Below are 288,358 nucleotides of genomic sequence, written 5' to 3'. Positions count from 1 at the left end.
ACATAGCTCAGAGGGTCAGTAACTCATAGAGACTACTCGGAACCTTCCCAAGTGTCTGGAGCCTTATCAACTGCCGGTTACAACTTCTGACCAAGAGGAAGAAACGAGGGGGTTAGGGAACCCGAGTCACTGGAGGGTGGCATGGGGAGCGGCAGAGGGAAAGAGGACAGTTTTCTTTCTGAAACTTTTTTTCTTCACTGAACCATAGGTTGAGGATGTTTTTCTGTATCGGGAGATATATTGTACTGTATACATGTATTTTTGTAAAATGATAAATATTTTCAAGTGCCTTTTTTAGCTGTGAGAGTGGAAAAGTACAGAGATGGGCAGATGACTGGACCAATACAGAGTTAGGGCTTCTCCCCTTCTCTCTCGCTTAATGACAGTCACAATGACATCACAGATCTTAAGATCTTAGTTTAGGCATAACCTTCTGAGTGCACCTCCCTAACCATGTGGGTGGTCCTCCTTGGCCACTGGTCTTTATCTGCATAAAGTTTTCTTTTTCTTATGAGCATCTGATCAAAATGTATCTGGTTTTTTATTGTTTATTGTCTTTCTCCTATACTAGGTTATTAGCTCCATAAAAACAGATGTATTCTAAGCACCTAGCATAATTCTGGCGCATAAGGAGTATTCAACCACTATTTGTTGAATGAATGAATGAGTGATTACTAGGTTCAGAGGGAGATGCCAAGTAGGGAGCTGTGCTCCCTACTTTTAGACAGTTTAGATAGTGAAAAAGGTGATTGTGTTTAAAAAAGAAAAGTAATCAATAAATGAGAGCATCCAACAAAGTCTTAGAATAATTATTTAAGGCATTCATAAGCAAAAAATTACTAAAGCTAAATCTCACATCTTATAAAAATCTAATTCAAAATGGATCATAGACCTAAATGTAAAATATAATGCTTTTAGGAAAACACAGGAGAAAAACCTTCATGAAAATTTTTAGGTGAAAAGTTCTTGGACCTAACACCAAAACCACATCCATAAAAGAAAACAATTGAATAATTTGACTTCATCAAAACTTAACATTTTTGTTCTGTGAAAGACTCTATTAAGAGATGAGAAAAGCCTGACCTGTGGTGGCGCAGAGGATGGGGTGTTGACATGGAATGCTGAGGTTGCTGGTTCAAAACCCTGGGCTTGCTTGGTCAGGGCACATGTGGGAGTTGATGCTTCCTGCTCCTCCCCCCTTCTCTCTCTAAAATGAAATAAATAAATCTAAAAAAAAAAGAGATGAGAAGACAAGCCACAGATTGGGAGAAAATATGTGCAAATCACATTTCTAACAAAGGGCTTGTATCCAGAATACAAAAAGAACTTTTAAAACTCAACAGTAAGCCCTGGCCAGTTGGCTCAGTAGTAGAGCGTCGGCCTGGCGTGCAGGAGTCCCAGGTTCGATTCCCAGCCAGGGCACACAGGAGAAGCGCCCATCTGCTTCTCCACCCCTTCCCCTCTCCTTCCTCTCTGTCTCTCTCTTCCCCTCCTACAGCCAAGGCTCCACTGGAGCAAAGTTGGCCCGGGCGCTGGGGAGGGCTCTATGGCCTCTGCCTCAGGTGCTAGAATGGCTCTGGTTGCAACAGAGCAATGCCCCAGATGGACAGAACATCGCCCCTTGGTGGGCATGCCGGGTGGATCCCAGTTGGGCGCATGTGGGAGTTGGTCTGACTGCCTCTCCGTTTCCAACTTCAGAAAAATACAAAAAACAAAAACAAAAACAAAACCCTCAACAGTAATAATATAAACAATCCAATTAGAAAATAGGCAAAAGGCCCTGGCCGGTTGGCTCAGTGGTAGAGCGTCAGCCTGGCGTGTGGGGGACCTGGGTTCGATTCCAGGCCAGGGCACATAGGAGAAGCGCCCATTTGCTTCTCCACCCCCCCCCCTTTCCTCTCTGTCTCTCTCTTCCCCTCCCACAGCCAAGGCTCCATTGGAGCAAAGATGGCCTGGGCGCTGGGGATGGCTCCTTGGCCTCTGCCCCAGGCGCTGGAGTGGCTCTGGTTGCGGCAGAGCGACGCCCCGGAGGGGCAGAGCATCGCCCCCTGGTGGGCAGAGCGTCGCCCCTGGTGGGCGTGCCGGGTGGATCCGTGCCTGGTGGATCCCGGTTGGGCGCATGCGGGAGTCTGTCTGACTGTCTCTCCCCATTTCCAGCTTCAGAAAAATACAAAAAAAGAAAATAGGCAAAGCCTTGAGTATACACTTCACCAAAGAGGGTATGTGGCCTGACCTGTGGTGGCACAGTGGGTAAGGCATCAACCTGGCATGCTGAGGTTGCCAGTTTGAAACCCTGGACTTGCCTGGTCAAGGCACATATGGGAGTTGATGCTTTCTGCTCCTCCCCCCTCTCTCTCTATGTCTTTCTCTCTCTCTCTCTGTCCCCTCTCTCTAAAATGAATAAATAAAATCTAAAATAAATAAATAAATAAGAGGGTATGCAGATGGAAATAAGCGTATGGGAATATGTTCAACGTCATTAGCCAATTGAAAAATGCCAATTAAAACCACAGTGACAACCACCGCACACGTATTAAAACAGCTAAAAACCAAATGCTGACTCTACCAAGTGCTGGAGAGGATGCAGAGCTCTCATACATGAGTGGTGGAAATGTAAAACAGTCCAGCCACTCTAGACAATGGTTTAGCAGTTTCTTATAAAATTAAGCACACTTACCATGTGACCCAGCAATCACACTCCTTGGTGACTATCCTAGAGAAATGAAAACTATGTTCACACAAAGATATATCTGTGAATGTTCAAAACAGTATTATTTGTAATTGTCAAAAAGCAGCAACAACCCCAATGTCCTTCAATTGGTAAGTAGATAAGAAGCCTGTGGTATATCCATACAGTGGAATACCACTCAGCAATGAAAATGAACAGAAGTAATAACTGGGGCACAACTCAAGAGCATTATGCTGAATTTTAAAAGCCTGATATGTAACATGCTATATGATTCCATTTATATAACATTCTCAAAATGACATGATTATAGAGTTGGAGAACAAATCAGTGGTTGTCAGGGATTAGGGGTAGGAACAGGCTACGACTATTATAACAGGGTAGCAGGAGGGTGTCCCTTTGTGGTGATGGGAGTTTTACATCTTTTTTTTACACAAGTCTCTCTACAGGTATAAAAATTTAATATGACTACGTGCACACATACAGAACATATAAAAAAAAACCTGTTAAATTCCAAACAAGATCTGTAGTCTTATTAATGGTACTGCACTGTCAATTTCCTGGCTTATTAGTGTACTACAGTTATGAAAGATGCTACCACTGGGGAAGCTGGGAGAAGGGACAAGGACGGACTCCTTGTGTTATTTTTGCAACTACTTGAAGGTTCTAATTCTTTCAAAATAAAAAGTAAAAAAAAAATAATAAATGTAGTATGGGTTAAAGCTCCAAATATGTGTATAATAAATGTTAGATGTGATAGGCATCCAGAAGAGGTAGGGCTCCCATCCATCTAGGAATGGTCAAGAAAAGCTTCAAGTAAACTTGTAACTATTAAGTACCTACCCCATGATGCAAGGTGGGCATCATGCTAGGCAATGAGGGGGATTCAGACACACTGGTCCTAGTCTCAAAAAGCTTTGAATCAAGAAGGTAGAGAGGTGGGGTGGGGGTGGGAAAAAAATGCACGCTGTTAATGGTGGGACCAGTAGACCCCACTGTAAGCAGGATCTGGGCCAGAACTCTATTTATTCCATGGACCTCGATGCCATCGAGAACTATGATGACGCTTCCGGTCTTTAGATATCAATGTCAACTCAGGCCTGTCTCCAATATCTATGTATCCCTAGTTCCCCATGGAAGAATGACCTGAATAAATGGCCACAGGTCCATTTGAAGGAAGGACAGGGATATTACATGCCACAATATTATAGGGTTCTTCTTCTTTTTAAAAAATTTTTTTAAAGACTTTATTTATTCATTTTAGAGAGGGGAGAGAGAGAGAGAAGAGGGAGGAGGAGCAGGAAGCATCAATTCCCATATGTGCCTTGACCAGGCAAGCCCGGGGTTTTGAACTAGCAACCTCAGCGTTCCAGGTAGATGCTTTCTCCACTGCACCACCGCAGGTCAGGCCAGGGTTCTTCTTTTTGAAGACCCAGCCAGCTCTGCAGTCTGTGGCTTCCAGGTCTAAACACTTGCTTGGATCTGGAACCTGGGCAATGAATTGTATCTTTTATTGGATCCCAATTTTCTATTCATCACTCCTTGATTTCTTCTGCTAGTACAAGTTGAATAGTAGTACCGCAATGAACTATTCAGGTATCTGACCCTAGAGACACTGCTATATTAACCATCTCCACAAATTTCTGTCAGGCATCCTTGGTGACCACTTCGATGTTGCCCACCATTATGATCATTGTGGTCCACTGGCTCCTGGAGATTACAACCCTGCCCCTAACCTATTATTATTTGCAGGTCTGATCAGGACCATCACTATGGGGGAAACAAAGTCTATAACAGCCATTCAGCACTGACTGACCTACAAAGGAGAGCAATCACTGAACTTTTTAGTATGCTCAGCGCCTCTCCCCAACATGTCCTAACCCCACTGGTAAGTAGTGTGTCCTCTGAGCCCTCCCATGGAACATGACCAGGCAGGTGTTCTGGCCGCACACTCTATCCACTTCAGCACATCCACCACTCTGAACCTTTCTCGACCATCTGCCATGGCAATTCTGGCCTTTCAACTTTGCTCAGCATGGGGTAGTCACTTTCTTCATATCTCTAGGAGCATCCTAGTAGTGAGTTAGTGCCACTTGCCAGGACCCTGAATCTCAGGAGAGTTTGACACCAAAGTCAAACTCTTTCCTATTGGATGTTATTATCTGGTCTTTTGAGTGACACCCTCAGATCCAGGCTTAAGCCCACTTCCCTGGCTGCTGTGGCCACTGACGACACACACACCAGGGATGGTCCCTTTCCTGCCATATCAGGCCCATGACATCCCCAGCTGGGTTGTGCTGTGATTTAACCTTAATTTTAGGCCTAGAGGCGAAGAGAAAATGAAGGCAGATCCTAGAGGTACTGTTGTCTTAGGGGAGAGGTCCCTCAGTACTGGTCAGTCCAGGGAGAGTGCTCGCTCTTAGTAAGCAGGCTGGGCCACTTCTCCCTGCTCAGAAGATCCAGCAGAGTCTGGGAGCTCATCACCGGCTGAGGTCCAGCAACTGGCTCCATCTCATTTGTCAGGGTCCGGGGGTCTCAACCTTGGTGTAATAGAACTGTTTAGCTGGGCATTTTACTTTCTTTGAAGTTCAGCGGCTGGGTCCATTAAATCCAGATTTGGGTCTTTGCCCTCTGCTGAAGGGGATTAGAAAGTCTTTGTAAGCAACAAAAAGGCCCTCTGGCTTTCACACCTGCCTTTCAGGTGCCTGTTCCTGGCCCTCAGCTGTCCATTATCTCCCCGAAGAGCATCAAAGGGGCTTAGCATGAGACATCCAATCCCTTTACGCACCCAGCTCTAGGATCTCCTCTGCTCTCAGACACCTCCCATGCCTGCTCATGCACCCCCCACCTCTCCACCAGGTGAATTAGAAGCTGGGCCACCACCTCACCCCAGGGGCTGCCTGTGCTCCACCCCCACTCCTGGTTGGGATAAGCTCCAAACCACACCTCACCACCTGCCTTCTTGGACCATTCCCTGTACCAGTTGTCACAGGTTGGAGTTTCCAGAAGCAGATGCTGACATGGAGTTGGGGGGTCCAAGAGATGTTTATTAGGGACCAACTTCTGGGAAAGGAAGGAGGCAGCAGAGAACTGGGCAGAGGGAAAACACAAGCTACAGTATGCGCCTGTCAAATGCCTGGCCAACCCACTCTTCTCCATCTGCCTGCCCTGCGGACTTCAAGCTCTGCATCAGAGGAGATGACAACAGCCTTATTAGACAGACTGTCCAACACACGCACACATATGAGCATGCGCGCACGTTATCCCTCCTAGTTGTTCCTCTTCTCTGAGCTGATAGGAACACAAAACTACACTTCCATCTCCAGTCCTTTTAACTCCCATGGAAATGCCAGCATGTTTTAGCTCTTCCCATATTGAAGAACCCTTAGGAAGTTGCCCCTTGTCATGCCCATAAACCACGCTATAAGGAGCACTCTTGTTTCTGTGGGTTTTTTCCTTTTTCTTTTATCACATCTGTGATTATTTCTCCAGGCCAGAGAAATAAAACTGATAACTCCAAAGGTTGGCACATTTCCCATTTTAGCAGGTAGGTCCAGATTGCAGGAAGGCTACCGATGCCTGGAACCAACACAGGCAGGGAACACTGACATGGTAGTTTTAGTCTCTTCCCCAACAAAAAAAGAAAAACTTGATCAGTCAGGATGAGCACCTTCCTGGAGTTCACAGTATGGTTGGTACTAATATGTATGCAACATGGAAATTTCCAGACCATGCAGTGTGCCTAGAAAAGGTTTAACGCACATAGTATGTATGGTAGATTGGATTATTGGACTCAAAGCCTTACTGGCCTACAGTAGCAGGAGCACACAACCATACCTTGCCCATGGTTTTATGGAGGGAAGAATGTGTCTTTCCACCCTTTGGCCTGTGACGTGCATTTGTCAGTTAGACATTTCAGGTGTGAGGTGAGCAGAAACTTGAAATAAGATTGTGTAATTGGGCTTGACTTGCTTTTTGGCCATGAAAAGAATGTGCCTCACATATCTGCTGATCCGGAGAGGATGAAAGACGTGTGGTACAGACCTAGACTCCACTCAAAGTCTACAGCCAAGACCAACAGAGCCTAGCCAATCAGCTGAAGGCCTGTGGCCAGACACAGTTCAGAGTCACATGTGGCACCGTGTCTCTCTCGTCTCCTTCCATTTGGACCATGTCTGGAGCCTTCTCAACCTGGACACTTGAAGATTACAAGTCAGTTATTTGATAGGATGTCTTTCAATTCGGTCCTTATGACTAGATTCTGGTTAAGCATCTTTGGCAAGAATATCAGAGCAGGAAGGCTGTGTTCTTAGTGCATCCCATCAGTGGTACAGGATTTTAATTTGTCCCCTTGCTGATGATATTCACTTTGATCATTTCATTAATGTGATGGCTACCAGACTTCACTATAAAGCTACATTTTTCCTCTTTGAAATTAAAAACATCTTATAGAGAGAATATTTGGAACTATATTAATATTCATTAATTTATATCAATATGGAGTAATGGTTTTCTAATTTAGTCACTAAGTTATAATCCATCACTATCACTGTTTATTTTGATGTCCAAGTTGTCCCAAATTTGGCCAATAGAAGCCCCTTTAAGCTGGCTTCTGTTTCCATCTGACATTTTCCCATTATTTTTGGAGCATATCCTTGCTTTCTGGCATAAGATGTTCTAGGATTTTCTGGTACTTTCCATGCCCTAGACTAGAATCAGCCATTTCTCCAAGGAAGGTGTTCTAGGTGTATTCATTGCTACTGAGGTGTCACTGATTCCTGGCTTCTCAGTGGCAGAGAGAGTGGACACTTACATCTACCTACTCATGTGTTGAAAGCCATGGGTTCTGGAATCTCCGATGTCAATCCTACACTGCAGCGTTCATTTAAGATTTACTTTTGTCCATAATTGTAACTCCCTTCTCTGACAGTGAGGAACTGGTTCTCATTAGTCCTGATAGATTTACTTATTTGATCATTCTCCCTGATGTCACCAATCTGCTGTCACCATCCTTTCCCTTAGATACCCTTCTTACCTTCTGAATCCTGTGCCAGGATAGCCCCCATTCATATGGGCATGTTCCTCACTCTGCTTAGACTCTGACCTTCCATGCCAGGCCCCTCCTTACTCTATGTGGATTCTGATACCCCAATGGCCACGCTCCTCTCTGATCCAGGTTCTGTCTTCCCATATTTACTCACAACGGTGCCCCCTATGCCACCTTGGACACCTCTACCCTTCAGAGGCTCTGGCATCCCTTCTCCTTGGATGCCTTCTCATCTATTTGGGGCCTGCGCCATGTCAGGGAGTCTTTCTGCATAAACACCCTCCTTACCCCATTCAGGCTCCAACCTCATCCTGAACCACGGCAGCTCTCCCCAAGTACACCAAGTGCCAACCTTGCTTTGTCTCACCTAATAGCTTTAGGACCACCAGGTTCTAATCAGCAGCATCTCAGTTCCCAGGACAGAGGCTGGAGCGGGGGTAGGGGGATCTTTGATTCTACCACCGTACATACAACAGGCTCAGCAGAGGCCCAGGGAGCCATGCTGTCCTCTGATTCTGCAGTTAGTGGGCCCCCACAGGGCCCTGGACCCCTCACCACTGATTTATGGCTCGTGTAGTCAGCAAATTCATATCCTCTGTGGCTTTGTTTTTATAGGATTTCTTCTCTAAGAGCTGGCTTTATACCTCAGACATATAAATCTGTTAGAGAGTGGTATATAGCCCAGGAGGTCGTTCCCAGGTGGGCAAGAGTTTGTTCTTATCTATAGAGTCTTTCAGAGTCCTCTTAACCTGACTCCCCCACCCCCAACTCACAAACACACACACACACACACACACACACACACACACACACACACACACACACACGTTGACACTTGCATTCAGGCTGTCTTTATTCATTGGGAGAGCCAATCCAATCTACAGTTCCAGTACAGTTCAGAGATGGACCCTAGCTTCCTCCGGAAGCCCTTAAATGTTCACTGAGCAACCCAACTGCTATTAGCCCATAGGCTTGGAGAGTCCGTTCAACTTGCTAATACCCACCTGCTCTAGTTAATTCTATCATCTTGAAGGCCTCAGTTCATGGGGCTACATAACAACAAAACAGAGGTGAAATCCTGTTAAAACTAACTGCAGTGTCATTCAAATCTTACATGGCTAGAATCATATTTGCAGTCTGAAGCAATATGGGGCTAAGGCGACAGAGGCAAATTCTTAAAATTCCTGTTCATTTTCTCCCACCTCTTCATTTTGGAGTGGTGTTTGGTTGGAGGAGAGCTGTAGTGTTTGATGTAGGGACAGATGAGGAGGGGTGGAAGGATATTTATTTCTTGGGGTTAAACAGACCCTCCCCCACGTCCAGCCAAGCTCCACTACCCTGTCCCTTCCTCAGGAACGATTTGTTTCTGCCAGAGGCATGAGGAAGCCAGTGCTGGTTCCTTTGTGAGAGGGGACTTGTTGGACCAGAGCAATAAAGCACTGTGACCCTGGGCTCTCTGCCAACCATGGAAACTGTTCCGCCCTGCAGGCTCTCTCTTTGACTCGGGGAGCACAGATTTTGTTCACAGGGAAATTCTAAGATAATGGAAGTTCCCTGTTTTTCTCTACATGGTTCCTCCTAGATCAGCACTTTCCAGAGAGGATTCCATGCAACATTGGTCCAATGCTGATCAAAAAATAAGTTTGGGGCCTGACCTGTGGTGGCGCAGTGGATAAAGCGTCGACCTGGAAATGCTGAGGTTGCCGGTTCGAAACCCTGGGCTTGCCTGGTTAAGGCACATATGGGAGTTGATGCTTCCAGCTCCTCCTCCCTTCTCTCTCTCTGTCTCTCTCTCCTCTCTCTCCCTCTCTGTCTCTCCTCTCTAAAAATGAATAAATAAAAAAAAATAAGTTTGGGTAATACTATCTACAATAGTCCCATCTTGAGATTAATGCAGTGGTGTGTACTGTGAGTGGGGGTGGAGGTGGAGGGGGGAGAAGTCCAGTAGTTCAAAAGCCTGGTTGACTTTGTTCCCCAAGCCTAGTTGACCATGGGACACACACACCACTTGCCATTGCTTCTTCTTTAGTAATAGCTCTAAGGACACATTTTGGAGAATGGCGCTCCTGCTCAACTTGTCCAGGTGGTGTTGAATTTGGGATCTATGACACAGGACACTATAAAACATTGACATCTTTAGTTCCATCTATGAACCAGGACTATTTTGCTCCTGAAAAATAGTGCCCTCTCATATGAATGTGGCCTCCACATCTCAAAAAGGATACATGCATAAGTACCTGAAAGATTAAATGGTTTTTTCAAATGTTTTAAATCAACATAAGCCTACCTATCAAAAGCGAACTCAACAAGGCAAACAACATCAAACAAACACGGGGTAAATCTGTGAAAGAAAAATATCTAAACCTTGAAAAATTCTCTCCAATTCAATGTCTACCATGACCTTCTTTTATCAGCCCAGCTCACTCTGATCTATCTATTCAATAACTTAAGTTCTTTAAACTTCAGTTTATCTGTCCACCCCGCAGGCCTGTTCAGAGGCTCAGGATGGTGTCTCTATACCTACCTTCTCAGTATACTGCAATTCCTGAGAACCCGGATGTTAGAGATGACTCTTAAGTCTTGGTTTTCTCGAGGCTCCCATGGCCAAGGACAAAACCATTGATGTCAAGCATTCCAATGTGCTGAAACGGGGGCACTGGCCCATCAATGTGGGACTTAAAAGGGGGTTTGTAAAAAATGACTTCACAACCCCTGGCAAACATCTTTTTTAAGGGCATCAAAGAAAAAAGACTGAAGCAATTTGAAATAATCATTTCTCTGAAGAAAATTACTGGTGTGAGGAGGCATCTCTAATGCCATTGGCCATCAAGATTTAGCCATGAGGTTGGGGTGGGGAAAACAAGGAGAATGCAGTGGGAGGAAAAGAGAAACCCACCCTTCTCGCCCAGAGGAGTACGGGGGAAAGATGGTAGACAGAAGAATCAAGACATTGACATGCAGGCGTGTAAGCCCCAATTTTCTTTCAGAGAGGGGCTCGGGGATAGATCAGGTGAGAAGAATATGGTGAGCGGAGAGGGGTCTTGCCCACTCCTGATGTGGCCTCTGGAAGGATCACAGCACAAGGCTGAGTGAAACATACCAAGCAGTATGGCCCCAAGGAGAGAGTCTGGGCTGCCGGTGGAGACTTATTCAGTTCCTGGGTGGTGGGCAGACTGAGTTAAGAGCCAAAAGCCGAGGGTGAAACTCCTGCCAGGGACCAAGATGGAGGACCAGGCAGAGACATGGGAGAATTCACCCAGGAGTAAACAAGTCAGCAAGGATGTCCTAGCAGGCACTGTCTGCCCAGAGAAAGAATGGACTCAGATGAACAGCAGACATCAGGATGGCCCAGGGTCAGGACTAGGCAACAATCCTCTTTGAAACTAGCCAGCTCACACCCAAGGACAAGAACAAAGACAGAAGGACCCGTGCCCAGACTGAATTCACCCACATCCTCCCCACACACCCTCTCACGTCAGGAAGAGACCAAGTGAAACCTCAAGAGACTTTAAAAAATCAGACTCCATCATGAGTTGCCTTTTTATTTCCTGCCCCCCACCATACCCCAGGACAGAGAGATAGGGTGGGGCTTCTACCAGTTACAGACTTAAATAAAGATATACTTTCTCTGCACATCTAAAAGTGATATGAACAAAATTTATGGCCCGACTACAAACTAACAAACATATCTTTCCATTAAATAGTGACATTACCTCCTGCTGGAATCCTGCACATCCAGCTCAGTAGTAAGAACCTATCTACTGGAAATCAAGAATTTCTTCTAGAAATAGTTCATTGTTCACTTCAAAAAGTACTTTTATTTCATAACAAATTGCCCAAGACTGTGTTGGTGGCTTCCCGGTGCCAGGTGGGCAATGGCTTGCTCGGGGCCTAAGGTGTGGGCACTGGAGTCACGGACAAATGCTGTTTCCACTGAGCCCGAACTCTGTGACTTCGAGCTGGTAACATCCTCTCTCTGAGGCCAAGTGCTCGCCTGTGAAAAAGCATGACACTCAGCCCCCTCCCAGGGCTCTTTTGAAGTAAAGCTTAGAAGGACTTGGGATGAGGCCTGATCCCTGTGCACAGCAGTTATTATTTCTGCTCCTCAGTAAGTGAAGGTTATTCCTGGTATTATTATCTCCACATCCCTCTGTCTGCTGCATTGTAAGAAACTGGAGAACAATTTTTTTTAAACAAACACAGCAAAACTTTTACATCTAAAATGAATGTCGTCCATTCACAGACATCTCCACAGGACTGAGACCCACATGAGGGGCACTGAGTAATTATGTCAGAACACTCAGGCCAGTTCCCCCCGGGCTGCACCAAGCTATCAAGAAGGACAGTGCTTATTCACCACTCTGTCCCCAGGACCCAGCACAAGGCCAGGAACACAGAAGGCGACATCACGCTCTCCAGGGGAGCTTCTGGAAAGTTTTTGGCCTCTTCTTTCAGAGAAGCCTTCAGGGTCTGAGCCAGCAGCTTTGGTACACCCTCTGTGATGACAAGTCTTAAACTTTGAGGAAGGGCTTTATTTTGGGAAACTGGGGGCACTGGGAGCCCAGAGAGCCAATAAGGCGAGGGGGAGTTTGTCAAATTGTGCTGAGTGAAACCATTTTTGGTCAAACATGCTAGGAAGCAGCGCAAGGTGCAGGCCCTGTGAGCTGGGGCGTGGGGAGTGGGAAGGGAACCCGCAATGTGTATAAACCTCTGGAAACAGTGAGCATTCACTAGAGGCCAGCAGGTTATTTGAAGGAAGGTAAGGCCTGATTTGTTTAACTCTGTGGCCTTAACTCAGAGGCTTCAAAGCCATTGTGGTGGAAAATTCTGTCTTATTTTAAAGAACAAAAGAACAAGTCGTCATTCAGTAGCGTGTCTGTGGTCCATTTTTCTATGAAAAAGAAATAGTGTATGGACTCTCTCAGGAAGGATGCAATGGAAACTGGCCATGGGGACTGACCCTGGGCTGGTGGCGGGGGCAGAGTTTCCAGGGTCAACAGACGTTTTCCATAGAGCATTTTGTACCTATTAGCTTTTTATACTATTTGCATGCTACTGCCTATTAAACAGCTAACAGCAACAAGGAGGGAAGGAGGAAGCGGCAGCATTCCTTTCCTCTACAATAAATATTTAACCTGAGTTTTCTCTAAAACACAAAAACAAGTTTTCTCTAAAACACAAAAACAAATAAAAGGTTTAACAGGAGGCTAATGATCCCGGGGGGGGGCTGTGAGCACATCCCAGGGCTGTTCGCCCAGCCTAGCAAAGAAGGACATTTTACTTCTCCCAACTATTGAGGTCTGTGGTTGAAGAAAGCCCTGGCCAGTTGGCTCAGTGGTAGAGTGTCAGCCTGACGTGTGGGAGTCCCAGGTTCGATTCCCGGCCAGGGCACACAGGAGAAGCGCCCATCTGCTTCTCCACCCCTCCCCCTCTCCTTCCTCTCTGTCTCTCTCTTCCCCTCCCGCAGCCAAGGCTCCATTGGAGCAGCGTTTGCCCGGGTGCTGAGGATGGCTCTGTGGCCTCTGCCTCAGGCGCTAGAATGGCTCTGATTGTAGCAGAGCGATGCCCCAAGATGGGCAGAGCATCGCCCCCTGGTGGGCATGCCGGGTGGATCCCGGTCGGGCACATGCAGGAGTCTGTCTGACTGCCTCCCCATTTCCAACTTCAGAGAAATACAAAAAAGAAAACAAAAACAAAAACAAAAAAACCCTGTAGTTGAAGAAAATATATCCCTTTGACCAAAACCTGCACAGATCATTTGCAATAAAGATAATCAATTTTATAAATATGAATTCTGTAGCCCGACCAGGTGGTTGCACAGTGGATAGAGTGTAGACCTGGGACACTGAGGACCCAGGTTTGAAAGCCCAAGGTCACTGGCTTGAGCGCAGGGTCACTGGCTTGAGCACGGGATCATAGGCATGACCCCATCATCGCTGGCTCAGCTGGAGCCCCCGGTCAAGGCATGTATGAGAGGCAATCAATGAATAACTAAGGTGCCTCAACTACAAGTTGATGTCCTGTCTGTTCCTCTTTCTCTGAAAAAAATAAATAAATAAAATTAATTAATTAAAAAATTAAAAAACCCACGAATCCTGTAATTGGCTTTTGAAAGGAAGCCCTCAGTGTCTTCCATCTCTTGCCCTCTCTACTTTCTTGGTCTTTTCACCACTCAGACACCTTCCCTTGGGGCCAGAGGGCCAGAGAGGTGACATCTGGTCTCTTCCTCGCCCACTCCCTCAGCAAAGGTAGACATACAGACTACCACCCCAGAATAAAGCCAGGCTTTGGGAGCACTGGTGATTGCTCTCAGACTATCTGCAGTTCCTGGTTGGCTGCTGGTGGTCCTGGCATGAAATCGATGAGCTTTATCTGAGAGTTGGTTGGATCCCCAATCCCCACCCTTCATTGTAGATTTATATCCTACGTGAATGGCGTGTGAGGTACACTGTGGAGGAACCAAGGACTTTTGATCTTGACATCCCCAGTGTCCTTCCTTCTGCTTTCAGGAAACAGTTCCCAGAGCATGTTTGGGTTCTGTCCCTCCCAAGCTCAAGTCAAGGTACCAAAACTCAGGCTTCAGGGAGAAACACACATCCCAGCCTAAGCCAATCGCTGTGCCAGACTCCCAGGGCCAAGGGCTTACAGCAAGGCTGGAACAGCAGCCCTGGGAAAGCGGAGACCCCACAAGCCACAGAGACTTCAGCTGGGAATGCAGAGACAGGGAGTCTAAGGTGAGGACTGGAGATTCAAGAGACAGTCCAGGGATGCTGAGTGTCATTTTGAGGCCTGAATCCAATCCATTCCCATGTCCACTAACCTGGTATAGGATCCAATAAACACCTTCTGTTTATTCCTGCTTAAGCCAGAGTGTGGGTTGGCTTTTCTGTCTCTTATAACCAAACTGTCTGACACGCTAATGTGCAAAGTCTGGGAGACTGAGTCTTGGATCTAAAACAGGAAAAGTAGAGGGACCAACCTTGACCAGTGAGTGTCTTTGAATTAAACCATGGACTAGTCTACCAAAATCACTGTTGCCTGTATCCTCTCGCCTTTTGTGTGTGTGTGTGGGGGGGGGGGGGGGGGGAGGGTATAGAAGAAGGAAAAAGCCTGAAACTTTGTTAACAGAAGGGCATTAATTGGAACTTTTAACCCCTTGATCTCATTACTTGTAGCCCACTCCCTCCTCATTCCTAACCAGGCTTTTGCAGCCCTGCTCCTGGCCTCAGAGCACAGAGCTGGTCTCACAACTCCAGTGAAGTGCAGAACATTCTTTTACTGGGAATGACAGGGCCTCTGAAAAAGATTTCCAAGTAAGTAATGAGCCTGAAGATAATACAAGGTTAATAATTTGCTCGTCGACGTTATGAAACCCTCTCACAGGCAGATGGCAAGCGGTGGAGCAGCCTGACAAAGCCTTGTTCAGGCTCCTCAGGTGCGGTCTCTCCCACCCCCAGACCCCAAACAACCTCCCTGTTCTCTGATGGTGCCAGAGGTATAGCAAATTCAGGGCGTGTCCCCAAACTTATCTCTCAAGTATAAAGAAGGGTGAAAAAGTACCAAGATGTTCAATACCACTAAGAGTAAAAATAAGACACTGTTTTTTCACCCATCAAATTGACAAAGATGAAAGCAACTGATGATGCCCAACACTGTGGGCAAAAGAACCAGTAAGGCAGCGGTTTTCACTGCTGTGCCCCAGTAATTTTTAAAATGTGCAACACCTGACTATTTAATCAGGGCACGAACCTCTTTTGCTTTAGATTGCCATAAAAAAAAGCAATGACAATAACCAACCCAACAATAGCTGGCCAGTGTAAATGAATCAAAATTATACCTTTTTTATTTTTGTTATATCAGCAAAATATATATATATTGGTGTGTCACAGAATTTTAGTAATTAGTTTATGTGTGCCGTGAGATGAAAAGGGTTGAAAATCGCTGCCCTAAGGCAATCCTCAGAAACATAAGAAACGATACATCATCGTAAGCCACTAAGTTTTGAGGGCTTTGTTCCTGAGCAATCGATAACAAAAACAAATGGATACACTGCCCTATTGTACGAAATAGAGAAAAACTGGAAACAAAAGGCCATCACTAGGAGAATGGTTACCTAAGTTATGGTCCAGCCATTCCAAGAATGCTATGCAGCTATTAAGAAGACTGAAGTAAACTGGAGGTCCCCTGCCATCGCACCTGCCAGGCCAGCCGTCCTGCTGGCACCACCTCCACTGCATGAGCTCCACACAGTTCAACAAGGGGCCCTCACACGGGCTTTCGGCCAAGGTCAAGGACTGACTCCTGTCCAGCTGGGTCGAGAGACCCACAGGCCATCTATTAATCCCAACCTCCAGAAGGGTCTGAAGGACAGAATTAGCCTGTGTACACTCATGAATAAGCTGCAGCCAGGCTCGGACTCAAAGATCAACCACTCCATGCAAAATTGGCACCAGCTAGAAAACCTCTCCAACTTCATCGAGGCCATGGTCAGCCATGGCATGAACTCTGTAGGCCTGCTCGAGGCCAGTAACCCACGGGAGAGTGGGAACGTGACCCAGGTGCAGGGCCCCTCCGGCTCCGGCAGGGAAGGCCGAGACAGCGGGGCTGCCAAGTGGCGTGGACATCAGTACCAAGTACTCAGAGAAGCAGGAGCAGAACTTGGATGATGCCACCATGAAGGTGGGTCAGTGCGTCACAGGGCTCCAGATGGGCACCAACAAGTGTGCCAGCCAGGTGGGTATGACAGCTCCCGGGACCAGGCAGCACATCTATGACACCAAGCTGGGGGCTTAACTTAGAAATGTGACAATTCCTCCATGTCTCTGCAGATGGGCTACATACAAGGACGCCAACCGGAGCAACAAGTCTTTGGCCTGGGCCACCAGATAAACCCCAAGTACTGCCCACAGAGCCCAGTGGCTGACAGGGCTCCAGGGTCAGCCTGAGACTGCCCAAGCCCAGGGAGGGCCCCAGAGACCTACCAAGAGTAGGCAGGTTACTGAGGCTACCCTTGTGGGGTACCCCCTCCCTCATCTCCCCTTCTGGGATTTGGGGGTTTTCTGTGTTTTCATCTTGTGTTTAAGCGCTTCCAGCTCAGGGTCTGTGAAGGCCAGATCCAGATACATGTGGGGTGGGGGTCCCTGCCAGGGCACATTCAGGTGGCAGATTTCCCAGCAGGCTGTAGGCCAAGCTTTGGGTGTGGGGGAGAAACCAGTACAGGAAGACAAACTGGCCCCAAATGGCTTCTGGTTGCTTCTGCTCCTCTTCCCTTTTCTCTCCTGATCAGTTTGTGGTTTCTGTACTAACAGAAGTTTCAGGCAGTTTTAACAAAAGTAATTTTTTGGAGGGGCAAGCAGGGTAGGGATGGTGGAGGGGGTGCTCAGAAGGAAGTCCCCTGGAAGAGGGCCCGGCCACAGTCCCCAGATATTTTAGGCATCATGAGACCCTGGATTTCCCCAGGACCCTCCCAGGGGCCCAGTGAGGAAACTGAGGCCCAGACAGGACAATGGAGTTCTGAGTGATTGAGGCAAAGCCAGACCCCCTCAAGTACTGTACAAGGACCACCCCCAGGAGGCCCTCCCTGCAACCAGCCCCACCCAGGAGAACTGGGACCAGCAGAAAATGTGAAATACCAACTGGGGACTGAAGGCAATAAAAACCTTTTTTAAGAAAAATAAAGATTAAAGTAAATCCGAAAGCAGTGACAGGATACATTAATGAAAGCAAATTTCAGAACAATACACCCAGTATAATTTTATATAAAATATATATATTACTTAGATAAATACATACACACCAAACCATTAATAGTACTCTCTTCCAGGAGAAAGATGATTTGGGGAGCAAAGAAGGATGCAGAAACTTCTAGTTTTTTATTTCTGCATTGTTCGATTTTTTTTTGTAATAAGCATATATTCATATATTAGTTTGATAATCTAATAAAAGACAACAAATGGATTTCTAAGGCTTTTCAACCCAGTCCACTGACTTCCTGGGAATTTAGGATGAGCCCAGTCTCATTTTATGTCATTTCGCTGAGTACCTATGATAAACCAGACAATGCCTGTGGTACTTCTAATTTTCACAACAACCTGAGCAGGTGGACATTATTTTTCCTATTTCATAATGTAGACACTCCGGTCCAGAATGGATAGGCAGCTTTACAAATGTCACCCACTGACTGACAGGACCAATGTTTGAACCCAGCTGGGTCCCACTCCAAAGCCCAGGAGCCCTTTCAGGTGAGACCAGGCTCTGCCCAAGGAGCTGAAGATCTGCTCGGAGAAAAGAATTCACACAGTTTAAGTAAGAGGCACTGCTGGATGCAACAACTGCACTCCATTGTGTATGTCCATTGTGATGAAGGATTTTTGAAAAGGCTACATGACAAAGATGTGTTAAATGAATGCAACAAAGAGGCAACCCACTTGGGCTAGAGCAGTCATGGAAGACTTCCCAGAAGAGGTGGCATAGGAGCCTATGCTCAAAGCTGAACCAAGGTTTGTTGGCAGGACAGGTCTCCACCCTGCCCAGGAGGCTCTGGAGTGGCTGAAAACAAGACAGAGGCAAGGCAAACCTGCTCGCCACCCTGCTAACCTAGTTAGTTAGGGCCTCATCACAGGGAGGAGCTAGGCTGACACTTTGTGGGGCTGACCGCAGGGCCCTGCCGAGAAACCAGACTCAAAACAGGCCTGCTGCTGCCACCACAGGGAGGGCGGTAGGGGTGGGGGCTCAGGAAGGCCTCGGGGACCACGGGGTTATTTGTTATGGGGTGAAGAGGAAGCTATAAGTGGTCCTCTGTCCTCCATTAACAGCAGGATGGAGTCAGGCTGGAGCCACTGGCTGCGGAATCAGCCTTGTTTTTTAAACACACATGGCTGGCCCAGGCCTTTTAACCCCCAAACACCCCATGGTTCCTGCAGGAAGAAAACAGTAGCCTTTGGTCTAGAAACTCTACAGCTGGGGTGTAGCTTAGGGCATTTCTGTTCAGCTCAGAAACAAACAGAAGATAAGAATATTGTGATAAAAGGAACTGTACTCTTATAATGAATTGTTCAAAGTCAGGCGTCTGGGCTGGCTATAATTCTTTATACTTGAGACTCCTCACTGTATATCCTCAAAGCTAAGAGCAAATAATAAAAACGGATTACTCTTGTCTGAAAAGAAATATAAACTACTTATTTCCACGCTTCTAAGAGCGTCCCCCTCCCAACACCAAAAGTTAACTAAAAAGCATGAGATCTAGAAGTGCTTAGACCTGCCCAGTACCCTCTGTGCCCTCTGAATCTCACCCCCTACTAAATTCTGCTGGGACTTTTTCTACAGCATTTTTTGGTAAAGTGATTAGAGCAATATTTCTGAAATCTGGAAGTCCCAAACTCTTTGGGAATTTCACAAAAGCCATGGGCCCTCTCCCTACAAAATGTATGTATGCACACCATACAAAATGCATGTATGCACTGTGTAGTGTCAGGAGTCCAAGACTCTCTCTTCCGCCCCCCACCCCAAGCACATTCTTTTTTTTTTTTTTTTTTGTACTTTTCTGAAGCTGAAAACGGGGAGAGACAGTCAGACTGACTCCCGCATGCGCCCGACCGGGATCCACCCGGCACACCCACCAGGGGCAACGCTCTGCCCACCAGGGGGCGATGCTCTGCCCCTCCAGGGCATCGCTCTGTGGCGACCAGAGCCACTCTAGCACCTGGGGCAGAGGCCAAGGAGCCATCCCCAGCGCCCAGGCCATCTTTGCTCCAATGGAGCCTCGCTGCGGGAGGGGGAGAGAGAGAGAGACAGAGGGGAAGGAGAGGGGGAGGGGTGGAGAAGCAGATGGGCGCTTCTCCTGTGTGCCCTGGCTGGGAATCGAACCCGGGACTTCTGCACACCAGGCCGACGCTCTACCACTGAGCCAACCGGCCCAGGCCACAAGCACATTCTAAGTCTCAAAGGACCCCTGATCCTGTCCCTCTCAGACTAGACCCACTAGTAAGCTTTCCTTCCGGCTTTTATTCTACAATTTATTTATTTTTATTCTATACACGAGATAATCCTTAGCAATCAGAGTCTAATAACAAAACATTTCAGTGGCTCAGAAACTGCCAGGAGAGTGTTGAAGCTCAAGTCAGCAGGATGAGACCTGTTCCCACCAGGGAGAACAGGGTGTTTGCTGGGCAGGCCCTGGGCGGCAGCTCTGAACCCCACTCTCACCCAAGGCATGCAGAGGGGTACCGAGGACTCTTCAAGTTCATTGGAGTTTCCACCCGTCTCATCGGACCCACTGCTTGGATGAGGAGGACGCGATGAGAAGGAGGTGCTTCCCTAGTCCCCAGGGCCATCATTCTCTCCCATGGCCTCAGCTCCACATTCCATGATAGGGTTCTGGGAGCCTACTCTGCTGAGTTGCCTGAGAGTCCAGCCCAGTTGGTTTGGGCCCCAGACCTCAGCAAAAGGTCAGAAAGTGAATGTATATATAATATTCACCATGACTCTCTCCAGCCCTGATGAAGAACAAAGGTCCGAGCCCAGTCCCCCCCCCCCCCCAACCCAGCTGACCATGGATGAGGGTTACCTTTCCCGGGGCCTTCAGTCTCTACATGAACCCCTAGCCCCGGTTCCGTGCTACCCCCTCTCCCTACAAGAACCATCCCAGACCTCGCAGAAAGCAACCTGCGAGGCAAAACCAGTGCCCCAAAGGCAGTCCCTTCAGAAACCAGGGTGACCGGGACAAAGCAACTTGTATGAGGCAGGAAGATTAGGATTCACAAGCCTTTGGTGGGGCTCCATGGGAGCAAGGCAGCTCCAAAATGCAGAAATGATTACTAACAGACCACATCCCAAACTTACACGTGGTCCACATCCACAAACTGGAAAAAACGCCGAATTAAATATGAAACAGGAAATGGAGATAAAGAGCTATGCACACAAACACACACACACACACACACACACTCTTCTAGTTAGCAGGGATGAAAGCCAGTGGTGGTGATTTTTAATTAGAAAGGAGGACTAATAGCCGCCTCCCAAGGCCAAGGCATCCATCCCCAAGCACCAGGCCAGAGTTAACCCTTGCAGCTCCAGGGGAGATGCCTTGCTACAAAAAGCCCCCACTGCTAGAGAAAGCGCATCTGGGTTTTCTAATCCTGTTTTGGTTAATGGAACAATCATTGAGAAAGAGAAAAAGGGAGGAAAGGAGAGTGAAGGAAGGGAAAGGAAAGGAATGGAAGAAGAAGGAAGGTCAAGTTCACCCCTTCACCAGGATAGTGTATAGGTGAAGGCACCTGAAGCCTGAGAGATGGGTTCAACTCCCAGCTCTCCTATTTACTGGCTATGTGACCAAAGCTTGGTCACTCACCCATTCTCTTGGTCTCAGCTTTTCTTGTCTATGAAATGGGGATGGTAGTACAGACCCGACAGGGTTGTTGCGAGGATTAGTTGAGATGATGTATGAAAAGCACTTGTTCGCTAGAACATTGTAAGTACTCAAACATGATGGCTTTGGCCACTATTAAATTAATTTCATTACTCTTTAGTCTCCTCAACATGTTGAAGCAGCCATTTCCTCCAATGAAATACACGGGGATAAACTGCCTCAATAGAGACTGATTTCAAGCATGTGGGGGGTAAAGGAAGAGTAAGTAGATGCTCCTTCCACACACAGAATGAAACACCTCCCACCCCCCACCCCACCCCACGGTGAAATGTGATATCCTGGAAGGGAGAGTCAAGTCCCAGAGAGACAGCATTGACAAACAGGAGTGCGCACACACACACACACACACACACAGAGCCTTTCCCCACCCATCACTCCAGGTTAGCATTTGATTCCATCACGGTCCCAGGGTTTTCTACCTTTCTCTTTCATAGTCTATTTGACAGGGAAAGAGCTCTTTATATCTCAAAGACTATTTAAACAGCTAGTGCATAGAAGGGTGCTTGGCACATAGTAGGTGCTCAATAAATATCTGCCACCAAATGACCCATGTGATCTGGTCCCCACGGTGGTTACTCCTGAGACACTCACATGTCAATGAAAGAGACACATAGAAAGGCATCTTGTTCCCCCTCTCCAAGTTTTCAGTACAGGGTAACAAAAAGCGGCTAAATTATGGCCTCCAGATATACTTCTGATTTTATAAAAATCAGTCTTTGAAAGAACTGAGTTTTTCCTCTCCTCTCTCTGCCTCTCTATCACCTTTACCCACATATTCTAAGACTTTGGACGCAGGACCTGACACAGAGCAGGTCCGCAATAAAAATCTGTGGAATAAAAAGTAATTCATAAATGCATTTACTGATGTCAAGATGCACACTGCTGACCTGATGGAACTGTCAGAGACAGACAGCAGCAGGTCCCCGAGCACGCCAGCCAGATGCGTTTCCTTCCATTCGCATCCTGTACCAGAGAGCATGTACCTAAATGAAATCAAGAGGCCAGATCTGCTTTGGGAGTGGACCACTGCCAGCTCACTCCTGTGACTCAAGCCATATGTTTTAGAAAAGAACAGCCCACCTTTATTAGTAGTAGTAGAAATTGTGCCAGTAATTTACATTTTGTTAGCATGTCTTTGCCAGACACCATGCTGACTGGTTTACATCTAGTATATCCTTTAATTCTCATGAACCCTATGACATGGGTCATGTTATCCCCATTATACAGATAAATAAACCATGGCTGAGAGAAGTGAAGTAACATTCCAGGGTCGCTCAGCCTGTCTGAGACTCCGGAGGGCTTTTGTGCCCGCCTCGCAGCACTGCCTCTCCCACTGCACCCGCTCCCAAGCCCACAGAACTGCATCCAATTCTCAAACACCTCGGGCGCGCGTGCAAGCACTTTCCTTGGCCTAGAAAGCCCTTCCCATCCGGCCGGCCATAGAAAGGCTGCTTCGACCTCAAGACTGTGCTCACACGCTGCTCCTTCCTGCAGTGCCCCCCCTTTCCCGAAGGCAGAACAGCCACCTCTTCTCTGTGTCCTCAGCTTAGAACACTGTGCACAAACCCACTGCTCACACAAGACGGTCAGGACTCAGTGCCGTTGTCCTTCCAGCCCCTCATGTGGTCACACGCCATATAACGCCATTTGGTCAACAACGGGACACATATATACAAGATTAGAAGGAAGAAGAAATATTCCTCTTGCCTAGTGGAATGGTGGTCCCACAAGATTAGAAGGAAGAAGAAATATTCCTCTTGCCTAGTGACCTTTTCACCATCACAACATGGTAGCACGATGCATTACTTGTGAGTTTGTGGTGATGCTGGTGTAAGCAAACCTCCAGCCCCGCCAGTCGTATAGATGTACACACCTACTTTACATGTAGCACGTAACGCTTGGTAATGTTAATAAACAACTGTTTCTGGTTTATGTATTTACTACATTTCATCATTATTTTAGAGCAGGGGTCCCCAAACTTTTTACACAGGGGGCCAGTTCACTGTCCCTCAGACCGTTGGAGGGCCAGACTATAAAAAAAACTATGAACAAATCCCTATGCACACTGCACATATCTTATTTTAAAGTAAAAAAACAAAACGGGAACAAATACAATATTTAAAATAAAGAACAAGTAAATTTAAATCAACAAACTGACCAGTATTTCAATGGGAACTATGCTCCTCTCACTGACCACCAATGAAAGAGGTGCCTCTTCTGGAAGTGCGGTGGGGGCCGGATAAATGGCCTCAGGGGGCCGCATGCGGCCCGTGGGCCGTAGTTTGGGGACCCCTGTTTTAGAGTGTACTCTTCCTACTTATTAAAAAGAAAAGTTTGGCCTGACCAGGCGGTGGCGCAGTGGATAGAACGTCGGACTGGGATGCAGAGGACCCAGGTTCAAGACCCCGAGGTCACCAGCTTGATCACGGGCTCATCTGGTTTGAGCAAAGCTCACCAGCTTGAGCCCAAGGTCGCTGGCTTGAGCAAGGGGTTACTCGGTCTGCTGAAGGTCTGCAGTCAAGGCACATATGAGAAAGCAATCAATGAACAGCTAAGGTGTCGCAACGAAAAACTGATAATTGATGCTTCTCATCTCTCTCCGTTCCTGTCTGTCTGTCCCTAACTACCCTTCTCTCTGACTCTCTCTCTGTCTCTGTAAAAAAAAAAAAAGAAAAGAAAAAAAAGAAAGAAAATTTTGGCCTGACCTGTGATGGCACAGTGGATAAAGTGTTGACTGGAACACTGAAGTCGCCCATTCAAAACCCTGCACTTGTCTGGTCAAGGCACATATGGGAGTTGATGCTTCCTGCTCCTCCCCACTCCTCTGTCTCCTTTACAAAATCTTAAAAAAAAAAAAGAAAGAAAGAAAAGTTTGCTGTAAAATTTACTTGCTTGCCCTTACGCTGGCGGCAGCCTCGCACATCTCATGTTTATTGTGTCTCCTGATAGCGTCATTTTCTCTGGTGTTTGGTTTAATCTCATGCTGCTTTATAAATGCAGAGTAGCCTAAGTGCACAGTGTGTATAAAGTCTACAGTAGTGGACAGGAATGTCCTAGCCCTCACATTCACTCACTGACTCACCTAGAATAGCTTCCCATCCTGCGAGCTCCATTCATGGTAAATGTCCTGTAGAGGTGTACCATTTTTTACTGTATCTTTTCTAGGTTTAGATAGGTTGAGATACAAAAACATTTACATTGTGTTACTCAGTACAGTGGTGTGCTATATAGGCTCGTAGCCTAGGAGCAGCAGGCTGGACCACATAGTCAAGGTTCTAGCAGGCCACGCCACCTAGGTTTGTGTAAGTGCACTCCGTGATGTTCACACAATAATGAAACTGCCTAACGATGCATTTTTCAGGACAAATATCCCGGGTCGCTAAGTGGCCCAACCCATTCTGGGACATGCCCATTCTGGTCCCCTATCTGCTCCCCAGGAAGTGCCTGACCAATGGGGTGGGGGGTGAGGGGCAGAAGAAAACAAGAATTAGTCTGAGACTCCCCAAACAGCCCTGGGCAGTGGTCCAGGCTCAGAAAGAGCTGGCAGTGGCCTCCCCACCCTTCCTTAGCAGGCACTGCAACGGGCAAGGTCCGGTCCGGCTGAGATGGTTAAAGGCCATCTGGGCTCTGGATAGGTGCAGCCCTGACTTCTGGGCCCCACACTCCCTGGTCTCCTTCAGTCTTCAGGTTCTCCACGATCTCACTCCCTTTGTCACAAGGGAACCAGGAGAATAAGCTGCCTCCTAGGCTTGTTTGTATTCAAGCCCAGTGAGTTAGTTTCTCTCCATCAGAACAGGAGGCCATTCCCCCAGAAGTCCCTGCTCTTCTTAGCTTTCTTATCTCTCATCAGAGGATTTTGAGCAGAGGGAGGAGAGGAAAGAAACATCTTCCCACTGAGACACTTGTAAAGGGCTGGGCCCAGAGTGCTGAGAGAGGCAAGGGCAGGGTTTGGGGATGGGGGTTAGGGGTGGGTGGGGGGGTTCTACTTGTTGCTTTCCAGCAACATAATGAACTAAAAGTCTTCTAGAAATCCCTTCCAGTCCCCACATTCTATGTTCTTTCTAGAGACTGGTCACATGTCCCCACAAGTAGGGTGACCAGAATTTATCACCCAAATCAAGATACTCTTCAAAATGAAAGGAATCAGACAAGCATAAACTTGGCCCACTCCAGGCAAACCAGGAGGTCCAGTCTTTCAATCTATGGGGTTGAGGACAGGGAAGCTTCCCCGAAGTTCAAGTCTGCACAGCTCCAAACCTACAACCTGTTCAAAATTTTCCAAAGGATACGGTCACTTACCGAAGAGATTTCAGCAAACCACTCCTCTAAGTAATATAATAAATCATAATGCAGTCTGTCTTTTGCCTAACGGGCTCTGGCTTCTCCCGCAGATGCTCTGCAGAGGCCACGCCCGGGCCTGCTCTGAGGGGCAGACGCTCCCAGAGGAGAGGATGCGATAGCACTAAGTGGCCTGTTCTGCTGCAGGGTTCCCGTCAGTGCCACTTCTTCTGGGGGTGGAGGGGATTGGGGCGTTGGTAGGGGAGGCAAGGCCTTCAGTCCACTTTCCCAGGTGGGAAAGGAGAGAGTGTCTAGCTGCTGATCACCAAAGAGAGCTGTGTAGCATCCTTCGGGGTTCCCCCACCAGCCAAGGAGGTGGGAGATGGAGTAAGGGGAATCGTATGTCTCGTCCTCCTTCCGGAGCAGAATGTGGGCCCAGCTCCTCTTCCTCCCTTCCCTCTGGCCCTACCGTAGGGGGCGCCTCAGCCCAGGGCTTGGTTTCAGGGCAGCGGGGACTCAGTGGTCGCCCACCAGCATGTGGGCCATTACTAGAGGGGGCCCAAGCAGCACAGGGCTCCTCTCCTGACTCCCCTATTAGAAAGATGAGGGAGAATCTGGGATGGGGCCTCAGCAACCTCCCGTTGAGTTCCTGCACGCCCTCTGTAACCTTGGGAAAGCAGAAACTGGTAAGCAGTGGTGACCAAGAGTCCTTGATATCCCAGGATAATTATCTCGGGGTGGGGGGTCACAGGAAGTCAAAGGGTCAATGCTATGGGAAACTCCCTATAGGGGGACCCACTTCCCCAAATGTTAGTCCATTTGCCATGCCTCCAGGCCACCTGTCTTTCTTTATTCTCTGGAGTTCACCAAATCAATTCCATTTTTAAACTTAAGTATATAATTTAGCCTTATACCTCCAAAAAACCATCTGTGAAATAATGAATTTTATATTATATAAATAAACACAAGTATTTAATGTGTGTGTATATTTTAATACATGACTATTAAACTTTAAAATATCTTTGTCCATAAATCTCCTAAAATCAACTCACAATTTGGGAAGTGCAGGTTTGGGGGTGCTCGGAGCTCAGGGTCCCAGCAGGAGGAGAGTGGGAAGAGAACAAAATGGCGGTGGCTGTCTATTCCCCTGGCTTGCTCCCTGTAGAGTCATTTGGGGCTGGCCAGACCCCTTTGTCACAGCTACGTTCCTGTCAAGGAGCCCTCTCCACACGGTACCGGTACTGGTACTGGTACCAGGGCTGGTCCCTGCTTCCTCTTTGCTTCTTGGGTTGATCAGGTAGGCAGTTCACCCAGAGGGCTACTCCCTCCCTGTCAGCTCCCCAAACCCGCCCACAGGGTTATAACGTGTTCCTTTGTCCAGCTCTCTGTAACTGCCCAGCTGAGTGTGCCATGTACATAAATACCTCATGTGAAACATAAAACTATTACATACGCCCCAAGAAGTGAAGGAATGAAGCTTAGGAACATGTCATTCATGTGGAAAAAAGACGAAATAGTAAACAAATGGTGGAAAGTATTGAAGCTACCTAGTCATCAAAGCTGTGCACATTACAAACTCCAAGGGACCACCGTTTTTGTTTGTTTGTTTTTTGTTTTTGTTTTTGTTTTTGTTTTTTGTGACAGAGATGGAAAAAGACAGAGAGAAGGACAGATAGGAACAGAAAGACAGGAAGGGAGAAAGATGAGAAGCATCAACTCTTCACTGCAGCACCTTAGTTGCTCATTGATTGCTTTCTCATATGTGCCTGGACCGGGGGGCTATAGCAGAGCGAGTGACCCCTTGCTCAAGCCAGTGACCTTGTGCTCAAGCTGGTGACCTCAGGGTTTTGAACCTGGGTCCTCCGCGTCCCAGTCCGATGCTCTATCCACTGCGTACCGCCTGGTCAGGTGCAACCATCTTTTAAATCAGCAGAGAGTCACACACATGGCAAGGCTGGGAGAAAGTGGCACTTCGTCCACTGCTGGTAGCAGTGCATAGTGTATGATCCTTCTGGAGAGCAATTCAGCAAAACGGGTCAAGTGCCCAAAAATGTGCAGACCTTTGAGCCAGGTAACCAACTCCTGGGAATTTTCCTAAGGAAATAATTCACAAGACAATAAAAAGAAAAATGCAGAGAATCTCACTTCAGCTCTTTTAAGTATAAAAACTAGAAACTATCCAATGAGATCCAAAAGAGTAGACTGGGCCTGACCTATGGTGACGCAGTGAATAGAGCTGTGTGGTCAGCGGTTCGAAACCTGGGGCTTGCCTGGTCAAGGCCCATGACAAGCAATCAATGAACAGCTTGAGTGAAGCAACTACTTCTTGTTTCCCCACCTCTTTCCTCTGTAAAATCAATAAATAAAATCTTTAAAAAAATAAAGAGTGGATTGGTTAAGTAAATTATCCTTTATTCCCTCAGTGGAACATTATCCAGTCTTTAAAATTATAAAGATTTAACAAAAATGTTTAAAATGTGTATAAAACCAAACAAGAAAACATGAAATAATGCACTATGTAGGAATACCAATGTCCTTGGGCAAAGATCGGAAGAACATATATAAAAATAAAAGGATTTATTAAATTAAGGTGGTGAGATTATGAGCATATTTTTTCCTATGAAAATTTTCTTTACTGCCATAATATATTTAATTACATTGCTAGCACAATATTATTTTGAAATTATATGTAAAAGGGAACATTTTAAGTTTCAAAATAACAACTATCTTGTGGATAATTGTAGTTAGTTTCCCACCTTCTCTAAATTCCTGTGTTGTTTTAACATCTGGTAACGGAACACTATGGTGTGGTAAATGAGCTGGGCTTTGAGACAGAGAGAGCTAGACTTAAGAGCTGTGTGGCCTTGGGTAGGTTATGTAACCTCTCTGAGCTTTGCTTTCCCCATCTGAAATATAGGATGATAATATCTACCTATCTTCCAGAGATTTTTAAAGATAAGTGCCCAGTATACAATTAGTGTTAAATAAAGATTGCCACCAGGCTAGACAAGCTATTGGAGCTTATTTCTACAAGTCTCTTTAGGTTGACGCTGGGCAAAGATTGGAAGAACATATATAAAAATAAAAGGATTTATTAAATTAAAGTGGTGAGATTATGTTGTCCTCTATTTCATTTCTTATACCTATATCTTTCCTCCAAACTAGACAGGGAGCATCCTCTGGATGATGTTTCATAAATATTACATGAATGATGGAATGATACCATTATTAATCATATGAAGAAGGGCAAAAATGAAGACTAGAAACATGTAGCTATTCGGGAAAAGGCTAGTGAAGTCTGTAACCTCCTACAAGGAGAGAGCCAGGGTGGAAAACCCAAGAAGAAAAATGACACTACTCCCCTCCAAAGGCCCTCCCAGCTCACTCCAAAAATGGAACCAACACAGGAACTAAAAGTGAACCTTACTGCTTTCTACACCCTTCTCCTCCCCCACTTCCCCAGGTTATACAACAATGTGAACGTACTTAATGCCACTGAGCTGTATACTTAACAAATGGTTAAAATAATCAATTTTCCCTGGCCGGTTGGCTCAGTGGTGGAGCGTTGGCCTGGCATGCGGAAGTCCCTGGTTCGATTCCCGGCCAGGGCACACAGGAGAGGCGCCCATCTGCTTCTCCACCCTTCCCCCTCTCCTTCCTCTCTGTCTCTCTCTTCCCCTCCCGCAGCTGAAGCTCCGTTGGAGCAAAGATGGCCCGGGCGCTGGGGATGGTTCCTTGGCCTCTGCCCCAGGCGCTAGAGTGGCTCTGGTCCCGACAGAGCGACGCCCCTGGTGGGCAGAGCATTGCCCCCTGGTGGGCGTGCCGGGTGGATCCCGGTCAGGCGCATGCGGGAGTCTGTCTGACGGCCTCCCCGTTTCCAGCTTCAGAAAAATACAAAAAAAATATATAATAAATAAATAAATAAATAAATAAATAAATAAATAAAATAATCAATTTTGTAATATATATACATTACTTCAATAAAATAAAATAAAAAAAGACTTAGGTGGTGGGTGCCCATTATACTATTACTATTCTTTCTACTTTTCTGTTAGTTTAAATCTTGTCATAATAAATAATTTTTTAAAAACAAATAGCTCTCTGGCCCTGGCCAGTTGGCTCAGTGGTAGAGCGTCGGCCTGGCGTGCAGAGGTCCCAGGTTCAATTCCCGGCCAGGGCACACAGGAGAAGCGCCCATCTGCTTATCCACCCCTCCCCCTCTCCTTCCTCTCTGTCTCTCTCTTCCCCTCCCGCAGCCAAGGCTCCATTGGAGCAGGGATGGCCCGGGCGCTGGGGATGGCTCCTTGGCCTCTGCCCCAGGTGCTAGAGTGGCTCTGGTCGTGACAGAGCGACGCCCCGGAGGGGCAGAGCATCGCCCCCTGGTGGGCAGAGCGTCGCCCCCTGGTGGGTGTGCCCGGTGGATCCCGGTCAGGCGCATGCGGGAGTCTGTCTGACTGTCTCTCCCTGTTTCCAGCTTCAGAAAAAAAAAACAAAAAAAACAAATAGCTCTGGCCAGGTACCTCGCTTGGTTGGAATGTCATCCCAGGACACCACGGTTGCAGATTTGATCCCCGGTCGGGACACATACAAGAATCAACCAATGATGCATAAATAAGTGAAACAACAAATCAGTGCTTCTCCCCCTCCCCCCTTTCCTCTCTCTGTGAAATCAATCAATCAATCAATTTTTAAATTTTTTTTAAAAGACAACCATCTGGTCACATACTATCACCTGGTCTTTTTTTACTTCTTCTAATCACATTTGAAGTCTTTCAAAAAGCTAATAGGAGGCCAAAGCATTTTTTTTAATCCTCTTTTTTTCTTAAAAGTAAACCTTTCTGGACTTCTACCGAGTCTGGCTCAGGGCAGAATGGAGAAGATTGGTTCTGGAAAGAGCCAATTCCCGATGAAACAAGATAAAGAGACGCTGACCTTAGAGTCCTGGGAAGACACACCTGTCCTGAGAGCGTACTCCAGCCAGGCCCAGTTGTATGGCAGCTCTCCAGACTGGGAGGACACTGTCTTCCCTTCTCATGGTGACGGCAGCAGCCTCGGAGAAGTTAAGTGCCTTGTCCAAAGCAGCTCAGTGGATGTGCGGATGTGCGGCAGATTTTAAACAGGCAGTTCAGAGAGCAGAGCCTGAGTTAACCAGCCCTGGAAGCTTTCCTGCCTCCTGGGCCCTAAAAAGACTGTGGGGCTGTATTCTTCAAACACATCAGCCCCACCCCACTCCTGCCACAGGGTTCAAGGATGGTTGTTCAATTTAAAAGCACTGACCATGCCCGACCAGGTGGTGGCACAGTGGATAGAGCATCAGATTGGGATGTGGAAGACCCAGGTTCGAGACTCCAAGGTCGCCAGCTTGAGCGCAGGCTCATCTGGTTTGAGCAAAAGCTCACCAGCTTGAGCCCAAGGTCGCTGGCTCCAGCAAAGGGTTACTCGGTCTGCTGAAGGCCCGTGGTCAAGGCACGTATGAGAAAGCAATCAATGAACAACTAAGGTGTTGCAACGCGCAACGAAAAACTAATGATTGATGCTTCTCATCTCTTTCCGTTCCTATCTGTCTGTCCCTGTCTATCCCTCTCTCTGACTCTATCTCTGTAATAAATAAATAAATAAATAAATAAATAAATAAATAAATAAAATTTAAAATAAATAAATAAAAGCAGTGACCACCACTTACCAAGAACTCTGAACTGAGTGAGGCTCATGTACAATAGGAGCCAGAGGCAGAGACTGGTCTCTAGCCTAAAAGCACATGCAGTCCATTTGTGAAGACATGAGGGTGACTAGAAGGCATAACGTACTGGACGGGACAGCACCGACACTAACACTACCTTTTGCACCTAGTTCCTCCTTTTACTGTGCCTGTCACACTGCACTGTAATGATAGCATGTTGAAGACGGTTCTCCACCTCTGCTGCGTGGTGACTACGGCTATCTTAGGCTACCATGCTGCCTGCACAGACAGGGCGTGACCCATATGGAATGAAGAGAGTGACTAGGTATGCAAGATCATCCAGTTCCCCATCGTTATCGACCCAGATGGGTCCTGGGAACCAACCACACTATTGTCCAAACCCCCTCACTGCCTTCCATACACCCTAACCAATCCGGAGTGCTACAGGAGGCCTGGTGATCCCTTGACCTCCTCCCCAGCTGTGGGGGGGGTACTGTTACTTCTGACAGAGCCTCACACACTGATGCTCAGAGACCTGCTGGAACCGAAGGCTCCCCCAGGGCCATCCCCAGAAGTATAGGCACCTGGCCAGCGCTAGTCTCCATTTCCCCCAGCCCCTGGCTTCTAGGCCATCCGAGTTTTCTCCCTGGGTAATGGGGACTCACTAGGGATGGGATCCATTGCCTCCCATCTAGTCCTGAGACCTGGGCAAGGGGACAGAGAACACACAGAGGGTCCTTGAAATCAAGATAAAGCCCCGTGTGTGTGCAGAGATGCTGCTAAGACTGTTTCCCCAGTCAGGCCTGCTCCCTCAGCAAGACCTCTGGGCTCTGGCCGGACAACAGCAGGACACACAGCTGTGTCATGGTTTCTTGGCGCTCAGGCTCCAAGGACATGGGTTTCCAAAGTGTCCCTATTAGGCAAATAACACCACCCAGACCTGGTGCAACTGTCTTTCTGACCAATGGGGTGGTTGACCAAACTGGAAAGTCAGCAACAGCAGCCACACCCCAGGAAATCTCTCTCTCCCAATGTCTGTGCCTCAGTGGGCAGGTGGCTCAATGCCACACCTGCTCCTTCCTTCCCGGAGGTAGCACTGAAGATGCAGAATTTCCAGGCTCCCACGCGGCTGTCACAACTCCCCAGTTTTCTTCACTGCGCGTTGTTCACCGACCCCGCTTTTAGGTCCTACAACACGCCCATACTGCTGAGGACACTCTTGCCCTTCGAGGCCTTTTTTTCACTTGGTCAATCAGGTCAAAATCATTAGCATGACAGGCCAAAATTGAAGGCCAAGGACAATTTTGAAAAGCTCAAAACCGGAATGCTGTCCCTGTTTGTTTTGCAAGCTATACTCCAACTTCTGGAATGCATACTCAAATTTTAGGTTGAAGAATTCTGAGGTTACCTACTTATTATATTCATGCAAGATATTCAAACTGAGAAATTCAGTTCCAAATAGTAAGCTCTTGACGGGGTATCAAACACTCAAGGTACAAACAATGTCGCGCATCCGTCCTACTTCCTCTGACAAATTCATACAAAACCATTCTGACAGGGTGCTTCCAGGACCAGCCCTCTGCACCTGACACCAGATCCCAGCTTTTCGTGAAGCTAGTTGTCTAAATACCAAAAATAGAAAGAAAAAAAAAGGCATTTTTTTTTACAATGGCCTTATTTTGTCCTGTTACCTGTAATGAAGTTATGTATATAAACCTGCCTGGGTAGAACGCTTTTATAAATGCTTCATGATGGGGCTGTGTGGTGCCATGGTTTGGGTCAGGTTCTGAGGTCAGGCCTGGGATGAAATCCCAGCTCCCCCTCCCCAGCTGGAGGGCCGGTGGCTCCACATTTCTACACATATGGTTCTCCTAGAGCAGGGGTCCCCAAACTACAGGCCGGGCCTCGGACTGCATGCGGCCCCCTGAGGCCATTTATCCGGCCCCACCACACTTCTGGAAGGGGCACCTCTTTCATTGGTGGTCAGTGAGAGAAGCATAGTTCCCATTGATATACTGGTCAGTTTGTTGATTTAAATTTACTTGTTCTTTATTTTAAATATTGTATTTGTTCCCGTTTTGTTTTTTTACTTTAAAATAAGATCTGTGCAGTGTGCATAGGAATTTGTTCATAGTTTTTTTTATAGTCTGGCCCTCCAATGGTCTGAGGGACAGTGAACTGGCCCCTTGTGTAAAAAGTTTGGGGACCCCTGTCCTAGAACATGGGGACCGTAACATGCACCAACCTGACTCGCAGTGGGTGCTCCACACCTGCTCACTGCCCGTTTTGTTCTCTCTGTCCTGACTTTGCACTTTTCCCCTCATTGCAATTCCCCGCTGCAAATGTCACAGATGGAGAACACACGGGGGGAACACACAGGTAAGCAGTCTGCAACCTTGGGGCCACGTTCGCCAGTGACCCAACTATATTTTAGCATCATGACCCTCGGTCTAGTATGGACCCACCACCTGCGCCCAGAGGACCGCAGACGCCTGGGAAGAGAGTGCAGACTCCCTGTTCTTTAAAGCTCTCATGCAGTTTTACACCCCCAGCAACCTCCCCCACCCAAAGCCAAGTCATCCTGGATTAACCTCAGCACCAGGGAGGGACCTGCTTGGGCCTTACCCTTGGGGTTGCTCTCTGGTTGTCCTCAAGATACATGAGGCACAAGCTCACCCAGTGGGATCCGGCCATTTCTGAGAAAGCCAGCTTCCCCTCCCCTTCCTCCTGCTGAGCTCACCTGGGCAGGCTCAAACCAGCTGACACCTGCTCTTTCAACCCAAAACCCAATAGTCACAATGTTTCCACAACACAGCTTAATGGGGGTGGGGAGTGGAGGGGAAAGGAGGAATGGGAATTGGGGCACAAGCTAAATATGCAATAACAGGAGATTATTAAAATCAACTCTGATACAGTTGAGTGATGGAATACGACTCAGCCACTTAAAATGGTGTGACACGTGACTAAGACAAAAGATGCTCAAGACAGACGGAAACAAAACACAGGCTAAAAGTAGTTCACAGAGTGTAATGCAGTTGGAAGTTAAAAAAACAAACTTTCTTGTGCATATGTGTGTATAAACGTTACACCTGTACAGATATGCAAAAACAGATTGGAAGGTGAGCCAAAAAGATCACAGGGGCAGTCACCCTGTGGCGGCAACTATTTCATCCTTTGTTTAGCTCATCAGTAGTATTTTCAATAAAGGTCATGCTTTACTTTTGGAAAGAGGGTAAAAAATAACTTCAAAAGTATGTTAAGAATGGCCTCCCCTCTAGTCTTTCTGGCTGAGTCACACCTGACAGTGAGGAGACAGAGGTACAGGGTAAGCAGCAGCATCAGACTCGGCTCCACTGACCTTTCCTCTCCGTGGGAGAGGATGAGGTCCCTGCTGCGCAGAGTGGGCCCAGCTCAGGGCCAGGATGGTCCTGGCAGGAGTCACTTTCTAACACGTCCCAACATGTGTTTCCAGTAATGCCGTTTGTGGCCGCTCTCTTCCCTTATCGCTCCTCTGTGACCTTTGCTGGTTACAGACTCACTGGCTGGAGCCAGGTGGATTTGTTTGATTTCTGTTGATGGTTATTAGGAAGAGGAAGTGCCAGAAGGGATTACCTCAAGTTTAAACCTATTTCCAGCAGAGTCCCTGGGCCTTTAATTACACACCTCGGGCCTGTTTGGTAAAGAAGTGGTCAAAGATGTGCTTTTTATCTCTCTCAGAATCTCCCGCGCCTGGCAGCACTCCATCTGTGACTGGTGTTTTTGTAAACTCAAACCTTGGCTCCCGGCGAGAGGGGCGGCGCTGGGGGCTGGAATATGAAGTTGGAAGCTGGCCACAGACATTCTTAAAAGTGCTGTACCTGTGAGTCCTTGGTCACGCCGGGCCACTTTCCACTTTGGGGAACAGACAGTGGAGGAAAACTAGGAACCACACTCCCGAGACCTAGATTTCAGTCTTCGGGACCAGAACTTCTGCAGTTTCCAGAGGAGTCTCCGGGCCAGCTACTGCTGACCCACAAGGATGAGGATGGTCAGAATGAGCCGTGCCCAGCCCAATCCAAGAGCAGACGTCTTTCTTTTTTTCTTTTTTTGGCAGAATTTTTTTCACATCTTGGTACAGGCATTCCTCAGAGACACGGCAGGGTCTTGCCTGACCACTGCCGTAAAACAAGCCCGTGGTATAAAGCAAGACTTGCAGTAAAGCAGTCTTTTTGCTGGTGTAGGGTATGGTGTTGTTTTCCATTTTTGAAACATGCAACATCTGTGAAGTTCAATAAAGCGACGTGCAATGAAAGGAAGCGTGCTGTACTGACACGGTCACGCGGATTCACCTCGGACAGGCCACCACTGCATTTGAGACGATCAAGATCCCAGCTCAGCGGGCAGGGAGGGGAGACAAATAACACTTTTCTCCTCCAGGTGGGCCTCATCAGAGAGCCCAGAACCAGCTGGTCCTCAAAAAGAGCGTTTCCCACATGCCGATCGCTCCAGGCTGCTGAGAAAGGATAAACTCTGGGAACCCCCTTCCCCCTTCCCCTTCCCACAGGTACGCTGCCATCCTCTGTCTCACCTGCCTGCTGGCGGGACTGTTCAATTACAAAGTTGCTAAAGGCCCAAGACTAGGACATTTAACATGTAAAATGCAACTTGATTGGGGTTGCTGGTTACTGAGGGTCTTAGCACAGTTTAGGTGTAACAGCGAAGTCAGGAAATTAAGGATTCTTTTAGCTGCTTGTAAGACACCGCGATGTAGGTCAGATGCACACACAATTTCAGACCATAAGACTTTCCCTTTAATTTCTGTCTCAGGGGACGGAATCTAAGGAGGAAAATTTGGCCAGAATAGAAATGGGAACAAATGGAGTTCAGTCGGAGGCCTCCGTCAGCCTGGGCAGGGCCACCCTACCAGCCAGGCTCTGCCCCCCGCAAGGCTGTCTCTTCTAGCACCCCAGCAGTTCTCCGCAGGAGCACACAGCAACTGAGTACAGGTTCTTGCCCTAGTCCCCGGAATCCTCTCACCACCCAGAAGCAAGCTAAGTCATGTTCTTCTCAGCAAAAACTGTCTCAGAGCAGTGAGCCAGGCCCTGAAAGACACGGAGCATGGTCTCCCCCCCAGAGCCTTCTCTGGAGGCCACCAGCCACCCCCCGGGGTCCTCATCTCACACTCTCTAAGGTGGCGGGAAAGCTGCCTGGGGTAGGGGGTGTAGAGGCTATTGTGGTTCACCCAGAGCTCTGCCGCAACATGGACACGCAGCCTTCACGTCTTTCATCAGAATTCCCCCAAGTGCGGTCCCCATATGCTGACAGTATTGTCAATGATGTTAGGTGGGACATAACATTTTCATTTGAAGGGATATACAGTTCTTTCAGTGTGAATTCAAGAAACATGAAACCAGAACATCAATAGTTATTTCATGGATATTTAGGAAAGGCTAAGAACCGTAATAACAAATTTAATAATTTAATAATAATAAGTTTAATGAAATAGTAATTTAATAATATAGGCAGTATAGCCTGACCAGGCGGTGGCGCAGTGGATAGAGCGTCAGACTGGGATGCCGAGGACCCAGGTTCGAGACCTCGAGGTTGCCAGCTTGAGCGTGGGCTCATCTGGTTTGAGCAAAAGCTCACCAGCTTAGACCCAAGGTTGCTGGCTCGAGCAAGGGGTTACTTGGTCTGCTGAAGGCCCATTGTCAAGGCACATATAAGAAAGCAATCAATGAACAACTAAGGTGTTGCAATGCACAACAAAAAACTAATGATTGATGCTTCTCATCTCTCCATTCCTGTCTGTCCCTGTCTATCTCTCTCTCTGACTCTTTCTCTATCTCTGTAAAAAAAAAAATAATAATAATAATAATATAGGCAGTATATAAATAGGGCAAAATTCCTGAAGCCAATTTTTTTTTTTTTTTTTTTTTTTTTTTTTGCATTTTTCTGAAGCTGGAAAAGGGGAGGCAGTCAGACAGACTCCCGCATGCGCCCAACCGGGATCCACCCAGCACACCTACCAGGGGGCGATGCTCTGCCCATCTAGGGCGTCGCTCTGTTGCGACCAGAGCCAGTCTAGCACCTGAGGCAGAGGCCAAGGAGCCATCCCCAGTGCCCGGGCCATCTTTGCTCCAATGGAGCCATGGCTGCAGGAGGGGAAGAGAGAGACAGAGAGGAAGGAGAGGAGGAGGGGTGGAGAAGCAGATGGGAGCTTCTCCTGTGTGCCCTGGCTGGGAACCGAACCCGGGACCTCCGCACGCCAGGCCGACGCTCTACCACTGAGCCAACTGGCCAGGGCCCTGAAGCCAAATTTTAAATGGCTAACGTTTGGGACAATTCTGTGCCAGTTAAACAGATTAACCAATGTATATGAGAAGCTTGAACAAGTATGTTAAAATGTTAGAGACAAACCTCCCACAGTGTTATGAGCTATGGAATCAGAAAACGCAGGTTTGGATGTTAGCTCTGTGACTTTGGACATATCACTGCACTTTAAACCTCAGTTTCTTCATCTGTAAAATAGAAATAAAAATTCATATTTCATAAGATTGTTCTAAGAATTAAATGAAGCAATAGTCTTAAAGCACTTCACCCAGCCTCTGGCATAGAGCGACTGCTTTAGACAGTAGGAGTAACAATTACGAACAGAAAGGACTCATTTTAAAGCAGGCTGCCCATTTATCTGTCCTGAAAATTCCCTTCCAAGAAGATGCAGCCCAAAGAGTACAGAAGCAGTTAGCCCTGTGGGTCCTGGATCCACTCCCAGAGAAATATGTGTGCAGACACGCTTGCAAAAGCCAAAATTGCATACAGTTTTAAGGTGTTTACAGTTGACACCTCCTTTAACCACTTCCTGGGCTGACTACAGACCTGGTAAACTAAGATGGAGAGCCAGGGTACCAAGAGGTATCTCCACTTACTTCCTCCCCAGAAAGGTCTGGACTCAGCCCACTTTCTGGATGCATTCCTAAACCAGACTTTGGTTCTCTCCAGATGCCTCTTAACACACAGGTCACCACAGCTTTATTCTCTACATGGGCAGAATGCAAATAAGATCTCGAGGACATACACACCCCTGCCCTCAGTAACTGCCCTATCTCGGTGCCGTACAGCCTGGCTCTGCAATTCTTTAACTCGGTGCTGATGGAGCTGGGTAAATTCAAGGGACTAGCAATGTACCTGGAAAAGCATGTGCCCCGATAAGCTGCTGATACCGTGTGCCCGCGCTTCCGCCGGTTCTATTTAAACACTGATAGACCCTCAGGCAAACAAGAAACCTTTTGTGCTCTGAGCATCCACAACTGCCATCCGGAGTCCATTCTAGACAAGGCCAAGGCTCAGGGTAGGCAAAGTCAGGGTGGGAGAGAGGCAAACTTTTCTTGTACCTTATCAGATAAACGCACACAGGCAGGACCAAGCTGATCTTCAATCCTGGGACTCTGAATCTTTGTCTCTGCCCCACCTCACAGATCTTGTAACAATGGAGATTGAGACAATGTTTGCCAGGAAAATTCATGGCAGGTCCTGGAAGCAGGATGTAGGGCAGGGGTCCCCAAACTTTTTACACAGGGGGCCAGTTCACTGTCCCTCAGACCGTTGGAGGGCCGGACTATAAAAAAAAACTATGAACAAATCCCTATGCACACTGCACATATCTTATTTTAAAGTAAAAAAACAAAACGGGAACAAATACAGTATTTAAAATAAAGAACAAGTAAATTTAAATCAACAAACTGACCAGTATTTCAATGGGAACTATGCCCATCTCACTGACCACCAATGAAAGAGGTGCCCCTTCCGGAAGTGCAGCGGGGGCCGGATAAATGGCCTCAGGGGGCCGCATGCAGCCCACGGGCCATAGTTTGGGGACCCCTGACGTAGGGGCTGGTTCAGGCCATGACCCACCCACATCACATTAGCAAGTAAGAGATGAATGACTCAGCTCACAAAGGAGCGCAGAGAGGAAGCTGGTGAGTTTACCTGCGTGTGCAAACTGAAAAGAGTCAAACCTAAAGAACTGCAAGAAACTCTGAATGCTATGAAGCCGGAGGACAGCATTGTTTATCTTAACCATTTGAGTTTATTTAGGCTTATGCAGTAAACAGCATTCCTCAAGTAAGAGTTTTGAATGTGAATTTCTTTCTTGAATACAAAGTGGATTTAGAGTTTTGGCATTGCCTGGGAGCTTTGTTACAAATGCAGAATCTTGAACCCCTGACTAGACCTCCTAAACTGGGATCTGCATTTGAACAAAATTCCCTTACATACATTATGGTTTGGGAAGCACTGGTTAGAGTATTTACAAAGCTCCCGAGAAGGTCTATTAAAGAATAATAAAATATCATGGATGGTTTCCTGTCAGGTTTGCAACAGATCTTAACCTAAATATTGATGATAAAAGAATAAAGTCAAGGCCCTGGCTGGTTGGCTCAGCAGTAGAGCGTTGGCCCAGTGTGTGGAAGTCCTGGTTTCAATTCCGGGCCAGGGCACACAGGAGAAGCACCCATCTGCTTCTGCACCCCTCCCCCTCTCCTTCCTCTCTGTCTCTCTCTTCCCCTCCCGCAGCCAAGGCTCCATTAGAGCAAAGTTGGCCCGGGCGCTGAGGATGGTTCCATGGGCTCCGCCTCAGGCACTGAGGATGGCTCCCATCACAGTGGAGCAATGACCCAGACGAGCAGAGTATCACCCCCTGGTGGGCATGCCAGGTGGATCCCGGTTGGGTCATGTGGGAGTCTATCTATCTGCCTCCCGGTTTCTCACTTCAGAAAAAAAAAATAAAAAGAAAAAAAAAAGAATAAAGTCAATTTAAAAGAATGAAACTAATAATAGACCTCTTGATATAACAAATTCTCTTTTCAGTAATCATGAGAAATATTTCTCATGAATAGTTTAATATATATGACATAAGTTGAGCAGCTTCAAACACCCTTTTCTGACAATGAAAATGGTTTTATCCTTAGAAGTCCAGAGACTTCTACATGCTCTACCCATTAAGGTTCACAGCTATACACATTAGAATTAGTGGCATTTTAAGAGGTTAAAGAAGTACTCCAAATCTAGCATTATTGACAAAGGCAGATTTTTCAAAAATCAGAGTTGAAATGTTTCCATAATCAACAGGGATTACCTCTAGAATAAAGGAGAGAATGAAGAGGAAGTATCAATCAGTGGTTAGGATTTTGACCCTTGCTCTATCTACTATGTGACCTTATCCAAGTTATTGGACTTCTCCTGGTCAGTTCCCTCAGTATAAGATGGGGATAATGGCACTTTTGCTGTTGAATTATTATGAGATTAAATGATATTATGCATGAAAAGCACTATAATAGCATTTGGACACAATAAGTGCTGAATAAATGTACGCTATTAATAAAAAAAATGGTATTGAAATACTGTCTCCAGGTGTCATTCTGTGCAATTTGAGAGTGAAGACACCGGGATCTTGCCCTCTCTCTCCAGTGCTGGCTCTGAGAGCCTGCAGAAATCACTTCAAGTGCTAGCTAGAAAGATTCCTGTCTTCAGCTAGGCCAGCCTCACTGGCTTAGAGGGGAAATAAAAACCCCAAAGTACAAGTTGAGGAGGCTAAGGCCAAGGTCAAGGCCAAGTGAGGGCAGAACAGTGATGAGAGGGGTGCATGAGCCCACTTCATGCAGAGCATGCAGGGACCAGAGGACATTCCAGGCAGATGTGTTAGGGTGAATATTCCGGGCTTCTTGGCAAAATTCCACATTCTTATCTCCAGGGAAGACGTTTTAGCAGGCTGGAAGCCATGGGGGAAGGGGAGAGAAAGGAATATGTTAAAGATGAATCAAGAAAGGGCAGAATTAAAAGAGGGAACATAAGCAGGTGCACACACAGAAGGGGCAGGTGTCATCACGGCTACGAGTTCATGCTCTGACAACACAACCCAAATAAGTCTTGGCCTCACGACTCAAGAGCTGTAAAGGGCAAGGCAGTTCACCACTCTGAACCTTCTTTCTTTTTAAATATAAAATCAGGATATTAGTACTCATGCCTCAAAGATTTGGGATAATTAAATGAGGCCATATTTATAAAGAATAAAGCAGGGTCCTGACAGGTGGTGGCACAGTGGATAGTAGACTTGGGACGTTGAGGACCCAGGTTCAAAACCCTGAGGTCGCTGGCTTGAGCATGGGCTCACTGGCTTGAGTGTGGGCTCGTCAGCTTGAGCATGGGATTGTTGATATGATCCCACGGTCGCTGGCTTGAGCCCAAAGGTCACTGGCTTGAGCAAGGGGTCACTGGCTTGGCTGGAGCACCCTCTCCCCATTAAGGCACATATGAGAAGCAATCATTGAACAACTAAAATGATGTAACTATGAGTTGGTGCTTCTCATCTCTCTCTCTTTCTCACTTAAAAAAAATGAAGCAGGGTGCTTAGTACATAACAAATGCTCTCCATCAGTGGTACCCACTGCTATCTACTATGATGAGCCTCTGCGCCACAATAATAATACACATATTTACTGTAGGTTTAATCCCTAGGGTCAAGGAATTTGATGTGTATTTCAGATCAATGCAGAAACTGGGCCTCCTTTGGACTCCTATCAATGAAAGATTATAGGAGCCTTTGTTATAACTATTGCAAAAACCTCATCAGTGTCCTTAACAATGAAACAGTGGAAAGAAAGGCATTAGAAGTTGGCTTAGAAAACAGTATCGCCTGACCAGGCGGTGGTGCAGTGGATAGAGCTTCGGACTGGGTTGCGGAAGGACCCAGATTCGAAACCCTGAGGTCGCCAGCTTGAGCACGGCTCATCTGGTTTGAGCAAAAGCTCATCAGCTTGGACCCAAGGTCGCTGGCTTGAGCAAGGGGTCACTTGGTCTGCTGTAGCCCCCCAGTCAAGGCACATATGAGACAGCAATCAATTAGCAACTATGATGCCGCAATAAAGAATTGATGCTTCTCATCTCTCTCCCTTCCTGTCTGTCCCTATCTGTCCCTCTCTGTCTGTCACACACACACATACACAAAACAAACAACAAAAAAGATTCATTATAACTAGTTGAAAAGCAGGAAAAGGGAAGCTAGTCTATTCCGTGTAGCAAAAAGACTGCAAATATGTATCATATATACAATGTCTGATGTAAGCATAATGGCTTAATACTGGCCTCATCTCACCAGACTGTATTGGTAGGCGAGTACCACTATGTAAAAAGGATAAATTCACAAAAACAAGGCTGAAAAAGAATGAACAGTTGATTTTGGTGGGTAGTGGGATTAAAGGTGACTTTTAGATTAGTTGGTTATCTTTGCAAAATTGGAGTATTTTTATAAACTCCTAGAAGATCAAGGGGAAAATAATGTACGATGGCCCAGTGATTTCAGGTCCAGTGAGAAAGAAGCTGGGCGTTCACACACAGGGCAGTGGTTTCCAGCCCTTTAACAGCAGAACGTTCTGTTGTTGTCGTAAATAATACAAAGCAGATAAAATGCTGCTTGCAATGAGTAAATTCCTTTATACATTCAGTGTTAATCCTTGCTCCACTTAGATCTGTAAAGGAGAGCACAGGTTGACTATACATTTGAATAAAGACATTTTGTTATGGTTTTCGTTGAAGCTATTTTTAGAAGAGAAAATCCCAATTAGAAGCTTACAGAATCCTGTTTCTCGGAAGGTATAGTAGTTCAGAAATACAGTTTTGGGAGAACTATGAAAATCGGGGCTAGCCAACTGCTGGGTGCTTTTCCACATAGACCCCAGGCTTGACATGGATTCACGCACAAGTCCTTTGTGTTCGTGTCAAGTGGGGAAGAACAGTGGGGACACCCCAATGTCTTCTGTTTAATGAGCACCCCAGACTGACAGAGAGGGGCATGGAGAAGTGGCGAGCCCCAGGACACTGTGACAAAGGCCACATCTGTGAAAAGCTCCCAGATCCCAAATGAACAGAGAAAACAGGCATGTCAGACTTGGGCAGGCTTGGCTCTGTGGGAGTGGAGGCATATCTAGCCAGGAGCATTCAGGAATGAGAACCCGAGGACGACAGGCAGGAGAAGAAAGTGTGATTTTCTTGGTGGGTGGGGCTTAGTGGGAGGGCGAGGTCAGGCAGAAGTATTGAGGGTTGACATGGCCCAGGCAAAACACAGAGAGAGAAAAGGGAGAGGTGGCCGCTGAGAACATGCCCCTCTCTGCAGTTGTAGAAAAGAGTAAAAAGATATGTCGGAATTTAGGATAGGAAAAGGGAAAGCACACAGTGTCTAAGAATTACAGGAAACCTTGTCGGGAGGTGCAGAGGCTGGCAAAGGGGTTGGATGAAGTAGCAAAGAACACAAGGCAAGTGCAGAAAGAAACAAGGCAAAGGATGAGAAGTTCAAAGGACGCTTTGAAGACCTAACTCCACACAAAGCTAGTGCATGGCAGATTCTGTAATAGAACACAAATGGCCCAAGAGAAAAAAGAGGCCAGAATTTTAGCCTGTAGAACTCAGGAAAGGAAATGAGTTCAGTTGATTGGATTTATAGAGTTTTGATCTGCTGAGTGTTGAAAAATTACTTGCCAGGGGAGGGAGGCTTTGGTTGCTTGCTGGTAAAGAGTGTGTAATAATCCTTTTTACAGTAATCGGTGAGGATCAAACAAACACGTATATAAATATAAGACCCTTTATAAACACATGGTGATATTACGAGAGCAAGAGGAAGCCGTATTCTCATTTGGGCTGCAGAAATTTAGGAGGACAAGTGGTCTGATTTATAGGGGATGGTCTAATGACAGCCTTTAGGGAAGAAGAAATGGGGAAAGGCAGACTTTAGGAAAGTTACATGGTCCTGAGAATAAAATGAATGCCCTTGGCTTGAATTACATGTTGTGGCTTTTCACGTCCTGCCCTTGGCTCCAACCCAGGAGCTGGTTGGAGAACTGTTCTGTGTGCTGGGGACTTTATCTACATTATCCTGTTTAGAACTAAAAGACAGCCCTGGGAAAAGATATTTTGGTACACAGGTTAGGAAAGCAGGGCTTGGATTGGGTAAGCCAATGACCCAAGATTCTACAGCTAGTAAGGGCTGGGGCGAGTGTGCAAGCCCAGCCTAGTTGACTCACACTCACTTCTCCCCTCCGCAGCTGGTTTCCCAGGTCCCAGACTCGCAGCACCCTGAGATGCTCCGCTCTTCACCCTCCTAGGCCCCTCAGGAGTGGCTGCCCCTCAATGGCAGTCATCTTTCCTTCCTTGGTGGGGGTAATTAGGTTTTATGATCTTCAGTGCCCTGCTGTAAAAACTACAGGCAGATAATCATAACTTGAAAAGTATAAAAGGCTTCTTCCGCCACAACACAAAGAAGGCAATGAAATGATGACATATTAAGATTTCGTGGACAGGAAAGCACGTTGTCTTCTGTCTGCCTAACCCTCTCCCTAGACCAGAACCTCCTTGTGGCTAGGGGCTGTCTTGTACAAATCCTGCAGACACTACAGCCAACACAAGGTCATGTACATCATAATCAGCTGATAAAAATGAGAGTTTATTAAATGAAGGCCTAAAAGAACTCTAGGCCAGAGGCCAGAGCACTGCAGTCATGGATCTTGCTGTTAGCACAGCACCCACAGTTGACAGTGCTGAACTGGATGCTTAAGGATTTGTGAAGAGGGTAGAGCCTATGTTGAGTGTTCTTATCACTGAAAAAGACAATAATAATAATAATAATAATAATAATAATAATGAGGGTAGAAGAAACTTTTGGAGGTGATGGGTATGTTTATGATATAGCTTGTGATGATGATTTTTCACAGATGCCTGTTTACCTCCAAATCATAAGGTTGTATACGCTAAACATGTACACCTTTTTGCATATTCATATTTCAAAAAAGAGATTTTAAAATAAATGTTTAAAAAAGGAAAAACAGGCGCTGGCCAGTTGGCTCAGAGGTAGAGCATCAGCCTGGCGTGCAGGAGTCCCGGGTTCGATTCCCGGCCAGGGCACACAGGAGAAGTGCCCATCTGCTTCTCCACCCCTCCCCTTCTCCTTCCTCTGTCTCTCTCTTCCCTTCCTGCAGCCAAGGCTTCATTGGAATAAAGTTGGCCTGGGCGCTGGGGATGGCTCTGTGGCCTCTGCCTCAGGTGCTAGAATGGCTCTGGTTGCAGCAAAGCAACGCCCCAGATGGGCAGAGCATTGCCCCCTGGTGGGCGTGCCAGGTGGATCCCGGTCGGGCACATGCGGGAGTCTGTCTGACTGCCTCCCCGTTTCCAACTTCAGAAAAAAAATACAAAAAATAAATAAAAATAAAATAAATAAAAGGAAAAAGAAGCCAGAGCACGAGTATTTCTAACATATAGAAACTAGATTGTACAAACAATCATTCATCACCCCCAACACCAGTGACTTTCCAAGTTTCATCTGTAAGTCTTTTCGAGGGGAATAAAACACCATTAGTGGAGGCAAAGCCGAGGCAGCTTGGAGTCTGAAGCTGTAGGGAAGGTCTCTGGGCTCCTCTTCAGCATTCTGACGTCACCAAGGCTGTGTGTGCAAGGGCCAGCTTGGATAAACTTATGACCTCTGCTTGGCCCTGTGTTCCTAAAAATTTTATGGGAAGGTCACTAATAAACTAAGTGTGTAAATGCTCCACCATCTAGTTAAAAAATAATAACCTAAGTGCTACCGGAGCTGACTTACATGACATATTTTCTGCAAAACACATTTGTTTACCTTTTCTTCTAATAAAGTACACCCGGCCGTAAATAAAAGGCAGTAAAACTATCCATGGCTGGCTATTAAAACTTGATATGTTTTTAATGACAATTTTTAGTCTACTGTTTTTGGATGGATCAAGTATGACTTGAAAATAAGCACCCAACGTGGACACGGCTGAGACTGGTACTAAGGTATAAGCGAAATAATTCGCCCTGAGCACACCGTCTGTACTCAGAGAATTTAAGCATGCTGTGTCCCCCCCCCCCCCCGCCGCGACATCAGGCTGCACCTTAAAATGGTCCCTGTACTTCCACCAATGAGCCGCTTGTATAGAAATGCCACCATAAAACATATTAAGTCCTTTTTTTTTTTTTTAAAGTATAAACTAGTCTAGTGAATTTGGTTGACCACACTCTTACATAAATGCTACAGTGGAGGGTGAAAGTCTTTGGAATTTCAGGGATTTTTCTCTCTCTGTAAAGAAAGCCTCTGAGAGGGTATCCAAGCATTTCTTGGAGACATCATCATAGGAAAAGAAAAGTGACCAGCATAAAGGAGGAATTTGAAAAAAAAAAATCCTTAGTCACTGTTTAAATGTATTCTTTAATTTAGGTCAATCTTTTTATGGGGCTCCTAGCAATTAGCTGGGGATGTTGTCCTGAGTCTGAAGGATTAGAGCAGGAGCCGAGAACAAAAGGCCCCATTGCTCCAGGCCGCCTCGGGCTGCCTTTGTGAACAAATCAGACTTCATTTCCACCCCATCTTCTTGCCTCCCTTCCACCCATGGTCCCCCACCCAGAAGGGGGATTCTTAAAGATAGTATTAGAAGTGCCACCCAAACAAAATCCCTTAAAATATACAAAGGCTTGGAAATGGCTTCAGAAACTAGAGAGTGGGTTTTTTGTTTTCTCGTTTTGGAATTCTGAGCAAAGTGCAATGTTTTTTGATCATTGGATCTTAAAATAAAAAAATTTTAAAAAATGCCGCAGTAGGTAATAAGCCACCCAAGTTTAGTTTACAAAGTTTAGACATACTCCTTCCTCTCTTGCAGACTATTTAGGACAGTGCTCCCAGAAAGTCACCACATTAAAGGGAGTGCAGCCTGGGAACAACAGACGTGACATCTGTCGAACTTACTGTCCCATCTGTCACTGACATGGGCCACATATAAATCTCTAGAGCTGTTGGGGATTTCAAGGGGCCTGCTAATCCAACCCTTTCCTTTACCCTTAAACCATTCCAAACAAGGAGGATCAACCCTGTTTTTAAAGGCCTCCAAGGAAGAGTCCACAATCACTCTTAGGCAAATATTTAGAAATTAATGTCCCCATGGCCTTTCCTCACTGCTCAGCAGACACATTCCTTCTCATGGTCCTAGGGTAAAGGAGAGGAAGATACTGTAGTCATGAGCATTGTGAAGACTTCCATGAAGACAGAATCATTCTTAATTTTACCCTACAATCAATGCCCTGCAAATATTCCAGTGAAATCTCACAGTTTTAGCATTGGTACGTGTCTTCTATTCAACCCCCATCTATGGAGTGTGATGATTCGAAATGAGTCCTCACTCACTACCCTTACTTGGAAGCACCCTGGAACCACTGCAGGAATCAAGTCTATTTATAATTCTCTACAGGATGGGTGTTAGAAAAAGCTTGGTTTAAAAAAAAAAGTTTGATTTTAATACCTAAATCCAGGGAGCTACTAAATCACAGAAGGGCTTGAGGCTCCAAACAAGAGGGACACCCAGCACAGCTGAGAGCCTCAGGAACAACCATTGTAACAACCCCAAAGCTTTTCTCACACCTGTGACCATGGCTCCGCAGATCCCAGGCCTGCAGCAGCGTAGACATAGACGAAACAACTTCAAGCCACCAGTGCCCAGTTTGTTTTTTAAAACAATTGTATATATAGCACCAAATGCTGCTACTAATGAAGGCTGGTGAAGATATTGATCCACCCAAGGGCTCGCTTACTAATTTACCTCCAATCCCAGTTAAAATGTAAACTAGAAATAAATCACGGATGTAAACATCTTCAGGGTCGATTACCAGAGGGGGGAAAAAAACATACGAAAATGACATCTAAGCCCAGTGACTGACAAATAGAGTCCGTGAAATGTTCTGTCAAAATAAAGACGTGGAATCAGGAAGCAGATGGCAAAATTCTTTCTAAAACCTCATTTAAAGGGAACATTTCAGGCATTTCTGACTGTTGTGCAAATAAAAAGAAGGATATTTCATCAAGTGTAACTCTAGCCAAGTTATGATAATAGGTTGCTCCCAGGCGCTCTGCTTGGCTCAGGAAGTCACTGGCTTTGGTAGGGGAAGCAGCTCTCAGCAGGGGACACGAATGCAAACCTTGATGTGCAAGGTGAAAAATCACGGCAGCTCAGGATGACTCCCCAAAGTCAGGCTGCTTTCACTGTCAGGAGGCAGCATACTTCCTTAGTTCTCCAGTTTAGCCGATAATGCTTTGTGTCAAGGAACCTCCTTCTCTATTTGAGACCTTTCTTCTAGGTTTGTAACCCGATTTCTTGTTTCCCAGACTGCGTATACCCCTCGTGAACCTTCCAGACAACTAAAGAATTAACTGTAAGGTATTTTTCCCCGCTGAGAAGGAAGGAAGAGGCCAGAGCCACAAAGTGTGGAATAGCAAACGGCTTTATTGAGTACAGAGCGCGCATCCCGCCCGGCAAGGTTCCCTGGCCCTGAAGAAAGAAAGATGGAGGAGATGAAGGCTAGGGAAGTTGCAAAGATTAAACCGCGTGGGAGATAAAGGGTCCCTCTAGGGAAGTGGAGCTAACATGACGTGGTGAAATCCCACTGGCTGGCAGACATGGCTTTTTTCCAAACGGTTCCTGTGAAGCCTCCTTTTGGCGCACTTGGTTATGGGCGGTCCTACGTGACCATCCCCCATTATCCGTTGTGTTAAATAGAAAAAGGGGCGCCGTTTATTCGTCTGGCTACTTCCTGCTGAATAGGGGCATCGTGGGGAGGGGGAGATCAGAAGATGGTGGCTTTGAGGGGTGTCAGGAGGAACATCTGTGTAGCCAAAGTTCGCGGGTCTGAGTTCCCCACGTGACCATCCTCCATTATTCACCGACCTTACATTAACAATGAATACTGTCTTCATATCTCTAGTACTAATCTTTGTAAGATTTCAAGGAAACCATCAGTCCTGGCCTGTCTATAAACCTGCAATCACATCTGGATGGAGGAAAGTTTGTGAAGCATTTAATTTCCAATGTAAATGAGAAAAACAATCCTTTTGGTGCAGGATGGACAACTTACAAAGTGGGGTTGGGAGACATCTATTTCATAGACCTGCATCTGTTTCTGACCTGGGTCGAATCCTGCATAAACGCAAGAGAAGTCTCTGTGTTTTATATATTCTCTAGTCAGGTTTAAGAGCTTTGCATTTAGGTTTACATCTCACTAATTAACCAACTGAAGAATTAAAACTCAAAAGCAGGAAACATGCTTTTTGGTAGAGAAAAAAAGATATTTAAGTAAAAACAGATATTATACAAAAACTTAAGTAATATCTCTAGTCTGAAAGTGACAAGTTCTGAGGATAACTAGAGTGCTGAGGGGATCAACATGCCATGCACTAGATGGAACATTTCAAATTTTATAGACATGAAAACTGTCCTTAAGAGTTCTCCACTTATCAGTTTTCTGTAAGAGCAGGCCTTTCCATGGGCCATAAAGCTGTAGGTGATACAATAAGCTGGGTTATAAAACAGCCTCTTTTTAGAATGAGGATGACACAAAACCAGTTTCTGTCACTGTCTTTTCCTCCTGAAAACCTTTTACTCTCAACCTAAACTTATGCTCCCTTTGGGGAATTCCTGGACTCTTCCTTTGACATGTCCTCTACTTTATAGCCGAGCCTACAAAGAACCAGTGTTCAGCGGCTACCTGTCAAAGAGCACTTTTTGAGGGTGCTCTCAACAAGTACAACTATACACATATACACAAGTATATAGGTATATGCTAAAGGGAAGTGAAAACCAAGAGCTCTTTAGTTAGGGTTTAACAAATGCTCGCATTCAGTATACCTTATCTACCTTAAAGACTATAAATACAATTTAGGTTTCAAATATGCAAAACAAATTTTTTTCTTCTTTTCCAGCCAAGAGGAGGGGAGATAAGAGACACAGACTCCCACATGCACCCCAACCAGGATTCCCGGCAACCCTTGTCTGAGGCTGATGCTCTGCTCATCTGGGGCCATGCTAATAAGCAACCAAGCTATTTTTAGCACCTGAGATAGAGGCTCCATGGAGCCATCCTCAGTGCCTGGGGCCAATGCACTCAAACCAGTTGAGCCATGGCTGCGGGAGGGGGAGAGAGAGAGAAACAGAGACAGAAAGAAGGGGGAGGGGTGAAGAAGCAGATGGTCACTTCTCCTGTGTGCCATGACCAGGAATTGAACCCAAAACATCTACATGCCAAGCCAACACTCTACCACTGAGCCAACTGGCCAGGGCCACAAAACAAAATTTTAATAATGCACAAAACATCTATGGAAACATATTTTGCATTTTGTTACATCCCTCATCATCCCTCAAATCATCTTCATTAAGCCTGAAAAGTGAAAATCTTAATAGCTGAAAAACACCAGCAGAATCTGAAAATCGTTAGGCTCCATTTTGTATATGACTTACCTGGATGCATCGTTGAGGTATCTCCAAGATTTGGGTAGGTAATAGGGGACATAATTATTTTTCATAAAACACTCCTTCTCACTTTACATAAATGTACAGTTCTATTATCAGCATGTCAAAAAATTTTTTTTAATTTACTGACTTTAGAGAGAGAGGAAGGGAGAGACAGATAGAAACACCAGTCTGTTCCTGAATGTGCTCTGAACTCAGGACTAAACCAGCAATCTTTGCACATCATCAGGACAATGCTCCAACCAACTGAGCCATCTGGCCGGGGTGAATCTTGGCATGCTTTAAAAGTGGATTACTAGTATTTACTAGAATCAGAGCCAAGTGATTTTTCAGTATCTACCATGACAACCCTTAAGAAGGTCAGACATCAAGAAAAGGTGGCCACCGGATTCAGAGCCAAGGCCAGCATTCTATTCATGGTGTGTGTTTGTGTTAATGCTTACCTGAGAATCTTGGCACCCAGCAACTACTTAAATGATCACTTCTATTGGTCCTGAAACTCTCTTTCATTAGTTATTTCCTCGTTTAAAAATAAACAATTTACAGCTAAGTGGAGTATATCCTAATATAATAATATGGATAAGGCCAAATTTCATCTGTGCTAGTAATGACTCATGATGGACCACAGCCCAAATCAGATAACACTTACCAAGAATGCCAAACTAAAAACCTTGTTGCTTCTTTAAAATTCTGAACAAAATTTATCCCGGTAGTAAAGTTATTCAGTCTTATTTTTTTTTTAACAAGTAAATTATAGTAATACCTTTTATTCTCACACAAAGCAATCTGATTTTCTGGAAAAAAAAAAAGAGAAATGTCTATGCAGAATCCTTTACACATAGTTTATGTAACAAGTAATGGTAACAAGAAATATGAGGGACCTCTATGGTCATGGGTGAATCCTGGTTGTCCCGTAGTCCAGGGTCAAAGCCAGTTTATTTCATAACCTTGGGTGAATAATAGTGATTCCCTAATATCCCCTTTCAAACAATTTATTTCAAAGACCTACCCTTTTTCTGAAAGTTATTATTATTATTATATTTTAAATTAAGTGAGAGGTGGAGAGGCAGAGAGACAGACTCCTGCATGTGCCTCAACTGGAATCCACCTAACAAGACCACTATCGGGGGATGCTCTGCCCATCTGGAGCTATTGCTTCATTGCTTGGCAACCAAGCTATTTTTAGCATCTGAGGAGAGGCCATGGAGCCATCTTGCTCAAACCAATCTAGTCATGGCTGCAGGGGGGGAAGAGAGAGGAAGAGGGGGAGAGGAAAAGAGAGAGAAAAAGAGAGAAGGAAAAGATGAGGGGTGGAGAAGCAGTTGGTCACTTCTCCTGTGTGCCCTGACCGGGAATCAAACCCAGGACTTCCACACACTGGGCTGACGCTCTACCACTGAGCAAACTGACCAGGGCCCTGAAACAGTTATTCTTAGTAATAAGCCTACCAAAAAGAAAAGAATGAGAAAGAAAAAATGGAAAGTGTGCAGTATAAACATTTTTACCCTGAATACTAAAAGCTATAGGTGACGTATATGGTATCAACTTTATGCATCTGAAAAAGAAAAGAAAGAAATCCTCCTAAGTACTTTTAAAGTATATCAAATTGTAGATTTACATCCAACAAAGTCTTACTAAATCATCAAATCGGTACAAATATTTCAGTTTTCTGAATACATAGAACCAAATAAGGTACAAGGACCTAAATAATAAAAACAAAGTGAGTCCATGATGTTTGAGCTACTGGGACTTACTTAGGGCCCTTTCATTTTGTCCTATAAGATAATTTGAATAGTTCTTTTTGTTGCACATGCCCACGTTTATTCAGATCATTAAGAGATATATTCATTCTGAAACTTAGAACATTATAGGCTATATATTCTTCCAAATTATTGCTAATGTAATCTAATTCAAAATAAAAGAATCTTCGCCCTGGCCGGTTGGCTCAGCGGTAGAGCGTTGGCCTGGCGTGCGGGGGACCTGGGTTCGATTCCCGGCCAGGGCACATAGGAGAAGTGCCCATTTGCTTCTCCACCCCCACCCCCTCCTTCCTCTCTGTCTCTCTCTTCCCCTCCCGCAGCCAGGGCTCCATTGGAGCAAAGATGGCCCGGGCGCTGGGGATGGCTCCTTGGCCTCTGCCCCAGGCGCTAGAGTGGCTCTGGTCGCGGCAGAGCATCGCCCCCTGGTGGGCAGAGTGTCGCCCCTGGTGGGCGTGCCGGGTGGATCCTGGTCGGGCGCATGCGGGAGTCTGTCTGACTGTCTCTCCCCGCTTCCAGCTTCAGAAAAAAATAAAAAATAAAAAAAAATAAAAAAAATAAAATAAATAAAATAAAAGAATCTTCAAAGAGACTTTCATGAAGCCCCTGCTTATCTATTGTAGTAAAAAATAATTTTGAACAAGAACCTATTACTTATAATTATCAATAAATTTGTTAGAATGATCATTGTCACCTTAATCCAGGAGGCTATCAATTTCCCTGTTTGGATTCCAAACAACCACAACCTACACATCTGTGCATTACACACTGAGACCCCTGAACAGACTTCCTGTGCTGACCCCGGAAGCTCACCGGCAGCAGGGAAGTGGACATGTGCAGCCATCACACCATGCAAGTGCTGGTTTGTGCAGTTATTTGACCATTTTGCTGCATTTTAAAAATTTTATTTGAATAAGTGGAAGAAGGGAAAAAAAAATCAAATGGTTGACATTATAAGAACCGCTGGTCTCTAAATTCAACACAACTGAGATAAGAATAGAAATCAGGAGGAAAGAGAAAATCTTTTGCCTCAACTGGGTGCTCATAGGACTTAAAACCAGTTGGCTGTGCTCAATGGAGAAAAAAAGGCAAATGCAGGGAACATGAAAAAAATATTGAAAGTAAATTATTTAAAATTATGCCTAAGAAGTGAAGCATAATTGGGAATTTCAGGATGGTTTAAGATCTTTATAATTCTTCTCTATTTAGTGCATTATCTTCTGTAATACTCATCTTCAGATATATTTTTAGAAATATATTGCATATAAGAAAGAAATTTCCTGGGCCCAAGACAAATTTTTAAAAATATTTACTAAATGATTCTTTCTTTAAAGTTTTTAATCTATTGCCTGACCAGGTGGTGGCACAGTGGATAGAGCATTGGACTGGGATGCGGAGGACCTAGGTTTGAAACCCTGAGGTCACCGGCTTGAGTGCAGTCTCATCTGGCTTGAGCATGGGTTCACCAGCTTGAGTGCGGGATCGCTGTCTTGAGCCTGGGATCATAGACGTGACCCCATGGTCACTGGCTTGAGCCCAAAGGTCACTGGCTTGAGCACGGAGTCACTCACTCTGCTGTAGTCCTCAAGTCAAGGCACATATTAGAAAGCAGTCAATGAACAACTAAGGTGCCGCAACAAAGAACTGATGCTTCTCATCTCTCTCCCTTCCTGTTTGCCCCTATCTATCCTTCTCTCTGTCTGTCTCTGTTCAACACACACACACACACACACACACACACACAATTTATTGATGGGGGGGGGATGTGGGAGGGAAAGAGGGAGAGAAAAGGAAAGAGGGGGAGAAAGAGAGAGAGAGAAATGCTGATTTGTTGTTGCACTTATTTTTTGCATCCATTGGTTGATTCCTGCATGTGCCCGGATGGGACTGAACCTACAACCCTGGCGTATCTGGACAACGCTCTAATCAACTGAGCTACCCGGACAAAGCTTTATGAAATGATTCTATAGGAATCTATATGAATAAAGATTAGGAAAAACTGCCTTAGCAATCAACAAATGCAAACCAAGAAATTAAACACTAATCTACAGCAGAAATTGCTACACAAGAGACATTTATTAATGTTTTGTTGTATTTACAGTTTTAACATAGCAAACCAAGGTGAATAACCACTTGGCAGAAAGCACATCATTCTACATTTATAATGCATCAGTTTCTGCTAACACATTGTAAAAGCAAGTAGTACATATAGTATGTTAGGGATCATCTCAAAGTTCCAAGCTAATTCTTTCTTTGCTTGCTCCTAGTAGCTAATCTCCTCCCCTACTCCCAGCCCTTGGCCTAATCATCAGGAGATAAAGAAAAAAGGGATAGGGACTCAGTAATCATACAGGAAGTGTCAAAAATTGCATTTTAGTAATTGAGCTGTATTTGTCCCTGTCCTTCCTATTTTATACAGTGACAACACATTTACAATCCCTTAAGTACACAACAAAGAGCAATAGGTACTGCAAAATTTAGAATACAGACTATAAAAAAATTAATGCTTACTATTTACCAATTAAGAACATATTCTTGACCATACCTTAAGTGTATTTTGCACTATGGTTTTGATTCCAGGTGTTCACAGTACAACTGAACAAATTTCTAGATTAATTTTAACAGCGAATATGAATTATGTGCAGAAATGCAGTCATAACGAAAGGTTTAGCTTTTGAGAAAACCCCTTTAAAATGGCCAGCATTACACATATCTTACTCTAAAATATTTAATTCCAAAGTCATTTTGAGATGGAGGATGAATAAAATAAGACTGCCCCCTACTGACTACAGGGACAAGGCTCATGCTATTTAAAATAACTACAAACAATAGATAAGGCGTTATTAATACATCACAGACTTGACTGCGAGAGCTTTTGCAAACATTAACCACTAATGATTCCATGATTACAGAATTCTGCATTAACTATTAAAATTTTACACCTAGAACAAATAGAGAGAAATTAACTTTTTCAACAGTACTTTTTTTTAAAGCAGGTGATTATTCTTCTGTGTTCTGCATCTTGATTCACTTCCTGCAGGTGTTCTCTTGCTTCTTGAGAGAGAATTCATAAACGCAGGAAGGCCTTTGCCAGAAAACATCTGCCAGAGAAGGATATTGAATATTGAAACTCTAGTTAGCTTGTTATTTTGGCTGACAGAAGGATGTGGTCACAAAAGAAGGCAGGATGTTTAGAGACACAAGCACATTTAACATACCTTTAAGATTACTACACACTGACATCAGAGCATTCAGTAACCATTACATTTTCAGTTCTTAAAGTTATCAAGGATTCTAGAACTAGAAAGAACTTAAATGCTTTCTTTAAAACCCATGAAGTCAGGGGTCTTGCTCTCCAAACTTCCTAACAAAAGAATGAAATGCAAGTAGCAATTCCTTCATTGCACACTTAACCTCAACAGCAATGACGGAAACTTGGGGACAAAGAAACAGCAGGATCCACAGGTCATTTTCCTAATACACCTAAAACTACCGTTTACCCTGTCAATTCTGCCAGATCTCACACAAGGAAGATTTCCAAGAGGGAGGCCAATGATGTCATATTGTCTCAGAGCATGGCAAAGTTAAAAACCAACTTATAAACTCACAGGTATCATAAGTACTTTTAAAAGAATCAATCAGAAAAAATGCCCATGTATTTCTACACATGTATCTCTTTTTTTTATTCAGTGAGAGAAGGGGAGGCAGAGACAGACTCCCACATGTGCCCCAACCAGAATCCACCCAGCAAGCCCACAAGAGGGCTATGCTCTGGCCATCTGGGGCTTTGCTCCATTGCTCAGTAACCAAGCTCTTCTTAGTGCCTGAAGAGGAGGCCATGAAGCCATCCTCAGTGCCCAGGGCCAACTCCTTCTAAGCAAGCCATGGCTGCAGGAGGAGAGAGAGAGAGAGAGAGAGAGAGAGAGAGAGAGAGAGAGAAAGAGAGAAGTGGGGGGGGGCACAGAGAGACACCCGCATGCGCCTGACTGGGATCCACCCAGCATGCCCACTAGGGGGCGAAGCTCGGCCCATCTGGGGCATTGCTCCACTGCAACCAGAGCCATTCTAGCACCTGAGGGGGAGGCCATAGAGACAGCCTCAGCGCCCGGACCAACTTTACTCCAATGGAGCCTTGGCTGGGGGAGGGGAAGAGAGAGACGGAGAGAGAGGAGAGGGAGAAGGGTGGAGAAGCAGATGGGCGCTTCTCCTGAGCACCCTAGCCGGGAATCGAACCTGGGACTTCCACATGCTGAGCCAACGCTCTACCAGTAAGCCAACTGGCCAGAGCCTCCCAGACTACTTTTTAAAACAGAATGTACATGACTGAAATAATAAAAGCTCTCAAAAATGATGTCCATACATTTTTTTAAGGTATGGAGGCATTTCTGTATTAGCATAATAAATTGCTTCGTGTGGAAATAATGGGGAAAAGTACAAGTAACTCCTTGTAGTAATACTAAAAGAAATACTAAAAAGTTAAATTAACTACTTAACAAATATTTATTGAGAAAGTCCTTTGTGCTACTCCACACCAAATAAGAGTTGGAGGGGCTCATATAGAGGCAGGCCCTTAGCTTAATTTTTCATATTTCCAAATCACTGTAAAAGCCACAAGCAGCCCTTTTATTTCTTTTCTGTGTAAATCTTTAAAAGGCTGACAAAATGCACAGAAGCTACAACACTGGAGGAAATCAACATATTCTTTTTAAGATGTTAATATTTTCCCAAACTCCAAATTCAATTGGTGTTTTGATTTGAAGTAAACCAATGACACTTGCATGAGTGCAACTTTTATTTGGATTGGGAGACCTCAAAACGTACAAGCACAAAGACACAAGAATTGAAGGAATTCCAAGAGCCATGCAGAAGCAAAAAGAAAACTGGTAAACTGATGCCCAGAGGGTTTTTCAATTAAGCCTAGACTCAATACCAACCTAAGTAACTTCAGTTTTATCAGTTTCCATAAATAGATAAAAAACTAATTAATAATTATTAGGCCAAAACACTAGAGTGTGCAAGAACATGCAATACAGTACAGGTGACTAACTGGCCCCTCTGCTTAGTTCCTGCTGCTTCCACAAGTTAATTGGCTTTAATAACTCCCTCAATGCCAGAGTCACAAAACAAACATTAAAAACCCACTAAGAGGACCTAGAGGGGTTACTATAGGTGATCTTAACCCCCAAACTCCAAATGAGACAGACTGCTTAAATAGGAACTCACTGCTCTCTGAGACCTGGAGGCCTGTTCAGGTCAACCTGGCTCACTGCCCTTACAGAAACAATGGTGGAACAGGAACTGAAGGACAGACAGGTTTTGGGACTGTGGACATCATTACCAAACTATAGAGAATGCTTCAAAAACAAAAAGAATTGAACAGCCTATGGATCATTTCATTTTAAGAGGAAGACAACCATTTCTTCTTGGACATTGAGTTTTTTAAAGCAAAAATTGAACTGGAAACACTCCCACTCTTACTACTTTATAACACAGTCCAATGTATCAAACTTTAACTTGAGGTGAGTTTTCTTTAGTAAGAGAGGTATTGAGGAGGAGGGGAATGTTAAAGAAAAGGAGAAGTGAAAGCATTTGGAAAAAGTTAAATCATCATATGGAAAAAGTTAAAATATGTGACGCCTAGCAGGTCACAGCAATCACTATCTAATTACAAAAAAAAAAATTACACTATCTATTATCTCATTAATGCCAGAGCTGACAAATTCTCTTTCTTCCTATCTCAGATGTTGTTAAAATAACAGAATGTAAAACCTATTATGCTTTATATGTACAAGTGCTTTCGGAATAGCACTTAGATATCAGTTAACTGTTACCGTCTAACAGCTATTTAATTAGCCCTCAATTAGCTGGCAGCACCAGAGGAAGTGATAATCCATAAAAATTTACCTTCCAGTCAGCTGGGAAATGAGAAAATATGAAAACCTTTTATTTTTTAGCACTTCAGATGGAAATGTTTCTGTAAGGTATCCGTTTCTTTGTTTACAACACAGAAGGAACATTTAGTTTTTTCTGCTTCCTCAGTCACACTTCTCCTTGCGGGGCAGGAAACCAGATTTCTTTTTTTAACCTTAAATGGGCTTCAAAAGGGACCCTGAGAGCTGCCCCTAAGACAGTAGCACTTAAGCTTCAGTGTTCAGTTCTTGTAACATCTACTTTGGCCTGGGGGCATTTCAAGGTGTGTGCGTGCATGTGCGTGTGCATGTGCGTGCGCACGCGTGCGTGTGCGTGTGTGTGTGTGTGTGTGTGTGTGTGTGTGTGTGTACGTATTATCTTTTGGGTAGACTGAACAGAAAAGTCAATATTCTTATACATTTTTCCAGTAAAATGCTAGACCTTAGTACAGCATGGAAATTAAGTTACTATTTTTGTATAGCAAAATTATTTTTAAAATTCCCTACCTGTATCTTTCTGGCAAAAAGCAAGCGTCCAGCTAGCTTTTACCTAGTGACAACTCCATTAAAGAAAGAAGTCTCAATGAAAGAAAATAAAATCTTATTCTTTACATGATGGTTATCTAACACATCTTTAAACTTAATTAAACTAAATTTCTTCTGAACTAGAAAAAAAATTCTATATTTCAATCTGGGCCGATTGTTTTTATCCCTGTCAATGGACAAAAGAAATTCAGTCTCAGGGGATATTATGGCTTATGCCCTCTGGGGACACTAAAAATTAGAAAGGAAGTCATTAGAATTCTAAATGCTGCCCTAAGTCCCCAAACCCTTAATTTAGAGCCTGAATCCTGTGGGCATGTCAGAAATGATTTCAAATCAACTAGAACAGCAAAGTCAGATGGAAAAGCAAAGAAATCCTGCTCTGCCTTCCACTGTGGGATGTTCAGACCTCTGAGTTTCTGAGAACTCCTAAGGCACGTAACACCTCCTACTCCAAAATACAGGGACAGCAGGCTTAGAACCTCCCTCACAGCCCCACCAGCACTGTTTGCCAAGCACTGCCAATTTCAAGGTATCGCCCTAAAGATGCTTTATTTGACACTTAGAATACTCCCATAAAACTTTTCCGAGATTTCAGAAAATCAAAGCAAAACATCATCAACAAATTTATAAAACCCTAAACAAAATCCTTAACAATTCAGGGAAATGGAGAGTGCAGCCTTTCTGTGCGCCTGGTCAGGTGTTACGCAGAAGGTGCACAGTCCCTGACACAGACCAGTGTCTCCCCAAAGAAGAATGGAGAGACAGTGGAGGGCTGATTTCCATCCAGTTAGAAATTCAAAGCTACCTCTGACTAGACTTAGAGAAAATATTATTAAAAAAAAAAAATCTATCCCCTCAGTAGATTTTGGATTAGAGAAAATTCAAATCTGTAGGCAGTTTCAGTGCCCCAAAGAATTAACATCTGAATTTTTGGTGGGTAAGAATTAAACCTAAGTCTCACAGTGACTATAAAATATAAGACAGGGAGAAAGGGTAAAAGATGACAATGATAACTGCATAGAACTACACAGAACATCTGATAAGCCTTTTAAGTTAAAATGTCCTAGAAACAAAGAAAGACCCATCACAGGCTAGTGGTGTCAATGTTCCACCTGTGTCCAGACTTTGTCAACTAATTAAAATTCAGGACATGCCACACACTTAAACATGCAACAAAACAACTTTTCTTTAAAAAAAAAATCGTAAATATAACGGTATTCTTAGTGACTCCTTATGAGTCCTTTAATACCTTTAATAAATAAAGAGAACTCTGGTCCTGGGGAGATTTGAGAAAGTTTCTGGCATCTTCCGAACCTTCGCATAATTGATAAATCCTCTGAGGAACAGAAGAAAGCCTAATAAAAAAGAAAAATCAATAAATTTATAATTTCCAGATTAAACCCCTTTCTCAGAAATGTCCCTCTTGATAGCACTATTTCATCATGTTTCTGCTAAATGCTATCAAAACACAAGCAATTTTCTCCAAAGTTTCTAAAGGATTTCTACAACAAATTTTCCATTTCTCAGTGAGAAAACACTGACATCTACATTTGAAAATCTCAATGAGAAGCATTACCAAAACCTACCGTCTGAGTTCCAAAAAAGCATTTTATGGTAATTAACTCTATAATATGAGAGGTTATAAGTTGATTTTCTCAAGCAAAAAACAAATTTCATCTTTTCTTGTCATGGGACTTCTTTTCCCTGTCAACAGTACATAACATTGACCACTAGGTGTCAGGATCCCCTTACCTATTACAGCAATCCTTCTAGTATTCTTTACTATTTTTAATTTTGATTGATTTTAGAGAGAGAGGGAGAGAGAGAAACAGACAAGAAACATCAATCTGTTCTTGTATGTACCCTGAACAGGAACTGAACCCACAACCTCTGAATAAATGTTGAGACAACACTAACCAACTAAGCTATACAACCAGGGCTATTTCTTTATTCTTGGAAAATACGTATAAATAGTGCCATTTAGTTACCAGGCAGGTAAAAGATTATGACTGATTTTGTATAGCTACACCAGAATCTACACTCTCACAGACGTTTGCACCTCTCGGTAGGGTCAGTTGGAAGGCAAGGAGCCCTTCAATGGTAGCTCAGGCACTCCAGGCCTTCTACTTCAGAGATGGCCTGAGTCTTAGACACATTTTTAAATACCTTTATGGAGATACAGTTTACATACCATAAAGTTCCCCCATTGGCACTGGCCAGGGGCTCAGTGGCTAGAGCATCAGCCCGATGTATGAACCTTCTGGGTTCAATTCCCAGTCAGGACACACAAGAAAAGCGACCTTCTGCTTTCTCTCCCCCTCCTTCTCTCCCTTTTCTCTCTCTTCCCCTCTCACAGGCAGTGGCTCAATTGGTTCAAAGATCAACCCCAGGCACTAAAAACAGCTCGGCTGATTGGAGCATTGGCCATAAACTAGGGTGGATACTGGTTGGGACTCATGCGGGATTCTGTCCCACTGTCTCCCCTCTTCTCACTTAAAAAAAAAAGTTCCCCCATTTAAGGTGTATAATTCACTGACTTTTAGTATAGTTACGGAGTTGTAAAACCAAAATCATAATACAATTTTAAAATATTTCTTGTATTGATTTTAGAAAGAGAGGAAGGGAGAGGGAGAAAGGGAAAGAGGGAGAGAGGAATATTTATCTGCTCCTGTATGTGCCTGACTCGGGATTGAAATGGCAACCTCTGTGCTTTGGGATGCATAATATAAATTTAGAAAGTTTTTTATCACTCCTAAAATATCTGTACCATTAGCAGTCACGCCCTATTTGCCTGCTCCCTTCCCTCTCCCCAGCTCTAGGCAACTACTTCTTTTGGATACATTTTAAAATATACTCAGTGGTAGAAAACACTTTGTACTCAGATAAAACTGATGTTTGACACTGAGCTCAGTGAACACCATTCTGTTTGGTGCAAAAAACAACACTATAGAGCAGTGCTTCCCCTCAAATGCTGGCTGGGGATCCTCGTGAACTGAAGAGCACCAACCCATAGAGGGGACAGCTACAATTCAGCTCCTGAAAGAGTGGGTACCCTGTGGGAATTAGGCCAGTTTTGCTAGATATTCCAATTTTTTTTAAAGTAAAAAAAAAAAATCAGATGTTTTATGTAAAAACTCTTTGATTTTTAAATGGTGGCAACTAATTTAAAAAGTTTCTGGCCATGGCCAGTTGGCTCAGTGGTAGAGCGTCGGCCTGGCATGTGGATGTCCTGGGTTCGATTCCCAGCCAGGGCACACAGGAGAAGCGCCCATCTGCTTCTCCACCCTTCCTTCTCTCCTTCCTCTCTGTCTCTGTCTTCCCCTCCCGCAAGCCAAGGCTCCATTGGAGCAAAGTTGGCCCGGGCACTGAGGATGGCTCCATGGCCTCCGCCTCAGGCGCTAGAATGGTTCCGGTTGCGATGGAGCAATGCTCCAGATGAGCAGAGCATCACCCCCTAGTGAGCATGCTGGGTGGATCCCAGTCAGGCACATGCAGGAGTCTGTCTCTCTGCCTCCCTGCTTCTCAATTCAGAAAAATACCCCTTAAGAATTCTGTGTAGACCTGGTCCTTATAGGAAAACCCAAAAACTTGGTTCTCTCCACAAGAGAAGTTCCAAAAATGACCCAAACATTGGGTCCAAATGCATTAAGTACACATCTCAAGTCTCACCATTTTTTGCTTACTAGTAAGCAGTAAGATGGCAAGAATGATCAATTATAAAATATTATCAATTTATCTCCCATGAAACTTTAATGTAAGAAGGAAATCAGTCCATTAAATTTCTTTAAATTATCTGTGTTGTCAACAATCAACTTGAAAATACACTAATGGCTCTTCTCTAGTTCATTCAGGATTTGCTTAGACTTTGGCTTGGGGGAGAACAGGGAGTCAGCCCTTCTCATAAAGATACAGTTAAGAGCAGTGGTTTTCTAGAGAACAGGCAAGCCAAGGAACTATTCCTTCTAAAGTTACTCTCCTGTAGGTCATTTTTATTATTAAGCTTCTCAATAATCGTGGTGGGGGGCTGCTATTTCTCTTTCCTTGGAATTCCAATGACGAATAGTAAATGATGCTAATGGGGAGGTGAGAGATGGCATGATAGACGACTTGTATTTTCTTTTCCTCTTTTTAATTTTTTTTTAGTATGTATTGATTTTTGAAGGGGGGGGAGAGAAAAAAAGAAGGGAGGAAAGAGGGCAGTATCTACTTATAGTAGTTGCTTCCTGTATGTACCTTGACTGGGCAAGCCCAGGGATTTGAACTGGTGACCTCAGCGTTCCAGGTCAATGCTTTATCCATTGCGCAGCACAGGTCAGGCTGACTTGTATTTTCTAAATTAAATTTAGGGTCAGCAAGGCATGGCTGTCACCCTAGACCAAGGAGGCAGGTCCTGAGTGTATGAAGCACGTGTTGGATACAGTGCTATACTGTGCTAGCCAGATCCATCAGCAGCCCTGCCATCAGGGATCTTAATTAAGGAGCAACAAATAGCCCAAAACAGGAAATAGGAGAAAGTGATGTCACAGAAGCATAAAAGCATAACAAGGCAATTATACCATCTTTATTAGCTACAAGCTGGCCCTGCTACTGTTTTATAAAAATGAAGGTGGGCCTGACCAGGCGGTGGCACAGTGGATAGAGCGTCGGACTGGGATGCAGAGGACCCAGGTTCAAGACCCCGAGGTCGCCAACTTGAGCGCAGGCTCATCTGGTTTGAGCAAAGCTCACCAGCTTGGACCCAAGGTCGCTGGCTCGAGCAAGGGGTTACTCGGTCTGCTATAGCCCCACGATCAAGGCACATATGAGAAAGCAATGAACAACTAGGGTGTCGCAAGGAAAAACTGATGATTGATGCTTCTCATCTCTCTCCGTTCCTGTCTGTCTGTCCTTATCTATCCCTCTCTCTGACTCTCTCTCTGTTTCTGTAAAAAAATAAAAATAAAAATAAATGAAGGTGGTCTGTTATCAAAAATATTTTCTTTACAAAGAATAAAGAAGCCAACAGTATTCACCCTCAATGTACATTTCTTTGCTTTAAAATATCTTGGGGAAAAAGATTTAAAAATAAATATTTAGAGTAAAAAGATCTTAAGACCAAAAACCTGAAGTGCCTGGTAACAAAGAAAAAAAAAGAAGCCTTCTGCCTATCACAAAGTAATTCTTATTCTCACTAATGATAAACTAGGTTCTTCTAGAAGTTATGCCTAGCAGGGCTATATAGTTTGTTTTCTACTGACAGATTCAACATTTATACTCATGTGTAGTTCAATTGGTTATAATATGCTTATAAGCAATTAAGAGTTAAGTCTGTGAACCCTTCAGGGCAATAATTCACAAGGAGAAAAACTCCACAGGCTATAAAGTCATCTTATCAGAGTACCACCAGTCACATAGGGAACCTTAGAAATGAATATGAATAGGTTAGGGCAGTGGTCGGCAAACTCATTAGTCAACAGAGCTTTATAAATATCAACAGTACAACCATTGAAATTTCTACTGAGAGCCAAATTTTTAAAACTTAAACTAGATACATTGTTATTAACTTAATTAGGGTACTCCTAAGCTGGTGTTTGCCAGCACGTGGTATTTTGTGGAAGAGCCACACTCTAGGGGCCAAAGAGCCACATGTGGCTCGCAAGCCATAGTTTGCCAACCACTGGGTTAGGGAAAGCCTACAACTACTAAGAGACATGTTATTAAGTGCATGCTATTATGATGATGACAACAGCCTACTCTTTAAGAGAGAAATATTTTTAAAATCATACTTATTACGGCTGACTAATATATTACTGTATAGTAAGCAAGATGAGGGTTTACTAGAAGTATCCTTATTTCTAAAATTTAACAATCTTTTCTCTCCTTTGTCTATGTTAAAAACACTTACCTAAAACCAGGAACACCCACCAGAGCCAATACTGACCATCAAAATATCCAGGGAAATAAGTGGAAAACTGGAGAGAAAAAAAAGCAAAACATTTCATAGCAGCTTAGCAGATACAAGTTCACATTTTAACCCATGGCACACAAAACATAAGACTTTATTTTATACACGAATGCTGTTATCTAGCTCTTAAAAATAAATGTAAGTATTTTACATATTGCTGTTTGAAAAGCTTATGACAAACAAATATATTTACTTTCTTGGAAAAGCAATCTTGAAATATGATAGCTTTCAGCTTTAGACTCCTTGTTTTGAAAGTGCTCAATTCAGTTTGGTTGGTTATTTACTTATTCAAACTATAAAGGAAAATTAAATAAAGCCACAGAGGTAGAAGAAGTGAGTGGTAGAAGAATGGGTTTAGGAAACAGGTTACAGGGGCAAAAGAAGGGGCCCCTGGAGCTCAGGGAAGAGAAGGGTAACGGTAAGTACCTAGGCGGGGGGGGGGGGGGGGGGGTAGGAAAGGCGTGGGCATGCTCCCCAGAGGGAGAGTGTTGTTTCATTTTTCAATCTTTTCCCACATAACACTGGTCCTTCTAACAATGGTTTAATGACACTTTCATTTGGCTCACCCCATGCCAAAACCAACTATCTGGCCTCCTTTCTAATGAGCCCTGATTTTACTCCTACTCCTCCGGCCATGCCCTGACCCCAAAACCCTTCTCATGTACATCATGATCATCTCAATTCTTTGCTGAGAATGAATGGCACAGGATGCTATTCTGGTCAGTAGGAACCAAAGGCTCCTGACAAGGTTTCCTTGCTCTTCAAGAGAAAAAGAAAAGCAGCAACTGTTTCCTTCCTTTCTTCTGTTGAGCACTGCTGTCTCTGATGCCATGCCTGAGCCTTCAGGGAGGAGCAGCCATCCCAACATGCTAAACAGAAACACCAGCTGCCCCGATGCCAATAAAACACGGATTGGCTTTGTTTTCATAGGTAATAAATTCTTTCCATTGTTTCCAACCCATTTTGAACTAAGTTTTCTGTTACCTGCAGTTAAAGCCGTTCTCACTGACATAAACGAAATCATTAAATTCAGTTTTAAAATTCAGTCAATTTAGTTAAAAATTTAGTAAAAAGAAAAGACTGGTCACTAATTTTATGTCTGTTTTCTATTGGGGGTTTTGGTGTTCAGGATTTACAGAGTTTGAGCATTAAAATATATTATTTTATTTCTTAATAAAACAATTAAGATTTAAAGAATAAAAAACCTCTTTAGGGCTTGGGTTTTTAACCTAAAGCCCACATTTTAGATGAGTATATATTAACTGTCTGGGGGAAAAGCCCCTTTTATTTTTATTATTATTATTATTATTATTATTATTATTTGCAGAGACAGAGAGGGATAGACAGGGACAGACAGACAGGAACAGAGAGATGAGAAGCATCAATCATCAGTTTTTCGTTGCACATTGCGACACCTTAGTTGTTCATTGATTGCTTTCTCATATGTGCCTTGACCGCGGGCCTTCAACAGACCGAGTAACCCCTTGCTTGAGCCAGTGACTTTGGGTCCAAGCTGGTGAGCTTTTTGCTCAAACCAGATGAGCCTGTGCTCAAGCTGACGACCTCGGGGTCTCGAACCTGGGTCCTCGGCATCCTGGTCCGATACTCTATCCACTGTGCCACCGCCTGGTCAGGCAAGCCCTAATTTTTAACAGATTCTCAAAGGAACTCAGAATCCTAAAAAATATTAACTTTTTTAGAATAAACAAGTTTGAAAAATTCCAGTGGCCATATAACACCCATTAATTAGTTAATAATGCCAATTTATGAATACACTGGTTTTATCTATAAAGTTGTCAATAACAATAAATTTATTTGAAATCAGAGGACACTTTAAGAGACTAGATCTTTTATAACTTTATAATTACTTTTAAAGAGATACACACACACACACACACTTTAATTTATTGAATGATTTTAGAGAGAGGAAGGAAGAGAGACAGAAACATCGATTTGTTCCTGTATGTGCTATGACTGGGGATTGAACCAGCAACCTTTGAGCATCTGGACGATGCTTTAAACAACCGAGCTATCTGGCCAGAAATATTTCATGCAATTCTAACTGCTAACTTCCAAATCACTGAAGATCCCTCTAATTTACTTTATAGATAAGACCCCCTAATAGAGTACCACTTGTTGAACAGTCCTGACTCTTCAAACATTTTGGCATAACCAATGATGCTTCCGATAGCCAATCCTGGACAAGAGTAAGGAAGACAGCAAAGAAGAGAGGAAGGAATCAGGGAGGAAAAAAGGAAAGGGGGGAAAAGAAAGATACACTAAAACTTCAGTAGAAGTAATGAGAGAAATGCCAGCTTTGACAAGACACCAAAAAGGTGATAGCTTCCTCTTATTATAAAAATAGTAATTTTATAACAAATATTATAAACATTAAAAACAGAAAGTAGGTGGTGGAAAACCTATACAACAGATGCCCCGGACCCCTAATTCATTCACTAGATTTGACTACAAAACTTGTATGCATGAACCAATTGCAACTGAATTAGTTTCAACTTTATTAAACCAGAACAAAGAAAAACCAAAATTCATTTGAAATAATGCAGAAAAAGCAAATAAAAAAAATCAGATATTCAGTTATTCTACTTATTGTTTCTCTACAAAGTCTATCTTTTCTGGTGTACAACTTACCCTGACAATCAGGATCCACTTAATTAGAGAGAGACCAAATCCTGAAATGGCCCCATACCTTCCTGCTGCCGAAGTGGTCAGGCAAAAAGACAGGAAAAACCCAATCCAGTTAAAGAGGAATGCCACTGTAAAAGCAGAGGGGTAAAAAAGATGTCAGACGTGTCCTGTTACCCGAGGAGCAAGAGTGCCCCTCTGACCTGCTTCTGCTTAATGACTTTCTCAGGGGGAAAGACAGCCAACCAGCCCTCCACAACCTTACCCCACACTTCCCTAAAGCAAACAAGAAAACAACCTCTCTGAGTCTCAGCTGATATACCATATGTCTGCTGCTGTTCACTTTTTATTTTTTTAATTTTTATTTATTAATTTTAGAGACAGAGAAGGAAAAGAAAAACATTGATTTTGTTGTTCCACTTATTTATGTATTAATTGGTTGATTCTTATTCTTTTTTTTTTTTTTAAGCGAGAAAGAGAGGGGGGGGGGACAGACAGAGGCAAACAGAAAGGGAGAAAGATGAGAAGCATCAAATTAAAAGTGGTGCAGTGGATAGAACGTCGGACTGGGATGCGGAAGACCCAGGTTCAAGACCCCGAGGTCGCCAGCTTGAGTGTGGGCTCATCTGGCTTGAGCAAAAAGCTCACCAGCTTGGACCCAAGGTCGCTGGCTCGAGCAAGGGGTTACTCGGTCTGCTGAAGGCCCGCGGTCAGGGCACATATGAGAAAGCAATCAATAAACACAACTAAGGTGTCGCAATGAAAAACTGATAATTGATGCTTCTCATCTCTCTCCGTTCCTGTTTGTCTGTCCCTATCTATCCCTCTCTCTGACTCTCTGTCCCTGCAAAAATAAATAAATAAATAAATAAATAACGTTGTGGCACCTTAACTGTGGCACTGACTGCTTTCTCATATGTGCCTTGACCAGGGGGTGGGGTGTGAGGGGTGGGGTGGGGGCAGGGCTCCAACTGAACCAGTGACCCCTTGCTCAAGCCAGTGACCTTGAGCTTCAAGACAGCAAACATGGGGTCATGTCTATGATCCTGTGCTCAAGGCTGTGACCCCGAAGATCAAGCTGGTGAACCCATGCTCAAGCCAGTGACCTCGGGGTTTTGAACCTGGGTCGTCAGCATCCCAGGCCAATTCTCTATCTACTGTGCCACCACCTGGTCAGGCTCATTGGCTGATTCTTGTATGACCCTGACTGGGGATTGAACCCACAACACTGGTGTATCAGGATGATGCTGTAGCCAACTGAGCTACCCAGCCAGGGTGCTATTCACTTTCAAAATGCCTTAACATTGACCAAACTGTATACTATGACCTTACTCTATTGTACTTCAGTAAATATAAGGTCTACCAGAAAGTTCTGTCCGTTTTTGGAATAAAACAAAATACAAATTTTTCTTGCCGTCAATAAACTTTATTAAATAATATAATTGCCATTATTATTAACGATTTCTTGCCAGCGTGAGGGCAATTTGTATATCTCATTTTTGAAAAATGTTTTATCTTTTTTTTTTTTTTTTTGTATTTTTCTGAAGCTGGAAACGGGGAGAGACAGTCAGACAGACTCCCGCATGCGCCCGACTGGGATTCACCCGGCACGCCCACCAGGGGGTGATGCTCTGCCCCTCCAGGGCGTCGCTCTGCCGTGACCAGAGCCACTCTAGCGCCTGGGGCAGAGGCCAAGGAGCCATCCCCAGAGCCCGGGCCATCTTTGCTCCAATGGAGCCTTGGCTGCGGGAGGGGAAGAGAGAGATAGAGAGGAAGGAGGGGGTGGGGGTGGAGAAGCAAATGAGCGCTTCTCCTATGTGCCCTGGCCGGGAATCGAACCCGGGTCCCCCGCATGCCAGGCCGACGCTCTACCGCTGAGCCAACCGGCCAGGGCCATGTTTTATCTTTTGATGCGAAAAATTGAATCAGTGCTTGTTTGACATCTTCTTCATTTTTGAATTTTTTGCCCTTCAAAAAATTTTGTAAGGACAAAAACAAGTGATAGTCGGAGGGTGCTAAGTCCGGGGAATATGGTAGATGTGACAGACATGCTTCTGTAGCATTTCTTCCTTGTTGAAATTCATTAAAATTACAGTGGTGTAAATGAACTTTATCAGTAGCTATGGGTACACTATTGCTTCACACATAAGACTAACGTGAATCGACTTTGTTCTAGTTAATTTGCTATGTCAGTATGTATACATTAAGTGATAAAAATAGAGAGGCACACATGCGCCAAATAAACGTGCTTACGTGTTGAAATTTGTTGTGATAAAAACGGACAGAACTTTCCGGTAGACCTTATAAAATAAATGCCTTAAACATTAAATTAGTGATCCCAAATAATCTGATTAGAGTCATTCACCCTCCTGCTTCTATAAAATTTGACTTACATAACATTCCCTCTAAAAGCATTGCATTTCCTTTATGTATTTTTTCTCATCTTTTCTAAAATTTTCTTATTTATTTTTTTGAATTATTTTTATTTATTTATTCATTTTAGAGAAGAGAGACGGAGAGAGAAACAGAGACAGAGAGAGAAGGGGGGAGGAGCAGCAAGCATCAACTCCCATACGTGCCTTGACCGGGCAAGCCCAGGGTTTTGAACCAGCGACCTCAGTGTTCCAGGTCGACACTTTATCCACTGCACCACCACAGGTCAGGCCTCCTTCATGAATTTTTAATATAACAAATAAAAGAAAGAAAGTTTCTCACTTTTATGTGAGGCACATGGAAAGATAAATGCAAAATAACAAGGGGAAATATCATGCCGACTTTGATCTGTTAGAAGCTTACAAAACAAAATTCATCAGACAAAAGCACTTAATTCCTGTTTTATAGGACAGGTATGAGCAGGAACAAGGCTAAGGGGCCCTGCAGACCTGAGATGAGGCTAAGCTCATGCAAAAATGCACCATCCCCATAACTGCTTTTATTTATTTTAATATTTTCCATAGATAGTTATAGAAGTGGAAGATGAAGAGAAAGAATATTAAGATAAAATTGTATTATGCACTGACATTTCCATTAAAGGCACCAAATAAATATAATGTATTAAAATATTAGTTCAACTCGTTATTTCCATTCAGTCAGATTCTCTCATAATCCAAAGCACTCTGGACGATGGGCAGGGCTCTGCTGTGCGTATGTACTTACTGAAAAAGGTTAACATGAAAATCCCATCGTTTCCTATCCTCAGCTGGTCAGCATCATCAAAATCATCCCGACCCACAAAATCCTCATCCTACATGAAAAGAAAAAGAATAAGGTCAATTCACAGTGAGTTATCTCTAGGCAAAGGAGAAACATCTGGGAAAAGAGAGAATGACTAAAGTAATAGCAAGGAGAAAATTTACTGCTTTGGCTCAATTCAAAGCTAGGAGCATTAACACTCAGTATGTTTTTAAAATTTCATTTTGCACCTATAACTTATATAATGTTATAAACTTGATGTTACCTCAATAAAAAATAAATTTTTTAAAAAGACCTAAAATTTGGCCTAAATTATTCGAGGGAAAAAACCAAATTCTTCTATCTCGTTTTCCAAATAAAAAATCTTTTCCTGTTATAACCCAAGTTCTTCAACAATGCTTTAAAAAAATTCTTTTTAATTCACAAACTTCCTTTTTTATATATAACCTAAAAAAAAGGGAAAAAATTACACATTTGGCTTCAATTCTAGAACGTCAGTAATCCAGGCCCTGCTTAGGGCCCAGAACCATAGTAATCCAGGGCCTATTAAGGGAATACAATTGAGCAGCTCAAGTGTTTTATGAGACTGATGTAGAGGGGAAAGGGACAGCATGATCATACATGTACAGTCCATAGGACTGTCCACTGCTCAGCTCCTTACTCACTTGTTTATATTGGTTACGGGTCTGAAACCACCTCCCTCCCACTTTTATTGACAGATAAGATCTCTTCCATCCTAACTTGAAAACATTGTTGCAGGTCTACAAGGAAAAGAATCTTGATCAACACTAAACTAATGTATTATTTTGTAGCCTACCTTTGCAACTGATATAGGTATGTGTTGAGATATTAAGAAATAAATAAATATACGCTTAAAAGTAAAAGTGGTAGACTTGTACCCAATCCAAAGAGGGTTCCTCAAAACTTGTCCTACACAGAAAAAGGGGGTTGGAAATCCACAAGTTGATGACTGCTTCCCTTGGGGAGTGGGAACTAGAGAAAAGCTAAGGGTCAGTGGCAGGTTCCACTTCTAACTTAACATGTTTCCTTTATTGTTTAAAATTTTTTACACTTATGTGTTTTGTATTTTTTAAAACACTAAATACCTAGTAGTCTGACTTCATATTAGCCAGAAAAATAAGGTTTTTACAAATTGGAAACTGTTTTTTGCATAAACACTCAAAGATATACTATAAAAACACATGGAAGTTATTACTAATATAGATAGTCCCCAACTTATGATCGTTTGGCTTTCAATTTTTCAACTCTACGGTAGTGTAAAAGTGATGTGCCTTAATAGAAACTGGCTAGGCTCAGCTATGATGTTTGTAGTTACGTGTATTAAATGTATTTTCAACTTACAATATTTTTAATATGTTCAACCTTCAATGGGTTTACTGAGACGTAACTACACCCAAGTTGAGAAGCATCTGTAATACTGCAAATACCTCCTACCAACTGTTGCCAGGTAAATGTTTCTAGAACAACATAGTTATCATAACCCTGCTCAAAAACTTAGAAGGATCTGTGTGACCTACACATAAGTTTAAATACCTCGGCTTAGCATTCTGGAGATTCTACAGCCTGCAGGTCTGTTCACAAACTCTTGGCTCAAGCAAAGCCAATTACTACTTCCACAGACCCTGCCCTATACCTGACTGAATTTACATCTGCTTTCTGGGTTTTTCCCTCTGGAATGTTCTTATTCATTAGAACTCAGGGCATATTTTAAATTCCATCTTCCCTACAATCACACAATAAAGTCACAGTTCCTACTGCTCACCACTCCCGCACTGCTGCTTAGATATGGGTGTTTGTGGGCCTTTTCCTCAGCTGGATCTAAGCTCTTGTGTGGCAGGAACATTGCCTTATATGACCTTTCTATCTACTCACTACAAAATATCATACATAGCCTGTACACTGTATAAAAAGTGCTCTATATAGGTTTGCTAAATAACATAACCCTTTAAGATGTTCCTAAATACAGGTATGGGCAAAAGTAGGCTTACAATTTTGAGTACACATAACAGTTTTTTATTTGTGGTATAACTGTGAATCTAATTTTGCCCACCCCTGTAAATACACTTGAGAAATAAAAGTATTCTGAAGAGTTCTCCTGGGTAGCCCTGGCCAGTTGGCTCAGTGGTAGAGTGTCGGCCTGGCGTGCAGGAGTCCCAGGTTCGATTCCCGGCCAGGGCACCCAGGAGAAGCGCCCATTTGCTTCTCCACCTCTCCCCCTCTCCTTCCTCTCTGTCTCTCTCTTCCCCTCCCGCAGCCAAGACTCCATTGGAGCAAAGTTGGCCCGGCCGCTGAGGATGGCTCTGTGGCCTCTGCCTCAGGCGCTAGAATGGCTCTGGTTGCAACAGAGCGACACCCCAGATGGGCAGAGCATCGCCCTCTGGTGGGCATGCCGGGTGGATCCTGGTCGGGCACATGCGGGAGTCTGTCTGACTGCCTCCCCATTTCCAACTTCAGAAAAATAAAATAAAATTTAAAAAAAAAAAAAAAAAAGAGTTCTCTTGGTCTATTTCCATAGGACAGTTGTCATATATTCCAACAGATCTGCAGAGTACACACAAGGACTTTGGAGTCTAGAATACCTGGGTTTGGCTCTCATCTATGTTACGCATTAGCTACATGCTTTGGGCAAACTACTTAATCTCTCTGGGACTCAGTTTTTGCATCGTTAAAAAAAATGGGAACAATATAATCCCTACCCTGTGAGGTTACTGTGAAGACTGAAAATAAAATATAAGGTACTATATAAAAGCACCAAGCATAACCAATCACGTTTATTTCCAATACATGGAAGTTACATCAAGACTGTTTTGTCCTCAGACAAGAAGCTCCAAAAGGGTTCTTAGTTGCTCCGTTGCACCTACAAGAACTGAATGCAAATCACCATGCACAATCAGCCTAGCCTAGACTGCCACACAGTGGTTTAGAAGACCCACCCCTATAGGTGTGGTCTGTACACAGTTCGCTACCCTAAGGCCTGCACTTCTGGAGCCTGTGCCAGGGCCACTCTTTCTTGTCTTTCAGTCTAGTTTCCTGCCACTAGAGTCTGGCACTCTGATCATCCCACATTCCTGGGGACTGGATCCTGCTCCCCATTCTCCCAAGATCTGGCCCAAGGCCCTACCTGTACCAGCTTCAACCTGGATGAATATTTAAACCATCTCTACATCATTTACAGGGCTGACATCAAGAAACAAAACTGCCCCCAAATCTCCCGCTGGCTTTCACCACACTCTACCCACACTCCCAGGAATTAACACCAGACCAGACGGGATCTGAAGTCACTGTGCCCCCATAGAGGGAGTAATCAGGACTGGCACTGGCACAAAGGTCATCTTAGATGAGTTAGGACCTTTTTGAATTTAATTCCATAAAGTTGCACTTACTTATTTATTATCTCTATAAATCTTGCTAGCAGCTATCTACCTAACACCAAAAATTTACGTGTGCAGAATCAAGGCGAAGTCAGTGTTTTCCTAAATCAGCTCCTGCTCTAAGACACATCAGCCAAGTCAGGAGACCTGGCAAAGCAGTGGTAGCAATGAAGATACAGGGAAAGTGAGCTGCCTTGACTAGTGATTTTCTGTTCATTTGTACCTTTTCCTCACCATTTTCAAAAAGAGGTAAGAGCTTACTCTCCCAAAATAAAATGTGCTTGTTTTTAAAAATTATTTGTACTTTTCCTAATCAATAAAATCATAAATCAAAATGGACTATGAAAATACTGTAACTTGATTCCCATGGACTTACTCTTCCAGGAACCAAAGGAATAGTAGCTTCAGCCTTGGTCCTCTCGGCTTCATCATAAGTCGGCAGTGTTGTAGCCACATTGTAGGACGGGGGCTTTGGAAATCCAGACTCATCTTTGTACTCAAAATACACTGCAGAATAAAAAGGAAGTTACAATTACCTGATGACTAGCTGGATTGAGGGGAAAAAAGATTTCCACAGACTCTAATGAACAAAAACCAGGCACTCCTCTAACAGCATATATAAAGTAATTGAATTAAAAGATATTGATAGCCTGACCTGTGGTGGCACAGTGGATAAAGCATCGACCTGGAAATGCTGAGGTCGCCGGTTCGAAACCCTAGGCTTGCCTGGTCAAGGCATATATGGGAGTTGATGCTTCCAGCTCCTCCACCCTTCTCTCTCTCTCTCTCTGTCCTCTCTCTCTCTCTCTTTCTCTGTCTCTCCCTCTCCTCTCTAAAATGAATAAATAAATAAAAAATAAAAAATAAAAAATAAAATAATAAAAAAATAAAGCCTAAAAAAAATAAAATAAAAAAATAAAAGATATTGATAGATGACTATGAAAGTGCAAATGGTATTTAATTTTATCTATAATACTTTTCAGTCATTTAAATTCCAGACTCACTTTGCTCTCCTAAACGCTTTGAACACTTTTTTCAATTTTTTTTTTTTTTTTTTTACAGAGACAGAGAGAGAATCAGAGAGAGGGACAGACAGGAACAGAGAGAGATGAGAAGCATCAATCATCAGTTTCTTGTTGCGACACCTTGTTGTTCATTGATTGCTTTCTCATATGTGCCTTGACCGTGGGGCTGCAGCAGACTGAATAACCCCTTGCTCGAGCCAGCGACCTTGGGTTCAAGCTGGTGAGCTTTGCTCAAACCAGATGAGCCTGTGCTCAAGCTGGTGACCTTGGAGTCTCGAACCTGGGTCCTCCACATCCCAGTCAGATGCTCTATCCACTGTGCCACCACCTGGTCAGGCAACACTTTTTTCAATTGTTATGTGGTATGTTCACAAAGGCATTTAATATTAATAATGGCATAAGAAAAACATTTAAACTAAAAATGCTTCACCTGTGTGTTTGTAAACCTGTCCCACGGTTTCCTCCCACTTATAAACATGGACATCAACTTAAAAGGAAGTGAAAACTCCTTTCTGCCGGGGCCATTCTGGCACTTTAATTCTTTTCCCCAGGGACTGTTTTCTGGGTGTGCCTAAGGTCTCTCGTCAATTATAGAACCATTATTTATCCGCATTAAAGCTTTCCTTTCCTCTCCTTCATGCTCTATCTTCATTCTCATTGAATTCTACTATAAAATATTCAGTATTTATTATTAGAAAAAAATCTATTTACAAATGGATTAAACTTCTGTACAATTTTTGAAAAAGCAACAATTTTTTAAAAATCCTGTAAGTTTATGAAGATTACCATTTTTTCTTCTTCTTTTGGTTAGTTGTAATTAACTTCCGACTTTACTGTAATTTGATATCAAATTATTAATTATTTGATAATCATTAAAATGATCAATCAATACAATGCACCTCATTAACAAAAAAAGGAAAAAATCTATTGTCTTCACATGGACAGGAAAGCGTTTGATAAAATTCAATACCTGTTAATAACAAAACACTTAGCAAAAAGGAATAAAAGAAAACTTACTTAATTGGATCACAAATTTCTGAAAAACTTAGGGTAAATGTCAATTAATGGTAAATTATTAAAAGCCTTCTCCCCTAAGATAACAGAATTAGACAAAAATGCCCACTATACTATCACCATAAAGTTTGATTAAAGATCAAACATTATCTCAGAAGTCCTACTAGTTGATGCAATGTGGCAAGAAAGGAAATATAAAACGTAAGAATTAGGAAGGAAGAAGTAATTGTCAATAATCATGGATGACATGATTATATAAGGTCTACCGGAAAGTTCTGTCCGTTTCTATCACAAGTTTCGACACGTAAGCACGTTTATTTGGCGCATGTGTGCCTCTCTATTTTTATCACTTAATGTATACATACTGACATAGAAAATTAACTAGAACAAAGTCGATTCATGTTAGTCTTATGTGTGAAGCGATAGTGTACCCATGGCTACTGATAAAGTTCATTTACGCCACTGTAATTTTTACGGATTTCAACAAGGAAGAAATGCTACAGAAGCATGTAGAAATTTATTGAAAGTGTTTGGTGAAGGTACAGTTTCTGATAGGACATACAGAAGATGGTTCAAAAAATTCAAAACAGGTGATTGTGACCTTTCTGATAAGCCACGTTCTGGGCGACCATCTTTGATCGATGACGATGTTGTTAAGACCATGTTGGAGCAAGATCCTTCTCTGACAACATCGGAGATCGCAGAAAGGCTTAATTCAGCTCAGCAAACCATTTCGGACCATATTCGGAAGATAGAATTGGTGTGGAAATATATTATTTAATAAAGTTTATTGACGGTAAGAAAAATTTGTATTTTGTTTTATTCCAAAAACGGAAAGAACTTTCCAGTAGACCTTATATATATAGAAAACCCAAGAGTATCTACAAACTACTGAAATTATTATATGAAGTTAGCAAAGTCTCTGAATCCATAATTAATATAAACCATTACTTGTATTTCCAGATACCAACAACAAATAGAAAATAAAATTATGTATGGACCATTTGTAATAGCACCAAAATATTCTGAATACCTAGGAGTAAATATAACAAAAAATATACAAGATCTCTATATTAAAACTTACAAAATATTACTGAGAGAAATTAAAAGAGATCTTAATAAATGGAGGGGTATATCATGATTCCAGACTGGAGATATAATACTATAAAGATGTCAATTCTCTTCAAACTGATCCAAGCATTAAATGTAATTCCAACTACAATTCTAGGGTTTTGTTTTGTTCCACATTATAAAACTGACAACACAGTTCTACAATGTACATGGAAATGCAAATGACCAAGCAGAACCAAAGCAATCTTGAAGAACAAAAAGGGCGAAGGATATACATTACTAGATATCAAGATTATGCCTGACCAGGCAGTGGTGCAGTGGATAGAGCATCGGACTGGGATGTGGAAGACCCAGGTTCGAGACCCCGAGCTCGCTAGCTTGAGCGCGGGCTCATCTGGTTTGAGCAAAAGCTCACCAGCTTGAGCCCAAGGTCGCTGGCTTGAGCAAGGAGTTACTCGGTCTGCTGAAGGCCTGCAGTCAAGGCACATATGAGAAAGCAATCAATGAACTAAGGGGTCGCAATGAAAAACTGATGATTGATGCTTCTCATCTCTCTGTTCCTGTCTGTCTGTCCCTGTCTATCCCTCTCTCTGACTCTCTCTCTGTCTATGAAGAAAAAAAAACAAGATTATAATGTTCCACAATTAAGACAGTAGGGCACAGGCACAAAGATAAATAAATAGACTAAAGAACAGAAGACTGAGTTCAGAAACAGATCCCCACATACGTGGTCCCCTATTTTATGACAAAGATGACACTGTAGTATAATGGAGAAAAGATTTTTTTTTTTTTTTTGAGGAATGGTACTAGACAAACTGGATATCCATTTGGAAAAACAACTTAATCTTAACTGCTACTTCACACTACACAGAAAAAACAACTCCAGATGGAATGCAGATCTAAATGGGAAAAATAAAATATCAAAGCTTTCAAGAAGAAAATACAGGGAAATGTGTTATTAAAACTAAAGCTACCACCTAATTCAATTTAAGAAACTTTCTCATGTCTGATCAGGCAGTGGCGCAGTGGATAGAGCGTCAGAATGGGACGCGAAGAACCCGGGTTCGAAACCCCAAGGTCACTGGCTTAAGCATGGGTTCATCTGGTTTGAACAAGGCTCACCAACTTGAGAACAAGGTCGCTGGCTTGAGCAAGGTGTCACTCAGTCTGCTGCAGCCCCCGGTCAAGGCATATATGAGAAAGCAATCAGTGAACAGCTAAGGTGCCATGAAGAATTGATGCTTTTCATCTCTCTCCCTTCCTGTCAACCTGTCCCTATCTGTCCCTCTCTCTCTGTGACAAAAAAAAATTTTTTCTCATGCTATAACTAAAAATAAAATAACCAACATACATACACACACATACATATATATGCATGTATATATAGACACATTCCTTATATATTATAAAATATTTCATATATAACTTCCTATAAAATTTTTTCTTTTAATCAAATCAGAAATGTACAATTTGAATTAGCCAACTGCCACAGTAATTTTTAATACATGAATGAAACCAACATCTATTACCTAAAGCTGAGGAAAAACAAGGACATTTTTATTTCTCTATTTCAAAAGATTTTTAAAAATGGAATCCTTCCATATAGAGTGCATAAGATTTCAAGCTTCCATGAAAAGTTTAATGACAATCTTTTCAAGTTTCTTTAGTACATTCAAAACAAAAAACCCAATATTTGTTAGACTGTTCAAATTCATATATTACAATTTAAAATAGGTAAAGTGAATATACAAAACAATGGTTAGTGATTCTTTCCCTCACCAACATGTATGCTGCATTCTGTTTCTGTTTTTCTCATAAATAGACTAATAAATACACAGAGTAAACATTTATCTAAAAAAATAAGTCATGTTGCCCTGGCCAGTTTGCTCAGTGGACAGAGCAGCTAGCTGCCCTGGGTGCTGTGGTGCTGAGCGTGCTGAGCATGCTGAGGACGGCTCGGCTGATTCGAGCAAAGGTCTCACATGGGGGTTGCCGGGTAGATCCCGGTCAGGGCGCATGCGGGAGTCTGTCTCTCTATCTCTCCTCCTCTTATTTAAAATAAATAAATAAACCTTGTTAATTTAACAAAGGAAGAGTGAAGGCCATTTATGCCATTTTAGGTTTCCTTTGAAAAAAATAAAAAGTAAAAATGGGCCTGACCAGGGGTGGCAGCGCATAAAGCATCAACCCAGAACACTGAGGTCGCCACTTTGAAGCCCCAAGATCACTGGCTCTGAGAGCGGACTCATCAGCACAGGGTCACTGGCTTGAACAGGAGATCGTTCACACCATCCCCAAACTCTCCACCTTGAGCCCAAAGGTCGCTGGCATGAAAAGCCCAAGACTGCTGGCTTGAGCAAGGGGTCACTGACATGGCCCTGGTCAAGGCACATATTAGAAGCAATCTATAAGCAACTAAAGTGAAAACAACTACAAGGTGGTGCTTCTCACCCTCTCTCTCTCTTCCTGTCTCTCACTCTCTTGCTCTAAAAATAAATAAAATTCCTTTAAAAAAAAAAGTAAAAATGGAAAATCCTAGTTCATAAATAATACAAAAAAGTAATGGTCTTGAGTAACTTGTAATCTCTACAAACCTCTTTCCCTGACCTGGAACTAAAAAAGAGCTCATAGAGACCTAGAAAGTTAGGTGGGTTTATTGTTTTATTTTGTTTTCTAAGTCCCCTGTGTAGTCAGATAAAATGTCACAAAACCTGAAGACTTGAATCAAGAGAGCTCTTCAGCTTTATTCTATAGTTTACCTTTCCTTTATATCCAATCTCAAGAAGTTTTGGCATTTGCTATTGAGGCCCAGAGGAAGACTGATAAAAACAAGAGAAAGAGCACTGGCCGGTTGGCTCAGTGGTAGAGCGTCGGCCTGGCGTGCAGAAGCCCCGGGTTCGATTCCCGGCCAGGGCACATAGGAGAAGCGCCCATCTGCTTCTCCACCCCTCCCCCTCTCCTTCCTCTCTGTCTCTCTCTTCCCCTCCCGCAGCTGAGGCTCCATTGGAGCAAAGATGGCCCGGGCGCTGGGGATGGCTCCTTAGCCTCTGCCCCAGGCGCTAGAGTGGCTCTGGCCGCGGCAGAGCGACCCCCGGAGGGGCAGAGCATCGCCCCCTGGTGGGCGTGCCAGGTGGATCCCGGTCAGGCGCATGCGGGAGTCTGTCTGACTGTCTCTCCCCGTTTCCAGTTTCAGAAAAATAAAAAATAAATTAAAAAAAACAAGAGAAAGAGGTAAAGGACCTCATGCTGACAGCAAAGTATGTGTCATCTGACAGTAAGGGGGGGTTTGATTCTTGAGTCAAAAAGTTCGACAAATCTCAATGAAAAAAGGCATCACTATAGAACAGAACAGAATACCTTCCAGAGATTGTGTCTGTTGTAAACTCTAAATCATAAAGAAAATCTTAAACAAAGAATATGAGATAACAGTGAATAAGGGAAAGAAGTGTTTGACAAATATTTCTAGCTAACTAAAATGGTTATAAGTTTTTACAAAAAGTAGAACCTAAGATAGGAAAAATTACCTCCTATAAATACAAAGAACTTTGATCATTATTAATAAAACAGGAATTCAATTTCTTACTAATCAGTTGGAATTTCCACTGAATGTAAATAATGGAAGACCAGCACTGATAGACTAGGCTGAGATGAGTGAGCAGGGAATAGCACTGCAATTCTTTCCCAAGTCTTGTTCTGTCATCTTCATTTGATTCCATAAGACACCCTAGAATTCTTCCAAAACCTTCAGTTAGCACTGTTAGTTTTAAATACTTGTAAATAAAAGTACCTTAATTAATACAAGAAGACAAGGTTCAGAATTTGAGGCCAGAGTAGAGGTGAGAAATTTTCTCTGTTCCTCTGAATTATAATGGCAGCTTTGGGGCCACAGACACTACCAATAGACTGAACCTCACATCAACTGATGAGAGCTGCCTGAAGTGTTTGTTGTACTGAACATGATTCTGAGGCTGTCTCGTATGAAACTGTCTTCAGCTTGCCTATCCACCCTAGGAGTGGGTTGGGTTCAGCTATTTGTGGCACCATGGGCCATGTACTTGCCACTCTGCCTCAGTTCTGTTTTAGAGAATATGGAAGAGGTTTCACTAAAACTGGCAAACTTTCCGCAATTAAAGCAGAACTGGTTATCAGGAAGTTCTGGTTACCAAAAGTCCTCAATTATTGAGATTTTTTTCTTCGTCCCCATCCTTTCTAGCACATATATGTGAAAATTAAAAAGATAATCTGATATACAGGAATATAGGAAGACAAAAGGTAATTAAGGAGGGTTTCAACTATGAGAGGTACATTCAACCTATAAAAAAGAGAATCAAGAGGAGACTTCTAGTTGTTTCTTTTAAATAAGAATTTACTACCATAGGCCCTGGCCGGTTGGCTCAGTGGTAGAGCGTCGGCCTGGCATGCAGGAGTCCCAGGTTCGATTCCCGGCCAAGGCACACAGGAGAAGCACCCATCTGCTTCTCCACACCTCCCCCTCTCCTTCCTCCCTGTTTCTATCTTCCCCTCCCGCAGCTAAGACTCCATTGGAGCAAAGTTGGCCCGGGCGCTGAGGATGGCTCTGTGGCCTCTGCCTCAGGTGCTAGAATGGCTCTGGTCACAACAGATTGACGCCCAGGAATGGGCAGAGCATCGCCCCCTGGTGGGCGTGCCAGGTGGATCCTGGTCGGGCGCATGCGGGAGTCTGTCTGACTGCCTCCCCATTTCTGGCTTCGGAAAAATACAAAAAAAAAAAAAAAAGAATTTACTACCATAAAAGAAACGTAACATACTATATTCCACATCATAGGTACTAGAGTCACAAAGAGCAAAACAGCTAATGAGGAAACTACAAAAAGGGCAAAAATCAGGTAATCACCTAGATCCTGAATTTCTACTTCTTTTATCTTAAGTCTGTTGGAATGAAATTGAGTTCCATAAAAAAGCCACAATGAGGCCCTGGCCTGTTGGCTCAGCGGTAGAGCGTCGGCCTGGCATGCGGGGGACCCGGGTTCGATTCCCGGCCAGGGCACACAGGAGAAGCGCCCATTTGCTTCTCCACCCCCCTCTCCTTCCTCTCTGTCTCTCTCTTCCCCTCCCGCAGCCAAGGCTCCATTGGAGCAAAGATGGCCCAGGCGCTGGGGATGGCTCCTTGGCCTCTGCCCCAGGCGCTAGAGTGGCTCTGGTGGTGGCAGAGCAACGCCCGGAGGGGCAGAGCATCGCCCCCTGGTGGGCGTGCCGGGTGGATCCCGGTCGGGCACATGCGGGAGTCTGTCTGACTGTCTCTCCCCGTTTCCAGCTTCAGAAAAGAAAATTAAAAAAAAAAAAAGCCACAATGAAATGGGGTCTGACCTGTTTTCCAGAACAGTAAGATGAGTTTTCTCCACCTCAGGCCACAAAATGACTATAATGTCAATGACTACCTAAAGGAACGCCGAGGCAAAGGCAAACATCAGGGAACACACACTAGACAAAAGGCTGTGGCTGAGTGCGTTCCACGCTCAGTGGTCGCCGGTCCGGTACCTACCTGCGCTCTCTGGTGAGATGCTGCTGTAGGGAGGAGGCGCGTCTCCTACAACCTGTACCGGCTCTCCAGGCTCTTCCTCATTCTGCAACTAAATAAAAATTTCATGTTTTAATGCAAGTATAAAACCAGTAAGATAGAGAAGAACCTGAAAATTGAAATAGTCTTTCTGAAAAGCTACTTGGCAATGTGCAAATCCTTTGCAAAATATCCTACGCCCAGGAATTTACTCTAAGGAAATAATCAGAGGCAAAAAGGTAACTATAATAAATGCCGTTGCAGCAAAAATTAGAAACAACCTAAATCCCACTCATGGGAAACATTAAATAAAATTCATCTTGCCTGACCACTGGTGACACAGTAGACAGAACATCAACCCAGAACATGGAGGTTGCCAGTTCGAGCCTGGGGTCCCCGGCTTGATCCTGAGGTTTTCAGTTCAATCTCCGGGTCAAGGCACATGAAAAACAATCAATGCACAACTGAGTGGAGCATTGAGTTGATGCTTCTCTCTCTTTCTTCCTCTCATGACAGTTCCCTCATAAAAGCTTATTAAACAGCCATAAAAATGAAAATGAAGAAAATCTGATGACTTGAACAGATATTCATGCTATATACTGTCACATGGAAAAGAAAGCTAAATTTACCAAACAGTATGCATCATAAAATTTGGTTTTAAAAGAAAGAAGGTTTAAAATGATAGACTTCTATAGTTTATACTGTTTATCTAAGGTGATGTGATCATAAGGGATTCTTTTTTTGTTGTTATTTATACATATGTTCTAATTTTTTGTAATGAAAATTATCACTTGTATAATTTTTAAAATTGATTGACTGATTTTAGACAGGAAGGTAGAGAGACAGACAGAAACAGCAGTCTGTTCCAGTGTGTGCCCTGACCAGGGATCAAACGTACAAGTTTTGCATATTAGGATGATGCTCTAACCAACCAAGCTATCCGGCCAGGACCACTTATATAATTTTTTAAGTTACAAAAATAATTTAATAATAATAATAGTTTGTTAAGACAAAGACAAATCACAGCAAACCAAGGTTTACCATTATATTCAGTATGTGCATAAAAATGAGATCTTAAATTGAGACATTTACAAAAACATAAAATTCTACCTAATTCTACTTATTACCTCTGTCAATATATCTCAGCAACTTTCTTGCTAATCAAATCTACAGTTCCAGTTACTTTAACTCACACTGAAAGTATATCTTCCTGCCATTGCCAGTATGGCTAGCCTACCCAACTCCTCACAGAACAAAGGCATTTGATTTCATTTTCCCAAAGACAATAGACTACAGCTCATTTAAAAGATAAACTGGATGAGAATGAGAATCAATCTGTAAAGCAATAACAGGGTATTCATAGGGAGTCTGGGTCCCAGCTGTATATCATCATAATACATACAGCCAACTAAACCAATTGTAAAATACACCCTCTATCTTGAATTGAGAGAGAAAAACAGAGAGCCTGACCTGTCATGACATTAAGTAGAGCTCCCTAATTCATTACATTTTAACCAACCATTTCTCCAATCCCTATGCTATTCAAAATCAGAAGCTAACAAAACTTTTCTGATTAATACTACAAAGCATTCAATTTCAAATGAGTCCCTGTGTCAAATTTCCATCAACATCTAGCATCTGATCACATTTTTTAAACCCTTGTAATCTAATGTTAAACTTGAAAACATTCCCAAAATAACTGTATTATAACTTAAGATGGATTTTCTTTTTAAAATGAAGACATATGGACAAAATAGCTATAATAAAGCCAATGTTCCTAGGTCACCAAATTTGTAAATTATTTAGAGTTCCCAAAGCTACAGTTCACTTGGATTTTTTAAGTGAGAGGAAGGGAGATAGTGAGTCAGACTCCTGCATGTGACTCGCACAGGATTTACCCAGGAATCCCTGCTTGGGGCTGATACTCGAAGCAACCAAGCTATCCTCAGCACCTGTGGCTGACACTGGGACCAACCGAGCTATCCTCAGCACCCTCAGCACCCAGGGTGGACACTCAAACCAACTGGGACACTGGCTGCAGGAGGGGGAAGGGAGAGAAGGAAAAGAAAGAGGGGGAGAGGCAGATGGTTACTTCTCATGTGTGCCCTGACCAGGAATTGAACCCAGGATGTCCATACGCCAGGCTGATGCTCTACACTGAGCCAGACAACCAGGGCCTGTAATACATTTAACATGATCTGAAGCTCTAGAGAGGGCATTCTCAGTCTACTCCCACCTCACCACTTTTGTGTCCTGGGACTATCACGAAAAGAAGCGAGAACCTGCTGCAAAATCAGGCAAATAAGGACTTTTCAAGAATTTTGCCTTAATAGCTAGTAATGTTCTTTAAATCCTGCAGTGTTCTTTAAACCCAGCTTGATATCTTTGACCTGTTTTATATTTCCTAAGTTTGGTCAAATCATCATGTTGCTTCTGCATAATTTAAGTTTTAGAAAAGAAGCATGACAATTCTAAGAAATACAGAGGACCAAAGAATAAAGAGGTCTAAAATGCCATTATCTACAAGATAGGATGGCTGTTTCCTAGCAACCTGGAAATGAGAAATTTGATCATCCCACATCAGGGTAAAAGATAACACAGCAAAGAAATTCCAATCCTCTCAGAAACCCCCATTTTCTCTTTGGTGAGCAAAAAAGAAACATTTACAAGTGGTGTTTTTTGCTCCATTAAAATTCACCACTTCAGAATCACATATTAATATTATTTCCAACTGAAAACAAAAAGAACAAAAAATACCCACTCTGACTACAGAGGCTCCCTGTACGGGGAAGACACCAGGACATAACTATACAGGATTGCTTTCTGTTTCACTGGCGGTAAGTTTAGGCTCTGTAAAGAATGGTATCTAAAAGAAAATACCGCAATGTGGGAGGAAAAGAGGCATTCACCTTCACAAAGTATTTAGTAGTCCTGGCCAGTTGGCTCAGTGGATAAAGCGTAGTTTTGATACACTGAGATTGTGGGTTTGACCCCCAGTTAGGGTATGTACAAGAAGCAATCTAAATGGAACTGAATGGGATGAGTTGATGCTTCTCTCTCTCTCTGTCAATGGGAAAAGTTTTTTTAAAAGTATTTAGTGACCACCATCTGCGTAAATAATAACTTGCTAAACAAATGAATCACTGTTTATCTTTTTACATTTTAGGGACATCTATGGCCATGAATCTGACTCTACCAGCCAAACAAGTCAGGTACACTAACAATGGGGAGGGTGCACGTGCACTGAAACTGGAGTGGGGCTCATCTCTAAGGCTACAAAATTGGTTATTTGGTTCCAAAATGTATTTTAAGGGTCTCCTTTTCTGTCCCTGAGAATCATTCCTGTGTAGTCCTCCCTGCCATATTCCCGGGGCTCAGGGATCTTCAGGTTCTCCCCTGAGGCTCTCTCAGAAAATAAGTGTCACTGCCACTTTGGGGCTAGTGTTGGCGAGATGCCCAGTCTCTTCTATCAACTGGGTCAGTGGGAGCCTGAGTACAACCTGTCATGGAATCCTGGTTGTAGGGGGATACTGTGAGAGGCAGGTTTGAAAAGTGGGGGGATAGTCCGCTCTCTCTCCCTGCTCTGGCTATTGGGTGGGGGGATCCTTATATTGTGTAACTGTGGCAGATAATAAATACCTGTTGGGGGCTGGATTCTTTTCTGTCATGTATTTTTGTTTAACAATTTTGATCATTTTTACTTAATTCTAAATAAGTAAAAATGGCTCTTTTTCCAAAAAGAATTATATAACTTAGTACTTTTATATGCATTTTATATAAAGTACTAAGTTTAATACAAAACTACCTATAATTACCTTATCTCCATCACTAAGATAGGATAACCCAACAATCTGAATATTCAGATGGCTTTCTCCTTACCACAGCCCAGACTGCCTCCCTCGCCCCTCAATGCTGAACAGACTCTGTCATGGCTCCCAGAACCCTAAAACATGACCACGTTTTCACTTTAGATTTATCACAATCTGCTGTCACACCTCTTACCTTGATTACCCCGATTTATTGTTTAATATTTACCTACAAATAGGTGTTAATAATGTTTTGCCCTTTAGTTTTGCCTATGAAATATAGCACATCTAAAATAAAGGATGTTTTCCTTTTTACTATATTCCTCTGTAGCCTATCTGTACTATTGCTATTAGGGATAAATATATGTTTTAGCTAAACGACAAAGAATCTTCTATACAGAAATCACTCATAGCTCTAGTTACTGATAGAAGCAAACTTAAATTTCACAAATTTAAAGATATATCTTACAGGTTTAAATTCTTATTTGAGTTCCCATCCCAGCAAGAAGACTTCCTCACTACCCTCCCCTAAATAGCTCTAAAGATAATTTTCAATTTAGAAAAGAGCTATTTTTAAGCAATAGCATAGCCAGGGCTAGGATTAGGCCTAAAAAGTAAGGAGCAACATTTATAATTGTACCAATGGCAGTACTAAAGGCACTTAAAAGTCTTCACTGGGCCTGGCCGGTTGGCTCAGCGGTAGAGCGTCGGCCTGGCGTGCGGGGGACCCGGGTTCGATTCCCGGACAGGGCACATAGGAGAAGCGCCTATTTGCTTCTCCACCCCCGCCCCCTCCTTCCTCTCTGTCTCTCTCTTCCCCTCCAGCAGCCAAGGCTCCACTGGAGCAAAGATGGCCCGGGCGATGGGGATGGCTCCTTGGCCTCTGCCCCAGGCGCTAGAGTGGCTCTGGTCGCGGCAGAGTGACGCCTCGGAGGGGCAGAGCATCGCCCCTGGTGGGCGTGCCGGGTGGATCCTGGTCGGGCGCATGCGGGAGTCTGTCTGACTGTCTCTCCCCGTTTCCAGCTTCAGAAATTAAAAAAAAAAAAAAAGTCTTCACTGAATTCTATTTCCTAAGAACGGGACAACAAAAACCCTACTAGACAACAGAAGGAAAACACCGTTAAATCCTTATGCATAAGAGAGGTATCAAAATATACCACATAATTCATATGAACACAACCAGCATATGGCAAATAATGCTGAATCTGCCCAAAGTCCATGGAGCTCAAGTGCCTGTACACTGCTCACTACTGTTTTTCTTGGTTGAGTCCTATTTAATCAGCAAGAAAATTCTAAGTTATTTTTTTTTCAGTTGTACTTTTTACTGTATTGGGATGACATTGGTTAATAAACTGTACAGGTTTAAAACATACAAAATTCTCAAGTTTTAATCCCTTCTTTAAGTGATTATTCATAAATCTCAGAAAATCCTGGACCAGTGCCTAAACCAGTGGTTCTCAAACTTTTTGAAGTTAGGGGGCATTTAAAATCCTACAAATAGCCTGACCGGGCAGTGGCGCAGAGGATGGAGCGTCGGACTGGGATGCAGAGGACCCAGGTTCAAGACTCCGACGTCGCCAGCTTGAGCACGGGCTCATCTGACTTGAGCAAAAAGCTCACCAGCTTGGACCCAAGGTCGCTGGCTCAAGCAAGGGGTTACTCGGTCTGCTGAAGGCCCCCGGCTGGGGCACATGTGAGAGAGCAATGGATGAGCAACTAAGGTGTCGCAACAAAAAAATGATTGATGCTTCTCATCTCTCTCCGTTCCTGTCTGTCTATACCTCTCTCTGACTCTCTTTCTGTCCCTGTAAAAAAACAATAAAATAAAATAAATAAAATAATTTAAAATCCTACAAATAATTGTAGGCGCACTATATACAAATTTCTGAGAAATATGTTATAATAATTAAGTCAAATATTAAAGAAAAAATATAAAGTCCAAGTGTGCTTTTATGGTAATTAAATGAAATAAATACGACAAAATTAAATTTATTCTGACATTAAAAAACATTTTTGTTATGCTTTTTAGAATTTGTAAAAAAGAGGGGTTAAAAAATAAAAAACGACAAAAAAGTTATCTTTTTATATAGCTAGATACATTCTTAGTAAGATTAGTAAATTTGGCAGGTCCTGGTGTGAATGTGTTAAGTTTTTTCATTCTTGTGTTTATGAGAAACATGAGCTTGATGTGTCCTAGCGATTTCTTCAATGTTTGGGCATATATTTGAAAGGCAAACTCTCATTTCCTCGTCAATATACTGAAGAGTTCCTCTCTTTTTACTCTTGTGTTGAGTGCAGAAAACCCCCACCATATATATCATCTTAACTTTATACCAAACAAAGGATAGAAGAGACTTGCCTCCAGTCTTTCTGGGGAACATGGAAGGTAGTGTAAACAATCCAGCACCACAGCTTAACAGCCTTATGCAACCTAATCAGGCAAGTGAGGTGGGGGGTTGGGCAGACTGTCAGTTTACAACCAATTCCCCACACCTCTGTCCCCCAAAAATCTAAACTCCAAAAACTCTGTTGGTTTTTTGGTCCCCAACAGGCACACATTTCTCTGGAATACCACAGGGTGCACCTGGAAATCTTCTATGGTGCACTAGTGCACCCTGGCACACACTTTGAGAACCACTGGCCTAAACTCTAGCTTTAATTTTGTGAAATTTTTAATATTTACTTATTGATTTTAGAGAGAAAAGAAAAGAGGGGCCTAACCAGGTGGTGGTGCAGTGGATAGAGCGTCGGACTGGGATGCAGAAGGACCCAGGTTCGAGACCCCAAGGTCGCCAGCTTGAGCGCGGGCTCATCTGGCTTGAGCAAAGAGCTCACCAGCTTAGACCCAAGGTCGCTGGCTCCAGCAAGGGGTTACTCAGTCTGCTGAAGGCCCACGGTCAAGGCACATGTGAGAAAGCAATCAATGAACAACTAAGAAGTCGCAATGCGCAACGAGAAACTGATGATTGATGCTTCTCATCTCTCTCCGTTCCTGTCTGTCTGTCCCTGTCTATCTCTGCCTCTGTAAAAAAAAAAAAAAAAAAAAAAAAAAAGAAAAGAAAAGAAAAGGGGACAGGGGAGAGGGGGAGAGAGGGAAAAAGAGAGAGAGAGAGAGAGACAGACAGACAGACAGACAGACAGACAGGAACACTGATCTGTTCCTGCATGTGTCATGACCGGAACCTCTGTGCTTCAGGACAATGTTCTAATCAACAGAGCTATCTGGCCAGGGCCTAAACTCTAAATTTGAATATTATTTACCAGTTCCAATTTTAGAGTTAATTTATAAAACTTTCACCTTAAAATGCTATTTTTTAAACCTCTCATTACCAACCCACTACTTCTGCATACTGTTTAAATCCTACCCACTGAGACAGTATAATTACCAGAAAGTAAACAAGCACATTTCTTTAGCCCTGGCTCTGCTACTCCATAATAACTGAGTACGCTATTTTACTGTTGTTCAGAAACAAAGTTTGTGAGGACTATGAACCTTCTATTACATATAGACTATATATTTTTAATTGTATCTTGACTATGAACTGTGGTGTGTTGGGTTTTGGGGGGGTTTTGGGTTTTTTTGGAGAGAAAGACAGGAAGGGAATGAGAAGCATCAACTCATAGTTGTGGCACCCTAGTTGTTCACTGATTGCTTTCTCATACAGGCCTTGACGGGCGGGAGAGGGGGGCTCCAACCAAGCTAGTGACCTCTCACTCAAGTCAGACACCTTTGGTTTCAAGAGTGACCAGGGGATCATTTCAATGATTCCACACTCAAGCCAGTGACCCCATGTTCAAGCTGGTGATCCTATGCTTAAGCCAAATGAGCACTCAAGCCAGTGACCTTGGGGGGACCACCACCAGTCAAGCTGACAATCTAATTTTTAAAGAGTAAAAAATATAGTGGCCAACACGATTCCTACACAAGATTCTCAACACCATTAGTCATCAGAGAAATACAAATCAAAAATATGAGCTACCACTTCATACTCAACTAATATGGCCAAAAAAAATTTTTTTTAAAGAACAAGCACTGTTGAATATGTGGAGAAAGTAGAACCCTTATAAACATCGGGTGGGAATGGAAAGTGATGCAACCACTGTAAAAAAGTTTGGCAATCCCTCCAAAAACGTTAAACATAGGGTTACAAACAGATCCAGCACTTCTACTCTGTATACCTAAGAGAACTGAAAACCTATTTTCACAGAAAAGCACATACATTGAATGTTCACAGCAGCATTATTTGTAATAACCAAAATGTTCATCAACTGATGAATGGATAAACAGAATAAGGTATATCCATACAAAAGGATGGATAGGAATAATCCATCCTATTCGAAAAGGATGAAGGACTGACACATGATACAACATAGGTGAAACTTAAAACATTATGCTAAGAGAAGCCAGTCACAAAAACCACATGTTATTGTAAGATCCTATTTATATAAAATGTCCAGAAAAGCCTGCAATGGAGACAGAAAGTAGATCCGTGTTTGCCGGGACTGAGTAAGGGAAGAAAGAAGACTGATTGCTACATGAAATGTTGAATACTACGTTGTGATTCAAGCTTTCCACTCTCGCCACTGCTTTTCTTCTGTCATAGCTCTCAACAACCTTCCTCGTGGATAGTCAGACATTTATTTACTTTTTTAAATTAAATGAGAGGCAGAGAGACAGACTCCTGCATGCGCCCTGATCGGGATCCACCCAGCAAGCCCCCTACCAGGTGATGCTCTGCCCATCTGGGGCCACTGCTCAGCAACTGAACTATTTCAGTGCCTGAGGAGAGGTCATGGAGCCATCCTCAGTGCCTGGGCCAACTTGCTTGAACCATTCACCATTCGAGCCATGGCTGTGGGAGGAGAAGAGTGAGAGAGAGAGGAAGAGAGAGAGAGAGAGAAAAAGGGAGGGTTGGAGAAGCAGAGGTTGTTTCTCCTGTGTGACCCGACTGGGAATCGAACCCAGGACTTCCACATGCCAGGCTGATGCTCTACTGCTGAGCCAACCAGTCAGGGCCTAAATATTTCATTCAGTGAAATTTTCCTAAGCACTATATGCCAGGATCACACTAATGTGTGACTATTTTCCCTTAATGTTTCTGAAAGGACACTTCCTTTTCTTTTTTTCATTAATTTACTAAAAAGACTGGTTGTTACTTTAAGCCATAATAGTACTATTTAGGCTGATAATTTTGGACATTAAAAATGTAATTTGATGAGATTTGTTAAATGCTGCTTTATATACAATTATTAGGCTCAACATCTGTCAACAAAGACAAATAATTTTTTTATTAACTCTACTGACAGAAGCACTATTCCTATATACCGTTGCACTAAAATGCTAAAGGAAGTAGTTTCTTAGGTACTCAGATTATAGAAAGATCACCCAGGAAAACCTACCATGCCAGTGAGTGGTTACCCTGAAGAGGGAGTGCCCAGAAGGGCACCTGAAGGGAGCCTGAGTCTGGCAATGCTGTTTCTTGATCTGGGTACTAGTTAAATGTATCTTCCACTTGTGAAAATTTACTGAGATGTACATTTATAATCTGTGTATGTTTCTGTATTTAAACAGTACTTCACTTCGCCTGACCTGTGGTGGAGCAGTGGATAAAGTGTCGACCTGGAAATGCTGAGGTCGCCAGTTCGAAACCCTGGGCTTGCCTGGTCAAGGCACATATGGGAGTTGATGCTTCCTGCTCCTCCCCCCTTCTCTCTCTCTGTCTCTCTCTCCTCTCTAAAAATAAATAAATAAAATTTTTAAAAAATGATAAATTTAAACAGTACTTCACTTCAATTCCACTTCACTTCAGTTCAGGAAGGGGGAATAACAGGGAGTCTGTCAGAGAGTTCGTGATGTAGACTGAGTTCTCTGCACCTGGGACCTCTGTATCGTTCACGGCTGTATTCACCCAGCACTTAACAATGAGCGGCACATCATGGATATCTTATTAGCACATGTTGACTACAGCCAGACGTGGACTTATTTATGCATTCATTGGCTGCTTCTTGAATGTGCCCTGACCAAGGATCAAGCTTACTACCTTGGCATATCAGGATGGCACTCTAATCAACTGAGCTATCCAGCCAGGACTCCTAATGCTATTTTAACCTAGTTCATATTTATTAAAAACAACCAACTAGCATATCCAAAAAATGGAATATTCTACACTAAAAGGACAGTGAAGTCAAATGTACAGACACTGAAAGTGACAGGGACATGCCTACAACCATGGTACATGTGCTGACTGCATGCAGCCTGCTTGGCTTTGCTAGCCCATCCGCTACCAGAGCTCACTGTCGGGCTGAGAAGTTCCAAAGCTATGCTTGCTTACAATGATGATGACAACTACAACTATGACAATGAGGATGACAACACCACCACCTGGTGTAGAGCATTGCCAGGGCAGAAATTATGGTGGAACAAGGTATTCTACTCAAGTGAGCCTGCCTTAATTTAGGCCTAGTCATGAGGTCCCCTTCTCCTGCAAGAAAGGAAAGCCAAGAGTGATTAGACATTTCATATCGCTCCTGCTACCCCATCATCACACAGCATGTTCCATTATGCAAGTGTTTAACAGTTAGATTAATTTCGTACCACTCAATGATCATGTCAGGCCATAACTGGCATGGGATCTGAGGACACAACAGTATACATAACTGGTGCTTTTGACCTCATTAAGTCTGTAATTAAACAAAAAAGGATAATAAAAAATAATTACATTTATAATGTTCCAGTTAAAGATTAAATACATTTGCCTCTTATCCTTTCCAAAATGCTCTTAAATGTAAATGTTAGTAAAGTTTTGTTAATTTTAAGGCAACAGACTACAAAGACAATAGGAGGAAGAGGAAGCAGCAATAAAATCCTGAAAGTTAGAAGCAGGATAACAGCTGGTAACGAACACAGGAGACCCAAGAAAATGAAACCCCAACCCTGAAAGCAGAAAAACAACCTGTCTTGCACGACAGCCCCAGACACTCAGTACGTGGTGGCACCACGGACTGGAAGCAGGAGTGAAAGCGAGACTTAAAAGCAGAAAGAAACGTTGAGATACAGTTAAATACAATACATACGGCTACCACAATCCCCATTAGAAGACTAGAGGTTTATTCTCTGGAGAGGGTAAAGCAGATTTCTGAGCTGGACAGGCTAGAGAACAGTTTTAGGAGAAGGGTAGAATATCAGGAAAAAGAAACAGAGATTTATACACTAAATGTTGAGATTTCCCAGCCTGCTTCTCCCATTCGGCTCCCAGAATACTGGCAACCAGGCTTGTTCTCTGGGGAAACTGACCAGCCCGAGTAAAGACCTAAAGACAGTGTCACTCAAAGAAAAAGCCTAGTCAAGTCACACTCCATACGAGCCTCAGTGAGATACTCCATTAAGCATCCTGAGTAGCTTCCAAACTCCTTGTGCAGATCATGCACTCCCAACCAAGCAGGCAAAAGGTACCGGGCACCAAAACCAGGCAGGCGAAGGACACCGTGCACTCCTAACCAAGCAGGCAAAGGGCACCCACCGTGCACCGAAACCAAGCAGGCAAAGGGCACTGTGCACCAAAAGAAAGGTTCTAACATAAAAAGTCATAAAGGCCAAAGCAGACAGTAAATGCAATGCAGAGGAAACAATTACGCTGAAGATGAAAACTTAAAAAAGAAAGAGAAACAACTTTCTATACTCTCAGAGAAACAAGAGAAAAAAATTAGAACCATAAAACAAGGACTGGGTGCTATTTAAAAAAAAAGAAGAACATTTAGAGGAGTTTGAAAAATTAAAAATTACAAAAGATTGGGGTAGTACAGAATTATACACCTGAAACCTATATAATTTTATTAACTGATGTCAACCCAGTAAATTCAATAAAAATTAAAGAGACAGATGGAAGGATGTTAGGATTAGATATAACTACAGAGATTCACTCTATAGTCAAGTAGAGTTGTAAATATAGATAGTTTTATATACATATATTCAATTGCCAAATATCATAATTATTTTAATACCTACACGCTCTAAACAAAAATGTATTAAAAATATGGGCATGAAATTAATAGGCCTACAATGTCTCATCTCGAAGTGTACTAAAAAAGTATCTTGGTAAAACATAAAATATCAAGTAAAGGAACTACTGACATTTTAAAAAAAAATAACAGAAATTAAAATTATCAAAAAACGATAAAATTGAGCAAAATTCATAGAAAGAGAAAAAGATTAAAAAAAGACGAGGTTAAAAAAATGTGAAGAATTGGTACAAGAAGCACAAGAACCAAAGAGAGAAGGGAAAAAATCAAAGCAGAGCAAAATCAAATACATATTTTAAAAAATTTCCCATTTCTCATAGTCTAATTAGAGTCCAGAGCAAAAAAGCCCACTAAGTACCTGGCACAATGGATGAAAATAGATCTACACCAAGGTACAACATAATGAAATTTAAGAACCAAGGACAGAAGGAGGCTTTTAAAAGCTGAGAAAGAAGGCCACATCTAAGAATAGGTCATAATTGGCTTCAGGCTTCCTAATTCCAACAGTGGAATCTATAAGGCAATGGAACAAATGCCTTCAAAATTCTAAAGGAAAATGCTTCCCACACAGAAGTCCCATACATTCCTCCTCAGAAAAATACTGAAGGTGTGTTTTGTGAAAATGAGGCAGCAACCAAGACAGAAAGATGTAACCCAAGGAAGTGCACTTCAATTCAAATGACCAGGAAAGGAAACCTCAGGGTGACAGCTAACCAGCAGGCCCTGAGAGCAACCTTCTAGAACAGATCAGAAAGCCAGGAAAGATCACCATACCTTCTAAATGAAATCAAGAAAATACCTGATGCATCTAAACATATCAAAAAACTATTAAGATTATTAGGTGAGAACCTGAGGATGAATTAGTACTATTGACAAGTCTATGATATGTACATAGAAAATTAAGCAAGCAAAACAATTTATTTTCTCCATCTCTATTCAGCTAGTCATTTTGACCAGAGCTGAACTGTGACAGGATGGCCGTAAAGCTCACCAGATCACATAACTGCGATCACCTCAATAAAATTCAGTCACTTAAAATGAAACTGGACCAATGTGTTTAAGAGCATTAATGTTGCTCTTAAACATGAACGACGGAGCAGAACTGACTATAAGTATACTTTAAAATACTATATCTGAAAATGCAATTCAGCAACACAAGGACAAAAGTATTGAAAACAATCTCCTTTCAACCTTTAACCCCATACAAGATCTCTAAGGCTGCATATAACTCTCAAAAGCATACTTCCTATACTGTTTCTATAGCAATACGAGCAGATTTTCTAAACTTCTGAAAATGTAACTACTAAAAGTAATGAATAATAATACTAGATATCAAAGATCCAACTTCTTAAAAAAAAATGAAACTTTTAAAATTAATATTTTCTTGTGGCCCTGGCCGGTTAGCTCAGTCAGTCAAGAGTGTCGTCCCTAAAGACAAAGTTGCAGGTTAAATCTCCCATCAGGGCACACACGGGAAGCAACCAATGAATGCACAACTGAGTTGAACAACAAATGAATGCTTCCCTTCTCCCTCTCCTCTCTCTCTTTTCCTCTGTCTCCCTAAAAATCAATTAATAAATAAAAAATAAGCCCTAGCCAGATAGCTCAGTTGGTTGGAACACCGTCCTGAAGCACAGAGGTTGCCAGTTCGATCTCAAGTCAGGGTACATACAGGAATAGCTTGATGTTCCTGTCTCTCTCTCTAAAAGAAAAGAAAAAAAAAAATGAAAGAAAATATTTGCTTGCCTTTTTTTTTTTTCTGAAGCTGGAAACGGGGAGAGACAGTCAGACAGACTCCCGCATGCGCCCGACCCAGGATCCACCCGGCACGCCCACCAGGGGCGATGCTCTGACCACCAGGGGGCGATGCTCTGCCCCTCCGGGGCACCGCTCCGCTGCGACCAGAGCCACTCCAGCGCCCAGGGCAGAGGCCAAGGAGCCATCCCTAGCGCCCGGGCCATCCCCGCTCCCATGGAGCCTCAGCTGCTGGAGGGGAAGAGAGAGACAGAAAGGAAGGAGGGGGGGCAGAGAAGCAACTGGGCGCCCCCCCCCCATGTGCCCTGGCCGGGAATCGAACCCGGGTCCCCCGCACGCCAGGCCGACGCTCCACCGCTGAGCCAACCAGCCAGGGCCTTGCTTGCTTTTAAAAGAGTAACTTTATTGTGAACCTAAAATTGCTCTAAAAATAGTTTTATTTGAAAAATTAAAAGGTTATTAATTTTCCTGATTTCTAAAAGCATTTTTTTTTTTTTTTTTACAGAGACAGAGAGAGAGTCAGAGACAGACAGGAACGGAAAGAAATGAGAAGCATCATCAGTTTTTTGTTGTGACACCTTAGTTGTTCATTGATTGCTTTCTCATATGTGCCTTGACCGCGGGCCTTCAGCAGACCGAGTAACCCCTTGCTCAAGCCAGCGACCTTGGGTCCAAGCTGGTGAGCTTTTGCTCAAATCAGATGAGCCCGCGCTCAAGCTGGTGACCTCACCTCGGGGTCTCGAACCTGGGTCTTCCACATCCCAATCCAACGCTCTATCCACTGCGCCACCGCCTGGTCAGGTTAAAAGCATTAATTTTTTGCTGTAATGTACAATGTTTGTTTGAAGCTGATCAGAAGGGTAAGACTTATAAACAGAATGCTTTTACTACTGCAAAATTGCAAAACAGTATTCTGTACTTATCAGTGACTCATTCTGTTAAAATGCACTTAATATTAAGAAGATATTTTCTATATTTTTAAACCATGCATAACTTTTTTCTTTTTGCATAAACTCACTCATCTATATTTACTGACACCACTTTTAAAAATAATTATTTATCATGAAAGAAATTTGCTAAATTATCAATAGAATGCTGTCTCTGGCTCAAAGCCATCAGCTTCTACAAATACACAAATCCACTGTAACACTACAAAGAGTCAAAATTATCTAGTCCAACTACTTCATTTTATAAAAGGAAGTAAAGAATTGAAGGAAGTTAAAGTTCATGCATATAGTCATATCACTACTTACTGCATCACAGAAGCTGGACTAGAACTGATTAAATGTTTTAATAGCCTGACCAGGCAGTGGCACAGTGGATAGACCGTGGGACTAGGACACGAAGGACTCAGGTTTGAGACCCCAAGGTCACCAGCTTGAGCGCGGGCTCATCTGGTTTGAGCAAAGCTCACCAACTTGGACCCAAGGTCTCTGACTTGAGCAAGGGGTTACTCGGTCTGCTGAAGGACCATGGTCAAGGCACATATGAGAAAGCAATCAATGAACAACTAAGGTGTCACAACGAAAAACTGATGATTGATGCTTCTCATCTCTGTCTGTCCCTCTCTCTGACTCTCTCTCTGTCTCTGTAAAATAATAATAATAATAATAATAAATAAATGTTTGAATAAAGTCCTTTATTATACTGCTCACAAAAAGTAGGAGATATTTCAAAACAAATGTGAAGCTATAAAATATCCCCTACTTTTTGTGAGCAGTATATATTCTCCTAGATCAGTTTACTTAGCCAGGGCCCGAGGTGAACTTTCCAGATACTGAAGTCTATAATAATAAGCTTCAAAAACTGCTTATTAACACAAAGGTACATGAAAAATTTGTATGCTATAACATATAGCTTCTTAAAATGAGAGCTTCAAAATACTAAGGAAACTACTACATTCCTGATTACCTAGTCTACAAAATTTCATCTGAATTTAATAAGGACAAAGTAAATTAAAAATAATTGAAAATCAAAATAGCAAAATAAGCACTGAAGTCTATAGAGAAAAGATTGTGGTAGGTAAAGGGATTTAGATTTTACCTATAGTTTATTCCATTTTTATAGGACTGTAACCTTTGTTAATCAAACCTTAGTGTTTAAGGTGAATCTGGGAGATACATAAATGGGTGTTACTTTATACATAAATTTTTGAAATTTTCTGTAAGTATGAAATTATTTCCATTCACATATTTTAGGGATTTTTTAATAGAAAAATTAGAAATTAAAAAGAGCTTACTCCAACCATTTTTCTTTTCTTTTTTAAAAATTTTTATTCATTTTAATTTGTGTTTACATGGATTCAAGCGTCCTACTGAATGTAACATCCTCACCCCCACCCCCGTGTCCCTATTTATATACTCTTTGCCCCCCTCCCTCTAACTTCCTCTCCGCTTCCCTCTGAGATTTGCTGTCCTGTTATCTCCAACCATTTTTCTTAAAAAGTATTGTTTAGCCTGGCCAGGCAGTGGCGCAGTAGGTAGAGCATTGGACTGGGATGTGGAGGACCCAGGTTCAAGACACTGAGATTGCCAGCTTGAGTGCGGGCTCATCTGGTTTGAGCAAAAGCTCATCAGCTTGGACTCAAGGTCGCTGGCTTGAGCAAGGAGTTATTCAGTCTGCTGTAGCCCCTATGGTCAAGGCACATATAAGAAAGCAGTCAATGAAAACTAAGGTATTGCAATGAAAAACTAATGACTGATGCTTCTCATCTCTCTCTGTTCCTGTCTGTATATCCTTATCTATCCCTCTTTCTGACTCTCTGTCTCTGTAAAAAAAAAAAAAATATATATATATGTTTAAAATGCAAAAAGAAGTCCTGGCCAGTTGGCTCAGTGGTAGAGCATTGGCCTGGCGTATGGATGTTCTGGGTTTGATTCCCAGTCAGGGTACACAGAAGTGACCATATGCTTCTCCACCCTTCCCCTTCCCCCTTTTCTCTCTTGCTCTCTCTTCCCCTCCTACAGCTATGGCTGGATTGGTTTGAGCACATCAGCCCTGGGCACTGAGGATGGCTCCCTGGAGCCTCCACCTCAGGCACTAAAAATAGCTTGGTTGCCGAGCAAGAAGCAGTGGCCCCAGATGGGCAGAGCATCAACCCCTGATGGGCATTGCAGAGTGGGTCCCAATAGGGGCGCATGCAGGAGTCTGTTTTCTCTATCCCTCCTCCTCTTATTTGGAAAAAATGAAAAAATAAAAATAAATAAAATGTGCCTGACCAAGCGGTGGCGCAGTGGATAGAGCGTCGGACTGGGATGCAGAAGACCCAGGTTCGATACCCCGAGGTCACCAGCTTGAGCACAGGCTCATCTGGTTTGAGCAAAAGCTCACCAGCTTGGACCCAAGGTCGCTGGCTTGAGCAAGGGGTTACTCGGTCTGCTGAAGGCCCACAGTTAAGGTACATATGAGAAAGCAATCAATGAACAACTAAGGTGTCGCAATGAAAAATTATGATTGATGCTTCTCATCTCTCTCCATTCTTGTCTGTCTGTACCTCTCTCTGTCTCTGTAAAATAAATAAATAAATAAATAAATAAATAAAACGCAAACAGAAAACAATGACACTATGCATTTGTCAAAACATATAGATATTTACAGCACAAAGAGTGAACTTTAACAGATGCAAAATTAAAAAAAAAAAATTTAGGTTGTTGGGTTGTTCCCAGTATGGTAGGTTGAATGTGACAAAACAATCTAGCTGTATTATAAATGTATGAAACGACTCCACTGAAGAGGGTGGGGGAAAAGGTGCTGACCTAAATACCTAAGTAACTTTGGAAATGAGTCAAGTCTGTATGGCTAAAAGCAAAAGAAACTGTACATATACCCAGTCCCTTGTTTCCCACAGAGGTGTGGGGTTAACAATCTGACACCGCTACACATGTGCTTTAGAACTGAAAAATTAGGTAAGTGGGTACTAGGTGGTAGGAGCCAGATTTCTCACTGCTGGAGTGGGAGTTTACAGATAAGCGAAGGGAGGAGGCTAGAGTGATCCATGTAGTAATAGATTAAAGTTGGAAAGTTTAATATAGACGGTTATATACAGAAAAAATTCAGAGATACATATATACACACATATTTCTTTACTCTGTCAGCCTTAGAATGCCTAGAAGCAATGACACCCTGGTAGCAATGAGGTTAGACTTTGGTTTCTAATATCATTCTATAATAAAAGGAACCAGGGCTCCTTGGAGAAATGGCTGATTCTGGGAGGCGCAGGAAATATACACAATGAACCTGGTGCCAAAAAGTAAGGAAGTGCTTTAAAAAACACACACACACACAATGGAGCTATTTCAAAAGGACAGATGTGCCAACTAAAAGAGTTGCCAATGACCAAAGCTGGAACAATTTGAGCAACAAAATATAGTATTGGATTGTAATCCAAAGAATAAAATAAATGAGTCCATACTGATATCATTGACTAAAAAGTGTGGATTGTGTACAGCGAGTTCCTTCCAAAGAGTCCAGTATGAAAAAGTGTGGGGACAATCATTTTACAGTAGAGAAACCTGACAAACGCTACTTTAATCAGGTGATCTAGGTCAGCATCAACAGTGATAAGACACACTGACGGTATGCATTCTTGATATGGTGTAATGAAAACGGCAATTTATTTCTACGGTCTTCTTATCCAAAAACCCACAACCCCAGTCTGATCATGAGAAAAGCATCAGATAATTCCCTATTGAGGGACATTCTACAAGGACATGGCCAATACTCCTGTAAACTGTCAAAGTCACCAAAAACAAGGAAAATTTGAGAAACTAGCACAGCCAAGAGGAGCCTAAAAAGAGATGATGACTAAACCTAATGTGGTAACCTGTATGGCAGGGGTCCCCAAAATTTTTTTCTTTTTTTTGTATTTTTCTGAAGCTGGAAACGGGGAAAGACAGTCAGACAGACTCCCGCATGTGCCCGACCGGGATCCACCCGGCACGCCCGACCGGGATCCACCGGGCACGCCCACCAGGGGGCGATGCTCTGCCCACCAGGGGGCGATGCTCTGCCCCTCCGGGGCGTCGCTCTGCGGAGACCAGAGCCACTCTAGCGCCTGGGGCAGAGGCCAAGAAGCCATCCCCAGCACCCAGGCAATCTTTGCTCCAATGGAGCCTTGGCTGCGGGAGGGGAAGAGAGAGACAGAGAGGAAGGGGGGGGGGGAGAAGCAAATGGGCGCTTCTCCTATGTGCCCTGGCCGGGAATTGAACCCGGGTCCCCTGCACGCCAGGCCGACGCTCTACTGCTGAGCCAACCGGTCAGGGCCGTCCCCAAACTTTTTACACAGGGGGCCAGTTCACTGTCCCTCAGACTGTTGGATGGCCGGACTATAAAAAAACTATGAACAAATCCCTATGCACACTACACATATCTTATTTTAAAGTAAAAAAACAAAATGGGAACGAATACAATATTTAAAATAGAGAACAAGTAAACTTAAATCAACAAACTGACCAGTATTTCAACGGGAACTATGCTCCTCTCACTGACCACCAATGAAAGAGGTGCCCCTTCCAGGTGTGTGGCAGGGGGGCCGAATAAATGGCCTCAGGGGGCCACATGCGGGGCCGTAGTTTGGGGACCCCTGCTGTATGGGATCCTCGACCAGAAACAGGAGGTTAGATAAAAACTGAAAATCTAAATAAGGTATGCACTTTAGTTAACACTAATGTATCAATACTGGCTCATTAATTGTCATAAATATACCATACAAACATGAAATGTTAATAGGGGAAACTTGGTCGGCAATATATCAAAACTTTACTACCTTCTCAATGCTTCTAAAATTCTAAAAACATTACAAAAAGTAGTTTCTTTTTAAAAATTAAAATTAAAAAAATATTTTTGAAGCAAAGAAAAAAAGCCCAAAGAATTCATACCAAACTTGAGGTAAGGGAAATCAAGTTTTCCTTTACAAAGTTACTGTTTAACTCTAGTCTATGAAGAATGTATCTGTGTACAACAAGAAATTTTTCATTTTAAATGCCAGATTTAAGTGCTGACTGATGAAAATGAAATTGTATTTTTCATTTCTCTAGCATCCTAGCTAGATATTAGCTTAGTTAACAGCAGTTGTGATGCGAACTACAGTTTCTGGTCGTTTTGTGACACTGAGTAAACTGCATGTACGATTGTGCTTGTTGTACTGATTTTTTTTTGTTTTCAACTGCAGTGAGTAAAGTGTTGCGTAACAGTTGCCTTTTGTAGACCTAGTGCGGCCCGCCCAACGGCTGTGATCTTGCTCTGCGGCCCACATGCTGAGTTGAGTTTGAGACCCCTGCCCTAAACCCTGTTTTTCTATTAATAAACTATCCTATCACCAGAAAGATCTCCGTATCAATTCAAACCTCTAATCAACTAAAAACTAGTATTACTGAAATACATGAACTTAGAAGGAAAACTATCAAAGATTGTACTAAATTGCTTGGGGGGTGGTAGACATAAATATACTGGTGAAAGGAACTTCTTTAATCAGTAAGGAAATATTCCATTAGAAATATATATATATATATTTTTTAGAAAGAGAGGGAGAGGCAGGGAGAGGCAGGAACATCAAGCTGTTCCTGTATGTGCCCTGTTCTGGGATCGAACCAGCAACCTGTGCACTTCTGGATGACGCTCCAAACCAACCAAGCTATCCAGTCAGGACTTAATTTTTTACTATTTTTTTTAGAGAGATAGAGAGAGGAAAGGAGAGGAGGAGGGGGATGGGAAACACTCATTTGTTGTTCCATTCCGTCGTGCATTCATTAGTTGCTTCCCATTTGTGCCCTGATCAGGGATCGAACCTGCAACCTTGTCCTTTAGAGGACTTTCACTGACTGAGGTAACCAGCCAGGGCCTAGAAACATTCTTAAATTTGATCTGTATTTAGAGCTAGTTTTAGAAACTTTTAATATAAATTGTGTTATTCAGAAAAAACAAGTCAGCCTAATTATAACAGCAGGACGTGCTAAGTGATGTTTGGTAACACTCACTTGGTTAAAGCAATAATCATACTGTACTTCTATCTAGACAGGCACTGGAAGCAATTATATAGCTGGAATATATAAAAAGAAATTACAACTGTAGAATGTAAATTTGATATATATTTACCAATTGCCTAGCATATTGGTAAAAATGACTTGAGAATAAAGATAAGACTATCAAGCGGATTTACAGCATTAATCTCTAATTAAAGTGTTAAAAGCTGCTTTATCTAAATGAACATCATCCACTATTACTACAAAAATACAGCTCCACTAAACACTGTACTTGTTCCAAGATAACATAAGAATAAGTCATTAAGAAACCAAAGTAGGCCCTGGCCAGTTGGCTCAGTGGTAGAGCATCGGCCTGGCATGCAGGAGTCCTGGGTTCGATTCCCGGCCAGGGCACACAGGAGAAGTGCCCATCTGCTTCTCCACCCCTCCCCCTCTCCTTCCTCTCTGTCTCTCTCTACCCCTCCTGCAGTCAGGGCTCCACTGGAGCAAAGTTGGCCCGGGCACTGAGGATGGCTCTGTGGCCTCTGCCTCAGGCGCTAGAATGGCTCTGGTTGCGGCACAGCAACACCCCAGAGCATCGCCCCCTGGTGGACATGCCGGGTGGATCCCAGTCCGGCGCATGCGGAAGTCTGTCTGACTGCCTCCCCGTTTCCAACTTCAGAAAAATACAAAAAAAAAAAACAAAAAACCAAAGTAATTATTTTAAAGCCCTAAGAACAAATAAATCAGAGGGTGTCACTTGAATCTCTTCAAGCCATCCTGTTTTATTAATAAATAATTATTAAAATTAATAAAAAATCACTATCGTGGTAGGATTTATTTTATAATATAATTTAATGTAAAGTAATGTAATATAATTGGTGTCTACGATAAAGTTATTACAGGCAAACTAGTGGGTGGCATCAGATGCCAGGATTTCCTAGAGCACCTCAACTGGGCCTTGATTTCTACCCAAACCAGGGGGTTTGCTGTTTCCAGTGGAGAGATAGAATGATTAAACCAATTAAATCTCTCCTAACAAGCAGTCAACTAATAGAACCAGATAAGAAAATAAGAACAGATCAAGCAATCCATCGTTGCTACAAAATCAACACAAAGCATACACAGCTTATCAAGAGTGAGAGAAATACAAAAGGATCGTTAGATTCGCAGCTCCTGCTGCCCACAAATCCTGTTTCTCTATTCGTAACAGACTTTAACCGTCTTCTCGTGGTATATTTCTCAGGTGACAATATCTCCTTAAAACATCATACCATTACTTTTATAGTTACACACAGAAATATTTATAGCTCAAATGTTATCATTTCTAGGATTTGCTTCAAAATGGTGGAAAGTATAAATGAAACAAGATTAGTCATTTGTTGATAACTGCTGAACATAAGTGATGGATGCATAAGGTTTATTATACTATACTTTTGTATATATTTGAAATTTTCATAAAGTTGAAAATGCAAATAAATGTTGGGAAATCACTACAACTCAATAACAAAAAAGCAAACCACCCAATTCAAAAATGGGCAGAAGAGTTAAATACACATTTCTCCAAAGAAGATACACAAATGGCCAACAAGCACATTAAAAAGACACTCAATATCACTAATCACTGGGGAAATACAAATCAAAACCATAATAAGGTAACAATTCACACCCATTAGGAAGACTTTATCAGAAAGGAAAACAGAAAGTAACCAGTAATGATGAGTATGCGGAAAAACATGAAGCCCTTTGGCACTGTTGGTGGGAATAAAAAAAATAGTGCATTACTATAGAAAACAGTATGGTTGTTCCTCAAAAATTAAAAATTGGCCCTGGCCAGCTGACTCAGTTGACAGACCATCAGCCTGGCATGAGGACATCCCTGGTTCAATCCCTGGTCAGGACACACATGAGAAGCAACCTTCTGCTTCTCTTCCCTCATCCCCTCTCTCTTGCCCTCTCCCAGCCAGTGGCTCTGTTGGTCTGACTGTCAACCTCAGGCGCTGAGGATAGCTTGGCTGGTCTGAGCTTTGGCCTCAGACACTGAGCTGGGTGATTTGAGCCTGAGCCTCAGCCCCAGACAGAGTTGCTGGGTGGATCCCGGTTAGGGCCCACGTGGGAGTTTGTCTATCTCCCCTGCTTTCACTTAAAAAAAGAAAAAAAATTTTTAAACAGCATTAACATATAAACAACCAATTCCACTTCTGAGCATATATCCAAAAGAATTTAAAGCAGAGCCATTATTTACAATGATCAAAAGGTAAAAGCACCCCACATGTCCATCCCCAGAAGAATAAAATATGACATATACATACAATGTAACATTATTCAGCCTTAAAACAGAAGGAGCCCTGGCCAGATAGCTCAGTTGGTTAAAGCTTGGTCTCAAAGAACACAGCTTGCTGGTTCAATTCCTGGTCGGTACACATACAGGAACAGATTGATGTTCCTACCTCTATCTGTCTCTCTCCCCCTTCCTTTCTCTCTAAAATTAATAAATTTTAAAAAGACACGAAAGGAAATTCTGATATGCTACAATATGGATCAACCTTGAGGACATTATGCTAAATGAAATAAGCCAGTCACAAAAAGACTCATATAAGTCCTATGATTTGATACTCTGAGTAATCAAATCATAAACAGAAAGTAGAATGATGGTTGTAAGGAGCTGGAGAAGGAAATGGGAAGTTAGTATTTAATGGGTATGAAGTTTCAGTTGGGGAAGATGATAAAGTTCTGGAAATGGACGGCAGTGATAGCTGCCCACCAATGCCACCAATGTGAATATTTTTAATGCCACTAAACCGAATATACACTTAAAAATGGTTAAAATAGAAATTTTATATACATACATTTGCTACAACTTAAAAATTTTTAAATAATTCTATATAGCTTCTCAACATTTTTATAAAAGTTTTCTTTGCTCATTGGCCATATAGGTCACAAATACACCAAAATAACCTTTAAAACTTGATATAAAATTCTAAGAGGCATTTCATGATATATAATAATTTTTGAAACTAAAAAAATTAAACCACATAGGCATTCTTTGGTCTTTCCTCCAGGATCCTATCTTTATCTGAACATAAATTATGGTTTTAACCTACCAGAGATGAAATTCTTTCCCTTCCTCCACAATCCTGAGAGACCTTATCCAAAAAGACATTTCCAAAGCTGCTCCACAGTCATCAAACTACAATACAAATATATTAGTGATGCCCACAAGCGGGCACCTTCTTTTGCAGGCAATGAGTCAAGTCTAAAACTAAACATTCTGCAGTCTATTTTTAAACCTATATGGCAATGTCATAATTGCCCACTTATACAGGATTCAAATCCAAATATCTCAAACCAGTTCAGAAAGTATTTGGCAAAATTAATGATACAGGCAAAAATCTACTCCAGTAAGACAGAGAGCATGGAATAGATAAACAGGAATAAATGCAACACTTAACAGGTATCTTAACAGGCCACTTAACAACGGGCCTAAGTAGACCTTTCTCCAACATTGCTTCAGAATGTATGGACACACAATCTTAGTTTCAAAACACAAAAAGGCGGGTAAATAAAGCTGCAAAGAAGCTATGAACCCCGCCCTTCTGTGTAGTCTGTCACGAGGCTAAATTCAAGTTGTGCACATACAACCAATAAAAAGACCTTTAAGGGCAAAACTGTGTTTGCAGTTATGAATGAATCATACAGTTCTTTTTGCATTTACTTCAATAAAGGACAAGCTCAATTTGATTAAACAGATCCAATAAAAGTCAGAATGGCCTTTTGTAACAACCAAAGAGTACCATGTTCCTATCAAGTTGCCTGGATAATTCACCAACATTCTATAATTCAAAAGCCTTTTAAATATGTATATTCTCTGACCAAGCATTTCCACATCTAGAAATTTACACTAAGGAAGTAGATGAAGATGTACGTAAAAGAAACTTCAGTGAATGAAAAATTTTAAACATCCTTAGTAACCAACAGTGGGCAATTGGTTAAATTACAGTACAGCCATACAATTACATGCTATACAGAAATAAAAATGTAAATCCATTTTATTATACAGCTATATCATGTGCCTCTGTACATACATGTGCATGAATATACATGCAAATTTGTGAATGCACATGCCTGTGAACATGATACATACAGGCACATGCAGGTACACATATAAACATACCCATGTGCACATATATACAAAGTATGTATAAAGTATAATCAGGGGTGCCCTCACCGAGTTCAAGGGGTTTGAGTATCATCTGATAAGCCAAGGTTCTGGGTTCGATCCCGTGTCAGGGCACATACAAGAATCAATCAATGAATGCATAAATAAGTGGAACAACAAATTGATGTTTCTCTCTCTCTCTCTCTCCCTCCCTTCCTCTCTAAAAAAATAAAATAAGGCCCTGGCCGGTTGGCTCAGCGGTAGAGCGTCGGCCTGGCGTGCGGGGGACCCGGGTTCGATTCCCGGCCAGGGCACATAGGAGAAGCGCCCATTTGCTTCTCCACCCCCACCCCTCCTTCCTCTCTGTCTCTCTCTTCCCCTCCTGCAGCTAAGGCTCCATTGGAGCAAAGATGGCCCGGGCGCTGGGGATGGCTCCTTGGCCTCTGCCCCAGGCGCTGGAGTGGCTCTGGTCGCGGCAGAGCGATGCCCCGGAGGGGCAGAGCATCGCCCCCTGGTGGGCAGAGCGCAGCCCCGCCCCTGGTGGGCGTGCCGGGTGGATCCCGGTCGGGCGCATGCGGGAGTCTGTCTGACTGTCTCTCCCTGTTTCCAGCTTCAGAAAAATACAAAAAATAAAAAAATAAAATAAAATAATTTTTAAATAAAGTATAATCAGGGGTTTATGGAATTGCACCAGTGTGTACAAAGATGTGCCTGTTTGTATGGGGCATATATATCTGTTAATGCACATGCCTCTATCTGGACCATGAGCCTGTGTTTTAAGTAGGTGAGTGTGTATTTATCCTTGTAATCACTACTTAGAAGCTGTGACCTTGAGCAAGTTACTGAGCCTCTTGGAGTCTTCACTGTCATGTATACATTATTAAACCCTGCTTCATAGGGGTTTTGTGGGGATTAAGTGAAATAATGGGTGTAAAGCACTTAGTACCATGATTGGCACACAGTAAATCAGTATTAGCTTTCCTTATCTGCACACATATACACTGATCTATACCTGTATATATGTATATTTACATAGCTGTAAATCCAGAGATACACATCAAAACGCTAATCTATTGTTATCTACAGGTGACAGGTTTTTGTTGTGGGGATTTTTACGGGTTTTTTGGCTTTCATATTTTCCAATTTATCTAGGAAGATTATTTCTCTTCTGCACTCTCTTTTAAAGTTTATTTCTTCAAAATAATGATGGGCTCTCCCTGTCATACCCAATTCTGTGTATTTAAAACTATTAAATACTACAACAAAGAATGCATAATTTTGATACTCCACCATTTTTTTTGTATTCTAGCGGTATATGAGCACTACCTAATAGCTCAAGAAGATGGCAGTACGAAAAAAAGCCAGCATTTTGCTTGTTTGCCTTATCCAAGGCAAGATGAAAAGAATGAATTAAATCATACTATGAGGTACAGGTGATTTGCAAACACCTTGGTGACAGTTAAGTGACACCTGCCATTCATATTTTATTAAAGCTGAAAGGAACCCAGAGCCTTGCCCAAGGTCATACAAAGAAGCATGTGCCAGACCCCAGGCTGTGAGAGCTCTAAGAACTATACTGTTTTGCCACAATTTGGGCGTGTTTATGAAACCAAGAAGCTAAATTCGTAACCAGTCTTTTCAGGAGATCGGCTGGAGGAAAGAGGAAATTGCAACACAAGGCTGATGACAGCAAAATAAACCAGTAACTGGCCACACCAGGGTTAATTCGAATGTATTCATCGTATTGCTTTCCCTTATTTCTAAAATATAGATAGAACATTTCGTTTCACAGAAGTGTGATGGACATTTTATGCAAATTAAACCGGAAAGCATTTGAAAGACGACAAAACTGCAAGCGGGTATCTGCAGTCTTAACATCAGTTACTACCTGGCTCAATTCCCACAGTCACGACGGGCTGGATTAAATACCTCTAAAACCCCGGCGGAAGGTCTCTGAATTTCCGAGGGAAAATCGGCTACAGAGAGCGGCAAGAGAAACAAGCAGCTCTCTCCCCCTAGGGCCTCAATTTATAAATCATACCCTAGATAATAATCCAATCATCCCCCGTACATTTCCTCCCCAGCTATGCTATTAAACCCCGCTGAACTTCATTTCCAAGCTATTAAAACACACACCCAGGCACACGCCCTGCAGCCTTCGACGCAGCTCGACATCATCAAAGTTAAACACCGCCTCTTCCAAATTTACTGCAAAATGCGGGCTTGCCTCTCGCCCCATTTTTTATTTTGCTCTTAAAACGGGGGCGAGGGGGATGGGTTCCGACACAGGCGCGGCTCTGAAGCCCTGAGTAATCGCATCTCGCTGCAGGGAGCTGTCGGCGGCAACAGCAGCGATTTTAATCTTTTCTCTCCGCGTAGTTTCCTTTTCCACTTCATGCTTTTTTTTTTTTTTGCTTTTTTTTCCTTCCCAGTGACATCAAACCAAAGGTGGAAAAAGGAAAATCTAATGTCCCCAGGTCGATGGCCCCGGACCGCCGCGGGTTCTGACGCGGGGACCCGCCCGCCGTGGGAAATGCAGGCAAGGCGGAGGGGCAGAGGTTTTCCCACCGCCCGACTCCCGCCCGAGGTCGCGGACAGACGGGCCCGGCCCGGGGCCGCCTCGAATCCCGGCCCGGGGCCCGCCCGGCCCGCCCAGGCCCAGCGCGGCCTGCCAAGCCGCGGCGTCAAGTTGACCACAGGCCGGCCTGGAGAGGCCTGAAGCGGCCGGTGGGGAGGGCAGGGCCGGGGTCTCGGACCGGGGGCAGCACTCGGCGTTGCTCACCTGCTGGTACCGGCTGCCGCAGGCCGGCTCCACCGCAGCCAGAGCCGCCAACGCCAACGCCATGGCGCAGCCGGCCGGAGGGATGAGGGCGGACGGGGGAACGGGCGAGCTGGAGGGGTGCGAGCGCCGCGGCCGGGCAGCGCTGGGAGGCCGAGGGGTCGCGCCTCGGGTGGGTACCGATGGCCGCCGCCGCTTCTAGGCAAGCCGCTCTCCTCGGGCTGTGAGCGCCGCCGCCGCTGAGGCTCCGACACGGCCCCTGGGGAGGAGGCGGGGACGACGACGACGCCGCGCCGCCGCCCCGCCCCCGACTCGCGCAGCTTGGCCCGGCCCGGCCTCGGCTCCCCGCTCCGGGCTCCCGGCTCCCGGCCGCCCTCGCCTGCGGGGCCGCCGTCCGGGTGGGGTCCGCCTCCTCTCTCGCGCTCCCCAGGCTGAAGCGTCGGATTCGAGTTCGCTGAAAACGAATTGCTTACAGGCCACCACCGAGATGGCGATGCTGGTGATGAGCACCTCGGACCCAGCACTGAGCTGCCCCTACGTGTTCTCACTAGCCGCTGTCACACTCAGGGGCCACAGCCCCATAAGACAGAGGCCCTGGACCCGCAGGGAGGTTGACAGTCTTATACAGCAGCGACCTGATCCCTGGTATCTATCTGGCTGCATCCTTCTAGATCAGGGGTCAGTCAACTCCAGGGAACAGGCAAAATCCAGCCCAGGGTCGGTGGGAAGTATGATATATGAAATTCAAATTTCAGTGTCCATAAATTAATGTTTATCAGAACACAGCCGTTCCCATTTGTTTAGTATGACCTACAAACCCGAAATTACTTGCTATTGGACCCTTTGTAGAAAAGGTTTTGCTGATCCTAAATCCTCGGAAACTTTGATCTCAAAGCCTATTTAGGGTGGGTGATGATAATAGTATCCTCATTTGTACAGTCCTTTAAGTGTTTTAACAGTCTCCTCCCTGGGTATAGACACGATGGCTCTTTTCTAACCCACAGCTCTCTAAGAAGCAGCCATGCTAGCTTTCAAGGTAGCAGGAACACCTGCAAAGGTGATGAGAACTTGCCTTGTGGAAGAGCTAAAAGGAGGCTGGCACCTGCCATATAGGAAATAATTATCACTGTTTCACAGATGAGGAAATTATGCCAAAAGAGATTAAATATTTGACATAATAACACATAGCTAGTAAGGGGTAAAGCCAGAATGTAAACCCATTAAGCCAGCTTTTTAAACAGTTATCATGCAGCCCTGGCCAGGTAGCACACAGTTGGTTAGAATGTTTTGTGGATAAGCCAAGGTTGCAGGTTTGATCCCTGGTCAGGGCACATACAAGAATCATTTAATGGCCTGACCTGTGGTGGCACAGTGGATAAAGCATTGACCTGGAATGCCAAAGTCACCAGTTTGAAACCCCAGGCTTGCACATTCAAGGCACATTCGAGAAGCAACTATGACTTAGTAGTTCTCACTCCTCTCCTCCTCCACCTTCTCTCTCTTCAGTCTCTAAAATCAATAAATAAAATATTTTTTAAAAATCATCCAATGAATGCATAAATAACTGGAACAACAAATTAATGTTTTCCTCTCTCACCAATCAATTTTAAAAAAACATTATCATGCAGTTAAATTATAAACTTTGTAGGCAAGAATATTTGCCTTTTAAGTATTTTGGTATCTCCCATAGCATGTAGCATAGAAGAGCTTGTCTAGTAGGCATTTGAAGTGTCTTGTTTCTATCACATCCAGCCATCTGGGATTGCTCCTACCCACATGTCCAACACAGAAGAAAACTTGATCTTTGAAGCTTGTAATTTCTTCCCAATTGTCCTTCCACGTTGGTAGTCTCAGGTTGGCATTAGTATAATTATCGGTTTAGCTGGTAATTTTCAAGTTTAGTTCACTACATATTTCAAAACATAGCTGTGTTCTGAAACCACCCTGAGGTTTCTATATGTAGGAGTCAATTATAATCAATAAAAATTCTAGCTATTTATCATCCTCACTTTGAGTTCTCTGGTAGGATCTAAACTCCTACATGTCTGTCCTTATTTCCAGCAACATGCCAATCGGAGAGTCTTGAAGTGGTATGGTCTTTACTCTGTCCCTCAGTTGTTTTTAATCTAGAAAAACAAAATGCTTTGAATGTAATAAGGTATAGTGAATCATCCAAACATAATGTTCTATCTTGTTGTGTTATATAAGAGGGGGGAAAATATCTAATTTGAAATTTTTAAAAATATATCATTAATAGAAAGTAGAAATCCAGACTTCTTTGCTCAGATCTTCTAAACTGACATGTAAGAAGGAATAAAAATGGAGATGTCTGTGCTCTGCATATGGCTGTTGGAACTATAGCAGCCACCCTTATGCACAGCTGCAGCACTGTGGCTTTTGGGGAAAAGGTGCTACCCTTCCCATCTTCTTCTTTCCTAGACTACTTTCTTCCTCAATAGCTATACACTCCCTGCATATGGACATAAATATGTATCACAATATAAATGCTGGGATTTCTACAGGAATATTTCCTCTCAAAAGAAAAAAAGTTGAGCTCCAGTTTCCAATCCCCCTTTCCTACTCCTTTTCAGATGTCTTGAATCCAACTGTTTTGTGTTAAAAGTAAAGACAAGGTCTTTTTTTTCCCCTCTGAGTTTCCCCCACAGCCTTTAAAAAATAAATTGGGATGATTTATGTTGATTCAATGGATGGATATATTGGAGGATTGAGAAATTGAGTCTCTGCTGTGTAAGGTCCCCAGTTGGCAAGCAAATCGTACAGAGAAGGGGAAAACTCCGAATCTCTGACTCATGGATCCATGCCTGCTGCGAGCCAAGCAGACAGAGAAGATGATCCAAGGCTCTAAAAACTGCACTCTTTGGCTTCATCTTGAGATGTTGTCAAGAGAGTTTCCACAGAGAAAGTTATTAATTTCAGATTGCTGCACTTAGAAACTTATTTCCCCACAGAATAACAGTAATAATTTCCATGTGCAGTCCTTTTTATGTGAATTGCTGACTCTGAATCATCCATCCTGAGAAAGAAGAGAAATATTATGGACAAGTAAGAGCACAGCTCATGTCTGTTTTTCTTTATTCTCCCAGTTTAGATAAAAGCTTCCTCCTGGATAGCTGAGGTCTTCCATCTTTTATGTCCACCTGAGTCCTATGCAGCACTGAGCTCAATGAGAAACCAAGAAGGGTTTGTTAAATTTTAAACGAAGCCTCGTTAGCCTAATATCTCATTTCAGGACTTAAATATCTCCACCTAATCTCTACAGGGCTCCAACTGAACCATGGAGTTCCATTTCTACTCACAACTTTTTTTTATTCTCACTACATTACTATAAGTTTCATTAAGGGAAGAAAGGTGGTATTTTCACATTACTAATAAAGAAATTGTCCACTGATGCTTGGAGCATACCCTGTAATGCATCATATCCTTTATCCTCATGACAAATCCATTCTGCATATGAACAGACTAAAGAAATGTATATCCTTTGCTCAGATGAGTAGTCGAACTACGCTTCAAACTCAGATATGTTTGACTACAAATTTTAAGCACCACTCTGGGTGTGGTGGGAAATACAGGACATGAAAGGACCAGGTTCACCCTTGGGGGTCTTCTTGGTGAAATAGAGAAAAAAGTAAACATATACTCAAGGCATTTTTAATATGAAAATTTCAAGTTAATTACAGCTGTGTTGACCTATATTAACTACAGCTAAGAGATGGTGTAGAGAATTATGTGACCTGGAGGGATAATTAGGTAAGAATTGAGGAGAAAGGGTTTTGAATGAGATGAAGGTTTTGTTGTGATGGAGAAAAGGGAAGACATGCCAAGTCTTGAATAGGCTTGTACAAAAACTCAGAACAAGGGTCAGCAAACTTTCATGTAAAGGGAGAAATAGTAAATAGACCACAAGCTTTCTGTTACAATTACTCTACTTTGCCATTGTATCATAAACATGGCTAAAGACAATACCAAACAAATTGGCTTGGCTGTGTTCCAATAAAGCTTTATTTACGGGAACTGAAATTTGAATTTCCTATTATTTTCACATGCCATGAAATATTATTTTTCTTTTTGATTTTTTTTAACTATTTGGAAAAATAAAAACCATTCTTAACTCTCAGATCATACAAAAACAGGCAGTGGGCTGGATGGAGCTCCCAGCAGAGTAGTCTGCCAACCCCTTGGCTTAGTAGCAGGACAGAAAAAAGTTTATCTGCTAAGAAATTTAAACCACAGAGTAATGCAGAAGGTTTAATGGAAACGGAAGGAAAAAAAGAGAAGAAGATGAGAATTTATAAAAGATCTTAAACGGGCTTGTGCAAAAATGTAAGTGAGATGATAAGGATTAGCTGAGTAGAAATTCAACATGGACTCCTGATTCCTTGGTTTAACTTCTTGCCACTGGAACACCATTCATTCGTTCATTCATTCATTCAACAAATACTAATTTAGCAACAATATAGACAAACACTGTGGACTTTTGTCTAGAAGCTGAAACTATAAAGAAATATTGAGTAGTTTCTCATTTACTCTCCAAAATTAAATTAAGAAATGCTAGGGATGGTTATTTACTTATTTTAGTTGCATAGCACATGTTTTGGTATGCTATGTCTTTATTTTCATTCATCTCAAAGTATTTTCTAATTTCCCATATGATTTCTTCTTTGACTGATTGGTAATTTAGCAGTATGTGGTTTAATTCCCACATATCTTTGCATTTCCCAAATTTTTTAGTTATTGATTTCTAATTTTACTTTATTATGGTGGAAAAACATACTTTATATTATTTTAATCCTTTTAAATTTATTGAGGTTTGTTTTATGCCCTAGCACAGGCATGGCCAACATACGGCCCGCGGACCGGATCCAGCCAGTGTAACGAGTTTATGCGGCCTGCGATTAAATTTTTAATATTCTCCACACAACACACTGTGGAAATGAAATAAGTAGTACTCTTAAATCGTTATACATAAACTACGATATCTTCAGTAATCTTCAGCTCAACTTATATTTGTGAACAAACTTTTTCTTTAATGAATCTAAATAAAAGTACAACAAGATCAAGATTGAATGATTTACATTTGGAGGCTGTGTTAAGAATAGCTACTACGGCCCTGGCCAGTCGGCTCAGTGGTAGAGCGTCAGCCTGGCGTGCAGGAGTCCCGGGTTCAATTCCCGGCCAGGGCACACAAGAGAGGCGCCCATCTGCTTCTCCACCCCTCCCCCTCTCCTTCCTCTCTGTCTCTCTCTTCCCCTCCCGCAGCCAAGGCTCCATTGGAGCAAAGTTGGCCCAGGCGCTGAGGATGGCTCCATGGCCTCTGCCTTAGGCGCTAGAATGGCTCTGGTTGCGACAGAGCAACGCCCCAGATGGGCAGAGCATCGCCCCCTGGTGGGCATGCCGGTTGGATCCTGGTCGGGCACATGTGGGAGTCTGTCTGACTGCCTCCCTGTTTCCAACTTCAGAAAAATACAAACAAAAAAAAGAATAGCTACTACAAGAATAGAGCCAGATATTAAAAAAATAATAGGTGATGCAAAGCGCCTCAATACGTCACATCAGTTTTTTTAATTTGTTGTACTAAATTACTTACATTTATTCATAAACAAATTACATAATAAAATTTTGTTTACTTAAACGAATCATTTTTGTATTTAACAGTTTTTAATTTTAATATTTCATCCGGCCCATGAAAAATGTTTTCTTTCTAATCTGACCCAGGGGCAAAAACTGTTGGCCACGCCTGACCTAGCATGTGGTCTGAATCTTCATATCCATTACAGAAGAATGTATATTTTGCTATAGCTGGGTAGAATGTTCTATAGGTATATGTTAGGTTTAATTGACTTATAGTATAATTCAAGCCTTCTATTTTCTTGTCGATCTTGTGCCTAGTTCTAGCCATTATTGAAAGTGGATTGGCCCTGGCTGGTTGACTCAGCAGTAGAGCATCAGCCCAGCATGTGGAAGTCCCAGGTTCGAGTTTCGGTCAGGGCACAATGGAGGAACAAGCATCTCCTTCTCCAGCCTTCCCCTCCCTCTCTCTTCTCCTCCTGCAGCCATGGCTTGAATAAGCAAGTTGGCCCCTGTTGCTGAGGATGACTCCATGGCCTCACCTCAGGCTCTAAAACAGTTCTGTTGCCTGTGTTGCCGAGTGGATTCCGACTGGGGTACATGCAGGAGTCTGTTTCTCCTGCCTCTCCCGGTTGACTCGGTGGTAGAGCGTCGGCCTGGCGTGCAGAGGTCCCGGGTTCGATTCCCAGCCGGGGCACACAGGAGAAGTGCCCATTTGCTTCTCCGCCCCTCCCCCTCTCCTTCCTCTCTGTCTCTCTCTTCCCCTCCCTCGGCCGAGGCTCCATTGGAGCAAAAAGATGGCCCGGGCACTGGGGATGGCTCCTTGGCCTCTGCCCCAGGTGCTAGAGTGGCTCTGGTCGCAACAGAGTGGCGCCCCGGATGGGCAGAGCATCGCCCCCTGGTGGGCGTGCCGGGTGGATCCCGGTCGGGCGCATGCGGGAGTCTGTCTGACTGCCTCCCCATTTCCAGCTTCAGAAAAATACAAAAAAAAAATAATAATAATAAATAAATAAATAAAAGTGGATTGAGTAGATTGTCAAAACTTTCCATTATTATTGTTGAATTGTCTGTTTCTCCCTTCAATTGTGTCAGTTTTGCTTCATGTATTTTAATGCTCTGTTGTTAGGTACATGTATGTTTATAGTATTTACTTATTTTATATATTGTCTTGATCCAAATATCATATACGTGGTTACAGGATAGCAAGAAATCAGATTAGAAGTAGATGAGAAAGAAAAAGCAAAACAAGAGCAACACTTGAAACAGACTTTCCCTTCTTGTCCTCTTTTGTCTCCAAGTGAACAGAGCCTGGCACACAGTAGATCCTTGTAGGATTGAAATAACATCGGGAATGAGGTTAACTCAAAATGAAGTTCTACATGTTACAAGTGCCCCATAAATTCGATGTATAATTAAAGTGGGGACCTGATTGGTTATACAGTTGATAGTAACCCTGAGCTAAATAAAACAGGAGAAGATACCTAAACCAATGAAGACATTTCTTTCAAGGATCCTCACTAACATTTTTTTTTTTTTTGTATTTTTCTGAAGCTGGAAACGGGGAGAGACAGACAGACTCCCGCATGCGCCCGATCGGGATCTACCCGGCACGCCCACCAGGGGGCGATGCTCTGCCCCTCCGGGCGTCGCTCTGCCGCGACCAGAGCCACTCTAGCACCTGGGGCAGAGGCCAAGGAGCCATCCCCAGCGCCCGGGCCATCTCTGCTCCAATGGAGCCTTGGCTGCAGGAGGGGAAGAGAGAGACAGAGAGGAAGGAGGGGGGGTGGAGAAGCAAATGGGCGCTTCTCCTATGTGCCCTGGCCAGGAATCGAACCCGGGTCCCCCGCATGCCAGGCCGACGCTCTACCGCTGAGCCAACCGGCCTTCCTCACTAACATTTAATTACAAAGATGCTACACTGAACCTTATGTCCTAAGCAGGATATATGCTTTAAGTTTTGGGGACCTCCCAGCCAGGAGTGATGCTACAGCTGGTCCATGTATTGACTGCTGCATTTGACTGTGCAGTTGTAAGCTGGCGTACTCCAGGGAGAGTCATCCCATTACAGTCCCTGCAAATGACACCCCACCCCACATGTTGTCAGTATGCAGCCTGTGCAACTATAGGAGGTGACCCCATAAAATCTTCAAGTGGTTCCTCCCCTGACGAATCACTCACAATATATACTGCTCACAAAAATTAGGGGATATTTTATAGCTTCATATTCATTTTAAAATATCCCCAATCTTTGTGAGCAGTATATTTAGGAGTGTTGTGGGTGGCAAAGGAATGAGGAACAGCTACGTGTCCACCAGGAAATCAAGTGTCTGATCCTCATCTTTGGATATCATGAATGTACCAATTGAGATGACTGAGTGCCTTGGAAAAAACAAGGTGAGTAGGGAAAGGTCTTACCTCTCGAATCCTCAAGGCTGAACGGTGTGGTAAGAAAAGGGTTTCTCACATTTCCCAGGATAGTTTTCTGACGCTGTTTAGGGAGTCTCAGAAGAAACACAATTACACAAGGGCAATACTAAAGCTGGGAGCTCAGCGCAGCAGTGGGGTGCCAAGGGAGAAACAATGTGCGCTAATTATGACACAGAAGAGAGACAACCTGCCCGGGGACCCTGCTGGAAAAAGCTGATGTTGGCTTCAACTCCGCAGCAGCTTGAGGGTGTGAAGGCTGGTTCCTGCAGGTCTTCGGGGAACTGGCGGGGTGACTAAGAGCAAACAAGCCTTGGGCAACTTATAGAGAGAATCTCCAGTTCCAAGTGCTGCAAGAGGACCAGGAAATAAATAATACCTTTGTCTTTAAGCAGAAATCCTGGCCAAATTATTCAAGAACTCCTCTCTAACATCATCCGGTGTGGCACTTTCCCTCAGCATGTCAGCAACTGAAGCGCACATAGATGGGAAGATGCGCCCGCTTCTCTGCCACATTCCTCCCCTGGAGTCTGCTGGCTGTGTATAATTGGGGAGTGATACCAGGTGGGATGGTGCCCGGGAACAAAGCCTTTCCAGAGCTGAGTGTCATAAAGAAGGTCACAAAAACACAGATTTCCATTTTAAATAGTATAATAGGCCCCCTCCTAAGTGGCTGAATGGAAGTTGATCTGGGCTCTGAAACACCAAATATCTTCTCTTGACTTGTTTTTCCATTTCCTGTTAAGCCAATGTCATTCCATAAGCAATCTTGGTCAATATACTAGTCTGCCAAATACCCAGAACACTAGTTTAAATTCCCACTGATGTTTTTCACTATAAAATGCTTTCAGGCACATTTGTTATTGTCCACTGCCTTAACAAAGATACTTTGATGTGACTGGCCCCAAGAACAGGACTTGAATAACTCACGTGTATTGAGTACTTACTTTATGCCAGGGACTGTGCCAAGCGATTTACACTTACCATCTTTTTTATCACTTGCAATCAACATATGAAGTCGCATCTATTTCTATCTCTATTCTATGGATGAGGAGACAAGTCACATGGAGGCTAATTATCTTGCCTGTGTCCTTATCTCATAGAAAATTAGGGCTACAAGGGCTTTAGAAATCATTTGATGATTATTCACCTTATAGATAAGGAAGCTGAACTCAGAGGGGTTAAGTCATGTGCCCATGATCACACAGCCAGGAAGAAGCAGAACTGATATTTAACACAAGGTTCATTTCATCCTTGAACAGTATAATTTACCACTTTGAGTTATACACACATCACCCCTGGCCTTCTGGTCTCTGAGTCTGTGGTTCAGTTGTTTCTGATTTGAGGATGTACTATCCCCAAGTCACGGCCATCATACAACCAAACTATGATTCAAAGGGGGGCGGGCGCATCCTGCTCTCTCTGAATCACTGATGATGACAGCAACCTCCATGACTCAGAACACGCAGAAGCTCTCTGGCCCTTACAACTTTCCCCACAGGAAACCTGCCAGGTGCCTGGTTACCTTTTGAGTTTTTCGTGGGTGGCAGAGAACACATGTAAAAATAGATCTGTCCCCAGCTCCCCCAGAAGAGATTTGCAGCCTAAAAATGTCACTCCCTTCTCCATTCCAAACACAGCCATCACTTCCTGGAGTGAAGCCCTTTCTTCCCAACTCAGCAGCTGCCTAAAAAGAAGTCTTCCTCCCACCTGGAGACTAGACTTCTTTCTTGGGAAAGCAAGAGAAGTATCTCATGAGGGCAGAAAAGAAAAACCTTTCTTATGAACTTTGGCAAAAATTGCTCTTCTAAAGTCAACTGAAGAACATGTAGGTCTCTGACCTAGTCTCTTACCTCCTGAAGATTAACTATATGGACAATGTATGTAAAAGGGCTTTGTAAATTGCAAATATCAGGAACTATCACGAGCCTCTGCACGTGTTCCTGCATCTCCAAGATAGCAGCGAGCAGAGAGATGACTTTTCTTGTGATATCTCCGGTAACACAGATTTTCCAGCCACAGAGACCCAGAGAATTTTCCTGGCCTGGGCTTTCCATGGGCAACTTCTTGTGTGCTGAGATAAGATTAGGACCACTGCAAAAAAACCAGTTCTGAAGTTGGGCTCATGCCGGCTAAAATGGAGTGCAGACGTTAGAATGAGTCAGAGTGAGTTTCAATCAGCCAACAAATTGAGAAGACAGGGAGCCTTCGTCAGGCATGGGAGGACCTCCAACCGAGTCTCTGCCACTGTGTTAAGGTGGAGTTGTTCTCAACACAAGACAGGTTTCCTGCCAGGGGCATGTGATGCTTGAGCTCCATGGAACACTTCATCACGTTAGAGGTGTTTCCAGTTATTTTATTTTATTCCTGCATTAGTTCATTTATTAAATAGATATTTAATTCTTATTCCATGGGCAGACTTACTCTGTTTAAAAGAATTCCTCCTCTGTTTTCTGCCCACATATAAAGCCTACACTCTGTGAGTATAGCTTGAAGGTAAACAGGTTTTGTTTAAATAACGAGAAGCAAAGATGAGCCTCTTTCTACTGCATCCACTCCCTGCCACAGTCCTTGACCTTCACCATGAACTAGAGGGCACTTTTGGGATATTTCCTATTCCTGGGAACCACTGTGCTCCTGGAAAGCACTGTTTTCACAATGCCATTGTATTCTTTTTACAATATTATTACGATGCTTATTGGGCACTCTACTGCCTAGCTCCATGAGCGATTCTGAGGGAATATAAAAGCAATAGCAATAACAATAACACAAGCACACGTCATTAAGAAGAACAAGAAATGCAGGATGCGCCTGGGTTTTAAGTACTTACAATAGCAGTGTCAAGTGAGGGGTAATATGTGAAATAGTCAAAGCCCAAAGATAGGAAACATGCATATGACTCACCCTACCTATCAGTGCCCAGGAAAGACAGCAATAATCGATCACAGCACTCCCACTGAGAGCAGCTGCTCCTAAGAACCCTTCTCAACACAATGCTCTGAGCATTCACTGTTAGTTGTCTAGAGTTGGCAGGTAAAACACAATCCAACCATCTCTTCTTTCCAACCAAGTTCAACAGTTCAGAAAAGGAAGAATTGCCCATCTGCACTAGAGGAGTTGGGAAAGATGCCACAGGGGAGGGTAATTTTAGTGGCATCCAGAAGGATCAATCAAATTTGGGTAGAGCTGGTAACTAGAGAAGAGGAGGGAAGAAGAATAATAGTATTAGCTATAATGAAGCTTTTTCATTTTTAAAACAGGTAGTCAAATCTACCTACTTTATTTTCTCTGTACCTATTTTCTCTCTTTTTTAAATGACTTCTTGGCTTTCATTTAAGGAGGTCTCCCTCATCCCCAAGATCTTGAAAAAACACTCGCCTATATTTTCTACTAATATTTTTATAGTTATCTTTTATACATGAATATATTTGATCAAGTTACAATTTATTTGGGGGTAAGAAATATGGCAGGAGTCCAGTTTCTTCTTGTTTTAATTGGCTAGCTAGATCTCATACCATTCGTTAAATAATCTTTTACAAAGTCTCCTTTATGAGGTACAAAAATCTTCATATATGCTTGCGCTTATTTCTAGATCGCTTATTCTTCTTCATTCCTCCATTCATATGTATTTACTGGGAGTCCTATCTATCTATCTATCTATCTATCTATCTATCTATCTATCTATCGAGACAAGCTATTTCTGTATGTGCCCTGACAGGGGAATCTAACAGGCAACCTCTGCACTCCAGGATGATGCTCCAATGGAGCTATCAGGCCAGGGCTTAATCTTTTTTTTTTTTTTTTTTAAGACAGAAAGAGGAAGTGAGAAAGAGAGGAGAGGGAAAGAAAGCATTCATTTGTTGTTCCACTTAGTCATGCATTCATTGGTTATTCCTGTGTGTGCCCTGACTGAGGATGGAACTTGCAACCTTATTTATCTCTTTGGGATGACGCTTTTAACTGACTGAGCTAACCGGCCAGGGAAGGGAGTCCTTTTTAGAAAACTCAATTCACAAAAATCTCAACATACAAATTAGGTAAACTAAAAAGATTGCATTCTTTAGGCTGCAGATAGCAAGCTGCCCTAATAATCCCTGAAGTGAATCAATTTTTTGAAAAGCTTACGTTTATACATATCTTTTTAAATAATAGCTTTTTAGCATTTAATTCCCATGCCACATAATTCATTGATTTAAAATGTACAATTCAGTACTTTTTCATATATTTGCAATGTACAACTTGCACCACAATTTTAGGAGATCTGCATCACTCCTAAAAGAAACCCCAAATTTATTAGCAGTCACTTCCCATTTCCTCCCAACTCCATCCAGCCCAAGGCAACCACTAATCTACTTTTTGTCTGTATAGATTTGCCTATTCTGGACATTTCATATAAATGAAATCATATAGTACATGGCCTTTTGTTTCTGGCTTCTTTCACTTAGCATAATCTTTTCAGTTCATCCATAATTTAACATGCATCTGTACTTCTTTATTTTTTAAAATTGAGATAAGATTCATGTAACATGCAATTAACAATTTAAATGTGTAGAATTCGGTGGCATTTAGTAGTTTCATTATGTTGTGCAACCTTTACCTCTATCTAGTTCTAAAACATTTTCACCTCCCCAAAAGTACCCATTGAGCCATCACTCTCTATTTTCCCCTCAACCTGGGTCCCTGGCAACCACTAATCAATGCTGTGTCTCTGTGGATTTGCCTGTTCTGAACATTTCATATAAACAGAATCATACACCATGTGACCGTGACCTTTTGTGTCTGGCTTCTTTCACTTAAGCATAATGTTTTCAAAGTTCATTCATGTATCCATACTTCATTTCTTTTTATTGTTGAATAGTCTATGGTATGGATATACCACACTGTGTGTATCCATTCTTCAGTTGATTGAAAGTTTGGTCATTTCAAATTTCTGGCCATTATGAATAACGCTGCTATAAACATTCATGTACACATTTTGCACCAGTCCTATGGGCCATCTTTTTTAGAATGACTACAGTTTATTTGCTCATAGCCTTGTTTCTTTAAAGCCAAATGTCATTTTATTGTGGAGGCCTTAATCCTATCAATCTATGCTAATTTGAACTACTACTAAATAGAGTCAAATAAGAAATGAAAAAATTAATTAAGAAAAACTGCAGTGTGGTGAAGGTCATGAGTAGGTAGGTATTCAAAAGGATCCAGTGATATTGGCTGAGGTAGTGGTAAAGTCTAATGTTTTCCAAAGTCTAATTACGCTTTTTAAGTTCTTTTCTTTGCAAGAATAGGGTCCTAATCATTTCACCCACTTGTTTATGGCCTAGAGTTTCCATTTTTACACTAGCTTATGTAAGGTATTTTTCCCCACTGAGAAGGAATGAAGGGGCCAGAGCCACCAAGTATGGAATAACAAAAGGCTTTATTGAGTACAGCGCATCCCGCCTGGCAAGGTTCCCTGGCCCCGAAGAAAGAAAGATGGAGGAGATGGAGGCCAGGGAAGTCGCAAGGATAACACCGCGTGGGAAATATTTAAAGGGTTCCTCTAGGGAAATCGAGCTAATATGACGTGGTGAAATCTCACTGGCTGACAGACGGTGGCTTTTTTCCAAAGGTTTCCTGCGAAGCTTCTTTTGGCACGCTTGGTTGTGAGCGGTCCTAGCCAAAGTTCGTGGGTCTGGGTTCCCCATGTGACCATCCCCCATTATTCACCAACCTTACAGCTTAAACATATAATAGGTTTTGCCTATTAATCCTGCCATTAGCCTAACCAGGCGGTGGCGCAGTGGATAGAGCCTCGGACTGGGGTGCGGAAGACCCAGGTTCAAGACCCTGAGGTCACCAGCTTGAGCGCGGGCTCATCTGGTTTGAGCAAAAGCCCACCAGCATTAACTCAAGGTCGCTGGCTCCAGCAAGGGGTTACTCAGTCTGCTGAAGGCCTGTGGTCAAGGCACATATGATAAAGCAATCAATGAACAACTAAGGTGTTGCAACGTGCAATGAAAAACTAATGATTGATGCTTCTCATCTCTCTCCGTTCCTGTCTGTCTGTCCCTGTCTATCCCTCTCTCTGACTCACTCTCTGTCTCTGTAAAAAAACAACAACAACAACAACAAAAAACAACTAAGCCTTGGGGGGGGGGGGGGAATCCTGCCATTAACCGGATTGCCGCAGACAAGTGTCAGTGAAAGAAATAAAAAAAGCAAAACAAAGACACAGTTTTTTAACAGACCCAACTCCTTCACTAGACTCTCAGTTTACTTTTTTAAAATTTTCATTGCATTTATTGGGGTGACATTAGTTAATAAAATTATATAGGTTTCACCTGGCCTGTGGTGGCGCAGTGCATGGAGCATCACTCTGGAATGCCGAGGTCACCAGTTCAAAACCCTGGGCTTGCCTGGTCAAAGCATATACAACAAGCAACCAATGAACAACTAAAGTGGAGCAACTATGAGTTGATACTTCTCATTCTTCCTCCCCCACCCCATCCTTCTCTGTAAAATCAATACATAAAATCTTAAAATAAATAAATAAATAAAATTATATAGGTTTCAAGTATACAATTCTATAATATATCATTTGTATGTTGTATTGTATGTTCACCACCTAAAGTCAAGTCTCGTTCTTTCTCCATCTATCCCCTCTTTACCTTCTTCTACCTCCCCCACCAGACTGTAAGTTCTTGAGAACAAGGATTGGATCTTGTTTGTGGTAAGCAGACTATACATGTAGTGTATTTGTTAAATTTTTTAAAAAAAATCTAGCCATTGCCCCATCCACTCCCTCCCATCCCATTGTTTATGTTTCCCCACAGACACCAGCCTCACCAGTTCTAAGGGACAAGACGGGCAGATTCTCAAATTGTGACCTATCCGAGGCAGGTGTAATTGAAAGGTTGTCTTTAGTGTTCTGGGGACAGGACTGGGTAGCATCAACAATAGAAAACCACATGATCCCAATCAGTCATGTCCTTCATCTGCCATTTGTGAAAGAGAAGTAATTTCTTCATAGTTTGGAGTTTATACCAGAAAACAAAAACAAAGAGTTTAAATACTAAATCAAATTGACCTGACCAATCCCCAGAGGTGGTGAGCGGGGTGAACAGACGCAGAACCGTAAACTCCTCCCTCTCCTCCCCAAGCACCCTGACCCCTTAGTGTCATATCACTGCAGCTCTGGGAGAAGCAGAATATGCCAACAGTTTGCAGCTGCTATTTGGGGGGGGGGGGGGAGGCAGAGACAGAGAGAGTCAGAGAGAGGGACAGATAAGGACAGACAGACAGAAGGGAGAGAGATGAGAAACATCAATTCTTTGTTGCGGTTCCTTAGTTGTTCATTGATTGATTTCTCATATGTGCCTTGACCGGGGCACTACAGCAGATCGAGTGACCCCTTGCTTGAGCCAGTGACCTTGGGCTCAAGCTGGTGAGCCTTGCTCAAACCAGATGGCCCGCACTCAAGCTGGCGACCTCAGGGTTTCAAACCTGGGTCCTCCGCATCCCAGTTTGGCGCTCTACCCACTGCGCCACCTGGTCAGGCTGCTGCTGCTATTTTAAGCACCGAGTCTGGTTAGTGGATGCTGGCAGCAGACACCGGGCCGTGTGCTGGAAGCACCTTCACGGACCACACAGCCGTGTACATAGTAATTCCCAGACCTACCAAAGACAAACTACAGGAAGCTCCAAAAAAACCCTCTTTGGGAAAAGGCCTCTTTGCCCCTTGTTAAACCTTGGCAGACAGGCCAGGCCACAGGCGACATGTTCCATAGGTAAGTGCCTGAAAAATCTCATGGAAGACTCAGCCTTGACAAGACAGAAGTGGTTTTGAATGGGCAAGTGGCTGGCTCCTTTTGTACTTTGGACCCGGTAATCAATTCAACTGTCTCCTCCTCAGAGGGGGCTGCCCTGGCGCCTCACCAAGCCCCCGAGACCCGAAAGATGAAATTGCTGTCTATCTCAGCCAGCCCAGAGCCTTAGTCTTGCCTCCCTCTTAGTCACAGAGGCTCTGCAAGGGTGAGGGGCGACAAGGCCAGCATCTGCAAGGGTGGTGGTGGTCCTTTTGATTAGTTGGCACTCAGTTTTTCTCTGGTGTTAGCTCTTATTCTGATGAAGTGATTGTGGTTTTTCTCCCTGTCCCAGAACACACACAGCAGTCTCGAGTTCATTGTTAATTTCATGCACCATCAGCTCTCCTGTTCTCTCATGTTTCCATTAGACCTTGTTTCCCCTCTGGGGTGTGGGAACACTGTGGGGAGCACATTGTGATGTGCTGGCATGCTGGAGGGCAGGGGAGGCCACAAGGAACTTGGGGAGAACTTGTCTCTTGGCGACACCCACCCGCATGAAACTTGCTCCCTGACTCCCCACCTGCACGCCCAGGGCAGCCATGGCTCACCAATCACAGCTAAGCCTGGAAATGGCCTCTGGGTTCCTTTCAACAGCACTCCAGGCAGCTGCCACTAACTGAACTTAATGGGCACTATTTGGCAGTCCTGCTTGATTTGGTACAATAATTGAAAAAAAGAAAAATTAAATCTGTCCCCCGAACTGGATTCAGTTTGACGCTGTTGCTCAGATTGCATTCCCTGTACATATAGTACCGTTTTATGAATTTTCCCAACATCCGAAGTCTGTAAGGTGAGACTGTAATTGTTCCTTTCAAGAGGAAGAAAATCTCTCTGAAAACATTTTTTAAAAATAAGTCTTGCCTTGGCCCTGGCCGGTTGGCTCAGCGGTACAGCGTCGGCCTGGTGTGCGGGGACCCAGGTTTGATTCCCGGCCAGGGCACATAGGAGAGGCGCCCATTTGCTTCTCCACCCCCCTCCCTCCTTCCTCTCTGTCTCTCTCTTCCCCTCCCGCAGCCAAGGCTCCATTGGAGCAAAGATGGCCCGGGAGCTGGGGATGGCTCCTTGGCCTCTGCCCCAGGCGCTAGAGTGGCTCTGGTCACGGCAGAGCGACGCCCGGAGGGGCAGAGCATCGCCCCCTGGTGGGCGTGCCGGGTGGATCCCGGTCGGGCGCATGCGGGAGTCTATCTGACTGTCTCTCCCCGTTTCCAGCTTCAGAAAAATACAAAATAAATAAATAAATAAAAATTTAAAAAAAAATAAGTCTTGCCTTGGCCAGATAGCTCCATGGGCTAGAGCATTGGCTGGAAGGGCAGAGGTTGCCAGTTAGATTTTCAGTCAGGGCACATACAGGAACGGATTGATGTTCCTGTCTCTCTCTCTCTCTCTCTCTCTCTCTCTGTCTCTCCGGCTAAAATGGGTAAATAAAAATTTTAACAAATAGTAAGTCTTGACGTTTTTTAAGTATGGTGAAGGACAGAGGAGAAGACATTTAATGACTCATGTTCTCATTGCCCAGATCACTCCTATTAATATTAGATAATAATTGTGACATTAAGTCTAATAGTCACTACAGTTAGTGAGCCCACTACAGTTAGTGATGCCTTCCTATCACCCAGGTGCCTTCGGAGTAGGCGCCTCTTAATATGTATCTATATTTTAAAATGCAGGTAAAAGTCTTGAAATGTTAAACTAACAAGTGATAACTTCAGTTCCTGCCCCTCCTAAAGGTAACAATAATTAATTAGTAATAGTTTGTTATGGGTCCTTTCAGAAAAGTATATATTGATATATGTATGTATATTTACACATTTATACATATATATGTGTGTGTATATGTAAATACATATATTCTCTTTAAAGTTACCAACAAAATAGGGAGAGGGATTGTGTTCTATATTATGTTACACACCTTGCTTTTTCCTTACTAAATAATACATCTTGGCTTCCCTTCCTGATCCACCTCATTCACGTTATCCATACATGGTTTTCTAACACATGCATGTGTCATAATTTATGTAACCAGTACCCTATTAATGGCAAAACGTCCTTTAAAGACTTCAGTGTACACCTTGATATGCTATTCACCCATAAGAGAGGAGGGACCCCTAGTTCATTCATTCATTCAAAATCCAGCAGCTGCAAAGATTAGTCTTCTAGGTCCACAACATCTGGAAAATACAAGTACAAAGCAAAGCATCCACAGAGCTGGGGGCAGGATGTGGAACGAAAAGTCATTTGCAATGCACCAGAATGGAGATCACTTGCAATGATCACAAGCAGGAAACACTGACAGTTTGCCAAGACTCAGTCACATGATGGGGCCAGGTGGTATCGCCCTGGGTGATGTCAGCACAGCATTCCTCCAAATAAAGACTTCAGAGTTACAATATCTCAGACGGCTTACAGCACTGAAAATGCTTTATTTTTGTCATAATGAATATATTCATGACAGCTGCTGAGTCCACTAAATCAGCCATGCTTTCTTATCACCAAGGTGCCTTGGGAGCAGGACCATCTTATAATTTTTTTAAAATTCTCCAGAGAAAGAGACATTTGCTTTGTCCAATTCTAATTCTTCCAGGGAATTAGGGTAATCAGTTCAGGCAAAATTAAAACTAGTCTCATTTAACCACTTGTTTTGTTTTGTTTTAAAGATTTTTTATTTGTTCATTTTATAGAAGGGAGAGAGGAAGAAGGAGGAGGAGAGGAGCAGAAAGCATCAACTCCCACATGTGCCTTGATTGGGCAAGCTGGGGCCCCGAACCAGCGACCTCAGCACTCCAGGTTGACGCTCCATCCACTGAACCACAACAACTAAGGCTGTTTGTTTGTTTTTTGTATTTTTCCGAAGCTGGAAACGGGGAGAGACAGTCAGGCAGACTCCCGCATGCGCCCGACCAGGATCCACCCGGCACGCCCACTAAGGGGCGACGCTCTGCCCACCAGGGGGCGATGCTCTGCCCCTCCAGGGCGTTGCTCTGTTGCGACCAGAGCCACTCCAGCGCCTGGGGCAGAGGCCAAGGAGCCATCCCCAGCGCTCGGGCCATCTTTTGCTCCAATGGAGCCTCGCTGTGGGAGGGGAAGAGAGAGACAGAAAGGAAGGAGAGGGGGAGGGGTAGAGAAGCAGATGGGCGCCTCTCCTGTGTGCCCTGGCCGGGAATCGAACCCGGGACCCCTGCACGCCAGGCCGACGCTCTACCACTGAGCCAACCGGCCAGGGCCTGTTTTTTATTTTTATTTATTGATTTTTAGAGACAGAGAAAAGGAGAGCAATGGAAACAGAGTGCGCAAAATATGGATTCACTGTTCCGCTTATTAATGCTGTCATTGGTTGATTCTTGTATGTGTCTTGACTGCAGATCAAACCCATAACCTTAGCGTACTGGGTTGATGCTCTAACCAACTGAGCTACTCAGCCAAGGCTAACCACTTGTTAACTGTGTCCTTACTCATGTCACCTAACCATTCTAAGCCTATAAAATGATGCCAACCCCATATGGTTGTTAGGATAATCAGCTGGGACAATTTACGTCTACAGGAAAACATATGGTATGCTCCCACTTGTGTATTTAAACACGTATCTAATATGTTAATCTGCAAACAGAAATGTCTGGGAAGATGTTTACCAAAATGTTAATGTTGGTTTTCTCTGGGGGTGGAATTTCTAGAGATTTTATTTATTTATTTATTAGGTGCTTTTACCCCCCCCCCCCCACTTCTTAGGTTCGTTTTGGGGATTTAAAAACATTTTACAATAATTAGGGATAATTTTTACGAACAGCGTAAAGCAATTTTCAAAATCAAATAATGCACAAAAAGAAAATCATGCATAATAAGTGCTTAGTCAATGGTAGATGTTATTACTGTGAAAAGCTATAATGAAAAGATGGCTTGTTGGATCCCAGCAAGTCACCATTTAACTATAAAGAACCACAAAGCCAAGTCCTTAAGAATATGGGCTTTGGAATTAGACAGTCCTGGGTTTAAATTCCAGCTCTAGCTCTATATCTTTTTCCCCTCTCATTTTAGATTCTACATTGTGAGCAAAACATTCCACCACTTAATAGCCTTGGTGCCTCCATCTGTAAAATAAAATGCTTTTCCCTTCATCTGATTGCCCAAATCTATACAAGCTTCGGATCTTTTGGTGTTTCCAGCTACCCTGAACACACTGAATTCATAGAGTACTTGCGACTTTATCACTCGTTAGGACACTGTATACAATCATAGTACAATAACATACAACATCTGGCAAATACAACTATAAAACATGTCATGGCCAATACAGCTAATTCACTACACAGTTCTATTCTTCTCCTCTTTACCAACACCAACAGAAGTTTTTATGCAGGGCAGCAATGTGCCCTATTAAAAATACTCACCCCCCACCAGACTTCACTGTAGTTAGGATTGGCCATGTGATCCAGTTTGACCAATGAGATGTAAGTAGTATTCTTATCTATTACAAGGGGCTTCCAAGAAAACTGTTCTTTCTTCTCAAAAAAGGAAAGATTCAGCTGACATAATTCTTTGCCCTTGACTCTTGCTCGTGTTCCTGCCTGAAGCAAGAAAATGACATTTAGAGTGTTAGTAGCCATCTTAGCAACTATAAAAGCCACACATTAGTAATGACAGAAAAGCAGAAGAGCCTGACCTATGGTGGCGCAGTGGATAAAGTGTCAACTTAGAATGCTGAGGTTACTAGTTTGAAACCCTGGGCTTGCCTGGTCAAGGCACATATGGGAGTTGATGCTTCCTGCTCCTCCCCACTTTATCTCTCTCTCTCTCCTCTGTAAAATGAATAACTAAAAATCTAAAAAAAAAAAAAAAAAGAAAGAAAGAAAAGCAGAAGAAGCCAGGTTCTTGATGACTTCATGGAGGTGCTGTAAAAATACTGGACCACACACCCTAGACTTCATGTTACATGAGAAAAATAAACCTTTAGTGGGTTAAGCTGCTGTTGTTAGGATTCAGTTACATGCAGCCAAAGCAATCCCAAGTGAAGACACTACCTTATAGGGTTGCTGTGAGGGTTAAAATAAGATAATGTTTGTCAAGCACTTAGCCCAGTGCTTGAGACACAGGCATGACTTAATATATATTTGTTAATGAGATCCAATTATTTTCCTAGTAAGAAAGATTAGGAATTAAAAATCTGTCACAGGTGCTCGTTTCAGCAGCACATATACTAGAATTGGAACGATACAGAGAAGATTAGCATGGCCCCTGCGCAAGGATGACACGCAAATTCGTGAAGCGTTCCATATTTTTTCGGTTCATAAGTGTGATGATTGGGTGTTCATGCTCTTGTGTGACATGTGCCTCCCTCAAAACTTGTTACGACGTTGGCACATTACCGGTCTGATGTTTTATAAAAAAAAAAAAAAAAAAAAAAAATCTGTCACAGGCCCTGGCCGGTTGGCTCAGTGGTAGAGCGTCAGCCTGGCATGCAGGGGTTCTGGGTTCAATTCCCGGCCAGGGCACACAGGAGAAGCGCCCATCTACTTCTCCACCCCTCCCCCTCTCCTTCCTCTCTGTCTCTCTCTTCCCCTCCCACAGCCAAGGCTCCATTGGAGCAAAGTTGGCCCGGGCGCTGAGGATGGCTCTGTGCCCTCTGCCTCAGGTGCTAGAATGGCTCTGGTTGCAACAGAGCAACGCCCCAGATGGGCAGAGCATCGCCCCCTGGTGGGCGTGCTGGGTGGATCCTGTCGGGCGCATGTGGGAGTCTGTCTGACTGCCTCCCCGTTTCCAACTTCAGAAAAAAAAATAATAAATAAATAAAATAAAAATATGTCACAGAGCAAGGGCTATAATAGAAAGTTATAAACTTTATTTATTCACTCATTTATAAAATTCTTTATAAACATCTGAGAAATAAATAGAAGCCTAACAAATGTTTATTGAATGCCTACAATATGCCAGGCACTGTTCTAGATACTGGGAATATAGCAATGAACAAGGTAGTATTTGTGCTCTTATGGTACTTTCATTTTAGAAAGAGCAGGAGATGATGAACCATAAGCAAACAGACAAATAAACAAGAAATTGTCATGAAAATAAAAGAGAATGGTGTAATAGAGACACCAGAGCTCCTCGGGTGGGGAATTCGGGAAAGGTCTCTTGGAGGTGGTGACATTGAAGGTAAGACCTTACTCCTAAGAAGGAGCTAACTCTGCATTGGTCTGAGGGGAGAACAGTGTAGGCAGAGGGAAGCTGGTCAAAAGCCCTAAGGTAGGACTGCGTTTAATGTTGTGGAGGAATAGTCTTTCTGGAACCACCAAAGGTTTGCATTTGCATTTGCATTTGCAACCACAGAAAGAAGTGCATACGCAGGGCAAATCCACATTTTATGTGGCCTGAGAGTAACACAATTTGAGCGTCACTCTTTAAGAAAAACAATACAAAAGTACATATAAAAATAAAGTTTTGAAAAAAAATAAAAATAAAAAATATAAAGTTTTGGAAGGGGACTTTGCAAGAGAAAGGCTCTGAAGCTTAGCGTCATAAACATCATAGAAAATTTATTTCTGTCTAGACCTGAGGTGATAAAGAAAAGTAGGCTTGCAGTATGAATTACTCAGACTCTCTGGTAGCCAGAGACTCATTTGAGTGACATGAAGTGAAAAAGTTGACATTTATGATAAGGATTCAGGACATCTCATAGGACCTAAGGACAAGAATCCAGCCGGGCCAAATATGTATTCCAACCAGAAACTCAATCATCAGCAGGACTGTCCGTGTTTCATCTCTTCCTCTCTAAACCTACACATGTGCTTTGTTCTTCCTCTTTGAAGATCAGCTGCATCTGCTTTTCTGACCCACTGAGCAGAACGCCCTGGCTATCCAGAGCACTCTACTTTACATGATACAGCTCCAGCCATCAGTTCCCAATCCAACTTCCCAAGGAAGCCCTTTGATTGACAGACTTGAGTCAGGTGTCCATCCTTGGGGCAAAAAACAAAAAACAAAAAAAACCCCAGCACCATAGCAACTAGGAGGCCACTCTACCCTGAGATCAGAACAAAGGCAGTCACCTGAAAAAGAGGAATCATTATGAGCCAGGAAACAAACTCAAGAGATGTCTGCTTTGCCTGTGAGTCCCTGACTGCTCAACAGAAACGTAAAGTGAGACACAAATGTGAGCCACATGTCACTTAAAATTTTCTAGCAGACACAGTAAAGAAGTTCAAAGAAACAGATGAGATTGATTTTAATAACATATTTCACTTTGCCCAATATATACAAAATATGATTACTTTAACATGTACTCCATACAAAGATGCATTCTCTTTTATATAAGAAATCTTTGAAATCCTGTGTATGTTTCACACTTACAGCGCATCTCAGATTGGACTAGCCACAGTTCAAGTGCTCAAAAGCCACATGGGCCTACTGGCTACTATAGTGGACACGAAGGTCTAGATTTCTGGGCTGAGATCTGATTGATCTTGTCCTACTCACGTACGTCACAGAGGCCCAAGCCTGCAGTGATCAGACACGACGTTCTCTTGCCTGATGCGATTGCGCGTCAGCTCTTGGGTTCAGATAACCATGCAGGATTAATCATCACTGGCTTTCAGAGTGCACACAGCCCAAGCACATTTGCTGCCAAATTGCAATTACAGAGTTCTTTCTTCGATGGATTCAGAGGTAATGTCTTTGCGCTTCCTTTATTCCAGAAATGAAATTAAAGCCACTCGCTCCCACACACACAAAAGGCCCACAGAAACCTGCAGCTCTATCAGTAAATCATTCAGCCTTGGTAGGAAGGTCATTAGACTGGCTTTATATAGAGCCTATAAAGCATCAGGAAAACAGATAAATGTCAAAATCCTGGTTGCTCAGCTGCACTTCAGGCCAGCCTCCCAGAGGTAATAAATGCACCTCTCCAAAGTGTGTCTGCTTTCTCTGCAATTGCCGCAGCCAGGTAAGTTCTATAGGGCATACTCCTTTTTCATTCCATGTACATTTGCCCCCAAGTTTTACCCGACACAGATGTATATAGGTCAGATTTGCTCCATTTCACTTTGAAAGCCTGGTTTCTATTCTATCTATAGATTTTTCAGGTGAGTTTTATTGGAAAGATCAGATATGACCGGTTTAGAAGTCTCTTATTTTTCTGTCTGGAGGCAGTGTGTAATGGTTGCCAAATAATTTGATAGCTACTGTACATCAAGCACTTATTATGTGCCAGGCAATGTGCTAAGTGCAAACAGACTTTGTGTCATTTAATTTTTGCAACAGTACCATAGATAAGTACTATTATTAACATGCCCATTTTATAGAGGAGGAAGCTGAGGTTTGAGAAATGCTAAATGACTTGCCTAAAGTCATATGGCCACTAAGCAACAAAACCAAGATTTGAACCCAAATTGCCTTACTCCAAAGCTTTAGTTGTTGATGTCTGCACAGCAAGCAATTTGGCGTAGTTTCTGAAATAGAAGGTCATCGAATCTCACTTTCACCAGAGGGCTTGGAGCAGGATTTCCAAGAAGAAAAGATAGTCAGAACAGGGTCACGTGTGGACAGAACTAGACGGTGGCAAAATGGAGCTCCTCTGACATGGGAAAAATAAAGACAGATGTGCAAACACCTGGGGGGGGGGGGCAGTGGTGGCTGACCAGTATGGCAAAGAAGGGCCGGCCTTCAGTCCACTACACTGTGAACCAGCTCTGACCTTACTTAGCGGTCTTGAATAAGTCACCTGGCTCTCAGTGATGTAAAGATAATGACTCTGCCAGGCCTCCCTGAGGACCTATTTGGATTAACTAGTTAATGGTTATATAGTAGTTTGAGTAGGCAAAGGGCCCAATAAAATCTCTACCAGGGCCTTTTTAGCACAGAAGTGAGCCCCTGTTGATGATAAATGTTAAAGGAAGATCAAGCCCTCTTCAGTTTTATTGCTTTAATTGAGCCTTTTGGCAGTAGTAGGCCAGACAAGAAAATAATAGCATACCCACTTTATTAGCCAGCTTGACTCTGAGAGACAATACCAGTAATGTTCTTAGAATCTGAATTTAGTGTTGGTAACCTCAGGTGGAAGACAGGCATTGGATAAGCATTTGCTGAATGACTAAATGCAAGAATTTAGCATTTACTCAACTACCTACCATGTGCCAGACAGTGGATTACAGATATCAGGCTTTAAAAAGCCACCTGTCTAATGTCAATATTTTGCCTGGAGATTGGGAATGTTTCCACATCATTCTGAATGTAGATTTCTCCATCAATGAGCGCACAACTAGCAGTAAAGCAAACTTATGACCAGTCCTGTTTGATAGCAAGCCATCCAACAATTTCTCCTAGCAAGGAGAAATTAAAAACCCAACAGCAGCTATCTTGGCAGCGTGGCCAAGCACAGCATAAATAACAGAATTTCCAGGAGCTATTCTGATAACAAATACAAAAATATGCAGAGTACTTTCATCCTAAATCAAGGTGGTTAACTCTGCCACAGACCGGCACAAAATTTCTGGTGGATTGGGGCAGTCTGCAGACCAGTGGTTGAAAATCACTGCTTTAAAAGATCACATATAGTCTGATTTCCAAAAGGCAAGAGTAAGTAAATTACACTGGGGAACAATTTTTTTTTTCCATTTTCTGTTGCATGAGGTTTTAGAACGGTTTCTATATATCAATATTTCTGCATCGCTGATTCCAAATCTAAAATCCATTTTTTTGGTGCATGTTCTAGTTTTTGTGCAATTTTAATTTTTTTGTTACAGTTAATGTCATGCATTGGTTTTTAAATTGGAGTTAAAGGGCAATGACTCTTTGATTGAACATAACCACAAGGCAATTAATGTTTTACAAACACCACTTTTACATAATTGTAGTTGTTTTTAAGTGTAAAAAATTATCTGATAAAAAAAACACCCTCTTACTTTGTTTTAAGATTGAATCATGGCTTCTTCGAGTAGGCGTGAATGTAAGAATAGTCCTGACACCTCTTTTTATATATGTGGCTGTTACACACTTCAACATCAAAGGCACAATATTTCATCATTTGTGACACGTGCATATATTGCCTATTTTCAAGTTCCCCTTGGTGATCAAGACAAGAATTGGGCTCCTCATATTGTGTGTCATAATTGTGAGGAAATGCTTCATGACTGGACAAAAGGAAAACGCAAAGGAATGCCTTTTGGTATTCCCATGGTTTGGCATGAACCTAAGGACCACAGCAATGACTGTTATTTCTGTCTGATCCATACAAAGGGCATCGGCAAGAAAAAAAGGCATATGATCACATATCCTTCAGCAATATTCCTTCAGCAATATGACCTATCCCACACTCTGAGACACTCCTGGTTCCAGTTTTCAATGGTTTTATTTCTTCTAAGGATGAAGAAAGTGAACATGGTGACCAAATGTATTTTGATAAGATGCATGAGGAAATGGTTGTACAATCTGAAGGGTCTTCTTCTGATGCCAAGCAGTTATTAACCCCTCAGCAGTTTAGCCAACCTGAATTGAATGACTTAGTAAGAATGACATAAAAATTGTCCTCAACTTTCTGAAGTATGAGGAGCATAACTGGATCATTTGTATGGATCTTAAAATGGTAAATTTCCTGCTAGGACAACAGAGAGGTTTCAAGAAGTATCCTTGCTTTCTGTGTTTGTGGGACAGCTGAGCTCGGGAGAAACACTGGACACAGAAGGAGTGGCCAAAACGTGAAGCTCTGGAAGTAGGGATGCAAAATATTGTGAATGAACCTGTAGTTAATCGAGACAGGATCATTTTTTCCCCCACTTCACATCAAACTTGGCTTAATGAAGCAGTTTGTTCAGGCTTTGAATAGAGAAAGTGAATGCTTTCAACATATTATTTCTGCTTTTCCTGCTTTGTCTTTTGAGAAGATAAAAGCAGGTGTATTCAATGGATCTCAAGTTCAAACACTCATACATGATGAAGAATTTGCCAAGAGATGAATAAGGAGGAGAAAGCAGCATGGCAGTCTTTTGTGGCAGTTACAAAGAACTTCCTTGGCAACAAAAAAGCAGAAAACTATGAACTTCTGGTTCAAAGGATGCTGTTGGTTTTCCATGACATTGGATGTAACATGAGCGTTAAGATTCACTTCCTGAACAGTCATCTTGATAAGTTTCCCGAAAACCTTGGAGCTGTTAGTGATGAGCAGACTACTGCTGGAGCATCAAACGAGATTGTCCTCAACAAGTACACAAACGCAAGAGCTACAAATGCAAATTTTTGCCTGAATAGAATTTAAATAAGTTTTGCGCAAATTTTATGATTAAAATAAGTGTTTTTAATATGTTCTATTTTGAAATTGTAGACAAATTCTGATGCAACCATATCTTTTAGTATATTAGTGTAGTTATTGCATTATATGAATTATTATATTTTCACCAAGATGATGCCCAAGAAGACATTCTACTTCATTATGTTAAACTAAATGTTGAAAATTTTACAATAATATGAAAACCTAAAATCTTGAATTGCAAAAAAAACTGTAGCTTACAGAGAAAAACTGATGTCAGATTTGAGATCAGCACACTCGAATTAGGTAAGAACAAATGTTTTTGTGGATGCAACAAAAATTTTGTTCCCCAGTGTTATTGTTTAGAGATGAAAGTCACACTTCAATCACATAACACCCCCTGTCCCCCAACTCTTAACTGTCTGGAAAAATGTGAAATGTGCGCATTTCAAGAGAAATAACCAAGCAATTGCCCAGCTGGTTTCAAAAGTTGTGAGACCCTATTGATCGTTGAATGCCTTACCTCATGCGAGATAAACACAAGAGAAGTCATTGGCAGACTACAGTATGTTCTCAAACCATATTTATTCATTCATTCTTTTATTTACTCAACTAAAATAAATTCAGGATCTGCTGTATGCCAGGCACTATTCTAGGCATCAGTGATGCATGACCCAAACAAAGATCACCTGTCATCGTAGAATTGACATTTTATCAACTACTTTCAATTCACCAATAGAATCCAAGTACACTTCAGTTTGTGGTATAACAAAATGAAATAGCCTTTTGAGCTAGTACTCAGATTTTTCTGTGTTGATTCATTCTCTCAGCAAATATTTACTGAGTAACTACGGGGCCACTCTGGATACAAATGTGTGCAAAGACGGGGTCATGCTTTCATGGAGCTCACTACCTAGCTGGAAACAAAGCATTTAGAGAAAAAAAAAGTACTGCAAGACATTAAATGCCGTGAGCAAGGCAAATAGAAGGTTGTGAAAGTTCAGCTTCATGGAGAACGTTACCAGGTGGCATTTGAATTAAGATTTAAAGGACTGAGTATGATTTGCATATGTAAAAAGAATGAAGGCCAGGGCATACTAGGATGATGGACAGTCTGTAACTGACCAAAATAACTGATTTTATTTTCTAATAGACATGTTGGTAAAAGGTAAAACAAGGTTATAAAAGCTGCTGAGGACTGTGTCTTCCTAAAATTCATATGGTGAAGCTTTAATCCCCAGTGAGATAGTATTTGGAAGTAGGGCCTTCGGGAAATAATAGGTCAAGAGGGTGGAGCCTTCATATTGGGATTGGTGCCCTTATAAGGGTCCTGAGAGATATTTGTCTCTCCACTATGTGAGGCTACAGCAAGAAGACATTATCTATAAATCAAGAAAAGGACTCTCACCAGTCCTGATCATGGACTTGCAACTTCCAGAACTGTAAGAAATAAATGTTTGTACCCTGACCAATGGTGGTACAGTGGATAGAGTATCGACCTGTGATGCTGAGGTCCCAGGTTCAAAACCCCAAGGTCACAGGCTTGAGTGTGGGCTTAACTGGCTTGAGCTCAGGCTCACCAGCTTGAGCGAGGGGTTGCTAGCTTGAGCCCAAAGGTCACTGGCTTGAGCCTAAGGTCACTGGCTTGAGCAAGGGGTCACTGGCTCAGCTTGAGCCCTCTGGTCAAGGCACGTATAGGAAGTAATCAATTAACTAAGGTGAAGCAACTACGAGTTGATGCTTCTCACCTCTCCCTGTCTGTCTCTCTGCCCTATCTCTCTCAAAAAAAGAAAAAGAAAAAAAAGAAAGGAAGGAAGGAAGGATTTATTGTTTAAGCCACCCAGTTTGTGTGATCTTGTTATGTATGTAACCCAAACAGCCTCAGACAAAAGCAAAGACTTCAACTTGCTTTGAAACTTCTTTTTAGCTAAATGAAGTTTTAGAGCAGCTATCCTCCTCAATTCAACTGAATACTCAGGGTCAACTCATAATGAAAAGTCAAGAGTGGAAAATTCATTTCATTTCACATGCCCACTGTGAAACTGATTGTTGGAAGCATTGTGCTGCAAATAATTCTGAGGCTGTATTAAGGTTCAGTAGGAAAGGACCAAGGACTATTAGTGATGTCTGCCACATGCACAGGGTTTACGGGTGATGGTTGATTTCTTTGCCATTCCAGCGTTCAGGTCAGGTATCTATGAATTGGAGGGTGAGGAATGCTCTGTCATGGAGGTTTTAACACTGTTTTAGCAGTGGAACCCTTTGGGCCAATGAAATCTTAACTTTCCAAATTTTTAAAGGTGGAGCTGTCTTTGTTGAGACAGGGAAGTGTGAGTTCTAGCATTCCACTCACACGCCTCTTTCTCACTCATCACTGCTTTGAGATTGTGGCTTTCTACGTTACAGAAATAACAGCATTTAATAATTTGTTCATATTAAATTCCACAAGAGGGATGATAAGCACCATTGTACGGATGCAGAAACTGAGGTCCAGAGAAGTTAATGAAGGGCTGAGCCCCAGGTTCAGAACAAAGGTCTGTGATGAAGTTAAGAACCAGATGCCAGCCTCCTCCCTCCTACTTGGGTGCCACAGGTCTCTAATTCTGCAGCTCCACCAGAGCATGTCAGGCACTGAACACGGGGATTTACAAAGACAGAGCCAAGGTGAGCTGAAATAAACTCAAGGAAAAAGGGCGGAGTCCTCTCTCGGTCTGAAACTCTGCCTCACTGCCTTCACCGACATATCATTTCCACAAGCCCCTTTGCGAGTGACACATTAGAGGCCTGCGGTCCTGAGCAGCTCGGGACTCCTGCACCGACTCAGGTTTCTTTCTTCATCAGCTGTGGCAACCAGAGCGTGGCCCCAGCTCCTCTTCCTCAGCTATGCTAAGGGCAGACTGTCGTCTCCGCAGGGACTGAAGCCGGCGGGGAAGGAGGGGGTACTTCACAGGCTGACACAGGGTGATCACAGTGAATCCCCTGAAAGGAACTTACAAATTACAAAGCGCATCTATTGTCCCCCAAGCCCACCACGCTCATCGTCACCACCACCACTTCTAGCCTGAACCACAGCGGCCACCTCCGCTCCCACCTCTTCTCCCCTCGTCCGCTCCGGCCTCACCACGACCCTTCCATTTTCCACACTGCAGGCAGAGATCTTTTAATAATGCAAATCCGATCAGGTAGCTCCTCTGCAGAAAACCGTCAACAGCCTCCCGTTGTCCTTCGTACCCACGGGAACAGCACTTGTGAGAAAATGGGGATATGTTTACGCATGTACCCTCACGCAAAGGAGGGTTCGTGATATTCAAACCGCACATGATGCAGCACAGGCTCTATTTGATGCACAGAAGGGCATATTTATTTATTATTCAGGTTCTGCCTCACTCCACAAAGGAATTGGAATGGCTGTGTATAATATGTTTCCTGGGAAGGCAACAGCAGGAAGTCTTCTCAGCTACATTCTGGAAACTTCAGTCCACCAACGACAGTATAAAATAATAATAAATGTGTGTTTTATTACCCTAAAAGCCCCCAAAAGAAAGTAAGGCACGAGATGCCTGCAGGGGTGCTATGTCGCAGCATCAGGATGACCTCTGGATCACGGAAGGGCATTCTGAGGTGCCTTAGGGGCAACCGAGTCATCGCCTAAGACAGTAGCTTGTGTGTCAGTATCACTGTAGCATTGAGGCCCAGGTCCCAGAGTCAAAGGAAATTTGCCCAACCATGTTGTTAGTATTTAGAAAAGGGCCCTTTCTCATAGTTTTTCCTTTGTGAGTCAATTTTATTTTATTTTATTTTTAATTTATTGATTTTAGAGAAAGAGGAAGAGAGTGAGAGAGCAAGAGAGAAACATTGATTTGTTGTTCCATTTATTTATACATTCATTGTTGATTCTTGTATGTGCAGGGATCAAACCTGCAACCTTGGCATATCAGGACAATGCTCTAACCAACTGAGCTGCCGGGCTAGGGTCCTAATTCTATTTTTAATTTAAAAACAGTACTTTTTAATTTTTATTTTCTCCTTTTCCAAGTGAGAGGAGAGGAGATGGAGAGACAGACACCCGCATGTGCCCTGACTGGATCCACCTGGCAACCCCTGTCTGGGGCTGATGCTCTGCCCGTCTGGGGCCATGCTTTGCAACTGAGCTGTTTTCAGTGCATGAGGCAAAGGTTCCACGGAGCCATCCTCAGCCCCCGGAGCCAATGTGGGCCAATGTGCTCAAACCAATTGAGCCACGGCTTCGGGAGAGAAAAAGAGAGGGTTGGGGAGGGGGTGGAGAAGCAAATGGTCACTTCTTCTGTGTGCCCTGACTGGAATCAAACCTACAACATCCACATGCTGGGCCGACACTCTACCTCTGAGCCATCCGGCCAGGGCCACACAGTACTTATATTAAATTAGGCAATACCTTCATTTCAAAATTTCAAAGGAACAGAGTGCCTATAATAAAGGCTCCTTCCCATCCTTCTCTTTCAGCCACGCTGTGGCCCTCTCCAGAAGCAATCGCTGCCATTAGTTTCTAGAAATAGTTCATACGTACATAAGTCTGCTTGTTCACCATTTTTATTTTCATTCAAATAGTGGAATTCTATGCACAGTGTCCTGTGCCTTGTCCTCCCCCCCCCCCCACCGCCACCTTGCTTTTCCAGTCAGTGGTTTATCTTGAGCCCCAGCTTCATTCTGTGTGACCACTGGGAACTGTCATGGGACTGTGTGCTCATGACTCTTTGTGGGCACATGAGACTTGGTTACAGCTGAACTGAAACCTGGGCTGGGGGGCTGGGCCCAGATTTGTTCAGGCTGACTGTGGAGTTTGTCACCTGGGGGCGGGCAGCTCTGGGGCTAACAGGGCAGGGCAGGCTGACCTGGAGCCCGACAGGCAGCTCAAGCCTCCCTCTGCACATCACTCAGGGACACATTTATTTTTAGAGCTTTTAAATCATTTTTAATGACAAAGGAAAGATAGGAATATACTCCTGCTGGAAAAGAAAAGGTCAAACAATATAGTTAAAGAAAAACCCGTTTGACTCCCCAAACCCACATCTGCTCTACCCAGAAGTATCCACTGCAGTCCATTGGTATTTTGTGTGTTTTAAGCCTTCGTTCTGTGGGGAAGATTGGGAAAGCAGCCCCCTACTTACTCTTTCCTCCTCCAGGTCCTTCTCCCCTCCCCTCCTACTCTCTGGTTTAATAAAGCAATACGGAAATATGGAAGGAAGAGAGACAGGGCTTCAGAGGGAGTGGTGCAGAGCAAAATGAGTGTTTGCTCTGACACAGATTCAGGAGGCTGCCACCAGCAGACTCTTTGAGCAAACTGCTGATGGCTAACTACACCGACCCGAACAGAATTTTTCATTGCACTGGGACTCTTTCTGCAGATGCTCTGCTGCTCAGATTGTGATGTAACAAAATCATGAGTATCCTGATGTCCTCAAGTTCTCCAGCCTACATGCATTACCCTTTCCTTCAACATCCAAATAAAATGGCTTCTTCCCCCATTTCACAACTATAGTCAGGCCAGCTCACTCCCTAGGATTTCTGCAGATGTCAGAGCTGCTTATATTCTCCCGATCACTTCTTGTCCTGTTCTTTTTGAGACAGAGAGAGGAACAGATAGGGAGAGACAGACAGACAGGGAGAGATGAGAAGCATCAATTCTTCGTTGTGCCATCTTAGTTGTTCATTGATTGCTTTCTCATATATGTGCCTTGACTGGGGGGCTACAGCAGAGCGAGTAACCCGTTGCTCAAGCCAGCGGCCTTGGGTTCAAACTGGTGAGCCTTGCTCAAACCAGATGAGCCTGCGCTCAAGCCGGCGACCTCGGGGTTTCGAACCTGGGTCCTCCATGTTCCAGTCCGATGCTCTGTCCACTGCGCCACCACCTAGTCAGGATCCCTGTCCTTTTCTTGAATGGGCTGTTGGCCTCTCTGTTCTCACCTCTCTGCCCATGCTCCTCATCACTGCAATTCCTTCTTCATTCTCCCGAACACCAACAATTTTACTGAGGGTTGTGAGTAAAGAAGAGGGGTCATGGCCCTGGCCGGTTGGCTCAGCGGTAGAGCGTCGGCCTGGCGTGCAGGGGACCCGGGTTCGATTCCCGGCCAGGGCATATAGGAGAAGCGCCCATTTGCTTCTCCACCCCCTCCTTCCTCTCTGTCTCTCTCTTCCCCTCCTGCAGCCAAGGCTCCATTGGAGCAAAGATGGCCTGGGCGCTGGGGATGGCTCCTTGGCCTCTGCCCCAGGCGCTAGAGTGGCTCTGGTCTCGGCAGAGCGACGCCCTGGAGGGGCAGAGCATTGCCCCTGGTGGGCGTGCCGGGTGGATCCCGGTGTTTCCAGCTTCAGAAAAATACAAAAAAAAAAAAAAAAAAGAAGAGGGGTCACAGCACAGTGCAGAATGGAAAACACAACGAATAATAGGTGATACTCTTCTAAAAGACTCCTTGACCACTGTATCCTGGCAGGGGCCGCTGGCTGAACTTCTCATGGCAACTTGCCAGGTCACCTCCTGTCTCCCAAGGACCCTCTGCCATTTCCCCAGATCTCTTCCAATTCCACTGTTCAGGGAACAGCTCCTCAATTCCTATTGCTTTATTCTTATTTATGCCAGCAATTTAACTCTCATGGTCTTGCAGAGTGGTTAACATAGTTCATCTGTTCAAATCTGGGCTCTGCTACATGCTTCCTGTGTGATCTTTGGCAAGTTACTTAGCCTCTCTGAACTCCAGCTTCTTCTTTTTTTTTTTTACAGAGAGAGAGAGAGAGAGATAGGGACAGACATACAGCAACGAAGAGAGATGAGAAGCATCAATCATTAGTTTTTGTTGCGTCACCTTAGTTGTTCATTGATTGCTTTCTCATATGTGCCTTGACCGCGGGCCTTCAGCAAACTGAGTAACCCAGCTTTGCTCAAACCAGATGAGCCTGCACTCAAGCTGGCAACCTCGGGGTCTCGAACCTGGGTCCTCCGCATCCCAGTCCGACACTCAATTCACTGAGCCACTGCCTGGTCATGCTCCAGCTTCTTTCTTTTTTTCTTTTTTTTTCTGAAGCTGGAAACGGGGAGGCAGTCAGACAGACTCCCGCATGCGCCCGATCGGGATCCACCCGGCATGCCCACCAGGGGGCGATGCTCTGCCCATCCGGGGCGTAGCTCTGTCTCGACCAGAGCCACTCTAGCACCTGGGGCAGAGGCCAAGGAGCCATCCCCAGTGCCCGGGCCATCTTTTGCTCCAATGGAGCCTTGGCTGCGGGAGGGGAAGAGAGAGACAGAGAGGAAGGAGAGGGGGAGGGGCGGAGAAGCAGATGGGCGCTTCTCCTGTGTGCCCTGGCCGGGAATCGAACCCGGGACTTCCGCACGCCAGGCCGACGCTCTACCACTGAGCCAACCGGCCAGGGCCGCTCCAGCTTCTTAATATGTAGGAGGGGTACCTTAGAATGTGTTTAAAGCATTTAGCACAGCACCTGGTACATTAGCTCCTATTATGTCCATGAGGATATCATCTCTCATGCTGGTAAATGACCCTTCAACATGTTCACCCCTCAAAAGAGTAGTTATTTGCTTAAAGGCTTTAATCACTGTAAAAAAAAAAATAGAAGACTGGATAAAGAAGATGTGGCACATATACACCATGGTATACTATTTAGCCATAAAAAATGATGACATCGGATCACTTACAACAAAATGGTGGGATCTTGATAACATTATACGGAGTGAAATAAGTAAATCAGAAAAAAAAAAGAACTGCAGGATTCCACACATTGGTGGGACATAAAAAACAAGACTAAGAGACATGGACAAGAGTGTGATGGTTATGGGGGGGGGGCAGGGGGAGGGAAGGAGGAAGAGGGAGAAGGGGAGGGGGAGGGGCACAAAGAAAACTAGATAGAAGGTGACGGAGGACAATCTGTCTTTGGGAGATGGGTATGCAACATAATTGAATGACAAGATAACCTGGACATGTTTTCTTTGAATATATGTACCCTGATTTATTGATGTCACCCCATTAAAATTAATAAAAATTTATTTATTAAAAAAAAGAGTAGTTATTGCCCTAAGCAAGTTCTGCTACCACCCTAGGAGACCCAGTAGTTGGCTTTTAAAATAATTCTTTTCTTCCCCATGAGTGTGTTGTAGGAAAGCTTCCTTTCAGCTCAACTTCTCAGAAACATTGCTAACTGACTGCTTTAGTTCTCAGGGGGTTCATGATAAGCATGACAAGAGGCTCTGGGACAATGCGAGTGAGCTGCACCCACACCACAGAGCTGGGGTTCTGCACAATCGCCCCCCTTGGCACCCTGCACGGATGGCACCTCCACCCAGGGGTTCAAATCAGACACTCGGGAGTCATCCTTCCCCTTTTCTCCCATCCTAAGTCCCCAGCAAGCCCTTTTGGGTTTACCTCCAAATTTTCTATCTTCATCATCACATCCCCAGGCCCAGACACCATCAGCTCCCACCCAGTGCCCGGCAGAGTCATGTAAAAACAGAAATCAGGTCACTTCCCTCTCTGGCTTAAAACCCATCAGTGCCTCCTGTTGCCTCCAGAGTAACATCCAGGCTCCATGGCAAGGCCAACAGGGTTCTGTCTGATCCCCCTGCTGCTTCTCAGCTCTATCCTCTGCTGCCTTTGCAAGTCACCTCCCTTCTCCTCCTCTAACTACCATGCCCCACGCGCCTGAGCCTTTGCACTGGCTCTTCCCTGGAACAGTTCTCACTCCAGTGGCTTCTTCTCAGCCTGACATTTTCAGCACAGAAAGAACTTCCCTGCCACTCACTAATCGGCACACCCATTCCAATTTCTCTAGATTTAACTGCCTTATTACCTTCTCAGTCTCTCTATTCATAGGTTTACTGTCTGCTCCCCACAACACAGTGAGCTCCATGCAGGCAGGTGCTTTGTCTGTCTTGTTCCCTGCCACCACCACCTCGACCCACCCACCCCCCGCCACCAGCACCGTGCGCAGTAGGCACATAGTATATACTTGTCAAATGAACAAACAAACAAATAAGTACATCAACAAGAAAAATGAAAAGGAATCCCTCAGAAGAACTTGTGATCGAAGGAGACACTGCAAGGGATGGGGTCCTGAGGGAGCTACCTCTCCACAAAGGAGTCCAGTTCTTCATGGTGAGACAGAGTCAGACTGGAGCCAGGTGTGACAGCCCTGACGTCCCAGGGCTTCCCTGTGGCCTCCTGAGATGGCAGAGGGAAGGTCTCCCCATCACTCAGAAATGCCTTCACGCCTGACCAGGTGGTGGCACAGTGGATAGAGTGTCAGACTGGGATGCTGAGGACCCAGGTTCAAAATCTCGAAGTTGCGGGCTCACCAGCTTGAGTGCAGGGTCGCTGGCTTGAGCGCAGGATCATAGACATGGCCCCGTGGTTGCTGGCTTAAGCCCAAAGGTCGCTGGCTTAAGTCCGAGGTTGCTGGCATGAGCAAGGGGTCACTCACTCTGCTGCAGCTCTCCGGTCAAGGCACATATGAGAAAGCAATCATTGAACAACTAAGGTGCCACAATGAAGAATTGATGCTTCTCATTTCTTACCCTTCCAGCCTGTCTGTCTCTCTCTCTTCCTGCCCTGCTAAAAAAAAAAAGCTTTACCACCACAGCTTAAGGGCAGACATGTTGCTTGCAATGCTGATTTCCACATAGCCTCTGCCTTCTTTCTTCCACCGGAGAGCCCACTGAGTTGCCATAGCAACAGAGGACTGCACCAGAGTCCAAATAGGGATGTTTGTATCTCCCAGCACTCTGGGGAGGGCAAAGGGCAGGAGGGGGGCTGGCCCATAGTTGTGTCCCTGCTCTGTCGGCCGCTGGCTTGTTCTCTCTCTAAGCAGAGCACACTCCTTGGTTCCTCCACCCCTCACCGAGCATCTGAGGGAGAAGCACTCTCTTCTGTTTCCTCTCTCCCACTGTGGAAGGAGGGGGCATGGCCTCATCTTTGTATCCTGTCCAGGCTCACAGATTGGCCAGAAGAACAAAGAAGAAGGATTCTCCGATGGCTCACAGCTTTCAAGTCTGCCTTACGAATGTTTTCTTTCTAAATACCATTTTGTTAGTCTAACTGGTCACCTCCTGGAGTTTTTAAGTCTCTGTTGGCTGCCTTTTAGGTTCCCCTAAATTTAGCAAACCATGGCTTTTACTCCCCAGAAGCTAGTGCCCTTTGAGGAAGCTGCTATAAAACAGATTGTGTTATTTGTCTAAACAATGAAAACGGTATCTAGCACTCACTAAGTGAATGTGCAGCGGGCATCACTTCTCACAAGCCTTTCCACCGCCTGGAGAAAGGTATTTCTAGTCCCTCTTTACATGTAAGGAAACAGGTTCCATCGTTCCTGGGGTCACAGAGCTGCTGAGAGGCCATGCCACCGTCTGAATGCTGCACTCTCAGACTTGGAACACAAGCCATGGCCACTGCTCTGCATTGGGAGGCACAAACAGCTACAGGGAATGACACGTTTAGCTTCCCCAGCCCAAGCCAGCCCCATGGGTCCCCACGTGGCCCCTTCCCGGCCATGGGGACCAGCAGTTGTCTCTGGCCCCATGCCACATCACCCCCACAGGGATCTGACAGCAGCTCGCTCAGAGAGGGAACAAAGGCATCTCTTTTAGCCCCTTCTTTCGAAACCTTGACTCTTCGCTGCATAAGCAGCCCCTCGGATTGGCTGCTACCATGGCAACTGGCTGCGATCTCTGTCCAATTATGTCAGCACAGACCGCAGTGGCTCTGTCTCCATTTCCTGCCCAAGTGCTCCAGCCTGCCAGCCCCGTCCCTCTGACCTCCAGGCAGCTTTGAATGCCTATGCTTTCTAATTACAGCTGCTTTTCAATTCCCTAGTCCTGTCCGAAACCTTTGTAATTTGCATTGAACTTCTCCTCCCAACAGCCCATTTGTCACACCAGGGCCCCTGGCTCTTTATCTGTAGTTTCTGAAGCACTGATTGTGTGTCTAGGCTTGTCCCCAGTATACTTGTGCACCCCGATAGGCAGATAGCTGGGGCACACAAATTTCAAACATCCTGGACTTTGTGCCTGGCACTGCGATCTTTCTGCTAAAATTGTGACCTTGCAGGAGGTCTATAGTACCCTGATTTCAAGCCTGATTTCTTCATTCATTCACTTATTCATTCACTGATCTGCTATGTTCCAGGGTCTAGGGATACCACAGTAAACGAGGGAGTGGAACTTGACATTTTCCCTGATAAAAGCAAACAGGTCAACACACAAATACATATAATTCTGGGCAGTGGAAGTATGAAGATGGAGGAGCTGAGAAGCTCCAAATCACAAGATGGACTTTTCCTCTGTCCTCATCTAAACTCCCACTTCCAGAGTGAGGGGTGCACAGATGACAGGGTGGGGTCCAGGGGGCACTCCTAGGTGCAAATGGCAGAGACTAAACTTAGGGGAAAGGGTTCTTTAGGCAGCAATGCAGCTGGAAGTCTGAGGGCTGGAAGTCATCAGGACTCCATCACCATCTCCTCCCTCTCTCGGGCTGCTCACTTCCTTGCTTCTCCTTGCTGTGGCTTTTCCCACAAGACAGGAAGTGTGGCTGCTCACTGACACTATGAGTTTTACTTTCCACAGCCTCATTCATGGAAGATGCCTGAACTCAAGCATTCCTCCATTCCAAGACCAAAACTCCAAGGGAAGAGACACGTCGGCCCAGATCGCAGGTTCCCAGGCCTGGACTAATGAGTGAAGGCTAAGGAGGGATCAGAGCTCTAACAAGAGGGGCTCCCTAGCTCCAGTTAGCTCCCCAAGGTTGGGAATGCAGGTATCCCAGGGTCCAGACCACCCCTATAAAACGGGACATACTCAGGTGTGTGCCCCCTCACTTCCTCACCCTCACCCTACCCTGACTTCTGTTTTCCACTTAAAAAAAAAAAAATTATTTTTTAGCCTGACCTGTGGTGGTGCAGTGGATAAAGTGTCGACCTGGAACGCTGAGGTTGCCAGTTCAAAACCCTGGGCTAGCCCAGTCAAGGCACATATGGGAGTTGATGCTTCCTGCTCCTCCCCCTCCTCTCTCTCTCCCCTTCTCCAAAATGAATAAAATCTTAAAAAAAAATTTTTTTAAATTTATTATTTTAGAGAGGCGAGGGGAAGAAAGAAAGAGAGAGAGAAGGGGGGAAGAACAGGAAGCATCACCTTCCATATGTGCCTTGACTGGGCTAGCCCAGGGTTTTGAACTGGCGACCTCAGCGTTCCAGGTCGACACTTTATCCACTGCGCCACCACAGGTCAGGCCCTGCTTTCCACTTTTATGGTCTCCATTCCATTCCTGAGAGGCAGCTTTGTGGCCAGTGCCCCAGTTCAGTCCCAATTCTTAAGGTCACCTTCTGCTCTAGAGTCTTCTTTTCCTGCCTCACCTGTGTCACCTCACGTGGCATCCTACCTGCTCCATGCATGCCCCCAAGTCACCGCCAACACTGGCTGTTATGTACAGCAGGTTTTTCTGAAGGTTTGGGGGTGACAGATAGGGAACAGAACTAACTTGAACTTCACCCACAGAATCATTCTCACTATCTCCTATCCTTAGCGCTCAGACTAAAGATATCACATTGTTTCCTTCCCTCCTTGACCTCTCGTCCAGAACTCGCAGCAGGCACTCTGTAATTCCTGTTTCTTTTCAATGAAGAGGTATTCAGCTTTCTGCCTCCACTCAAGTCAGATTCCTGAGCCCACCCTGGCACATCCTAAAAACATATTAAGGTGCTTTCCTGAACCAAAGACTCTTCAACCTGACCCTACAAAGGACAGGAGAAGCTTTGGAATTGAAGTTACTGGTTTAACTTACCCACTATCAAATTCTTAGGACTTTCCTTTGCACCAACAAGAGCAAGGGCATGAAGTGGGGGTGAAGGGGTTCATGCACAGGGTCCGGTTTGGCCCCAGCTTAAAATGCTACTGTCTCAATGCTGAGCTCTTGCAAGGGTGACGGGAAACATACACAAGGAAGTCTGAGGATATCTTCGATTAGCCCAACCCACTTCAGTTATATTTCCCAGTTGAAGAACTTCAAGTTCGAGCTTGCATTTCAATGCCTGCCCTTTTCACTCTTAGTTCTGTGGGGGGTCAGCAAATGCTTGAATTCTGAACTGTCTTCTCTAAATCCCCCTATTGGGTTGTGAAGATCCAAGGATGACAGTCGTCTGGGAAGCTGTATCCTGACGCGTTTCCGGCTGCCTGGCGCTGTTTCTGTGGACAATCAGAGCCCTCCCTGAGGCCCGGTGAACCCTGTGCAGGGCTGGACTGTCCACACAGGGCGCTCCTGCACAGTTCTAGCATCTTGCTGTAAAGGCCATTTTAAATTTTCTGGAAGGATGGAAGGCAGGGGTGGGAGAGACCCAGCTGTCCATTCTGCTTCTGTCTCCCCCCCCCCTAAAGATTTTATGTGAGGAGAATTAACAAAATCTTAGTGCTCATTCCTTAGAAGTCTGGTTCCTTCTCATTAACTCAGTATTCCTAGAGTCTGGATGGACTTACTGATGAACTCCTTCAGACTTTGTGATCTGAGCAAACTGCAGGCTGTTTCTGCAAATGCATTTGACTTTAATCTAGGGGCTAGGCTACCCAGTCACTGAGATCCCTTCCCCTTCTACAAGAGGGAAGTAACCATTGTAGTAGCCTGAGAACGGGCCAGGAACCAGGTGACTCTGGAGATCCAGCCCTAGGTCGGGGAAGTCTGACTCTGAGCATGTCACTCACATCTCAGGGCCTTGCTTTTCTTGTCTGTTAAATGCATGTTTGACAAGTGCAGTTTCCTAGCCCTTCACTCATCTCTACCATGTATTTTGTCACAACTGTGTACCCCCTGTATGATTCCATAATGGTTTTTTTAATTGACTTGACTTTTTAACTTGGCTTTATGCTAAGCAATAAATCCATGAAATCACATATTTAATGTAGTCTTTTTATTTATTTATTTATTTATTTATTTTATTTTTATTTTTATTTTTTCTAAAAGAAGCATCAACTCCCATATGTGCCTTGACCAGGCAAGCCCAGAGTTTTTTGAACCGGTGACCTCAGCATTCCAGGTCGACGCTCCATCCACTGCGCCACCACAGGTCAGGCTAGTCTTTTTATTTTTTTCCTACCATTCACTAAAACAAATATTTTCTTTTCTTTTTTTAGCAAGAGAGATCGAGAGAGACAGAAAGGGAGAGAGATGAGAAGCATCAACTCGTAGTTGAGTCACCTTAGTTTTTCATTAATTGCTTCTCAGATTGCCTTGACTGTGGGGGGAGTGTGTGCAGCTGAGCCAGTGATGCCTTGCTTAAGCCAGTGACCTTGGGCTTAAGCCAGCAACCTTGAGTTTTAAACCTGGGACCTCAGTGTCCCAGGTCAACTCTCTACCCACTGCACCACCACCAGTCAGGCAACAAATACTTATTTTTAATCATACTCATCTGTATAACTCCTGAAACCATCCTGAGTACCATATACACGTACCACCCTTTGGGAAACAGAATTAGAGCATCACTTTGGCTCCCAAATATGTCTTCACCCCTATTGTGGAATTCTAATAATCCCAAAAAGGGAAAGCAATTTTAGATAAATACATACATATGTGTGTGTGTATATATATATATATTTATATGTATAATTTCCTGAGCCAACAGCCAGCATGACCCTTAAAACAAAATGGTTGTGTTTTTTGTTTGTTTGTTTTCTGTTTAATTTTTCCATTGATTTGAGGCAGGGTTGGGGAGAGAGAGAGAAACATCAACTTGTTGTTCCACTTAATTGTTACATTTAGTTGCGCACTCATTGGTGGCTTCTTGTATGTGCCCTGACTAGAGATCAAATCTGCGAGCTTGGCCCATAGGGATGACACGCTATTAACTGAGCCACCCAGCCCAGGCTCAAAATGGTTGCAGTTTGAATTTTCCTCTCCCATCACAATTTCCAGACCCAACTCTAACTCCAATTTTTTGAGCCTGGAGTTTACCGGCCCTGACCACCGTCCCTCCCTCAGAACCACCTCAGAGTTCCATGTGGTCTACTGAAGCCCTTAGTCCCCAAACTACCCCAGGTGGGGGGATTGTTGTGGCCCAGTGGGAAAGCGCTAGCCCCTCCCACCTCCAAATGACTGGAGGGTTGGTGTTTCATCCTAAGCAAGCAATCCCAAAGCTAGAGCAAGTCTTTGTCGGGTTGGCAGCTCTGCTTCTCTTCCCCCTACTGCTTCCTGGAACTATTGGATGACACAATCCAAGAAACTCATGGGCTCCTTGGCTGGGAACTCTTTTCTCTGGTAAGAAATTGGCAAGCAAGGGAGAGGAGAGTTGGGCGCCCCAGCTGGGAGCCAGGAAACAGAAGAGTGTCCCTGGTGAGAGAGGGGCAGCTGCACAATGAAACAGAACCCAAATAAAGCGCCAGTTGAGTCATCAGGGTTGGTCTTTTGCTACCTCAGGGATTCTCAAAACTGGCTGAGCATCAGAATTATTTGAAGGGTTTTTAGAAAGAAATTCAAACATGTGGCACATATATACAATAGAATACTATTCAGCCATAAGAATGGATAAAATACTGCCATTTGTGACAATATGGATGGATGTTGAGAGTATCCTGCTAAACAAAATAAGTCAGATGGAAAAGAATAAGAACCATATGATTTCACTCATATGTGGGAGAGAAAGCAGAAAGCAACAAGTGAAGAAACAGAACAAAACAAACAAACAAATTCATAGACATGGATAACAGCACAGTGTACAATGCAATATACAGAAGCTATATTGTAGAATTGTACACGTGAAGCTCTTATTATGTTATTAACCAATGTCACCCCAATAAATTCAATAAATATAAGGTCTACAGAAAGTTCTGTCCGTTTTTGGAATAAAACAAAATACAAATTTTTCTTACCGTCAATAAACTTTATTAAATAATATATTTCCACACCAATCCTATCTTCCGAATATGGTCCGAAATGGTTTGCTGAGCTGAATTAAGCCTTTCTGCAATCTCCGATGTTGTCAGAAAAGGATCTTGCTCCAACATGGTCTTAACAACATCGTCATCGATCAAAGATGGTCACCCAGAACGTGGCTTATCAGAAAGCTCAAAATCACCTGTTTCGAATTTTTTGAACCATCTTCTGCATGTCCTATCAGAAACTGTACCTTCACCAAACACTTTCAATAAATTTCTACATGCTTCTGTAGCATTTCTTCCTTGTTGAAATTCGTAAAAATTACAGTGGTGTAAATGAACTTTATCAGTAGCCATGGGTACACTATCGCTTCACACATAAAACTAATTTGAATCGACTTTGTTTTAGTTAATTTGCTACGTCAGTATGTATACATTAAGTGATAAAAATAGAGAGGCACACATGCGCCAAATAAACATGTGCTTACATGTCGAAACTTGTGATAGAAATGGACAGAACTTTCTGGTAGACCTTATAAATAAACTTAGAAACATCCCTAACCTATTATGCAACAATTCCACCCCTTGATATTTTCCCCAGATAAATGAAAACAATATCTATAATCAACTATATTCACAATAGCCAAAACAACTCTAAAAGACCCCACAGTAGGTGAAGAAACAAACAGAGGTATAGCAATATAGAATACTACTCAGTAATAAAAAAGGAGTGAGCTATTATATGATACATGTAACAACATGGATGAATAAAAAAAACCAAACAAACAAACAAAAACATTAGAAGAAGCAAAAGAAACCAGACACAAAAAAAGTACATACTGTGTGATTCCACTGATACAACATTCAAGAACAGGCACAGTTCTTCTATGGTGATAGAAATCAGAACAGAGGTTGTTTACACCAGATGGAAATTGATGTAACTTTCTGAGGCCATGGAAACATTCTATATCTATATATTTGAGAAAATTCATCCAATTAAACTCTGAAGATGTGTATTGCACTGTATATAAAATTTACCTAAATTTAAAAAACAAAACTAAAAAAATATATCCTCTGCCCCCATCCCATTCCTACTAAATCAGACTCTCCAGCCCCAGCCGGATAGCTTAGTTGCTTAGAGTATCATCTTGATGCTCAAAGGTTGTGGGTTCGATTCCCAGTCAAGGCACTAACAGGAACAGATTGATGTTTCTATCTGTCTGTCTCTCTCTTCCTCTCTTTCTAAAATCAATCAATATATTTAAAAAAAAAAAGATCTTCTATTGGTAGAACCTGAAATTTTGTGTTCTAATAAAGTGCCCCAGCATGCCCTGGCCAGTTGGCTCAGTGGTAGGGCGTTGGCTTGGCGTGCAGAAGTCCTGGGTTCGATTCCCGGCCAGGGCACACAGGAGAGGCGCCCATCTGCTTCTCCACCCCTCCCCCTCTCCTTCCTCTCTGTCTCTCTCTTCCCCTCCTGCAGCCAAGGCTCCATTGGAGCAAAGATGGCCCGGGCACTGGGGATGGCTCCTTGGCCTCTGCCCAGGCGCTAAAGTGGCTCTGGTCGTGACAGAGCGACGCCCCGGAGGGGCAGAGCATCGCCCCCTGGTGGGCAGAGCGTCGCCCCCTGGTGGGCATGCCAGGTGGATCCCGGTCGGGCGCATGCGGGAGTCTGTCTGACTGCCTCCGTTTCCAGCTTCGGAAAAATGGAGAAAAAAAAAATGCATGGAAGAATTGTGCTTCTTCTAGGAGCCAGCCCTCTGCTGGGCGCTATGCTGCCACACCAGGTCCCTGGAAGAATGAGGAGGAGTGATGGGAGAGGGAGCTGAAGTCTGTGAGGCAGCATTACCTTTGCTTTGTAGACTTGGGGAGGAAATAGGATCCCAGGCCTCTTTAGATTTTAATTATTCAGGTGGTTTGGGGAAAGGCAGGAGGTTTATGGTTATATAAGCATAACTAAAGGAAGCCTCTGTTGCTTACTTTGGGAATCTTCCAGGAACTAACACCAATAGTAAGTCATGTTAAAAATGGGTTAAAATCATTATCGGATTATGAATAATTCACAAGGCACCCCTGTTACCCATTACATTTTGTTCTACATAATTGCTTCCTGGAAATCTGCTCCCAGTGCAGAGAGTTGGGAGTATGCATGAAATTGAATATTTCTGCCCTTGACAAGTAAATTTAAACAAAATTGTGAATTAGTTTCAGTCCGCTGCTGCCTATCCTCTTTGAGTTGATAAGTCTGATCCTTTACTCCAGAAATATAACTGAGCAAGGAAGAAAAGGGTCTAGCTCCTTGGAAAGGGAGGTCAGTCCCAATTCCTAGCCATACCAGGCCATGCCCAATGGTTTAAGTATCGTGCAGGATTCTGGGTCACAGGAGGGTACTTTGAATGGTACAATATAAAGATACAAATGACCAGGATAGTAAGAATAGTCTTTTTTTTTTTTTTTCTTATTTTTATTTTTTACAGAGACAGAGAGAGGGATAGACAGGGACAGACAGACAGGAATGGAGAGAGACGAGAAGCATCAATCATTAGTTTTTCATTGCGCGTTGCAACACCTTAGTTGTTCATTGATTGCTTTCTCATATGTGCCTTGACCGCGGGCCTTCAGCAGACTGAGTAACCAGCGACCTTGGGTTCAAGCTGGCGGGCTTTTTGCTCAAACCAGATGAGCCCTCGCTCAAGCTGGCGACCACGGGGTCTCGAACCTGGGTCTTCCGCATCCCAGTCCGACGCTTTATCCACTATGCCACCGCCTGATCAGGCCTTTTTTTTTTTTTTTTTAATTGAGGCGTGATCTATATATCAAAAATTCATCATTTTTATTATATACAGGTAATTTTATCCCAGTTCCTGGCAAATATTAATCTACTGCTGTTTGCTTTTTAAGGGCATTTCATAAAATGGAATCACACAATTTGTGGCCTTTTGTGACTGGCTCCGTTCACTTAGCATCATATTTTCAAAGTTCATCCATATTGTAGCGTGAATGAGAACTGCATTCCTTTCTACTGTTGAATAATATTTCATCGTGTGGATATACCACAGTTTTCTAATTTCATTTATCAGTTAGTGAAAATTGGGCTGTTTCCCTTTTATGTTTTTTGTTTTTTTTTTAATGTTTATTGTATTGATTTTACAGAGAGAGAGAGTAAAGGAGAGAGGGAGAGAGACAGGAATATTGATCTGCTCCTGTATGTGCCCTGACCAGGGATCAAATCGGCAACTTCTGTGCTTTGGGATGATGTGGCTATGACTTCATGATGACAGAGCAAAATGCTTCACCTGTAACTGTTCTGCTCTGCTTGCTGAGTCTAGTTTCGCTTTTGTAACCTTGCTTGCTTCTTGCATCAGCTAGGGCTATAAAAGGCCCCAAAGTCCACCAGTCGGGGCTCAGACTTTGGAAAATTAAATCCTCTGAGCCCGGCAACATAATAAACTGGTTATACAACTCTGAGTGTCGCTTGGTACTTTAGACGTTCCAGTCCGCTATAGGACAACCCTCTAACCCAGGGGTAGTCAACCTTTTTATACCTACCACCCACTTTTGTATCTCTGTTAGTAGTAAAATTTTGTAACCGCCCACCGGTTCTACAGTAATGGTGATTTATAAAGTAGGGAAGTAACTTTACTTTATAAAATTTATAAAGCAGAGTTATAGCAAGTTAAAGCATATAATAATAATGACTTACCAAGTACTTTATGTCAGATTTTTGCTAAGTTTGGCAGAATAAATCTTTATAAAACAACTTACTATAGTTAAATCTATCTTTTTATTTATACTTTGGTTGCTCTGCTATCACCCACCATGAAAGCTGGAACGTCCACTAGTGGGCGGTAGGGACCAAGTTGACTACCACTGCTAACCAATTGAGCTATCCAGCCAGGGCATATTTCCCTTTTTTGGCTATTATGAATAACACTGCTATGAACATTCATATATAGGTTTTATGTGGACATATGTTTTCAGTTCTCTAAGATATATGCCTAGGAGTGGAATTGCTGGGTCATATGGTAACTGTTCAATTTTTTTGAGGAAGTTGTGATAAGGTGCCAAGGAATTGCAAAAATTGTTAACATTAGTATTTTAAAAGGAAGAGTCAGGCCCCCTTACTCCTCCTCTCTGAAAAGAAAAAAAAACCCAAAGAAAGAGATTAAAGGGGCAAAAGTTAGTAAGTAACTAATTATAGTTCTCTGGAGGGATAAAACTTACCTGAAAACTTCCTCTTCCCCATCTTTAAGATCCTTCAGGAGACAATGTTTACATATCTTCATTAAAATTCCAACACTGATTCTAACTCTTCCTCCCCTCCTGGAGTCCTGAGAGTGACATATACCTCTAGAACAAAGGGATCACGAGCCCACTCCCCTTGCTTGAAAAACCTGCATTCTGTAACATTTTATATGCTTTCTAATAATCATCCCTCTTGAAATCCTTTATATGTATAAAAACTTGTACACTAAACTAGCCCAACACTTTTAGCAAAGGTGTTTTCATTTGGCCTCTCTCCTTATCCTAAGTTAACCATTTCGCTTTGACGACAGGGATGGGGGGTAGACACTAGAAGATTTGGGAATGTCTTTGCCAGGTATGTAAAACAATTATCACTACTGTGTTATTTCGTGGTCTTGATGTGTAAGAATGCTTTTTCCTTTTAACAGATCCTATAGATAGATGTTGTAAGCTTGTTAGTAATTGACTATTGTACCATGCTCCCTCCTTACCCACCTCAACCAGTACTTGATTTTGTATAAAAGAAGGTCTAGAATGGTAAGAGGACCTACATGATTTGGGATTGTGCCCCAGGTAGCTAGCCGGCTAATTAACAAATCCTCAAAAATTCATTTGGACTTAGTGTCTCTATGTAACCTATGGATTAAGGTACAGTACTTTACAACAAAGTGTCAAACTTTTCTGCAGTGGCTGCACCATCTCACCTTTCCACCAGCAGTGTACCAGGGCTCTGCCTTTTCTAGCAACAGCTCCTTTCTCTGGTGATACACCTTTGCTTTATCTTGCCAAAATTTATCTGCTCTAGGTACTTTTCACAGCTAATCTACATTACTGGATTCATGTGTCATCCCTCTGGATAACAGTCACAATTTAAGAGGAGCTTCCTGGAGATACACTAATATATTATTCAGGGCACTTTCAAATTCAAACTGTCTGAAGGAAAAAACAGGATTTATTTATGTAGGCAGCTGGAAAGAGAGTGGGGAAGTTTACAGCTCTAAGGAGGGGTTACGGGAACCGAGGCTTCAAGGTGAATCTCTTGCCCTTTCACTCTCACTACCCCCACTTTCCCAAATCTCCTTCTTCTTTCTTGTTTCTTTGTGTCCTCTATCCATGATACCCCCAGCATCTCTCCTCTCCATAGTCTCTGCTTGGCCTCACTCCATGCCAGGTTCTTGTCAAGTGCAAGAAAATGGCTGCCAGCAGCTCAAACTGACAGTCTCTCAGCTTAGTAGTTTAGATCTCGGAACAGGAACCCTCTCTGTCCCAGCATTGGGCTAAATTGTGCCCATCCCTGGATTAGTCATGTGTCCAGGAAAATGAAGCCCAATGTTTGGCCCACACTGGCTCCCGTACCCACATCTGTGGCTAGATCAGAAGAAAGGGATGGACGTACAAGGCAAAGGAGTGGGAGGGACATGCTGGGCAACCGAAAATAACTCCTGCCAGGGACCTTAATTCAAAGGGGAAGCTCCAGCATTAGATTTCCGACATCACGGTAGACACATAGCATACTGTGGGCCAGGAGGGACCTGAAAACGACCCCAAAGCTTATTCTGTCTGAGTCTGGAGTCAGCCCTGCTCTGGACAGTTTCCTGGGGTAACAGAACATACCAAGTCTCTGGAAAAGCAACAGGCATTTTACAGATTATAGGGCAACACTCATCCCCACCGCACACGTGGAGATGAGGGCAGACCCATCGCCTAACTTAGTCATTTCACTCTGGGCACAGTTTACTTTTTCCAAGTGAGTGGAACTGAATCTTTTTCAGAAAATGGAGAAACCACTTCAGTAATTGAAAGTATTTTCTATTTTACTTTCAGTAGGTTCTAAAATCTGAAAAGGACTCTCAAGGGACTTTCAAAATTTCTCTAAAAGGTTAACAAACGGCTATGAGAGCCCACACGTCTAAAAAAGAAAATGAGCTGAAGACTCAGATATTAGAGCTGGAGGAGCCCGTAGGACCACGTGGTCCCCCCACTTGAGGGAGCAGTGTAGGTCCCCAGCTGGCAGGGAGGGCCCTGTCTGGGCATGCAGATAAGACGTGACATGGCTGGCACTAAATCCAGATCTCCCAGCCCACGCCATTTCTTCTTGACCTGGCCTCTTGTCTGCATTCTCCTTTCTGAGCACAAACTTGGATTAAAATATATACATCGTAGGGGCATAAGGAGGAGGAACTGTGCAGATGCAAACACTCTCCAGTTTTGATTCACTCCCTGGGCTCTGCAGGAACCCAGTCTAAGCCTCCGGAGGTTTCTTGCTGAAATCAGCACTGTTTGTGCCGTAGTAATCTAGCTGTGAGTCACAAACTGCACAGGAAGCATTTTAATGAGATTTCTGAGCACGAGAGGAGAGTACGGGTGAGGAACAGAAAAAGGTGCGGACATTGTTGGAACTTTATTTCAGTTAAAATCAACAGACTCGACCTGAGAACTGACAATGTGTGATGTTCTGTGGGTAGTTAGTACAAAGCCTTTTCAGACACAATCGTCTCCTTGCCCATTTACAATCCAGTGACCCCGGAGAGAAGATGCACTCCTGGAACATGCTTTGGAGTCCACTTTTTTTGCACCAATTGGGAAGAGCATTTTATACTAAGTTTAGTTCTTGGATGTATTATAAATTGCAAATATTTCCAATTTTAATCTATCTTTCAACTTGTTTATCACTTCTGAAGTATTTAATTTTCTTATATATTTTTTTTTAATTTTTTATTCATTTTAGAGAGAGAGGAGAGAGAGAGAAGCAAGAGAGGGAGGGGTGGAGAAGCAGATGGGCGCTTCTCCTGTGTGCCCTGCCTGGGACTTAAACCCAGGACTTCCACACGTCAGGCTGACGCTCTACCACTGAGCCAACTGGCCAGGGCCTTGAAGTATTTAATTTTCATGTAATCATATCTATCAATTATTTCTTTTGTGTTGCCTAAGCCTGGGTGTCATGATTCAATATTCTTCTCTAATTTCTTTTTAACCAGAGAAAATCATTTATTAGAAAACCATGAACCTTCCCTTAAAAGCTTGAGTCTGCAATAACTTGAATATGACAGAATTAAGAACAAATTGCCCCCAGAGCTTCTAAGAATCACATCTGTGAGTCAGGATTCCCGGAACTGGTGGGGGTTGGGTCAGGGAGTGAAGATGGCATCATGCAAGGCCGGTGGCTGGTAGGGAGAACTGGCTGTTAGGATTTCTAACGGGCCTCAGTCAGCACACTCATACTTCAAGCCAACAGATCCAGAAACATGAGCCTGAATGGAATGGAGCCTGAAGACATCATCGGGAGTCACTGGGATGAGACTGTTGACAGTCCTGATGACATGGACCTCTTGGAGTCCCTTCTCTGTGGCATCTGCACCTATAGTTTTTTTTTTTGGGGGGGGGGTGTATTTTTCTGAAGTTAGAAACGGGGAGGCAGTCAGACAGACTCCTGCATGCACCCGACCGGGATCCACCTGGCATGCCCACCAGGGGGCGATACTCCACCCATCTGGGGTGTTGCTTCGTTGCGACCAGAGCCATTCTAGCGCCTGAGGCAGAGGCCATAGAGCCATCCTCAGCGCCCGGGCCAACTTTGCTCCAATGGAGCCTCAGCTGCGGGAGGGGAAGAGAGAGACAGAGAGGAAGGAGAGGGGGAGGGGTTGAGAAGCAGATGGGTGCTTCTCCTGTGTGCCCTGGCCGGGAATCGAACCCAGGACTCCTGCACGCCAGGCCAATGCTCTACCACTGAGCCAACCGGCCAGGGCCTGCACCTATAGTTTTGAGAAGTTCTCTGTCATCCAGCTATGAGCCATTCTTCCCTGTATCAAGGATACAGAAGGTAGTCACGGCTTTAGGAGATCGCATGGGTGCCTCCTGCCACACCTGCAGTGGGGATAGCAATGTGCATGCTGGGGTGCAGAAGCTGTACATGGAGCTTTCCCATCATCATGTGCACCCCAGGTCGTGTGTTTGACATCCTTAACCATAGATACCTGTCTCCCAAATACATCAAGATGTTTGTACTGGATGAAGCTGATGAAATGTTAAGCTGTGGATTTGAGGACCTGATCTATGACATATTCCAAAAGCTCAACAGAAACACACAGTGGTTTTGCTGTCAGCTACAATGCCTTCCAATGTGCTTGAGGTGCCCAAGAAGCTCATGAGGGACTCTATTCGAATTCTTGTCAAGAAGGAAGAGTTGACTCTGGAGGGTATCTGCCAATTCTACAGCAATGTGAAACGAGGGGAGTGGAAGCTGGATATGCTGTGTGACTTGTATGAAACCTTCACCATCACCCAGGTGGTCATCGTCATCAGTGCTGGAAGAAAGGTTGACTGGCTCACTGAGAAGATGCATACCCGAGACATCACTGCCTCTGCCATGCGTGGAGATATGGACCAAAAGAAACGAGATGCGATCATAAGGGAGTTTCATTCTCACTCTGAGTGTTGATCAACACTGACCTGCTGGCCAGAGGCATTGACATGGAGCAAGTTTCTTTTTTTTTTTTTTAACAGGGACAGAGAGAGAGTCAGAGAGAGGGACAGAGGGACAGATAGGGACAGACAGACAGGAACAGAGAGAGATGAGAAGCATCAATCATCAGTTTTTTGTTGCGACACCTTAGTTGTTCATTGATTGCTTTCTCATATGTGCCTTGACCAGGGGGCTATAGCAGACTGGTAACCCCTTGCTCCAGCCAGCGACCTTGGGTCCAAGCTGGTGAGCTTTTCTCAAACCAGATGAGCCCGTGCTCAAGCTGGTGACCTCGGGGTCTCGAACTGGGCCCTTCCGCATCCCAGTCCGACACTCTACCCATTGCGCCACCGCCTGGCCAGGCAGAGCAAGTTTCTTTAGTCATCAACTGAATTTTTTACCAATAGGGAATATTATATCTATAGAATCAGTTGGGCCTGACCTGTGGTGGCGCAGTGGATAAGGCGTCAACCTGGAAATGCTGAGGTTGCCGGTTTGAAACCCTGGCCTTGCCTGGTCAAGGCACATATGGGAGTTGATGCTTCCTGCTCCTCCCCCCTTCTCTCTCTCTTCCCCTCTCTCTCTCCTTTCTAAAATGAATAAATAAATTAAAAAAAAAAAAAAAGAATCAGTTGGGATAGATGTTTCAGCCATAAGGGTGTGGCTATTAATATGGTGATAGAAAAAGACAAGAGGACTCTTCGAGACATCAAGACCTCCTACAACACCTCCATTGAAGAGATGTCCCTCAGTGTTGCTGAACTCATATGAAAGGGGCTGGCCTGCCACCTCAGCCAGCCAGGGTTCAATTCTTGGGGGGCTAAGGAGGAGCAGAAAGGGGGAGGGAAGGGAAACAAGGGATGGATATCTTGTCATTTGTTTTTCTCTTTTTCTTTTCCTTTGAATGAATATTACTTTTTGAGGGGGAAAAAACGAACATTTTAGATACCTGTTTCTTGGGAGGGGATCTGGCCCAGGTGCCGTTCTTTCTCCCACAAACACTAACCCACTTTCCTCACTCTAGTCAACCTCCCAACCCCAGAGGCTCTCCTGCTGCATCCGAAGTCCCCCGACAATGATTCAAGGGGGCTATAATGTCACTCAACCACATTTACTTGACCAAATCTAGAGGAAGAACCCTAGTTAGGTGGACCAGGGGATTGTCCCCAACTGGAGGGGAAGTAGAGGAGAAAAAATAGTAGCCATTTTTACATTGTTTTGTATAGTATCTATTGATTCAGAAAACAAACTCAAAATTTTGAATAAAATTACTTGAAAACTGAAAAAAAAAAGTAGAATTACCCCCACATCCATCCTACTTAAAATTTCTCTTTATTAATTTTTAGAGAGGAGAGGGAGTGAGTGAGAGAGAGTGAGAGAGAGAGAGAAGGGGGAGGGAGGAGCAGGAAGCATCAACTCCCATATGTGCCTTGACCTGGGCAAGCCCAGGGTTTTGAACCAGCGACCTCAGCATTCCAGGTCGATGCTTTATCCACTGCACCACCACAGGTCAGGCAATCCTACTTAAATTTTCATCTGAATTTTCTTTGAATACTTCTGTACACGTAAATGATAAACTATTTGGAATGTATGTTGGTGTACAATGTAAGGTAGAGATCTAAGTTTCTGCTGTTTTTTTTTTTTCAAATGGTTATCAGTTATCACAATAACTAACTGACTAGTAATTCTCTTCATTCCAGTAATGTTTTATAGCAGTGCAGAATGGGAAATGTATACCTGGTTGTTGTTTTAAAATATGTGCATAAATTCATGACACTTCCCTTTAAAGGGTGGAATCCAATTTCCCTTCCCTTGAGTGTCAACTAGACTTAGTAACTTCTAGTGAATGTCCAAGATTAAGGGGATTGATTAAATGATGGCCCATCCATAAAATGGAATATTACGTACTTTGAAAAACTATGCTGAAGATGAATACTCATAGATATATAGAAATAGTCATGGTAATTTTTTTTTTAGGTGAGGAGAGACACAGCAAGGCAGACTCCCTCATGCACCCTGAGCAGGATCCACCTAGCAACCCTGCCTGGGGCTGACACTCAAGTACCAAGTTATTTTTAGCACCTGAGGCTGATGTGCTCCAACAAAGCCATCTTTAGTGCCCAGGGCCATGCTAGAACCAATCGAGCCACTGACAGAAGAGAAAGAGAAAGGGGAGAGGGAGGAGGGGAGAAGCAGATGGTCATTTCTCCTGTGTGCCCTGACCTGGAATCAAACCCAGGATGTTCATATGCCAGGCCAACACTCTATCCACTAAGTCACCAGTCAGGACCAGAACATTATCTTTAAAAATGACTGTAGTATGATACCATTAGTATACACACTAATAAAGATACAGTGGGATATACATATCAAATGTTAACAGCACTTGACTTGAGATGATGGGTATTTTTACTGTCTTTATTGTCTATGTATATGTTCTACACATTAGCTAAGTGGATATCAATTACCTTAAAGAGAAAAAATGGTAGAAATTATTTTCTGTTTTTACTTTTTGTGACAGAGACAGAGAGAGAGATAGAGAGAAGGACAGATAGGGACAGACAGACAAGAAAGGAGAGAAATGAGAAGCATCAATTTTTTGTTGCAGCGCCTTAGTTGTTCATTGATTGCTTTCTCATATGTGCCTTGACCGGGGGACTACAGCAGACTGTGTGACCCCTTGCTCAAGCCAGCGACCTTGGGCTCAAGCTGGTGAGCTGTGCTCAAACCAGATGAGCCCGCGCTCAAGCTAGTGACCTTGGGATTTCGAATCTGGGTCCTCTGTGTCCCACTCCAATGCTCTATCCACTGTGCCACCGCCTGGTCAGGCAGTAGGAATTATTTTCAATTCAAAATTTGACTGCCTCCCCACTAGATGGCTGAAATCAAAAGGACTACAATATAAGCGTTGGTGAGAATATGAAACAACTAGGCCCTGGCTGGTTAGCTCCGTCAGTTCAGAGCATCATCCCCAAATAACAAGGTTGTGGTTATAATCCCTGGATAGGGCACACACGGGAAGCAACTAATAAATGAATTACTGAGTGGAACAACAAATTAATGCTTCCCTTCCCTTTCTCTCTCTGTCTCTAAAAAAAGAAGGAAGGAAGGAAAAAGAAAGAAGGAAAAAAGACGAAAAGAAGGAAGGGAGGGAGGGAGGGAGGGAGGGAGGGAGGGAGGGAGGGAGGAAGGGAGGAAGAAAGGAAGGAAGGAAGGAAGGAAGGAAGGAAGGAAGGAAGGAAGGAAGGAAGGAAGGAAGGAAGGAAAGAGAAAGAGAAAAAGAGAAAGAAATAAGGAAGGAAGGAAGGAAAGAAAGGAAGGAAATAAAAAGGAAAGGGAGGGAAGGAAGGGAGAAAGGAAGGAAGGGAGGGAGGGAGGGAGGGAGGGAGGGAGGGGGAACGAGAGAGAGAGAGAGAGAGAGAGAGAGAGAGAGAAAGAAAGAAAAAGGAAGGAAGGAAGGAAGGAAGGAAGGAAGGAAGGAAGGAAGGAAGGAAAGAAAGAAAGAAAGAAAGAAAGAAAGAAAGAAAGAAAGAAAGAAAGAAAGAAAGAAAGAAAGAAAGAAAGAAAAGAAAGAAAGAAAGAAAGAAAGAAAGAAAGAAAGAAAATTAAGCCCTGGCTAGATAGCTCAGTTAGTTGGAGCGTTATTCCAGAGTGCAGAGGTTGCTGGTTCAATTCCCCAGTCAGGGCACAAACAGGAACACCTCGATGTTCCGTCTTTCTCTCCCTGCCTCTCCCCAACTCTAAAAGAAATAAGAAGAATATGGAGCAACTGGCTGGGACCCTCATCCATGGCAGATGGGAGTGTAAATTGTTACAATCACTTTGGAAAATTGGTTGGGCAGCATTACCAAAGCAAAACATACTCTACCCCATGACCGAGGGTAATGGTATATACCCAGCTCTTTTCCTGGGCATATACCAATAGAAATGAGTGTTTATGTACACATACCAAGGTACATGTACAAAAGCAAGAGTCCAACACTGGAAAAACACCAGTGTTCATCATTGACAGAACGGGTAAAACACATTGTGACCACAGAATACCACAGAACAGTGAAAATAACAAATGACTACAATGTGCTAGAACATGGGTGGATTTCATAGATTTAACATTACGCAGAGGCTTCAGGTTCTATACCAGCATTGTCTGAAAGAAATATAGTAAGAGCTGTACATATAATTTAAAATTTCCTAGTAGCCATCTAATCAGCTAGAAATAAACTGGTGAAATGAATTTTGATATGTTTTCATTGACTGCAATATACCCCAAATATATAGATATTTAATCATTATTTAAGTGACATGTTTCCTTTTATTTTTGTACTGAGTTGTCAAGTGTGTATTTTACCCCAATTGCACCATGCAATTGCCCCAAGGAGGCTGGAAGCTACTGTACTGAGCAGCACAGGACTGTATCCTGATCTGAGCGGTGGCTTCATGGCTGCATACTCATGTAAAAATTCATCAAACTGCATGTTTAAGATATAAAAGTTATATCTCGCCTGGCCTGTGGTGGAGCAATGGATAAACCATAGACATGGAATGCTGAGGCTGACTGTTTGAAACCCCCAGCTTGCCTGGTGAAGGCACATAGGACGAGCAATCAATGAACAATTAAAGTGAAGCAACTGGCCTGACCAGGCGGTGGCACAGTGGATAGAGCGTTGGACTGGGATGCCGAGGACCCAGTTTCGAGACCCCGAGGTTGCCAATTTGAGCGCGGGCTCATCTGGTTTGAGCAAAGCTCATCAGCTTAGACCCAAGATCGCTGGCTCAAGCAAGGGGTTGCTCAGTCTGCTGAAGGCCCGTGGTCAAGGCACATATGAGAAAGCAATCAACGAACAACTAAGGTGTCGCAACGAAAAACTGATGATTGATGCTTCTCATCTCTCTTCGTTCCTGTCTGTCTGTCCCTAACTATCCCTCTCTCTCTCTGTGTGTCCCTGTAAAGAAAATAAATAAATAAACTTACTTAGAAAAAAAAAGTTTAAAGTGAGCAACTATGACTTGATATTCTCACTCCACCCCCACCTCATCTGTAAAATCAATAAAAAATATTTTTTTAAAAAGTTATACCTCATTAAAAGACAGTAAAAATTTTTTTTAAATAAACCTTTTTAAAAAGAGAGTTAGGAGACATATCAAGCAAAGAAAAGCAGTCTGTGGCTTCTCAGTTCAGCTGACCAGCCAGCCCTCTCTGGAGCAGAGGACACTATTCAAAGTCCCAAGGTCACCCCTCAAGTTAGCTCATTTGCCTGCACTCCAGAGTCTTGCCCCTGGGTGTGGCGGAGCAGGGTTCAACCAGATCCACTAAAAGAAGGAAGAACAGAAACTTGGAGAAAATACACAAGTGCTAATAGGAGTGAGAAGTGATTCTAAAAGTTTCAACACAGTGCCTTCTAACTGCGTTTGTACCCAGTGCAGAGAATGCTCTGAGACTCATGCAGAAGAGAGGTAGGTAAGAGCCCAACTCACTGCCAAGAAGGTCCTCACAGCCACATTGACCCTTGTTTCACTCAAGCTTGAGAATCCAACTCCATAAATTTACTTTGAGCACCATAATATAGGCCAGCGTTCCCAAGAGGGGGCAGGGTACATAAACTGATGTTTCAGTATTATCCCAATATATCTTTCTTGGAAAAATGTGTATCTAAGACCTTTGTTAGTTTTTGAGTTTGAGTGGTTTTTATTGTTGACTTGTAACAAAGTGTTTTACATGCATTGATTCCTCTCTTCCTACAATGCCCTGAGATCCTGGTCTTAATTCCCCGCCAGGTACCGACTCACGCCCTGCCTCCTCCGCCCCATCACCAATGCCGACCAGACTGATAAATGAAACCTGCCACAGTAGCTAGAGACAAGAAATAAACAAACACAGAAAGGAGAGAGGGAAAGGTCAACCAAGAGGACAAACAGGCTGTAATTCTCTCAATCTAGTCCAGGCTAAATTAGGTACAAAATCATAGTGCCTCAACACCAAATATGAAGTGATTCATATGAATTTCATCACTGAACTTCACAAGGGGATTGGGTCTTTGCACATTTTAGGGGCACCCTCCTTGCCTCTCCCACAGTGGAGCAGCAGCAGCCAAGACCAGAAGAGATAAAGAGAGTGGGAGGCCGGAAAGACAGTAGGTCCTGTGCAAGCAGCGCTCTGAGAGCAGAAGGGGTCTGGGGTGGGGAGAAGCAGGAACAGTGACTGCGCTCCCACCACACTCTCCAGGGGTGGCTTCTTAGCACAACAGTGTAATAAGTAGCATGGTGTTAATAAGGCGAGTACATGCGCCATGAAAAGCTGTGTGGGGAAGACATGGAAAACAAACTTAGGAACCCCCTAAAAGGCAGCCACCTACAGGCACTTTTTAAACAGACTTCCTCCCCTAACAGTGGCTCCAGCCCTGCCCCAGGTTCCTTCCCATATCAGAATAAGACTAAAGTCCTTCACCAGAAAACATGCTGAATGCAGGTTCCTGGGCACCATCTCCAGAGATGTGGCCTCAGTGGGACTGGGGTTGGGGCCAGGAACCTGCATTTTGACCCACATACCCACTAGGCCAGTGATGCCAGTGGCTGGAGCCCATACTCTGAGCCCCTCAAACAGGCTAATCTCAGCGGCAGACTCCCCTGGGCTTTCCCCAGTCTGTGGGACAGTCATCAGTCTTCTTCGTTCTCCTTTCTTTCCCCAGATTTGTCCCCAAAGTCTTGAGATTATGAACAGAAAAGTTGGGGGAGGGTGACTTATTCACACCATGACAACAGAACGCATCCCTTCCCAGAGGAATTTGTTCAGAGATGCTTTTATTTTTTTAGGTGCTTGCCTTTATGTGTTTGTTTGCTACATTAGTAGCATGTGGGAGAAGTTTGGCAGATGGCATTCATGGGAGAGATGGAGAGCATTTTAGAGCCCTTGGCAAACTGAACATCACTGAGCGATGAAGATAAAATGAGAATCAGAATTGGAAGCTAAAGTTACAGAGAGAATAGGATTTGATTTACATACTTTCCAAGAACACTCCCATTTGTAACCGTAATAATAATGACTCATAGTCTCATGAACCAGGCCCTGTGCTGAGTGCTTTCCTCCTTAAATTATTAAAAATATATTTACATATTACAAGTACATAAATAAACAAGTAATAAAAATAAAATCAGAGGCCATATTTACAGATGGTTGCAGGTCAGTCAAGCAGGGCAGCCTTGTGGTTTAGCACTTGAGCTCTAGACAGCCTCAAGTTCAAGTTCTGGCTCTGTCATTCATCAACGATGTGGCCTGGGCCTCAGTTTCTTCATTTGTCAAGTAAGGAAGCATGTCTCTCACAGGGCTGCTCTGTGGATGCCATAAGATGATACGTGCAAAACAGCACAGTCCTGCATGTAGTGAGACAGCTAATTAGTGGGGTGTTGTACGTGTGTGTGTGATAGAGACAGACAGAGAGGGACAGATAGGGACAGACAAGAAGGGAGAGAGATGAGAAGCATCAGTTCTTTGTTGCGGCACCTTAGTTGTTCACTGATTACTTTCTCATATGTGCCTTGATAGGGGGGGCACTATAGCAGAGCGAATGACCCCTTGCTCAAGCCAGTGACCTTGGGCTCAAGCCAGCAACCTTTGGGCTCAAGCCAGAGATCATGGGGTCATGTCTATGATCCCACGCTCAAGCCAGCAACCTCGGGACCTCGAACCTGGGCCCTCTGTGTCCCAGTCTGACGCTCTAATCACTAAGTCACTGCCTGGTCAGGTGCTAATGAGTGTTTTTAATGGTTGCTATTATCAAGGTTACTGCCAGAGTAGAGTGTGAGTTCCCTGTCCTGAAATAGGGTGAGTTGGATCAGCAGCCACTTCTGACTTTACACATCTACTCAAAGACCTAGAAGGATGGGGGGGGGGCGGGGGCAGGTAGCTCCTGGCCAGCGTAGTTGCTGAGGTGGTACCCAGAGCTGGGAGCAACCTGCCTCCAGCATTCATCATGCTGGGTGCCTCTCCCTGCACAGAGAGTATGTCCTAAAAACTGCAAAGATTTATAAAACAGGTATGAGCTCGCTTTAAGAATTAAATAAGGTCACAGACAAACAGTGCCTGGCTCATGGCCAGAATTCAATCATTACTAGGCATTATTATTATCTATAATTTTATAATATATTTGCTGGAGTGTCTCTAAAAATATGGCCTCATTAATAATAATTAGCATTAATTGAGCACCACTCCAAGGGCCATCTCTTGGGTCTGAATGCCCAATACTTTCACCTCTTCCTGATGACAGCAGTCTATTTCCTTTGGGGAACTTCACTCCTCTATCCCATGACCCTGGCAGGGCTGCCAATCACAGACTCCTAATCCAGCCCCTGACAGTCCCATTACAGCCTCATTAGCCAGAGGCCACCAGGACCAAGCCTGCAGTCTGACAGAAGGAAGGATATTCCAGAGGACCTGGGGAAGGAGGGCAGCTCTTCTGTAAATTTTGGGTTCCGGGTCCAGGGTTCTGAGTGTAAAGCAGGAACCACGTCTGGTCCAATTGCTCTTTTGGACTCAGGATTGAGAAAGGCAGAGATATAACTAGGAACTGAGCGCTGCCATGAGGCGAAGACAGCTGAGCAGTGAGTGATCCCCAGTGACAGATGAGAACAGCAGAGTAGGCCTTTGCTTTTGTCATGGGCCAGAAGGCAGTGGTCACCCAACGAGGGGTCCTCATGATATAGCTGCTGCATGACTTTGGGAGAAAGTCATTTACATAGTTGCTCATATGTTTCTGTTGGCTTTGCAGCTGACTTTATCTTCTCTCCTCCATGACGGCATTTCTCCTTTGTAGTGCAAGCTTTCATTTTCAGCCTCAGACTGGGTTTGGCTCTTTTAGCCGCAGTTGTGACTTTGTACAGACACCCTTCCTCAACAAACTTGACTGTTATTTGCTAGAAAATTGTCATAATGAGAATTCCAACCTCTGCAGACTGCAACATAGAGGAACCATCCCCACCCCCACCCCGAAGTTGTACAAAGCCCAACCTGCAATTATAGGCAACAACCTGCCACACATGCCCAAGCCCGTGCAATTAGGGAGCTCTCAGGGAGGAGACAAAGGTCAGAGCAAGGTCACTGAAGGCAGAGCCCAAGGGGAGGCAGAACGAAAGTGAGGAGATGCCTGTCACTGCTTGGCTTCTTCCCTGATTTTTTTTTGTATTTTTCTGAAGCCAGAAATGGGGAGAGACAGTCATACAGACTCCTGCATGCACCCGACCGGGATCCACCCGGCACACCCACCAGGGGCGACGCTCTGCCCACCAGGGGGCGATGCTCTGCCCCTCTGGGGTGTCGCTCTGTTGCGACCAGAGCCACTCTAGCGCCTGGGGCAGAGGCCAAGGAGCCATCCCCAGCGCCCGGGCCATCTTTGCTCCAGTGGAGCCTCGGCTGTGGGAGGGGAAGAGAGAGACAGAGAGGAAGGAGAGGGGGAGGGGTGGAGAAGCAGATGGGCACTTCTCCTGTGTGCCCTGGCCGGGAATCAAACCCGGGACTTCTGCACGCCAGGCCGACGCTCTACCACTGAGCCAACTGGCCAGGGCCCTCTCTTTCTTTTTTTTAAGGTGAGAGGAGGGGAGATTGTGAGGCAGACTCCCACATGCGCCCTGACCAGGATCCACCCAGCAACCCCATCAGAGGTCAATGCTTGAGTACCGAGCTATTTTTAGTACCTGAGGCCAATGTGCTCCAACAAAGCTATCTTCAGCACCCAGGGCCACGTTCAAACCAATCGAGTCACTGGCTGAGGGAGGGGAAGAAGTAAGGGGGAGAAAGAGGGAGGAGAAGCAGATGGTTGCTTCTCCTGTGTGCCTTGATTAGATATCAAAACCAGGACCATACATATGCCAGGCCAATGCTCTATCCACTAAACCACCAGCTAGGGCAGTTAGCTATTCTTTCAATCCTGGGAGCTAGCCAATCTTTTTCCAGTAATCTTTGTTAAACCAAGCCACTCAATTTCTTTTGCTTGTCACACCAGAACTCTAAATGACATACCTTTCTGTAGACCCTATATTGGCTGCTGGGGACAGAGAGGAACAAGATATAGGCCCACCAGAATGTACTCACTAACTACTGACTGGTGGTGGCACAGTGGATAGAGCATCAACCTGGGACACTGAGGTCCCAGGTTCTAATCCCAAAGGTCGCCAGCTTGAGTGTGGGGTCATTGACATGAACCTCTGGTCACTGGCTTGAGCCCAAAGGTTGCTGGTTTGAGCAAGGGGTCACTGGTTTGGCTAGAGTCCCCTGGTCAAGGCACATATGAGAAGCAATCAATGAACAACTAAAGTATTGCAACTATGAGTTGATGCTTCTCATCTCTCATCTTTTACTGTCTCTCTTGTGTGCAAGTTAAAAAAGGGGGGGAGAGTGATGATTCTCAAGACAAAAAGGATTCTTCCCTTTGCAAAGTAATTTGCTCCTTGGTCCTCCCTTCCTCCCTCAATCCATCATTCTGTAAACTCCATGATGGCTCACCCTATCCCCAATGCCTGGCCCACAATAAGCCCTCAACAGATTCACTGAATGAACAAATGAATGGTACAATCATCTCCATTCTTACAGATAAAAAACTGAGCCTTAAAGAGGTCTATGTCTTCTCTCCACTATAGCAAACTGTGTTTCTTTCGTGAGCCTTAGAAAGGAGCTCTCTTTTTCTTGGATAGGAGAAAGTCAAGGTATCAAGGAAAGATTCTAATGTCAAAATATCACATTCCAGCCCTGGCTGGCTAGCTCAGTGGTAGAGCACCAGCCTAGTGTGTAAAGTCCTGGGTTTGATTCCCGGCCAGGGCACATAGGAGAGGCTCTCATTTGCTCTCCACCTTTCCCCTCCTCTCTTTTCTCTCTGTCTCTCTCTTCCCCTCCCACAGCCAAGGCTTCATTGGAGCAAAGTTGGCCTGGGCGCTGAGGATGGCTCCATGGCCTCCACCTCAGGTACTAAAATGGCTTCTGTTGCAATGGAGCAACACCCCAGATGGGCAGAGCATCTCCCTGTGGTGGGCATGCCGGGTGGATCCCAGTCAGGTGCATGTGGGAGTCTGTCTCTCTGCCACCCCACTTCTCACTTCAGAAAAATACAAAAAAAAAAATCACATTTGTAAAGCCAGAAGCCATGGCCACTATCACAGCAGCCTCCTGGCCCATGCAGGTTCGCATTGGATTCGGACAGTCGGTAAAGAAACAATGGAGCCAAGAACTGATAGGCCATTTTCTTTAATTCTAGCTTGCACCCGGTGGGCAAGTAAAAACACACACTGGGCTCCAAAACCCACTCACATTCAGTGCTCACAAAGCCACTGATTTATCCGAGTTTCCTAGGATCAAAGGTTTCTAGCTCACCAGCCTTATTCTCCTCAGTTCCCCATCTCCTTCCTTATCCCAGATACAAACTGCACAAGCTCTCTGCTCTGCTCCCTCTGCTCTCTCATGCTAATCATCCCAGGAACCAAGAGAGCAAGCTCCCGCTCTGTCCCCATTTTATAGTGTAGAAATCCAAACTCTTAATCCAATATAGAAAATAGGGAAGTCTCTAATACAAAGTCACTTCTCTGAGGCATGATTGGATTGTACCACCCCACATCAAAAAGGGTGGGAAAGGCTTAATCCCAAAACCAAGCCCCAGGCTACAATGATCCTGCCTGCCCCCCAACACACATTATTATCACCTGGGCAACGGCCTCCTCGTGTTATCTTTAACAAAGTGAGCATAATACATTTTATCTGCCCAACAACATTCCAATCTGGCACGTCCTCAAAAGTTAAATGCAAAATTACCATATGACCCAGTAATTCCACTCCTAGATAAAAATACATCAATGAACTGGAAAAAGGTACTCAAACAAGTAGGTGTATATGCATGTTCACAGCAGCACTATTTGCAATAGCCAAAAGGTGGAAACTGACTAAATGTCCCCCAGCGAATGAATGGACAAATAAATCATGGTATATGCAAGCAATGGAATGTTATTCAGCCATAAAAAAGAAAAAAGTATTGATACATGTTACACTGTGAATAACCCTCAAAAATACTATGCTAAGTGAAAAAAGCCCAATGCACAGGAGTCATATTGTATGATTCCATTTACATAAAATACCCAGAATAGGTAAGTCGAGAAACAGAACACAGATTTGGTGGTTATCGGGTTGGTGGGAGGGGAAGTGGAGAAAGTGCTTCCTGGGTAGGGGTTTCCTTATGGAGTGGTGAAAGTTTTGGAACTAAATAGAAGTGGTGTTATATATATAACGTTGTGTGTGTGCCAAATGTCACTGAATTTTTCGCTAAAGATCATTAGTTTTGTCATGTGAATTTCACCTCCATTTGAAAAAACACATTCCAGGAGCTATGCCAGCACTCAGAAACACCAAATGCGACCTGGAACACTGAGGTCGCCGGTTCAAAACCTTGGGCTTGCCTGGTCAAGGCACATATGGGAGTTGATGCTTCCTGCTCCTCCCCCTTCTCTCTCTCTCTCTCTCTCTCTCTCTCTCACTCCTCTCTCTCTAAAAAATCAATAAATAAAATATTAAAAAAAAAAAAAAAGAAACACCAAATGGTTTCCATGACACCTCTCCCTGCCCCAGGCACTCAGTAGGTATGTAATGAATGCAATGCTTTTAATTGGTTTTTAGGCTGTGCTGGAGAAGCTCTCTTGTGGAGGGAATGTGATCAAGTGGCTAGAAGTATAGACAGCCTGAGTTCAAACACCAGATCAGCCACTGTCGTGACTTTGGGTAAATTTCTAAACCTCTGTATGCTAGTTTTCTCATCAGAAAAACTGGAATAACTGTGCCCATCTCATAGGGTTGTTCTAAGAACTGAGATTACAATGTACTCAAAACACTTAATAGTCCCTAGAACACAATAAATGCTTAGTAAGTATTCACTGCTATGATAACAGTGATTATCTGCTATAGTGGATTCCACTGCTCTCAGCTCCTGTGTTTTGAAAAGTTTTCGTCATTTTATTTCTCTGAAATACATTTTGTGCTGCAGAGATGTTTTTGTCAAGAAAGACGCTATTACACTGAAAGTGGACTGACTCCCTTATGAGGAGACCTCCAGCGATGAAATTCCAAGACACTCTGGAGGACCCTCCTCGGCTTCTACTTCCCTCAGCAGCAGAGCTCCTAGGAAGTGAGCTCAATGCATAATAATAATTTAGAGTAGCTCCTCTTCCATTGGCTGCTTATGCAATTTAGGGCATTTCTTGTGAGCTCTGTTTCCCAGTCATTTGCTATGTGGGATGACATGGTGTTGGTCAAATAAGTTTGTAAATATGATGTATATGTTTGCTTGCTTATAGTTTGTACTGGGTGTGGGAGACAGGCTGTAAGCTGGCAAGGTCCTTATAGCCTAAGGCTTCGTTTTAAAACTAAGCCTTTTCCACCCTTTTAATACTAAGTAAGATCTTTTCAACATCCTTCTAATACTAAGATCTTCTCAAAACTAAGCTTTTCCCTGATAGATATGTAAATTCCAAACTGCCCTCTTGATGTTCCGCTTATCTGTCAGACCTCACCCTTACTGGACTATCGCCCCTGAGACAAAGGAATTCCAAAAAGATGACAACCCACCCCAAGGAGGGGCTCCAGACATACCAGGACTTTTGATTCAACACCCACATGCTCGAAGCCCCCCAAGGAGGAGCATTCCAGACATACCAGGACTTTTGCCTCAGTATCCCCTCAGGCTCTCCCAAACACTATATAACTCACCCCTAGTCTGTAACCAGCGCTCTTCTCCCCCTGGAGAAGTGCCCAGCAGGGTTCCTTTCTTCCTTTCAATAAAGCCTGTTACTCTGGTCTTTCGGACTCCCATGGATTCCAACATTCCCCACACTCTTGACTGTTGCATGATGTAGAGTGGTGCACTCTTATGAGGAATCCCATTTATGCCTGAGATAAGTGGCTTTGCATCAGAGACTTCCTTATTTGTATATTGGCTTAAAGGCTTTAATTTCTACACTATAAAATAAGGCAGACCAGGGGCTCTCTCTCAGGTCCTGCCATCAGCATTGCAGAGCAGAGGCAGCCAAGATGGTGGAGTGCTGAAGGAGAAGTCAGTTTGTGCAGAAAGAAGGAGATGGGGAACAGAGGTGAATAAGGCTGGTGGGGCCTTTGATTCTAGGAATATTCAGATGAGTCAGTGGCTTTGGGAGCCCTGAATGGAAAGGGAAGTGTTTTCCCGCTGTGTGTATTTCTCGCCCGCCAGGTGCAAGCTAGGATGAAAGGTAATGGCCCACCAGTTCTTAGGCTCCGTTGTTTCATTACTGTCTGTCCGAATCTAATGCGAACCTGCACGGGCCAGGCAGCTGTGATGGTGGCTGTGACTACTGGCTTTACACATGGCTCTCCCTTCCAGCCCCAGGATATTCTGTGTGCTTTGCGATGTGGAGTAAATTTGAGATATGGGAAACATTCCACACAGCTGGTCAGCCGGCCTCAGAGGTCCACCCTGGGGCAGAAGGGTCACCAAGCTCAGAAAACATCCTGTCCACCTCCCCAAACATATCAAACCCATGCCCCTTGTCCCGGCCCAGGTAACACCTTTGATTTTGAATATTGTATTTTAAAATAATTAAACTTGTTTAATATAGGTAATGCATTCAAAAAGGATAAAAAAATCAAAGGATGTAGTGGAGAGAAGATATAGGCTGGCCCAATTTTGAATCTGTTGATAGCATGTGCATATAAGTAAGGTGACCAATTGTCCTCCTTTAGGGAGGACAGTCCTTCTTTTGTAAGTCCTATCCTCCTGTAAAGCCAGTAATCAGGGCCAGGGCCACTATCACAGCAGCCCGGCCCTTGCAGGTTCGCATTGGATTCGGACAGTCGGTAAAGAAACCATGGAGCCAAAAACTGATGGGCCATAGCCTTTAATCCTACCTTGCACCCGGCGGGCAAGTAAAAACATACACTGGGCTCCAAAACCCAGTCACACTCAGTGCTCACAAAGCCACTGACTTATCCGAGTTTCCTAGAATCAAAGGTTTCTAGCTCACCAGACTTATTCTCCTCAGTTCCCCATTCCTTCCTTCTCCCAGATACAAACTCTACACAAACTGGCATCTCACTCAGCACTCCGCCATCTTGGCTGCTTTTCCTGGCCTACTCCACGTGGCCTCCTTTAGCTGCTGGCTCTACTCTCTCCGCTCTCTCATGCTAACCTCAGGAACCAAGAACGCAAACTCTCGTTCCGTCCCCATTTTATAGTGTAGAAATCCAAACCCTTAATCCAATATACATAACAGGGAAGTCTCTAATACAAAGTCACTTCTCTGAGGCATGATAGGATTGTACCACCTCACACCAAAAAGGGTGGGACAGGCTTAATCCCAAAACCAAGGCTACAAGGATTCTGCTTGCCCCTAGCCCACCCCAACACACATTAATATCACCTGGGCGACTGCCTCCTTGTGTTATCTTTAACAATGTGAGCATAATACATTTTATCCGCCCAACACCTCCCTTGAAAAGTGTCCTCCTTTTTGATATTGGAAGACTAATCTGTAAATGTCCGTATTCGATCAATGCAGAGTCGATTCATTGTGTGTGATTTGACGTATTTGCATCTAAATGAGTACTTTTTTCTTACAATTATTATTAAAAATTAATAGGCATGTAAGCATAATTACAATATAAAATATTACAAATGTTTTTATTACACATTTATCATATTATAGTGTATTATTGTTGCAATGAATAAAATGTTTCTTTTATTTACGATATTGTTTTCTTCAATTTATTTTTGTCCTTGTTGGGCAGATAAAATGTATTATGCTCACTTTGTTAAAGAGGCCATTGCCCAGGTGATATTAATGTGTGTTGAGAATTGTTGTAGCCTGGGGCTTGGTTTTGGGATTAAGCCTTTCCTACCCTTTTTGCTGTAGGGCGGTACAATCCAATCATGCCTCAGAGAAGTGACTTTGTATTAGAGACTACCCTGTTTTGTATATTGGATTAAGAGTTTGGATTGCTACACTATAAAATGGGGACGAAGTGGGAGCTTGGGCGCTTGGTTCCTGAGATTTTCAGCAGAGGAGAGAGTAGAGCCAGCAGCGGGAGGAGGCCACGTGGAGGAGGTCAGGAGAAGCAGCCAAGATGGTGGAGTGCTGAGTGAGATGCCAGTTTGTGTAGAGTTTGTATTTGGGATAAGGAAGGAGATGGGGAACAGAGGTGAATAAGTCTGGTGAGCTAGAAACCTTTGATTCTAGGAAACTCGGATAAGTCAGTAGCTTTGTGAGCACTGAATGTGACTGGGTTTTGGAGCCCAGTGTGTATTTTTACTTGCCCGCCGGGTGCAAGCTAGATTAAAGAAAATGGCCCACCAGTTTTTGGCTCCGCTGTTTCTTTGCCGACTGTCCGAATCCAATGCGAACCTGCAAGGGCCGGGCTGCTGTGATGGTGGCTCTGGCCATGGCTACTGGCTTTACAGTCCTCCTTTTTTTTTTTTTTTTAATTTCTCTGAAGCTGGAAACGTGGAGAGACAGTCAGACTGACTCCCGCATGCGCCCGACCGGGATCCACCTGGCACGCCCACCAGGGGGCGATGCTCTGCCCCTCCGGAGCATCGCTCTGTCGCGACCAGAGCCACTCTAGAGCCTGGGGCAGAGGCCAAGGAGCCATCCCCAGCGCCCGGCCATCCTTGCTCCAATGGAGCCTCGGCTGCGGGAGGGGGAGAGAGAGACAGAGAGGAAGGAGAGGGGGAGGGGTGGAGAAGCAGATGGGCGCTTCTCCTGTGTGCCCTGGCCGGGAATCGAACCCGGGACTTCTGCACGCCAGGCCGACGCTCTATCACTGAGCCAACCGGCCAGGGCCTTGTCCTCCTTTTCATTGTAAAAAAGTTGGTCACCTAGTATAAGCCTCTTTAAGGCTCAGTTTCCTTATCCATGCCATGAAAAGGAAGAATCCTGCTCCCTGCCTTCAGCCATTCAGTTCTCCTCCCCAGAGAGATCATCACAACTGTTTCCTGACTGTCCTTCCAGGAGAGTTCATGCATATCTAAACATGTTTATTCCTGCTTCCATGACTCCATGCATACTTTAGCACAAATAGTATTATATGTGGAGTTCTGCATCTCGCTTTTTTTAAACCTACCTATCATGGTAGTCTTCATATTAATTCACAGAACTTCACCTCCTTTTTAACAGATGCACTGTATCCCATTTTATAGGCACACAAAACTTTATCAGCCTGACCAGGCGGTGGCGCAGTGGATAGAGCATCGGACTGGGACACGGAGGACCCAGGTTCGAGACTCCGAGGTGGCCAGCTTGAGCACGGGCTCATCTGGCTTGAGCAAAAAAAAAAAAAAAAAAAAAGAAGCTCACCAGCTTGGACCCAAGGTCGCTGGCTTGAGCAAGGGGTCCTAGGTCTGCTAAAGACCTGCGGTCAAGGTACATATGAGAAAGCAATCAATAAACAACTAAGGTGTCGCAACAAAAAACTGATAACTGATGCTTCTCATCTCTCTCCGTTCCTGTCTGTCCCTATCTATCCCTTTCTCTGTCTCTGTAAAAAAAAAAAAAAAAAAAAAAAAAAAAAAAAAACTTTATCAAACCAGTTCACAACTGATGAACATTTAGGCTTCCAACATTTTCCTTGTACAAGCAAGGCTACAATGAATGCCCTTCTAGAAGGAAATGAGAATCAGATTTTCTTCTGTTAGGGGTGGGCTTCCCCGCTTTCCACTTACACTTTCCCCACAGAGGTGCCTGTATATACAGGCTATGTCCTATATTTTTTCCTGCATTCTGTATTGACTGTCAGGACACCCTGAAGAGCTTATATTCAGCTTTTTTCAAGAAATTACAAAAATGCATAAGAACAATGCATAAGTAATTGGTACTTAAATCACTTAAATGGCAACACTCGCTGAAAAGCGTATCTCTAAAATGAAAGACCTGGACAATTCCTAACGGCTTCCTGCAGGTAAGGGAAGTACTAAAGGGAAAACTGGGAACTAAAGGTACTTATTTTCATATTCAAGAAAGGAAAACACTGTTCTTTGGCCAAGTCATGAACAGTAACCACCCTTAGGTAATAAGAAATGACTTACGATTTTTCCTTCTGAAAATCAGCCAATCAGCAATACTCTCAGCCCAGTAACTATGCTTCTGAAAGTGAGCAAGCCCACAGCAGACCCTAGTTTCCGACAGTCAGCCAATCAGCTCCTAGACCACAGCCAATCAGCAAGTACCTCACTCCAGGACCACTCTCGCAGTCAGCGAGTCAAAGGCAGCCTTGCTAGGGAGACACACAAACACAGCTTAATGACCTCATATCCCTAAGTACTTCTGAAAGCCCACCAGCGCCTGTGCCAGACTTCTCAAAACCTCCCCTTAAATCAGTTCTAAGTGTGGGAGACATTGACTTAAAAGTGCAGCTCTCCCTTTCTGACAAACAGGAAGTTCACCTTCTTTGCATCAGATGTCAAGTTCAATTTCATGAATGTGGAGCCCTTTTAACAGTTATGAGTTAAGACTGGTGAGTGACAGATGCCCTGTTGCAGCTGTGAGGTGGTCAAATTCGATCTCTTTGATTCTTGCAGTGGTTTCTATTATATAATTTTTGTGTGTATATTTGAACCCCAAGTACTAAAAAGCAAGCATAAATTTTGTGCTGAACTTTCTGAACAGCAGACATTAATTAATGGAAAATTCCATTTGAAGCTTTCTGTAGTATGCAATTGTTCGTCTAACATTAAAAAGGGGGAAAGTCAGATAGAAACCAGCATATGTTAACAGTTAAGCATAAGAGATGTATGAGTTCAACTAGTATTAAGAAAAGTGATAAACTAACACTTGCTTTTCATTAAGAGAAATCCAGATTAAGAAGATAAAATAACTGCAGCAGAAACGTAGTGAACTTCCACAGTATATATCATCGTTAGTCCTTCAGTTTAAATAACTTTGAATGGAATACTACCAGAAGTGCTTTCTGGCTCCAAAATTGCAAGCAAATTTTCAAATGCTGGGATAAAATCAACTTCAATAATAATAATAAAAGTAATAGCTCCAATAGCATTACACAGATTATCAAAGATCTGAATGCCTTACATTTTTAAGGCATAGCCACAATCCAGGTAATGCAGAAAAAAACCCTTCTCTTTGTGCAATATTTTTCTTGTGAAAATGCTTGCTGTTAAGGCTTTTGCAAGTAGACTTCTTTCCAGATAAAACCTCAGAAACAGCAGCCAATTTTTGCAGAAGCTGTTATTTATTGTTAATGATAAGCAGAAATAAGCAGAAATGCATCAAAACAAAGAGACACAGTAAGTTTTTGGAGGCGACTGACTTGTCTACCTTGATTGTGATGATGGTTCCCAGATGTATGCACATGTCCAAACTGATCAAATTATACATATTAAATATGTGCAGTTTTTTGTACATATGAAAAAATGAATGACAAATTTTTTACCACTTAGTTGGAGATAATACAACTTTTGATGGATGTCTGCATAAAAGAACTAACAATGTTTATTTAAAGTTGAAGCAGCCTGACCTGTGGTGGCACAGTGGATAAAGCATCAACCTGGAAATGCTGAGGTCGCTGGTTCGAAACCCTGGGCTTGCCTGGTCAAGGCACATATGGGAGTACAAACATGGATAACTATGGAAGGTGTTGCCTGTCCTGCCCATATTCTGCATAATGCTGCTCAATAGTATCTGATGCCTTTGCTACTGAGACTGAAGTAACTGTCGTGAAACTGGTCTCCTACTTGAGCATTTACCCTGTTCTAACTGAGTAATTTAAGGATTCTGGTGATTTTGTTGGCATTCAGTATTCTTTATTTCTCTCACATTCAAAGACCATTAACTCTCTCTCTCTCTTTTAAATTTCAGTTAGAGAGGAAGGGGGAGAGAGAGAGAGACAGGAACATTGAGCTGTTCCTGTATGAGCCCTGATCGGGGATCTAACTGGCAACCTCTGCACTTCAGGCCAATACTGTAACCAACTAAGCCATCCAGCCAGGGCAAAGACCATTAACTCTCTTTAACAAATGTCACTGAAAGAATCCTCCATTAATCTGAAGTACCACCATTATACTTCAATTCTGAAGAAAAGGACTCCCAAATACTGACTGACTTTGAAATAACGCACTGGATGAAGTCTACTTACTTCTTGTTCAGTTTTCAGTATCAATTTAGCAATAGAATTATGCAAAATGAAAGAAAAGCAAGAAGTGTTATTGAAGATGCCAGTGCTTCAAGGAACTTGTTTAATATGTTAAAAAATAAATGAAAAGTTTATCCCTTTTATTAGCAAAACTATTCTTCAAAGAGTCAACATTATGTATTTTACATTGCATTTAAAAAAATATTATTAATTGATTTTAGAGAGAAGGGAGGGCGAGAGAGGGGGAGAGAAACATCAATTTTGGACCTACAACCTTGGTGTGTTGGAACAACTCTAACTCGGGGCTGGGGCCTACATTGCATTTCTTCATCAGCAACTTTTTTAAGTGTCCACTAGCAAAAAGAAGCACTGTACTTCCTGTATGCTCAATAGTATTAGCACTGGCTCACAGTGCTAATGCTGGTCACAATTTCTCATTAATGAATGTTCAATGGCCAAGGACCAAACGAGCTGGATGTTATCACTGCAGAAACCAGGTTAAAATGTAAATGAACATAGACTATAACTTGGAGGAATTTTAAAAGCCAAGTTTTTCAGACTCAACAGGAGAGCCAAATCACCAGGGAAATATATTGAAAGAGGTCTGTAATTTAGATACATACTTATAATTTATTTCAGTAAAATAGTTAGTATTTTTCATGCAGTTTTTTCTTTTATCTCATAGTAGGTATGCATGGGCAGTTAGAAATACTTTTTTTGTGTGTGTGGCAGAGACAGAGAGTCAGACAGAGAGACAGATAGGGACAGACAGACGAAGGGAAAGAGATGAGAAGCATCAATTCTTTGTTGCCCCTTATTTGTTCATTGATTGCTTTCTCATATGTGCCTTGACCGGGGGGCTATGGGGCTACAGCAGACCAAGTGACCCCTTGCTTGAGCCAGCGACCTTGGGCTCAAGCTGGCAAGCATTGCTCAAACCAGATGAGCCCATGCTCAAACTGGCAACTTCGGGGTCTCAAACCTGGGTCCTCCGTGTCCCAGTCTGATGCTCTCCATCTATTGCGCCACCGCCTGGTCAGGCTAGAAATACTTTTAATTTAACTGGGTACCCTGTGTTTTTATTTCTTAAATCTGTTAACACTACTTCCCCAGCATCTGTGTCTCCATACCTTTGGTCATCTGTCTGTAATGCCTCCATCCTTCCCTTCAATGACCAAATCCTAATTCTCTTTTAAGGTTCATCTCAAAAGCATAGGAATAACAAATGCTAATGCCTGACCTGTGGTGGTGCAGTAGATAGAGTGTCAACCTGGAATGCTGAGGTCACAGGTTCAAAACCCTGGGCTTGCCTCATCAAGGCACATATAACACACAAGAAATGAACAACTAAAGTGAAGCAAGTATGATTTGATACTTCTTGCTCCCCCTGCCCCCTCCTCTTTCTATAAAATCAGTAAATAAAATCTTTTAAAAAAATGACCAGCCCTGGCTGGTTGGCTCAGTGGTAGAGCGTTGGCCTGGCGTGTGGGAGTCCCGGGTTCGATTCCCGGCCAGGGCACACAGGAGAAGCACCCATCTGCTTCTCCACCCCTCCCCCTCTCCTTCCTCTCTGTCTCTCTCTTCCCCTCCCGCAGCCGAGGCTCCATTGGAGCAAAGTTGGCCCGGGTGCTGAGGATGGCTCCGTGGCCTCTGCCTCAGGCACTAGAATGGCTCTGATTGCGGCAGAGCAACACCCCAGATGGGCAGAGCATCGCCTCCTGGTGGGCATGCCAGGTGGATCCCGGTCGGGCGCATGTGGGAGTCTGTCTGACTGCCTTCCCGTTTCCAACTTCAGAAAAAAAATAAAAAATAAATAAATTAATTAATAAACAACGACCGTTAATAACGGCTACTCTGTGCCAGGCACTGCTCTGAGTGCCTTACTTGTATTAAATCATGTATTCCTTCCTATGGTAATTACTCTTGGTAATAATGTACATAGTTTAAGGAAGATATTATTTTTCCTTTTTCTATGGATGAAGCCATTTGGGCACAAAAAAATTAAGTGACTTCCCAGAGGTTACCCAATCAGTAAGTGGTAGAGCTGGGATTCAAAGCCAGATAGTAAGGCTCTGGAATCCATCCCTGCATAGGCCCCCCACATCTGTCCTATTCTGCTCTATGTGGCTCTCTAGAGTCTCTGACCTGCTTTCCCATTTAATGTTTGAACCACAGTTGTGCAGTTTATTACCCTACCTTTCCCTTGTGAAGGAGCCTACAATTACTAATTTTGTGCTCATTTCCCCCCTCTAAAAGGAATTCTGCTGCAGTAGCCAAGAGGTGGAAGCAACCCAAGTATCCATGGACAGATGAACAAATAAACAAAATGTGCTGTATACATATAACAGAATGTCTTCTACCCTTTAAAAGGAAGTTCTGACACATGCTACAACGTGGATGAACCTTGAAGACTATGCTAAATGAAATAAGCCAGTCACAAAAAGATAACTACTGTATGATTCCACGTATGTAAGGTATCTAGAGTAGTCAAATTCATAGGAAAGAAAACAGAACAGTGGTTGCCAAGGGCTGGGGGGAGGAGGAAATGGTGGAGTGGTTGTTTAACGGGAATAGAATTTCAGCTTTTCAAGATGCAAAAGTTCTGGAGATTGGTTTTACAACAATATGAAGGTACTGAACTCTACTAAACTGCGCACTTAAAAATGGTTAACCTCTTTTTCCGGCTGGAACCATGGAGGGTGCCGAAGAGAAGAAGAATGCTAATGTCAAAGAGAAGAAGAATGCTAATGTCAGAGAGAAGAAGAATACCAATACCAGTGAGAAGAAGAATGCCAATGCCAGTGAGAAGAAGAAAAAGGTTCCTGCTGTGCCAGAAACCCTGAAGAAAAAGCGAAGGAATTTCGCAGAGCTGAAGATCAAGTGCCTGAGAAAGAAGTTTGCCCAAAAGATGCTGTGAAAGGCCAGGAGGAAACTCATCTATAAAAAAGCTAAGCACTAGCACAAGGAGTACAGGCAGATGTACAGAACTGAGATTCGAATGGCTAGGATGGTGAGAAAGGCTGGCAACTTCTATGTACCTACAGAACCCAAACTGGCATTTGTCATCAGGATCAGAGGTATGAACGGTGTGAGCCCAAAGGTCCGCAAGGATCTGCAGCTGCTTGCGCCTGCGCCAGATCTTCAACGGCACCTTCGTGAAGCTCAACAAGGCTTCGGTTAAATGCTGAGGATCGTGGAACCATATATTGCATGGTGGTACCCAAACTTGAAGTCAGTAAATGAATTGATCTACAAGCGTGGTTATGGCAAAATCAACAAAAAACGAATTGCTCTGACAGATAATGCATTGATTGCTCGATCTCTTGGTAAATAGGGTATCATCTGCATGGAGGATCTGATTCATGAGATCTATACCATTGGAAAACGCTTCAAAGAAGCAAACAACTTCTTGTGGCCTTTCAAATTATCTTCTCCACGTGGTGGAATGAAGAAAAAGACCACCCACTTTGTAGAAGGTGGGGATGCTGGTAACAGGGAAGACCAGATCAACAGGCTTATCAGAGGGATGAACTAAGGTATCTACCATGGTTGTTTTTGTATTCTGGCCATTTAATAAACGGCAAAGTGACGGCTTTAAAGTTGAAAAAAATGGTTAAGACAGTAAGCTTTATGTTATATTTTTTTACCACAATTAAAAATTTTGGCCCTGGCCGGTTGGCTCAGCAGTAGAGCGTCGGCCTAGCGTGCGGAGGACCCGGGTTCGATTCCCGGCCAGGGCACACAGGAGAAGCGCCCATTTGCTTCTCCACCCCTCCGCCGCGCTTTCCTCTCTGACTCTCTCTTCCCCTCCTGCAGCCAAGGCTCCATTGGAGCAAAGATGGCCCGGGCGCTGGGGATGGCTCTGTGGCCTCTGCCTCAGGCGCTAGAGTGGCTCTGGTCGCAACATGGCAACGCCCAGGATGGGCAGAGCATCGCCCCCTGGTGGGTAGAGCGTCGCCCCTGGTGGGCGTGCCGGGTGGATCCCGGTCGGGCGCATGCGAGAGTCTGTCTGACTGTCTCTCCCTGTTTCCAGCTTCAGAAAAATGGGAAAAAAAAAAATTATAAAAAAAAAAAAATTTTTGAAAGCCCCGGCCAGGTAGCTCAGTTGGTTAGAGCGTCGTCCTGATATGCCAAGGTTTGCTCTCCGGTCAAGGCACATACAAAAGTCAACCAGTTAATGCATAAGTAAGTGGGACAATAAATTGATGTCTCTCTTCCTTCCTCTCTCTCTAAAATAAATAAAAATTAAAAAAATTTTTTTTTGAGTGGAAGGTGAGGAGGGAGGTGGGGAGAGAGATAGAGCGAGAGGCATCCACTTGTGCCTCCACTTTAGCTGTGCCTCCATTGATTGCTTCTCATACATGCCTTGACTGGAGATCTAACTGGCAAACCCAAGCCAGCGATCTCGGTGCTCAGGGTCGATGCTCTATCCACTTTACCACTACCAGTCAGGCAATAAAGCTTTTTTGTGAAAAAGAAAAAGGAATTTTGCCTTAGACTTCTCGGCTTCTCCCTTCTCTCTTACTCTCTGAGAAGCTAGGTTTGGGCAGTTTCATGTCTGAGCTTTTGAGATGAGAGAGGGGATGAAACCACTGAGAAGCCAAACCAAGGCATTGCTTGGCAAGGACTGAGAGAAATAAACTATAAGAAAGAGGAGAATGAACAGCCCAAGTGTCCGTCAGAGGACGAGTGAATTAAAAAGCTTTGGTACATATATACTATGGAATACTACTCAGCCATAAGAAATGATGACATCGGATCATTTACAATAACATGGATGGACCTTGATAACATTATACGGAGTGAAATAAGTAAATCAGAAAAAAAACTAAGAACTATATGAATCCATACATAGAAGGGACATAAAAATGAGACTCAGAGACATGAACAAGAATGTGATGGCAACAGGGTTGGGGGGTGGGGGGAGGGGGGATGGGGTGAAGAAGGAGAGAGGGGTTGGGGGAGGGGAGGGGCACAAAGAAAACCAGATAGAAGGTGACAGAAGACAATTTAACTTTGGGGGAGGGGTATACAGCACAATCAAATGTCAAAATAATCTAGAGATGTTTTCTCTCAACATATGTACCCTGATTTATCAATGTCACTGCATTAAATTTAATAAATAAATTTTAAAAAAAAAGAAAGAGGAGAATGGAGGTAAATTGAAGGAAGGGCAGGGCAGGAACCAACTCAGGTTGGTTATGTAGGACAGGGTGTTGGGGTAAAGAGATTTTTTTAGTTAGGAATTTAGAATGAAAGTGGAGAAAGATTTCCTAGTAGCAGTAAGAGGAAGGAGGCAAAAAGGATTTTAAGAAGTACTCTGATTTCTGATTTGGACCCTCTGTAGCATTACTCCAGAGACATCAATAACAATTTTAATTGTTTTTGTTTGCTGGACTGTTTCTTTGAATGTAACGCTGGTGAAAAAAAATACTAGGTTAAACTATGTAAAGTTGCCAATATTTAAGTATTTGATCCAGAAAAACTAGCAATGTCATATGGTTCAATATAATAACTGATATGGAGCAATTGCCACATATCAAGCATCTGCTTTACCAAATACTTTACCAGTGTCAACTTATTTAATCATCATAACAGCCTCATGAAGTAGCTACTATTACCCCTATTCCACAGTTGAGGAAACTGAGAAACAGAGAGGTGAAGAAAGTGCCCTAGCTAATAAGTGGTTGACGTAGAATCTGAACCCCTTGGGCTCCAGAACCAATGATCTGAAACATGGGGGTCTTGGCTTCTACTTACAAGGCACTGAGCCAGGTGGTACGGGAGATGCAAAGACCAGTGAGATATAGCTACCATTAAGGGAGGTAAGATATGGCCTCAGATTATTTGAAGGTAGAAGACATCAAGAGAGAGAAAGGCTCAGCGCAAGCCTTGGCAGGAGATTCCACAAACACAGGAGGGCAGCACAACATGGGAGAGTGACAGTGAGGCGCGGAGTGTCCCTTGTGGGTCAGATGATGCATCTTCAGGCACAAGGGAGAGAAGGGTTGAACCCTCTGCCCATCATCCACTCCACTTGTAGAATTTTTCTGAGTGCATTAGATATCTACTGCTGCCTAACCAAATATTATATAAGTTAGCAGCTTAAAACAAATATTTTTTTATCTCACAGCTTCTGTGGGTCAGGAATTCAGGAGCAACTAAACTGAGCAATTCTGGTTCAGTGTCTCTTAGGAGATTTTGCTTAAGATACTGACCAGTCCTGCAGCCATCGGAAGGCTCTGACTAGAGCTGGAGAAACCACTTCCAAGATGGCTGGCTCACATGGCTATTGGAAGAAGTTTTCTTGCTGCATGGGCTTTTCCACTTTGCTCAAAAAGTAAATATCTTCTCAGAAGCCATCCTTTCACCTCACTGACCAGAATAGGTTACCTGGCGTCCCCCAGGAGAGAGAAGCTGGGAGAGTATTTGACTTTCCAGCTTCTACATTGGAAGCAAGGGAGAAGAGAGGCTGTGACTGGCTGTTGGGCATCTTCCATGGCTACTCAGCCCTGAACCAATCATGGCAAGGGGGCTGAGGGTCTCTGACTGGCAAGGCCAGGTTTATCTAATCCACATGAACACATGAACCAAGCAGGATTTGGGGGGCAAAGAAGCAGGATGTTTGCTCAAAGCAAGAGTGCATTAGAGAGTACAAAAACACTCAGCCACATAAGAGGCACAGAATGTTCCCCTGTATGGATGAACTCATAATTCTTTGAATGAGTCAGTCAACTTTGGTTCTAAAAGAAAGAGGATGTGAAGATGGGTGAGGGTAATAGTTTAGACCCAGGCATGGGGTGGGAGGAGAGTGAGGGGGATAAGAGGTCAGGGTAGAGAGCATTTCAGGGTTAGAGGATGTGCTGGAGAGGAGGAGGAAATAAGGGGTGATCATGGCTAGCCACGAATGCCAAGTTATGCTAACATTTCATTTAATACAACAGCCACATTAAGTCAGTTTTACTTGATTTCCACTAAATCCCATGTTCCAGATAAGAAAATTGAAGGCTGGAGAAGTTGAGTCATTTGCTAGAGTCACTCATTCAAAAAATGGAGATTGGTCCCCTGCCGGGTGGCTCACTGTATAAAGTGTCTTCCTAGAGCACCAAGGTCGCAGGTTCAATCTCCAGTCAGACCATGTACGAACTAAACAATGGAACAACTAAGTGGAATAGTAAGTTGATGCCTTTCTCTCTCTCTGTCTCTCAAATCAATGTCAAAAAAGAAAAAATTTAGATTGCCTACACCAGAATTCAAACCCAAGTCTTTCTGACTGTTACCAGGCTAACTCCAAAGATTCCAGGGTTAACACAGACACTGTCCTGGTTCCCCCAGATAAAAACCAGGTCCTATTAAAGTCACATGAAGTCACTCTTCCTGTAAAGATCTGAAGGCAGCGGCTGCATATCCAGCCTGTTATCTGATGTGTTTGAAGATTGGAGTTGGAATCTCACTGTGAAACATCTGCAATCCTCAAACTGAGATGAGATTTCTGACTGAATTAAAAACAAACTATACCAACACTGAGGCCAAAGAACAAGTTCCTTTAACTGTAAAGGGATTAGCTCCACCTCCCTGTCTCATCAGGGTCACAACAGATTAAACTGACCATTATGAAGCCGGTCTGCAGCAGCAGCTGGGTCCAAGGGGAAGAGTGAGCCCCCGGGTTGTCCACTCAGAGCAGAGTAACAGGAACTAGAGAACGTGGCCACCTAGCTGACTGTGGATAGCATGGGCGGTGTGTTCCCATTTCTGCAAAATATAATGTAAGTATATTCAAGGAAAAGCAAGTTAGAATGTAACCTACTGTTATCTTGGGGTGGGGAGACGTGGGATCTAGCTTTCTCTCTAGTATGGGTTCATATCTTAAAAAAAAAAAAAGAAAGAAAACAATCAATTATATTTCAAACAATAGTTACAATATCTGAGATAAGTGACATCTTAAAAAAATTAAAATAAAACTGAAGGCAAAGCCAGGCCCAAACCTAGGAGACTCTGAGGAAGGGATTCCGCTCTCCCTTCCCTGAGCCGACGCCCACGCACTAAAACCCAGCCCTAGCTCCCCGGCCTGGGCACAGCATTCCTGGGAGCGACGTGCCTCCAAGTCTACCCCCTCCTGCACAAAACACGCCCCCAAGCCCCGCCTTCGGAGGGCTGTGACCCAGACCCGCACGTGAGGAGAGAGCGAGGGGCCCCCAGGGGCCCGTAGTCAGCTCTCAGGGTGTGGCCCCACACGGTCCGCCCTCAGGGGTCTGCTCCGTGGGCGGCGCCTGGTAACGCGTGACCCGCGCCACGTGACCCGCGCCAGGCGGGGCCGCCAGCGCCGGTGCTGCAGCCGCAGCGGGAGGTGTCTGCGTAAGTGGGGAGCGGGCCGCCTAGGACCGCTGCTCGCGGGCAGGGACAGGCGGGTGTGGGCTGGGGTCCCGACGTTGCCCTAGCTTTCGACACCTGGAGCGGGGACCCTAGCGATCCGCTCGGACGCCCTCCCCCGACGGGGCCGGAGAGGCGAAGGGGTCGCCATCGGTGTAGGGGAAGCACTCCCGAACCCCACCGACGGCCGATTCGGTCACTTCCGCGTCGGGCCTTCCGACTCCGAGCGCAATGCGAGGGAGCAAATGCGCTCCGTCGGGAGCGATTACCGTGTGCTTTGGGAGCCCCCCTTTCTAGTGAGAAAACATCTCTCTCCAGCAAAGTCCACGGACCCCACCTGCCCTGGTGGCCTGAGATGAACCTATGGCCCCTCTGTCCAGCGGCTGGGGGTGGAAGAATAGGTCGAACTACAAGATTATAGTCAACATATTGAATACTAGTTACATGTATTCCCTCATTTAATATTCACAGTAGGTAGCTACTTTTCACCCTATTTTCACATAAGAGAAAACAGGCTCAGAGAACTTGGGTCCCAAGACCTGCAGTAGGTAAACTAAGGACTCGAGATTAGAACCCAGGTCTGTGCCACAGCGGCACCTCCTGGTGGGTGGTGGAGGCACTGGGCCCAGCTGTCAGTTCTTCTGAATCGAAAGTTAGTGCCTTCCTTTTCCTGGCTCAGACTGCCCCGGGAGAGGGTGTTGCTGGGGGAGAGGCCTTCTCCCCTTTCTCAACCACCTGCATCCCTTTCTCCCCTCCCTGCCCCTTACCACTGAGTCCTTTTGTTACCTGCCCCCTGCAGGACAAGATGAAGCTCATCATCCTGGACAACTATTCTCAGGCCAGCGAGTGGGCCGCCAAATACATCAGGAATCGCATCATCCAGTTTAACCCAGGACCAGACAAGTACTTCACCCTGGGGCTCCCCACTGGTGCGTTGTGGGATGGCCAGGGTGCCATGGGTTTGGGGGAGAGGAGGTTTTAGGGGGCCAGGTAGGTGGGCTCACTCAGCCAAGGGACTTTAAGAAGGGTTCTTAGGAAATACTACTGTGAGTGAACAAGTCCCCTGTCCCTGGACATACAAAACAGAGGAACCCAGCTTCCTTTTTGGGTTGGCTTAGTTGCTTCCTACTCCTGAAGACTCCTGGAGCAGGAAGAACTAGATTTTTGGCCATAGGCTAAATCAACTCTGTCAGTCATGGGCTCCTTAGCAGGATTAAGTCCCAGTGCTTTAAAGCATATTTAATGAATGAATTTCTCTTCCTGGCATCTTGGAGAGCTGCGGGTTAGGCCCACCATCCTTGGGAGAACTGAGAATATAGTCACTCAAAGCATTTTCTGTGAGGCTTAATTAAACACAGGACCTAAGTGAAAAACAGGCCCAGTTTCTTTGGGAAAAATCAGAATATTGCCTTTATAGGAAGATATTCTGTTCTTAGCTCCTTGAAGCAAATGTCCTGATTATTTCTTTCAGAAGTGGGATGGATTTGTCACAAAGACTCATACACTAGGGTCTTCAAATTTTCTCTGTAAGTGGCCAAATAGTAAATATTTTACACTTCACTGGCCATAGAGCCTCTATTACAGCTACTTGACCAGGCCCTTGTAGTTCACAAGCAGCCATAGACAATACATAAATGAACCAACATCAGTAAAACTCTACTTATGGGCACTGAAGTTTGAGTTTATATAATTTTCACTTTACAAAATAACATTCTTTTGATTTTTAAATACTCAGAGTATTCTTAGCTCATGAGCTGTACAAAAACAGCAGCAGACCAGATTTGGCCTGTGGGCTGAACTTTGTGGACCTCAGCAGTGGAGGCTTGTGGGAGCAGGGTCTGCCAGCACCTGTGAATCAACCACTGCCTTAGGCCACGTGGGGGCTGCATTTCATCCTGTTTTCTAATTGGGTAGAGTCTGGACTTCTGCTGGAACCCTCCCTAGTACCCCATGATCTGCAGAATAACATCCAAGCTCTTCAGGGTGGCATTCAAGGCCTTCCACACTGGGCCTCATTCTATCAGTCACACTTGAACCAGCACATTTCCATATAAGTTCCTTGGAACATTCTTTCTGTTTGGTGAAGCACTGAGCAGGGTTCTGGATGGAAACCTCAGAAACCAACTCTGGCTTCCTTAAACAGAAAAGGTATTTATTGGCTAGATATTGGGCAGCTTATAGAATTGATGGGAAGGACAGAGGTTTGGAAAAGGGACTAGATAGTAAATGATCTAGCCCAGGGGGCAGACGGGGAAGCTGTGTTGCTCAGGCTGTTACAGGTGCTAGGATACAGCAATGAATAAAAAAGACAAATTTTTGCTTTCCTGAAGCTTAAATTGTAGTGTTCCGGAAAGACATAATAAACAAATTAATTAGCAAAGTATAGAGTATGTTACATGGTAATATGAAGGAAAGAGAAAATGAAGCCAGGAGGGGATATACAGAGTGGCTAGGCGGGGGGTTGGGGGGGTGGGAGTTGCACTGTTGGACATGGTGGCCGGAGAGATCTGAGAAAAATTTGAGTAGAGGCCTAAGGAGGTGAGGCAGCCATGCAGATACCTCAAGGAAGAGCACTGCTGACAAAGGGAATGTGCAAAGGCCCTGAGGTAGAATTGCTTGAGCAGGATGAGTAAGGGGGAGAAAGGTAGCAAGGGGCCAGGTTATATAGAGACTTTGCTAGGACTGATTATTCAGAGAAAAATGAGAAGTCACTGGTAGAGTGTAGAAAGAGTGACCTGAATTGTGTGGGGTTCTTTCAATATTTTTCTCTTAAAAATTTTCAAATATTCAGAAAAGCTGAAAGAATAGCACTATACCACTTACCTAGATTCACCAATTATTAACATTTTGTCACATTTGCTTTCATCTCTTCTGGCTCATGTTCTGTCTACACACACACACACACACACACACACACACACATACACATACACACAGTTTTCTTCCTGAATTACTTGAAAGTAAGTTCTAGACATCCTGACATTACCGCTAATTTTCAGCACCTATCTCCTCAGTTAAGGACATTCTCATATGTAAGCACAATACCACTAAGAAAATTAAATACCTAAGAAAATTAAAACTCATTCCACAATATCATCTAATATATAGACTATATTAAAATATTTTCCCTAATTGTCCACATTTCTTTTTTTTCTTTTTTTAAATTTTTTATTTATTCATTTTAGAGAGGAGAGGGGGAGAGAGAGAGAGAGAGAGAGAGAGAGAGAGAGAGAGAGAGAGAGGAGAAGAAAGAGGAGAGGAGCTGGAAGCATCAACTCCCATATGTGCCTTGACCAGGCAAGTCCAGGGTTTCGAACCGGTGACCTCAGCATTTCCAGGTCAACACTTTATCCACTGCACCACCACAGGTCTTTTTTTTTTTTCTGAAGCTGGAAACGGGGAGGCAGCCAGACAGACTCCCACATGCGCCCGACTGGGATCGACCCGGCACGCCCACCAGGGGGGGACGCTCTGCCCATCCGGGGCCTCGCTCTGTTGCAACCAGAGCCACTCTAGCGCCTGAGGCAGAGGCCATGGAGCCATCCCCAGCGCCTGGGCCATCCCTGCTCCAATGGAGCCTTGGCTGCAGGAGGGGAAGAGAGAGACAGAGAGGAGGGAGAGGGGGAGAGGTGGAGAAGCAGATGGGTACTTCTTCTGTGTGCCCTAGCCGGGAATTGAACCCGGGACCCCTGCACACCAGGCCAACGCTCTACCACTTAGCCAACCGGCCAGGGCCATTTCTTTTATAGTTAAAAAAAAATTGATCCAATGTCCAGTCAGGCTTCATACTAATCTTTAAGTCATTTAGTCTATAGTGGTCCTGCAGCCTTTTTTATGTGTTTTAGACTGACTTTAATAAGACTCCACCTGGGAGTTTGTTGCTCCTTAGAGACGTCTTCCCTGAACCCTCAGGCTAGCTTGTGTTTACCCCTGTCTCAGCTGCCATTACTGCTTCCTGTCCCCACTCTGAGACAGTGAGCTCCCCCAGGGGGGCTGCTATGCCTCTTGCTACTCTGCCTCCCACATAGTCACCGCTCAGGGGTGTCACATCAGTGATTAGGTCTGATGTTCACTCAAGTACTAATCGCAGTCATTTCAACCTTCAGTGTGCTGCACACTGGGGATTTAGCAGTGAACAAAACAGACACAGCTCTGCCCCTCTGCACAGTCCAGTGGGGGAATAGGCAGTAAACAGGCAATAGTGCATGACAGGATTGGAGCGTTTGGGACTTCAGATCTGGCTTGTTTCTCGCAGATCTGACAGGTTCTTTTTGAGAAACAGTCCTGTCTCATTACTGGGAACCCCCTTCAAGAGCTGGGGGCTGAAGGGCATTCGTGGCTGTGGCCTCTCTTGTAGGGAGCACCCCGCTTGGCTGCTACAAGAAGCTAATTGAGTACTATAAGAACGGAGACCTGTCCTTCAAATATGTGAAGACCTTCAACATGGACGAGTACGTGGGTGAGTCTTTCCCTTGCAGTCCTTACCTGATTCCTGGAGAGTCAGCACTCCTCCCCCTCACAGGCTCTGCCCTGGAATTGGAATTTGGATGTCTCAGGAAACCAGTGACATTCAATGACAAGCTCAATTACAGATGCCTGTCTCTTCTGGGCGTTTTACTCCACTATAAAATGGGGCTAATAAAACTGACTTCATAGGTTGGAAGCATTAAATGGTAGAACAGATGTGGAAGCCTCTTGTTTAGAGCAGGCACTTAAACATATTCGAGTATTTTCTCCTTTCCTCCTCCCCCAACTCCAGGGCCTTTCTGTTTAGAACAAATGATTGGAAATGGGATCGAGGCTGGGGTGTGGCCATGTCTGTGTCTGGCTTCCTCTCTAGTGTTCATCTTCTCCCCTTTCTGCCAGGTACATTGGGAGGGGAGCTGAGACTGGTGTCCTTTCCACTACTGAAAAGCTATACTCATCTTCCTCACCTCCTTCCGTGCTCCCCGCCCCACTACCCACAATTTTGTAATTTGCTTCTTTCACTTTCAACATTTTTTAAAAATTGTAGTAAAATACACATAACATAAAACATACCCTCTTAACCTTTTTTACATATAGTTGCATACAGTTGTGTCAAGCACATTCGTATTCTGCAGCCAGTCCCCATGACTCTTTTCATTTTGCAAAGTTGAAACTATATCCAATAAATACCAACTCCCCACCCCCCACTCCACCAGCCTCTGGCAGTCATCACCATTGTACTTTCTCTATGTATTTGACTACTCTACATACCTCATATAACTGGAAGCATACAGTATTTTTGTCTTCGTGACTGGCTTATTTCATTTAACGTAATATTCTTGAAGTTCATCCACGTTGTAGCACACAGGGGTGGGCAAAAGTAGGTTTACAGTTGTGAGTACACCAAACAAAATTTATTCCTTTTTTTGCGTTTTTTTTTTTTAAGAGAAAGAGAGAAGAGAGAGTGAGAAGCATCAACTCATAGTTGCTTCACTTTAGTTGTTGATTGCTTCTCGTATGTGCCTTGATTGGTGGGCTCAAGTAGAGACAGTGATCCCTTGCTCAAGCCAGCAACCTCTGGACTCAAGCCAGTGACCTTGGGATCACTTCAGTGATCCTGCACTCAAGCTCTGAGCCCGCAGTTAAGCAGTCAACCTTGGGGTTTTGAACCAGGACCTCAGCATCCTAGGTTGATGCTGTATCCACTGTGACATCACGTCAGGCCAGAGTTTATTCTTGTATTTTTTTTTTTTTTTTGGTATTTTTCTGAAGTTGGAAACGGGGAGGCAGTCAGACTCCCGCATGTGCCTGACCGGGATCCACCCGGCACGCCCACCAGGGGGCAATGCTCTGCCCATCTGGGTGTTGCTCTGCCGCAACCAGAGCCACTCTAGCGCCTGGGGCAGAGGCCACAGAGCCATCCTCAGCGCCCGGGGACAACTTTGCTCCAATGGAGCCTTGGCTGCGGGAGGGGAAGAGAGAGACAGAGAAGAAGGAGGAGGGAGGGGTGGAGAAACAGATGGGCGCTTCTGTGTGCCCTGGCCGGGAATTGAACCCGGGACTCCTGCACGCCAGGCCGACGCTCTACCACTGAGCCAACCGGCCAGGGCCTATTCTTGTATTTATTAATTACTGTATTATTTCCCATATGAGCTATAAACCTACTTTTACCCATCCCTATATGCCAGAATTTCCTTATTTATTTAAGAGGCAGGGAGAGAGACAGGAACATTGAGCCTCTCCTATATGTGCCCTGACTGGGGAATTGAACTGGCAACTGGAATGACACTCCAGTCAACCTAGCTACCTGGCCAGGGCTTTTCTTTTCTTTTTTTTTTTTTAGAGACAGAGAGAGGAAGGGAGAGAGGGGGGAGGAGGAAGGGAAGCATTTATTTGTTGTTCCACTCAGTCCTGCATTCATTGGTTGCTTCCTGCGTGTGCCTGACTGGAGATCAAATTTCCTTCCTTTTTAAGGCTCACTGTAAACATCCTTAACATTAAACATTATTCACTTGAAACATTCTTTTTCTTCTTGGCTAAAATCTCTTTTGGGGAACTGAGATAATTCTCACTACATGGTGGTCAAGTTGGGGTTCAGGCTAAACAGGTATAACCGGGGGTGAGTGTGAGGTTGGGAGGCACAGGGTGAGGGGGTGCTTGCTTCCTTTCATGGGAGGACCCAGCCTCACCCCGGGGCCTGCATCACCTCCAGAAGCCCAGAGTAATCCTGGCCTCCAGCCTGTGGTCATTCCCTTGCGAAAAGATCAAAATGAGGGTGTCCCTCAGGTCCCTGGTGTGTAGCTACTCTGCCTGATCCTGTAGTCACAAGTGATGGTGGTGGGTAGACTCTTAGGGACATCAGCTCAGACTGTCCTAAGGGGCTGAATGTGGGAGGTCTGGTGCCCAAGGCTCCTTGATTGGCATTCCCCTGAGAGCATCTCCCGGGGTCTGGGGATATCCTGGCATCCTCCTTGGGGGGAAGGCTCTGGCTCAGCCTGGGCATGACTGAGTGCAGCCATGGCCCCACAGGTCTTCCTCGAGACCACCCAGAGAGTTACCACTCCTTCATGTGGAACAACTTCTTCAAGCACACTGACATCCACCCAGAAAACACCCACATTCTGGATGGGAATGCAGCTGACCTACAGGCTGAATGTGAAACCTTTGAAGAGAAGATCAAGGCTGCGGGCGGCATTGAGCTGTTTGTTGGAGGTGAGCCTGACGCTGTGCAGGTGACGATGCCAGACCCAGCATGGTTAGAACACACATCTTCATCTCTGTGCTGGTGACAGTGGGAGACACTTATCTCTCTGAGGAGGCCGGGCAGGAGAGTGGGTCCTCTAGATCAGGGGTCTCAAACTCGCGGCCCGCATGCGGCCCGCCGAACAATTTTGTGCGGCCCGCAGACTAATCCACGAAGTTCAAAATATTTTGGATAAAATTAAGTAAGCCTAGGGGCCTACTTGTATTTGCCGAACGGCTGTGATCTTGCTCTGCGGCCCACATGCTGAGTTGAGTTTGAGACCCCTGCTCTAGATCCTGGCCCTGGTTCTGCTGCTCAGTAGCTGTGTGATCTTGGATAGCTCCTCTTTCTGCATCTCACTGCCTTGTCTATAGTGGGATGTTTGAGTCTGGGCTCCGAGATTCTATTTCCCAGTCTGGGAGTTTTATAGCTCAGTCATGGGACATATCTAAACAGAATCACAGGCTTGTGTAGTTCCAGAAGATCCCACACTCAGCCCCTGCATGCTATAAATAGCCAAGTGAACCCCGGGGAAATTATATGATTTGCTAAAGGTCAGCTGGCCATAGTAGTGGAGACAAGGCAGGAACCTATGGGGTACCCCTCTTAGGTTTGTGCCCTTGTTTGCTACTCTGGCCGCATTTCCACCTGTTCCTGGCTCTGGAGTTACCACAGGAGGGTAAAGTTAGACTGCCTTTTACCACTCTAGATTGGACATTACTTCAAAATGGGGAGGAAGAGGTCAGGAGCACTCATGTCTGAGATTATATCAACTTGGCAGCCCCTGGCCAGGCCCTCTGTATGTTTTATTCGCTGGGACTCTATGCTGGTAGCAGGACCCCTAGCTATTGTCAGGAAAGAGAGGTTTCACTTCAATGATCTGAGGAGGCAGAAGCTATTTGGAGTACCCCTCACTCAGTTTTGTTTTGTTTTTTTTAAATACTATTTTTTTAAAGATTTTATTTATTCATTTTAGAGAGAGAAGACAGAGAGAGAGAGACAGAGAGAGAAGGGGGAGGAGCAGGAAGCATCAACTCCCATATGTGCCTTGACCAGGGAAGCCTAGGGTTTTGAACCAGCGACCTCAGTGCTCCAGGTCAATGCTTTTACCCACTGCGCCACCACAGGTCAGGCTCACTCAGCTTTTTGATGGTGGTAACAAGTTAACAATGGCTGTGTGTGCCCCAGGAATGAATGGGCTGGGGGTGGGGAGAGGGGAAGATCACATGCCTAGTATACCTGCTCAGGGGGTGACTGAAAAAAGAGACATGGTTTTCAAGGAGTTTTGCAGACCCTCTGGGGAAGGAGAGGGAGTTCACCCTTGCATTGTTGGGTCATTGCCACTATCAGGGCTGTCTTAACTGTCTCTCCTGGGTAGGCATCGGCCCCGACGGACACATTGCCTTCAATGAGCCGGGCTCCAGTCTGGTGTCCAGGACTCGAGTGAAGACATTGGCCATGGACACCATCCTGGCCAATGCTAGGTTCTTCAATGGAGATCTTGCCAAGGTGCCCACCATGGCCTTGACAGTGGGTGTGGGCACTGTTATGGATGCTAGAGAGGTAAGGGCGCAAGGGGTCAATGGCCTTCATTGGGGGGTTGAACTGGTCTTTTGTTAAAAAAATTTAACTCGCCCTGGCCGGTTGGCTCAGCGGTAGAGCGTCGGCCTAGCGTGCGGAGGACCCGGGTTCGATTCCCGGCCAGGGCACACAGGAGAAGCGCCCATTTGCTTCTCCACCCCTCCGCCGTGCTTTCCTCTCTGTCTCTCTCTTCCCCTCCCGCAGCCAAGGCTCCATTGGAGCAAAGATGGCCCGGGCGCTGGGGATGGCTCTGTGGCCTCTGCCTCAGGTGCTAGAGTGGCTCTAGTCGCAACATGGCGACGCCCAGGATGGGCAGAGCATCGCCCCCTGGTGGGCAGAGCGTCGCCCCTGGTGGGCATGCCGGGTGGATCCCGGTCGGGCGCATGCGGGAGTCTGTCTGACTGTCTCTCCCTGTTTCCAGCTTCAGAAAGATGAAAAAAAAAAAAAAAAATTTAACTGTACATGTACCAACTTAGTACATTTGTATTAAAAATGAAGATATAAATAAGGATAAAATCCCAAGTGACCTTATCCCTGTTCCTCCTCCCTCTTTGGAGGGAGCCACTGTTACCAGGGGTGACTCCTATGATCACCGACTGCTCAGACTGCAGGCTCCCTGGCCTCCGCTTATGTCCCCTCTCTAGCTTCGCAGGCCAAGCAGCCCAGCACTACTAATGCCCAAATATGAATTTGCACCTGCGCAGCTCCTGAGAGGGACCCTCTAGTTCCCTGCAGGTGGTGGAGGCGCTCCAGGATGTTTGTTGTTATAGCCCTGTGCTCAGGGCTTCATGAAGTGGAAAAGGGTGATTGAAATATGTCCTACACTGAATTTAGTTAAGTTTTTCCTTAGAAAGTTAGGAAATATTTGAATTTTTTGCAGTTCCAATTTCCTACTGTCTTTCATTAGAATTTTAGAAGCATTTTTTTTTCCTTCCTGGAGTATATTTAGTGGGAAGCAGCTACAGACATTTTAGCTTTAAATTTCTTTACCCAAGTCTGTAAACAAACATCTAAGTCAGTTAAAAATGTTCTGTCTAAAGTAAACTTCTGTGAAATATGTGTGGCACCAGATTTCTACCAGGAGGAGATGAGAAGCATTAACCCGTAGTTGCGTCACTATAGTTGTTCATTGATTGCTTCTCACATGTGCCTTGACTGGGGGGCTCAAGCCGAGCCAGTGACCCCTTGATCATGTTGATCCTGTGCTCAAGCTGGTGAGCCTGCGCTTAAGCCAGATGAGCCCACATTCAAGCTAGCGACCTTGGGGTTTCAAACCTGGGACCTAAGTGTCCCAGGTCAGTACTCTATCCACTGTGCTACCACCAGTCAGATAGGAGTCTTTACCTTTTTTTTTAAGGGCACACTGGGGAAGACAGGAAGGGAGAAAGATGAGAATCATCAACTCATAGTGTGGCACTTTAGTTCATTGATTGCTTCTCATATGTGCCTTGACTGTGGGCCCCCAGCCGAGCCACCTGACCTCTTGTTCAGGCCAACAACTTTGGGTTGAAGCCAGGGACCATGGGATTGTGTCGATCCCATGCTCAAGCTGGTGACACCATGTTCAAACTGATGAGCCTGTGCTCTAGCTGGATGAGCCCACACTCAAGCCAGCAACCTTAGGGTTTTGAACCTGGGACCTTAGCATCCCAGGTTGACACTACCCATTGTGCCACCACCAGACAGGCTCTGTGCCTTTATTTTATTTAAACAAAAAGCATTACCCCAAGTCACATTAGTAGGTCTAATACTCGGAACTGAAAGTGACTAGATTAAGGGGCAGCCTTGTTGAGATTCAACCTTAACCAGACAGAAGACTCAGCATTGCTTCCAAGACTCCTTGACATCTTCTTGTGATTGTGAAAAGACCCAGCCTAGGTAGGACCTCCGACACCCAGTATTAGAACTGTTGGGAAAAGAGGCAGGGTATGGCACATCAGTTCATGGGGCACTAGCAGATTCATCATCAAAGGTGCCAGGAGGCACTGTGGAGTGGCATCAAGAACATGCACTTAGGGTTAGAAACGATCTGGGGCAAGTTACTTAACCCTGGCCCCTAACCCAGTCCAATTCCTTATCATAGAACATGGGGCTAATGGCGCCTCCTAATCTGGCTATTTGTAAAACAGTGCATGGGGAGCCTGGAGCAGAGTATATGCTAACGGCTTACACTGGTATAGAAAACAGTAGTCCTGCCTGACCTAGCAGTGACGCAGTGGAGAGCGTCAAACTAGGACACAGAGGACCCAGGTTTGAAACCCCAAGGTTGCGGGCTTGAGTGTGGGCTCACAGCTTGAGCGCAGGGTTGCTGGCTTGAGCATCAGATCATAGACATGCCCCACAGTCACTGGCTAGAGTAAGGAGTCACTCGCTCTGCTGTGGCCCCCGGTCAAGGCTCATAGAGAAAGCAATCAATGAATAACTAAGGAGCCACAATGAAGAATTGATGCTTCTCATCTCTCTCTCTCTTCCTGTCCGTCTGTCCCTATCTGACTCTCAAAAAAAACAGTAGTCCTTACAACTGTTTGGGCCAATCACACTGGAGCTCAGGTGCCTGGAGTTCTGGTTTTGCTGCTCTGCCTCCTCCGTCACAGGCTTGTTCTCTGATCCCCAGGTCATGATCCTCATCACAGGTGCTCACAAGGCGTTTGCTCTGTACAAAGCCATCGAGGAGGGAGTGAACCACATGTGGACCGTGTCTGCCTTCCAGCAGCATCCTCGCACGGTGTTTGTGTGCGATGAAGATGCCACCCTGGAGCTGAAAGTGAAGACCGTCAAGTATTTCAGAGGTGAGGGAGGGCTGGGGCTGCGTGTAGGTGGCCAGGTTCAGGATATGCCAGGAGTCGAGGGTGGATCTAGCTTTTATGCTCTGGACATTTTAGTCATCAACTTTGATTTTCATAAAAATCAAACCATGTCTCAAAAAGTCATTTCTCTTCTATCCATAACTGAGCGTCCATTTCTGGAGACGTGTTTGCTGTGAGGGGGACACAAAATGAAAAGCGGTTGCCCAGGGGCTCTGTGGTGACCTCTGTAATACTGTGGAGTTTCAGGTTGTGTATCTTCCCTGCTCCTACACAGGCCTTTCTCCTCTAGAAGAGGCAGTGAACTGTCACGAGGGCCTTCTGGTGTTCTACTTAAAAAGGACACACTGCTTTAAGCAAACTTGTGTGAAAATCCTAATTTACTGAGTAGGCAGATTAAAGCCTGACCAGGTGGTGGTACAGTAGACAGAGCATTGGACTGGGATGCAGAGGATCCATGTTCAAAACTCTGAGGTTGCAGGCTTGAGCGCAGGGTCACTGGCTTGAGCGTGGGATCATAGACATGACCCCATGGTTGCTGGCTCGAGCAAGGGGTCACGTGCTCTGCTGTAGCCCCCTGGTCAGGGCACATATGAGAAAGAAATCAGTGAACAACTAAGGAGACTAAGGAGCTGCAATAAAGAATTGATGCTTATCTTTCCCTTTCTGCCTGTCCCTGACACACACACACACACACGTGTTCTTTGCTATAAAGATAAAACTTTTTTTTTTTTTTTTTTTAATTTTATATTTTTCAATTTTTGTGAAGCCATCTTTATTAAAATATGCATGTCTCATAAATTATATCTATTTACATTGGTATTCAAGTAGAACAACTGCTTGTATACATATTAAAATCAACTATTATCTTTCATTCCATCAAACTGGCTTGAGTTTAAAGGACAGAGAACAAATTTTCTTCAAGTATAAAAAGATGGATTAAGTTTTAAGTTAAGTTGCTCTTACTTATGACTATATATTAAAATAGCCTAAGCAACTATTTACCAATGTGTGGGTCCCATGTTAGAAAAACAAATCATAATCTTTGGGAACAGAACTCCAAGTGATTCTACATAAAAAGCTAAATCTGGAAAAAAAAAACACATTTTTTTTCTACTAGCAATATGACTATCCTTCATTTTTTACAATTCAAACTTGACCTTCTTGATATTTATCATTAAGAAGATCTTTCTCTGATAAGAAAGGACAGACACACCTGTGGTAGTTAGTAAAGACATTAAAATCTGCAGAATCATTACTGGCTAATAACTGAGTAACAGATGTTGTAGCCAGATTGCCAGATTTTTCTCACATTCATATAAATGAGAAGCTTCATAAACGCTACTGGTACACAGTGTTTGCAAAATGCCCTCTCCTTCCTTCCTCTTCTGCCTTTATTCCTGTGACTAGCTTGCATCCTGAAAGGTGCAAGGGCATTAAAGGTGGGAGAGAGTGACCTATCGGGAGGAGGAAGCTGGAGAGTCAGGAGAACCTAAAGAAGGTGCTGGAGACACTGGGTCAGGTGAATCAGTAAAAGATAAAACTTTTAATAGCCAACTCTTCTCAAGATTGCATTTATAAAGTCCTGTGGATTCCAGCATTCATTGGGAAGACCAATTCTTTCCTATTCTTAGGGTGTTTTATCCTTTGGAGCCACAGAGAAAGCATGATGAATACCGATTCTAGGACAAAATGTGAGAGCCCAACAGTTGTGGAACTCTGCCTCTACCTGCATTAACTACTTTTTCTTTTAAATTTTCTTGTAGGTTTAATGCTTGTTCATAACAAGTTGGTGGACCCCTTGTACAGTATCAAAGAGAAAGAAACAGAGAAAAGCCAGTCTTCTAAGAAACCCTACAGTGATTAGCCTGTGCTAATCCTGGTGTCACGTACCTTGATGGGACAGGCACATCTCTCTGGAAACTGTCTTAGAAGGACAGAATTGTGTTTCTTTAATCCAGTATGATTACTCCAGATAAATGAGTGAGCTCGCTGTTCTGGCTGTGCAGCGTGGAGCCTAGTCCTGGAGTTCAGCTATAGGAGAAATGACTTGTTTGTAACTTGCTCTTAATCAGGAAAAAAAAAATCACTCCATAATTTTGATGTCTGCTCCACAAAAATGAGGGGTTGTTAGCTTTTTGTTCTGCCTGACACTGTTCATGTGTACAACACACTCCTGTATATGTATTCCATTATATGAATGTGCCATCTGTCAGGATTTCTGTTGTTACAAACAGATTCTCAGTGGGGGGAACAGGGACTTGTATGGGATAGAACCTCTTTGGAGAGGCTTGAGAGCCCCTTTGAGCAGGACTGCCCCTGACTTGAGATCCCTGTTCAGATGAAGGAACAAACTCTCAATGTCTGAAATCGGCATGAGGAGGCAGACCCTCTCAGGTCAGTAACAAGGGCCATGGGAAGAAAACTGCCCCTTTTTTTTTTTTTTTTGTCAGTTGTGTGTTCTTTTGTTTTGCTTTCTCGGTTGGTTTTTCTGTGAACTCTGAGGACTCCTTAGGGAGGACTTGGGACGGAAGGGCTAAAGAGAAGGCTTTGCTGATGACCTCAGAGCCCCACGGGGCCCAGCAACGTCAAACTCTTCTCCCTTAGGCACCCTCCAGCACTGGGAGGAAGGCGGAAACCCTTTTCCCGACAGAGCCCTGTGTTTTTGTTCCCAAGTGTCACTGTGGCTCCCCCTTTTTACAGACCCATTAATAAGTAGAAGGTCCACTGGGGCAACAGACACTGGCATGATTTCAGTGTGGTCTTCAGCCAAGGTGATGGGGGCTGGGGCAGGCAGCTCAATGAGTTCAGTCACAACACGAATGACATCTCCTGCTTCCCTAGTAGCTAAGTGCCAAGACGACGTACAAATGCTTCTACAGGTGCCTTTCCCACCTACAGTGCCCAGCCCCTCTAAACCCTGTCAGGTTCATGTGGCGTGCTGATGTCTCCAGAACATCAGGAACCACAACCCTTTGTCCCTTTATCTGTTGCAAGATGAGTCTGCTGCTCTGCCTTCCTTTGACTCTCAAGCCTCCCCCCTCCCTGTCTTTGTGCCTGTTCCAAGCTGCCGCCGCCTCTGCCTCTATGAAGCTCTCAGAGCCTGGCTCCGGCCTGGAAGTGCTGTTCGGTACCAGCATTCGGTCTTCAGCTTTTACACGTGATTGTGCTGTCATCCTGTTTTAATCTAATGGATCAACGAGCTTGCTTGTTTAAAATGTGGTATTTTCTATTAAATCCAGTATTTTCAAATTTGTCATTTGTGGACTTTCCCCCCATCCCCACCCAAAAGGTCAGAAGATGGTCTGGGTTCACAGTATTTTGGGAATACTGGTGAAAGAAGCTTTACATTCATTCCTTACAGCAGCTCCGTAGGAAGTCACAGTTATAGACATTGATCTTTTTCATTTACTGGGGGAAAAAGAAAATATTTCATAAAAATGAAGCACCTGTGTGAAAAATGGTAGGAAGAAATAATTGAGCAATAAATTATCATGTTCTAACCATACTTGGGATCCAAATAAGGATACGGCTGTTAAAAAATAAAATAAGGTGGATCTGTGACCAGGAGGGATATAAAAAAATACATGGTATAGAAAATAGGTTTGGCTTTTTTTTTAGTTAAAAATCAACATAATGGAGTATCTTGGGTCAATATAACCAATTGAAGTACAACTTGCAGTGGGAAGAAGGGTTTAATTTTTACCAGTTATAGTGACATAATTTATGTGCCCATAAATTCATGTACTTTAAATATAAATTCAGTGGTTTTTATAAGTATGGAGTTGTGCAAGTCCTCACCACAGTCTGTTGCCATCCACAAATGCTCCCTACTCCTACACCAGCCGGGGAAGACTGGGCTGCTGTCTCCGAATCATCTTTCCTGGACACACCATATGAATGGAATCGACAGCACGGCATCTCTTGGGTCTGGCTTCTGTCACTAAGCTTGTTTTTGAAGTTCATACAAAACGTGTGGCTGTAGTCCACTCCTTTCTATTCCTGGAGAGTATTTTATTATATGACTGTGCCATCTTGTTTATCCAGTAAAATGATAAATTTTAAAGCAGGTATGTCATAGAAAAAAATCACATTAGAATGAAATGAGAAAGGATTTAGGTTGACAGCCAAACTGGAGATGTCTATAGGAACTCGGGACCTTGAAAAGATCTGTCTTTTCCAGGCCTGTGTTTCCCCGGTGCTTCAACAATGGTGTCACCTTGCAACAACCAGTTCTTACATGGATCTGGGCCAGCCTGGGCCTCTGATACTACACAGGGCTTCTTGGACAGGAGCTAATTACATGTTTTAGGTAGGGATCACAGTAGGCCCGGAATATCTTATTGCCAGAAAACAAAGGTGCTTTAAGAAAATGAGGCAAAGCCCTGGACAGGTATCTCAGTTGGTTAGAGCATATTATATGATAATGGATTAGCCAGTTGGCCAAATTTGCAAATTTGGTGCCTTTCCTAGGAACCAAAACCTTTTCTGTGACAAGATGCTAGTGAAGCATGCATAAGTCTCCAAGATATATTGTGACAGAATGCTCAGTTCTGTAATAATGGTGGGTAAAACAGAACACAGAAATTTGGACCCCAAGGGTGCCCTGAACACAAACTAGCGATTACACATTTCCCCCAGTCCATTCAGTCTCCTTGAAGACTAATTCATATAGCCTCTTCTTCTGCTTTTTTTTGCATCTGATGACCTTGAAAGTAGAAGCAATCAGGAAAGAACAAGCTCCCACCACCACATACACCCACCTGCCAGCCCTGCCCTCATTCTCTGCCTTCTTCCTGTTACTTGCTCCTTGGCTAGTCCCTCCACTGGTGCACCAGATCCCATCTTCTCACCTACTTGAAGGCACTGCTCCAGCAAGACTCCTTTCTCACCTGCAGCATCAAATTGTCCTTTCCTGGATCACTCCTACGAGCATATAAAACAAGCTTTAAAAATAAAACTCGACCCTGTCTGCCTCTTCCTGTAATAGCCTTATTCCCTGATCTCCTTAATTGCAAAATTTCTGCAATTACTGATATTCTGACTGTAATCTTTTCCTCCCATTCTCTCTACCTGATAGTCCCAATATACATATGCTACGTCTTTTATAACTGTCTTACAGTTTTGGATATTTTGTACCTTCTTTTCCCCCATTCCCTTTTCTCTTTAAAGTTTCAGTTTAGGACATTTCTTCAAATACACTGATTCTTTCCTTAGTTTTCAGTCTAATAATGAGCCCATTAAGGGCAGTCACTGTTTTATATTACAAATGTCCCCCCACCCCCAGGATTTCTTTTTGATTCCTTTGCTTACATTACTCATCTGATTTTGCATGTTGTCCTTTCCCCATCAGACCTTAGCACATTAATCATAGTTATTTTAAATGCCCTCTCTGATAACTGAAAATCGCTGCCATATCTTAGTCTGGTTCTGATGCTTGCTTTGTCTCTTCAGACTTTTTTCCCTGCCTCTTAACATCCTTGTAATACTTTATTGAAAGCTGGACATGAAACATTAGGTAATAAGAACTGAGGTAAACGGCCTTTAGTGTGAGGTTTACGTTTAGTTTATCTGGCTAGCAGCTAGACTGTTTAATGTCTGCTACAGGTGTCAGGCTTTAATTTCTTCAGTGTCCTTGTTTTTGTCTCCACTGTTATCTCTGAATTTCCCTAGAAACTCCTTCTTAACCCATTTATGCCAGAGGTTGAAAAATTTGAAATTCTTCAGAAATTTTCCAAAACCTCAGAACACTTTTTGACAAGCTCCCAGCACACCAGTATCTGCAGCAGTGACTAACTCTGTGCACCACGTTGACATCATGTACCCTCAGGAGGCAGACATTTGTGAAAAATCAGACCTCGGCAATGACCTTGAGCGGTAGGATATAAATAACTCCCTCGTCACTACCGTTCCAATTATGGAACATGAGGCATAAATGGGTTAAAACTGTGTTTTATAGTGCTCTTAAGAGCGCTAACCCACTGCTGTATCCTGGAGCCCTACTGATGGTATGGTATTAGGGAGAAGTACTGAATCATCTTATGATTAAATCTGTTTTTGGATTTTGTTTTTGGTGGGGTTTTTTTTTTTGTATTTTTCTGAAGCTGGAAACGGGGAGAGAGAGACAGACTCCCACATGTGCCCGACCAGGATCCACCCGGCACGCCCACCAGGGGGCGACGCTCTGCCCACTAGGGGGCGATGCTCTGCCCTCCAGGGCGTCGCTCTGTTGCGACCAGAGCCACTCTAGCGCCTGGGGCAGAGGCCAAGGAGCCATCCCCAGTGCCCGGGCCATCTTTGCTCCAATGGAGCCTTGGCTGCGGGAGGGGAAGAGAGAGAGAGAGAGGAAGGAGAGGGGGAGGGGTGGAGAAGCAGATGGGCGCTTCTCCTGTGTGCCCTGGCCGGGAATTGAACCCGGGACTTCTGCACGCCAGGCCGACGCTCTACCACTGAGCCAACCGGCTAGGGCTTGTTTTTGGTTTTTAGTGAGCTAGAGACCCTGGGGTGAGACTGTCAGTCTCATAGCCATTTTTTGCCCCTGTTTTGTGAGACAGGAAGGCTAGTGGGGGCTCAAGCCATCCAATTGCCCTTCCCGTAGGTCAGAGAGGGCTCCAGCAGAGTACTTGACCCTGAGAGCAGCTTCTGCCATGGAAACTTCACACGTGATGAGTATTTCAAAATGGCTACAGGGGGATTTTTCTGCCCTTTTTCCAGTGAGATCCTGCAGGAACTTCTGGAGTTAAACCCCACTAAAGTGTGGAGGCCCCAAAGACTAATTCTCAGGGTTTCTAACTCTCCAGCTAGTCCACACTCAACCTCCAGCAATTTGTTTAAATCCTGATTAATGGCACCGGCAGCTTTTGCTATAGGTGAGCTGATCTGTATTTTCTGCATTTTCCTGTCTCTAGTTTTTGTGAGGGTCTGCCCTGTGTCCCCAGTTCTCTGGGGGATCTACAAAAAGTTGATTTTCAGTTTGTTCTGCTTTTTTCTTATTGTAGAATGCCACATTGTTTCTCAAACACTCTCCAAATTTTCACCTCCCCTCCACAGAAAGAGCACTTATCAAAGTCACCAATGACCTCTATATTAATCGCTAAGTCAATACTTAGAGATCCTTTTTGCAGTATCTGACACAGATTATTCCTCGCTTCAAACTTGACATGGCCTCTAGCTGTCACACTACTGATTTTCCTACCTTATTGTCCACTCTCTGCCTCCTTTGCTGGTTCCTCCTCATTGCCCTGACCTCTCAGCATGTGGACTGCCCCAAAACTCAGTCTCCAGTCACCTTCCTTGTACAACTCACTCCCTTGGAAATTCCATCTAGTCTCGTGGCCTTAATACCACGTATATATTGACTTCCACGTTTACAACCGCATCTGAGTCTCTCCCTTGAACTCCAGGCTAGAATATCCAGCTACCTACCTAACATCTCCACTGCGATAACTACGAGGCACCTCAAACTCATCTTCCCACAGCCCAGTCCCCGATCTTCACCTGCAGACCTGTGCTGCTAACAGGTTTCTCTACCTCAACTACTCAGACAAAAGGCCTGGAAATCAACTCTGATGCCTCACTTTCTCACATTATTATACATCTAATCCATCAGCAAGTCCTACTTATTTTACCTTCAAAGTAAGTACAAAATCTGACCATTTCTCAGGATTCCAAGTGCTAGCACACTGTTAAAGCCACCTGAACGTCTCAGCTGAGTTATTACAGTAATCTCCTAACTGGCTGTTTTAACCCTTGCTCGCCCCCGTACCCTAAAATATAAATCAGACCCTATCACACTTCTGCTCAAAGCCCTCCAAAGGCTCCTATTTCAAAGTAGAAGCCAGATTTCACTCAAAAGACCTAGGTAGTCTGCAGTAGCACCATTCCCATCCCACCTCTTACTCTTCTCTTCCTTGGTCTGCTTCAGCCCTTACTGGCGATCATGTTCCTGACCCTCTAACATGCTCCTATCCCAAGGGCCTTTGGCCTTGCAGTTCCCTCTGGCTGGACTCTTCCCGCCAGTGGCCACAGGGTTCACTCCTCTATCGCCATACCTTTGTTCGAGGGCTGATCAAGTCTTCTCCACTCTAAAATTCCAACACACTGCCTCCCCCAGCTCCTATATCCTCTCCCAACTTCGCGTCATAGTGCTCACCTTCTGATGAGCCATGTAATCTGCTTAGTGTCTGTCTCCTCCCACCAGAATTCCAGAATTTCGGTTCCACAGGGCAGGGAGATTTGTCTTTCCTACTCACTGCAACAATCTCAGCACCCAGATAAACTAAGTAAAGCTCATTGTGAGGTACTCCAGTAAATACTTGTTAAATTATTGAGTAAATGCTAGGAAACGTATTAGGTTGCAAAAGATGGAATGGGGTTGAAAGTAAGACATAATCACCTTTTAAATTTATATTCATTTGTTGTATTAATATTAATTTTGTTTGTTGATTCAATGAAGGGAAAAAAGCGCCAGGAGATGAAAAAAAGTAATGGTGCTGACTCTGTACTTTTAGCAACTTTGGCAGAATTTCACTAAGTCTTCAATGTGCACAGTCTGCTCCAAAGCAGCCTCTGGCTCAGAGAAATATGGGGATCCTTGTAATGGAAAATCTTCAGGCAGCCTGAGTAACTGCAAAGTCTAGGCTGTGGGTGCTTAAAGTTAATAATTATCACAAACATTTGTTAGGAACATCTTCAGGCCCTGGCCGGTTGGCTCAGTGGTAGAGCGTCGGCCTGGTGTGCAGAAGTCCCAGGTTTGATTCCCGGCCAGGGCACACAGGAGAAGCGCCCATCTGCTTCTCCACCCCCCCCCCTCCTTCCTCTCTGTCTCTCTCTTCCCCTCCTGCAGCGGAGGCTCCATTGGAGCAAAGATGGCCTGGGCGCTGGGGATGGCTCCTTGGCCTCTGCCCCAGGCGCTAGAGTGGCTCTGGTCGCAGCAGAGCAACGCCCTGGAGGGGCAGAGCATCGCCCCTGGTGGGCGTGCCAGGTGGATCCCAGTCGGGTGCATGCGGGAGTCTGTCCGACTGTCTCTCCCCGTTTCCAGCTTCAGAAAAATACAAAAAAAAAAAAAAAAAAAAAAAAAAAGAACATCTTCAAAGCCAGCTGTCTGACTACAACCCCTCAGCCTGGTACACTGGCTGACATTTTTACTGAGCAGACGACATGGGTACTCCTGCCAAAAGGTACTACCATGACACAATTTCTCTATCTTATTTAGGAACTTCAGCTAAACTTATTTTCTTTACTTCAGTGGCAGCAGACAAGTGCTACTATCAGGAGTGACACCTTTCTACATGTAACAGCTAGATGTCAACTATGGTTCAATTACAGTTTTAAGTGGTCTTACAGTTTTTCTGTTCCTGCCTTGCTGGTCTCATTAGATGCCATTCTACCTACCATGTGTATAACAGACTATAATGAAACAATGAGGGAAATTAAAAGCCCAGAAATAAAACTGCTTCTGTAATAGTCTTAACAATTTACTGTGTTTTTATAACATGGAAACTACTGCCACCTGCTGGTGACAAAGTTACTACTTGGTGGAACCTCAGAAATTCCTGCCAAAATTTAAAAATTCCCTTCCAAAGCAGGCAGCCACATGAATGGCTTTATGATTATCCTATCTGATTAACTCTAACTCCCTTAACATAAAAATATGACCTTGCTGTTAGTGTTACATGTCGGGGACTATGTCTGCCAACTCTTTTCTCCATTATTATTCTCAAGAGGAAGGGATGTGTATTTTAAGTATATTTATTTTAAGTAAAAAAAATTACTTAAAAATTAAATAACACAAGATGTATCTCAATTGATCGACCAAGGCAGGCCCTTAAGTTAGTTTGATCATAAGCTTAAAACATCACAAGACCTCTATTTTGACTTTAAAAAGTTATTTAGTAACTTATTTATTTTCATTTATCAGTTCTAGATCCAAACCTTTTACATAAACCAAGAGACGAGGCCTCTTCAAACTAGCTCTGGGCACGGTGAACTGGCAGTCTGCATTGGGACTCTGCTCTCACTCACCAAAAGGACTCAAGAGGTTCCTGTCAATTTATGGCAAGTCTCAGCCCACTTGTAAAAATGGCCTTCATGAAATTAAGCTAGATTCAAAACTCTTTATTTACTTGCTTTCTTTTTTTTTCTTTTTTTCTGAAGCTGGAAACGGGGAGAGACAGTCAGACAGACTCCCGCATGCGCCCGACCGGGAGCACGCCCACCAGGGGCAACGCTCTGCCCACCAGGGGGCGATGCTCTGCCCCTCTGGGGCGTCGCTCTGCCGCGACCAGAGCCACTCTAGCGCCTGGGGCAGAGGCCAAGGAGCCATCCCCAGCGCCCGGGCCATCTTTGCTCCAATGGAGCCTTGGCTGCGGGAGGGGAAGAGAGAGACAGAGAGGGAGGAGGGGGCGGAGGTGGAGAAGCAAATGGGCGCTTCTCCTATGTGCCCTGGCCGGGAATTGAACCCGGGTCCCCCGCACGCCAGGCTGATGCTCTACCGCTGAGCCAACCGGCCAGGGCTTATTTACTTTCTTGATATACCGACCTTCAAACTCCTTTGTTTCTAGGGCACTCGGGGGATTACCTCAATCTTTCATTTTACTAAGAGACAAAAGTACTCTACCCAAAACTTAAAATGAGCTCCTAACTCATGCCTCAAAATTAAAACTTTACAAGCCCTTGACCACAGAACACATATCAGCAACTCTGTTCTAGTTTTAAGACAATTTCTTAATTATTTTTATTTTTAAGATTAAGCATCCTCATTAACAATCCAGAAACAGTCACTGCTGACTCTTTGGATATACACATAAAATGGTTAAAAGTGATTCCCAATTTTCAATGACAAGTTGGTAAAAAGAACATTTTTACAGCTGCAGATGACTTCTGTCCTTTAAAAAAAATAAATCTTGTTTAGCTTGGCCAAGCGGCGGCAGCTCCTACAGAAATCTGAGGGAGAGCGCCAAATAAATCTTAATTTGCTACCAAACCACTTAATTTACTACCAAACCAAAAGGAAAGACAATTTTTCAAAAAGCCAACAAAACCCAGAAATAGGGATCTAGGCAAGCCAAAATTATCCCCTAAACAGCGCTGTTGCAAGAAGAGTGGGGAACCCAATTCCCGAAGCTACCAGAGAAGACCTGTAAAAAGAACTTGGGGTGGAGTTCAAAGAGCAGATAATTAAAGAAAGCTCAGCCTGTTCAGGTTGGGAATTTATTAGGCTTTCTCCTATTCCAACAGAGGAAATAAAAATAAGAGCTTCTGGGGTTGATATTAAAATTGTCCTTACCAACAGAAGGCTGGGAGAGGGTAAAAGGGGAGAATGTAGGGTGAAAGGCAGCAAAGACAAGTTGTTTTGAATCTTTGCTCTACTGCCCAGGAAAGCCAAACAGGACTGAAATTCTTCTGAGCCAGTGTCATCAACTAATAGATGTGGCTCAAAACCAGTGGACTATATACCACTGACAAATATCAGGCGACCCACAGTGTTTGTGGTATTAAAAATATTTTTAAAATGAGAAATTTCTATTCTGAAAAGCAGTAGACCAAAATGACACTGGGCCATCCAATCAGTTATAAAGGGCTCCCTCCACAGAGAACTTAGCAGAAATTTAGGTTAGAAGGAATGTAACATGGAGTGAGATCAGGATCTCAGTATAATTTTAATAAGGCTCCTCCCCACCCCAGCTGTAAGGAGTGGTACTGAGGGGACTCTCACAGAATGTCTTACAGGGATGCTTCTCAGAGATAAAAAGGCCCATAAGTTAACTCTTGACCCCTTTCCTTACCTCAAGCTTGCAGAAGAAAATAAATATTAAAACTTAATTATTCAGAGCTTTGGGAACATAGTAATATTTAATATTCTCTAGTTTTCATTTTCTGAACCTTTGGCTTATAATTTTCTCAAATATGTTACACTGAAAAATGTACGAACATGCCTTAATCAGTAGTACCACATGAAAATATAAACCTCATTCTTATCTGCTACACTGGAATAGTGAATGAATAGTAACCCTAAATATCCTGCAAAGTTACTCTATATACTCAACAAAGATTAGGGCAAACCATTTCACTTCCATATCTTGAGCAGTAGGAATTAACTAGTCTTCAATCTCATCTTCCAAAATATCTCCATTAACATCCACGGCATGGAACAACCTGGAAAAATGTAAGGTACAATGTTATAAACTTGGAAGAAACTATAAATAATTTCTTTCCCTCTCTCAAAAATACTTTGTAGCCCTGCCTGGATACCTCCGTTGATTAGAGCATCTTCCTGAAGTGCAGAAGTTGCTCCTGTCTCTCTCCTGCTCACTCCCTTCCTCCCTCTAAATTCTTTTTTTTTTTTTTTTAGAGAGAGAGAGAGTCAGAGAGAGGGATAGATAGGGACAGACAGGAACAGAGAGAGATGAGAAGCATCAATCATTAGTTTTTCGTTGCGACACCTTAGTTGTTCATTGATTGCTTTCTCTTATGTGCCTTGACCCGGAGGGCTACAGCAGACCGAGTGACCCCTAGCTCAAGCCAGCGACCTTGGGTCCAAGCTGGTGAGCTTTGCTCAAACCAGATGAGCCTGCACTCAAGCTGGCAACCTCGGGGTCTCGAACCTGGGTCCTCTGCATCCCAGTCCGACACTCTATCCACTGTGCCACCACCTTGGTCAGGCCCTCCCTCTAAATTCAATAAAATAAACATTAAAAAAAAAACCTTTCTGTTCTCTTCTATTAACATCATTATCTTTTCCTTTCTTTTAATCTTCCACTGAGGAGGACTAAAATATGGGTCCCTCTGAACAAGTTGCCTTGAAGTTTATAAGAATAGTCCTCTTAGGATCCAGACAAATTCTCTAGGGCCAATGAGAAACAATAATGGAAGATGAGTATCACAAAACCGGTAATCAATGTATACAATGTGTGGAATAAGCCAAGACTAGGGAAGTCAGACAATCTCCAAGTTGATTTCTTTTAAGAGACAGTAACTATTGCATACTAATCACTCCATTCTTTCTTCATGGTCCTTGCACTCTCCATTTGTAGAACTTTTTATAGCTGCCAACTTGCCTTCCTTCCCTTATGTCACCTAAAATTTAAGCAGATTTCAACACTAAACTTCCAATGGCTCATGTATAAAGGTTGTTTAATTTCTCTGACAGTCTCATAACACCAATGACAGTATGTACTATGTAGATGCCTATTAACAAAGATCATCTAATCAACTGATGCTGAATTTGGAGTGAGTGGAGATCAGGATATTCACACTGGGCCAAGGAATCCCCATGGATCACTTAGAAGTATTATTTTAAAAAATGTTACTTTGGGCCCTGGCCGGTTGGCTCAGCGGTAGAGCGTCGGCCTAGCGTGCGGAGGACCCAGGTTCGATTCCCGGCCAGGGCACACAGGAGAAGCGCCCATTTGCTTCTCCACCCCTCCGCCGCGCTTTCCTCTCTGTCTCTCTCTTCCCCTCCCGCAGCCAAGGCTCCATTGGAGCAAAGATGGCCCGGGCACTGGGGATGGCTCTGTGGCCTCTGCCTTAGGCGCTAGAGTGGCTCTGGTCGCAACATGGTGACGCCCAGGATGGGCAGAGCATCGCCCCCTGGTGGACAGAGCGTCGCCCCTGGTGGGCGTGCCAGGTGGATCCCGGTCGGGCGCATGCGGGAATCTGTCTGACTGTCTCTCCCTGTTTCCAGCTTCAGAAAAATGAAAAAAAAAAAAATGTTACTTTGGCCTGACCTGTGGTGGCACAGTGGATAAAGTGTTGACCTGAGGTCACCAGTTCGAAACCCTGGGCTTGCCTGGTCAAGGCACATACGAGAGACGAGTTGGTGCTTCCTGCTCCTCATCCCCCTCCCCCCACCTTTCTCTCTTTCCTCCCTCTAAAGCCAATAAATAAATTTCTCTTTTTAACTGACTTTAGAGAAGAGAAAGGAGAGAGCAGGAAAGAGACAGGAACATCTATCTATTCCTGTATGGGCCCTGACCAAGGATCAAACCAGCAACCTTTGCACTTTGGAATGATGCTTTAACCAACTGAGCCATCTGGCCAGGGCAATAAAATCTTTAAGAAAAAAAAAAAGACTCTAAATCTAATCCAACTTCTGTCTAGACCTAACTTTTAGTTTATAGAACACAGGACAGAGAAACAAATTAAAAGATACCATGGAGAAACAAAACTCTACAATGTTGTAAGATGTTATACAGGGAACTGGTCTAGACTTTTCAAAAAGTCAAAATTCTCCTCAACATATATTAAAAAACGTAGGCAAAATGTTACATGAAGGAACTAAGGAGACAGAACCAAATAAAATGACTGAACTCAATCAGATCCTGGTTCATAAAACAACTTTAAAAGATATTTTAAGGGATAATTGGGAAACTTTAAATATGTTTATTAGATGATAACGTGATTGTCATTAATTTTTAAAATTTTTTAAAGATTTTATTTATTCATTTTAGAGGAGAGAGAGAGAGAGAGAGAGAGAGAATAGGGGGAGGAGCTGGAAGCATCAACTCCCACATGTGCCTTGACCAGGCAAGCCCAGGGTTTCGAACTGGCGACCTCAGCATGCCAAGTCAATGCTTTATAGCCACTGAGCCCCCACAGGTCAGGCTGATTGTCATTAATTTTTAAAAGTATTATTGTTATGTAGAATTTTCTTATCTAAGGCCATAAACGTGGAAGTATTTAGAGATGAAGCATCGTATCTCCAACTTAGGGAAGAGTTCAGCAAAAAAGTTAGAGGACAAATATGGCAAAACACTATCAACTTTAATTTTGGTGGACATTCCATTACCCTACTATTCATAGGCCTATCCTTTCAACATTTCTGTTTGAAAATTTTTACAATAAAAAGGTAAGGAGAATTAAAAAAAAGAAAATTTACATCATAAAACTCATTTTTAAGAAAATAGTATAAAACTGCATATATATAAGAAAATGCGTAAGAGAATTCTCTAATAAGCAAAGCACCAAGTCAAACATTGGATCTGTAGTCTGCACATCCAGGGCCAAACAGTGCTGTGGCACCTGGGGAATTCTGTGTGTTGTGTACGTACCGGTTAAAACACGGGGAAGCAGGATCAGTGAAATGTTTATACGGGTTTGCTCTAGAGAGAGAACCCATGCAGATCCAGCAGAAATACTGCATACAGCCAGTACATGTCATCTTGTTACATCCATCTAATTTCTGGTGGGAAAGACAGAAAGGGAAAAATATCAAGGCTGTGAAAGCAAGAGAAGCGCACATGCCAAAAGGATTCATTCAGTAAGGCAGTCTCTCCTAGCCCTCTTCTCAGACTGGGCTGAGATACACGGTAACACATTGATGATTATTTAATGCTTACTTTTTTTTTTAATTTTTAATTTTTTTATTTTTTACAGAGACAGAGAGTGAGTCAGAGAGAGGGATAGACAGGGACAGACAGGAAGAGAGAGAGGAGAAGCATCAATCATTAGTTTTTCATTGCACGTTGCAACACCTTAGTTGTTCAATGATTGCTTTCTCATATGTGCCTTCAGCAGATCAAGTAACCCCTTGCTGGAGCCAGTGACCTTGGATTCAAGCTGGTGGGCTTTTTGCTCAAACCAGATGAGCCCGTGCTCAAGCTGGCGACCTCGGGGTCTCGAACCCGGGTCCTCTGCATCCAAGTCCGACACTCTATCCACTGCGCCACCACCTGGTCAGGCTTAATGCTTACTTTTTTGCAGTACAAGTAAAATAGAAAGTGTGTAAAGTAGATACTTAGCAAGTTCTCTTCTGATAAACTCTAGATACAAATCAAACATGCACAGAGTGGGGCAAAAGGAGGTTTAAAGTTGTGAGTACAGTATACAGAACAGTTTATTCTTGTATTATTATTTATTTATCAGCTATTGTACTATTATTTTCCATATGAACCGTGAACCTCCTTTAGCCCACCCTTTATTGGAAGAAAAAAACACAGTACAGATAAGGGATGACTCCTGTAATGGACTGGAACAGTAGAATGAGATACAAAGATATATTTCGATTTTAAATTTTTTTATTTTTAATTTTCCAAAGTTGGAAACGGGGAGGCAGTCAGACAGACTCCCACATGCGCCCAACCAGGATCCACCCGGCATGCCCACCAGGGGGCGATGTTCTGCCCATCTTGGGGTGTCGCTCTGCCACAACCAGAGCCACTCCAGCGCCCGAGGCAGAGGCCACAGAGCCATCCTCAGCGCCCGGGCAAACCTTGCTCCAATGGAGCCTTGGCTGCGGGAGGGGAAGAGAGAGACAGAGAGGAAGGAGAAGGGGAGGGGTGGAGAAGCAGATGGGCGCCTCTCCTGTGTGCCCTGGCTGGGAATCGAACCCCTCCCGCACGCCAGGCTGACGCTCTACCACTGAGCCAACTGGCCAGGGCCGGTTTCGATTTTAAAACATTAAGATTTTGTCAAGAAGCAATGTTATCTATTTTAGCTCAGATTAATGAGAAAATGTCTCCATTTCCTAAGCATATACTTGTTTAATAGGCATGTTACATTCCAGGATAACTAGTTCTGAGGAGAAGTCAAGCTTAGTGTGTGTGTGTGAGAGACAGAGGCAGAGACAGAAAGAGAGAGAGGGGCAGATAGGGACAGACAGGCAAGCAGAGATGAGAAGCTTCAATTCTTCATTGCAGCACCTTAGTTGTTCATTGATTGCTTTCTCATATGTGCCTTGACTGGGGGGCTACAGTAGAGCGAGTGACCCCTTGCTCAAGCCAGCAACCATGGGGTCGTTTCTATGACCTCACGCTCAAGCCAGCGAACTCAGGGCTTCAAACCTGGGTCCTCTGCATCCCAGTCTGATGCTCTATCCACTGTGCCACCACCTGGTCAGGTAGGCTTGATTTGGGGGAGGGGGGGTTGTTTGGGTTTTTTTTACAGAGACAGAGAGAGAGTCAGAGAGAGGGACAGATAGGGACAGGCAGGAACAAAGAGAGATGAGAAGCATCAATCGTCAGTTTTTTGTTGTGACACCTTAGTTGTTCATTGATTGCTTTCTCATATGTGCCTTGACTGTGGGCCTTCAGCAGACCAAGTAACCCCTTGCTCAAACTAGCAGCGACCTTGGATCCAAGTTGGTAAGCTTTGCTTAAACCAGATGAGCCCGCGCTCAAACTGGCGACCTCAGGGTCTCGAACCTGGGTCCTCCACATCCCAGTTCGACGCTCTATCCACTGCGCCACTGCCTGGTCAAGCGATTATTATTATTATTCTTTTAATCACATAGATGAGTTAAGAGTTGACTGTAGCTCTATTAGGACCTCCTCATAACCCATTCAATTTTGAGGGGGATATGATGCGAGAACAAATTGTCACTGTATGAAAGCACTTTAAAAAGGGACATCTATGGGCCCTGGCTGGCTGGCTCAGCGTTAGAGCATTGGCCTGGCGTGCGGGGGACCCAGGTTCGATTCCCGGCCAGGGCACATAAGAGAAGCGCCCATTTGCTTCTCCACCCCCCTCCTTCCTCTCTGTCTCTTTCTTCACCTCCTGCAGCCAAGGCTCCATTGGAGCAAAGATGGCCCGGGCGCTGGGGATGGCTCCTTGGCCTCTGCCCCAGGCGCTAGAGTGGCTCTGGTTGCGGCAGAGCGATGCCCCGGAGGAGCAGAGCATCGCCCCCTGGTGGGCAGAGCGTCGACCCCTGGTGGGCGTGCCGGGTGGATCCCGGTCGGGTGCAAGCGGGAGTCTGTCTGACTGTCTCTCCCCGTTTCCAGCTTCAGAAATATACCAAAAAAAAAAAAAAAAAAAGACATCTACATACGTTTAAGGTTGATAACAATAGCTTCGCATCTTCCAAGTAAGAAAGTTTAACAAATACCAAGAGTGTTTTCTTAATTACTCATAAAATTACCGTTAATAGGCTTCTTGAGACGATCATAACATGCCTGCTAGTGTATTTACCTCTATGGGAGTCCCACAGCATGGGCAGCTCTTCGAGTTCTTTTCTAGCCACTCCCTACTTTCCATTTCTTCCAGCGCCTTCTGAATCACCCTCTTACCATACCTCTGTTCCAAAAATCTTTTACTGGCTTCATCTGCTTGCAGGTATTCATTTTGTAAGTCTATTAATTTCTCTAGAAAGTGAAATGGAAAATTAACTTTTATACAACTTTGCAATACTGATTAAAAACCATTACAAATGGCCATAACCTTTGACTACTCAATAATGCTATGCCTGGGACTTTATCATAAGGAAATAATCGGAAGTAGTTATGTGCATGAAAACACATAATAATGGTAAACAATTAAATGTCCAAGGGAATAATTATGTGTGAAAGAGCCATTGATGACATAATACTCAGTTATTAAAAACTTACAGTTAGGCTGGCTACAGCTCAATTAAGATATACATTATAAAATTTAGAAAAGAAACATATATTTAGGTTATAACTAGGTCAAAATTCGACATGCGCAAATGACAAAAAATGAAAAGAAATTCTCCAACTAGAAAAGCTGGACTTGCTAAAAGTGGTAGGTTATCTTTTTCCTTTAATTTTGACTTATTCTTGTTGACTTATTTGTGCAACTAGTAGTAAACAGTTAGGTTTGACTTATCTAAAAAACGCAAAGGTTGAAACAGATACTGATTCTCCACTATGTCAGCATCATTCGTGCTATAAAAGTTTCAAATCCTGACTTTCAATTCTATATTTATCTTCTCACAGACCAGTATACCAACTGGAACAACTTTGAAAGGTGCTACAATACAACATTTCTTCCTTGCAATAACCCTATTATCATCATCGCTGTTAGTCTGAGAAAGGCTAAGTCACCAAAGTCCACTTAAATTGATACCAAGGGCTTGATTTCTCAGTCCTTATGTAGATTAGAAATGGCAAACAGGTTTCACCTCTTGTGCCTATTTCAATAGTGGGTGGCTTTTTGAAGTGCTGTGTTGAGGAACATTCAGAGGCCTCCCTGAGCTCAAAGAGGAAGCACTCAATGATGGATCAGACAGATGTGACAGCTACACATCTGCCAACCAGGATCTCCATTATTACATGTTCATAGATGAAAAGTACCTTGCATTCCTTCCCTGAACTGTTGTTCTCCCGATACCCGCGTGGCTTGTTTCCTGCTTTCCTTCAAGTCTTGACTCAAACCCCCTTGCCAGTGAGCCTTCCCTGACTTCCCAAAGTAAAATCCCAAGCCCTTTCCCTTCAGAACATTGCATATCCTGTCTCTGTTTAATTTCTTTTTCCTCCTTAGCACTTCCTCACATCTGATATTCTTATTTATGTTGTCGGTCTCCTCCATTAAGTCCCATGAGGGCATTTGGTCACTACTATAGCCACAGAAGCTAGGACAGTACTAACACAAAACTATCTGTTGAATGAACACTTCTAAATGGAAAACTGGAGTGATTAAGTTTTAGGGTTGTTTCGTTTTTTGTTTTGGAGGGAAAGGGGCAAGGGGAACTGAGTTCACAGTTACCACTTACCAGCAGTGAGCTTACATGGAGAGACGCCATGGTAGGTCAATCTGCACAAGGTACAGAAGGCGAAATTGCAGCTGGAGCAGATGCCCATGGTGCCGCCAGGCTCCTGCATCACAGGCAACTGGCAGCATGGGCGGGGGCAGTACACCACGTCTGCCATCAGATCCAGAGTGGACTGGAGAAGAAGTCGATCATAACGGGCAAATAACTCTGCTTCCACTAGCTCTTTGACCTAAAGGAAAATATTTTAAAACACATAAGTCTGACAATTTCCCAACCATTTCTGATCCTGAGATATCCTTGGGCTACTGGTACAAATTAGATGCCTATAAATTGAACTTCCTACACCTCACTTTAAGATTGACCAGGTGGTGGCACAGGGGATAGAGCATCAGACTAGGATGCAGAGGACCCAGGTTCAAAACCCTGAGGTCGCCGGCTTGAGCACAAGCTCACCAGCTTGAGCACAGGGTCACTGGCTTGAGTGTGGAATCATAGACATGACCCCATGGTCGCTGACTTGAAGCCCAAGGTTGATGGCTTGAGCCCAAGATCGCTGGCTTGAGCAAGGGGTTACTCGTTCTGCTGTGACCCCTTGCTCTAGCCCCCCCCCCCCCCCAGTCAAGGCACATATGAGAAAGCAATCTGAACAACTAAGGAGCTGCAATGAAGAATTGATGCTTCTCATCTCTCTCCCTTCTATCTGTCCCTATCTGTCCCTCTCTTTCTCTTTGTGAAAAATAAAAATCAAACCAAGTATGGCAAATCTCTGTCTTGATCTACACATTCATCAAAACTAAGCAAACTGTACACTTTAAATAGGTACATTTAATTTGATTTTTTAAAAATCACACCAAGCAGGGTTGAAGCCTGTAAATGATTTGGTTAAATATTCTGAGGGATATCCCTTTCAAATCCCAACCTCACACAAAAACAGGCTAATGATTCCCTAAAGTTGATGGCATCCTAGTAAATACATAAATTAAGTCACCAGAATTACTTTATACTTTTTCAATGTTTGTTCGTCCCTATTGAGGATTGCCCATTCTGAGCAAAGAAAACATTTATTTATTTACTTACTTATTTTATAGATAGATTGATTTTAGAAGACAGAGATAGGGGGCAAGGGAAGAAGGGGGAAAGAAAGGAAAAGAGGGAGAGAGGGATACAGAGGGGGAGAGAGAAAAGCATTCCTTTGTTGTTCCACTTAGTTGTGCATTCACTGGTTGCTTCCTGTATGTGCACTAACAGGGGACCCAACCCACAACCTTGATGTTTCAGGACAACGTTCTAACCAACTGAGCTAACAGACCAGGGCCCAAAGGAAGCATTCATGTATGTTTAAATGAGAAAGCAAAACCACAGCATTCTTGATGAATACAGTGAAACAACTTGTGGGCTGGCTCCAAGGCCTCACAATGCACTGATGAGCCCTATCAAGGAAGTTCCTAAGGTCTCTCTTTGTAAAAGAAAATTAGAAAGCAGCTGTCAATAAAGAGTTACCTGACCAGGAGTGGCCACTGAAGGGCACTTGGGTTCTGGGCAGTTGAGGCATTGAACTTGGCCATCTCTAATCTGGATTTCAAAGTAGTCTTTCAGACAGGCTTTGCAGTACACATGCCTGCACTCCAAGAAGTACATGCATTCACTACCCAGCTTCTCACAGAAACAGATATTGCACAGGAACAATTTACTATTAAAGCATTTTATCTGCTGAGCTTGATCAAAGTCCAAGATTTCCTGGATCAGACTTGACAATGATTCCACATCCTGCACAGCTCTCTCATCCACAGCTTCCTCTTGGTCTACATCAGATCCAGCAGCTCCTCCAAAATCTAGCTCTGTGTTGGCAGAGGCTTGAGCCTTCCTTCTCTGAACTTTTTTCTGAGACTCAATCTTGAGCTCAAAAGGAGAGACAATATTCAGGTACCCTAGGGTCTCTTCCTTAAGAAACTGCATCCAAGCAAACAGGACCACACTGCCACGGTGTTCTTCCCACAGGTTGTCTAAGTGCTTGCAGAGAGCAGAGAGCTAGGAGAAAACACATGAGGATGCTGGTGAGTTGGAAAGACCACAATGCCTTCAACTGATTTCCCTTGAAATCTTTAAGGTAGGCTCTTACAGGAAGCTAAAGGAAGTACCATGAAAACAAGAGACAGTACAACTTCACAAGATGTAGAACTAGGTTTACATATGTGCCACTGAACGGAGGACTTTTTCTGTTCTTTCATTGTTATGTTAGTATTGCTATATACCTCATGTAGGAGAAAGAGATCCAGTTCTAAAATGAACTATTTCTATTCCTGTGGAGTCCTAGCCCTGTACATACCTGCAATAGTGGTTAGAAAGAGAACAGTTTAAAAGTTTTAAAATTAATTCTAAATTGCAGTTCTATCAAAAAGCCAACTCATGGGAAAAGACTCAGTAACAGGCTCCAACCTCAGAGTCCTTGTTACTCAGATTTCCAAGCTGGTTTTAACTGAGTAACTAGGGCTTATACCAGATCCTGGTGAATGGAGGCAGGCAGACTGATACTGAAGCTGGACATGATTACAAGCCCTCAACATGGTTTGGCTGCCATGAATTAAGTTCACTTTCCTGGTTCAATCCTGATCAGAGTGCACAGGAGCAGCACCCATCTGCTTCTCCACCCCTCCCTCTTTCTCTCCCCCTCCCACAGCCATGGCTCACGCAGTTTCAGTAAGCTGGCCCTGGGTGTTGAGGATGGCTCCATGGCCTCACCTCAAGTGCTAAAATAGTTTGGTTATTGAGCAACAAAGCAGCAGCCCCAGATGGGCAGAGCATCACCTGGCAGGCGGGCTGCCAGGTGGATCCTGGTTGGGGTGCATGCGGGAGTCTGTCTCTGCCTCCCTGCTTCTCACTTAATTAAAAAAGCAAAAAAAGATTAGACAACTCATGCTTTCCTACATTTACATGAATATGCTTATGAGATCAACCACACTTTTTAGAAACCTGCTGAAAGCTGTAAGATGGAATAAACACTAAAAAGAAGCTCTGAGCTTTGTTTGAGCCACCAAGTCCAATAAAGAAACTATTCTTCTTCATCTTCTTCTCTAGCCCCTTCTCAAGAGGCCTCTAGGATGCACATAAATGCAAGAAAGGGGGAAACATAAAGAAGAAGAGGAGAGAGACTGTCTATGTATATATATTGATGGAGGAATAATGGAAAACACAAGAAAACTAAACCTACTTTTCTGCTATTTACCAACCCCAATGCAATGAAAGGTCCCTGTGTCAACTTCCCTGTCAACAGGTGAAATTCATAATGCCAAGGAATCAGGGCCCAGCAACAAACAAGAACCAATCCAAGAAGGAGCATAGGAGGCCAATTAAATGTCAATTATATACACAAAATGTTTATTTGATAGAAAACCCTACTGCAATTTTAGAAACTGTAATTTTACATATGCAAATTCACACTGTAATTTTACATATGTAAGTTTATATACTGTAATTTTACCTATATAACCCAAAATAATGAACAACTCTAGTCTCCCTATGGCCTCCAAAGCCAGCATTAAGTAGATTCTATTGCAATATATGGCTGGAATCCGAAACTACAACCACACAGCCAATTAATCTGTCCTGTGTTGTTCATGCATGAATGTATATGCATGCATACATATGCATGGATGTAAAGTATCAAGAGCTCTCTTGAGAAATGGCACTATAAATATCTAAATAATTCAGTCAACTGTCAGTGATCTAAATGTCAAACAGACTTACTATTGGAAAGTGGCCAGATAACTCAATGTCTAGCATGGATTCCCTCTGGCACAGTTATTTTATATGTATTATCTTTTTATTAAAGTTTAATTTTGTCCGTAAACCTCAATTTTATAAAAGCACTCTCATCTAAAAGATTAGACTGTTGGGGCAGGGACAAAAGGGGGATTCAAAACTACCTGGTCAGAAAGGAAAAACTGACAAGCTGTTCCTTCCGGTCAGTAACTGACAACTTTTGTCTTAATATTCACAACCGAGCAATCTTTATCATGACTTCTAGAAAAGTAACTGCTATTAATGCATTATCTACCCCAGAACACTTTATATTAGCTTAAAGTCATACTTACATCTCAGTCAAGAGTTGTTTGTTACTTGGAAAGAAATATAACTGGGAGGAAATGATGGCTCATAAGGTCTCAAACCTTCACAAGCTATCTATAGGAATCATACATACTGCTCAGAAAAGTTAGGGGATATTTCAACATGAATATGAAGCAATAAGGAAAAAAAAGAAGTGTTTATTTTTTAATTAAACAAGAACATCAAAAAAGCAAACAAGTCAAAGAAAGTTGTTTGAATATCAAATGAGATGCAAAACCAACTTTTATTTCATTGGTGAAAATGCACCACACGAAAGGCTGAAAGTACTGGAGTATCTGCACGTTCCCTGATCCCCTCATTTTTGTGAGCAGTGTACATTTCTATTTGAATGTAATTACATCTATGTGAGAGACGAGTCAAGTATTTTTTCTGATTATACAGATTTTAAAAAAGAAAAGCACTTATATAGTCACTTGGGAAGTTTGTTTATTCTAACTATATTAGCTCAATTTTGTCTTCCTAATTATAATTAAATCTTTCTCTTAAGAAATGCATAAGAAACTAAGAAAAAAAGAGTAATTCCAACATCTAAGGAAAATGAGGAGGACCTTATAGTTTCATCACAATACAGATTAAATGGAAAAATAGTAAGGCAAGAAAAGAAATAATATACTTGATTAGAAAGTACTCCCACCACAATTCATAAGTGATTAATCATTTTAATTACTGCCATTCCTTTCTAAAACACCAAACATTTTCAATTCATTAACATTAGGATTGATGAAGGCAAGGGAAAAATTACAAAATCAAAGCCATTTGTTCCTCATGCACTGAAGTCAAGATCAAGGTAGTCTTCAATTAAAGATGATTTTTTTAAGTTTCTAAAAATGGATAGCAGAAATTAAGTTTCGGGTCTAACCTGAGTTGGTGACAGCCATTTGCCACTAAGTGTGAATGAAGGTGGGGAGGAGGATGGATAATCTGGTGGCAGTTCAAAGTTCAGCACAAGTGGAGGCAGAAAGCAAATGGTGTATTCAAAGCCACTATTCTGGAGACACTCATTTGAATTGCCTGAACCAAAAACAAAGATTAGAAAGGATCAGTGGGTCAACACTTGAGTGTCCATTACTGCTGAGCAGTGCTCAAGAAAGATTCAATGCTTTTGTTGAGGGGATAAAAACCCTCCCCCAAAGCACTATTTCCTGAATTTAACTTCGTAGCCGCCACCTTTAAAAATAAATCTTGTAAACCCTTGGAAAATCTACTAAACACCATGAGATTTATAATGAAGATAAACAATTTATCTTGTATATACTTTTGAGTACAATTCCTAACACTAATGAGCAAGTAATATACAATGTTTCCTTTTGTTGTTGTTTTACAGTAGATGATTAGAGATATAATCTAGAGAAAAGGATGTTTATTTCTATCAAAGAGCCATGACCTTCTTAAACCAGCATGTGTCAACTACCCATAAATCATAGTTGGGATGATTTGTGCCAACACAATGATCTCAGATTTGAGGGCAAGATACAGCACACAACACTCTCACAAAGTTTCATTTTAAATCATCACACTTTCTTTTCTCAACACCTTTATAGTAGAAACATTTGAGAAAGTGTGCATCAAAGTCTTCTGTAAAAGTCTGAATCAAATAAAGGATTTTTCCCCCTAAGCAAAGGGTCACAGAGTTTAACATGTCACATGTTTATGGTAGTTTAAATGATTCTGGAAACTAAATAATAACCACTACCATGGTACTTCAAAGCTTCCAAGTGTTTTCACACACATTATTTCATTTCCTCTTTTATTATCCCTATTTAATAGCCAATGACTCATGGCTGATAAATTTTTAGTTAAAAGATTAGGATGCATGAAATATACAGAATAACCCAAATTCAATAATCAAAAGGTGGACTGAAACTGAAAACTGTTTACCTCCCAGTCCAATTTTCACTTAAAACAGAAAGATGCATTAAATCTGTAATAATACCATCTATCACTAATGCCTATAAACATAAGATGATAAATAATTTAGGTTTCAGATTCACAGATACAGAGAATATAGACAGATTACAGAGGGGGTCTGGGTGAAAAGGTGACAGGATTAAACAGTATAAATTGGTAGTTACAAAATTGCCACAGAGATATAGATTATAGCATAGGAAATACAGTCAATAATATCATATCTATGTATGGGGCCAAGGGGGTAGGTGAAGCCGCAGGAGGGCCACTCTGTAAAAAGTACATGATTTTCTAACCACTCTGCTATACATCTGAAATTAATACAGAATAATACTGAACATAAACTGTAATTGAAAAATTACTTAGGTTTCACTAAGAAATGGAGAATAACCTTTACTTAGAAAAATTAGCTTAAGAGAATATTATTAACTAACCGCTCACAAATATCTTGAAATTTTGTGGTAAATCCAAATAGATCCTGGTTTCTCCACCTTGGACAGACTCTGCTTTTCTAAATTCATCGCCATCATAAATACTCGCCAGGGCCAGCAATTCATCCTCCTGAGCTTCTCGGTCTTCTGACGACATTTAATTTTCTGAAGAGCTGAAGATAATCATTTAAATCAGTTAACAGAAAAGACTCAGGTTTGGAAAAGTCTAGGAGCACTTAAAAATAAAAAAGCTTCTTCACAAATAAGTGCAAAGGATTAATTAATATTTTCACTTTTCTGCATGTCTCATATGTCTAATATTCTAGTAGCTTTGCAATAGTAACAGCCCCCCGCCCCCATGACTGTAGTGCTAATTGCTGACTTTTATCAGTTAGGAATGACTGATTTAGGGGGGAAAAGTATAATTAAAAATTTTTTGGAAGGACAAATCACAAATTACTTAGACTTGACCACTAAACCTCACCATGTGCCTTGCCCACTAAAGGTGTCAATGTACACTTGATGTATTTTTAAAAGTAAATGAATATTTTAAGTCCACAGCAATCTGTAGGGCAGGTTTTATCAAACTCAGGATGCTGACATTTTGGAACAAATAATACTTTGTTGTAGAGGGCTGTCCTGTACGTCGTAAGATATGTACCAGCATCCGTGGCTTCAACCTACCAAATGCCAACAGCATCCCCCTCCCTCGAGAGTTGTAACAGTCAGAACTATCCTGACATAGCCAAATGTCCCCAGGGGGCAAAATTAGTCCCAGTTCAGAACACCCCATTCTAGAGAATGTTACAGACACAGATACTACATAAGAGAGTTAGATAACTGAGGAAGCAGCAAAATAACATTAAATTTTGGGAATAATACCAGATTTTTTCAAATCAATTTTAAGACTTACCATTACTTTAGGTAACACAAATATGTCAAAATTAAAGTGTGAATTAATATTTTTTCATCACGACTAAAAGATGTACCACAATTTCAGACAATTTAAATGTGAAAAAATATGTAATGAGAAACTACAAAAATTATCTAATAAAATGACAACAAAAAATGACCATTCTGTCAATTAAAATATTGAGACTATAAATGTATTTGCAAATATGCTCCTTCTCAACCAAAAAGTTTTAATTGAAATGTACAAACTAAAAAGTTAGGACATGGTTTTTCACATTATAAAAGGTGACATTACAAAATTTAGACATGAATTATTTAAAATAATTCCATTTTCAAAAAATAATTTTGTTTCAGCAGATAATGGTTTTGCTTAAGCTGTGTCCCTATCAAAGACACAGTGACATGCTCCATTTGAGATCAGTTATACCTGTTAATAACAACCAGAAGAAAAGAATATTAACACTGCAGTCTATTTCAGTTCAGAGTCTGTAATTCATGCAAACATCCCATTTATTCTCCAGACGGAGATGAGGCTGCTGAAGTTGGATAAGAGGCCAAGATGTGGAACTCATACTAGATATACTATAGAAATCCTGCCATCTGCAGAAAAAAACACAAAAGATGGTGTTAGAACCCACTTCAAATTTAAATTCTGAATTCCCATTATTCCCTCTTACCTCAAACACATCCTAACACAAAGTCAAACCTAAACTGTAGCTGCATATGACTCTCCCTAGAACAGCCTAACCAAGCCTCTTGGTCAAAGGCGCACTTGCATGTACTCAGCAAGTGTACTCAGCAAAGAGAGAGGTCTTATCTGCCGTATTCAGCCCTGGGAGGAGTGAGGTCCATCAAGGTCATGAGAGGATAGCATACCACATCCTTGACAAACATGTTCTAGGGCAGGGGTCGGGAACATATGGCTCGTGAGCCAGATGTGGCTCTTTTGATGGCTGCATCTGGCTCGCAGACAAATCTTTAAAAAAAATGCTAAAAATATAAAACCTTCTCATGTATTACAATCCATTCATTTCTTACCACTCATGTTCATGGCTGCGGGTGGCTAGAGCCAATCACAGCTGTCCTCTGGGACAACACCAAATTTTTATTGGATAATGCGTAATGTACCGGTCGCATGGCTCTCACGGAATTATATATATTTTTAATATATATATATATTTATTAAATTTAATGCAGTGACATTGATAAATCAGGGTACATATGTTGAGAGAAAACATCTCCAGATTATTTTATTTGATTGTGCTGTATACCCCTCCCCCAAAGTCAAATTGTCTTCTGTCACCTTCTATCTGGTTTTCTTTGTGCCCCTCCCCTCCCCTCCCCACCCCCATTGCCATCACATTCTTGTTCATGTCTCTGAGTCTCATCGGAATTACATTTTAAAATATGTGGCATTCATGGCTCTCTCGGCCAAAAAGGTTCCCAACCCCTGTCTAGGGTCTGTGTTTTTCCTTTCCTCTTCTGCTGCTTCTATTCCTTCATTTCCTATCCCCCTCCAGGTTTTCCTCTCACCTGCTCACTAATTAATACTACCAGGGACACTGCACATTAGGTTAATTTAAGCACAACAGCAAGATGTTTAAAAACAAAGTGAAAACAAGAAAAGCATTCACACATGTGCACACACAGGAAAACTTTTTTTTAAGAAAGTTTATTTTCCATCAAACTTATTTCCATTCTGTTTAAGAGTTTGGGGAAGGCCAGCATAAGACCACTCAGTAGTTGTTCCCACCCAGTCAGTAGCCTGAGCAGTGGGCTGCAGACCAGTCTTCAGCAGCAAGCTAGCGCTCCAGTCTTCAGCAGAAAACTGCTGCACAGGCACAGAGGCCACCTGCACGCCTGCAGACCTGCGACCTCAGGTTGAGCAGCAGCAGTGACTCAGGAGCTGGAGCAGTCCTTTCACCCTGAAATCCTTCTTGGTCACAGCCTTTTCAGCAGCAGCCAGCTCTTCCTTTTCAATCTCTTCAGGATCTCTGTAGAAGTAGACCAGGCATGACCTCCCATGGGTGTTCACAGGAGATAGTGCCACGCATGCGCAGAACTTCCCAGGTCAGCAACAATCACAACACCCACTGAGTGAGCTCCCTTGTTGTTTCAAGGGATGGCAATGTGCACAGAGCGCAGGAGAGAGCCTGTATTACACAGAGTAATGGTCAGCAGGTTACCAAGACGCCTCTGTGAGAGGCTGGTGGTCAGCTCTGGGATCAGTAAGCACAAGAAGTCTTGGCTCCAGAAGGCTGCCTGGATGCGGTTACTGAAGCTTGCAGGAGTGAAGCAGCCAGCAACAGGAGTGGCTCCAGGGGCAGCAGCAAACTTCAGCACAGCTCACTGGCCAGTATTCCTGGACCAAATGACACCAGCACCAGCGGGGTTTTCAAAGGCAACATTGGCATGAGCTGCCAGCAGAAGGTTCTCTTCAGATTTATAATGTAGATGCCATCACTTTTCCTTTTGTAAATGGACAGTTCCACTTGGAAGTCAAGGTTGGTGCCACCTAAGTGAGTTCCTGCTGCAAGGAATTTGAAAACATCCTCCTTTGTTTCAGGTCATCAAGGGCTCCAGACATTGTGCAAGTTTCCAAGGCTGTATGGGCCCCTCTCAGGGCGGTGCAGAAAGGCTAAATTCAGTTTAAATGCTTTAAAGCCAGGCTTCTGAGCAGGGAGTGAGGAGGAAGGGGAGGGTGGCCCACAGATGAGTTATGAACACTCCTATGAACACCCCAAAATTATATAAAAAAATATATGAACCATAATTTTAAGACCAGATTTTCAGATGTATGACTCCCAAATACATTATAAATAAAATTTAGAATCAATTTACATTTACTGAGCACCTACTATGTACTGTACTAGATCCTATCAAATTACCTTATTTAATTGTAAAAAATTTTACCAGATATAGTACATGATGATAAAATAATTTAGCTTTGTTTCTTCTTCTTTAAACATTTATAAATGGGGTGAGAGTTTCTGCTTTTAGGTTAGTGTTCTCCATATTGTCGGCGCATTAGAATCACCTGAGCAATTAAATCGGGTATCAGCGGCTATCCAAGCTCTCCGAATGATTATTACATGCAGCCAGGACTGATAAGACCTACTTCCAACAACAGTTCCTCATGATCGACACCAGACGCCAGCTTCTGAAGCTGCCATAAGGGTCCCAGTCCCTTAATTCAAGTTGCTGAAATACATTTCTCCCTTATTCTATCCCTTCAGTAATCTAGTAGGCAAATTGCGGCTCACGAGCCATGTGCGGCTCTTTGGCTCCTTGAGTGTGGCTCTTCCACAAAAGACCACGTGCGGGCGCTACTTCGATAAGGAATGTACCTATCTATATAGTTTAAGTTTAAAAATTTTGGCTCTCAAAAGAAATTTCAATTGTTGTACTATTGATATTTGGCTCTGTTGACTAATGAGTTTGCCAACCACCGTGTAATGTCGGTGGCCGAGGCCAGGAGGTTTCACATTGGTTCGGGCAGATGGTAGAAAAACTGCAGAGCCGGAAAGGGTTGGCCCAGTCTGTTTAATAAAGTCTCACAATGGCAGACAAGCATACAGGAAGGGGAAACCGCCCTTCAGGCAAACAAACAGCAAAATGGCCTCTCATAGTGGCGAGCAAGCAATCCGCCATCTCTCCTCCCTGGAGCGCAAGCACCCACAGCTTTATATAGGCAGAGCTGGATTTAATGGCGGACCCACCAGGGTGCGCGCTCTAGGCCTCAACTTCTGAAGAGCTCCTTAAAACCCCAACTTTACACTTTTGTCTAATGACACCGCTTGGTTTCATATGTGCAATTTTAACATTAATAGTACATAATATTTTTTATTTACTTAAAAATATGGTTAACGTGTATTTTTATTTTTGCTTTTTTTTTCTTCTGTGCCTGGGGCCTCAACGGACCTTAATCCACCTCTGTATATAGGCTATGCACACGTGCCTCTGCCATGTGCTCACACACTAATCAAGCAAAGTGCTGGCAGCTGGTAACCCCGCTAGCAAACCTAATACAACTGCCCCACACAGACCCACCTCCAAAGCCCCTACTCCATGTAGAAATTTATTATTTTTTTTAACTTATTTTTTTCTTCTTCTCTTCCAAGTGAGAGGAAGGGAGATAGAGACAGATTCCTGCATACTCCCCACCAGGATCCAACCGACAACCCCGTCTGGGGCCATGCTTGCAACCCAGCCATTTTTAGCGCCTGGGGCCAATGCACCCGATTTCCAGACACCTCTGAAGGAGCGGAAGAGAGAGAAGGGAGAGGAGGAGGGGGCCAAAAAGCAGATGGTCGCTTCTCCTGTGTGACCTGCGAGGGAATCCAACCCCGGACATTCATACACCTGGTGGAGCTTTACCACTGAGCAAACTGGCCAGGGCCTAGAAATTTCTAATTAGACATCACGCCTGTCTTTAAAAGTCCAGCAAACGTTTTTACTGTAACTTTCCTGTGACACTGCCATACCCCGGACCTTGCATTACAGAAATTTACATTTCCTCTCCTACCTGGCTGCATAAGTTATTTAAGGGCAAGAATCAAGTCTTTGCTTGTGTATTGTTCTTAGTGCCTTGAATTGGACATTGGGGAAAAAAAGAGAATTAAATTGGAATGAGATGTAGTGTGCTGAAATAAGGCGGGGGGCAGATCACAAGGTTCAGTAACAGTGCTGCCACATCCCACTAGAAGCAGGTTAAGGTGGTCGTCAGAGTAACAGCAAGAACAGTAACACTTGGTGAGCTCTTACTTCGTGTGAGCCCTTTAAATGCATTAATTCCTGTTAGGTTCCCACAACCCATGAAGCAAGTCCTGTCACCATTTCCATTACACAGATGAGAAAAATGACATTTTAAGTCCTTTTCCGGCCCAAGGTCACACGGCTAATATATAACTAAAGCTGGATTCAGACCACCCTGTTTCTTCACCTGTAACACAGGAACCAGAATAAACGCCGGCGCCATCAGACAAGAGAGAATTCCAGCTATTAGTTTTGGCAAGCCGAACCCACTACCCTGCGGCCTGGGAAAATCCTACTTGTCCCCTCCACGCCGCGGGGGCTCTAGAGCTGGAGTCAGCACGCCGCCGGCCGCCGCTGCCTCCTCCGCTCACCAACCGGCGTGTAGAGTCGTAGTTGTGCGACTCACCTACAACCGGGGGCAGGCCCAAGCCTCGCTACCTGCCCCAGCGCCTGGACACAGAGACGCCGTGCGGCCGGTTGAGGTCCCGAAGAAGCAGGCCGTGGGCTCGCCCTTCTTTTTCCGAGCGCCCCGGGTAGGTCTTAGCCGGGCCGGGCTGGGGGCGCCCCGTCCGGTGTTTGGGGGTGCCGAAGGCCACTAAGCAGTCCCAGCCCGGCCGCCCTTCTCTGTCTTGCGCGCACGGAGCGCGGTCCCCTGCGTACCTTCCGGCCGTCCCACCGTACTGGGCCCGAAAGTTCCGCTCTCCGCCCTAATCCCGAGTCCTCACACCGCTTCTCTCCTGACGGGTCTGGAGACGCCGGGCTCAACCTGCGCACCGCCTCTTCCGTCTTCGGAGCTGTCAGCTGAGCCAGGTGGATTCCGCCAGGGCAGCCCCGAGTGTGCAGAGCTCTGCGCAGCCGCCGCGCCCGCCCCGGCCCCTCGGCCGCCCCCCGCAGGCAGAAGGCGGCTCTGTAGGCGGCACCGCCGTCACAACACCGCCCCACAAAAGTACTGTGCTAAGCGGGGGGAAGAAGTTGATACAAATGCAGATCTGGGACCCCGTGCCCAGCGGGCCCCTTTCAGTAGTTCTGGGATAGGACCTGGAAATTAGAATTTTTTCCAACCCCAGAGGTGATCGCGAGGCAGCGGTCTATCTGGGACGGACACTCTGGTAACAATCCCAGACCTGCTCCTCCAGGTAGACTTAAGCAAGCTTCCCTCCCCTCTTCTGATTCCACCTTCCTAAAAATGTCACCCATCTTTCTGGCACCTCCACGATGAAAGTATTCACTCATTGTTCATTTAATAACAATAATAACCACCACATTCACTGAGCAATTAGGCCGCTTCAAGCACTGTGCTGAGTGCTTTATGTACATTACGAATCTTCACTATAACCTTATGATTTAGGTACTATTTGTTATTTCCACTTTATAAATGAGGAAACAAACTTAGGGGGTTCAAGAACTTACCAAAAGGCACACGAAACTGAGTGGGAATTAAATTTACATCTCCCCTACCTCATGCCATATTAAAAAATTAACTCAAAACGACTCAAAGGCCTATATACGTGAGAATTAAAGCTAACTATAAAACTCCTAGAAGAAAATGTAACAGTAAATCTTCATGAAGTTGGATTAGGCAAATTATGGATTATGACACCAAAGCACAAGCAACAAAAGAAAAGAAAAACAGATAAATTAGATTCATCAAAATTAAAAACTTCTATGCTTAAAAAAAACTATCAAGAAAGTGAAAAGGGAACACACAGAATAGGAGAATATATTTGCAAATCGTATATCTGATAAAAGCCTAATATCCAGAATATATTTTTAAAAACCCCCACAATACAAAGACAACAAAAAGACAACTCAGTTTAAAAATGGGCAAAGATCTGACTAGAAATTCTCCAAAGAAGATATATAAATGGTCAGTAAACACAAGGAAAGATGCTCAACATCATTAGTCATCAGGAAAATGCAAATCAAAATCACAATGAGAAACCACTTTATGTTCACTAGGATGGTTGTAATACAAAGACAGGTAATAACAAGTGTTGATGAGTATGTGAAACAATGGGAACCCTGATACACAGGCTGATGGGAAGGTAACAATGGTGTAACAACTTTGGAAAACAGTCTGACAGTTCCTCAAAAAGTTAAACATAGAGTTACAATAAAACTACTCCTAGGTACATGCCCAAGAGAATTTAAAACATATGTTCTCACAAAAACTGCACACAAATGTATAATTATATTTGTACATAGTATACACATATGTATGCTATAGCAGCAGTATTCACACTGGCCAAAAGGTAGAAACAACTCAAATATACAACATGAATGAAACTTGAAGTGGAAGAAACTAAAAGAAGTCAGACACAAAAGGTCACATATTGTATGATTCCATTTATATGAAAAGTTTGGTGGCCTGACCTGTGATGGCGCAGTGGGATAAAGCGTCGACCTGGAACACTGAGGTCGCTGGTTCGAAACCTTGGGCTTGCCCGGTCAAGGCACATATGGGAGTCGAAGCTTCCTGCTCCTCCCCCTTCTCTCTCTGTCTCTCTCTCTCACTCCTCTCTCTCTAAAAAAATCAATAAATAAAATATTAAAAAAAAAAAAAAGAAAAGTTTGGAATGGACAAATCCTTACAGACAGGAAGTAGGTTAGTGGTTGTCAGGGGCTGAGGAAGGAAGACAGGGGATGGGACTGTATGAGGGTTCTTTTGGAAGACGAAAATATTGTGGAATTTGATAGTGGTGATGGTTGCACAACTTTGGGAATATATACTGCTCACAAAAATTTGGGGATATTTTAGCCCTTCATATTCATTTTGAAATATCTCCTAATTTTTGTGAGCAGTATACTAGAAACCACTGGATTATATACTTTAAAAGGGTGAATTTTATGTGAATTATATCTCACTAATTTAGGAGCAAAGCACTGTTCTCAGCACTTCAGTGAAATGCTGAAATGTTGGTTCCTGCTCCAGATTATCATAAAACTAATGTGCCAGTGATCTAATAAGCTCTTGTGTCCTTATCATATATGTCTCCCCATAGAAAAGCAACCTGCTGAGCTAGGCCTCTGACCCAAGGCTACAAAATTCTAAACATACTAATCAACACTGCCTCCCATGCAGGACTGAGTCCGTGGGAGAGCCACCTGTGCAGTCACACACATGGCCCTGCACTCAAGAGGGCCTCAGGCTTACAGGGGCCCTGCTTTTGGTCGAATGATCTGCTATGACCATCTTCAAATTCTTACATTCTACAAACTCTGCATTTTCATTTTGCACTGGGCTCCACGAATTATGTTGCTTCACCCTGTACCGAGGAAGAAAGAGAAAGCAAGTGGGTAAATTGGGGCACTGGAGGTGCTAACCTGACTGCTAGAAAGAAAAAAGTTTTGAAATGCAAATAATCGCCTGACCAGGTGGTGGCGCAGTGGATAGAGCGTCGGCCTGGGATGCAGAAGACCCAGGTTCGAGACCCCGAGGTCGCCAGCTTGAATGTGGGCTCATCTGGTTTGAGCAAAAGCTCACCAGCTTGAGCCCAAGGTCGCTGGCTCGAGCAAGGGGTTACTCGGTCTGCTGAAGGCCCATGGTCAAGGCACATATGAGAAAGCAATCAATGAACAACTAAGGTGTTGCAACGTGCAACGAAAAATTAATGATTGATGCTTCTCATCTCTCTCCGTTCCTGTCTGTCTGCCCCTGTCTATCTGTCTCTGTAAAAAAAAAAAAAAAGAAAAAAGAAAAAGAAATGCAAATAATCTCTCTTAATTTTCTATACTGTCAGTCTTGGCTGTCACAGAACTGAAACCTAACTATCTCTGTAACAAATACCAAAAGCAGAAAAAAACACACTCTTTTGTGTGTGTGTGTCTGTGTGTGTGTGAGTGTGTGTAACAGAGATAGAGAGAGGGACAGACAGGAAGGAAGGGAGAGAGATGAGAAACATCAATTCTTTGTAGCAGCTCCTTCGTTGATCATTGATTGCTTTCTCATATGTGCCTTGACTGGAGGGCTACAGCAGAGTGAGTGACTCCTTCCTCAAGCCAACGACCTTGGGCTCAAGCCAGTGACCATGGGGTCATGTCTATGATTGCATGCTTAAGCCAGTGACCCTGCGGTCAAGCTGGTGAGCAGTCCCTCAAGTCGGATGAGCCCACGCTCAAGCCAGTGAGCTCAGGGCTTCAAACCTGTGTCCTCTGCATCCCAGTCCAACGCTCTACCCACTGCACCACTGCCTGGTCAGGCAGAAACATACTCTTTAAAAATGCAAAGAAAGCCTGACCTGTGGTGGCGCAGTGGATAAAGCGTCGACCTGGAAATGCTGAGGCTTGCCTGGTCAAGGCACATATGGGAGTTGATGCTTCCTGCTCCTCCCCCCCTTCTCTCTCTCCTCTCTCTCTCTCCCCCTCTCTCTCTCCTTTCTAAAATGAATGAATGAATGAATGAATAAATAAATAAATAAATAAATAAATATGCAAAGAAAGTAAGAATCTCTGAAGTCACTCACTAATGTCATTGTTCATGTTTAACCAAAGGAAATAAAACCAAGAACAATTCACATGCAACCCTACCTCAGAGGTGAGACCATGAATCCTGTCAGAGACCTCCCAGATGCAAGAGTGAGAGGGCCTAAGAACCAGCTCAGGAAATTCTCACAAAATCTAAGCAGGAGGTGAATTGTGACATCATACTATGATCTCATGTCAGAGGTTGCTGGATGGAGGAAATAGAAAAGAATTCCAAAGCAGTGTTAATAATTTGGATGAATGTTTAAAGTGGACTAAACATTTAGAGTTCAGTTTTGAGGTCAGGATCGGATAAAGAGAATTTTCTAATAAATTTTGTGTTTAGACTTCATAAAAATAACAGACTTTCATTTCTTGGTTTCATATGCCAGTTTAGTTTTTTTCTTTTTTTTTTTTTTATGACAGAGACAGAGAGACAGACAGACAGAAAGGGAGAGAGATGAAAAACATCAATTCTTCGTTGTGGCTCCTTAGTCTCTTTAGTTGTTCACTGATTGCTTTCTCATATGTGCCTTGATCGAGGGGCTGCAGCAGAGTGAGTGACCCCTTTGGGCTCAAGCCAGTGACCATGGGGTCATGTCTATGATCCCACGCTCAAGCCAGCAACCCCTCACTCAAGCTGGTGAGCCCACACTCAAGCTGGAGACCTTGGGATTTTGAACCTGGGTCCTCCACATCCCAGTCCAATGCTCTAACCACTGCGCCACTGCCTGGGTTAGTCTTTTAAATTTAACTGCCCCTGTGTGCCCAGCCCTCCACTGTGCTAAGCAATTTACATGCATTATCTCATTTACATACCCAGGACCCCATGACTGAGGTAATTTCATCCCTCCCATTTTATAGATAAGGACATTGAGACATTTAAGGGGTGATGTGATTGGAAGGTCCGCCTGACCTGTGGTGGCGCAGTGGATAAAGCTTGAGGTTGCCGGTTCGAAACTCTGGGCTTGTCTGGTCAAGGCACATGTGGGAGTTGATGCTTCCTGCTCCTCCCCCCTCCTCTCTTTCTCCTGTCATTGTGTATTTGCTCACCCTATAGATCTTAAACGTTATTACAAGAGAATCTGAACAAAAAAGGAAGCAACTACACTAACAGCACAATTATAAATGACTAATAATCAGACATGTGTAGGAAAAGACCCTGCACAAATATTAATGGCAGTTAACTTCAGAGCAGGGGTTACTTGGAGACAAGAGATCTTGGAGTGTGTTAACCATAACAGGAGACTGGCCTGGGGCTACTTGAATGCAAGTGCGCAGGATTCTTGAAGGAATGCCTCCAAGAACCAGATGTTCTTTATGATCAGATGTCCTTTGTGATTGATAAGCTCTGAGACTCTGACTCTTCTCATGTCCTTGTTCATGAAGGAAACAGTAGACGTGCAGGGTTGGGGATGAAACGGATGGGAAAAAAGGCTTTTGTAGCTTTCTAGTTTTATCTGCTGAGCTATGGCTTTTGGAACTCAATAAATATGCAATGGTGCAATTTCTCTGGGCTAATTCTGCCTAAGAGTTTCAGCCCTCTGCTATACTACTTTCATTTGACATGTCTTTTTCCTTGCGAGTCCCGTAACATCTGGCACCCAACATGGGGCTTGAAAAGGATAGAGGTTGCAGTCTCGGGATCATCAGACCGAAGGGGATATAAGACCGCTCTGTAGGTAAGCGAAACCTTCAGGAGGCAGAACAATGGAGAATTCCCACACCAATTCCCCATCAGAGAAGACCCAGTACATGAAACTACTACAAGTATTATTAATAGGGTCTGGTATAATCTGTTAAGGATAAGAATTTTAAGTTACTTTTTAAAAATGTTAAGAAGCATTGTTATTGGTTTCAGCCACAGGAAAGGCTGCTTTAACTTTGAAAACATGGAAATGGCATGCTCATCAACAAGGAATTACTATTCCTCTTTCTGTTTGGTCTCCTTATAATTTAATCTCTTTTCCTTTGCAACCATTACAGTCTGATTCTGAATCCTCATGGCTTCCAGCTCATCAGGTAATGTCTCATATTAATTATGGTTAAGTAAAAAACCAATATAGGTTGAGCAGTAACTGTTAAAAGGAGAGAACCTTGAAGCATTACATCACTTGGTACAAACTCAATTAGAATTAGGACATATAGAAGAATCACAAAGTCCTTAAAATTCTCCAGTCTTTGTAATAAAGAAAAAATCTGGAAAATGGAGAATGCTTACTGATTTTCTTTGGTGTTTTGGCTACAATCCTCTGAACCATCATTTTGTTTCTTATTCTTTGACTGGAAATTTGGGTGGGGAACTCCTGATGGATCTGATTACAAAATCTCTTAGTGGCTACCACATTTTATTTTCTTCTTGGAAGATTTTGATTAGTCTCATCCATCCTTAGTCTCTGTTATAAAATGCCCTGACTAAAACCAGGCAGGCATCTTTCTAGACTGATTATGCTCTGAAATCCTGGATTTCTCTCTGGTTTGTCTGAATCTAGTCTCTGTTTAGTTTTTGTTTAATGTTGTCTAATATGTAATTTTAAGGCCTGAATTAAGTTCTTGCATGCAACAATGGGAAATGCCAACTCTTATATTAAAAAAATAGTTTCATCCATATATTTTTTGTTTTAAAAATTAAAAATTGTAAGAAACGCTCATTTAAATTTAAATTAAATTAACCTATGAATCCTTAAGACTTGCTAATTTAGTTAATGCATTATAAAATGTATTCAAAATTTGAAATCAGATAATAATTCAAATATTAGAGTTAATCAAAGTTATATATTATACTTGTGTTTCTGTACTAAAAATTATCTTGTTTGTGTGTAAAGATATGCTCAAATCTGTAAAACAAAGGAATTAAGCAAAATTAAGCAGGGCCCTGATAAGTCATTTCAAGAATTTATCTCAAGCTGCTTCAGACAGTTAGCTGCTTATCAGGCCATACTCTGCAAAAGGGGCCCCAAGAAAAGCAGGAATTTGGCTCCTCTAATGACCTACAATAGACTTAACAGTACAAAAGACTTTTAAATATAGAAGCTAATACATCTGTTATTATTGCCAAGCAACATTAGTTTTCTTCCTGGCCCACTTAGGCAGTAGTCACTAAGCTGCACAGCTTAGGGGAAAGTCCCTAACAAAGCTCTAAATTTTTCTACAATAGAAAAATAAGGAGGGTCATTTGGCCTCTGAAAAGAAAACCATTTATCTTCTAAACAATTAAAGGAGCAACTTTTAAAAATACAGTCTAAACCTTCTGACAAGGAGGTTCGATATAGTATTAACCCTATTAACCCTTTCAAAACTGACCAAGATAATTAGCCTCCGCCCCCTCTGCTAATCCATTTGTAAATTCAGTATCTATTGTTGTACCTGAAAAACAAGCTAAGGGACCTATTCTTACACCTCTTCTGAAAGGAATAATGCAGGCTAGACAAGAAGGGGATTTAAAATTCCTAAATCCAGCATTAGAAGCTTTTTCTGTCACACTCACTCCACTTGGACCTAATCCACAATTCCTCAAGGAGGTTTTTTATACTCAATATGACCAAATCCCTGTCAAAACTCTTAGAGTTAAAAACGGCTTGCTCCCAGTATAGAACTAACTTTCCTTATACGCAGGGACTGTTATCCTCCTTCAGACTCTGAATGATTAATCTCAAAAAATTTAGAGATGTTAGCTCGGACTATTCTTTCAAAAGCAGAATAGTTACAATTTATAACTTACTAGAAAAATCAGACTCGTATTCAAGCTAATCAAAATGCTAAGGCTAACCCTCCTGTTACTATTACACAAAATGACCTTTTTAGACAGGGACAGTTTGCTAATTTACAACAGCAATGTAGGCAAAATACAGGGGCAAGGATTTGCTCTTATCTCCACAAATACGGGAGACCAGTAAATACCTTCCAGAAAATTGAAGCCTCGGCATGAGTCAGAAATAGAAGAAAGGGAGATTTGACATCTTTGAGTCGTCAGAAGAAGAAATAAAGAAACTAAGCCTAGCCTGACCAGGTGGGGCGCAGTGGATAGAGCGTTGGACTGGGATGCGGAGGACCCAGGTTAGAGACCTTGAGGTTACCAGCTTGAGCACGGGGTTACTCAGTCTTTTGAAGGTCCACAGTCAAGGCACATATGAGAAAGCAATCAATGAACAACTAAGGTGATGCAACAAAAAACTGATGGTTGATGCTTCTCATCTCTCTCTGTTCCTGTCTGTCTATCCCTCTCTCTATCTCTCTGTCTCTGTAAAAAAAAAAAGAGAGAGAGAGAGAGAGAGAGAGAGAGAGATACAAAAAAAAAAAGAAACTAAGCCTAAAGCCAAAGGTTATTAAAGAAATAAAGATGAAGGCAACTACAAAATCTAAACTGCCTACTTGGGAGCAACTAAAAAAACTTACTCAGGCCTGACCTGTGGTGGCGCAGTGGATAAAGTGCCGGCCTGGAAATGCTGAGGTTGCCGGTTCAAAACCCTGGGCTTGCCTGGTCAAGGCACATATGGGAGTTGATGCTTCCAGCTCCTCCCCCCCTTCTCTCTCTGTCTCTCCTCTCTCTCCTTCTCTGTCTCTCTGTCTCTCCTCTCTAAAAATGAATAAAAAAAATAAAAAAATAAAAAAACTTACTCAGGAGGCAAAACATGTTTTAATTAGGACTAAGACTTCAAAAACATCCTTGACTCTGTTTCTAGCAATATTAGCTGTTGTGTCTATAACAATAAACAAAACTATTCTTACTAAGTTTATATTACTTCTACAAAGAATATTGAATAGCCCAACATTGTGTCAAAATTATGTAAATCAACTTTTAAAAAAATTGTCAAAAATATCCTCAATCTTTAATAATCCATTACATAAATGACATACTGATAGCTTGTGAAAATAATACTTAACTTTCAGTTATCCCTAAAAATGCTTCTAAAACCTTGAATCAGTATGGTTTAATTATAGCTAAGACAAAATTCAAACATCTTATCCTTTTAAGTATTTAGAGCATATAATTAAAAATCAAGGAATTATTCCTCAAAAGGTCAATTTACAAACTGACTCCTTAAAAACCTTAAATGACTTTCAAAAATTATTGAGTAATATTAATTGGGTGAGACCCTCCCTAAGAATCCCTACTTATGCACTAATGAATTTATTTAATATTCTTCAAGGAAATCCTGATTTAAACAGTCCTAGACAATGAACAGAAATGGCAAAACAGCCTGACCAGGCAGTAGCGCAGTGGATAGAGCATCGGACTGGGATGCAGAGGACCCAGGTTTGAGGCCCCGAGGTTGCCAGCTTGAGCGTGGGCTCATCTAGTTTGAACAAAAGCTCACCAGCTTGGACCCAAGGTCGCTGACTTGAGCAAGGGGTTACTCGGTCTGCTGTAGCCCCCCGGTCAGGGCACATATGAGAAAGCAATCAATGAACAACTAAGGTGTCACAACAAAAACCTGATGATTGATGCTTCTCATCTCTCTTCATTCCTGTCTGTCTGTCCCTTTCTATCCCTCTCTTTGACTCTCTCTGTCTCTGTAAAAAAACAAAAAACAAAAACAAAACAAAACAAAAACCAAAAAAAGAAATGGCAAAACAAAAGCTATCACTTATTGAAAAAATTATGCATACTGCTTATTTAAATAGAATTAATACACATCAACCTATTAAATTAATTATTTTTCTCTCAGAATATTCTCCTTCTGGCATCATATAACAAGAAAACAAGATATTAGAATGACAATTTCTGCCACATAAGACTCAAAAAAAATTATGTACAAACTTAGAAAAAATCTGTACTTTACCTGACCAGGTGGTGGCGCAGTGGATGGAGTGTCAGATTGGGCCGTGGAGGACCCAGAATGGAGACCCCAAGGTTGCCAGCTTGAGCACGGGCTCATCTGGTTTGAGCAAGGCTCACCAGCTTGAGCCCAAGGTCGCTGGCTTGAGCAGGGGGTCACTCGGTCTGATAGAGCCCCCCAGTCAAGGCATATGTGAGAAAGCAATCAATGAACAACTAAGGTGCTGCAATGAAGAATTGATGCTTCTCATCTCTCTCACTTCCTGTCTATCCCTATCGGTCCCTCTCTCTGACTCTCTCTGTCACTGTCACACATAAAAAAATTCTATACTTTAATTACTAAAAATAGACTTAGAATAAGACAACTAACTAAAAATAATCCGAATAAAATTATTATACCTTTAACATGTAATCAAATTTCAGACAACTAAAAGTTAAATATTAATTAGCAAATTGCATTAGCTGATTATTTTAGTACTGTAAATAATCAGTATCCTACAAATAAAAGAATTCAATTTCTAAAAAAGACAATAGATTTTGTTGACTAAAGTATCGACTCAGCCAATTTAAAAGGCTTCTACTTTTTATACTAATGCAAATAAATTAAATATCACTAAATATACTGGACCAGGAACAAAAATAATAAAACTGCATATACATCAATTCAAAAAGCAAAGTTATTTGCCATATTACTACTTCTTAATAATCTTCCTTGCCCTATTAACATTATTACTAATTCACAATATATAAAACATACAGTTAAACTTATAGAAACTATTTACATTTCAAATAATGGTTCTAAACTACACAAATTATTTCAAAAGTTACAACTTTTATTGTAGGAACAAAATTCACCTGTCTATTTAACTCACATTCGTTCTCATACAACTTTACCAGGCCCTATGTCTACTGCAAATAATAAAATTAATCAATTACTCATTAAATCAATAAAAATAGCCACTAAATTTCATGCAGAGACTCATACAAATAAAAAAAATGTAATACAAAATTTTAAAATAACCAGGCAAGAGGCTCAAAATATTGTTAAAAAATGTCATCAATACAGTATTATAAATGCTCCTCCATTACCAAGAGGAATAAATCCTAAAAGACAACACAGTAATGACCTGTGGCAAATAAATATAACTCAGATTTCTTCCTTTGAAAAACTATCCTATATACACTGTTCTATTAATACTTATTTTTCCTTTCAATGGACCACACCTTTGCATGAAAAAAAGGCTAATTATGTCATTCAACATCTTATTAAAACTTTTAATATTATGAACATTCCTAAAACAATTAAAACTGACAATGGTCGTGCATATACCTCTGCTAAGGTTCAACAATTCTTAGCATTTTGGAATATTAAACATACTACTGGAATTCCATATAATCCACAAAAACAGGCAATTATTAAGCGCAGTAATCGCACTCTGAAAAATATGTTACTTAAACAAAAGGAGAGAGAAGGAAGGAGATTATTCCCTAGAATTATGTTATATAAAGCTTTATTTACTTTAAATTTCTTAAATACAGGAGAGGATAATTTGACTGCTGCAGACAGACATTAGACAAAAATAATAATTCTAAGAATAATCAACCTGTGCATTATAAAAATGAATTGAATCAATGAATACCTGGTGTAGTGCAACATTGGGGAAAAAGGTTTGCTTGTGTCATTTCAGAATCCGGTAAAGTCCTTTGAATCCCTGCCTACAGAATTAAACTAACAATATGAGTAAGAGAAATAGATTCTTTCCATTGCTGAGATGAAAACACTGAACTTCGGAAGAAGAACCTTAAAGGTGCCACTGCTTGATATTAAAAAAGCTAAAATACCAAGTTGAGGTCAATTTAAAAAGCCGACATTTAAGGGTAAAAAAATGCTACAAGCTACTAAAAAAGAACAAAATGCTACTAATCTGTTCTTAGCAATAATTGCTTTAATAACAATTATAGTAAGTAGGACTAAAAATTTTAGTTACTAGACATATATCCCTAATTCTCCATTAAATAAAGCTATTCATTAAAAAAATAGTGCCATTCCTATTTTTGTTAATGACTTTAATTGGCTTCTAGGACCTTTTAATAAGAGAGGTCCCTTAGTAACTATGGAAGAGAGAATAAAATTAGAAAATTATACAACAAGAGTTAAGGAATTACCTATATGTATAGTGGGTTTTTTTAAAGTTTTTTTTAGATTTTATTTATTCATTTTAGAGAGAGGAGACAGAGAGAGACAGAGAGAGAAGGGAGGGAGGAGCAGAAAGCATCAACTCCCATATGTGCCTTGACCAAGAAAGCCCGGGGTTTTGAACCAGCGACCTCAGTGTTCCAGGTTGACGCTTTTACCCACTGCGCCACTGCAGGTCAGGTACCTATATGTATAGAATATGAGCCACACTGTTTAAAAATAAAAGCTCAAGCTTGGCTCTCTATTGTAAAATATAACAGTAAAAAAAAGAAAAAAACCCGTTTGTTTTTGTTACAAAAATATAAATTTAAAAATAATACATCTTTCCATGAAACATCATAAATTAAAGCCCTCATAGTTCCGCCTGAGTTAAAAGGCAGAGTGCTAATTTAAGGTGGCATAAGAACAATAATTCAATTACAACTAATAGTCAAAATAATGATACTATCATATGGCATGAAAGAGGGATGTCCCTTCAAGCTCCTCATATAAAATTTAGTCCTACACAATATCATTTATGAAAAATAGCCATGGCACTTAAACATATGTCAGTATGGAAAAGAGAAATCTGGAAAAATTATCCTTCTAATCATACTATGTTAACCTTTAATAAAAATAAGACACATTTTATATCTACTTATATTAAATTGCCTTATATGTTTATTATCAATGAAACCAAATGGACAACTAAAAATTATTCTATAACTTACAATAACTGTGCTTTTTATACATGTATTAACTCTTCCAGTCTTTTTAATAAAAACAGTCAAAGTCTATACATTTTAAAAGCCAAAACAAAAGTATAAATTCCAATACAAATGCATCGAATATAACAAAAGTCCCCTTCTATAATACTGTTACAACATCACATTAAGTCTTTGAAGCGAACCAAAAGACTGGTTAGACTAATCATCGCCATGATTATGGAATTAATGACTGTAACCACCGCGGCTGCTGTATCTGAAGTTGCATTACATCAAAATATACAGACTGTAAACTTTATACAAAAATGACATGAAAATTCTGAACAACTATAAACTTCTCAACAACATATAAATAATGACATTAATGCTAAAGTTAATAATTTAAAACACTTTAATTATGTTAGAAAATCAAATTGTTAGTCTGCAAAGACAAATTAAACTAAAATATAATTGGACTATAACTATTTTTTTATTACCCCTATTTCTTGAAATCATACTCATTTCCCTTTAAAAATATTAAAAAACACTTATTAAATCATGAAAACTTAACTATAAAAGTTTTAAATTTACAAAAGCATATTAACACAACTTTTAAAAATCAATTAAAATTAATTAATAGAAAAAATTTACTAACTACTATTTCTAATAGAATCAATAATTTAAATCCTCTAAAACAATTTAAAATTTTTGAAAGAACTGTAAAAAGCATTATACTAATCATTTACTTTATATTTCTTTTCTTATATATAGTCAGGAAAAAAAGAAAATCAGCATCAAAGCAAAATAGAGCAGCAATCTGCCATATTATCTCTTATACTACATAAAGTACAAACTAAACAAAAAAGGGGGATATGTTGGAAAAGACCCTGTACAAATATTAGTGGCAGTTAACTTCAGAGCAGGGGTTACTTGGAGACAAGAGATCTTGGAGTGTGTTAACCATAACAGGAGACTGGCCTGGGGCTACTTGAATGCAAGTGCGCAGGATTCTTGGAGGAATGCCTCCAAGAACCAGATGTTCTTTATGATCAGATGTCCTTTGTGATTGATAAGCTCTGAGACTCTGACTCTTCTCATGTCCTTGTTCATGAAGGAAACAGTAGACGTGCAGGGTTGGGGATGAAACGGATGGGAAAAAAGGCTTTTGTAGCTTTCTAGTTTTATCTGCTGAGCTATGGCTTTTGGAACTCAATAAATATGCAATGACGCAATTTTGGGGGGCTGATTCTGCCTAAGAGTTTCAGCCCTCTGCTATACTACTTTCATCTGATATGTCTTATTCCTTGCGAGTCCCGTAACAGACATGTCCCAGGCCCTGCTCTAAATGCTGTATATTGACAAAGTTAAATCTCACGACAGCCCCATAATATATATACTTATCATCATCAACATCCCTATTTTAAAGCACAGGGGACTGATCAGAGAAAAATTAAGTGACTTGCCACTGGCACACAGATGGTAAATTATGGAGCCAAGCCTTGAACCCGCGCAATTAGAGTCTTGAGCCCACATTATTAACCCAAAGCTACACTTAAATTAATACTTTGCTCAAGGAAAGTGGACAGTGGGGTCCATAAGGAGAAATAATCAGGCCACCTGAGTGACCAGCTTTCCTGGTCAGTGCGGCTCAAATAGTCCCTTAGGGTCATCCTAGGGTTATATAAAAACAGACTCCAAAAAAGGCTTGTGATGGCAGACAGCATAACGTGTTCTCTGTGCTTCTGAAGCAAGTAGAATTTGATTTACGATAATAGGCACAGAATGATCTTGTTTATACTTGCAACCTGGTATTTTATTATTATTCCCCTGAATAACAGTGAAAAGAGCTTTGTAACCCCAAGGTAACATGGCTCCATAAGAAGGAAAGAAGGGTGAGATTTAGCAGCAGCTGCCATCATCAATCAGTGTGAGGTGGCTTCTCGTGGAGCTCCAGGCTCAACTCTGGGCTGTCATCAACCTATAAAGGGAAGCCTCATGAGAATTCACGTAACAACGGGAAGACTCATTTCCTTCCTGCAAGAGCCTTTCTGAAGCAAGGTGAGAATTAGACTGATTAGATTCTATGTAAAGAAAGAAAACCAAACCAATGGTTGAGAGGAAGGAAAAATGTGGGTCAACTTCAGTACTTTCCTTGCCAAAAAAAAAAAAAATTGACCTTATAAATAGAGAAGAACATCTGAATTCCACCCAATAAATGAGTGACTGGATGGCCGAATAAATTAGTGAATGAGTGTGATCCAGGCTTCCTCCCGAGTGGTTCTTACACTGTGAGAACAGTTTGATCCTGGATCACCCAGAAATGCTGAATATATAACAAGGCCAAGCGACACAGTCAGCTTCTGAATATTCATGCACAGATGCTTCTCCAAGTCAATATGTTTGATTTTTGTGTTTACTGATAGATGTTCAAATTCACTGAGCAAACCAAAATTCTAAATAAATAAATAAACAAATAACCACACGCAGAAAACAGAAAAGAAACTTGTGTTGAGAACGTACATTATTTCTAGATAGGACTGCCAGATAAAATCACTTATACTAAAAAAAATCAATTCATTGTTTATCTGATTCAGTTTTTTTTTTTTGGGGGGGGGGAGCCAGACAGACAGAAGGGAGAGAGATAAGAAGCATCAATTTGTAGTTGCAGCAATTTAGTTGTTTATTAATTGCTTTTCATATGGGCATATGGGCCTTGACCAGGGGCTCCAGTTGAACCAGTGACCCCTTGCTTAAGCCAGAAACCTTGAGCTCAATCTAGCGACCATAGGGTCATGTTTATGATCCCACGCTCAAGCCAGCGACCCCATGCTCAAGCTGGCAACCTCGGGGTTTTGAACCTGGGTTCTCAGCATCTGGATCGATGCTCCTTCCATTGCACCACTGCTTGGTCAGGCTATTTATCTGATTCAAGTTCAACTATATTTTCATTTGTTAAATCTGGCAACCTATTTCTGGGCTAATAACCCCATTTAGAAGAGAGGGCTGAGGACAGTATCGGGACCATTCCCACACCTGGAAGTTAGAAGTAAGGTAAACCAAAGGAGGAATCAGAGAAACAGATGGAAGAGCCTGCAAAAACCTTTAGAGACCCAGGTGCGCACACGAGCTTCCACTGAGCGGTGACACAGACCCAGGGGAGTGGTGGGGACCAGGAAGATGCTCAGTAAGAAAAACCCAATGGCTGTAAAGTTTGGCCCTTACAGAGTTGCTTCTAAGAAGTCCTATATCAGTAGTTCTCAATGAGGTTGGGGTGGAGATGAGATGCATGTTGTAATGACCTATATAGCATATCAGAATTGAAATCTACATGCTGGAAATCACCCACTTTCCCTCTGCAGGTTGGGGAGAGAAGTATTATGTAATATATGTGCAACCCTTATCAACTCAGAATTTATGTGGTCCAGGTTGGGGCCTGTATTGTGGTTACTAAAGAACAAAATAAGTCATAAAGCTTTTTTTTTTTTTTTTGCATTTTTCTTGAAAACCATGAAGGAGATGTCTAGTTTACAACAATTCATTTGAAAGTCCTCATCTTCAGTTCACTGTCTTGCTTTTCTCTAGTGTACCCCCTCCATGATTTCCTCAACCTTCAGCCATTCCCCTTTCCCATCTAGTTTTCCTTTTGTTAAGGAGATCAATTAGACCTTTACTCCCAGAAAAAAGGTCCACCTTCCCCAACCCTGTCCCAAATCATCTGAAAGATAAAGTCTTTTCCAAGGGGAGCAAATGAAGCTGACAATTATAAAATTCCCTTTGGCAGGTTGGGAAAGGGAAAGGTATGCATTTTCTGGCCATGTCCCTGGTATTTTGCAACACTTTCCAAGTGATTCTGATATCTGGCTGCCTTTGTGTTGAGCCAGACAGAAAGCCTTTTTATTCTTAAAAAATCCAATTTCTTGGCAAATATGTCTCTGCACATTGCATTCTTCTTTCTGCATTGGACCCAGAAAGAGATGCCACCGTGTGGGAGTGGACATCTGTCATCTGTCCCTACAAAGACCACAAAGTGCCATGCCACCAGTAGGTGGCCCTGAACATCTACCTGAATCTCACAGTCAAGATTCCTGGCTAGACTGCTCTAACTTCAACAAGATCTTACCCCCCCCCTAAAAAAAGAGGCAGAGCTTAGGAGGTGCAGTCATCTTCCCAGTTGGAATGACCCTGAGGATGAAGCTCCCCATCATCATCAAAGCTGCCCTGGTGGTGGTGACTGTGGCAGCTGCTGGGCAGATTCATGAGGAGCCCTGAGGTGGTTAGCCAGGCAGCAGGACATTTCTGTGTAGAACATAATCTTAGCCTTCCAGCTGGCCTGTGAATCCCCCAAGGGTCAGAGTCCCACTCTGTTGGTCTGACTCTTCAAGGTTCCTTAGGATTCCAGGTGTTTTGAAAAGAGTCTCTGACCCTTGCCGTTCCCACTTCACCCCTGACAGTCCTCCATGGCAAGGGACTTGTGTGAACAATCCTAAGTCTGGTGGGGAGCAAAGCCTCCAAGCACCAGCCCTAATTTTACCCCTTTGAACAAAATATTAGACTTGAGAGAGGCTGTGCTCAGTTGTTTCAAACCCATTTTCAAATCTCAGGGTGACGAAAGCTTTCTAGACAAACTCCAGTGACGGCTCCATTCACCCCGGCATGTGGCTGCCAGTGATCAACGGATCCCTGTAGCCAGAAAGAAAGAGAGAAAATTACTAAAGGGGACCCCATTCCCAGAGGAAATAACCTTTAAAAAGTCTGGGCCCGCCTGACCAGGCGGTGGCGCAGTGGATAGAGCGTCGGACTGGGATGTGGAGGACCCGGGTTTGAGACCCCTGAGGTCTCCAGCTTGAGCGTGGGCTCTTCTGGCTTGAGCAAGGCTCACCAGCTTGGATCCAAGGTTGCTGGTGCGAGCAAGGGGTCACTCGGTCTGCTGAAGGCCGGCAGTCAAGGCACATATGAAAAAGCAATCAATGAACGGCTGAGGTGTCGCAACGAAAAACTAGTGATTGATGCTTCTCATCTCTCTCCCTATCCCTCTGACTCTCTCTCTGTCTCTGTAAAAAACAAAAAAAGGCCTGGGCCCCTGTTTGCTGGCTTTGGATTCTTAAAGGGTTGTCTCAGTTTCATGCCCCCAATGTTAACAAAACAAACCAAAACAGTGAAACTACCTGTGAAATCCAAATTCAAACTTTCTTGTGACCCATGAGCCCATTTTTTGCATCCATGGTCTCAGTGAGGGCAAAATACACACACACACACACACACACACACACACACACACACACACACACACACACACCAATGTCCCTTCAAGAATGTAAATGTTAACACCTATGAAATTGTGAATTCCAATTGTGAATCCTCTTGCAGGAATTGGGTCCCATTAGGTTTCCTATTGAAACAAATGATTGTTGGCTTGTGTGTTTGTTCTATGCAGCACAGATCTGGAGTTGTGGATATTTGTGACCTCTGGCCAACCACCTCTCTGCCTCTGTGCCTTTTTCTCTGCTTTTAGCCACCAGATGGCATTCTGAAAACATTCTCAGCACCAGAGCTTTCTGCACCAAGGTTTCCCTGCTTTATTCCCCCCTGGCCCTCCTTCTCTCCCTCTTCTCTGCTCTTGTCCACTCCATTTTTCAGACTGCAGCCAAAGGGCCTTTCTGGCGGGCAAATTCATGTGATCTTGGACAATTTTTCTAACCCTCTGAGCTCAGGCTCTTCACCCCAGTGGCATGGTTGGGAGGGTGACATATAGGTCACTGAAACACTGGGAGCCCTGGAAATGAGCTTTCCAAGTGAAGGGACAAATGCAAGACCATTGTCACCATTTGCATATGAGACATAAACCTGGAAAATAATACAAGGTGCAAAAACAGTCTCCTGTCCTTTTTTTTTTTTTTTTTTACAGGGACAGAGAGTCAGAGAGAGGGATAGATAGGGACAGACAGACAGGAACGGAGAGATGAGAAGCATTAATCATCAGTTTTTTGTTGCGATATCTTAGTTGTTCATTGATTGCTTTCTCATATGTGTCTTGACCACGGGCCTACAGCAGACCGAGTAATCCCTTGCTTGAGCCAGCAACCTTGGGTCCAAACTGGTGAACTTTTGCTCAAACCAGATGAGCCCGCACCCAAGCTGGCAACCTCGGGGTCTCGAACCTGGGTCCACCGCATCCCAGTCCGATGTTCTATCCACTGCGCCACCACCTGGTCAGGTCAGTCTCCTGTCTTGAGAGCTTTCTCTGCACCACGCACCGTGCCAAGCCCTTACATGTGGCAGCTCATTGAATCCTTGCCATGAACTCAAGAGTCACAGCCACACTCTACAGCAGGGGTCGGGAACCTATGGCTTGCGAGCTAGATGTGGCTCTTTTGATGGCTGCATCTGGCTCACAGACAAATCTGTAATAAAAAATATATAACGTTAAAAATATAAAACATTCTCATGTATTACAATCCATTCATTTCCTACCACTCATGTTCATGTTTGCGGGTGGCTGGAGCCAATCACAGCTGTCCTCCGGGACAACACCAAATTTTTATTGGATAATGTGTAACACACGGGTCATTGTATGGCTCTCACAGAATTACATTTTAAAATATGTGGCGTTCATGGCTCTCTCAGCCAAAAAGTTTCCCGACCCCTGCTCTACAGAGAAGGAAACAGGCCCAGAGAGGTTAAGTGACTGTGCAATGTCTCCAAGCCAGTGAGTGTTTCCACCTCCCCAGAGCCATGCAGTAGGAAGTAGCCCCTGGCTCCAGCTCAGGGGCTTCAGTAAGATGGTTGGGAAACTTCCAGAAGTGGGATGCAGGGTTAAAGGAGAAAGTGTGGGAAAGAAACAGCTGAGGGGAGGCAGTGGAGGTGGGGCCTAGCCTAGGGAGGTCCCTTAATTGTCCCTGTTCTAGTGTCCCCAGGTTTTCAGGCAAACAAGCCCTGATTGAAGTTGCTTGTGTCCCTACAGGGCACTTCTGGTCTTGAGGACTCAGCTGCAAACACCCTTCTGGGGGAAGCTGGCCCTTAATTCCCACTACTTCAAATGCTTTATAAATCTCTGGACTCAACCTCGAGGTAGGGTATAAGCCTGGGAGAAGCCTGGGACAGCAGATTAAAGAGGGAACGGGGAAGCAGCAAGCCACCTCAAAGGCCACCCAAGCAAACTGCCCCACTCACCTCATTCCTGGGCCTTGCCTCTGCGAGGAGGGGGATGGGAGGGACAGCACAGCTTAAAATGCCCAGAAGGAGTGTTGGAGGGCAGAGGGCAGCAAGGGAGTTATCCTTCAGGAAGTTTGCCATAAACAGCAGTGGGGGAGAAGAATTGGAGGAAGGGAGGGAAAGGGAGAGGAAGGTGTGGGAGAGGGAAAAGTATAAAACCTCCTAGACACAGGAGCTGGAGGCTGGGGGATTCCCCGGACTGGACCGGGCTCAGATGCAGAGAACAATGGGCCTTTAGCTGGGAAGGGGGTAGGAGGCCACATGGTCAGGCCAGGGAGGTCCTGGTGCTTCAGGAGCCAAGGCCATGGACACTCTCATGGGTCCCTGTGGGCAGCGACCGCCTCAGGGCCAGTGCAAGAGCCAGAGTCAGCTACGGGTGGGAGGAGCTGGGCAGGTCATGACACCCACCACTACCAATAACGTCACCGCCTGTGACTCCAGCCAGGCCCAGGCCCTTCACGCATTATTTCATCTCATTCTCCTAACTTCCTGCTGGAGGGCTACTATTCTTGTCCCCATTCAGACTCTGAAAAGGAGATGGTGGAAGGAAACCCAGAGAGACTCAGTGATTTGTCCCACATGACCCTGCTGGTAAGCTGCAGAGTCAGGATTTGAACCCAGGCAGTTTGGCTCTCAGGATCACGCCCTTAATCACAGCTGCTTCCCATGCGACAAAAATGGGTGATCAGGACAGAGTCAAGATTAAAGGTAGATGAGTGTAGGAAAAAGATTGGGATAGAAGAGGAATAACGGGGAAACAGTGGAGACAGAGAAGAGGAAGGGAAGAGACAGGGAGCATGACTTTGCCAGGAGGGCCTTAGGCCCCGGGTGGCAGGCAGGGGCCCAGGCTCTCTGCTCACTTGGTCACAGGGGCTCCCTCTCCCTCAGCGGCCGCCTTGCTGCCTGGACAGCACCTTCCCCTCCGGTCTGTCCCGGGAGCCCCTGCCGTATACTCCTCAGCAGCAGGCCACTGAACTTCACAGGAAGCGCACTCTCTCTCTCTAATTGGCATTGAAACTCACAGCCCTCCCTTTTCCTGTAGGTGGGGTTTCCATAGGAAAAAGCTGCTTCTCTGTTTCAATCATTTGGAAGTCAGATCCCCACATCCTGCTTTACTGGGTCAAGTCCCTTTTGGACCAGCTCTTGCCCTCACTGGCTGGAGTGGACCAACGGGTACCCTGGTGCTGGGACCTCTTGGATGTCTTCAGATAAAGATGGCTTTGCCTGAGAATCCTGCTAGTTCCATCATCATCTAATTATGGGACAAGGCTGTGCCAGCAGGTCAGGGGGCAGGAGAACGGGGCTAACCAAGCTGCCCCAGAAACACTGGAGGACTTCCCAGCCTTTGAAAAACTCGAGCGGCTTCTGAATCTAGCCTGTTCTGATGGTAAGCATGATGCAACTTCTGCGACTTTTGCTGGGGCTTTTAGGGCCAGGTAGCTACTTGTTCCTTTCAGGGGACTGTCAGGAGGTGGCCACTCTCACTGTGAAATACCAAGTGTCGGAAGAAGTACCGTCTGGCACGGTGATAGGAAAGCTGTCCCAGGAACTGGGCTGGGAGGAGACACGCGGGCAAGCAGGGGCTGCCTTCCAGGTCTTGCAGCTGCCTCAGGTGCTCCCCATCCAGGTGGACTCTGAGGACGGTTTGCTCAGCACCGGGAGGCGGCTGGACCGAGAGCAGCTCTGCCGGCAGCGGGATCCCTGCCTGGTTTCCTTTGACGTGCTTGCCACAGGGGATCTGGCTCTGATCCACGTGGAGATCCAGGTGCTAGACATCAATGATCACCAGCCACAGTTTCCCAAAGGTGAGCAGGAATTGGAAATCTCTGAGAGTGCCTCTCTGCATACCCGGATCCCCCTGGACAGAGCTCTGGACCCGGACACTGGCCCCAACACCCTGCACTCCTACTCCCTATCTCCCAGTGAGCACTTTGCCCTGGATGTCATCGTGGGGCCAGATGAGACCAAACACGCAGAACTCGTGGTGGTAAAGGAGCTGGACCGGGAAATCCACTCATTTTTTGATCTGGTGTTAACTGCCTATGACAGTGGGAACCCCCCCAAGTCAGGTACCACCTTGATAAAAGTCAATGTCCTGGACTCCAATGACAACAGCCCTGTGTTTGCTGAGAGCTCACTGGCACTTGAAATCCAAGAAGATGCTGCCCCTGGTACTCTCCTCATAAACTTGACTGCCACAGACCCTGACCAAGGTCCCAATGGGGAGGTGGAATTCTTCCTCAGTAAGCACGTGTCTCCAGAAGTGCTGGACACCTTCAGTATTGATGCCAAAACAGGCCAGGTAATTCTGCGTCAACCCCTAGACTACGAGAAGAATCCTGCCTATGAGGTGGATGTCCAGGCAAGGGACCTGGGTCCCAATTCCATCCCAGCCCATTGCAAAGTTCTCATCAAGGTTCTGGATGTCAATGACAATGCCCCAAGCATCCACATCACATGGGCCTCCCAGCCATCACTGGTGTCAGAAGGTCTTCCCAAGGACAGCTTCATTGCTCTCGTCATGGCGAATGACTTAGACTCAGGAAACAATGGTCTGGTACACTGTTGGCTGAGCCAAGAGCTGGGCCACTTCAGGCTTAAAAGGACCAATGGCAACACATACATGCTGCTAACAAATGCCATGCTGGACAGAGAACAGTGGCCCAAATATACCCTCACTCTGTTGGCCCAAGACCAAGGACCCCAGCCCTTATCAGCTGAGAAACAGCTCAGCATTCAGATCAGTGATGTCAATGACAACGCACCTGTGTTTGAGAAGAGCAGTTATGAGGTCTCCACTAGGGAAAACAACCTACCCTTTCTTCACCTCATCACCATCAAAGCTCATGATGCAGACGTGGGCATTAATGGGCAGATCTCATACCACATCCAGGACTCCCCAGTTTCCTACTTGGTAGCCATTGATTCAGACACAGGAGAGGTCACTGCTCAGAGGCCACTAGACTATGAGCAGATGGCCAGCTTTGAGTTCCTTGTGATTGCAGAGGACAGGGGACAACCTCAGCTCTCATCTATCATCCCTGTGCTGGTCAGCCTCCTGGATGCCAACGATAATGCCCCAGAGGTGATTTATCCCCTACTCACTGATGGAAAAGCCAGCCTCTCAGTGCTTGTAAATGCCTCCACAGGCCTCCTTCTGGTACCCATTGAGACTCCCAGTGGCTTGGGTCTAGTGGGCACTGACATAGCACCACTGGCCACCCACAACTCCCAGCCATTCCTTTTGGCGACCATTGTAGCAAGAGATGCAGACTCAGGAGCAAACGGAGAGGTCCTCTACAGCATCCAGAGAGGGAATGAAGACCGTCTCTTTGTCCTCAGCCCCCACCTGGGGCAGCTGTTCATCAACATCACCAATGCCAGTAGCCTCATTGGGAGAGAGTGGGTGCTGGAGATAGTGGTAGAAGACCGTGGCAGCCCCTCCTTGCAGACCCAAGCTCTGTTGAGGGTCTTGTTCGTAACCAGTGTAGACCACTTGAGGGACTCGGCCCATGATCCTGGGGCCCTGAGCACATCAGTGCTGACAGTGATTTGCCTGGTTGTCCTACTGGCCATCTTTGGGTTGATCTTGGCTCTGAGCATGTCCATCTGCCGGACAGAGAGAAAGGACAACAGAGCCTATAATTGTCGGGAGGCTGAATCCACCTACCGCCACCAGCCCAGGAGGCCCCAGAAACAAATTCAGAAGGCAGACATCCACCTCGTGCCTGTGCTCAGGGGCCAGGCGGACGAGCCTGGTGAAGTTGGGCAGCCCGCCAAGGATGTGGGTAAGGAAGCGATGATGGAAGCAGGCTGGGACCCCTGCCTACAGGCCCCCTTTCACCTCACACCAACCCTGTACAGGACCCTGCGTAACCAAGGCAACCAGGGAGCACTGGCTGAGAGCCGAGAGGTGCTGCAGGACACAGTCAACTTCCTTTTCAACCATCCCAGGCAGAGGAATGCTTCTCGGGAGAGCCTGAACCTGCCTGAGCCCCAGCCTGCACTGGGCCAGCCGTACTCAAGGCCCCTGAAGGTGGCAGGCAGCCCCACAGGGAGGTTAGCAGGGGGTCAGGGCAGTGAGGAGGTCCCGTTGAGCTCACCAGCCTCTTCTGCAACCCTGAGACGGCAGCGGAATCTCAATGGCAAAGTGGCCCCGGAGAAAGAGTCAGGCCCCCGTCAGATCCTGCGGAGCCTGGTCCGACTGTCGGTGGCTGCCTTCGCGGAGCGGAACCCCATAGAGGAGCTCACTGTGGATTCTCCTCCTGTTCAGGTACCTTGGCAGGGGCAGCTGTTGCTCTGGTCAGCCCTAGACCACCATCAATAGCATCAGACACCACCATTACCTTCCCAATCCTCATATTCATTCCTTAGACTCATCAGGCATTTTACGATTTACTGAGTGCAGTGGTTCAGGACATAGCTCTGGGATCAACAGAATTTAGCTGTGTGATCTTGGGCAAATTACTTATGTCTCTGAGCCTTAGTTTTCCTATCTGTAAAGTAGGAATGATTGTAAGAGCATCTGCCTCACAGAATTGTCCTCAGGGTTTGCTCAGTTAATTCCTATAAAGCACTTGCTGCGGGAGCCTGGCACAAGCAGACACACAGCAAAGATAGGGATTAAAAATATAAGCTCTGGAGCCAGGCTGCCTAGGTTCAAATCCTGGCTCCACCTCTTTCTAGCTGTGAACCACAGGGAAGTTACTCAAGTTCTCAGTTGAAAATGTCCATGTTAATAGCACCTATCTCCTAAATTTGCTTGAAGATAAAATGAGAGCACTTAACGTCTCTAGAATGGTGTCTGCCCCAGGCTGCATATCCGTTGCCTGAGACCCCAGAGTTTGCAGGCTGGGTCTTGGGGATGGGGCAGTGAAAACAACCTTGGAACTTGGGAGTTAGAGAGATCTGGGCTTAAATTTCAGCAGAGCCACTTAGGAGCTGGGCAACGTTGGGCAAGTCCTTTAATATCAGAGCCTCATTTTCCTCATGTATAAAGTGGGGATTATGATGCCAAATTTACCCTAGGTCTACCTCCCAGGGGTTTGAGGAGTAAATGGGATGATAAATAGCAAAGCGTCTAGAGATCCCGGATTTATTAGAAACAAATGGGAAATATGTTCAGCGATGGTGTCTGATATTACATTCATATCTGCTCCTCTGCACTCCAGATAATCTTCCCTGTGCCAGGCTGCACACTTCTGTTTGGGGCCATCAGCTGAGGCTTCCTGTGGAGCAAGGACACAGCTTCCTTCCCCCACCACCTCCCCCAGAAGCCACCTGGAGAGGGCCCAGCTGCTTTCTTAGGAGTATTGCCCTGGGCTCTATGCAGCCCTAGAGGTTGCCCAGAGCCAGCCAGCCATCCATCCATCCATCCATCCATCCATCCATCCATCCATCCATCCATCCAATGCTTACTGAATGAGCTCTTTGTGCCAAAAACTGGTTGAAAGTAAACAGAGACAGCAGAGAGCAGGCACCGTGGATGACCCCACTGGGGTGAGGGAAAGAAGAGGTCCCGTTTAGGATCATCAGCTTGAGGTTAAAAGGAGACTTGCCTAATGCTGTCTTGCCAAAGGCACAGCGTCACAGTGGAGTGAGATCCAATTTCAAATTTCAGCCCTACCACTAACTGCTGTTTGTGAGCCTCAGGCTTCACACCTACAAAATGGGTATAATGGTATCTCTTCCCTTGGGCTACTGTCAGAGTTAAATGAGTTTATACACAACTTTGACAGTTATTAAGTACTTATCATAACATCTATTAATAAATGATTTATATACTTCTACTGTGGTTATAATCCTATAACCACAACCACTATATGACCTGGATCTCATTATTATTTCCTTTATTACTGCTGAGGAAACTGAGGCTCAGAATGCTTAAGTAATTCCTCAAGGCCTCACAGGTGGGCACAGGGGCAGGGGCAGATTTGGGATGTGAACTTGAGTCCAGCTGACTCCAGAGTCTGGGCTTTAACTGTGAAGTGACTTTGAATGACAGTGATCAGTTCAGGGGATGGCGCTCAAGGAGTGTTTCTGAAATGTAGGCTGTCACTTGGGGAAAAAGGGTGGCAGGTGCCTTGGGAGGTGGGATCTGCCCTGAGGGAGACCATGGCACCCTGATCCTCCCAAGTCACACTGCAACCTCAGTCCTGGCCACCTTCCCTTCCAACTCTCCTATGAGATTGGTACTTTCTGTCTTGAACTGCCCAGAGAGGCAGAGTGGACCTCCTCAGGGAGTGGGCATGGGCTCAAGAGGCAGACATAGTGTTTCTAGGAGGATCAACCCAAAGTCCTTGCATTTGTGGAGCATTTTTAACTTTCAAACCATCTAATTAATCCTGACAGCCCGTGAAGAAGGCTGGGTGGGTATTTCTGGCTCCACCTTAGAGATGAGGAAAAGTCTGAGAAGGTTTAAAAACCTGCTTGTCATTACACAAGCTAGAAGTGACCTTGAACTAGACTTGGTCTGTTGCCTTCTCCCTCACGAGGCCCTGCAGGGTCTGGCCCTGGCATCCTGCCCAACATCTGCCCCATTCTCCAGCCATCTCCTCCGGCCTGTCTGCCCAGAACGCCCTCCACCCCTGGAGCAGACCTTCACCCTCTCTCCACTTGCCAAACTCCTACAGAGCCTTGGGTCTCTGCAGAGGTGCCCAGCATGTAGTATGAACTGAATAAGCATTTATAGAGATAAGTGGATAAACTTCCCCCATTTCACCCCGCCACTTCCTCTTTGTTCCTAGTTGGGTGTGGGGTCCTCCTCTGTTCCCGCAGAACCCCATCCTTTCTCAACCTACTGCAACCCCCTGTAGTAACCACTGTGCCCTGTTTGCCTGACCATCTTTCCTGACAGCCTGTGATATCCCTTAGGGCAGACATTGGAAGAGGCCTTGTCCTCCTCATTCTTATTCCCATAGTGAGCACAGGGCCTGGCACAAACAAACACTTCCTGTTGAACAAATATCTGTTGAATGAATGAAAGCATGAATCAATGAATAGTTAAATGACACCATTTTTGCCTTCTCTACAACAATGTCTTACATCTGGCCCACAAAAATTGGCTGAGTGCTAAATATAGATAGATAAATAGATAGATAGATAGATAGATAGATATAGGCTAAGTATTTGAAAATGGCTGAAGGGGGGGAATAACACTTTAAGATGATCCTGATTAAAGTAATAATGAATTTATGGTCAGGAAATGCAGTTTTACCTCCAACCCCACAGGTTCCAACAGGAGCAGGCCACTGGGTGGGATTAGAGGGGACGAGTCCAAGGGGCTTCATTCCCTCCCTCAGACCTCCAGGTCCTGCGGTGACAAAGGCAAAGCAGGGAACCTGCCTGCACAGGTCCCTGCCTGTCACCGATCCCCACTCACCATCCCCCACCTGATCACACAAACATCTGAAGCTGGAGGAAAGACTATAAAAAGAAAGCGCCGGCATTGAAGGAAACATCCGGCGGGGAAGTATGCTGGGTCGGAATTGTGTGGAGTCAACAGATTTTTCCTGTCTTGTAGCAAATCTCCCAGCTGCTGTCCTTGCTGCATCAGGGCCAATTCCAGCCCAAACCAAACCACCGGGGAAATAAGTATTCGGCCAAGCCCTGCAGCGGCAGGTAAGCTCACGTAGCCCCCACAGGCTCACCCTTCACCCCTGCAGCCTCTGTGACAGTGAGAGTGAGCACATCACGGATGCGGATGCGCTCCCCTGGGAGAGCGCTGAGGACAGACGGCAACCATCCCCCTGTCCCAGGCCCTACCTCAGGCTGCTTGGTCCTGGAGCAACTGTATTTATAGTATTTACGGGACAGAGTCACTGAGGAAATGACTTCATCCCCTAGGCTCTGATTATCTGTCTCTGTTGCAAAGGTGCTGGGCTACGGACTTTAAATCTGTAACTTTCAGCTTTCTTTCTCTTGACTTTTTAAACAAAATACAAAGACCCCTGGCTAAGGATATGGGTGTGGGGGCATGTTCTTTTGGGCTGCCTTAGAATTAAAAAGACCTCCAGGGGACATCGAATCTAACTCCTTGTAACAGATGGAGAAACTGAGGGTCTAATTAGTTGGATTTAATCCAGTTATATAAACTTGAGCAAGTCAGATATATCCTCCAAGGCCTTAGTTTCTCATCTTTAGAATGAAGGTCACCACACTTCCTTGTACTGATGGGGTAAGGATTTAATGATCAACTATATTCTAAGCCCATGGCCTAGTGCCTGGCTGATAGTAGGTGTGCTAGCAATGTTGTCCTTTCCTCTTAAAGTGACTTTGTTCAAGGTCATGTAGCCAGTGAGTGGCAAAGTTGGGACCAGCTCTCAGGGCACCTGACCCCTGCCTGGTTCATGCTCTTGTCATGACAAGTTGTAGCTGCTGCTTCTTCCTCTTCTTCTTTTTGCAAAGATAGTGAGAGGTAGTGTAGAGCAGCGGTGAGTACTCCAGTCATAGCAGCCGAAATTTGAATTCTCATTTTATCACTTAATCCATGGGAACCTTGGGCAAGCTGCATGATCTTCACAAGGCTTGATTTTCTCATTTGTAAAATGAGAATGATTAACAAGAGAGCCCCTTATAGATGTGAAAGATGCACATACCCTGCAAAGTATTAGGCATGATTCATTGCTCAGTAACATGAGTTGTTGTCATTGTTACTTACAAAGTTGCTACCTCTCTGCTGATCCCTTCATAGCAGCAGAAATGGCCACAGAAAAAAAAGCAGAATAGACCCCCAGGCCTTAAAGCCCCTCATGGAGCCTTTCTACCTGCTGGGATGATGAGGGCCTGTTCCTTTTACCAGGAAGTCCCAGGTGATAAGAAGGGTCTAAGGGAAGAGGAGCCAGGGAGGAGAAGGCAGTAGCTGGAAGGGGTGGGTGGGGGGTAGATTCTGAACAGCTTTTGGATGCCTCACCTCAGCTGCCTCCTCTATCAACCTGTTTTTCTGGCCTGGAATTTGGCCTCAAGTAGGGAGGAGGGAATACTCAGTCACTCAATCCACAAAGTATTAAGTGATTACTATGCACCAGACCCTGTTCTGAGCACTGGTGAGAGAGCATGGAATGATATAGACAAAAATCCCTGCTCTCACTGGAGCTCATGCTTCGATGGAAGGATGGATGGACGGATGGACGGATGGATGGTGGATGACCACACTGGCTCAACTGAAGTTACTAAACTCCCAGTCTGTTGCCAGGCAATGTGAAGGAATGGGAAGGCAATAGTGAGTAATCACATCAATGCATTCATAGTCACTCCTGTTTGCTGAGTGCTTGCAATGTGCCAGGCACTGTGCTAAGCTCTTCACGTACAATGTCTCATTCTATCCTCACAATGCCCACGAGGTGGGTGTTATAGACTCAGAGTAGGCAGGAGGGCTGGGATCAAGTAACTCGGGTCGGTTGGACTCTGAAGGCTGGACTATGTGTATCCAGGGCCCTATGTGGACAAATGAATGCTGGCATGAATAAAAGTATGTTCAGGAGCTGGAATGAATGAACCTATGTGTGAATTTTCTCATTTGTGGGTTGGGCTGGTTTCCTCTGCAGGAGTACAATCCCAGACACAGATAGCCCAGGTATCAGGGCTGGTGGCCAGGCAGAACCGGACCAGGAAGAAGAACCTTTGGACCTTGCGGAGGACCTCTCTGTGAAGCAGCTGTTAGAAGAAGAGCTGTCGAACTTGCTGGACCCCCACAAAGGTAGGAACTCCCCAGGGTCACCCCAACCCTCCTTCTGACCCCACACACAGTCCGCTCACATGCCCAGGCTTCTGAGTTATGCTCCAATCCACCACAGGGAAACAGCCGTTCTGGTTTGGGGAGAAAAAGCAGTAACATTTTACTCCTCCTGGAGCTTCAGGTTTTCGTTCGTTTAAAAACCAGATTCTGCTTTGATCATTCACTTTACAAGTCATTGTAAGAATAGTGAACAATTATTGAGCTCTTGGTGTGTACCAGGTCTAGGAAACATCTTATACACATTATCTCACTTAAGTTTCCAACAATCTTTGGGGCAGATACTCTGAGCTCTAATTTAGAGATAAGCAAACTGAGGCTCAGAGAGGTAACTTAGCCTGCCCAGAGTCACGTAGCTCACTAGCAATTGAAGGGGAGTCAACAAGAGACCTCCCCTTACCTCCTAAACCACTCCTTCGAATACCTTTGGTGTGTTTAAATATCCTTTTGCCCTGAGAACGGAATCAACTCTTTAATGCACTAACATTTCTAACTGAAACAAAAAGATTTTTTTTAGAGCAACTTGAATTTTGACAATAGATACAAAACATGAACTGGAATTCAAGAACCTACTACCTGCCCTCTCCGCAGTGGAACCCGGTCAGCCTCCTTTAGGCGACACCCAGAGATCCAGCCATCCCTAAGCTGCGGTTTTGTTTCTGCAGTTAACAGCCTGTTTCTAAACTGGACACATCCTGTGTGCTTCATCTGGTTGCAAACGTGTCAAAGGCCCGGCAGGCACTTCCTTTTCCTTGGTTAAAAAAAAAACAAAACAGCTAACATTTATGGAGTGCTTTCTATGAGCTAGTCCCCATTCTAAGTCCTTCATGAGAAACTCTTATGAGGTAGGGACTATTCATTATCCCTGTCCCATAAAGGAAGAGTCTGAGGAGCAGGGGCATTAAGTAATTTCCTAAGGCTGTGCAGCCAAGGTTAGTAACAGCAGCAGTATGGGTCCAAATCAGTGATTTCCAATCAGTGTGTGGCAAGAATTTTTAAAACATGCAATAATGACTATTTAGACTAGTTAGGGGGCACTACCTCTTTTCCATGATTGTCAAATTAAAAAAAAATTACAACAGCCAACACAATTTTTGTCTGGTGTGAATGAATCAAAATGATAGCTTTTTTTTGTCAAATCAGCAAAAAGTGTTTTGTTGTGCCACAGAATTTTAGTAATTAGTTGATGTGTGCCACGAGATGAAAAAGGTTGAAAATTGCTGCTCTAAATGAAAATGAAGTAAAATTAAATCTGATTAAAATTAAGTACATATAAAATGAAAACTTCAGTTCCTCAGTCATTCCAGCCACATTTCGAGTGCTCAATAGCCACGTGTGGTTAATGGCTAGTGCTTTGAACAGCACATATATGGAAAGTTTTCTAGGACTGTATTGTCTGGAATGGAGAACTGTGGGGTCCGATATAGCAGCTACTAGCAGCATGTGAAAATGGCTAGCCTGAATTGACACGTGATATAAACAGAAAATGTACTCCAGGTTTTGAACACTTAGTATAAAAGATCATTTATAGCCTGACCAGGCAGTGGCGCAGTGGATAGAGCGTAGGACTGGGATGTGGAAGACCCAGGTTCGAGACTCTGAGGTTGCCAGCTTGAGTGTGGGCTCATCTGGCTTGAGCAAAAAGCTCACTAGCTTGGATCCAAGGTTGCTGACTTGAGCAAGGGGTTACTTGGTCTGCTGAAGGCCCACGGTCAAGGCACATATGAGAAAGCAATCACTGAATAACTAAGATGTCGCAACAAAAAACTGATGATTGATGCTTCTCATCTCTCTCCATTCCTGTCTGTCTGTCCCTATCTATCCCTCTCTCTGACTCTTGCTCTGTCTCTAAAAAAATAAAAGTGCCCAAAATATGTTTTTAAAAAAAGATAACTTATAGTCTTATTAATAATTTAAAACATATTGATTCTGATAAAATGATGACATTAAGAATCAAAAATATTCATTTCACTTTTACTTTTCTTAATGTGGCTCCTTGAAAATTTAAAATGACCGCCACAGCTCATATTCTGTCTCTATTGGGCAGCTATGGGCTCATTCCCCACGCGGTCCTGCTTTGCTCAGAGGGCAAAAACCTTGGGGGGGGGGGGGAGGAATGAAGAGAGCAGCAAGGATAAAAACGCCTGAGTTGCTCTTTGGGCTGGATTTTGATGTAGCTACTGGTGAGTGTGCCCGATGTTGGGGTCTTGGCTGCATCAGATAAAAGCCCCACCTGAGGACGTGATGATGACAATATTTTATTGGTTGCCCGAGCTCCCTGAATGCTCACAGCAACCCAGCAGGATCAGTACTGCTATTTCACTACTTTGTGAGAGAAAAGGAGGCTCAGAGAGGTTAAGCAATTTTCCCAAGGTCACACTGCTCATAAGCCGCAAAGCAGGGAAATCAGCGGCCCAGTGCCCGCCAGCCACAGGGTGAATTCACCATCGCTTTTCAGCCATTCTCATACATACCCCAGTGATTTCCTCATTCCAAGCCTCATTCCTTCTGAAGCTCTCTGACCCTTGTACAAGGAAAGGCCTAATTCTGTAACACCAAAGGAGTTCCAACCTTATTACTCTAGAATCTCAGGGAACTGAGGTTTACATTTCCCAAATGTCCAGGGTTAACATTTATATTCATTCAATCATTCAGTAAGTGCTCACTGAGTCCCCGGCGTGTCCTGGACCAGTTGGGAACTGGTCTCACAAGCTGTACAGTCCTGTGCTCACAAGGCAAGACAGAGACTCACTTCTACCATTATAAACAACAATTAGCTATATTTTGAAATAACTTTTCCAGATTACACAAGCCAATATTTAATGTAGAAAAATGTAGCTAAAAATAAAATAAATCACTTCTGCCCACAGTAATTTTGGTTAACACTGACTTATCTCCTTCTAGGCTTTTATTCTATGTACAGATTTTAAAGCAGCTCACCTTAAGCAAGCATTAAATCCATGTTAGAGTAGATGTGCTTTTTTTTTTTTTTTTAAAGACACAGTTTCTTAACCACAAGACATTTTTTCCTCTGCTTGGCCTCTACCACCAGGCCTGGGACTAGTTTTGGGGATGAAAGTAGGATGGTGGCAGTGGGGAGCTAGGACACAGGTTTTTTGTTTTTTTTTATTCCTCCAAAGCTGGAAACGGGAGAGACAGTCAGACTCTCGCATGCGCCCAACCGGGATCCACCCGGCACGCCCACCAGGGGGCGATGCTCTGCCCACCAAGGGGCGATGCTCTGCCCCTCCGGGGCGTCGCTCTGCTGCGACCAGAGCCACTCCAGTGCCTGGGGCAGAGGCCAAGGAGCCATCCCCAGCGCCCGGGCCATCCTTGCTCCAATGGAGCCTTGGCTGAGGGAGGGGAAGAGAGAGACAGAGAGGAAGGAGGGGGGGGGTGGAGAAGCAAATGGGCGCTTCTCCTATGTGCCCTGGCTGGGAATCGAACCCAGGCTCCCCGCACGCCAGGCCGACGCTCCACCGCTGAGCCAACCGGCCAGGGCCTAGGACACAGTTTTTCACTGCCCCTGTCCCTTTCCTTGAACACCCTTTGAGAGCCAGCCACTTCCCAGCCTGCCTCTAGGACAGGGTTTCCTGAGCTTGGGAGTAAAGGTTGAGGGCACAGGGCCCAGTGGTGACCGTGCAGACCTTAGCAGGCCTGGGAAGCCCAGAGGCCACAGGTAGACACCCGGAGCATCCAGGGGGAGGAAGGGCCAGCTCAGAGTAGGTAGGGTGGTACAGTCACAAGGGGCTTCAGAGTCATCAGCCCTGAGGTCAAACCTAGACTTGATTCCCTAGCACATACGTAACTTAACTTCTGGGAACTTCATAGTTTCCTCATCCGTAAAATAGGATAATACTCTTTCTTGACTTCAAAAGTTTGTGTGGTTAAGTGAGATAACTATGTAAGTTGTTTGGCACAGAAGTACTCACTAAGTGGTCACTATTATGCATTATGAACAGAAGGCAGCACCAGCCAGAAACTCCAGTCTTGGCTAAGAAAAGGGGTTTTCCTCCATCCAGTGGTGCGCTGGGCTGTAAGGGACCAGGGAAGACACCTAGGCCTGGAACACCACCAACTCAGACACCCTCTGGAAACAGGCCAATTGCTAATTCCTGGCCTTCCTCCTGTGTCCTCCTCTCAGCTCACAGGCAGCTTCAGTCAGCAGCCTTCCTGCCCAGCGACCTTCCCTGTCAGGGCCTCTTCCTTCCTGTCCCCCTCTGGCTACCCCATCTGTCCCCTGCCATTTCCCTTCCCCCCCTTTGTTCAGTGTCCTTGCCCTGCCCATGCCCCACCCTTGCCTGCCCTGCCCTTCCATGGGCCCAGACCTCACTATGTCCCCCTCCACCCCCCACAGGCCTGGCCCTGGACCGGCTGAGTGCCCCAGACCCGGCCTGGATGGCCCGGCTGTCTTTGCCCCTTGCCACTAATTACCGTGACAACGTGTTCTCCCTGGACACTGCGGCCGTGGAGGAGCCAAGGACCTTCCAGACATTCGGCAAGGGGTCAGGGCCAGAGCTGAGCCCAACTGGCACGCGGCTGGCCAGCACCTTCCTCTCGGAGATGAGCTCACTATTGGAGATGCTGCTGGAGCAGCACGCCAGCGTGCCCATGGAGGCCGCCTCCGAGGTGCTGCGGCGGCTCTCCGTCTGCGGGAGGACCCTCAGTCTAGACCTGGCCACCAGCGGGACCTCGGGCACGGACGTCCAGGGGTGCGCAGGTGGAAAGAAGGGAGCCAGGAGCAGGACCAGCAGCAGCAGCAGCAGCAGCAGCAGCAGCAGCAGCAGCAGGGGCCTGTGGATCCAGGAACCAGGGGCCTCAGGAGATGTTATAGAGCCCAGGCCCTGAGGATCATCAGACATAAGCTGGTGTCTAAAACTATTGAACTCACTGAGCAGAGATAGCTCAAGAACTTGAGAGTGACAGATGTTACCCCACAGAGGGGACAGGACCCAAGGACTAACAGTTGGCTGACCAAGCAGCCCCTTGTTAGGAGCTAGCTCTGCCTCTGAATTTTTTAGAGGCTGGAGATAGTTTGTGGCTAAGTGTTTGCTGGTAAAACACACATAGCACAGAGGGCAGGTCTTACAACGGAACAGATGCCAAGGAGTGTCAGAGCAGGAAAGGACGGCCTTGCTGCATACTAGAAGGTGGGGGGCTGGATCCCAGGGTGCCAGGTAAAGCTCTCTAACGTACTAATAAAGGAAAAGCAGTGGCTTGTCCTCCTGTTCACACCGCTCAGGAGGGATAAGTAACAGAGTGATGGTTGTCACCCACACCCTGGCAGGAGGGTCATGCTGGGCCTGGACAGGAGTGAAGCACGCTGGTGCACATTGTTAGGTATGCAACGATGGACATGTGCACTCTTGACCCCACTCGTCTATTGCGACATTATCAAATAATCTGCTTCTCAGCTGGAAAATTAGTGCTAAGAAAAGCGTGACTATTTATAGAGCATTTACATGAGCCAGGCACCAGGCTTACAATAGGATTTAATTAATAATTTCTTGACAACCCTGAGAGGGAAGTGTTATTATTCCCACTTCACAGCCAAGGATACGAATCTTGAAGAGGTTGAGTGTCTTGTCCAAGATCAAGCAGAGCAGAGGCAGAGCCAGAACTTGGAGCCAGGTCTGTCCAACACCCAAACCCACGACCTTGACTGACACTAGACTGCCAGCCAGGAAGGAACAGAAAAGCCCCCACAGGTGAGCTTTTGCCAGTAGTGGACTTGTCTAAGCCCCCACAGCTGCTCAGGCCGGCACATCTTTACACTTCCAAGCCCAGAGTAAAAGGGACTTGGATGTGACCTGACATAGGCCTGGGACTGCAGAATCCTGTCCTTTCCCAGTGAGCAGCCCATCAGGCAGAGAAGTCATCTTTCCAGAAACCACCATTCGTAGGTAAATCTTCCTCTGTCACAGCAGGTTTGAGCCTGTGAATTCAGGCGCGAGAGGAGAGTATGAGAACCAGGTCCATGAAATCAACACTGACAGCAGCAAATCTTCCAGGGCAGGACAGAGTGAAGGAACAGCAAATATTTTCCCACGGCTCAGCCTTAAAAATTTCCTGGAAATTTCCAAGCTGTCATTCAGCTAGCTTCTCAATAGCATGAGGCTCTCCTGGACACAGAAGGCAAAAAAATACTCCTTTTGTCCTCCTCTGGAGCTCAGTACTCATGTTCACTGTCTACATAAGTGGGTCCTTCATACTCCTAACTATGGCTAATGAAAACTTAGAATGCAGTGTGGCATCCTTATTCCGTTGTTCTATTTTACAGATGAGAGAAATGAGCTCCAAGAAGCTAAGTGTTTCAGGAGCAGGGTCTCTGGGTCTCTGATCACCTCACTCAAGGTCAGAGTGATCTCTTTACAAGATCTGTGATTTTCAAGCTGTTGGGTTCCCATCAATGAGAAGCCAGGGAGATGAAGCAGATCGGGTCTCTAGCCTGACCAGTAATGTGCTGGGCACAAAGCAACATATGATGAATACTCACTGAATGAATGAATGAATGAATACTTCAGAGCTTCTTTTTACCTATACAGTGTGGATCGCCAGGTAAGACTCTATTAGGAAAATAAAAATGGTTCCATATATGAAAGCAAGCCTGAAAACCATAGCACTAGGCAGTGCTGACCTCCCATTTACTAGCGGGTTTGCAGTGCAGTGCAGTGCAATGTTGGGAGGGTGGAGAGAAGAGATGGGGGAGCGCTGACCTGAGGAAACAAACCATGGCTGGCAACTGGATCACTGCCTCTTCTAGTTCAAAAGTCCTAAATCTGTAGTCCTTGTACTCCCTCCCTCCTGAATACTAGGCAAAACTTTGTGTATAGGCATTTTTCTAAGCATAAGATACAAAGTTCTTATCAGATTCTCAAAGGACCAAGTGACCTATAAAAGGTTGTGCAGCACCGCTTGAAGTCACAATCTAAACCTCCACAGACATGGGTAATTTTAGTTATAAGGAGTCTGAACATTTTATAGCAAGGAAATGGCAGGAGAGAAAAGGCTGACTGGCCCAGAGCCACGTGGCAGGTTTGTGGCAGGGCTAGGATCTGGATCTGGGATTTAGTATGATGTTTGTTCTAATATATCAAGCTTCTTGACCTGGGGCCCTTGGTTGGGCTTCAGGATCTACCAACCCACTGAATTGCTCCTAAAATTGGGAGGATGTGCCTTTTGCTATGGGAAGGAGTCAGTGCTTTCACCAGACTCTCAGAGGGTCAGTGACCTAGATAAGGTTAAGGACCACTGCAATCCTCCAGGTTGGTCCTCAGTTCTGCCTTCTCCACAAAACCTGGAGGAGGAACTCATGGGCAGAGCTACTCTGAGGCACCCAACCGATGCTCAGGGTGGGGATGTAGGTCCTATGGGTCACAATGTCACCAGCACCATGCAGTCCCCTCCTAGCATGCTAATTCCAGCCCCTTCCCAATAACAGGCTGAGAGTGAGACAGTGTATGTGGTGATAGAACTGAGTGAACAGGGAGGTCACAGAAACTTCTTGACATCAGCCAAGATGTCAAAGCTGAGACTTTGGACGTGCTCAGAACAGTTTCCACCAAGACGGGCCCGTCCCCTGGGAGACTGAGGGAGCAGGCGAGCCAGCGAGCACTCAGTTAAATGTCGTCTTAATTTGGAAAGCGCAGAGGAACATTTTTTTTTTTAAATCAACAGTCAGCCGTTCTCCAGCACCAGGAGTGCAATGCAGTGCTCACTCGGAGCCTGGGGGAAGCTCAGAGAGTGACAGGCAGCCGCCTTGTCTGTCACCCAACCTCGGTTTGGCAGCTCACTGACCCTACCTCTCCTCTGGCTGAAACAAAGTGAGATGGCAACCACCACCCCTGGGACCCTGAGAAAACCAAATCCCAAAAAGGAGATGACAGGAGGGGGGAGGCTCAGCTGGGCACACAGAAAATAGGCCAGCATTTTCAGCCCCTTCTAAGTATTGCATACAATGTAACAGGTAGGATGAAGACGGAGGCATAATCAGAAACACTCATTCAACAAACATTTTGTATCTGCTGAGCAATTACTTGTCAAAAGTAGCCCTGGGAGTAGCAGTGGGGCGGGTATATAGACTCAATCCTTCAACAGATATTTAAAGCACAGACTAGGCACAGGGTAGGTTTGTTGTTGGGTGAAGGGGCAATGCATAGAATCATTCGTTCATTGAGTAAATATTTACTGAACATTTATTAGTGCTGAAGATACAATGAACCAAACAGCCTTGCTCCCACTGTAGAATCAGGACTCCCTGAAAACAGCATCTCAGGATAAGAAAAATGAGGCAGAAAAGCCTCATATAAAGGTCTCATTGCTGAAGGCACCAGACCCTTAACCTCAGGTCACCCAGTATCCTGACCTAGGCTGGCCCTGACTGGGGCCACCCCATCCTCCACTCACATTTCCTTTCAGGGCACTGACAATGAGTCATTAATAACAGAATTTTAATGGCAAAAGCACAATGGTTCTGGTCTGCCGATGAAGCCCCTCCCCTAGGGCTGTGTGGAGGCCACAATGACTGAACAGCCAAGGAGTTTCGGTCCCCTGACAACATCTCTCTCATAACTCTCCCATCCTTCCCTCTCCACAAGGAAAGCTTAAAAATATGCCACCTCCATGTTTGGCGCCCCAGATTGAATCAGTACTTAATCTGTAATCACTGGAAGGGGAGGGCCATATCTGGCCAACATCACAGGACATCCAGTCTCCCTGGACAGTCTGACCGACCCCCTGGCCCCAGGCATGGTCAGGAGGAAGTGGTAATCACAGAACCCAAAATGACAACAGGAGGGGAAGAGGCTGGCGAGTGGGGCTCCTCTAGAGGACCAGAAGTGATATTTTGTACAGAGGGTGTCCCACAAAGGTTCATGGGCAATCTGCAGGGGCTGGAGCTCAACTCCACCAGGAAAACACTGGGTTAACCAGGTCCATTTCTGTAAGACTTCTTGGAACCTTGAAGATACTGACATGCACTGTGAATCTATAAAAAAAAGGATGTCTAGTGCAGCGTTTCCCAAACTTATCTGACCACAGAAACCTTTATTTTCTGCAGAGAGATTAGTGCATTGCACAGCTTAAAACTCTGAGCTTTAACCAGTGTGTGCACTGAGCCCCTACCCGCACGGGACCTTGTGCTAAGTGCTGAGGATATTGGAGTACAAAGACAAGATCCCTGCCCCCACACGAGGGGACGTGAGGGTGAGGAGAGTGTGCAGGGCTGCCCTGGAAAGGAAGCAGGATCAGGGGAGGCACTGGAACTGGAGGAAGCTTAGGGCTACAGGGGTGACAGGAAAGTATGACAGGACCACTAGAGGCTGGTGAAAGGGCTGAACAGCAGAGAGCGCAATGTGGACACCCCCCAACTCCTCCCACCCTTGAACTGGCCAAGCTGGGTGGTCTTTCCCATTTGAACAATCACTAGGGGTTTTGGTCCTCAGTCCCTCCCATACCCCACTCTCAACCACATCTACGCTATTGAACTTGGGCTAACATCCAAAAGCCAGGGCACAGCTATTCACAGATTCAGTAATTGGAGTCATTAGCGTTGACTCAGAAATCATTTTTTTCCAAGTCTCTCTCTTGGAGAAGCTTTTAAGACCCTTTAAATTGGTTAATGGAAAGTTTAGAGACGAGAATGGAGCCTCGGCTTTCAGCTCCCCGTGCCTGTCTCCCTGGCTCTCCCCAACACACTCAAGGGCACAGTGATGAGATAATCCCACATCTGCTTTATTAAACTCCAATCCATTTCTGGCACACCCTTCACAATCAAAGATCTCAAAATCCACTCCCCTGCTCCAAGAGTCCAGGTGCTCAATCTCCACTCCCTCCCTCACATCAGCAGGACAAAAACACTTTCACACGAAATTACAGTGTGAATGGAGCAAAAGAGCCCTCAGGCAAGGGGTCAGGAGGCCTGGGTCCACCCCTGGCCTGGTGACTCATACAGCCATGTAAACACGGGCTTTACTCTGCCTCCTCAGGCCTAGGTGAGCACCAAAGTCCTTTCCACAGTGAAATGCCTGTCGGCCCTGGAGGGTAGGAGGGCAGACACTACTGCCCTCAGTTTACAGCTGAGGAAACAGTGAGTCAGGCTACTCACTGCTTCAAGGTGCCATAGCCATGCAAAGTGAAATGGCCAGACCCTGGGTCTTCACACACTTTCTTCTTTACTGTGCTGAGGCAAGTACTTAAGGATCTTTGGGAAGCTGGGTGGATACTGGCTTCTTCTTTCGACTCAAGTAGTGGCATCTCTCTGAGAACCCACAGGCTCCACCTTTGAGGTTGAAGTGAGTAGGTCTGAAACAAGTCAAGCAGATACATCAGGCATTTAGACAAGAAACTCCTTCCTTCCAGTCAGACAATCACGAATCCGCTGGCGATGAACACAAGTGAGCTGATTCAGTGTTCCCCGAGTGTCAGCCGTTTGTGGAACCACCTCTCTGGATCCTTGCTTTCCTTTATGTACTGTCACAATGTTTTCCTTTAACTTGATTCCCTATTCTTTTTTTTTTTCTTCTTTTTCCAAGTGAGAGGAGGGGAGACAGAGATAGACTCCCACATGTTCCCCAACCAAGATCCACCTGGCAACCCCCGTCTGGGGCTGATGCTCTGACCAGGTGGGGCCATGCTCACCCCAAGTTATTCTTAGCACCTGAAGTGGAGGCTCTAGGAGCCATCTTCAGCACCCTGGGCCAATCGCTCGAACCAATCGAGCCATGGCTGTGGGAGGAGAAGACAGAAAGAGAGAGGGGGAGAGAGAGAGAGAGAGAGAGAGAGAGAGAGAGAGAAAGGGGAGGGTGGAGAAACAGATGGTCACTTCTACTGTGTGCCCTGACCAGGAAATGAACCCGGGACATCTACACGTCTGGCTGACAGTCTACCACTCAGCCAACCGGCCAGGGCAATTCTCTACTCTTAACATCTATGAATCTATAATATGCTAATCATATTTTATATTATACATTAAATATAAAACTACTAAAACAAAAAATAGGCATTTGAGTACGACCCAAAATCCTCTTGTGAAACACCAAAGACATACATATCAGATGCTGGGAAGACGAATGATGCAGTCTGAGCTTGAGGAAATGAGGAGGGAGAAGGTAACTGATTTGCTCAAAGACAAAGGCTGAGGTGAGGACCAGGGTCTCTGAACCCTTCAGTACAGTTTTTCACAGGTCACTGAATGAATCCTTTTCGTGCACAGACCAGAAATGCCTGTAATTGTATCCATTGCTCATCTGTGAGGCTACCAACTGGGGGGAAAGACCAAAGTCATTTATTAGCCATGTCCTTGAAATTGCTTGAGAACCTGGTTCCTACTGGAATTTCTACCCTGAAAAGGATACTGACACTTATTTTTATTGACCGTGCATGATCTCACCTTAGCCAAAACCCAGTCTAACGAGACTCCCCTCCAAGGGGGACGGGTGTGGGGGGACAGCCCTGCTGGGGGCTCCGGGGCTGGCTCCGAGACGGCCACTTCTACAGCGGAGGCCAAGGTTCCCTGTGCTCGCAGCATGTGGGAGGTGTGAGGCTCCTTCCAGCAGGGTGTTCAGGCTGTAGAGGGAGGGGCTGGAGAAGGACTTCGATCCTGTGACTGCCAAGTCCTTGGCCCGAGCTGCGAGGAGAGAGAGGTAAGAGTAATTTTTACTTATGCTGTATTCTTGGATTCTTACTTTGGAGCAAGGAATTCTTAAAGGAGCTGGTTCCCCCTGGCACTGCTGACCCATGCCAGCCCAAATGACTCAAGGTAGAGCAGGGCTGGGGACTGAGGCAGCCTTGGGACATGGTCTCTTCTGGAGAATCACCAGAGCAGCTACTATTCATTTAATACCTACTGTGTGCCAGGCTGTGCTAAGCCTTTTGCAGTCGTCTCATTTAATCCTTACAATCACCAAAATGAGTAACGTAGGGTTAAAACAGGTTTATCTGACTTGAGAAGTTGTGCTCTTACCCACCACTGAGGCAGGAAATGACGAGGAGACCAAGAGCTATCGCCACCCCCTTCCCTGTCACAGGGCACCGAGCTCAGGAGGGGACGCCATTGGCTTTGACTTGCGTCTGTACCTGCTGCCTCCATGGAAAAGAGGGTCCGCAGCCTCTCCCGGGCGGGCTCATTCCCCAGAGCCGCTGACTGCTGGTAACACCTCACAGCCTCTCCCAGGCTCCTCTGCACACCAAGGCCCTTCTCATAGCAGATTCCCAAGTGGTACCTGCTCTGTGAGTCCTAAAGCAGAAAATGGACAGACACAGATACACATACATGCAGGACTCAAGACCCAGAATGCTGAGGCAGGAGGTGGGCAGAGCAGTCAGGGATGCTGGGGCTCCATCCAGGCAGGGTCAAGGCCCAGCACTGGCCCTTCCTGTACCACGGGATCTCAAAAATAAAAGCCAGCGGCCTGGGGCCCATCCGACACAATGGAGATGGGGATCCCTCCACCCAGAGGCAGTCCCGCGTGAGCAGGGTATCGGCTTCTCGCTGAGGCTGGTGCTGAAAGCATGCGGAAGTGAAGGCTGCAGGAAGCACTCAGCGCAGCTCTGGGAAACCTGCGAGTCAGGCTCCTACGTGACCCTGAAAGAGCCAGGAGCAGGGGTAGAGGCTAGGCTTCCCCAGCGCTTCCTGAATTTCTGCCAAGAGGGCTGCACAGCGTACATTACAGAGAAAGCATTCATCCTGGAAAGATTAAAAGGCTGGCTCCTTTGCCCATGGCTCAGATCCTCTCTCTCCACGGAGAGGCAGTGTTGGGTCAGGTTAGAAGCCCAGTCTACACAGCCAGACCGCCTGGCTTCCAACCTTGGCCCCACCACCTACCAGCTGTGTAACCTCAGGCATGTTAGCCCACGTCTAGTCTCCGTGTCTCAGTCCCCTCAGCTATAAAGTGGGCATAATAATGCACCTACCTTATCGTGTTGTCGTGAGGATTAAGTGCATTAGTATACGAAAAGTGCTTAGATTATTGTCATACCTTGAGCTGCTGCATCATTAAACTCTTCCTCTCTACTAGAATTTTTTCATTATATTCAATCTTCCCACTTAAAACAAAACAAAACACTTCGCTGATTCCCAACCCTGATTCAATTTCTCTTCTACCTTCTACAGTTAAATTTCTGGAAGGAGTTTCTATACCATATAGACCAAAGTCTATGCAATAGATGTGGTGGACTCATGGCTACAGGCTGGTCAGAATACAGTACTGGGTATTTGCAAGGCCAAAACTACACCTGTTCAGCACAAATCTAGGAAGACAGACTTCCTGGTAGAGGTCTGTGCCCCAACACAGGGTTACCTGACACCCCTCTGTGCATTTCTCTGCCTAGCATGCCAGGCAACTAAGCAGGCCAGGCTGCCCTGCCTGCCCAGCATGTGGCCATGAGGCCCACTCAGCCCAGGCAAGGCTCTGCGGCCCTTTCTAGGAAAGAGACATAGAGGACAGCACTGGTTGGTGACACCCGTCCCTTCTGATGGCTACTACAGACATTTAGGGCAACAATGAGTGAAAAGGGGCAAGTATTCTAATGTTCAAGAGTACAATGAAGCCATCAGCGTTTTTGGCCAGAAAACGAAGACAAGCACAGAGCCTATGCAGGAATATCCTGGTCCAGCACCTGCTTGCTTTCACCCAGTGCACCTGGCCTTCAAGATGCACTAAAAAAATACACCGGTCAAACACACTGAGGAATACAGCAAAGTACAGAAGTTTCTCAGTGATGCAGTGACCAAAAGCTCTGGGATCTCTTGCATTGAAGATACTCCTTTAACTCAGTATTTCCCCAACCGAACTGACCCTTTCTCCTCTCATATTACTTAAAAATGTCCCATAAAATGAATGCTCTGTGTATGGAACAAACTCTGAGTCATGCTGCCTGGATGCCAATGCCCCCAGTTTCCAGACAACCAGACATTTCCAGCCCCACAACTGCTCGGGGTCTTCACTGCAGTGTCTCCTGAATTCCCTGGATGTAACGATGTGTCTTTTGTGTGTACAACCCACAAAGTGCGTTCACATCTGTTATCTTAGTCAGATTTTGATCCTCACAACAACCCTGTGAAGTAGCAGTAAGGCAGGCATTATTATCCCAATTTTAGAGATGAGGGAACAGGTTTGGATCAACAAGTGACCGGCCCAGTAGTGTGCTGGTTAATATTTAACATCTGACTCTCCAGGGGAAAATGTCCTGCTTTGTAGCATTTAGCAACTTCTATGGTACAAATTCTCCTACCATAGTTGACTTCACACCACCAACAGTTTTCACAGGCTGGTGTGAGCCAGCTCTAGCATGCCACTGGACTTGTGCAAAGGTCACATGGGGACCTGGCCGGTTAAATCAGTTGGTTAGAGCATCGTCCTGATACACCAAGGTTGCAGGTTAAATCCCTGGTCCGGGCACACCCAAGAATCAACCAATGAATGCATAAATAAGTGGAAAAACAAATCAATGTTCTCTCTCTAAAATAATCAAGGTCACGTGGTAAATCAACCGAGTTAAGGATGGAAGCCAGCCTAATACTCCTATCAAAAGGTCCCCTGAACACAACAGAACTTGGTACCAGTTCCAAAGTCACTTCCTTTATCAGAGTCAAGCCCCGACATGACTGGACACTGGAGACCGCATACCCCATTTTTGGCTGCAAGCCAAAGATATTTCACAGCTCTCTGCTCGTCCAGGTATGGCTCCTTGGTGAAAAGCACCCCGAGGAAAGCTTGGGCCTGTGGTCAGGGGGAAGGAAACACATATACTGGTCACTGCCATGCCCTGCACGGCCCAGGTGCCCAAGGGCATGCCACCCACGCCACGCACTTCTCTCAAGCCGGAGTCTGCAGCCTGCTTCATCATGGACACTGCCCTCTGCCGCTCGGGGTCCCACAAGAAGGCAGGATCTTGTAGCAGACACCTGGCACAGCGGTACTGAGCCAGACTGTGGCCCTGGCTGGCAGCCAGCTGGTAACAATGGACTGCCTGGGGCAAAGGGAGAAACACTGTCAACTGGTAACTCCATCAGCTGACTTTTTGAGTGAGATGTTTAAATATTATTTGAAGGAAATAATACATAATCATTATAGATTAGTCAGAAAATGCAGGTAGCTGAAAAATTTTAAATACAGATAAAACAAAAAATAGAAACATACAATCCCAAGAAATCCTTCCTCCTAATGATCATTCTGTTAATTTTTGATCATTCTGTTAACAGCCTTGCAAATTTCTTCATATATATGTATTTACATATGTACACATATACATTATATATTTATATACACACATAAATATCTGTGTATAGAGAGAACTACACTATTTTGTCATCCATTTTTTTCATATAACAATACATTATAATGTCTTTCCCTGCCAATAAAGATAGATCTAGCACATTCTTCTTAAGGCCCACATAGATGTTATTAACCAATTCTCTATTGAGGAAACTTCAGGTTGCTTGTCTTGTCTTTGCCATCCAATACAATTTTAAAAATAACATTTTCATGTACTTATCCTGCTTTTTAGAATTAATTAACCCACTCACCAAAGTAACATTCTAGGCCCTGAGAATACAGCTGCAAAGAAGAAAGACAAGGGCCCTAGCCTGCCTGAGCTTGGTGTCTAAATTCCTAGAAGTTTAAAAAAAATGTTTCCCTCACAGCTGGGAGAGAGATGGGACTTTCCCCAAGCTCTGCCCACTGCTCATTTCTGGAGGTGACTCTGGGCCTTAGGGCACAGGGGATGGGTCTGGGCAGGAGAGGAGGTGCAGTACCTTGCTGAGATCCCTGGCAGTGCCTCTGCCATACTCGTGACACAAGCCCTCGTTGTACTGTGCTTTGCTGTAGCCATGCTCTGCTGCTTTCTGAAAGTAGGAAAACGCTGTTGTGTAATCCCCATTTCTCATGTTCTCTGTCCCTGAAAGAAAGCAGAGGCATAAATACTCACAGCTTCCTCTGGGAACTTCCCCACATCCTCAGCCAGGGACCCACTGGCTTCTTTCTTTCTTTTATGTGCTGGAGAATTTGCATATATTTCCATCCTCCAAATACTTCACTGATATGCCACACACATCTGGGCTCTGCCCTCATCACCATCCTCTATAACAGCATCCTGATTTCTCTTTGGGAACAGCCCTCCTCCCAGTGCTGTCAATCAACATGCCTCCTCTCTTCCCAGCCAGTGAGACCCTCCCTCAGGAATCGGACTCTTGATCTCCTTGCAACAGAAGACAGCTTTCGCAGGTTTATCCTGAGGACAGCACTTTGAAGACACTATCAGTTACTGCCTCCTTGATCCCTGGGCCTTCCCTGATTCCTGTCCTTTCTGAGGCTTGGCAGGTCAACAGATCTCAATAGATACCTATTGTGTTTAAGCTGGCCAGAGTGGGTTTAGGCTGTTTGTAATCAACACAACCTGACCCAGCTGATACTGTTACCATTGCTTTATGAAGACTCCCTGAGACATAATGTAAGACAGCAAAGACTGGGACTGCAGTGTGTCCAGCTCCAAGTAATACTCTTTTACCCTCCAGACCAAAAGGAAAACAAGAGAGGGGCTGGGCACAGCCACGTATCAACTCTAAGCCTTAACTCAAGCTGTTTCTCCTGCCTGGATAGCTTTCTCTGCCTCCACCATCAGGCCTTCACATCTGGTTTCTGCTCTAGAACCTGCAGACCACACTCAGGCTTTAAGCAATTTTTTGGCACTTGCTTAAAATACAAGCCTTTTTCTACGAACTAAACTGTTTCAAGAGTACAAGCCCTGTCTGTTCAATTAGGCTGTAAAATCCTGGAGGCAGAAGCAGATAAAGAATGTAGAAGAAATAACTTTGCATAGGGTGAAAGCTCTATACAAATGCAAAATATGATTATGGTTTATGCTCCTTTTGTGTTCTGTCATAGTGCTTAGCAATTGCTGAATAAATGAATATATGAATGAAGGAATGGGCAATGAAATTCTCAGAAGAGACTATATGCCCATCAAAATCACAGGAAGTTAATGAGGTAGAAGCAAGGTTGCATTCAGCCAGCACTGAATTAGAAGTTGCCTCCTTGCTGCCTGAAAACTCTCTTTCCAGGATTAACAGAGCCCTCTTGTCCTTGAGAAGACTTAAGAGGGCAAAGGATCCCATCCTGTCCCCACTCACCACGCTGGCCCTGTCAACAGACCCTGATCCATCTACTCCTCTCGGTCTCCTCTGCCTTTAACCCTCACCAAGCCACTATCACATTGTGCTTAGTCATCAGTAACAGCTCAACCTAGTCTCCTGTTCCCCCTCTGGCATCCCTACAGTCCACATCTGTCCACACAACAGCCAGAGAGATCTTTGAAAAAGTATATCAGATCATGTGACTGTCCCTCTTCCTACTTCAGTGTAAAACCCTCTAATGGTTTCCTGCCTCATTTAGAAAATCCACACTGTATCGTGGCTTAGAAAACCTCACTTGATCTGGCCCCTGCCTGCTTTTCTGACTTCACTCTCCCTGTGACCAGATTCTTTCGTTCTTCTAAAAAAACAAAATTAATCCATCTCAGGACCTTGGCACTTGCTGTCACCTCTACTTGAAAAGATCCTTCTCATTCATGGACACAGACGACAGCATGTGGTGACTGCCGGTGGGGGTGGAGGGAAGTGGAGGAGGGAATGGGGAGATAAATGGTGACAGTCGAAGACGTGACTTGGGGGGAGAACACGGTATAGTGTACAGAGATGTGCTGTAGATTTGAGCACCTGATACCTGTATAATTAAAAAGCTCTTTCTCCAGATGACAACAAAACTGACTTGTCTTTGTTAATCAGGTCTTAGCACAAGGACCTTCCCATCAGTGAGGCCTTCCAAATCGAAGGCTGTTCCTTGCCCAAATCACTAACACATTTGCCTGTTTACTTATCTTCATTTTTTATCACCATCTGAAATTCTCTTTGTTCGCCAACTTATTGTTTGTCTCTTCCTCATCTCATATTAGTTTCATTAGTAAATACTTTGTTTTGTCTCATCTTTCTCTCTGGCATGCAAAAAATGAAAATAAATAAATAAAAACATTTTCTCTCATGAAAAACTGTATCCCCAACACCTAAAACAGGAATGAGCAAAAAATGAATGCTCAATAAATTTATTTTGAATGAATCCCAGCCTCTGACCCACCGTCCTGGGTCTCCACATTAGAATGTCTGAAATCTATGCCAAATCACTGTGGAAACCAGGACAAATGGTGGAGGGGCATCTGGAGTTTCCAGATGTGGGCCAGAAGTTCCTATTCATGCACTGAGGGCCTGTTACAAACCTCAGGAGCTTGTTCTTGCCTATGTGCAGCAGAGAATGTTAAGGTGGCCTCCAAGACTTATTTTCTCCTTACACAGTAACAGAATTTTCGGGTAGGCACATGGTCATTCACCTAAAGACCACATTTCCCAGTCTTTTCTACAACTAATGGTGTCCATAAGCCTACATTCTGGACACTGATTTGTGCAACTCCTAGGTCATGTCCTTAACGGGAAGGAGGGGCCCTTTAGCTTTCCTACCTTCCCACTTCCTGCTGACTGGAATATGGATATGAAGACAGGAGTTAAGACCAAATAGGACCTCAAGACGGGAGCCAGCTTTAAGAATGGCAGAAAAGTTTGGATGTGAATGGGTCCCTGACACCACTGTGCCGCCATGCCAGATTTGGCCGACCTACCTGGGAGAAAATCAACTCTGTCTAGTTTAAACCACTCCCTACCCTGACTCTATTTGACCTTCTCCATACCCTTTCCATTTTCCCATCTGCCTGCCCTGAGGCAGGGTCCACCCAGTTACCCAGGAAGTTGAAAGCGATGGAAACGCTAAGCTGAAAGAGCTGCTGAATGGAAGTCACAGCCTCCTCGAGGGAAAGCGTTTTTGACAGATCTTGTTCCTGGGGAAGAAATACAAAGACTCATCGTGGGATGGTTCACTGGAATTGCCACTGTCCAGGGCAATGTTATAAAGATACAAGTGGCCGAATCTGGACAAATACCTCCTTTTCACCAGCAGGCCGAGGCTGGGCCGGATTGGCCCTGGAGCTGAAGCTACCTCCGGCATGCAGCAAGCCAGTATCACTGGGATCTGCAGGGGAAATGGCCGACACCCAGCCAGGGCAAAGGAGAAAGTCTTTTCTCCTTTTCTCTCACCTTCCCAGTCTCCCAGCCCCTCCATCCAGCTCCACTGCTCAGAACCACAATAATTCTGAACTACCCAGGAAGCACGGGGCCTCAGGAATGACAAGTCCCTTAATTTGCACACACAGCCAAGAAATGTTCATTGCCCAACACCCCCCATCCCCACTTTCTGCTGACTCTAGGGGTGGGGACATACCTTCCTCAGAAGGATCTTGAAGACCGGCTGCTCTCAAGGAACTGTGTGAGGAGCGGCTCTCGCTCTGAGTGGAGGGTTCTTCCTGGCCCAGCCTGGGTTCTCTGAGGCTAGTGAGTCTGGCAGCTGGGCCATCAGGACTGGGGAGAATGTGCCTTCGCAGTGCTGTAAAGAGTCCGCAACAGCAGTCACATCAGAAGGGGATCAGTATAGCCTGTTCAGACTTGACTGAGTCCTCCCTGAAGTTCTGGGGACCAAAGGAAGAACTGGCTTCCTACCACAGGGGTCTAGAGGGGCCCACATTTACGCTGATCTCCTGCCCTAAGCACAACCCACTCTTCTCCTTGAATCCTTCCAGTAGCAGGGAGGCACCTGCTTTACTTACTCACTGTTGTAGCTCCAGTACCTAACACTTGTTTGATGGTAATATTGATAATGATTACATCATAATAATGAGGACAAGAACTTAAACTAATACTGAGCACTAACTATGTGTCAGGCATATACATCTTTGATATATATTAATTCATTTAGTCCTCCCAAGAAATCTACGTGGTAGGTTTTATTATTATCTCATTTTATAAATGAAGAAACTAAGGCAAAGGGAAGCTTAAAGTGACTTGTTCAGAGACACAAGACTAGTATACCATGGCACATAATAGCTACTAAATAAGGACTCATTTATTAATGAATGACTGAGCAGAGAATGACCGAACTGGCAGAGGGGTAGGCAGGAAGCCACACCCAGGATCTAAAGTATCCTGAACCCTGTGGGGCTCCCTCCATGGAAGGTGATGGGAGGACACTGGAGGGTAGGTATGGCCCACACCCTGGGTGGACAGAACTTCCTCACATTCCTCTTTCTCTGACTTCAGATAGGAAAGGCAAGGAACTGCTAATGGCTCTTTTCCTGAGGTGTGTCCAGAGATGCTTCCTGGCCCAGAGAAAGTCTCAGCCCAGCCCTCCTGTCCCCAGAACCGAAAACTCACAGGAGCACGGCTGCCACAGGGGAGATGAGAGGAAACAGTCCAGGGGACTGCGCCAAGAGCCACGCTCCGCTCGCCGAGGTCCTGCTGGCAGGGATGCCTGGAAGTGGAGCTGCTTTGCCAGCTGCAGGGCCAGCACAGCCAGAGTGCCCTGGGAAAAAGACAGCACATCAGGGACAGAACTTTCCTCCAGTCAGCTCGTACAGTCTCAGCCTCCAGCTCAAGCATCACTTCAAGAAGCCTTTCCTGACTCCTGGCTGGCACAGCTCCGCCACTCCCTCCTCTCACGGCACCCAAGCATGCCCTCTGGAGCCCTGATCTACTGGGACTTAAGTAAGCATCCCTACAATTATTCTCCTAAGGCAGTGGTCCCCAACCTTTTTTGGGCCACGGACCGGTTTAATGTCAGAAAATATTTTCACGGACCGGCCTTTAGGGTGGGACGGATAAATGTATCACGTGACCAAGACAAGCGTCAAGAGTGAGTCTTAGATGGATGTAACAGAGGGAATCTGGTCATTTTTAAAAAATAAAACATTGTTCAGACTTAAATATAAATAAAACGGAAATAATGTAAGTTATTTATTCTTTCTCTGCGGACCGGTACCAAATGGTCCACAGACCGGTACCGGTCCACGGCCCGGGGGTTGGGGACCACTGTTCTAAGGTCTGACTCTCCTGTTAGTCTTAAAGTACCACGAGGGCAGGAACCATGTCTGTTTTCCTCACCAATGTATCCCTGGCACCTAGTAGAGTGCTAAGATATATATGCTGAATAAATGCGTAGGTCAGTTACTAAAAAAACGAAGTCTAAGCAGGCCAAAAGATAATGTGGTAAGTTCGGGCTCTGCCACAAATGCAGCGACAGGTCAGAGCTCCTCGCCAGATTCACCCTTTCTCTAACCTGGGCACAGCTCCTCCCTTCCCCGACCCCCACCAGGCACCCCACCACACACACATTCACAGGTCCAGGATGGTTGACCCTGTCTCTTTTTCAACAGGTCTGCAGAAGACCTAAGCGTCCTCCCAGCCCAGTGACTGCTTGGTCTTCCCTGTCCCTCCCTGTATATAGAAAAGGACACCCAAATACTTATTGTTGCAACAGGCACTGGATATAATGATAAACAGGGCAGACAGTTTATATATATATTCACTGAGGGAGAAAGAAAAACCCAAGTACACAGAGAAATCAATACAATAACTACAAATTATGGTAAATGCCAAAAGAAAAACAAATCAGAGTATAAGAGGGAGACCTGACCAGATAGGTAATCAGGGAAACCCTCTCTACTGGGGTGATACATGAGCTGAGGCCAGAAGGGAGAAAAGGTGTTGGCACTGTCAATAACAGGCCCATGTACCCAGGGCACTGGGGACAGCCTATACTCAGGCCCTTTCACATGGACAGTAGTGTCAGATCTGGGGATGGCAATGGGACTCTTGGGATCCAGGTCCAGTTTCCAAAAGGACTCACTGTGGGATTGCCCTCGGGTTTGGATATTTGACAAAATGGGAAAATGATTCCCTCTCCAAGGTGTGTTATGCCTCTAGTCTACAGATCCCCAGACAAAAGTGCCCCTGTCATGAAGACACTCCTGGCTCACCTGTGCCAATGACACCTATTTACAGATGGGACAACTGAGGCTCAGAGAGGTAAAGTCACTTGCCCAAAGTATACAGAACAGAAGTGATAGGGATGAGATATGACAGATACAAGAATGATGTGTGTGCCAACTTTATTCAGAATATCTTATAAACACAACCTGGAAGGCAAAGATTCTGCCCTATTAGAATGAGTATCTGACTTTAGAGATCAGATTCAATAAATATTTACTGAGCAACTATTATGGGGCCAGGATCTGTAGTAGGTGTTTTTACAAGCCATATTAGGTGCAGCAACCAAGCTATAGAGCATGGTAGGCAAGAGTATGAGCTCCAGAGTCAAATCTGGCTCCTCTAGTTAAAAGCTGTGTGACTTTGAGCATGTTACCTAAAGTTTAAGAACATAAGTTTCCTCATCTATGAAATGGAGATATTTCCTATACAAGATTTTTTTTTAAAGCTTATTTACTGGAGAAAGAGAGAGAGAGAGAGAGAGAGAGAGGACTACAGACATGTTTCTGTATGTGCCCTGACCAGGGATGGAACTGGCAACCTCTGTGCTTAGGGATGACACTTTAACCAACCAAGCTATCTGCCCAGGGCTCCTTTGCAGGATTTTTGTAAGGATTAAACAAGACAATACACATATAGTACTTTACATTAATAAATAAAATATTAGCTATTTACCATTATTTATTATAAACTCCATGAAGGTAAAAATCATATCTACATTGTTCTCTGCTAATTCCCTAGTGCCTACCAAAAATGCCTGGCTCAGAGAGGTGTTAAAGAAATGTTCAATGAATAAAAGGAGAAATAAATACATGGAGTGCAGGGGATAGGAGTGGCTCTATCTCCCTAAATATGCTCCAGTGCCACAGGTTACTCAGAATTTCAGTGTAGTCACAATGATGTCCTAGCTCTTGCTTCTAGGCTCTACTTCCATGCAGGATCACTTTCATCCACATTGAAGGTCAAGGACAGGACTGAGGAAGCCTTACCCATGATATGGCATCCCACAAGGTGTTCGGGGAGACACGGCCAGACATCCACTGGAAGCCATCCTTCCATCCATGGGACCGTGGGCCCCTGCTTGTGCCTGGACCTGAGCCATGGGGGCCTGACCTAGATGATGCAATAGAGGCCATTAAGTTCTGTCCCAGAGGCCAGGAGAGGAGACAGGTGACAGAATGGCAGTGGCTCACCTGTCAAAGCTTGGCAGAGAGACCAGCAGGGTCGAGGAAGTAGCCTGAGACCCATCTGGGCTGGTGGTCTTGGGGGTCACACCCCGGAGGCCAGGTCCTAGCAGACGGGGAAGAGCTGTGCAGAGCAACAAAAAATCAGAGACCTCGACATAAACAGGGTTGAGGTAATGACAAGTCCACCAATCTTCCCTCTGATACTTGACAGAGGCCCACCCCAGGAACCCAGGTATCTCTAGCCCAGTGGTAGTCAGCCTGGTCCCTGCCGCCCACTAGTGGGCATTCCAGCTTTCATGGTGTGCAGTAGTGGAGCAACCAAAGTATAAATAAAAAGATAGATTTAACTATAGTAAGTTGTTTTATAAAGATTTATTCTGCCAAATTTAGCAAAAATCCGACCTAAAGTACTTGGTAAGTAATTATTATTATATGCTGTAACTCTGCTTTATAAATTTTATAAAGTAAAGTTACTTCCCTACTTTATAAATCACCATTACTGTGGAACCGGTGGGCGGTTAGAAAATTTTACTACTAACAGAGATACAAAAGTGGGCGGTAGGTATAAAAAGGTTGACTACCCCTGCTCTAGCATCTGACTCTGCAAAGGTTCTTAAAGGATATACATATGAATCATTTGCCTAGTACACATTCTAGTGCGCCACCCCAGAACCAATAAACCATAGGGCTGACCACCACAGTTCTAAAACAACCAGGCATTCATACACAAAATCTAGCTCAATATGTGGAGCAATTTGTCTCTCGATCCTGCTTCTTTTCATTGGCTCTGCCTACTCCATCAGCCTCTACACCAGGGGTCCCCAAACTTTTTACACAGGGGGCCAGTTCACTGTCCCTCAGACCGTTGGAGGGCCGGACTATAAAAAAAAACTATGAACAAATCCCTAAGCACACTGCACATATCTTATTTTAAAGTAAAAAAACAAAATGGGAACAAATACAATATTTAAAATAAAGAACAAGTAAATTTAAATCAACAAACTGACCAGTATTTCAATGGGAACTATATCCCTCTCACTGACCACCAATGAAAGAGGTGCCCCTTCCGGAAGTGCGGCGGGGGCCGGATAAATGGCCTCAGGGGGCCGCATGCGGCCCCGGGCAGTAGTTTGGGGACCCCTGCGCTACACCTTTCACCGACTCCACCACCATCTCCTGCTATTTGGCTCCTCCCCTTTCAGTGGCCCCACCCACCTCCTTGGCGCTAAACTCTATAATCTCTACCCTCTTCCCAGTAGCCCCACCCACACCTCAAATTCCAAAGGCCTGGTGGGCTGGTGTGCAGCACCCTCCTTTAGGTTCCGCCTTTCCTCAGCTCTAGCCCCGCCCACTGTTGCTTTGGCTCTGTCTTCCCGACCGCCCCCTCCTCCAATTCCGAGTATCAACTGCCTGGAGACTTGCGGCTCCGACGCCTCTCACTTCGGCTTAGGAGTCCCGGGAGGCGCCACATGTCGTCGCCAACAACATGGACGCTCACAGCCGAAAGAGCGGGGCCAAACCTTGGGGCACAGGCTGCAGCAGCCGCTGTGGCGCCCTCGGGGTGCCCGAACCACAAGGAAGCGTTCAGCCAGCGAATGAGAAAGGAGCCCGGCCGGAAGGACGATGCTCAGCAGAGGAAGTGGGGCTGTAGGCGTGTTTGGGGAGGGCGGGAGGTGGACTGCGGCAAGGGCATGCACAAGAATGGGGGAGCGCGCAGAGGTGAGGCGATGGCAGGTGGCGAAGCTGAGCCGCCTGGGAAGCGGGGCTAGAGCGGCCTCTGTGGCGCGAGAGGACCTTGGAGACACCGTGTTAACGCGAAAGGGGAACAATCTTCCCCGGGCGCCCATGCTGAGGGACGTGGGAGTAACGAGACCCATTGGGGGAAAGAGAGGAGCCTTAGGGTCTGAGG

General features: G+C 44.2%; 5 protein-coding genes, 1 non-coding gene and 4 pseudogenes across 15 annotated transcripts; 6 read left to right on the top strand and 4 right to left on the bottom strand.

Moving 5' to 3' along the window:
- The first annotated feature begins 15,968 nt into the window (after positions 1 to 15,968).
- LOC136377221 (calponin-2-like) lies at positions 15,969 to 16,678 on the top strand (annotated as a pseudogene).
- Positions 16,679 to 54,253: 37,575 nt separating this feature from the next.
- Positions 54,254 to 179,750, bottom strand: NDFIP1 (Nedd4 family interacting protein 1). 4 transcript variants are annotated; one of them, XM_066342598.1, is made up of 9 exons: positions 179,685 to 179,750; positions 130,182 to 130,358; positions 82,454 to 82,541; positions 74,199 to 74,329; positions 70,395 to 70,482; positions 67,245 to 67,369; positions 64,536 to 64,602; positions 59,901 to 60,006; positions 54,254 to 55,297 (listed from the first exon to the last, which is right to left on the bottom strand). In XM_066342598.1, exons 2-8 carry the CDS (start codon positions 130,215 to 130,217, stop codon positions 59,903 to 59,905), a joined length of 639 nt encoding a protein of 212 aa, XP_066198695.1. In that variant the 5' UTR covers positions 130,218 to 130,358; positions 179,685 to 179,750; the 3' UTR covers positions 54,254 to 55,297; positions 59,901 to 59,902. The 4 variants fall into 4 exon arrangements, with proteins under 4 accessions (XP_066198695.1, XP_066198696.1, XP_066198694.1 ...); XM_066342599.1 differs by lacking the exon at positions 179,685 to 179,750 and adding an exon at positions 168,779 to 168,809; XM_066342597.1 differs by lacking the exon at positions 179,685 to 179,750 and adding an exon at positions 153,750 to 153,788.
- On the top strand, positions 130,964 to 131,070 carry LOC136377757 (U6 spliceosomal RNA). Its single transcript, XR_010746389.1, has one exon. It is a non-coding gene; the product is annotated as a U6 spliceosomal RNA (small nuclear RNA).
- On the top strand, positions 160,397 to 162,384 carry LOC136377220 (eukaryotic initiation factor 4A-I-like; annotated as a pseudogene).
- Positions 179,751 to 179,936: 186 nt separating the features above from the next.
- On the top strand, positions 179,937 to 185,353 carry LOC136375853 (large ribosomal subunit protein uL30 pseudogene; annotated as a pseudogene).
- Positions 185,354 to 189,390: 4,037 nt separating this feature from the next.
- GNPDA1 (glucosamine-6-phosphate deaminase 1) lies at positions 189,391 to 204,961 on the top strand. 3 transcript variants are annotated; one of them, XM_066344322.1, is made up of 7 exons: positions 189,391 to 189,510; positions 190,914 to 191,043; positions 194,472 to 194,573; positions 197,111 to 197,293; positions 198,703 to 198,887; positions 201,520 to 201,694; positions 203,476 to 204,961. In XM_066344322.1, exons 2-7 carry the CDS (start codon positions 190,920 to 190,922, stop codon positions 203,574 to 203,576), a joined length of 870 nt encoding a protein of 289 aa, XP_066200419.1. In that variant the 5' UTR covers positions 189,391 to 189,510; positions 190,914 to 190,919; the 3' UTR covers positions 203,577 to 204,961. The 3 variants fall into 3 exon arrangements, with proteins under 3 accessions (XP_066200419.1, XP_066200418.1, XP_066200417.1); XM_066344321.1 differs by lacking the exon at positions 189,391 to 189,510 and adding an exon at positions 189,908 to 190,148; XM_066344320.1 differs by lacking the exon at positions 189,391 to 189,510 and adding an exon at positions 189,909 to 190,099.
- RNF14 (ring finger protein 14) lies at positions 204,698 to 234,089 on the bottom strand. Of its 3 annotated transcripts, XM_066344317.1 has the most exons (10): positions 233,688 to 233,933; positions 228,954 to 229,126; positions 227,618 to 227,787; positions 226,138 to 226,289; positions 222,654 to 223,181; positions 221,154 to 221,382; positions 219,614 to 219,786; positions 216,760 to 216,890; positions 213,773 to 213,865; positions 204,698 to 206,635 (listed from the first exon to the last, which is right to left on the bottom strand). In XM_066344317.1, the coding sequence occupies exons 3-9, from the start codon at positions 227,769 to 227,771 to the stop codon at positions 213,808 to 213,810; spliced, it is 1,425 nt and encodes a 474-aa protein (XP_066200414.1). In that variant the 5' UTR covers positions 227,772 to 227,787; positions 228,954 to 229,126; positions 233,688 to 233,933; the 3' UTR covers positions 204,698 to 206,635; positions 213,773 to 213,807. The 3 variants fall into 3 exon arrangements, with proteins under 3 accessions (XP_066200414.1, XP_066200415.1, XP_066200416.1); XM_066344318.1 differs by lacking the exons at positions 204,698 to 206,635; positions 233,688 to 233,933 and adding an exon at positions 233,942 to 234,089 and having other exon boundaries at positions 212,675 to 213,865; XM_066344319.1 differs by lacking the exons at positions 204,698 to 206,635; positions 226,138 to 226,289; positions 228,954 to 229,126; positions 233,688 to 233,933 and having other exon boundaries at positions 212,675 to 213,865; positions 227,618 to 227,751.
- LOC136376286 (small ribosomal subunit protein uS2-like) lies at positions 230,309 to 231,335 on the bottom strand (annotated as a pseudogene).
- Positions 234,090 to 254,721: 20,632 nt separating the features above from the next.
- On the top strand, positions 254,722 to 269,824 carry PCDH12 (protocadherin 12). The gene is made up of 4 exons (XM_066342978.1): positions 254,722 to 257,886; positions 261,136 to 261,233; positions 263,159 to 263,310; positions 267,704 to 269,824. Exons 1-4 carry the CDS (start codon positions 254,998 to 255,000, stop codon positions 268,192 to 268,194), a joined length of 3,630 nt encoding a protein of 1,209 aa, XP_066199075.1. The 5' UTR covers positions 254,722 to 254,997; the 3' UTR covers positions 268,195 to 269,824.
- A 1,694-nt stretch (positions 269,825 to 271,518) lies between these two features.
- On the bottom strand, positions 271,519 to 288,051 carry DELE1 (DAP3 binding cell death enhancer 1). 3 transcript variants are annotated; one of them, XM_066341409.1, is made up of 13 exons: positions 287,890 to 288,051; positions 286,456 to 286,570; positions 286,252 to 286,375; positions 283,652 to 283,799; positions 282,666 to 282,827; positions 282,328 to 282,416; positions 282,129 to 282,225; positions 279,101 to 279,243; positions 278,158 to 278,316; positions 277,974 to 278,066; positions 275,422 to 275,581; positions 274,736 to 274,972; positions 271,519 to 274,071 (listed from the first exon to the last, which is right to left on the bottom strand). In XM_066341409.1, the coding sequence occupies exons 1-12, from the start codon at positions 287,918 to 287,920 to the stop codon at positions 274,737 to 274,739; spliced, it is 1,557 nt and encodes a 518-aa protein (XP_066197506.1). In that variant the 5' UTR covers positions 287,921 to 288,051; the 3' UTR covers positions 271,519 to 274,071; position 274,736. The 3 variants fall into 3 exon arrangements, with proteins under 3 accessions (XP_066197506.1, XP_066197505.1, XP_066197507.1); XM_066341408.1 differs by having other exon boundaries at positions 271,519 to 273,648; positions 287,890 to 288,050; XM_066341410.1 differs by lacking the exons at positions 282,129 to 282,225; positions 282,328 to 282,416 and having other exon boundaries at positions 271,519 to 273,648; positions 287,890 to 288,050.
- Between the last annotated feature and the right edge of the window lie 307 nt (positions 288,052 to 288,358).

This window comes from Saccopteryx leptura, chromosome 6 (genome assembly GCF_036850995.1).
Source record: "Saccopteryx leptura isolate mSacLep1 chromosome 6, mSacLep1_pri_phased_curated, whole genome shotgun sequence".
In the NCBI taxonomy this organism is placed as follows: Eukaryota; Metazoa; Chordata; class Mammalia; order Chiroptera; family Emballonuridae; genus Saccopteryx; species Saccopteryx leptura.
Note: the sequence above shows the minus strand (reverse complement) of the source record. Positions and strands in the feature narration are given on the sequence as shown.

Bases quoted from the DNA above. Each gene is read 5' to 3' on its own strand.
- NDFIP1 (XM_066342597.1), bottom strand. From the start codon at position 153,773: ATGTTGTATCAGTGGAATCACACA. The intron at 74,330-82,453 runs GTAGGTACCGGA...TTTATTCTGCAG, and splicing joins CATCTCACCAGAGAGCGCAG to TGTATTTTGAGTACAAAGAT. The intron at 70,483-74,198 runs GTAAGTCCATGG...CTTTTCATGTAG, and splicing joins TTCCTTTGGTTCCTGGAAGA to GATGAGGATTTTGTGGGTCG.
- GNPDA1 (XM_066344322.1), top strand. From the start codon at position 190,920: ATGAAGCTCATCATCCTGGACAACTATTCTCAGGCCAGCGAGTGGGCC. The intron at 197,294-198,702 runs GTGAGCCTGACG...TCTCCTGGGTAG, and splicing joins CATTGAGCTGTTTGTTGGAG to GCATCGGCCCCGACGGACAC. The intron at 198,888-201,519 runs GTAAGGGCGCAA...TCTGATCCCCAG, and splicing joins CTGTTATGGATGCTAGAGAG to GTCATGATCCTCATCACAGG.
- RNF14 (XM_066344318.1), bottom strand. From the start codon at position 227,771: ATGTCGTCAGAAGACCGAGAAGCTCAGGAGGATGAATTGCTGGCCCTG. The intron at 219,787-221,153 runs GTAAGTGGTAAC...TTCACTTTCTAG, and splicing joins TCCATGTAAGCTCACTGCTG to AGAAATTAATAGACTTACAA. The intron at 216,891-219,613 runs GTAAATACACTA...CTTTCCCACCAG, and splicing joins GCTGTGGGACTCCCATAGAG to AAATTAGATGGATGTAACAA.
- PCDH12 (XM_066342978.1), top strand. From the start codon at position 254,998: ATGGTAAGCATGATGCAACTTCTGCGACTTTTGCTGGGGCTTTTAGGG. The intron at 257,887-261,135 runs GTACCTTGGCAG...CCTGTCTTGTAG, and splicing joins TGGATTCTCCTCCTGTTCAG to CAAATCTCCCAGCTGCTGTC. The intron at 263,311-267,703 runs GTAGGAACTCCC...CACCCCCCACAG, and splicing joins CTTGCTGGACCCCCACAAAG to GCCTGGCCCTGGACCGGCTG.
- DELE1 (XM_066341409.1), bottom strand. From the start codon at position 287,920: ATGTGGCGCCTCCCGGGACTCCTAAGCCGAA. The intron at 286,376-286,455 runs GTGAGCCACTGC...TGCATCATCTAG, and splicing joins TCTCTGCCAAGCTTTGACAG to GTCAGGCCCCCATGGCTCAG. The intron at 279,244-282,128 runs GTAACTGGGTGG...GCTTTCTTTCAG, and splicing joins CATCGCTTTCAACTTCCTGG to GGACAGAGAACATGAGAAAT.